General features: G+C 44.8%; 1 protein-coding gene across 2 annotated transcripts; it reads right to left on the bottom strand.

Annotated features, from left to right (window-relative positions):
• Nucleotides 1-13,764: 13,764 nt before the first annotated feature.
• COLEC12 (collectin subfamily member 12) lies at nt 13,765-238,874 on the bottom strand. 2 transcript variants are annotated; one of them, XM_075533126.1, is made up of 10 exons: nt 238,697-238,874; nt 210,778-210,828; nt 72,725-72,847; nt 58,454-58,552; nt 56,702-57,748; nt 49,108-49,596; nt 48,101-48,237; nt 46,640-46,749; nt 28,196-28,341; nt 13,765-17,566 (listed from the first exon to the last, which is right to left on the bottom strand). In XM_075533126.1, the coding sequence occupies exons 1-10, from the start codon at nt 238,701-238,703 to the stop codon at nt 17,538-17,540; spliced, it is 2,238 nt and encodes a 745-aa protein (XP_075389241.1). In that variant the 5' UTR covers nt 238,704-238,874; the 3' UTR covers nt 13,765-17,537. The 2 variants fall into 2 exon arrangements, with proteins under 2 accessions (XP_075389241.1, XP_075389242.1); XM_075533127.1 differs by lacking the exon at nt 13,765-17,566 and adding an exon at nt 24,851-26,182.
• Between the last annotated feature and the right edge of the window lie 49,484 nt (nt 238,875-288,358).

A 288,358-nucleotide genomic window follows, 5' to 3' on the forward strand; every position in this document is an offset into this window, starting at 1 on the left:
AAAATAACGAGGTATAAATTACCAAGGGCATATGAGGGAGGGGGGAAAGGGGAGGGAGGGGGGAAAAAAAAGAGGACCTGATGCAAGGGGCTTAAGTGGAGAGCAAATGCCTTGAGAATGATTGGGGCAGGGAATGTATGGATGTGCTTTATACAATTGATGTATGTATATGTATGGATTGTGGTAAGAGTTGTTGGAGTCCCTAATAAAATGTAAAAGAAGAAAAGAGAAAAAAATGATTAGGGCAAAGACTGTACAGATGTGCTTTATACAATTGATGTATGTATATGTATGAACTGTGAAAAGAATTGTATCAGCCCCAATAAATTGTTTAAAAAAAAAAAAGAATTAGTATCGTGGTGGGTTAAACAAACCACCCTGGGGAGCCAGGATTACTCCTACAAGGTGCCAAGGAGGGCTAGAACCGGAATCCAGGAAACTGACTGGGACATTTCTTGAGGCTTCCATGCTCTGTGAGAGCAGAAATCAGGCAACGATACCAGTATGGCTTGATGAAGACTCAGGTTTCTCAGGGATGGAGGTCTGGGTCACCTCAGTAGGCAAGTAGTCTCAGCTGCCGAACGTGCTGCCTCAGAGATAGGACCATCTAGAATGGGTGGTTGAGAAGGGACCTGAGGGCTGCTTCTTGGACCCTGAATTCTAGGGAACCCAAGCGAGAGACTCCAAACCCGGCACAAGATGTGGATCATACCAAGTGGGCTCTATGTCGTTGACTGTAGGAATCTTGGGCGAACATATGAATGAATATCTGCGCCTTTCTCCCTGTAGTCGAGCTGCTCAAGCTAATTCACGTTTGTGAACTGCTGAGAGAGCTCAGGGGGAAGGCTGTGTTCCCACACGATACGGTGCCCTGTTTCAGCAAGGTTCCAAATGCCTCTCCCACTCAGCTGTGACTGCCGTGGTGAAGGCTCACACGCGGCTTTGGAAGGGCACCAAACCACCTCTCGGCTTGCCTGCCCAAGCCCCTGTGCCACCAGCAGGAACTCATTAGTCCTCAGAGTCAGGGCGACAGGAGAAATATAATCCCTAGGCCTTAACTATTTTCTTTCCCCCAAATCAAACAGCCAAGCGACACATGGCTACAATTTGAACGCAGTGTCCCTTTTACACATCATTGCTCCACACACGAGTGAGTTGCATGTTTTTATAAGTGACCAAATTCGTTTTTACATGATCCCTTGTACCTTATCCCGATAAATTACCCAAAGAACCAGTAAGCATAATAAAATTTCAGTGCTGACAGTAGTCTAAGGCCCTTTAGGAGGAAAGATTGCTTTCCCTCCATGCCTTCATTTTTCTCTCCTGGGATCGGCTGGCCAGAGACAAAGTCTCCTGGAATGTTCCTGGGGGCCTGCATGGACCCAGAAGGGCTTTGGCCTCTTTGCCTAATCGTGGAATGCCAGGCTCTGAAGATTGAGTCAGAAAACTGACCAGCCTTTCACTGTCTTCCTCTTTGTCCTGACTTTCTGGCAGCCTGGCTTAACGGCTCACAACTCTTGGGTTGAATGGCTCAGTCTTGATTTAATGCTAGAGGGTTTATTGGCATGCTTGGAAGGACCAGCTACTCAGAACAACAGCGAAGAGTAAGCAACCACGACCAGCCTTTGCCACCTTCTCAGGGTGTCTGTGAGAGCCGTCCCAACTGCTGCCTCACCTACCTGTGGGGTTTCAGGTTTAGGCTTCCTGTTTGAGAAGAACTTTTTATTGCTCTGGCCTTTCAGCAAATGTTTAAATTAATATCAAATTTGCTGTTGGTACAGGTCGGATAAAAACATACTTTTCTCCCCCCATTGTTCACAATAAGTTGCACATTGATTTTCATATCCTCCTCACTTCTTTATTTTTATTTTAAAATTTTTCATTAATAGATCATTTTGTTGGGGGCGCTTACAGCTCTTATAACAATCCATACATCAATTGTATCGGGCATATATGTACATATGTTGCCATCATTCTTTTCTAGACATTTAGTTTCTATTGAGCCCTTGGTATCAGCTCCTCCTTTATCTGTTCCCCCCTCCTCCCACCCTCATGACCCCCTTGATAAATTATAAATTATTATTTTCACATCTTACACTTCTGAATTTTATCTTTTGAATATCTTTGCAATAGTAAGTACTCTAGCTGTGCCCAAACTAAATTTACTCCTTCACTCAAATGTGCCAGCATGTGCATTATGGTTTGTGAGATAGATATACCATGCATACATCAGATAAGACCCATATAGATCTAGCCCAACTCAACTCATTGCCATCAAGTCCATGCTGACTCATAGCGACCCCTTGTGGGTTTCTGAGACTGTAACTGTTTACGAGTGTAGAAAAAAAGCTGAGTCTTTCTCCTGCTGAGCAGCTGCTGGTTTTGAACTGCTGCCCATATGGACAACAGCCCAATGTGTAACCACTACACCACCAGAGCTCCGTATAGCCCTACCTGGAGGTGGCAATTCCTGGGAAGAAACAGTACTAGGGATAGGGGTTATCTTTCCTATGAAAAAGCTGCCCATGTACATGGAAATAAAGTAAAAGGATGGCTACATTTTCATGCAAATTCTGTGACTTTGACCAGCAATCCCATCATCCAAGGGCCTTTTGAAATATAACACTGACGATTACAGTGTGCTGATTCAGCTCAGACGCTGTGAAGATAGATGTTAATGAAGATGACCGGTAAGCTGCAAATGATTTTTGCCAGGTCCAGAGGCAGGTGATTGCTGTGGGCTGAAGGGGAAACTCCCCGGGTTTGCTCCATTGCCCTGCTAAATATCCAATTTAGCAACTGAGCTCTGGTAACCTCCATTTTTAGAAATCAGAGAGCAGTTTACAGAAAAGCTGAGAAGTTAATGCAGAGGGTTCCCTTAACCCTAAACCGAAACCAATGGGATTAGCATCTTATAATAGTATGATGCATTTATTCTGAGCAGCGGACCGATGTTTATATATGGTTCTTAAATGAAGCCCATGCTTTATGGAGATTTCCTTAGCTTGCTCCCAGTGTCCTGTGTCTGATCCAGGGTCCCATCTAGCTCTCAGCGTTATTTGTAGTTGTCATGCCCCCTTAGGTTGCTTGTGGCTGTGGCAATTTCCCAGTTTTTCTTTGTTTTGATTGACTTGACAGTTTTGAGGAATACTGGTCAGGTATTTTGTAGGATATCCCTTTATTGAAAATTGTCTGATATGTCCCTCATGATTAGACTGGGGTCATGGGTGTGTGGGAGACAGACCACAGAAATGCCATTTCCATTCATATCAGGACACATGCTACCAACATCTTTTATGACTTCATATGGGCTTTGATCACCTCCCTAAGGCAGTATCTGACAGGTTCTCCACTGCAAACATGATTTCGGTTTTGTATGCTTTGGAAGAAATGAACTGTGCACAGCCTACACCTAAAGAAGGTGGAGTAACTACAGAAACTATTTGGGAATTCTTCTTTATGGGACACTTATCTCCTCTCCCCTATTTACTGGTATCTGTGTTGTTCTGGTGGCATCATGGTTACATGTTGGGTTACTAACTGCAAGGTCTGAGGTTTGAAACCACCAGCTGCTCCCCAAGCGAAAGATGAGGCTTTCTACACCTCTAAAGAGTTACAGTCTCAGAGCCTCACAGGGGCAGTTCTGTCCTGTCCTGTAGGATTGCTATGAGTCAGCATCAACTTGATGGTAGTGAGTTAGGTACTTTTTGGTTTTTGGTATTGAAATATTTGGGTACTTAGATTGTTATGTTAGTGTAAAGATGTATCCAAGTACAGGGGTAGAATCCAACCTGTCAATCAGGTCACAGCCTGACGATGACTTGTTGGGCGTGTGGCCTTCTTTTAAGTGGAGAACCTGGGAGCCTTTCTCTCTCTCTCTCTCTGTCTGTTTGTCTTCTTGCTTGCTGGGACTCTGCTTCCAACCCCGAGAACTGTCAATGCCCTGCCGTGCTTCCAGCAACCTTGGATCCACGGTACTCTGTACTTACTGGCCGGTGATCTTTTGCTTCCTGGTTCACCTCTCTGAGTCACCAGTCTGCTGTGAGGTGCATCTGAAGAGGAACTTACATGCCAGCATTGAACTTACGGACTTGAGTTAGACTAGGCTGGGATGGAAGATCATGTACAGAGCGGCTCTTACATTACATATGGTTTCAAGAGGGTACAGTCTGCAGGAGAAAACTTATATACAAAAGGAATAGCCAAAAAACTAAGACACGAGGGTCCCTGCAGTATAGACACTCCAGAGCCCCAAGCTTTATGAGGGATAGGCTTACATATTTTCCCTGAACGCAGCCTGCAACATGTGACAGGTTACACTGAGAGAGTTCACAATTTGAAGGTTTACAAAGAAGCATGAACACATCAGCCAAGTTATTCACAGATGAGAGCGGAGGAGGAGACTGGGAGCATAAAGTAACTGATAAGTTTGCAGACTGCTGTCTTCTGCAGCTTTAGTCAGGGAACAGGAGGCAAGTGTCCATTTATCTCAGGTGGAGAGACAGGCCAACCACTGCTTCATCAGCTCCCCTGGCTGAGCCATCAGCATCCTCCCTCGGGCTGTGAACCATGGAAAGCGGTGGGCCTGTCCTGCTTGCTTAAGGAGTAAACAGCTTTCTACCCTCCCCCCCCATAAATACTTGTTCCCCCCAAGAAAACCATTTTATTGGGAGCTAATACAGATAAATTGTTTCACAGTTCAAGCACATTAAGCAGTATTGTACAATTGCTACAACATTCAGTTTCAAAACAGTCTTTTTCTTCTTCAACTCCTTGATATCAGCTCCCTTTTACACTCCTCTCCCCCCCCCCCTCCCGTCACTGTACCCACCAGACACTTGGATTTGACTTGCTGTCCCTACTGGTTCATCCATCCTAGGTTTCATCTACTGAAAAACAGTAAAACATTTAACAAAAATTCAAGAGGGTGAGCCCCCCCAATGACCAAATACATCTGAGATAAGCCCTAATATGAAGCAGCAGAAAAACAAAAAAATATGGAAAATGTTGAAAACCAGATGAGCCCCAACATGTATCAGAGGCTGGGGATCAACTGACAAGGTTGTAACCGTTCAAGTCAGGTTTATCACTTTGATCTTCTATAGTCATCTCTCCAGTGCACTCTGGAAGCCACTGTCCTCCCATCCCTCTAGTATGGATAGAGGGTGTGTTAGTCTGGGTAGACTAGGGAAACAAATCCACAGAAATTCATATGTATATACAAGAGTTTTATATAAAGGATAAGTGTACATTAAGAAATCATTCCAACCCAGTCCAGTCCAATCCCATAAGTCTGACATTAGCTCATATATTCAACACCGATTTACAAAGTCCTCTCAAACTCACAAACCACACGCAATAACGCCGAATGCAGGAGGAAAACGGAATCAGTGAGCGTGTAAACGTCTCAGCGCTAGCAGGGGTCACCATGCAGCTACTCCAGCACCCAGGGCTGCATCAGGGTAGGTCCATGTGGCTGCTCCTCAGGGATGTCTTGCAGGAAGTGAGCCTTGCCAGCTGAGGCAGAGAACTAGGGAAGGCAGCTGCACACTGGTCTGATGATCAGAGAACAAGAGACCCAAGAACAAGAAAGGCTGGACTCACCGAGCCATTTCTCTCTCTGTCCTTCAATTAATGCCACACGTGTTTATCGGCCAGGTTGGCAAATAAACCTTAACGATTACAGAGGGAAATCACCGGAGGCTTATTTCCTATGTCGCCCTACTTCTTGTTATAAAGCGCTTTCTTTTACTTAGATGAGCGTCACTGGATTTGTTTCTCTAACTAAACAGCCTGGCCTAACACAGACATGACTGTTCGTTGGATACTTTGGATTATAATCAAACTCTTACAGCTTTGGCCAGTGGTGGCTCTGTCTGTTGGTTCCTGTGCTCCTCTCTCAGACCATTCCAACACTGTGCTCGTTTTGTTTGGGGCCTTCGTTTACTTCCTGGCTCTAAGCTCATCTGATGGTTTCCCTGCCCCCATTCTTAGAATCAGTCATTTCTCCAAGGGTCCTTGGTTCCTCTTACTGGAGAATGGTATTCAAAATCAGGCTCTAGGTGCTGGGGTGGGTGATTGTTACTGGGGTATTATGTTTAGGTCTTCTTAGCTGACAGCAGAGAAATACATGTTTGCATGATAACCTGTGTATACATACACATCTACAAATATTTTATATATAATCATTGTATTTATATTCAGCTAAACATGAACTCACATCAATAGCTCCATATCTAATTTCATCACCAAATGGGCATTCTAGCTACCTCCCTTCATAAATTTCCACTCCAGGAATGAGAAACCTGGCTCCCACCACTTGCCACCATTTCTTTAATTGTTCCACTTCAGTATACATTTGTAGCAATATCAGAATTGTCAACTCAAAATGCGGAAGGAAACAACTTAGTAACTAGAATACATTTCTTAAATCTAGTTCCTCTTAACTTAGTCTCGCAGACCTCAGTCCTTTCCAAAGTTAACTTAGGTCGGCACATTTCCATCCCCGTATGCATTACTTTCTGGGTTCTTCTGACCGTCTAAATTATCTGCCCAGAAGACCCTACTACAAAGCACTTAAATCTCTTGCTTCGTGAATTGCGCACTTCACAATATCCCACTGGTCTCCGGACACCATTTCTCTACTGCTGCTTCTTGCTGTCACTAGTATATTTCTTGTTCCCTGTCGCTGGGTCTAAGAGGTTCTCAGCACAGAGACCAGTCTTCAAAGGGCCCAATTAACTTCTGGCACCTTTTTCTGGGTGGTAATGAAGTTCGCTCTTTCAGCTTCTGGGATTGGCTCCCTTTAAGCCTATAGGATGGTAAAATTGACCAATCCTTTGTTAGGGGTCCATATACCTTATTTGCATATGCCCTTGCCAGGGTTTTCTGCATCTTGTTTGCATTATTAGTAGGCTATCCAAGTCCCTTGGTGGGCCACAAACACTTTATTTAAATAATCCAACATGATCATTGTGTGAGAGTCTATGGCTAGAAGGTCGTTACACTGCATCACAATCTACTACTACAGTATCATGCCGTTGTAGGCAGTATTATTTAGTCTACGGCCCTAAAAATCCCCTTGCTTCATCAATATATTCATCCATCCCACCTCCCTAGTAACCACTGATCTATTTTTCTAACTACCATTTGTATTGTTTGTTTGTTTTTACTTCTTAGCCATCCGGGGAAGATTTATCAGCACGCTTGTTTTGAGGGGCAAAAGAAGAGAAACTGATTCATTCTTTTTGTTTCAGGAAATACATGTATCCATTACCGAGTAAAAATACATTGATTTTTAGCAATTCTGGGACATAAATGCCGATTTTTGTTTTCTTTTGCTTTATTGAATTGCTCTGTTTCCACATTATACTGTTGACAGAGTGAAGTAATTCAGTGACAAAATTCCCAGTTATTTTTCCCCAGGCACCTATACTCTGCAGTGTAAAATACAGAATCTTGCCCTCTGGCGACAGCGTCCCTAGGTTCACCTCATATTAGCAGATCTCGGCTTTTACACATCTTGAGCAAGTGATTGATAGCTGCCTCATGTTTAGGAAGGTAATGATTCTGAAAGAAGCCCTGGAGGTTGGCAGACTTTTTTTTTTTTTTTTTTAGCAGTTTGCCTGGAAACTTTTGCACCTTAACAGGCAAAAGGCCAATAGAGACTTGGTAGCCAGAGATAAAGCCAATGATAGCCCAGAGTTCTTTGATGGGGCATGTGTCCACTGCCAAGTCCAATAGCTCCCGTAGGCCACAGCCACACCTTTCTGGCACTCCTATTGAGGACGGCACCCACTGTCTCTGTGTTATGGTTGATGGGCTGATCATAGTCCGAGACGTCGGCAAGGAAGACTTTTCATCAGAAGAGCCCAGGTCTGCTGAACACTGCGCAGCAGCTCTTAGCACCAAATCCTGTTTCCCTTCCCAGCTCTTCCGCTGATGAACGCTGTGGTGCCACTCACCAGCAGGCTGAAGCCCTCAGCTTCTCCGAGGGCACTGGAGTTGTAGCGTTGGCAGGCACAACCGCGGATTCAGCCGAAAAGCCGGGTGCGACTTCCGCAAGCCGCCTCGGGGAACCTGGCACGAACAGAAAGACTGCCGCTTCGCCGAGGCCGTCAAACCCGGAATCAAAGGGGTCCGTGATGTCAACTGGTGAATATTTGACGCCAGATTCCTGGACACCAGCACATCAGTTCTGGATGAGGAGGACACGGGGGAGCAGTTCCACGAAAAGTGGCCACTCTGGGGAAGATGGGATGGCTGAGCCTTGGAAATCCAAGAAATGGCGGCAGATGACACGTCCAGCATGGTCTGCAGTGTGTATGTGGCCCCCATCCTACCGCTGAGGCCCCCAGCCCTGTCTCTATAGTTAGGCTTCTTCTGGAATGTCATCTAATTGCAAGCATTCCATATAGTTTCTTTTCAAATGGCCTTATTTCACACAGTAACCTGCGTTTAAACGTCTGCCATGTCTTTTTACAGCTTGATATTCCTTTTCTGCTAAATGATATTGTATTTTATGACAATCAGTGTGTTTATTCCCCGACATCTTGGTTGTTTCCAATTTTGGGTAATTATGACCTAACTTGCTATACACTTTATTCTGAAGGGTGGCTGTTGAAAAGATCATTTTGCTTTAAGAGCTCCTTAAGATGCGCGTCTGTAAGGCTTTCTCCAGGTCATGTTATATGATGGTTGGGAGACTCGGGGCAGAACAGGGTTAAGGACCAGGGCTGCCTACCGTATCTACTCTGCTGCTCAGTATCTGCTCACAAAACGCCTGGGAGACTCCACTGCCTACTTTGGAAAAGGGGAGAAACAGGCATTGTCTTTCTGAAACAAAGGCTATTATATGCAAAGTACTTTATAAGCACTGCTGAAGGCTATGGTCTTACTGCTCAGCAAGAGGTCGCAAGCATTTTCGGTAAAGGGGTTTTCAGGCCACACTGTTCCTACCACTGCTACTCAAGTCTGCCTCTGCAGTACAAGCCGGCCCGAGACGGCACATAAATAGTGAGCATGGTTGTGTGCCAATACAATTTTATTTATAAAATTAGTGGGCTGAATCTGGCCCATGGGTTGTAGTGTCTTGAACAAGCATGGAAAGACAAACTATTATTTTTATATTTTACGTCCTTTCTCCTCAAATGTCTTCCAAATACAGGACTTGGGAGGACATGTGATGCTTTACCAAGAGTGTTGACTCGGAAACTGAGAAATCCCTACTGGAATTCAGGAGTCAGTTCTTCTTCAGAAAACACAGCTACCTTCTCGATTTCTTTTTTTCTTTAAAAAAAAAATCATTATATTAGGATATAATCTAAACCTCATACCAATCACTAATTCATTCATGTAAAGCTGTGTTGTACAATCGTTACCACAATTATTTTCTTCTTAAAAAATCATTTTATTGGGGGCTCGTACTTCTCTTCGGACAGCCCATCCATCCATCCATTGTGTCAAGCACATGTGTACATATGTTGCCATCATCATTCTCAAAATATTTTCTTCCTTCAACTCCTTCATACCATCTCCTCATTACCATCCCCCACTTACCCTTGTTCTACTTGTCTCTATATATTCCCCCAACCTGGGTTTCATATACCGAGAAACATAGGGGGCTACATGACAGAGAGTCAAGAATGCTACCAACAATAACAAAACACAACAGAGATAATTTTGGGAGAGGGGAAAAACCCAGAAAATATTAAAAACCAGATTAAGCTCAAAGTGTGTCAAAAGGGAGATCAAATAACATGGATTTAGCCATTCTAGTCAGATTTCATCCTAATCTACTATGATTAAATAGTAGATTAAGTAGTATCTCTACAATACTCTCTGTCTGGTAACCAGGTTATTTACATCCCTCACTTACAGTCAGAGAGGGATCACCTGAAGCTTATTCCATGTGTAGATCCTGTAAATGTATTTTGGGCTTCCACTGTCATCGACAGCTTCCTGCAAACCAGAATCTCAGTGTTAAGCTCTGGTACCATTCTCCCCTTCTCATTTGGATTATATCATTTATAATCCTTGGATCACAGATGTTGGTGTGCTTCTTCCATGTGGGCTTAGCTAGCTGCTTCTTTGAAAACAAGCCTTTAAGAGGACAGATGCTATTCTTTCTGATAACTAGGCACCAGTTTCTTCACTACACTTTGTTATAGCACCCCTATCTTTCATGTTATCTTCATAAGGGCATGTATGGAGCCAGGTCCATGTCATAAGAACTAATTATTCTTAGATTGGAGCTAGGATTAAGTGTGAACCCCAAATCCATTCCTAAATCTATTTACCTGTTGTTCCCCTAAGAGACATCAATGTTATTTTATGATAGAAAATCTTATCAATTATCTCCCTAGAGCATAAAGTCCTTCTGTTTATAGTGTCCTTGATTTAGTCCATGGTAATGCATTTACAACACAATTGAAAGGGAGATTAAACAAGTGTAGGTGAACTACAGATTACAATACATGGATCATTGACTTGCATAGATTAAGTCCTATTTACACAACAGTGGGAGTTGGCAGTCAAGCAAAATTTATAGTAATATACACTGACAATATCAGACACAGGTCTCAAGAATAATGCATATCTTAATAAAGCCAGTGGGGCACTGAAGTAGTAAGAAAATGTTAGCCCACCTACTGATAGATCAATACTCTTGGTATAGCTGTCCTCTGCTTCTTCACACTCCATGTCATTTTGCCCTTAACCCTCGGGTTGCAGGTGTGTTTGTACCTCCTTGATTTCTGTCCAGGGTCCTTTGTTAATCCATAACGCTGGTCACCCAACTCGTCTAGCCATAGTACGTGCCTGGGATGACGAGCGGCAACAGCACACTTTGTTAAGCACTTGGCTAAGTTTGAATTTACCTGGAGGTGTCTCTTTACCTATAGAAGCAGCAGGATTCTCTGCTTCTAAGAACCACCATGAAAACCCTTTATAGAGCATCAATCTACTCTGACATGGGGTGGCCAAGAGTCAGAATTGATTCGACAGCAACTGGCTTGGTTATTTTGGGGGATGGGATGGTTAAGGTTGTGTCCACGCTTCTCAGTGGCTTTATAGTTATGATGTAGAGATCTGTTAACAGCCAAACAATTTCAAAGGACTTTCCTAAGTGGCACGGTTTGTTTTAATATATGTGTAGACTCTTTGGAAAACTCACTTGCTTTTTGCTGGGTCTGGAACCTGCAACTAGCTCATCACCTGACCTCCCGATTCTCTGGACTTCTGCCAGTGGCCTGCCATACAGACTGTCGAATCTGGGAGTTGTCAGGAGCCTGCATCTTTCCTTTGGATCTTGAGCCCATTTGCTGTTGCAGTTCTTTCCCCACCCCTATTATTCTCTCTTTTAATTCTCTGGTTCAGTGACAGAGATAGAAGGTTTTTAGTCATCCTTTGTCTTAGGTTCTCTAGATGAGCAAAACCAGTGAGATATATATATATATATATATATATATATATATATATATATATATATATATATATATATCACACACACACACACACACACACACACACACAGAGAGAGAGAGAGAGAGAGAGATTTATTTATCTCAAGGAAATGGTAGAGACTGGCAAGTTCCAAGTCTGTGGTTGGATGTCAGGCTGGAGACTTCTCATGTAGTTGCAGGGACTGATGAACCTAAGATCACGTGGGGCTTCTCTTCTGTCCAAGCTTTTTGATGCATGTGGGGGATCACTGGGGAATGTCCAAGAGACCTAAACTCTGTCCCTGCTGGCTCTTCTTCCCAAAACCACTGAGGTATTTTATTATTTTTTCAATGTAAAGAAAAAATGTTTTTTTAAAAAAATATTCCATCCTACCTTTGTTCCTATTTTCTAGTTAATGATATCAACTCTATGTTGAATTCTTTAAGATCTTAATCTCTTAGGAGGTCAATACTTTCTCTCTCAATCCCCTGGCTGCTGAGGCAAAATTTCTTTGCTTTCAAGATATTGCGTCTGTTCTAACCTATTAAGAAAAAGCCTCTTAATTTGAAACTCACAGGTGAAAAATGGTTTGTTTGATTTCAATATACTTGCCTTCCTCCCAAGAACAGAACTGATGCAACCTTATTTGGGGGCTAAATCCTATTTCCCAAAGTGGGTGGGGATGCTGGAACAATCCAGAGTGCTGCATAAGCAGATACCTATACTTTATGCTGGTTATCAGCTTTTTTAGTAGGCCAGATAAGTTTGGGAACCTATGATGGTCTAAATAATTGTAAGATACTGTAGACTTGCCCTTATCTTACAAATTGCACGGGTTCGAAAGGGTATGATCTGCAAGGAGAAAACGTATATACAAAAGATACAGATAAAAGTTTGGCAGTAAGACACTCCAGGGCCCCGAGCTTTAATGAGGGATAGACTTAAATACTTTCCCTGCACACAGCCTGCAACATGTGTCAGATTACACACAGAGGGACAGTTCACAATTCAAAGGTTTACAAAGAAGCATGAACACATCAGCTAAGTTATTCACAGATGAGAGCGGAGGAGGAGACTGGGAACATGAAGTAACTGATAAGTTTGCAGACTGCTGTCTTCTGCAGCTTTAGTCAGGGAACAGGAGGCAAGTGTCCGTTTATCTCAGGTGGAGAGACAGGCCAGCCACTGCTTCATCAGCTCCCCTGGCTGAGCCATCAGCATCCTCCCTCGGGCTGTGAACCATGGAACGAGGTGGGCCTGTCCTGCTTGCCGAAGGAGTAAACAGCTTTTCCCTCCCAGATAATGAGGAAAAGGGAAACCACACAAGGAAGCAGAAGAGGAGCCTTGGACAATATCTCAAAATGCCGCTCCTGCATCCCCTCATCTGAGGAAACCAAGGCCCTGAGAGGTGAGCAGACGGCCCGAGACCACACTGGAGCTACAGAGGCGTCAGGGCTCTTCAGAGACTCCAGGGGAGGAGAAAGCCAGGTCTTCCTCCTGCAGAGCCGCTGCTTATCTAGTTAGCAGCCCAACAGGCACCGCCCTGCCACCAGGGCCCCTTTAGATGGAAGAAGGCTGAAATGAAAGAAGGAGGGGAAGGAGAAGCCAGTGTACGTGAACAAGGAGCTCTTGGTGACTCAAACCAATGATGGCAATCATTGTATTCCCAAAAAACTTGGGAGAAAGATGGAACTTTCTACTCCTGTAAGGAGTTATAGCCTCAGCAAGTCACAGAGGAAGTTCTGCTCTGTCCTGTAGGGTTGCTGAGGGTTGGCAATGGCAGTGGCAGTGATCCCTCAGAGGGAATGTCAACTGTGGAGAAGCGTCAGGAGACAGCGAATGGGAGGAATCCAGCTAGCTGCTTCCATTTCTTTGGTGTAGCAACTGTTCCATTCATCAGTGAACCCCCGACGGGAACGCCATTTGGCATGTGATGGAGTTCTATGAAGCTCCGTCCCAAACGTCCACGTGGAGGCAATCCTGTCCTGTGGAGGACCACCGCCCATGGAAACACTGCAACTAAAGTCACATCAGGCCTTAGTGAGCTGCTGGCACCTCCGACCCTTTGCTTGCCTTTCTCATTTGGTTTAAAATGAATTACTTTGCTTTTTCTATTCCCTGTAGAAGTGAGAGATGTATGTAATTATTATAGTAATAATTTAAGGAGATGGTAATTAAAAAGATTTATAATAGTAGAATAAGTGAAGAGTGAGTTGGGAATTAAGATTTTTATGATTGTAATATGATTTGATTTAGCGTCCATGTTATTCAGAATGGAAGCACACAAATAGCTTGTAATTTATTTTAATATTTTTATAAATCATTTTATTGGGGCTCATACATCTCTTATCAGAATCCATACATACATCACGTAAAGGACCCTTATACATTCGTTGCCTTCATCATTCTCAAAATTCACCTTCCGCTTGTGTTCCTGGAATCAGCTCGTTTTCCTTTTTTCTCAAGTAGCTTGTAATTTATTTTAATATTTTTATAAATCATTTTATTGGGGCTCATACATCTCTTATCAGAATCCATACATACATCACGTAAAGGACCCTTATACATTCGTTGCCTTCATCATTCTCAAAATTCACCTTCCGCTTGTGTTCCTGGAATCAGCTCGTTTTCCTTTTTTCTCAAGTAGCTTGTAATTTTAGGCTAGAGAACAGGAATGCTTGTTCCTGTTCCCGAATAAGACAGGAGCTTGTTCTTTTGAAATTATTTTTAAAAATGCAGTCTTTGTCAGGTATCATTCACAGAAGCTTCCCCTCTGCCTCCCTGCCCTCTTCTTCTTCAGCTTCTGTGAATGCTTCGGCTTTGGTTTTGTTGACATTGGACTCTTCTGGTGCAGACCTCTTAGGGAGAGGCTGGAATCAGATCTGAAGGCCGACATTGGTCTTGGCATGCGTGACTTGACATAGGTGTATTCTCAGAAAGAAAGCATGGACTTAGGTAGGTAGCCAAGGGGCACTTCAGGGGGGGGTCCCCTTGGATATATGTGAAGTTTTAGTATAAAATGATCATCGTTCTTGTAGAGCTTCAATTAAGTGGTATTTGAGAGAACCTGAAATCGAGAGTATTTTATAAAATTGGTACCAACTTTGGAGGACAAAAAAGTTTCTTTTAATATGGTATTGTCTAAATGGAGGCATAGCGAACAAGTTATTATCATCACAAAAGACAAAATCAAGCAAGTGCTCTGACATATGTCACGTGGTAATTTTATATACCCTGACCACGATGGAGGAAGATTAGCCATTGCTGTTGTGGTTAGGTGCCACCACGTTGGCCCTGACCCATATGAACCCTGTGCCCAACAGAATGAAACTCTGCTTGGCTTGTGCCCTCCTCACAGTTGCTCCTGTGGTTGAGCCCAGTGTTGCAGCCACTGTGTCAGTCCATCTCCTGGAGGTCTCCCTCTTCTTCACTACCCTTCTACTTTACCAAGCCCGATGTCCTTCTCCAGAGACTGGTCTCCTCTGATAATATGTCCAACGTGAGACAAAGTCTTACCATCCTTGCCTCTAAGGAGCGCTCTGGCAAAACTTTTCATACATGGGAGTCATAAAATATTTATTCTTTTGTGATTGAGTTTACTCAGTAAAATGTAGTATAATGTCATCAAGCCCATCCATGTTGCATCCGTCTAGACTTTCTTTTACTGGCTGCGTAGTATTCCATTGCAGGGCTGTAGCAGATTTTGTCTTCTATTCCTCTGTGGATGGGGATGTAGGTTCCCACCTGTTGGTTCTTGTAAATAGTGCAGCAATCAATGTTAGTGTACAAGTCTCTATCTGCTCTGATGTTTTGGGCACATACTTGAGGGTGGGATTGCGGGGTCACAGGGGAGTTCTGATTTTATCGTGTCGAGAAACCACTACAGTGTTTTGCACAACACCGTACTCATTTGCATGCTAGCCAGCGATGGCGAAGGGTTCCAATTCCCCCACACCCCACTAATGTGCATTATTATTTTCCATCTTAGCCATCCTGATGGTTAGTGATGTTCTGCATCTTTTCATATGTTCAGTGTCATTTGAATGTCCTCTTAGGTGAAGATTGTCCAACGATCTTATCCTTCTATCCGCCCATCTGCCTATCATTCACCAGTGACTATTATTTGCCCGACCACAAAGGAAGAGCAAAAATCCCCCGATCTTAAAGTTATTCAAATTCATCTTGGGTAGATAAGATTTATATACATAAAAAATTCGAAAGTTATAATTTGCCTGTTCTGGATTATGTAATATTTTTTCTTCTGTCCAAAGTCTATTAGTGGTTGCCAGCGATGGGAGGGAAGGGGCAATGAGTCACTGCTTGGTGGTGGTGGTGGTGGTGGTGGTGGGGGAGGGTTGGATTACTGAGTTCCTCTAAGGGTGATGAAATAAGTTCAAATCAGACAGTGGTAAAAGTTGTGCAACACAATGAATGTCATCAATGCCACTGAATTGTACACAGGAAAATGTTAAACCATCAATTTTGTTATGTAGTAATGCCTTTTCTGAAGATTTTAGGTTGCTGTCTGTTGTTGTTATGGATTCTCCATCCAGAGAACTCCACTTAATATTTTTTGAAGGATGACCTTGTTTTTACAAATTCCTTTAGTTTTTCCTTACGTGAGAATGATTTCATCTCTCCTCATATTTGAGAAATATTTTTGCTGGAAATTGGCTTCTTAGTTGATAGGTTTTTTCTTCCAAAATTTTGAGTCTACCTTCTTGTCTGTACGTTTTGATACAGAAATCTGAAACTATTCTAATTGGTTAGATTTTATATGTGATTCTTTTTCCCCGTGCTGCTCTCAGGATGATTTCCTCTTCTTTGATGTTGGGAGATTTAATTTATAATGTGTCATGGTGATTTTCTTTTGGGATCAATTCTTTTTTTAGGGTGGGGGTTATCAATTCTTTTGGAGTTCTTTGTGCTTCTTGAATCATTATTTCATGTTCTGTCATAATATTGGGAAAATCTTCCTTTAATACTTTGTCAACTATTTTTCTCTGTAATTGATATTTCTTCTTTCTGCTCTGAGATACTTAAATGTATCTTTCTCCTTTTGATCGTTTCCTATAGAATTCATAGGTTTTCTTAGTTTGTTTTTTTAGGTTGTTTCTATGTCTTACTCTTCTTGGATTTTTATCTTGAGAGATTTGTCTTCTAGATCACTGATTGATTCCATTGCTTCAACCCTTTTGTTTTGTTCTTTCAAAGTGTCATTCAGTTCTAACACGTTAATGTTTGCCTTTTAAATTTCTCTTTGTAGTTGTTGAATTATTTCTAGCTTTTTGCATATTTTGCCAGAATGGACTTTAGGAGCATTCCTGAGTTCCTTTATAATCTGTGTATTTTTTTTCTTTCTTTTAAATTTTTCCTGCAGTCACTTAAAGTAAATGGAGAGGATTCCTGGACTTCTTCTCCAGGAGTTCCTCTGGACCCACATCTGAATGTGTTAATCAGGTTGTTTTCTCCTGTTTCCCCAGTGCGCACAGGTGGGTGCTGTTTTTGAGACATCCGGTGTGTTTGTTTGTCTCTGGGTGTAAAGCAGTCCCCGTGCACTTGTTGTGGAACCCGGGTGGATGGCCAGGCAGTTTGGCACCAACCTACCCACCACAGGAGCCAGAGGCAAAACTGATTAACTGTTGCCTCCATCAAAGCCTGGTTCGGAGGCTGGCTCCCAAGTTTCCAGAACATACCCGACAGTGGTTGGCCAGACTAACACCTAAGGTTAGTTCAACCGGCCAATCTGTAACGAACACAGCAAGTTGTTCTCTGATAGCCAGTGGAAAGAACACATCAGAGAGAGACAGGGTGCAGCAGCATCACTCTCAGGTCCCCACGTCACAACGAAATGCATTGCTATTGAGATGATTCTTCTGCACACCAACCCTCGACGACAGTGTCCATCTAACTGCCCCAGAGTTTCAAAAGCTGACATCTTCATGAAAGCACACAATCCCATCTTTCTCCTTCAGAGCAGCAGGTGAGTGTGAACCACTGGCAATTTGGTTCACAGCCGAACTTGACCACCGCGCCACCAAGCTTCCTTTTCTCCCCATCATCCACTTCCTAATGTGCCAATGTTCTCGATGATCTCAGGACTTGTTCGAGGTGAACGGGAGGTCTGTTGTGAAGAGAGAGATGAGAGACTGAAGTTTGCCACCTATTTAAATAAGTCCCCCAAACAGAAAGCAGTTGTCAAACCGGAGCTTACTTGACTCCTAAGCCCATGCTCCTATCACCTTAACATCAGTAATTATCAGGGAAACCCGAGACATGTCTGTGTATTCTGGATTCTAGGATGGGTTTTCCAACGCTACCGCCGGCCATCATGGCGCTGGGATCCAAATGGACTTTGCTCCTTGATTATGAAGAGCTTGGTCTTGTGCTTTTTATCTATGGGATACAAATGAGGAATTCCATATCATCTTCCCAGTCCTGTTAGGAAGAGAGCGGGTGCTCCATTGAATCCTTGTAGCCATGAAACATAAAATACCCTGCACAACTCCGAGGTTGTCAGCCAGGGGGTCCCTGCAAGATCACAGGAGACAGCTTGGGTGGGTGGGGGTAGCAGCTAGGTGGCCAGAAGCTCAAATCCCAGCTCTTGAAAAATTGTTTGACCCATCAGATCTTCCATATCCTCACGTTAAAGGTTGGAGATAATACATTTATGTCATGTTCTTAACTCAAAGTGAGTGCTCTAAGTTTAATTATTATAGAATTCTTATTGTGTCTAACAAAACACCTTTGCTCGATGGCATAAGAGTTGATTTCTGAGCATCTCATCATGCCCTGCAGCTTCCGGGCATGATTTAATGGGTCAAGGGCAACACGAGGTGATTAGTGAATACAATGAGATCTGTCTGGCACCAAACATTGGAAGATTGGCCAAATGTTTTCCTTCTATCCCTGGCCAGGAGGATGTAATCATGACCCTTTGGTTAAGACCTTTATTTATTTTTTAAATTTAATTTTTAATTAATCATTTTATTGGGGCTCTTACAGCTCTTATAACAACCCATATACCAATTGTACCAAGGATATTTTTACATGTTGTCATCATCATTTTCAAAACATTTTCTTTCTACTTGAGCCCTTGGTATCAGCTCTTTTTCCCCCCTCCCTCCCACTCTCATAAATCCCTGATTAATTATATATTATTATTGTTATTTTTGTATCTTACACAATCTGCTCTCCCCCTTCACCCACATTTCTGTTATTCATCCCTCTCGGTGGGTAGATGTGATATATTCATTATTGTGATCGGTTAAGAGCCTTTAGTGACGTGGATTGATTGGAAGATTGACTGGAGGGATTGTTGGAAGAAATCTCACCCCTGGTAGTCAACTCCTGCCTACATTGCATGGGTGACCCCCACCCTGCAAACTTGGGGTGATGTATCTTTGGAGGAAGGTTGGGATACAGCTCTGCCTCTCGCATGCAGAACAGGACTCAGATACTCACAAGACTCATTCATTGAAAAATTGGAAAACCACAGACTCAACCTCTGGAGAATTAAAGTTGGTTTCCTTAAGGCTGGACTTGTGCCCATCTGGTGTAGCTGGACATGCTATGTGCACGTCTTTGAACAGGCCTCTAGGGTGAGAATGGATGGACAAGTGGGGAAAAAGCCTTTCAACGTCTGCTCTGTAAGTTATGAAGTAAATATGATGCCGTGCCACTAAGGGATGCTTCCCAGAAAATGGAACCATCGTCCAGTGAAACCACTTCTTTTTTTTTTTCTTGAGTGAGTGAGTGAGAGTGAGTGGGAGAGTGAAAGAGTGAGTGAGTGAGTGAGAGAGTGAGAGAGTGAGTGAGAGTGAGTCAGAGAGTGAGTGAGAGAGTGAGTGAGTGAGAGAGTGAGTGAGTGAGTGAGTGAGAGTCGAAACCACTTCTTAAAAGTTTCCCTGTACTTGTAAAATAATTGAGTATAACAGCAAAAAAAAAAGATGCACCCCATCGCACTGCCATTTAAAAAAGACTTCTAAAGCAGTTTCCTAAAGGCCATAAATCAGCAAATAGAATGAATCTGCTTTAATGTCTAGTTTTACTCTGTCTTCAATTCATTTTGGTTTTTCTTTGAAAACTACCGTTAAATATATGATTTCATTCATTTCTCCTGCTTGACTTCTCTTGCTCTTATTTTTTTAAAACGTTTTATTAGGGGCTCATACAACTCATCACAATCCATACATACATCAATTGTGTAAAGCACATCTGTACAGTCATTGCCCTCATCATTTTCAAAGCATTTGCTCTCCACTTAAGCCCTTGGCATCAGGTCCTCTTTTTCCCCCCTCCCTCTCTGCTCCCCCCTCCATCATGAGCCCTTGATAATTTATAAATTCTTATTTTGTCATATCTTTCCCTGTCCGACGTCTCCCTTGACCCCCTTTTCTGTTGTCTGTCCCCCAGGGAGGAGGTCACATGTAAAACCTTGTAATCAGTACCCTCTTTCCAACTCACTCACCCTCTACCCTCCCAGTATCACCACTCACACCCCTGGTCCTGAAGGTATCATCCACCCTGGATTCCCTGTGCCTCCAGCTCCTATATGCACCAGTGTACATCCTCTGGTTTAGTCAGACTTGCAAGGTAGAATTCAGATCATGATAGTGGCGGTTGGGGTTGGAGGGGGGAAGGGAAGCATTTAGGAACTAGAGGAAAGCTGTATTCTTCATTGGCGCAACATGCTCTTATTTTTTATATTTGGTGATTTACTAACCAAATTTCTTAATTCAGTCATTTGGAAGCTTCTCAATGAATCTGTAAAATTATCAAAGTCCATCTTTTCTTGTGTATTACCAAACACTTGGTGTATGGGATGGGCATAGAGGAAGGAGTTTGGCCTACCTTTGGCACACATCTGTTGAGAAAGGACTTAAGGAAGGGGAATCGGGTGGTGGAGTATGGGGGTGTGAGAGGCATGGAGGAAATGGCAGGTGGTTTGTAAGGTAGTTGGGAGCCCTGGTAGTGCAGTGGGTGGAAGCATTGGGCTGTTAACTACAAGGTCAGTGGTTCAAATTCACCAGCCCACTCCATGGTATGAAGATGAGGCTGTCTGCTCCTGTCAAGATTTACAGTCTCAGAAACCTTTTTGGGGGTTGCTGAGTGAGATTTTACTATAAGGCAGGGGGAAGTAAGGATGCACAGGGCTGCCATAGAAGAAAAGGCTGGGGACACAGCAGGCACAGTTTCACCAAGGACTGGCTCACCCCTGCATCTGTGTCCAGCAGGACTGGGATTTGAGGAAGGAAGAATGTACAACTGGATCATATACACGGTTTTGGAAGAGACTGTTTCAACAATGTGGAACATGGCTAAGTCCTCAACCCGTGCCTCGGTTTCTCCATTTCTAGATTAGGATAATAGGTTTGCATTTTGAAAAGATAATATCTGTAAAGATGACACATGGGTATTATGAGTTAACCTGCCTTACTTTTTTCTAGATTGGTTTTACCCTTTGAGGGGAAAAAAAATCCCTATGCTTGGCAGTTTCCTGATTTATGCAGCGTCCTACTTCCTTAAACATATTTCTCTTTTTGCTAATGGGAACAGCTATTGCTACTTGTTGTCTGCTTCAGCACACACTTAAAACATTGGGAGAAGTAGGGAGGGAGGATGATGACCATTGATCACCAATAGCCAATCACAGTTTTAAAGCCCCCTTGTGCACTAGTTTTTTCCTTAGCCATTACAAGAGAAAAACATTCCCATATTTTCCTAAAAACGTTTCTCTCCAAAGTAGTATCAGATGCCAGTAGGTGCACAGAAACCTGCTGCTTCATAAATAGCTCGACACAGAGTACACTGGACATCTTAGAATGTACGCTATTCGCCTGACTGGGCTCAGTGTCATTAAGAAAGGCCTACAGAACACTGGAACTGTTTTGAAGCTGAGGCCTGAATTCTAAGGTCTCGCCAGTGATGATGTCACTCAAGAAATCTTACCATCTCCCTGCGTCTTGGCGCCACCTCTGAAGAATGGAGGGTTGTAAGAGCTGCTTCACTGGGTTGTTACATGAGGCGAGTCCCTGGTCGAATCTGAGTGAAGCACTTGTGTTACAAACAAAACGCTGCTGCCAACGAGTTGATCTGGACTCACCATAACCTTGTGGGGCAGAGAATTGCCTCAATGGACTCCAAAGGTGGAACTCTAGAAACGCACACTACCTCTCTCTCCCTGGTAGGTTCAAATGAACAACCTAGTAGCCAAGAGCTTAATCACTGTCCCACCAGATCTCCTTCAAGCACTAGTGTAGTGGCAGAAAAATAATGAGGACACCGTTGTTGTTAGGTCCAGGAGGGGAACCACCACACGTGCTGAAGTTACTAGCATCATTGTGTGTGTGTGTGTGTGTGCGCGCGTGTGGTAAATAATAGAAACTGTTATTATACAACAATATCCGATTGTAAAGCTATTGTTTCTCAACCTATGCTTCCCCTAGATCTATAAACTTAAAAAATGTATTACCGAATTAGGTGAAGGTTTACAAAGTAGATCCTAGTTTTTTTGTTTTTTTTTTTTAATTATAAGGTTTTTAATAAGTTTTTTTTCTCTTTTCTTCTTTTACATTTTATTAGGGACTCAAACAACTCTTACCACAATCCATACATATACATACATCAATTGTATAAAGCACATCCATACATTCCCTGCCCCAATCATTCTCAAGGCATTTGCTCTCCACTTAAGCCCCTTGCATCAGGTCCTCTTTTTTCCACCCCCTCCCTCCCCATTCCCCCCTCCCTCATATGCCCTTGGTAATTTATACCTCGTTATTTTGTCATATCTTGCCCTATCCGGAGTCTCCCTTCCCCCCTTCTCTGCTGTCCCTCTCCCAGGGAAGAGGTCACATGTGGATCCTTGTAATCAGTTCCCCCTTTCCAACCCACTCACCCTCCACTCTCCCAGCATCGTCCCTCACACCCTTGGTCCTGAAGTTATCATCCACCCTGGATTCCCTGTACCTCCAACCCTCATATGTACCAGTGTACAGCCTCTGTCCTATCCAGCCCTGCAAGGTAGAATTCGGATCATGGTAGTTGGGGGGAGGAAGCATCCAGAATCTGGGGGAAAGCTGTGTTCTTCATCGATACTACCTCACACCCTAATTAACCCATCTCCTCTCCTAAACCCCTCTATGAGGGGATCTCCATTGGCCGACACTTGGGCCTTGGGTCTCCACTCTGCACTTCCCCCTTCATTTAATATGATATATATATACATATGTACACATACATATATACATATACACATATATACACATACATACACACACTTATATCTTTTTTTTTTTTTGCATGATGCCTTATACCTGGTCCCTTGGGCACCTCGTGATCGCACTGGCCGGTGTGCTTCTTCCATGTGGGCTTATTTGCTTCTGAGCTAGATGGCCGCTTGTTCACCTTCAAGCCTTTAAGACCCCAGACACTATCTCTTTTGATAGCCGGGCACCATCAGCTTTCTTCACCACATTTGCTTATGCACCCATTTGTCTTCAGCGATCCTATCATGGAGGTGTGCAGTCAATGATATGACTTTTTGTTCTTTGATGCCTGGTAACTGATCCCTTTGGGACCACTCGATCACACAGGCTGGTGTGTTCTTCCATGTGGACTTTGTTGCTTCTGAGCTAGATGGTCGCTTGTTTATCTTCAAGCCTTTAAGACCCCAGTCACTATCTCTTTTGATAGCCGGGCACCATCCGCTTTCTTCACCACATTTACTTGTTCACCCACTTTGGCTCCAGCCGTTGTGTTGGGAGAGTGAGCATCATAGAGTTCCAATTTAATAAAAGAAGGTATTCATGCATTGAGGGAGTGTTTGAGTAGAGGCCCAAGGGTAGATCCTAGTTTTATATCAACTCATACACATTCTGATTCAACTCACTACTGCAATCTCAGTCTTCCATCAGTCATCCCACTTCCTTTATGTGCTTCCTGTTTCCATGTCTCCACATGCCCTCACCCTCTGAACACCGTCCGTGGGTAAATGCTGTGCTTTTTATTTTAAATGGTTGCTTAGTCTAACTTGGAGGCAAGTTCATTTCCAGACAGGAAGGGTAAGTGTCAGAGTCTCAGGGGTCCCGCCAGGCTCTAAACAGATTGGTCTCAATTCTGATTAAGCATTCTGTACCACATTCTTCCCTCACTGTATCCAGGGCCTTTTTAAAAAAATCATTTTATTATATTAGGGGTTCAGACAACTCTTATCACAATCCATACATACATCAATTGTGTAAAGCACATCTGTACATTCATTGTCCAGGGTCTTTTAACATGACCATTTTCAGAGCAATGAGTTGTGGTAGTCTAGCACCATCTTGTTCTTCCAGCCTCAGGGCTGTTACTCATGTTTGCCTGATCCATTAGTTCACTGACCTCCTTGTTTCCATCCGTCTTTTGATTTTCCGCATTCTCCTTTTCACCGGATGGGGAAAGACCAACGGCAGCACCTCAGATGGCTGCTCACGAGCATATAAGGCCTGTTGCTGCTTCCCAAAGGCAGGGATGGAGACGTGGTCTCATGAACTGTTATGCTAACTGACCTTGGTATTCCCCAAGCTTACAGTCCTGATCCCCCAGGCCGAGAACCTCATTCCCTCAAGGTGATTGGTTATGCCTAAGAAGCTGGTGAAGAACACCGAGAGCATCACTGGGGTCAAACACCACAATTGTGTAGGTGGTGCAGGACTGGGCAGTGGTTCGTTCTGTCATGAACAGGGATGCTGAGTCAGAACCCACTCAACAGCACCTAACACCAACAGGAAGTTTTCATAACTTTGCCAACGGTAGGCTCCACCACATTCATGGATTTATTTGTCGCCAAGGTAGTTACACATCTACAAATGTCCTCTGTCAAATCTAGATGTATAGTCCTGGGTAGATTCCCTCTTTCTCCCACACCTGTTCGACCTGAGTGTCTATCCAAGTACTAGAGGATCACCAGTATTGCAGAATTGGGTGTATTGCGTCTGCTGCCTGAACTCTTGTATATCTCCCGATGTCTTTTCTGCCTCCATCATTTTTTGTGGGGTGCAACTTCCCTCTTACTATATATTGCCTTCCCTGTTACCCTAGGTGAAAGTTGTTTTTAACCTTATAGCCCATGACTTTCCCTCCCTCCTGAAGACAAAGCGTGACACTTGAAAAATAGGAAGAGGGTTAAAAGTAAGATTGAGCTTAGTCCACAAAAGTTGAGCCTGAAGAAGTATTGGAATCGGTAGCCCCCCTTGTATGTCATGGTTTCAACCATTTAGGTGCAGGTAACAATGGGTCCTGCAGCCCAACTAAGTTCTTCGAATTGGACAGCAGGGAAGACAGGTGCTGAGGAAATGACCTTTCCTTGGCTGTGGCCATGGCCTGGACACTGACCAGAGGCAAAACAGAGTCCACGCAGCTATAGTCTGAAATTCAAACTCATTCTTTATTTTGTTACCATTTGATTCGAGCTAGGTAGCAGCACTTGCCTGGGGAGTTTCTTGGGAGGGGAGGAGGAGCCTGGATGGAGAGCTGATCTTTGAGCATCAGTCACAGCTAATGTCTATTTTCAATGCATTTCACTTTAGATTTTTTTTCAATGGCAAGTCAAAGAGTAGAAGGAAGATGGGCTCAGAGAATCTTTGTAAGGGTCCAAACCAGGGGCCAGAATGTGTTCTTGCATTTCATAATGTCTGTGCCTTGCAACTTTTGAAACCTGACTTACAGAACCACACTCTAGGGTGCTATGATACTGTATTTTCCTGACAGTTAACGTAAGCTCTGGTCTGGGTCTGACCCCAAGTATACTCAGAGTGCAATAGGGAAACAGATTCTTTGAGATTGCCAGATTCAAGTAATCTGGTCCTCTCTGCACCTGACTCCTCCAAGATGAAGTAAAAGCACCTCCTCAACTTGACCATGTTTTCCGGGGCTGGCCAGGCACACATCCAGAGCCCTGGTTGGTATTGTGCTTACTGTCTGCATAGCTGAGCCATGCGTGTGCTTAAGGCATGACCTACACTGGAAAAATTTGCAGAGATATTTCTAGACAGTTCAAGTGATTTGACTCCTCTGAGGAAATGATACATTAAAATAGCCACGCACACAATATATTTAATTACTTTTTAAAACCACAACTGAAAAAATTCTCTGCCTTTGGGTATAATGCAATCTGATAAGAAACCCTATTTCTTAGTACCATTATGTTTTTCTTTGGTTCCATGTATTAGATGGATAAAATGGAAAAAAAGGGAAAGATTGTAAAAAGAAAATAATTTGTACAAAAATACAAAGTTTTAAAAGCTCTTTAAGTATATTTCATATTACTAAGAGTTGGACTATATATCTGTATGTCTGTATATTTTTCCTACATTGGGGATTTTTAGAAATGGAAGGTACTGTTTACCCAGTGATATGTTTTAGTTCTTCTGATAGCTCAACAGCCAATGACAGTCCTTTCCAGATTAGAGCATTCCATACTTTGGAAGGTAGAACTTGCAGAATTGGAATGGTTACTGGCTGACAAAAATGTGTTTGAGTCAGTCCATCTGTATACTGATCATCGGCATATCATGCTGGGAGGACTATTTCACTCCCAAGTCCTTGGGTAATAAACACTGCTGTCAGTATTTTCAGTACTTGGTTTTCAGTGCTTTTCTTCAATGTGACGAGAAAAGAGTAGCCTCTGGTTTGGGTAGCCATCTGAGACTTTGCTCATGTCATTGCTTCACAGCTCATTATAATGCAGATGACAGTGCTAAAACAGAGGGGGGGGGGAAGATGGGCATCATTAATTCCTTAATAAAAACAATTTGCAATTCAAAAACAGAATATGTGCTTTTATAGGAAGATCCTACAACACATCATTCAACAATGCTTAGTTGATTTTCCAAATGTGTTAGAAAGTCTTATTTATATTAAGCAAAAGCCTGAGAAGGATGAGCGTTACTTTGCCTCGTGTACTTTGGATATGTTATCAGGAAAGACTGTTGATTTTAGGTGCTGACAAGCGGATCCAACTCGTAGCAGCCCATGTTCAACAGAATGAAACACTGCCTGGTCCTGCGGCAGCCGCACAATTGTTATGTGTGAATCCAGGATGGCAGCCCCCCTGTCAGTCCATCTCGTTGAGGGTCTGTCTCTTTTTTCACTGCCCCTCCACCAAGCATGATGACCTTGTATCAGGGACTGGTCTCTCCTGATACATGTCCAAACTATGTGAGATGACGTCTTACCATACTCGCTTCTAAGGAGCATTCTAGCTGTACTTCTTCTATTTATCTATTTTGGGAGAGACTTAACCAACAGCAGCAACAAACCTTCACACCGATCCCATTGATCCTGGCTGCCAGTGACCACACTGGACAGAGTAGCGCTGCCCCTGTGACCTTCAAGGCTATAAATCTTTATGGGGACAGAAAGCCTCAATTTCCTCCGACAGGGTGGCTGGAGGTTTCTAACAGCAACCTGATGCATAATGTCCTACAGCCCCAAGGCTCCTCAGTAGCAATTAGTGCCTGGAGATGGACATCATGCTTGGTAAGAGTCTGCAGAAAGGAGGCCGAGCCTCCATGAGATGGACTGGCACAGTGGTTCCCACATCGCAACAGCCATCGTGAGGGTGGCACAGGGCCGGGCAGTGTCTCAGTACTGCCGTGATGGCGCCTAACAACATGGTTCACTTTGAAGGGAAATATTCTGAGGAAGCCTCGTCCCCGATCAAATCCCAAACGGTCAAGTTACAAAGATGGGTCAGTTGTCAATATCAACTGTAATTTCTTATTTAGACATCTGTGTCCCTCGCTCCCCAACTCTCAACTGACCAGGATGCGAGGGCCTTGTGCATCTTGAGGCCTCCAGCCTTTGGCCCAGAGTCTGATATATGAAACGTGTCCCAAAGGTGTCTATGGATAACTCATCCCAGTTGGAGAATTTATGTCCCAGTTACTTCCAATAAAACCAGAGCAAACCCTACTTGAGGTTTTTGTTTACCATAGCTTTTAAAAACAACTGCTATGCGATATAATCCACACAAGCATACTATTCAATGGTTCCTAGTATATTCACAGAGTTGTGTAACTTAGAACTAAACTATCTAATCAAATTTTAGAACATTCTAGCACCTCCCTCGAACAATCCCCCCCAACAAAACACAAACAAACTTCAAAACCTGCCACCCATTAGCACTCATTCATCATTCTGCCCTAAACATACCGTAAACTTTAAAAGGCTAGTTCTGGTGAAGCAAACTCAGATGAGAGTCACGTATTAAATGAAGTTTCTGATAGAAATCTTTTGAAGTCAAGAACAGCTCCTGCAAGCCTCTTAGGAGTATGAGCTTGGACGGGGCACAGACAACATCCATCCATTATCTAGCGCAGCACCTGTCATATCAGATGCTCAGTAAATGCAGGTGGAATCGCATGCCTGGCCACCTGCACCATCTGCGCGTGGAACTCGATGACTCATGCATGTTCTGGTCCACATTTTAAAGAACAATGAACTGACAATATCAATACGGTATTGACCAGGGCCAATTAGCCTAACATTTGAGCACTTCCTCTACTGTCGGCATGGTTGTGCTTCAATTAAATGAACTCTGACGTCCTCTGTGAAAATGATATTGTTATCATTCCAATGAGCCCGGTAAGTGGAAGGACCAGGACTGGAACCCAGAGTTCGTTGCAGCGCTTGAAAGCTTGTACCAGTCACCACTTCCTCGACAGGGACATAGCTCTCAGCTGCCTCTGGGTGAAATCCTACTGCTCACCTGGCTCTCGGACTTTTTCGCAAATGAAGTTATTGATGTCTTCGCAATGGAAGTCGTTCCACTGCCCGGCGTAAATCAGCCCAGCGCAGTCCTCTCCTGGCCCGTGGCCATGGCCCCAGTTATCTGGTTGTCCAGCTTTCCAGTTTCTTTCAACAAAAGAGGAACGGAGTGTTACTGGCACAGCGCAACAGACATTTCCTTAAACTCAGGAGCAGAAAGCAATAGCTAATCATAGTAGAAAGCAAATGTTTTCAGAATGAAGAGGGAAACAAATGTGTAGATGTGCTGGACACACAAAAGATGCATGCATGGATTGTGATAAGAGTTGTACGAGCCCCCAATAAAATGATTTTTAAAACTACATAATAATATAAAAAGAAGTATATAATATAATAATAACAATAATAAAAAAGGCCCAAACTGAAGCAGGCCATTTGCTCTAGGATAAAAATGGGTTATTTAAGCGTATTCTTATGTACTGTTTATTCCGAATAAGCAGCAGAGAGCTCTTTTGCAGAGAGGAGCTCCCCTGAAAGGTCCTGCCTGGGTCAGGGAGTTCATGTGGAGTAGAATGCAGCATCTTATTGCGGCTTGTAAGCTTTACCGCAGTGGCACCAACTCACTGAGCTGCTGTCTCCCAAGGCTAAGGGAGCGGAGCCTTTTCCAACAGTTACAGGGATGATAAGCTTTTATTATTAGTAATAGTATTTTAAAAAGGTAAGACATATGACAAACGTCTCTCCCTTTAATCATCGAAAGTGCACCCTTCAGTGACATTGATTCCATTGACCACATTGTGAAACTACCATTATGCATTTTCAAAGGGTTTATTTTTTTACCACAGACACTCAGTACCCATTCAGAAGTACTCTACCCTTCCTCCCATAGCTCCTAGAAGCCATCAATAAGCTTCTCTCGGAATTTGTGTATTCTGGATATTTAAGTGGGATCCTATGACATTTGTCTTTGACTGATTTCTCTCTGCCATTGAGCCAACTCTGACAGACAGAGACCGTGCAGGACAGAGCAGAACTGCCCTTGATGGTGTCCAAGACTATAACTCTTTTCAGGAGCGCACTGCCTTGCCTTTCTCCCGCAGAGCAGCTGGCGGCTTTGACTTGCTGCCCCGTGGTTAGCAGCCCAGTGGGTAACTGCTGTGAGACCATTGCGCCACGCTTGAATGATTTATTTCCACACGCTGTTTTAAAGGCTCATTCATGATGTAGCAGGCATCAGAATCTCCTTTTTCTTGGCTGAATAGTACTCTATTGCACACGCACGCGCACACAGTTTTTCTATTCATTTGTTGAACAGTGGGTTTGTGTCCACCATTTGGTTATCATGATTGGCGCTGGAATGAACACCGGTGTACATAAACCTGTTTCACACTCTGCTTTAAACTCTCTCGGGTATACACCCTGGCATGAAATTTCTGGGTCACATAGTAAAGACCCGTCAAACTGCTTCCTATATCAGATATACCATTTTACAGTCCCACAAGGACTGCACAAATATTTCCACTTTCCACATCTTCGCCAAAACCTGTCATTTTTCTGTTAATAGCCAGTTTAAGTGGGTGAGGTCGTATCTCCTTATGCTTCCAATTTACACTTTCCGGAAGACTCCTGATGATGAGCAGCTTTTCATGTGCTTGCTGGCCTTTTGATTGGTTTTGACATATGGCCACTCAAGTCCTCTGCCCATTTTTAAGCACACTGGTTTGCTTGTCTTTTTGTTGTTGAGTTACAGGGGTTCTTGCTTTTTTCTGGACACTAACCCCTATCAGTTATATCATTTCTTAGTACTTTCTCCCATTTTCCAGGTTGCATGTTCACACTCTTGGTCATGTCCCCCGGTGCACGACAGTTTTACATTTTGATGGAAGTCCAATTGATCTAGTTTGTTTTTGTTGCTTGTGCTTTTGGGGTCATGAGGAAGAATCCCTCATCACACACGAGGCCGTCCAAGTCTTATCCCTCGAGTTTCTTCTAAGACTTACATGATTTTACCCCTTACATTTAGGTCACTGAGCAGCTGAAGTTATTTTTCATAAATGGTGTGAGGTGTAGACTCGTGTTCAGTTCGTTTGGATGTGGAGATGTAGTTGTCCCAGCAATCAATTATAGAAGAGACTATTCCTTGCCCACTAAATGGATTTAGGAACTTGTTGAAAATCAAAATGCATTGGCTGATTTCTGAACTGGAAGCAACCCAGCACCTGACCCCGAGATAGGAAATCAGGCTCGGCTCCTGCCTGAGAAGACTTAATCCTGACCATTTTAGGCAGCTGGCGTCTTGAATGTGCATCATGTTTTTCTGGGGGCGGGGTGGTGGTCAGGGGTGACAGTCTTTTGAAAAGTGATTTTCACTGTCCTGGCCTACAGGAGGCACTGCATTCGCCCGGTGCGCTCTTATTAACTTGGGAAGCATCCGGGACCTGCCGTTTTTTGCTGTTTTTGCTCAGGTTGTCCTCAGCTACCACGCTCTCTCATGCTGGAGGGACACTGTAGTGCCGGCCAGCTCCGCTGGAACGCAGCCGGGTGCTTGTTTGGAGAAAAACCATCTGAAGGAGGACAGCAGGGTGGGAGGTCCAAGGAAAGGCTCACAAGTGACGTTTTGAAGAAGACACGGTGTCCCACATTTTAGGGACCTGCGACAAGCCACAGAGCACATTCCCTGGCTGCCTAGCTGTTGTGGGCCTGGGACACAGCCTGCAGCTTGAGAGGAGCTTGGGGAGCCCAATCAGGAACAGTCTTAGAAGTGGTCCCCACTCCCAGGGCACACCGCTGCCGGCCTGCTAGTCAGCCAATCCATTGCAAGCTTGGTAAGGGGAAGGCCGTCCCCCTCGAGCCTTCCCCCAGTTGCGATGGCAACCTAGGAACTGGTAGCGTGGGGGTGGGGTAGACGGTGGGTCTATCTTCTCTAGTTTCAAACTTTTCTCCTTGACAGCCTTCCGGTACCAGCCCTGCATTCCACAGCTGGTTCTCTCTGGGCACGCGGCAGGAGGCAGCGAGACGGAGGGAGGCGTGCACGGATAGAGTCCCAACTTCCTCCTGTGTGCCTAAGGGAGGAAGGTGGTGCTGACCCAGTGCTAGGATGGACCACGAGATGCGACGGGCAGGCTCCTGGAGAAAAGTTCTAGTGCATGTTCGGAAGGTTTGGGAGCCTGAGCCCCTCCTCACCACTCTGAAGAGGTGCAGAAGCGGGTGTGAAGGCGGCTGCGCTATTTCTGCCTCTGCAGCCTGCTCCTCTGGGGACACTGCGGTGGTGCTGCGGTGGCTACCGGGGCGGGTCAGTGTAGCTGGATGAAGCCCTTCGAGGGGGTCTTGTTTCTATCCAGAGCCTGAGCGGTCAGCCACCGCCGAGTCGCGCAGGGGAAATGGGCGCTTTGGGCCAGCAGCTTCTCGAAGGCACTGGTGGCATCAATGTGCGCGCTCACGATGGCTGGGCGATTGTTCAGGGCAGCGAAAGTCCCGGCGTCCGCGGTTGAGTTGGCCCGGAAGCATACGGGCCATGTGGAGAGAGAACTCACCGCCCGGGTAGCAGTCTGCGTAGGTGGTCTCGTGAAGTTGTTCTTGCCTCTCGCTGGTGCACTTGAACAGCCAGTCGAAGGTCTGGTTCTTCAAGCGCTCTGGATCGCGGCCGCATGCCACCTGCTCTAGCAGGTCAAAGAGGGGGAGGGGGATATGGCCAGGGCCTTGGGGAACTGTACCCGAGTTGCCTGGCTACCCGGGCAGCTGTGGGACCTGCTCTGCTTCGCGTCGCTCTCTGCTGAGCCCACCATAGAGGTCGGCCAAGCCGATCTGCGGGCCCAGGCCCCCCCCTTGGGTGCCGGGCGCTGCAAGACCGGTGCTAAGAGCTCAGCGTAGCAGAGGAAGCTGCGGGCTTCCTGCGGGGCGTAGGGGCTCCGGGTGGCCCTGCGGCACGTGCGGCGTGGACTTCCACAGGTAGATGCAGCGCTCGAAGTTGCCGGAATCCGTGTACACAGTGCCCTGGTAGCAGAAATAGGTGGTGTCGGGTAGCCAGGGGTCCTGGAGGCGCTTGCGCATCTGCGCATCTCCTGGCGATCTAGGACGCGCGCCTAGCAGGGGTAGTCAACGAGCAGCTGCGCGGCCTCCGGCTCGACCAGATACGCGCCCCGCCCCGTGACGCAGCGCAACCGGTGTGTCGCTAGTGTTTCACGGTGCCCAGGTGGCGCCCATCGAGGCGCCCAGGCTGGTGGGAGCGGATTTCGTAGGCATCAACCCCGTTTAGTTCTCGAGGCTGGCTGGCGCCGAGCCTGCACCTCTCCATCGGCCACATTGGCGGGTTACTCTACTAGGTTAAGCACAGCCATGGCTCTCCAGGCGGTGTGGCAGCTCAGCAGCCCGCGGCGGCGGCAGGATCTCCAGGCGGTCGGACTCTGCGCAGTGGCGCAACGTCGGCGCAGGGGGCTCCTGGCTCCAGCAGGAAGCCGGGGATTGGCGGTGGTCCCTGTAGCAGGAATCCTCGGGCGCTCCTGGCCATGTGTTGTCCACCACTAGCGCACCACCTGGGGGGGGGGGGAGCGGAGGGCGCCGGGCAGGTGGTGAGCGGACGCGATGTGGTTCGCTGAGTGTGTGCAGCGCGGCAGGTTGCCCACCGCGCCCAGGTGCCCCCACACGAAACGTGCGCCTTCCGTGGCAGGCTTGAGCGTGGCCTCCGCGCTGGCGCTGCACCAGCCCACCAGGAAACTATCAGGCAGCGGACAGCAGCATCGCAGCGCAGGTCACCCCGCCCGCCCCACCTCTAGTTCCTCCTGGCTCTGGCCGCTCCACAGCTTTAGAAGCAGCTACAGCTTGCGGGCGCCATCGTGGGGAGCTTCATACATGTGCGATGGTGCGGGTGAGGCCATGTCTGGCGCGCTGGGGCACACCAGAGCCCCCAGGGGCCAACCACAGCCCTTATTGTCTCCTCCACCTTCATCTTAGGGTTTTGCAAATAAGAACTGATTTTTCCCCTTTTTCTTCTTTTTATAGAATTGCTTTGGCTATTTGGCCCCTTCACAGTAACATGTGAATTTGAGGATTGGTCTTTCCGTTTCTGGAGAAAAAGTTGATGGCTGACTTAAAAAAATTAGGTGGGGGTTTACATGTGATATCATTTCTGCATCCAACAACCTATCAATCCCCCCAGTAGCTTTCCCTCTCCCCTTTCCTCCCATCTCCCTCATCAAGGGTACTATCTTCCCCTTTGCCAAGTTAACACCTGCCAACTTGTCACACACACACGCACACACACACACGCACACACACGTGCACACACACACACACGCACGCTTAATAAAATGCTACAAATCGTGTTATTAGGGTCTGTCAAGTAGGTCCTGACGCACAGTGACTTTAATGCACAACCAAACAAAACACTGCGTGGTTCGTCCTCACAACTGTTTGGTTTGAGTCCATTTTTGGAGCACCGTGTCAATCCACCTCATCAAGGGTCTTCCTCCTTATTGATCTTCCACTTTATCAACCATGGTGTCTTTTTCTAGGTACAAGTCTCTCCAAAGTGTGTTAGATTAAGTCTCCCAGTTCTCAATGCCAAGAAGCCTTCTGGCTGTACTTTCTCTAAGACAGTACGATATTCTTTGCCAGCACCGTAACTCAAATGCATGAATTGGCCTTTTTTCTTTCTTACTCATTACCCAGCTTTCACAAGCATACCTTGGCTTGGCTCGGGCTCACCTTAATCCACATAGCAACAGCTTGACTCTTTAACACTTTACAGAGGCCTTGTGCAGCCGATTTGCCCAATGCAACAGTTCATTTGATTTTTAAAATGATTATTTTTTACCAAAAGTCTTATTGGCATACAATTCACATATCATACAATCCAATAAACGCATCAAGGAAAGTTGTACAGTCATCACCATACTCAGTTTTAGAACATTTTTCTTCAATCTTGTCTTCGTTGTTATTAGCGTCTCTGCCTTACCCCCAAGGAACTATTAATCTGGTTACTGTCTCTACAGGTTTACTTATCCTGGATTCATGCCACGTGATTTCCTGACTGCTGCTTCCGCGAGAGTTGATTGTGAATCAAGTTAAATGAGATCCTCAACAACCTCAATCCTTTGCCATTGACCAAGATGTTGGCTATGGGACCAGTCAGGATTTTTGTTTTCTTTACACTGAGTTATAATCCATACTGGAGCCTATAGGGTTTGACCTCCATCAGCAAATGCGTTAAGTTCTCTTCCCTTGACACAAACAAGTCTGTGTCATCTGCACATCACAGGTTGTTAATGAGCCTTCCCTCAATCCTGAAGCTAGATACCTCTTCCTACCACCCAGCCTCTTGGATGATTTGCTCAGTATCCTGAGTGAGTGAGTATGGTGAAAGGCTACAACCCTAATGCCCACCTCTTCTAGTCAACTGTGCAGTCTTTCTTTGTTGTCTCCACAGAAGTGTTAACGTAGTCCCTATTTGTTATTGGAAAGAAGTTATTTGTGATGAAGAAACTGTTGGTCATAAAATGCTGTCACTCAAACGCCAGCTTCGTTTCTATTACCAGGCCATATTTTATAATTATCGATCCTTCTTCTTTGTTTCCACCTTCTGCATTCAAATTGCCAATAATTATCAATGCATCTTGATCGCATGTTTGATCAACTTTACACTAAAGAAGTTGTAGGATTCTTCCACTTATTTGTCACTGGCTTCAGTGGATAGTGCATACATTTGAATAATAACTGTATGAACTGGTTTTCCTTGAAGGTGCACAGATATTATCCTGCTATAGAGAACACTGTACTTCAAGACAGATCTTGAAATGTTCTTACAAAATCATAAAAACCTTTATTAAACAAAAAATAAGGATGTGAAGCTATTGTTTTGTGATCTATCCTCCATTTAGATCTAGCCACGTCGGAAGGTCCGTGCTCCATCTCGCTCACCCTTCCCTGAAGGATTCTGTCCTTTTCAATTCATCCATGTCAAATAGAAGCTCAAGGGACTCGGATAGTGGCCCTTTACAATTTTCTTTGATTGGGGCCCAAAAGACCCTTAAAGGGACAACATCAGGACTATGGGGAGATGGAAGAGGGTTTCCAATGACAGTGTCTTGTAGGACTGTCCTTCCTATCAAAGAAGGAGCAAGCGGGGCGGTTGTTGTGATGGGAAAACATTCTTCTATGCAGTTTTCCTAGCCTTTTTCTTACCAATACAGTTTTCCATTTCATGAACACTTTTGTAAGTTCCTGTGATCATCCTGGGTGCTTCAAGAAAATAGAACAAGATTACTCCTTTGGAATCCCCCCAAACAGTTGCCATAATTAATCTCTTCTGATCTGATGTCTCAGTTTTGCATTTACCTGGCCCAGCTGATCCAGACGCCACTAATTCATTGACTGGACATTGTTTTAAGGAATCCTAAAGAAGATTAAGACAAGTTCATGATGAGAGAACTTATCTTCAGCCGCCTACTGATCTCAGAGACATATTTGAACAAGTTTGACTTGGAATAAGCCCATGCATGTAGAACTGGCACCCTAGTAGCAATACTTCTTGTGTACACACACGCACACACACACACACACACACACACACATAAATATTGTGAGAACCCAGAGGGATCCTTGTTTATATCTTGCCTTTAATAAGTCAGAGAGTCACAAAGAGGAAGTGAGAGATCCTGGACAGACATCGACAAGAACTTGAAGTTATAAACAATTGGTTAGGGTTGTCTGGCTGTGTTGGAGATGACTTGATTGCTTTAGAAAGAAATGGCAATTTCATCTTACTGACTCATCCATTTCACTGTCCTTTGTGGGAGTGAGACCCTTACAAACTTTCTTCAGGATGAGTTCATTTGGGGTTTGCTAATTTGGATGCTGCTGCTCAGAGCAGCTCTTTGGCAGGTTTAGTCACACGGATTCTGTTTCAATGCAGTAAATTCGTTGTCTTTTCAGACTCGGTTCTTGGAAGCAAAATCTTTTCTGAAAGTCAGGTTCTTGCACAGAAATTTGAGGTTACTGACTGAGAACACACAGAAGGTCTGAGCTTCTGAAGGAGGAGGCACTTGCCATAAGGATGGCTCACCGCCTCGGGCCGCCAGGGATATGACCTCACGTCTTTTGACACTCAGACCAGAAAAACTCACGGGCAGTGGGAAAGGACAGTTAAAGGGTGGGGAAACGAGACGGAAACGGGCTGCCCTCCCTCCATGAAGTAGGATACTTTTGGATTTTTAAGAAAAACAAAGTGAGTTTGTATAAGCAAATCTGTCAATGAAAAGATCATCTAGAGAAGTGGTTCTCAACCTTTCTAGTGCCGTGGCCCTTTAACACAGTGCCTTGTGTGGTGGTGACCCCTCAACCATCAAATTATTTTCGTTGCTACTTTGTAACTGTCATTTTGCTACTGTTAGGAGTTGGGGGACCCCTGTGACAGGGTCGTTTGACCTCCCCAAAGGAGTGGCAACCCACAGGTTGAGAATTGCTGACCTAGAGGAAACCATCAACCTGTGAGAGCCATCATGGATAGACACTCAGATTGAGTTAGAAACACTCCACGCACGCACTCAACAGGTAGCCACGGGCACCTATGGCGTGACAGACAGACCGCTCCGTGATTGCAACACAGCAAGAATGCCCCTGCTCTCAGGGACCGTCCCTAGCAGACGATCATCAAGTCGTGTGGGATGATCACAGTGAAGCTAGGGAAAGGTGATGCTGGCAGGAAAGAGTTATAAATAATGAGAAGTTTAGGGCCTGCTTACTTTCACATAGAGGAGCCCTGGTGATGTAGTGGTTACATTTTGGGCTGTCATCCACATGGTTGGCAGTTCGAAACCACCAACAGCTCTGAGGGAGAAAGACTGGGTTTTCTACTCTTCATAAGCAGAATCTTGGGAACCCACTGGGGATTGCTATGAATCAGCTGAGTCAGCACTGACTATAGCAGTGAGTTCATTTTTTGGTTACTTTCACATACAGTCTTTTTTCTATTTCTGCTCATTTTGCACAACTCCTCAGGAAATGCGACAGAGATGTCTGAGCACTTTGATCTTAGCATGTATGTTTCATTCACTTCTGTCCGTAACTGGAGACACAGCTCCATTTGATTTTGTGTACTGAATTTGAAAACTATGGTCCCGGAATGGATGATGATGGGACACTTGATATCTTAAACTTCGGTTAACTGGAAACTATAACGATGACTTCTGCTAGGAAACCGGCGGAATATCCTCCTGTTGGCACTTCCCTTGTCACTTGCCAGATCAGAGACAGAGATAATTGGTTAGGAAAGGAAATGATCACCGTTTTCCTTTGTTTTTTTTTCCCCAGCCACTGGGATTCTTCACAAACAGGGTTCCAGTTTTTCTTTAGGAATGACATGCAGACTGCAGCCCTGTGGCAGCACCACAGACAGGTGTGGTCAGGTTGCAGGGACAGGCTTGTAAGCACTCAGTCTCACTGCTCCTCTTTGGAAAGTGGGAATCGCACTGCATGGCTAGGGTCAAAGCCCTTAGCCTCGATGCTTGTAATGAAGCAGAAGGGGACATACCACATGAAGCCAGGGGGTGTCAAAAAGTCTGTGGGAAAACAGATTGAAACGATAACAGGCTATTTCCGGGAGCTTTTTGAAGCCCCCTCATATAAAATCCGATTTATTCTGGAGAAGAATTTCAGCTCAAATAGTACCTTCACCTCATTCACAGGTTGATTGTAGAAGAACTGGCAGAAGGCTGGATCAAAACAAAGCAAAACTCTGAATTCTTTACTACACAAGCCATAGACACGACTCGGTATCAACACATGCGTCTTAAGTATCCTTGTAAATGTTCCGACTCCCTGTTCCAGGAAGCTGGAAACTCAGAGTCCATCAGCTGGTGGGTGTGAACCTCCCCCCGGATGGAGATGGAGGAGGCCCTCATCCCAGCGGAGGCAGAAAACAAACTTTCCATCTTAGGAATGGCTCCTTCCAACCTAGTACTTTCTCCTCAACCACAAGCCTCACTGAAGCCGCACGGCCAAGAAACTTGTGCTGGGAAGGCCCTGGCCTCACAACAGGAACAACTTAGTCTGGAGAAACATTCCTTTGCTGTAGAATTTCCTCCCACTGCTCTGGTCTGTATGGTGGAAGATTGTTCTTTGGTGGCTTGAGCCAGTGCCTCTCTGGTAGAAGCAGGACACATGAAGAGGAGGGGGCTGTTAAGGAATGAGATGATCCTCTTGGAACCGGCCCCCCCCCACCTATGTGCAGTATGATGGAGCATTCCCCAAGAACAGGTTTGCTCTGTGTGATTGACAGCGGAAAGCAGTGACTTTTAACCTGACAGCATAAACAAACAGACCACTTCCTGTGGCATCAATTCCAACCCATAGAGACTCAAGTCTATCAAAATCGAACTGTGCTTCAAGGCCTGATGTTTTGGGAGTAGATCACCTGACCTGTCTTAGCAGAGTGCTGAGCAGTCTGCACCGCTCCCCTTGGCAGCACATTCCCATCCTCGTGCCCTGCGTGGGGTACCAGGAAGCGGGTAAGAGGAACAGAGAAGATCAAATGCGGGCTGGGAAGACTTTGGGAAAACTAGCACATCCTTTGAGGTCTAAAGTGGGTCAAGTGCAGGCAAGGTGGGCAGAAAGACTACCTTATAATCTGCCCTGGGCAACGGGGTAGAATCTGTGTGGTGTTTGGGTCTGCTGTACCCCTGCCCAGCAGGTAGCCTGATACAGAACAGTGACAGCCTCTGCTAGGAGGTACACCTCCTATCTCTTCTATAAAGAATAGAAACATCAATGTGCGACATGCTCCTGGCTTGCTTGCTCTTCATCTGCATGTCTTTCCGTCTGCGTTCTCTGGCCTTCAGTCCTTCCATCAGGAAAGAAAGGTCGGTGCACTTGTTTGTCTTTTGTTTCATTGCTTTGTAGGCTTTGTGACTGTCCTTTTCTACTTGCTTTTCATTTAACTTGCTCTTGTTCATCTGCTCTTTTATGGTGAAAGCAGAGATGAGTGATTTTTTGATGCGTCCCCCGCCTCCACTATAAGCATTTTAAAGTGCCTCTGCCTTTGCTCCACCCCACAATTTTTTCCCAACCCTAACCCACCCCAGTTTTTAATGTTGTGTTTTCATTTGCTTCAGAACTGTTTGTATTTCCTTCGTGATTTCTCTTCTTTGACCTAGAAGTTATTTAGGAATGTGTCCTTTAATTTCCAAATATTTGCGTGGGGTGGGTTTTCGGATATCTCTGTTATTGATTTCTCATTTCATTATTGTGCTCAGAGAATGTACTCTATGTCATTTTAATTATCTAAATTTTATTGTGACTTGTTTCATGGTCCAGCAGTTGGTTCATTTTGATAAATGTATCAGATCTACTTGAGAAGCAGGTGTACTCATGGCTGCTGGGTGAAACGGTCCACAGTCATGTCAAGTGCATTGATGGTGTTCTTTAAGGCAACTATTTGCTTCGTGATTTTTTAATCTGCTTGTTGTATCGCTGACTGAGGTAGAATGTTGAAATCTCCAAGTATAACTGCATCTGGCTTCTTCTATCATGTCAGTTTCTCTTTTGTGTACACTGAGACGATGCTATTAGGTGTGTGAACATTGAGGCTGTTGGAGCCCCTTGAGTGTGCTATGGTTCTGGAGGTCATGACTTTTATACTTCTTAGTCTAACCAAGATCCTCTAGGCCCACAGCAGACCTTCAGTGATAACTCACCAAACGTTTTCAAGGATCCTAGGTAAATGGATCCAACATGCAGGCAACGAACTGTGGATGGCCCAGGAGGAAGTTTTTATAAGTTTGGGGTGACACGAGAAATATTAGAACAGTTGTGTGTGTGTGTGTGTGTGTGTGTGTGTGTCTTAGTTGGCCAGTTCTCTTTCCTTGGAAAAGACTTTGGGATTTTCTTAATGGGCGAGTGAAATCTTAGCAATGTAGGCCAGCCCACCAGTTTTCTTTTGGAAACTGCATTCGTCTAGGTTTCTAATTCATACATGCATGGATTTATTCCAAACAGAACATGGGTACACATGTGTTTGTAATCAACGGGCATCTCCAGTCAAGGTCTCTTGAGTAATACACTTATCTTAGTCTCATTAGGATGTCTTAAAAAAAATAAGGACTCAAACCTGTGGCTTTTGAGGGGATCTACTGAGCTAGAGAAGGAAGATTGGAAGCTTATGGGGCTCTTATCCAAAGGGAGGGGACTTCAAAGGGGGTAATCTTGATGGGTTTTCTTGAAGGACACAGGGGCTTATCATGAAGAACTTTTCAGAACACTTTATCAGTGGGGCAAGGACCAGGATTGTTCCCCAGTATAAAGCACCTTAGTGTTCTCTAAAGATACTGTGGCCATCCTGCAAGCATTTTCCTGGGAAGCCTTACCCCATTCACTCCCTGCTCTTGCCCCTTCAGACTTCTTTCTGTACCCCAAACTCAAAGGACATTTCAAGGAGCGTGATCTTGGTCCCTTGATGATGCCAGAGCTGCCATTGTGATGTAAGCTGAAGAGTGCAGAATTCATTGGGCAAGAGTTGAGCGAGATGGGACAACCACCTCCAGAAGTGGACAGACCTAGATAGAGGGCATGCTGAGAACTAATCTGCACTGGGCGGGGTTGTTTTCTTAATGTACAATTTCTCTTTGATAATAAAGTTCTCTCTTACGCACGTCTATGAATTCGTTTCTCTAGTCGACCCGGACTAACACATTTCCATTGGTGTGTGCTTATCCATTCATCCACTGATGAGCATTTAGTGGTTTCCTTCTTTTACTGCCACGTGAATAGAGCTGCGAGGAACACGGTGTGCATACATCTAGTCACGCTCTAACTCCTCTGTCTCTGTGATATATGCCTAGTAGTGGGGCTGCGGGATCTAAGGCATTTCTATTCTCCATCTTTTAAAGGAAGAGCTGTACTGGTTCCCACAGTGGTTGTACAGTTTATAACCCCACTAGCAGTGGGTGAGGGCTCCACTCTCTCCAGATTCTCGCCAGCATGTGCTTTGAACTTTGCTATTAGTGCTGGGGTGAGATGCGAGCTCATTGCTGTTTTGATTTGCATTTTTCTAATGGATAATGATTTTGAGCATTTCTTCAAATGTTAGCTGCTCACCAGTGTCTTTGGTCTTCGGTGAAGTGTTGATCATGCTCTCTGCCCATGTTGGGGGGATCTTTTTGTTGCTGAGGTGCTGGCGTTTTCTATACATTTGAGATATTGGTTTCTTGTCCGATATGTCACCATATAGATAGCGTGAGTTCTGTGCGTTCTCTTATGACTCTTTTTGATTTCTTGATGTTTGTTGTCTAATTTTTGATAAACAGACACTTCTGCTGTTTATTTGTATATTTGTTATATATTAGAGTCCCAAAGTTTGCCCTGATTTTTTTTCTTTGATGGTCTTTATAGTTAGTTTTAGATTTTATACATAGGTCTTGTATTCATTGAGTTCAATTTTATATATGTTGTTTGTGACATACAGGTCAGCTTTACTTTGCATATGGACATTCCATTTTTTTCTAGCTCCGTTAACTGAAAAGACTATCCTCTCAGCCAGTTAGTGATTGGGTCTTTGTGGAAGACCAGCTGTCTGTGCTGTGGTTGGTGCTCAGGGGCATTGGGCTGGTTCTGATTCCCGGGCACTCCTGATACAACGGAAGGAAGTAGTGCTTGGTCCTGCACCACCCTCACAACATTCCTATGCTTGAACCCATTGCTGCAGCTACTTGTCCAGAGCCTTCCTCTTCTTGGCGGCTCCTGTACTTTAGCAAGCATGATGTCCTTCTCTAGGGGCTAGTCTCTCCTGACAACACGTCTAAAGTACCTAAGACGGAGTATTGGCATCCTCGCTCGTAAGGAGCATTCTGGCTATACTACTAAGATAGACCTGTTTGCTCTTGAGGCAGTCCATGGTACGTTCAATATTCATTTCCAGGACCACAATTCAAGTGCATTGATTATTTTCCAGTCTTCCCTTTTCAGTGTCAACTTTCACATGCATAGGAGGCAACTGAAAATGCCACGGCTTGGGTCAGGCCCACCTTAGTCCTCAAGCGTTATTCTTGCTCTTTAACACTTTAAAGAGGTCTTGGAACAGCACATTTACTCAATGCGATGCACTGTTTGATTTTTACTTTTTTGACTGTTACTTCATGAGCATACACCTGCCTATAGGTGAATGGATTTCCAGGTTCTCAATTCTGTTGAGTCAAACGAGGTTGTTTTGACTATGGTGTTGGTGTAGTAGGTTTTGAGATTGGGAAGTATGAAGTTTCCTACTTTTCTGTTTTCATAATACTTTGCTCATCTGGGTCTCCTTTCTTTCTGTATCAAACTGGTGATTAGTTTTTTCATCTCTGTAAAGGATGATGGTGGAAGATGGATTCTGGTCTTCAAAAAATAAAGATGAACTGTAGTGTGATTTAGATGAAAGCTTACACAGCCAGTCAGCTCCCCTTCAACAGTCAGTGAGTACAATTCTCCATGGCCTTGGATGCATTCTCCATGTGTCAGCTCCCGACGTACGGCTTTCGTGTCCTTTCATCTGTTTTTAACCTCTTCTTATTTTTGCTTTTGGAAAAATGTTATACTTTTGATCTTGTATAATTGATTAATCCTGGGAACATGCTTATTATTGTATAGGACTACTGTTTGACTAAAAGGTAGTTGATGAGGATGGCTTCACTTCTGGGTCAGAAAAGTAGCTTAGGCTCATTGTCTTGAATGTTCCTTCAGCCTCTGTTAAGATTAGTCCCTCTAGTCTTTTTGTGTGAATTTTATTTTTCTGTTCTACACTCTTCTTCCAATCTGTCTGGGCCCTTCCATTGTGGTCACGTTCAGAGCCGTCATTGGGCCCCTCTAGTTCTTTTGGTCCTGGGGTCATTGTGGTAGTTAGATAATTTTATGTCAACTTGAAGATGTATGAAGTGTAGGGGTAGAGTCAAACATGCCAATCAAGTCACAGCCTGTTGACTCTGATGGTTGAAAGTTATGAGACACTGGGAACTCTTCTCTCTATTCCTCTTCACCTGCCTCCTGGTCAGACACCCTGAGCCCTGCCGTGTTTCCACCAACCTTGGATCCACTTGACTCTGCTCCATTGGCCTGCGGTCTTCCTGCATTCTGCATCTCTACACGTGGTTGTGTGAGTCTGAGGAGGGACTTAAAGACTAGTAGTGGACGTATGGACTTGAGTTAGATTGGGCTGAGACGCTTTCTTGATATCGAATGACTTATTGACATAAAGCTTATACATATAAGGTATCACTGGATTTGTTTCCATGGTCAACTTGGCCCAACATAGTCATACAGCCTGTGGTTCATGTAGTTCATTAGTCTTTTGGACTATTTGCTCCCTAAGCCTTTGGTTTTCTCCATTCCTCTTTCCCTCATCTGGGAAGAGATCAATAGTTGTATCCTAGATGACCACTTATACGCGCTTATGATTTTAGACACTACTCACAAAGTAGGATGCAGTACACTCTCTTTATGAACTGCCTTGTGCCAATTCACACACGGCGTCCGAGTCTATGGTCCTCTGCCGTTGAACCGGCTTGTTCTTTCCCCAACAGGTTTGTCCTGCTTCAGTGTAGAAACTGCTGTGAGATTTGGTGAGTCATAATGATGCTTCATTGGGGAGAAACTTTACTTTAGGTCTTGGGTGCCCCCTAAAGCCTTTGCCATCTGCTCCACACCACTCTATTTGTTTGCTTATTCAAGCAGTGTCTTTCTCAACCATACCTTGACATAGAAAAGGAGAGGGGGAAAGAGTGGAGTTGAGAGCCTGTGATCCCTCATCTATATCCTTCCTATTAGGAATGACAAAATCATAAATAATTTCTAAAGGGTTGTGTGTTGGTGATAAAAGAGAGGAAAGCTATGAAACCTAATTCCCGTCACCTTTATGCAGTAAGGTGGGGGGTCAGGTCCAGAAATTGTTGCTGGGGCAGTGGAAGGAAAGTGGGCGGCTCTGCTTGGAGGCCACAGAAAAGGCAGGCAAAGGGGAGTGTCAGTAGGTGGGGAAGCTTTGGGGACATTTAAACTGGTGAGGGTTCTATGGGAGCCTAGAGTCCACTCCCTATCATTTGTGTCTCTGCCCTAGGTCATGACAGAGGGTACTTGGCTTGTCTTTTCCATGAACCTATTAGGAGGCCGGTGTGTGGCCTCTCAAACAAGGCACCATAAAATGCGCACACACTAGGCTTAGCCTGCAGGTCCCTGGGAGGTGCGAGTGCTTTGCACTTGATCATTGATAAAGGGTGGTGGTGTGTGGCCCTCTTCCAGTGGCCCCACAGAAGAAAGGCCTGGCAATCTGTTCTGCAATGAGAACAGCAGAGGAAACCCTATGGCGCAGTCTGCTCTGAAGCATCTGGGGTAGCAGGCTTGATTCTTCAGTTGCTATGACCATGTTGCGGGATTCTGACTATAATCATAATCTGACTACTAGCAGGTAGCATTTCACAAGTACTTCCCGGGTGCTGGACACGATCCTAAAGGCTTCAGACACGGAGGCGCTTCAAGAGGTTTGTGGGAAATTGGAATGAAAAGATCATGGTGTTTCCCCCCAAACTTTTTGAGGTCCACCTCGTACATACTTTCTCATTTAATTTTTCAAAGCACCAAGGCAGGGTTTTTTGTAATATCCATGAGCCTGTGCGGGTTTCACATGGTGGATAACTCACAGCGGTTCAGACGGCTGCCGGGTGTCGAGGCCAGGCCCTGAACCCAGATCTCGCTGATTCCAGAGTCGATGTGCTCTCCACGGGCCGGCACTGGCTCTGTGGATAGTTTGTGACATGTTTATTATTCTCTGTCACGTTACATTAGCCTCCCATCATCGGGACTTCATAATATGCCTGCCTGGTTTACTCTTGCTTTTTAACACTTGATCCTGAGGCTTTGGACAGACAGCATGCGCCCCTCTCCGTGGAAGAGGAGACGCAGGCTCAGCGCTGTGTCTGGGTACGGAAGCCGGGGCTGGTGGTGGTACGGACGTAGAGGGCGGGGGGGAGGGGGGGCGCTGCTCTGAGGCTGTGTCTGCGGACACAGTTCCAAAGAAGGTGTCTCCTGATTCAGCCCTTCTCAGGGTCTCAGGTGGCCCTGCTGGCCGCTCTTCTTAAATCCCACACTTCTAGCTGGAGCTCGTGGAAGGGGTGAAGGGTTTCATCCTGGGAGAGCTGGCTTAGAGACACATGTTTCGGCTTAATCCATTCCATCTGGGCCAACACAGCGTCTTCTTGGAGGCGGGCTTAAGATTGAATTTCTCGGTGAGTCTAACCGAGACCTTGGCTGCATTTATGGCAATAAGAGAAGTCCAGTGGAGGAGACTTTTTCTGTTACCTTTTGAGCCTTCTTAAAAAGATAGCCGTGGCACCTCTCGCTGTCAAAGGAACAGACTGACCATCCCCTCCCTGCCCCCTGCCAAATCTGTCCATTCCCCTCACCTCTGATCCTCCGTTGCTCGCATTTGAGATACTGCCTCATAGCTGTTCCTGCGAGGGCAGCCCGGGGAGGACAGTCAGTTCCTGTCTGATCAGCAGGCTGGTACCCACCCCTTGCCCTTGGGGCAGTCTGAGCCCACCTGCAGAGAAGTTCTAAACTCTCAACTGCCCCTCCATACTATTTGCCCCCCATTTTACATGTGACAATGGTAATACAGTTTTCACTGCATCCTCTAACCATTCGCTTCACGATATATGACAGCAGGCATCTGTCCGTGGGTGCACACACACCTCCTTTCTAGAACTCCAACTGGCCTCTCTCTCCTCGGGGTCCTTCCTCCCCGCTCCTGCTCTGTCGGAATCCATGCCTGAGCATGGTGGGACTGTCTGTGCCATGGGAACAGCACCAGCGAGGGGGCTGCTTGGTCCCCGCCCTCACTCACAACCTTCTGGGCTGGCTTCTCTGTCACACACACAGATAAAGGCTATCCAGAAGTCGGCTTGTGTAAATGCTGCTCAACGTGGGGCATTTTGGTGCTGACACTGTCGCATTTTTGTGCACCCGTTCATTTGCTGGAAGCAAAGCAGGCATATGAAGAAGTGGAATTCACAGTGGTCCAGGCGAGTCATGTGCCCAGGGTAGCCATGTGCCCAGGTACAGACTGATTTGTGTCTTCAAAATGGGATCATGTTGGAGGTTGGGTACGCCCTAATCATTTCTGAGTGGTGCCTTTTAAAAGGGGAGGCGAGGCAGACACAGAGACGTGTGGGCGAAGACGAAGGCCTACTGTAGAGACACCTGCAAGCTAAGAACACCTGGGCCACCAGCAGCTGGAAGAGACTTGAGCCCTTCTCTGAGAACAACAGGGGAGGTCAGAAAGTGAATGGAGAAATTCCATGAGCCCAAGAATTTTGGGAAGCCACCTGCTAAGAACCACGAAACTCGTACCCAGGAACCTCGCGTGAGAAGCACGTCATTAGGAAGCCAGTGTAGGCAGAGCGGGGCGTCCCGCTGGGGAGGTGTGGGCACTCACTTGTATTCTGGGGACGTCCCGTCCAGCCACTTCCATTCATTTTCACTGACTGAGTCCGTCAGGCCGATCCAGTGGCTATCTCTCCCTACTATTTGCTTTTTGATCCATTGCTGGAAAATAAATTCGTGAAGGCGCATTGTTACTTCGATGAACAGATGGCCACAGAGGTTTTTTTAAACACTCGCAAAAAAGGATAGGTTAAGAGGTCAGATTTGCCGGCACATGGGCACCATTCCTGCGAACCTCTTCCTCACTGCTCTGCTATGTGGCTCCCCTCTTTCAGTCACACAAGTGCAGGGGGTGGGAAGGGGAGGGCACAGTTAAAGGGAAAGCTGTTGGTTTGAGTCTACCCAGCAACACCTTGAAGAAATGCCTCCTTCTGAAAAGTCAGCCACTGAAAACCCTTTGCAGAGTGCAGGTCTGCACTCACACCCAAGCTATGAATTGACGACGGTATCCTTCGTTGATTTGTTTTTATTCTACATCAAGATAGTAAGTGGCAGAACTTGTCACTGCACCCAAGTTGGGATCGTCGAGAGCCCAGGTGTCTCGCCACAGTCCTTTGTAAGCTCAACCCCGGCCGGTCAGTGTGGGCGGCATCTATGCGCAGGGCTGTCTGTGTCCCCCCGAGCTCGTTAGAGCAGGAGATGGGCACCAGCGGCGGCAGCGACTCCACAGACCTCAGTTCCCGGCTCAGTTCTGCACCGTGGTGCTGGGGGTAATCACTGTCCCTGTGCCGGGCCCCAGACCTCTTAGAATGGGGATTGTGACGTTTAAGTACTGGGGCTGTTGTGAGGTTTTCATGAGAAACTGCGTCACATCGTTCCTGGCACAAAGACCAGTTGCTATTGAGTAGCTGCTGACTCAGAGCGGCCCATGTGTTGCACAGAACTTCATAGACCTTCAATGGCTGACTGGGTAGTAGACTGGCAGTCCTTTCTGCAGGGTGCCTCTGGTTCGATTCGACCCTCCACTCTTTTGGCTAGCAGCTGAGCACATGAACCGCTTGCCCATCCTGGGCCAGTACCTAATGAGTAGTCACTATCATCATCATATGTAGGCTCTGCCTCCATGGCCTTCTCTGCTCTTTCTGACCCTGCTGGGGCCGCACGTATGGTGCCTTGCATCCCATCCCACCCTATGTTGCCCGGCTTCTCTCTCCATAGATGCCTGCCTGGAACTAAGCCACGGGCTTCTCTTGGGTGCCCTGGCTCTCCCAGCAGCCACTGGGAGGAGCCCAACATCTCCAGTCTCCATACGCTGCACCCCCCAGGTGGAAGCAGGAGGACATCACTTGCATGCCATGAATACCGCTAGTCAATGGATAGCCCCCAAATCTCCATAATGGTCCCTTCTGGGTGCGTTTCTGTGGATACGAATCCTTGATGTCTTGGAGTCCCCAGTAATCCTGTGATTTCCAGATGTAAACTAGCCTTAAATTACAGTTTTCCCCAAACATACCTGTTCCTCTCTTGTGTTTATGTAGACGAGATGTGAAGACTTGTCTTCACAAAAAAGCTTGGCATCATCAAAAATTTCTTTCTCAACAGAAAAATAGTAGCAGTTGTCTGTGAAGTTCTTCCAGTGCGGAGGGCAGCCTAGGGACACAGAGGGATCAGGCATTGGTTAAAAACATGCCCCAAAGCACCGTGCCTTTCTTCGGATATGCTGAAGGCGTCAAAGCTATGCTCCGCCGCCCTGCTATCTGTCTGCACGTGCGGCCCGTGGCCGAAGGTCACTGAAATGCTAGGAGCAAAGACTGGCACCGAGAAGCGGAATGCCAGTCACACAGTAGCTAAAGCGGCATAATGTGGAAAATATCTGTTCCTGAGCCTCTGTTGCTCTGCATCTGGATTAGTTTCTCTAAGGACAGAAGCAGCAACAAACACAACAGAACGCGGGCCGGCACAGCTGTTCATTGGCATCCGGAATCGTATGGAACCTAAACAACTGGATGTGAGCACCGAGCTCCAGCGTGTGCTCCGGAGCACCATAGAGAGGCTGGAGCCCGCAGAGGGCCCACGCTGGGCTGGGCTTGTGTCGGAGGAGAAATAGGCGTGGCTACTGAAAACAAGCCCCCCAACACCAAAAAAGGTGTTTTCTCAAAGTCTTGATTATAAAAGAAACCCAGACACCCTAATGTCTTGGCAAAAATAACTTAAACCTGGGTCCTGGCTTTATGTTGATAGAGTTAGGGGTCCAACCCCAGCACAAACAGAAGGGTCAGGGACCAGTCTCAGGCTCCATGAAGGAAAGATTGGGAACGAGTGAGTCTCCTGGGGGCCTACCTGGTGACATGAGCATGTGTGAGAGGCCCTGACCATGTTTATCAGGAGCGGCATGTGTGCATGGGTGAGTGCCCAGCCGCAGAGCTGCTGAAAGAAGTAGGGTCTGACGGCCTGCCCTACCTGAGGTTTGTGCTGCCAAGGAAGTGGGGCCCACTCATGGTGAGGGCAGCTCAGACTTACCATTGGCTTCGGGTGCTGAGGTTGGCTCGTTTTGTAGGGCCAGGGGTACAGCTGCTCCTGATAGGCCAGGGGGCCCAGGAAGACCTCTGGGGCCAGGCAGACCAGGCACTCCTGGCAAGCCTGGCAGGCCTCGGGATCCAGGCACCCCAGGCTCCCCCACAGTGCCCTGAAGGCCCTGGAAACCAGGAGGTCCCTGAGGGCCAGGAGGTCCATCCTTGCCTGTTGGGCCTGGGGGTCCTGGGTCCCCATTGGCACCCTGAGGACCAGGCTTCCCAGGGGACCCACGGGACCCTTTGGGGCCCTGTGAGCCTTTGGAGCCTTTCCCACCACGCTCTCCAGGGGGGCCGGCAGGTCCGATTGGGCCTCTTTCACCGGCTGGGCCAGGTGGGCCCGGCTCCCCCTTCTCGCCTTTCTGTCCTTTGTTGCCTGTTGGGCCAGGAGGTCCCTGCGATCCTCTGTCACCTTTGGCACCCCTGGGGCCTGGAGGACCTAAAAGATGAAGAAACATTAAGTGGCATAAACATGACATCCTCTGTGAGGGAAACCGGCTGAGGAAGTTATATGCAAAAATCTCAATGAAAATATCAGGACACACAAAGATATCTCCAAGGACTGCCTTGGTTTAACATTGTATTGCTGGCGGTATTTAATAAGCCAATCCCTCCTGCTTCGAGCTCTTAGAAAGTATCATCGTGATGCATAACGTCTTCCATCCCTCTGACATTTCAGGGGGAGACATCTGCCTATGGATACTGGCAACTCCATGACCCTCAATAGCCACATGACCTTTACTGTCTGAGTTACCTGGGCAGTCGTGTCACCATCACAAAGGCTTGCAGATCAGGATTCCTCCCCCTCATGTCCTCCTCATTAATTTGACCCATACTTATCAGCAACCTCGCATGTAGGGTGTTGGTAGAGTTGAACTTCAATAACAAGTGCCATGGACACAGGTCTGCTGCCTCCTCCTCCCCTGCATTTCTGTTCCCCGGGCTGCAGGGCCACTGCTGCCCTGAGACCCAGGCTTGATAGGAACCAGTCAGCAGCACTGTGAAGTTCCTTGTGGGGAAACTGAGTGAGGCTTAGCACTCACAGCAGACATGCACCCCAACTTTCTGGTCAGTCTAATAACAAAAACAAGGAAAGCAGACCAGAGAAAAAGAATCAGGTGAACCATCTAACTTATTGGCAGGGGAGAAAATAAACCAACCTCAACTCTACACTGTTTTTCTGCCAAAGGAGGATATGGTGAAATGAGTTCTTCTGCCTGGATTTTTTTGGTAAAATACTTTGAGAGATATTTTTTCCCCCATGAGCATTATCTTTGCCCTAGTTTTCTACCTCAGAGAATTTGTTACCGTTTCCCAGGTTGATTTCCTGGGTAAAATGTACAGGACATTTCATCTCTCCCTGGGCATCAGATGTCTGCTCAGTGATTGGTCTACTTGCTGCATCTTGGAGACCCTGGTCAGCGTACCTATGCAGACGAAGGGACGAGAGCCTCCCAGGAGCCCTGGTGGTGCGGAAGTTAAGCACCACTGACCCAGACACTGGCGGTTGGGACTGTCTGTGAGGGGAACAAAGCCGTGGCGGTTTACATCCTAAGAGATTTAAGCTTTAAATAAAAATGCTGTCACTTTATGCTTTTGAAGTCTTCAGTTCAGCGAGATCTCATCACATAATCACCCTTATGATTCGTTTTCAAGTATTTCATCACAACACACAAAAACTCAGTGTCCCTTAAGTAATTACTCCCCCTTCTCTTACCCCCGCCCTCTCTGGTAACCAGCAGTCTACTTTGTCTCTATGCATTTGCCTATTTTGATATTTCCGATAAAGGGGACCCCGTCACGTTTGCCTTTTGGTGGGGTGCAGACCTGGGCAATGCTTAGTTTTGGTTGCACATAACTCCCACGGTGAGTCCTGGTGGCGCTGTCAGGTAAGCAATGGGCTGTTAATGACAAGGTCAGTGGTTCAACTCCACTAGTCACTCTGCAAGAGAAAGATGAAGCTATTTGCCCTTGTGAAGATTTACAGCCGTGAGGGCCCAATATACAGAGTCCCTATGAGTCACCAATTCGATGGCAGTGTCCTTTCCTCTTCTTTAAGCGGAGTTAGAGCTTGGGAACCAGACAGACCTAAGTGTAACACATGTCTGCCATTTACTAGCTGTGTGGATTGGGTAAGTGACTGAAGTTCCCCGTGGCTGTTTCCTGCCCTGTACAGGGGGGTTGCTAATAATCCGATCTTAGGGAAAGGAACTGGAAGCAAACAATTTAGCCAAGTGCCTAGCAGTGTGAAGGTGCTAGAAACCCCTACCCACCCACACCAGCAGCCATTGAGCTGACTGTGACTCACGGCAACCCTGACTGTTACAAACTAGACCAGCTGCGCCCACCCAGCCTGTCTTCTGTGACAGCACGGGATGAACTCGACTGACTGCCAGCCTTTCAATCAAGATTCAGTGCCAACCCAGTGCACCACACAGGGGCCTGGTCGCATGGAGCAGACACTCAAATGCTGACTGAAAGAAAATGACTGAAGGTCAGCTGGGGACAGCCCCCGAGCCTGATTCATTTCCAGGGATGGGCAACCCGAAAACATTAGTAAGGCTTTTAGATCCAAATCTGCCTTAACTTCAGCAAAAGAACACGGTGGCGTGTGCAGGTAGGGTTCTGCTTTGGTGTTTCACCGCAGTGGGGTGCTAGGACCCTCGCCGTAGAAATCTTTTGACAGGAACCGAGCCTTTTCACACCTGGCTGTTGTGAGCCCGGGCTAGGTGCTGTACAGGTGCCCGGGTGGTAGGTGTAATTAAAGGTGGTGTGCTAGGTGCTCTGTCTCCATGAATTCATGGAGTCCTCAGGAGCCGTGCTGGCGCACAGGTTAAGCACTCAGTTGCCAAGGGAGAAGTTAATCGTTGAACTCTCCAGTTGCTCTGTGGGAGAAAGATGTGGCAGTTGGCTTCCTGAAAGGTGACCACCTTGGAAACCCAAGGGGTCAGTTCTGCCCTGTCCCATTGAGTCACTCTGAGTTACAATCAACTCAACGGCAGCGGGTTCTCATGGGATGGCGTTTATGGCGGCCTCAGTCAACAGATGAGGACGCCAACGTAGAGGCCCTGTGGAACTCGGTACGTGTCCTCAGGGCTGTCGGACTCTGGGCTTTGGGTACTTCCTTGCCTCCGCTCTCTGAGGAGTGCATGAAGGGAAAGTGCTGGCTGGCCGAGGGACGGCAGGGCGCACTCTCTCCTCAGCTTGAGCAGAACGAGCAGCAGGCCGTGAGGTGAGTTCCTAGTCCAGGATGTACGCTATGAGGTTACAAAAAGTCTTCCATGTACACAATTAGGGTAGAAATCATGACAGTGCTTGTAGCTAACAGTACCAGGCTTTCTTAATAAGCTGGGGCTTTTGGTGATAGAGGTAACTGCTATGTGGGGCCAAGTTCATCTGGCCTCGGGCAGCCTCGGGCGACCGGGCTCCTGAGGCTGAACAGGACCTTTGGCACTGGGTTCATTCAATGCAAGAAAACAAGAGTGGAGTATTTTCAACTTGGCAGAGGCTAGCCCAGCATAGGTTGGCTTTCAATGCGATCCTGCTCTATCCTGCTGTGCCCCCTCTTTCTCGCAGTCGACCCCCACCCTGTGCGTGATTTCTGCCTACAGAACCCCCACCCCTACAGCACACAGCTCTCTGCCCTTTGGACTTCTTTTTCAAGCCTGGGACCATGTGGGTAGGGAACTCCAGGGACTGGCAGGGGCTCCAACTCACAAAGCCCCTTGACTGGAGGAGGCCAGGCAGGCAGGTCTTGCTCCCAGACTCTCCTCAAAGCCATGTCCTTCTGTCATCTCCATTCCAGTCACCACTAGGTGGTTCCAGTCTCTCCCTCCTAGACTCTTCCCCAATTGTTTCCATCATCTACCCTGCCCAACCCCCCAGCATCTAGAGGGACCTTTAAAAAGATAAACCCAGTTAAGCCACGACCCTGCTTTAGGCAGCACCATTGCATGTAGAACACAATCCACACACCCTGACCTCCCGGACTCCCTCTGGTCAGGTCTCAGTCCCTGTGAGTATCACTGGGGCCAAGAGCACAGGCTTTGGCATCAGACCACTGAGGTTCAACTCCTGCTTAGCTATTTCTCACCGGTGTAAACTTGGATCAGAAGCAGGGGTGGGGGGGGGGAGTGTTACTGATGCGTCAATTCTAACTTGTGGGGACCCCAAGGCAGGGTAGAGCTGTGCTCCAGAGGGGCTTCAGTGACTGCTTTGGAAGCAGGATGCCAGGCCTTTCTCCCCAGGCACCTGTGCATGGACTTGAATCTCTAACCTTTCAGCTAACAGTCAAGATCATAAACCAATCAAGAACGCCTATAAACATAAGCAAGTTGCGAAAACCTCTGGAAACTTTAGCTTCTTCACCTGTAAATTGGTGGTTCGTGACTGTTGCTCTTAAAACGGGGTCCTCCAAAATAGACACTGACCTCCAGGAGGCCTTGCCGGATAAGTGGGGTAAGATACTATCGCCTGTGCTCTGGACAGCATCACTTGTTTTTATTGGCTTTCCTGCAGACTCATTCAGTTGCTATGGTCACTACACCCACCATACTTCTCAAGTTCATTTCCTTCCAGCCATGTGCGCTCCTCTCTGTTTACATCAGCGCTTCTCAACCTTCCTAATGCCACGACCCTTTAAGACAGTTCCTCATGTGGTGGTGAGCCCCAACCCATAAAATTATTCTCGTTGCTGCTTCATCACTGTCATTTCGCTACTGTTATGAACCGGTGACCTCTGTGAATAGGTCGTTCGACCCCCAAAGGGGTCGAGACCCACAGGTTGAGAACGGCGGGTTTACATGTTTGGTCTTTTTTACCTAAGAGGGGGATTTGATAGGTACTCTCTATTCCACCTTTGAGGCATCTCTTTATTATTCTAGAACTCTTCAGAATATTTTGGATTATGATTCTGTCATCCACTAGCAATTTCATGTTGAATGAGTATTGAATTACCACGTCATTCACATCCCAAGGCTAGTCACAGGCACAGCTTTGGGGAGAGGGCAGAGCCCTGCCACCTGACATCCAGGCCTGGCTCCAGGCTCGCAGGGGCTCACTCACTACCACTCTTTATGCGGGATCACTCCGCAACTGTGGCAGGCCCACTCTAGCACGGCCTTGCAGAATCCTTCTCCGTGAGTGTGTCAACAATCTGGGACTTGCTTCTAACCCACAGAATACGGCCAAAGATGCCCTCCAGTGCCCGGGTTAGATAAGAATCCAGTCTGGACCGAGAGACGCACTTTTGGTGACTTTGAAAAAGTGGCATGTTGTAAGCTGGCCGCATGGCCCGTAGGAAGGAGCTGTGGGAGGCCTCTGGGAAGTGAAGGTAACCCCAACCTGGCATCTGGGAAAAATAGGAATCTCAGTTTAGAGCCCCAAGGAGACAGATACTCCCCACACCTGAGGGAGCTGGAAAGTGAATCTTTGCTGCGGCAAGGCTCTGGGTCAGACCCCAGCTTTGGCTAGCACCTGCACAACAGCCTATCAAGGGCACAGCTAAGACGCGCCTAGACTCCTGTCCCACAGAAACCGTAAGGCCTCCAGCAACTGAAGGGGTGTTTGAGTGTTCTCTTGAGCAAAACAGAAGCTAATTTAACTAATCGCCGAATCATTCTGGAAGCCAGCACCTACTTCTTTTTCTCTGCTTAAAGGTGTCACGGTCAAGAGTCTTGATGACATGTGGCATGTGGGTTTTCATTCTCTAGTCTTCTTTGCATACTCCAGAACACTTGGGAATACCAGGGGGTATAAAAGAAACCCAAAAAACCCAGAATGTTTTTTCAAAGATATGTATACAAATTTTTTAAACAAAACCACCTTTCACCTTCAAAGTACTACTTTCTATTACACTTCATGCATCTGTCAAATCTGTGATTCCACTCTTGGAAACATTTTTCAAACTCATCTGTTTGGATGGCTGACAGCAGCTCCCTCATTTTTTCCCTTCACTTCTTCTACGTTGTCAAATCGCTGTCCTTTCTTGTTCCTCTTCATTCAGGGAAACAAAAAGAAGTTGCATGGAACGAGGTCAGGTGTGTGGGGCGAGAGGCATGCTGTTTTTGTCAAAAATTGGTGAACTCAGATGGCTGCGTGAGCAGGTGCATTGTCATGGTGGCAAAACCCATCCCCTGTCTGCCACAAATCAGGTCTTTTCTGTCAGACACTGCTACCCAATCTTTTCAGAACCTCTAAATAGAAAGCTCAGTTAACAGTGTGACCTGGTTGCGTGAACTCCAAATACACTACGAGTCGGCATTTTTGTCTATTCAGGAAGTTGACAGATATCCAGAAGGAGTCTGTCAATCGACATTTCATCTTTTTTTTTTTAATGAGAAAGACACTCACACACTTATTTGCACACTCTTACACTCATGCCATAGCACTGTCCTTGTAAACTGTGTTCAACATCACAACAGTTTCTGTGACCTTTTTCCCAAACAGGAAACAAAATCTCTCTTACATCGTCCATCACAGAAAACAAGCTTTGAGCGAAACTGCTTTTACAAAAATATTCACGGTGACTAGAGACACGTTCCCAGGGGAAGCCTGGGTACACTAACTGGGTGCACTAACTCAGAGTGAGTTGTTTGATGCTCGCCTAGCGGGAATATGCAGACTATGAAAGCTCCGCGTCACCCAGTGCAATTCTGTGGGGTTTTTTTTGGGGGGGGTACCCCCTCGTAGGAACCCCTCAATGGTAAGAATTATTCTGCCTTACAAGGTAGTCCAATTTATAGTGCTATTGAAATAGTTTAGGGATTGAGAGATCGAAAGTAACCGATATTTCAAGTCAACACTTCTGTGCACTACCAAACATTCTTAGTTACTCCTTCCTTCAAGATGTGGGGTTTAATTCCCCTCCCCTTAATGACTTATTTGAATTTGGTGGAAGTGATGATGACTTGCAAGGATAGGTCATAAAGGGCATTCTGGCTCCTCTCATGCTCTGTCTTACATCACTTGTTCTAGAAACTAGCTGCCCAGTGGTGAGGGCATTCAAGTGATTCCACCTTGGGAGGAACGAAAAATGTATGCCAAGGGTCACATGGAGGGAGATCCTCCAGCCTCAGTCAAACCTTCAGATGACTGCAGCCTGACCTGGCTGATATTTTATTATTTTTAATCATTTTATTAGGGGCTCATATAACTCTTATCACAATCCATACATACATCAATCGTGTAAAGCACATTTGTACATTCATTGTCCTGATCATTCTCAAAACATTTGCTCTCCATCTAAGCTCCTGGCATCAGTTCATTTCTGGTTGATATTTTGATTGTAACCTCAGGAGGGATACTGAGTCGGAACCACTCAGCTAAGCTGTTCCTGAGTTCCTCCCTGGTTCACAGAAACTATGAGATACCAAATGTTTGCTGTTTTGCATGTATATCTGTATGTATGTTAATAAATTTAATAAGTACCAAAAAAGAATATAGTTCAACAAGCCAAAACAAAACAAACAAATACATGTTTGCTGTTTTAGGGTGATATGCTTGCAGCAATAAGTAGCTTGTATAGAGTGAGAATTTTCACTTACCTTGTAGTATTGTAAAATTCTTGATGAGCTGCCCATGCTTGGAGTCCACTAGCTTCATTTCCTCCATAATCACCGATAAGTTCGCCACTTCAGTGTCTAACCGGGACCTCATCATATCTTGCTGCATCCTGAGAGAAACGGAATCCAAGCGAATGTTGGCCAGCGTATTGTTCAAGGAGGTCAGGTCGTCTGTGTGTTTGGTCAGGGCATCTGTACAAGTGGCCCTGACTTCATTGAGGTTGCTGCTCAGTGTCCGCAGGTGGTGGGCTGTGTAACTGATGTTGCTAATAATATTCACGATGTCCGTCTCGAAGATCTGGAATCGCTCCTCTAGTTGGCTGAACTTGAAGGCGGTCCTGTTCTCTGCATCCTTGTGTAAGTCCTGAAGGTCTTTCAGGTTCTGCTCATTGGCCTGGGAGACACTGGTAATGTTGTCCATCTGACCTGTGAAAGAGTTGAGCTGCCCGTTCATGTCCTCCAAGGTGTCGTTGTTGGCTTTGGCCAAGGCAGAGTTGTTGGCAGCCAGAGTCTGCAAGCTTTGCACTTTCTCCTTCAGCCAGTCAGTGTCCAGCTTGGCTTGAAGGAACACCTGTTGCAGATTTTGGAAGTCGTTCTTGATTCGCTGGATAGCTTGGCTGGTGTCATCCACAGACCGCTGCAGATTAGTGATCAGGTTCCTCTGCTGCACCTGGGTTAGGTTCAGGTTGTTGAGGTTCATAATGACCACATTATGAGAGTACATTTGGTTCTGTAGATTCCCCTGGAGCACGCTGGTATCTTGCTGCAGGTTAGTGACGTAGCCGTTATATGCCTGCAGGGTTTTGTTTACAGTGGTGATGAGGAAAGAGTTATTCTCCAAAGTTTCTTTCAGTTGACTCTGCGTATCCACCAGCGAGTCCTCATTTGCCTGTAACTTCCCCAACGTCTCTTTGTTCTGGCTGGTTTTCTCTGTAATGTCCCGAAGCTGTTGGCGGATGTCCAGAATGTCTGATCTGAAGGTGGAGAGTTCTGAGTTGGTGCTGATAGCTTTCTTCCCAGTTTGATCCCCTGGAATAAGAAATTTTTTACTTAAATTGATGGTATGGCAAAGATTCCAGGTAATGTCAAAGATTACCAGGAGACTTAGTTGGCTTGCTCTATTGTGGGCATAAAATTTGTAGTGTATACATACAAACTGCTCTCCATTAATGAAATCTACATATCTGAACTACTAAATTGGGTTCAAGGTCATCAGAGAGGGTGCTGTTCTTAACACCAGAACTAACAAATGTTGGTCAACACTTTTTTTTTTCAAAGAGGGAGAAGGAATTTTCCTTGTTCCAGGCCACTGGGTCCAATGTCAAGAAGGAAATAACACGTTGCTTGTTAAGCTTACCAAATTTTCTTCTTTTGAACAAAGACAAAAATAGACTGGACATTTTCCTTTCACAGGATATGTATTTCCATGCAATTTAAACTATTCTGAAATAGGAATTACTGGGAATTTTATAAAAATAGTTGTAAAATAAAGGGTCTTTATGCTACTTCCATATTGCTCGTCACATTTTATTTGGCAAGTAGTTCTCCTGGGGCCGGGTGGGGAGACCAGCTCTAAAACTGGTCCTTAATTCGAAATCATGAGGACACGTTCAAGACTTGAACACAACAACTCAATAGCCTTTTGGGTGAATGTGAGCCAGTGGCCAGGTCATCTTGGACGGATGCCACGGTTAGGGGCGCTCAGAGGAAGGGCTCCCTCCCACTGCAGATTACCTAGCCTTTTCAGGTCACTCTCCACTGCGGTGAGTTTATCATCGTAGGTCTGGCGAGATGTCTCCACGCCCCCTGTAACACTGTCCATTTTCTCTACAACTGAAATGTAAACAGGAACATGCATCAATACACACACCTGCCCATACTGCGTTTCAGCTTCAAGAGGAAAGATGATTTCATTACAGAATAAAAGCGACGTACTGAGACAAACACTCTATAGAGTTGGATAAAATATGGGCAAAAAGCCGTCCTTGTAGAGTAACAGATAACACACTTGCCACAAAGCCCTCTGGGAGTTTCCTTGGTCAAGAATTGTCTGCTCTTAACCTGAACTGTCCTTAGGACTCGATAATGCCTCATTAAAAACTGTTATTATATAATAAACAGCCTCACTCGGTAGCACTTCCACTGGTAGAGGCCCAGAACATGGCGATCACTGATAACAGTTCATCCCTCAGGATCACTCCCGCTCCTGGCAGGCGGGACTCCCATACCCCAAAGGAAATGCCACGGCAAGGAGCCCCCAGCTGGCCGACACACAGTGTCTGTGCACAGGACTCAGACTCTCTCTCCTGAATTCTAACGCGGAAGCCCCCTCCTCAAGAAGACAGTATCCCCACCCCATGATTTACCAAGATCGAGTTAGCTCACATTTTACTGTTTGTAAGTTGCAGGGAATGTTCGTGACAAAATGGTCAATGGAAGATTCTGTTCCTTTGTTCTCTGCAGACAGTGACTCTCTTGTTACAAATTCAAATCCTTCACCCTCGCATGTTTAAAAGAGCACATTTCTTCACAACCTCTAGCACTTTGGGGTCAAGTCTGACTGTTCTTTTTCATATAAAATAAGGTCTTTTAAGACAGTATAGAAAACATTTTTTTTAATCATGGTGATGCTTTGCATCATTGTGAGCTAACGGAGCCAATATATTTTATTCATCAAATGTTCTGCCCACACCTGCATGTGTGAGAAGGTTCTCCTGGCTCTTAAGAGGAAGAAGGGCGTTCCCGTGTGTGTATGATGTGAAGAGAACTGGCCCAGTGGAGCTGGCACGCTCCCTGGAGAAGCTCACCACGCTTTGCTTCAGATGTTTACCGTCTGACCATCATGAAAGATGCACACTGCACCGAATCCTTTCTCCCTGTGAGCCATCCCACGCATTCTTCCTTCCATTTGGAATGTTCCTCTCTATCCTCTACACCAAGTTAACCCTGCTTGCTCTGTACCAATCAGCTCGTCACATCCAACGGGAAACCTGTGCTGAGTGCGCCTCCACAGAATTCTCTCAGCAGGAATCTCTTCCCTGGCATGTGGTGCTGCCCACGGCTTTTTTCGTTGTTCATAGCTGTTGCCAAGTTGGCCCCTGGCCTACGAGGGGCCGGTGAAGGGGACCAAACGCTGCTCAGGACTGTGCTGTCCTAGGATCAGCTGCAGATAGCACTGTTAGGATCCATGTGATTTCACTGGGCTGCTTTGAAGTAGATTGCCAGGCCTTTCTGTCTAGTCTAGTCAGGAAGTTCTGTTTGTTGAAACCTGCTCGGTATCATAGTAACAGCAAACCTCCACTGACAGCTTGTGTTTTTTAAAAAAAATCATTTTATCTCTCAGAAAAATCCACACATCCATTGTGTCAAGCACATTTGTACATATGTTGCCATTTTCAAAACATTTTCTTTCTACTTGAGCCCGTGCTATAAACTCCTGTATTTCCCCCTCCCTCCCTCCCTCCCTCTCTCACCCTCATGAACCCTTGATAATTTATAAATTATTATTTTCATATCTTAAACCATCCACTGTCTCCAGGTTTATGTTGTTCGTCACCCTGAGTGTGTGTGTTCTACGTTGATCATTGTGATCGGTTGCCCCTCCCCTCCCAACCTTCCCTAACCCTCATGATATCACTAATCCCATTATTGTGCCTGAGGGGCTTATCTGTCCTGGATTCCATGTGTTGAGAGCTCTTATCTGTGCCAATGAATATGCTCTGGTCTAGCTGGATTTGTAACTGGGATCATGATAGTGGGGGGTTGGGGGATGGGAGAAAGCATTAAAGAACTAGAGGAATGTTGTATGTTTTGTTGGTGCTATACTACACCCTGACTGGTTCATGCCTTCCTGTGATCCTGTGAGGGGATGTCCAATTGTCCACAGATGAGTTTGGAGTCTCCACTCTGGCCTCCTTCATTCGCATCGGTATGATTGTTTTGGGTCTTCTGGTGTCTGATACCTGATCCTGTCCACACCTTGTGATCACACAGGTTGGTGTGCTTATACTATGTGGGCTTTGTTGCTTTCCTGCTACATGGCTGCTTGTTTAACTTCAAGCCTTTAGTTCCCTTGTCCCGGAGTTTGTTGGCTCCCCACTCCCGCTCCCCCGGCCCCTACTCCCCCATGTCCCTCCAGAACCGTTGTTTTCTCCTCAGGATTGTTTATCTTGCCTACCTTATATAGACATAGAGCAAAAGAAAAAGAAGAAGAAAACAAAGCAAAACAACAACCAAAACACAAACAAAAAAACCCCAACAATCTACAAATAGTTCCAGGTAGGTCTGCCGAATGTTTGCCAATCAGGCCTGAGGAGGTGCCAAGCCCTGTCCCCCGAGTCAGAAGCCTATTTTCAGGATTCCCCAGGGACTTCGTTACTTTGCTCCACTCGCTGCCCTGTTGCGTTCCCTTCATGCTTCGCCCCACTGTGTGTGGGGCAGACCAGGTACACTTTCCACAAGTGTCTCCAATGCTGTCCCCATCAAGCTTGCTTACTTTTTGATGACTGAGTCCTGCATTTGGCTCACTGGCTTCTGGTTCTTTGGACTTGAACTAGTGAACTACAATGTTGCTTGCCGATCCTGAGTGTCATCAGTGGCCTGCCATCTGACCTGTCAACCTTGAATTCATTAGTCTCTGTAGCCACCAGCTTGTGAGTCTTGGGTTCATCAGCTCCTGCAGCTATACAAGTCAGGAGAAGCCTGGCTCATAGACTTGGAACATATTCAGACTTAGATTTGCTTGCTTCTACAACCAGGTGAGTCATTTCATTGGTGTACACACACACACACACACACACACACACACACAATTCACTAGTTTTGCTTCTCTAGAGAACCTCGTCTAAGGCATGGCTATACATGAGGTACATGCATGGGAATAGGATCTGTATATGGAAGGCAAGAAATCTACCATTACTCCACCACTTTCTCTTTAAGATAATTTTGTGCAAGGAAATTTTTATTGACAGTTCTATCCTCAGTGCTTAGCTCAGTATGTGGCAGTTAGTAGGACTTCAATCAGTATTTGAATAAATGAACAAATGAGAACTACCTGCTGGCTGCTGAGGTCTGTGAAAAATTGGCTGAAAGAAAAGTTATACAAACTAATACGAGAACCAACCTATCAGATCAATCCGAGCATTGGCTATGCATATGTTTAGCTGAGTAATTATTTTTTAAATTACAGTAGAGTAACAACAGGTATACTTAAGAGTCCTCTGCACCGTAAGGTTGTTGGATAGGCATGGACATCCTAAATCCCTACAAGCAGTGAGGAACAAAATGTTTCATTTGCATTTGAGCAAAGTTAGAGTTCTGAAAACTAAAATATGGACTATTTACAAGTTTAGGTTCAGTTTTGATTCTCAAATCCAAGCACATGCCTCAGTCTGTCCACAAACCACACACTGGATCTAAATCCTGCCGTTCTTTCCTGGAAGCCAAGGAAACCTCTAAATATGCTGACAGTCACTTTCTACCCTATTTTTTCTTCTATTTTCATTAAACACACATGCACACACACACACAATTGCCGTAGACAATTCAGGTTGGTTTAGAGTAAAAGGAAGAAGTGCATTTGCTTTAAAAAGGAACACAAACCCAACAACGGTTAGCTTTCTCTTATGTGTAGTTAACTAGTGCTTGCACTGGGGCATGTGTGTCTGCATTTAAAAACAGGATCTTGGTCGAAAGCTCCGAACTTTAGGACTGCACAGATGGAAGCTTCCATCTGTGCACAAGTAGGAGTGGGGCCACAGTCCTTGTCCTTTCCATCCACATGTGCTTCCGGGTTAGCCGGTGGATCAGAACTCTGTTTCTCTGCTGTTGAACGCTGGGCTATAGCTACCTTTTAGTTACTGTAAACAGGGCTTTAGTGAATACTGGTGTGTAGACTTGTTTCTTGATAGAACATCTTTCTTCTGAATATTGGGATTTCAGGTATTACACTGGAAGAATGGTCTCTCTTCACGTGTCCAAAGGTTAGTGACCTGGGATCATTTGGCAAGACTACTTTTTCCATAAAGGCATCTATTATTCTTTGGCTGGGTCACTAATTTTCTCTGACTTTTTCTTAATTCTAAAACCTCCCCAGCACCCTTTGAAACTTCACTGCCTTATCAACTAAGCTTTCCCTAATAAGGTGATTTCTTACCACATCTACAGAACGTTTATTGGAATGATGACGATGATGGTGGTGGTGGTCTCTATGTATCGAGTGCCCACTTCTTGCAAGGTGCACTATATCATCCATGTAGTTAATCTTTACAGATGGAGAAACTGAGCCTCGGAGTTGTTCAGAAACTTGTCCCCAGCCATACAGCTTATAAGTGACAAAGCTGGGATATCAGGCTGGGAGACCTGACTCTAAATCCATGCTCTACAGAACACCATACTGGCTCTCATTTAGTGTTACTTTTTCCAAAATTGGATTTCCTCCAATGAAAGTCTATAGAAGGGACTTTTCTTGAGCTATGCATCTGCTGTGTACGTATGTAGCACATCACCAGTGATACCGAGCATGGCCTTGGCCCTGGGGGATGGAGAACAGGAGCAGAGTCCAGAACACATTCCTGGTGCTCACAGGCTTTTGTACCAGATGGCGCATGGTACTGTGAAGTTAACATACCCTATCATTTGGACCATGGGCTTCTCAGTAATACCAGTTACACAAGCCTGGAATTCAATAAAGGCATTTCTGCCTTCAACATTTCTGTCAGTTACATAATTTCATGTCAACTTGATAAATTAGAATGAAGGGGTGGAGTCCAGTCTGTCATTCAGGTCACAGACTGAATGATCCCTCCTTGTGGGAGTGGTCTTCTGATGAGGATTCCGTGAACTCTCTGCTGCACCATCCTGTTGACAAGCCACATAGAGTCACGCTGATGCCAGCCAGAACCCTGGAGATGTGTCCACTGCAATTGAATCCACAGGACTTTCCACCCACTGGCCTGTGATCTTCCTGAATTTGGCACCATTGCATGTGTTGTGTGAGTCTGAAGAGGAATTTATGGACCAGTATCAACATATGGGCTAATATCAGATTTATGGACTTGATGTGGATTGGGTTGGAATATTTTCTCAATATACAATTGCTCTTTGATATAAATCTCTCTCTTACACACTGATGGGTGTCTCTGGCTTTGTTTCTGTAGTCCACCTGGACTAACATAACACTATTTGATTAACAAAAATGCAGAAGATCTGGTTATAAGGCACTATCCTGGTGCATTCTAATAAGAGCTACTTAGTGTACATCTTTCACAGCCCTTTTGGAGTCCCTAGTAGATATAAACAGTTAATGTGCTGGGCTGCTAACCAAAAGGCTGGAGGTTCAAGACCACTCAGATAGCTTGGAAGACTTGATGATCTTTTTTCCAAAAATCTACCATTGAAATCTGATGGAGATGGAACACATGGAACACAACTCTGACACATGGAGTGGCCATGCATCCCAATGAACTTGACGACAACTGGTGTTTTGTTTTTTCGTCTCAACGCCTACTAAGTCTGTTACCCGGCTGACATGATACTTTGGCAGACTTAGCAGCAAGACAGACATTTTATGAGTAAGAATGCTAAATTGAAGGAGAATGTTACAGAAAAAACAGAAACTTGTGTATTTCTTTGTAAAAAATTGCCTCAAGGATGCCTGCCAGGCAGGAAAATTGAACAGGCCTTTCCTGTTCAGAGAATGGCCTGGAGGGAAAAGACTGATTGAACTCTGGCGATCGATCAATCCTGCCACATATGTGCCATTGATTAATGAGAACGCACCAGGGCAGGAGCCATCCCTGCCCAAGAACAAGCTTTCTGCAAAGTAGTTGAAGCACCTCATTGTTTCAGAGACATCCTGCAGCCTGTTTGTGAGACTAAGCAATTCTTTGGCTTGCTAAGCAACATTTTCAGGAGGAAATTAGTGACAGCTTAACTTGGGGCTGTGCGAGCAACATAAAATGTGAAGTAAGCAACGCTCTGAGAACAGAGGAGCGGCCTTGGTCATTTGTGGAAAACAGAGGCATTTCTATTTCATTTTCTTTGAAGTTCTTCAGAATAGCACCTTACCCTACTTCTTTCACACAACCTCCCTTTAATGAAGAGAGTTTTTCAGACTTCAAAGGCGACCTGGTGGGAGAATTGGGTGGGTCTTATCTTTCTGCCTCCTACAGTTTTGGTTGAGTAGGATCTTATCTACAAAAAGAAGGCTACCTGGTCAAGAGGAAAATCATGTAGGAAAGATCAACATTTTCATTCATTGAGGTTGTGCTGGGAATGAGGATTATATTTTACATTATCTTCCTTTATGTGCAGAGGTCAAAGGGATGAGGGCTTAGGGGTGGGAAAAGAGGGGCAAGAAAGTCATCTTGCCTCCATTCCTTCCATCTCTCCCCCTTCATATTGGCTAGCCATGATGGTGTCGTGTTTATGTGTTGGGCTGTGATCCTCATGGTCGGCAGTTCAAAACCACCAGCAGCTCCCCAGGAGAAACACTGTGCTTTCTACTCCCCTAAACAGTTACAGTCTTAAAAAACACACAGGAGGTCGCTATGAGTCAGCACTGACTTGATGGCATTGAGTTTGGTTTTCATTTTCGACACACTGGTTCGAGTGCACACAGCGCGCCAAACCAAACACCGGGATGTTAAATTTCTAGGTAGTGCTTTGATGGGTCGCCCTCCCCAAAGAGCAGCTTGGTTTAGAGGTGTCTGGGCATCAACTCATTGCCTTCACAGAAGTCGTTCTTAATCTAAAATCCATCTGTTCTTTCATTAATTCATTCTGTCAAACTTTATTGGGCAATTAATTGTTAGAGCACCATGAAGTTAACTGCTAATGGGAACTGTAAAAAAGGATGTTGTTGTCCAGGGCTTATACTTTAGTGGATCAGCCCAGTGGCCTCAATGGCACAACAGAACAGGAAAACTGAAAACAAAACAGAAAAACCCGCGGCCACCGAGTCAATGTCCACTCACAGTGCTCTGATAGGACAGGGCAGGGCCGACTCCGAGGGTTTCCAAGCCTAAAGCTTTATGGGAGCAGGTAGCCTCATCTTGCTCTTGCAAAGCTGCTGGTAGCTTCAAACTGCGGACTTTGCAGTTGGCAGCCCAATGCGCAATCCACCATGCTATCGGGACACCCAACACAACTTTCAGGAGGTCCCTGCAGGAACTTCATGTCGAAGGGAGACATGAAGGGGAAGAAAGAGGAATAGAGAAATGGTGTTCCGAGCAAATGGACCAGTATGTGTAAAATATGTCGGGGCTGGAAATAATTTTTTTTTAATGGAGGAAAGATTTGTACCTTAAAAATCAGCAAGCAAAAAACAAAAAAATGAGCAAAATTATTCTTTCCTTTGGCTCTTTCTGTGTGATTCTGAGGGCACAAATACCCAGTTCTTGTTTCCTAGCACAGGCAAGACCCACAAAGCTACCACTCTGCAGCGTGTGCCTTCATGGTGTCACACACTGTTGAGTCCAACAAGTAACTTACTAAACGGTGCTTGATGACAAGTTTCTCTTGATATGGTCTCAGTAGAAACAGTCCCGGAGAAGTGTTGAGGGGCCTAAATAAGCTAGTTAAGAAAAACAGAGCCAGCCAGAATTAACTGGACCATAGAAAATCCTCCTCGGATGGGGAAATAGATCTATGTGTCTATATTTATAGGTTAAGTATTAAGGTGGCGGAAGGACCTTGGGCCTCTACTCAAACACTCCCTCAATGCATGAATACTTTCTCTTATTAAATTGGAACTCTATGATGCTCACTCTCCCGACACAACGGCTGGAGCCAAAGTGGGTGAACAAGTAAATGTGGTGAAGAAAGCTGATGGTGCCCGGCTATCAAAAGAGATAGTGACTGGGGTCTTAAAGGCTTGAAGATAAACAAGCGGCCATCTAGCTCAGAAGCAACAAAGTCCACATGGAAGAACACACCAGCCTGTGTGATCGAGTGGTCCCAAAGGGATCAGTTACCAGGCATCAAAGAACAAAAAATCATATCATTGACTGCACACCTCCATGATAGGATCACTGAAGACAAATGGGTGCATAAGCAAATGTGGTGAAGAAAGCTGATGGTGCCCGGCTATCAAAAGAGATAGTGTCTGGGGTCTTAAAGGCTTGAAGGTGAACAAGCGGCCATCTAGCTCAGAAGCAACAAAGCCCACATGGAAGAAGCACACCGGCCAGTGCGATCACGAAGTGCCAAGGGACCAGGTATAAGGCATCATGCAAAAAAAAAGATATAAGTGTGTGTATGTATGTGTATATATGTGTATATATGTGTATATATGTATATATATACCATATTAAATGAAGGGGGAAGTGCAGAGTGGAGACCCAAGGCCCAAGTGTCGGCCAATGGAGATCCCCTCATAGAGGGGTTTAGGAGAGGAGATGGGTTAATTAGGGTGCGAGGTAGTACCGATGAAGAACACAGCTTTCCCCCAGATCCTGGATGCTTCCTCCCCCCAACTACCATGATCCGAATTCTACCTTGCAGGGCTGGATAGGGCAGAGGCTGTACACTGGTACATATGAGGGCTGGAGGGACAGGGAATCCAGTGTGGATGATATCTTCAGGACCAAGGGTGTGAGGGCGATGCTGGGAGAGTGGAGGGTGAGTGGGTTGGAAAGGGGGAACTGATTACAAGGATCCACATGTGACCTCCTCCCTGGGAGAGGGACAGCAGAGAAGGGGGGAAGGGAGACTCCGGATAGGGCAAGATATGACAAAATAACGATGTATAAATTACCAAGGGCACATGAGGGAGGGGGGAAAGGGGAGGGAGGGGAAAAAAAAGAGGACCTGATGCAAAGGACTTAAGTGGAGAGCAAATGCTTTGAGAATGATTGGGGCAGGGAATGTATGGATGTGCTTTATACAATTGATGTATGTATATGTATGGACTGTGATAAGAGTTGTATGAGCCCCTAATAAATTGTTAAAAAAAAAAAAAAAAAGAAAATCCTCCTCATCTTCACTAGGGCCCCACCCCTCCACTGCCCAGGGCTGGTCATGACATAAGAACCTTATTGAATCAATATCTCTTCTTTTGTTGCCTCATCTGAAAACACAAGAGCCCCTAGGTTAGACTCACTCGCCACAAGTGGACAAGATGACCGGGCACTTTCCCAAGTTCCCACGGCCCCCCAGTTAACAAACTTTGTGGTGCTTATTATTTCCTACCTGCATGGCTTTAGGAGGGGAAGGATACAGAAAGCCTTGACTATGTTGAGAGTTTTTTTTAAACATGTTTTGCTACTCGATAGCTACCACTGTGTAAATGTAAGTGTGAAGAAGAAATGGACAGAGAAATAGAGCCACTCTCTCAGGGGCGAACGACAGTGGTGGCTCTACTGCATCTTTTCTTCTCATCCTAATCACCTTGAAAAAATGGCATTATGTCTTCATTTGACAGGTAGCAAATTGGGTGGTCAGAGAGACTGACACCCAGGTTATACAGCCAGGCTGAGGACTTAGCATGATGCCCCGCCCACTAGCAAGCACTCCATAAATATTCATAATTTCTAATACAAATGGAAGAATTAAACTTGGACTGACCGGCTCGCAGGCCCATCCTCAGGAAACCACTAAACCCTGGTTACATGTATGCGGGGAGACGTGTGGGAGGAATTAGAAATTAGAGTTCACTTCAAATATTTCTCCTAATCAAATTTGTGGGCCAAGGAACTGAGAAGGGAACGCGTGGGAATTCTCCACTGCCAATCTGTCAGCTCTGAAGGAAGATGGCTGAGGTGGGTGCCGAGTGAAGGCTCTAAGGTCAGCAGACACCCAGTCTGCCCCTTGCAAGAGCAGACGGACGTGTTTGTTTCACATGCCTCTTACAGGAAGGTTTTCATGGCTATTTCCTATAAGCGGAGTTCTGCAGTCTATGATTTTGAATCATGACGCTTTCTACCTGTGTTCTCTGCAAGGCCCTGGGGGCGGCAGGGTGGTGGAGGAGGGGAAATGACTCTGTCTAAATGTGTGAGATGAGAGATTCAGGCAAAAACCTTCCATTTACCATAAAGCAGACAAGTTGACAGCAGGCAATGTCTGGCACACTACGGATTATGATGGCTGACGTGCCTTTGTGTCTGATTTCTACAGGGTAATTTTGTTTACGGGGCTCTATGCACACAGTGCCCACAGTCAACGTGCTGCAGAAAAGAGGGGAAGGAACTGGCTCGTCCCTGCGTGTAGGACATGGTATCTCTGTTCATACGGCTTTACCATGTGCTGATTACCGAGTTTCTATAAGGCCTCTTTCAGAGGTAAGATGAAAAAGGAGGAAGAGAGAGTAGTTGGAAAGAGGAAGGAAAAAAAAATAAAGGAAAAATCTTTGTAACTTAGAAGTAGGAAATGAAACTACCAACAACAAAAAACCAAGCCAGTTGTGATCGATTCTGACTCACGGTGACCTCACGCGTGTCAGAATAGAACAGTGCGCCATACTGTTTGCAAGGCGGGGTTTTCAGAATTATATTACTAGGTCTTTAGCCAAACACATTAATTGGGCCACCCAGAGATTCTCTGATAAATCACTTGTTGTTTTTGGTTGCTGATGAGTTGATTCCAACTCATGGTGACACCAGTTGTGAAATGGAAGTTGAAATTGAAGAATTAATTCATAGACTTTTCATGGGTGTGACTTTTTGGAAGCAGATTGTCAGGCATTACTTCCAAGGTACCTTTGGGTGGATGTGAACAACCAAATTTTGGGGGTTTTTCCCCCTGTTCTTTCTATTGTAGTTTGGGTAATAGCTTTCAGAGTGAACTATTTTTTCATTCAGAAATTTATATTTTGTTTCATGACATTTGTTTTAATTCTGGGTAACAGCACTTTCCCCACTTCCTCCCTGTGTCCTTTCCTATCCACCATTCTTTCCTGCCCCTTACTGCCTTCTAAACTTAGTTTTGGCCAACTGCTGCCCATAAGGTATCCATTGGTTGACTTTTCTGAGAAGTGCATTTCTCATTGCTGTCACTGTTCATTTTACAGACCTACTGTTTGCTGAAAGCTAAACCCTGGGGATGGGTTAAATTCCTGCCATGAAGGGTATCCAAGGCCCACCATCGTGGGTGTTCCACCAGTCTCTCTCAGACCAGTAGGTCTGGTCTTTTTTGATGAGTTTGTTCTCCGTGTTTTCCCTCCCTCTCTATCCAGGACCTTCAATTGTGATCCTGTTCAGAGCAGTTGGTAATGGGAACAGGCACCATCGAGTTCTGGTGTCAGGGTAGTGGAGGTTGTGGTCCCTTAGTCTTTTGGATCCATTGTTTCCTTGAGCCTTTTATTTTCCTCACTCTTCTTTGCTTCCAATGGAAAGAGACCAACAGTTGACTCTTGCAAGCTTACAAACCCCCAGTCACTACTCATTACCGTAGGATGCTGTGCACTGTCTTTGTGGATTGTTATGCTAATTACCCTAGCTGTCCCATGAGACTGTAGTCCTATGCGCCAGAGGCCAGTGGCTCATTCTTTCAAGGTATTTGGTTATGGCTAAAAAGTTCTAAGAATTTTGTCCCTGTTGACTGTACTATAACCATAGATATATCTGTAGTCCATACAAACACATATGTAGAAATATCCCCTAGCATACCTGTGTATACTTGTGTACTTCCACTTGATTTTACACCTCTGTTCAGTTTGCATGTCTACCTTTTTATATCATTATTATTTTGTTATTACAGTTACTGCAGGATTGTGCATGTCCTAAAACCTTTGCTGGCTTTTCCTCATATCAACTCCGGGGATCTTCCTTTGCCTTGGTCATGCTGTGTCGACCTTCTCCTCCATGGACGTTGCTTTCTCGGCTCTCAGGTTAACAGGTCTCTCTGTTCTCCAGTTAGTGATCGTCCCTGTTTGACCCTCTCATCCCGGGAACAAATTTCCTTCATTTCTGTTACTTTTATGTTTACCCAGTATTATTTTCTTATTTTTCACTCGGTTTAGGATTATTTACTTTCTTGTGGTTACCCTGTAATCTATTATTATCTTCATAAGTTTAAAATAGTTGGCTCTATCTTGAACTCTTGACTTCCTTGCCATTTGGAAGTTCTGAATCTACACCAGGAACCCTGGCGGTGTAGTGAGTTAGCTGTTAACTGAAAGGTCAGCAGTTTGAACTCACTCGTTTCTCTGTGGGAAACATTGAGGCTTTTTCTCCTACAAAAGTTTACTGCCTTGGCAACCTGAAGGGGCAGTGTTTGGTTTGGGGTTTTTAGAATTTACACTATTTTCCCCATTTTGCTTTTCAGTTGTTGTTTATTGATTGGTATCTCTAGTTCCCAATTTTCAGTCTTATAAGTTTATCATGTTTTTGAAAATTCTTTATCTGTATTGGTTCCCGGGTCATGTCATGTGTCTCCATCTCAGGTTGTCGACAGTTCTCTGTTTGAAGAGCTTCATGTTTCTTGTGTGGTTGGACTGGTTTTTATAAATTATTTTAATTTCTGTTTCCTTGGAAATGACTTGCTTTTGGCCTCTATTTGAAGGCAACTTTTTCCTTTCAGGGTTTATATATGTCATCTCATTGTCTTCTTGCCTGCATGATTTCTGCCAAGAAATCAGAGCTTAATTTTATTGGTTTTCCTTTGGAAGTAACATTTTGTTTTTCACAAACTGCTCTCAGAATTCTTTCTTTGTCTTTGGAAAGCTTGATTATGACGTTTTAGTGATTTCCTTTTGGTGTCTACTCTATTTAGAGTTCACTGGGCTTCTTACATAGATATCCTTTTATCTTTCATGATATCAGGGAAGTTTTTGCCAACCAATCTTCAACAATTTTCTTTGTGCTTTTTTAGGCGGGTTTATTACTTCCTGTTGGAAGCTTCTGTTACATGTAAGTGATTGGTCTGGATGGCATCCACTCATTTTCAGGCCTTCTTCATTTTTTTTTTTTCATTTCCTTTTCTGATTGTTCCTCAAGCAGAGGAGTGCTAAGGGACTTGTATTCAATTAGGTGATGCTGTCTCCTACTGATTCCATTCTACTTCTTAGTTCTTTCAATGTATTATTTCTGAAATGTTAGTGTAGATCTTCTGGATTCTATTAGCTGTTTTTATCTGGTTTATGATTTTCTATTTATTATATCAGTTTGTTCTGGCATTGTTTTCCCGAATTCTTCTAGAGTTTTGTCTCTGCTCTGCTTCCGGGATTTTGTTCGTGTTTTCCTTGATCTCTTACTTTGTTGAAGGGTCCTAAGTATAATGCTGTTGAATTGAGGTAGTTCTATCACCTGTCCTCAAAAAGGGTTTCCCAGTTCTATATTTCAGTCATTTGCTTGAGCCACGCCGTCCTCTTCCTTTGTAGGAACGGAGGCTGTCTGTAGTTCCTGAGACACTGTGGAGCCACTGTCTTGATTTGCTGATAACATGCCAGTTTGCTTTGCCCTGTTGGCTGGTTTTGGTACATTCAGGCAGGCGGGTGGACATGTTCCTTTGGCAGCACTGAGGTACTCACCACCTGTCCCTTGGTGGGTGTGGTAGCGGGTATTAGTTGCCACCTATTGGTCAAATAGTGTGGGCCCAAGGGGTGGTATCCACCCAGTGGGTAGGGAAGTATATGGGGCTTGAGTGTCTGAGCAATGTGGGGGGAAAAATTCGAAGATGGGCAGGGGAAATCAGAGAAGACAAAAGGAGAGAGGTGTGCAGCAGTGGGCAGGAGCATGCGCAGTTGGACTGCAGAGAAGTGACCACTTGGTGTCTGATCTATGGGAGTGCTCACTGATGATAAGCGAGACTGTCGATATTTTGGCTGTAATCAGCCGTTTGTGTCACTCAGGCACTCCATTATTCTGGCTGAAGAGAAGCAACAGGGCTATTTCCCATTCCATTTCCCATAGCTACAGGAAGCTCAAGATACACAAATGGATGTTATGATGTTGCTAAGTTTCGCATGTGAGTTATATAACTGAGATACTTCACAAAAATGACTTTTAACATGCTTGTCGTAGTGAAAGGAAACTTGGTGTTTGGAAGGAGAAGGGAAAGTGTACTTACCTTTGTATCCCAAAATGGCTACTGTGATTGTCAGCAAGGCACACAAGATGTACAATAATATGATGGAAAACTTCAGTGCCCAGTTATTTTTACATTTTGTACACTGTGTTCCTTCCTGAATACCTGTAAGAGAGGTCCGATTTTAATAATAGTCATTAACAAATCATTTCAAAAATCGTCACTTTGAATTCTGTCTCAGATGCCATGATTAACTTTTATATATATCTTACTATAGATACACTATGAGTTGTATTTTAAAAGTAAACATTTTTTATCAATGTAACAACACATGAACTTCAGCTATAACAACTGTTAGGTTATTATAACTGGACTTCATATGACTTGAAAGTGGCACATAACCTTCTTTCATGGAACAGATTTTCAAACAGAATCCACCGCAATAATGACAATAATTTAAATATGAATCTCCATATGACAAGACATTTGGAATACCAAAATATGCTTGCTTTAGATATTAGATCTAAAGCAATTCAAACACAACAGAAACAAAATTGTGACCTGTCCTTCGACGTTTGTTTCAGGGATGTTCTGGAGCTAGTGTTGATTGGCTTGTACGAGTCAATTGTTAAATTTTTAGGAATTGCGACAGTTCGTTGCTTGAAATCTGCTCCAAAGAGCGCCAATCACCATGGAAAATGGCAAACGCTACAAGTCCCTAGGTTTTCCTCCCCTGGGGAACTGGCCTGCCACTGGTGTTGAACACTAGGATCAACAGCAGAAAACACAGGTCACTTTAGTGATTTAAACACCCAGTATACAAGTGTGCTTGTGTGTTACAGAGAACGGACGCTGATTTTGCTTTAACTTACTACAGTGGTTTCAATAACAACTGTCGCACAAATGGTGAACTGTTTTTTTGGGGGGTTTTTTTGATGAGAGGAGATACATTTAGACGACTCACAGTTTGACTTTTTGCAACACTCTAGCCTAAGTGGTAAAGCACCATCACTTCTGCACATGACTCCAGACACATACCCATAGAATTGGACCTTTCCTTTTTCATTGCTTGAGTAGAACCACGGAAGACAGAAGTCCGTGGACATTTTGTTAAAATCACATGGTAAGAAACACCAGAAGAGTCTGTGTTTCCCTGGTCTGTATGTGTCTCACTAACAGCACCCTCCAGGAGACTAGCACAGAAAGGACTGGGCGCTGGTAACTGTGCTCAATAACATTTAATGGGTAAATCGTGAAGATTAAGCTATAGCTGAAGTATCTTTCCTTGGGTTTGTAATTGCATAAAGAGTCCCCCTTCAGTGAAAAGAGCTTTTCAATTGTATTTGATATCAAATGAGAAGAGAAACAGCATGTAACTTTCAGACATTCCGCTTTTTAAAAATATTAATCATTTTATTGGGGGGGGGGTTGTCTTACAAATCTTATAACAATCTATCATTTAATAGTATTAAACACACATGTACATATTTTGGTTTCAACATTTCCGAAGAGAGATTGAACTTGTAGAGTTCAACTAAACTCTCTTGCCTCCTGGGCTATGGGTTTGGGGGCATCTAATCTGTGTCTCATGATTTACAGCAGGGTTCTCACACTTGAGGGTGCATAAAAGTCGCATGAAGAGATGGTTGGTGCATAATATTTATAATTCAGAAGGTTTGGGAGGAAGACTGAGAATATGGATTTTTATTTTATTTTTCACTTTACAAAGCCATACATGTTATTTTTTAAATGACAGAGAGAGCACTTAGTGGATGGGAAGTGGAGACTGCTGGTGTCGACCAGAACTTCTCCAACTGTTTCTTGTGAAGGGCCAGGCTTTACATTTTTCAGCAGAGCACTGACTAGTATGTGGTCCTTTTAATTAAAAAAAATCATTTTACTGGGGCTCTTGCAGCTCTTATCACAATCCATACATCCATGTATCAAGCACATTTGTACATATGTTGTCATCGTCCTTTGCAAAACATTTTCTTTCTACTTGAGCCCTTGGTATCAGCTCCTCAGTTTATTTCCCTCCCTCCCTAACCCTTAATAATTTATAAATTATTGTTTTCATATCTCACACCAATGCTGTTTCCCTTTGCCCACTTTTCTGCTGTTCTTTCCCCTGCGGTGGTGGGGTGGGGGTGTAATATGTCAATCATTGTGATCGGTTCCCTCTTCCTCCCCCACCTTCCCCCTGCCCTCATGGTATTGCTACTCTTATTATTGGTCCTGAGGGCTTTATCTTGCCTGGATTCCCTGTGTCGTGAGCTCTTATCTGTACCCGTGTACATGCTCGGGTCTAGCCAGGTTTGTAAGGCAGAGTATGGATTTCTAACACGAGTCCAGGTGACATGGATGCAGCTAGTTTGGGTGCTACACTTCAGAACAGCACTTCTCAAACTTTAACGTGCTTCGGGACAGAGGTAAATTCTGATTTGGAAGGTAAGAGGTAGGCTGTAAGATTCTACATTTCTACAGAGGTCCAAGTGAGACTGATGCTGTCTGGTCCAAATACCTCATTTTGAGTAGCAAGATTTTAGTCCAGATGGTGGTCATGTTGGACTAGCCTTTGGTCAACCAGTTCTTGGAGGGCGAAGCTATAAAGTCACCAGACACGTGAGTCAGACAGACATAGAGTAAATCAGCTTCTTTGCTTCACAATGCTTCTGTTTCTCTTATTCTCTCTACATTCTGCTCTACTGCTTTATGTAGTCACCTGTGTGTTTAAATTCCATGCCATATGTCCAAAACAACCTCAGTTCGAATCCTGCCAAATCACATCTCTAACTTCCTCCTGCTCTTCTTAACCCTTTTGTGGCCCATAAGACACAGATCACCCTGGGAGACACCGGGCAGTTTAAGATAAGATAAAATACTAATTTATAAATTATTAAGGGTTCACGAGGGAGGGAGGAACGGGGAGGGAGGGGCAGGGAAAAAAGGAAAATGAGCTGATTCCAGGAACCCGAGCGGAAGGCAGATTTTGAGAATGATGAGGGCAACGAATGTATAAGGGTGCTTTACACAATTGATGTATATATGGATTGGGATAAGAGTTGTATGAGTTCCAATAAAATGCTTTTTAAAAAAGATACAGATCACCCACCCACATTTTCAGCTTCATTTGAAGCTGTTCACCCAGTTGTAGTACCTGCTACTACCAGGGAGAGACCTGCATAACACTATGAATCAGAAAAAACAGGCCTCACCTGACCAATCCTACCACCAGAGTGCATTGAGGACATATGGGTTTTAATGCAAATATGTGTCCTACATATTTTAAATTCATATGACCTCCAAAACATTCCCTTGATTTCCATATGCCTTTCATTGTTGAAAATACATGATACCCACAACAAAATTCACAGCAGAAAATAATTTGGTCAGGAAAGGGTTAATTCCATCCAATCCCCAAACCTCTATTACCAACAGGCTGTTGACATGAAAGACACCCTGATATCTTTTCTTACACATACTCTCCAATTCCATCAGTTACCAGGCCCTGTTAATCTTTATTTGGTATGATTTAAAAAAACAAAAATTTTTATCCGGCTCATAGCATCATCCACAGTTCCCTGGTTTTATTTCCTGTCTACATCATGCCAGGTTCTGAGCTAGGTCTTGCAACATAATATCTATCGTCCCAGTAATGACCCAGAAGGAGGCGTGGTTACAGAGCGGGATTGAGAGCCCATGTGGATCATGAACAAGAGTCCAACCCGGGTCTTTCTGACGCTATATGCCAGGCTTGCTCCACTCTCTCCGGCCAGCTTTCCCTGTTTGTTTTCACTGCCAGCAGGCTAGTGTGAGATCAGTTTATCTGAACGGAAACTTCTCTTCCATTCCCACTGGAATCCAACCTCACCCTGTCCTAAAATACTGCTGTCCTCATGACATTTGTCCAAAAAAAGAAAAAGAGAGAAAGAAAAAGAAACAAACCAAACCTCAAAGGCTTAACTTCAGACTGAAAACACACACACACACACACACACACCTGCCTCCCCCTACTCGCAACCAGACACACAATCACCCAGTACTTACACACATACACACACTCTCCCCACCACCTCTTCATCTGTCTTCAACCAGCTGCTTCTCCATAATCTGGCTGTTTGAAACACACACACACACAAACACACACACACACACACACACACACACAACATTCAGGGTGGAAAGAATTTTGAAATCGGGAGAGTGGGAATTGTAGGCACACCCACAAACTTGCCACATTCCATATTCCAAAACAAGAGCCCTGCTTTGATGGAGACGGTAAACCATGGGAAGGTGGGAGAGCCGCAGGGATGCTGGGACGGGGTGACCTTACACAGCTGACTGTGAGTGTCGCTGCTTTGGGATGCTCGGGTCAAGGCAGATGAACCCTTGAAGCCTGTCTCTCTCCAGGGTGGTTTCCTCCATTCCAGGAGAAGACTTCGGAGGATCTGTTCCGTCAGAAGATAGGACATAGAATCTGTAGGTCGGCAGGCAGCCGAGAGCATCTGGTCAAGCCTGCGTCCATTACCAGTAGAAAAAGCGAGGGCCGTTGAGGTAAAGCCCTGGTCCTGACTCCAGTGCAGGCCCGGCCCCTCCATTCCTGCCCTGTGTGCTGGCGCCGTGTTTGCCACTGGACATCACGAGCATGTGGTATTAATGCGGATCGACTCCCAGACAGTTGTCACTAGTTCACATTCCAAAGAGCAAGGTCACTTCCTCACGATGTGCGCTTCTCACTGCCGACGGCATCAGCACTTAATCAATGTCAGATGGCACTGCCCGGTCTCCCTCCCCCCGCCCCCACACACTTTCTCTGTCTTGTTTTTCCTCCTCCTGGAGACTTATTTTTAATAAGAATTCTGTTTTATCTTTCCCTCTCTGCCCTCCACTGGGAGGACATCTGGCCAAACATACTGATGCCGACTACAAAGAGACCCTGCTGCCTCATGGAGCTGGGGACCCTCCACCTTGAACCTCGATGGTCACAGAAAACATTTGAGAGAGACATCCCCCTGTTACCAGCCTTTGTAATGTTTGTTTTCTTCGCATTACTTTGCAGAGACTGGGGACTGGGTTCCCATGGGGGGAAGGAAGGGAGATGGAGCCTATCTGCAGAGTGCTGTGGATAAGAGATTCCAGCTCAGGAAGGGAGGCTCTTTGGCCCCTTACCTCCAAGAGATCTGGCTTATCCCAAAACCTGGTCCCAACAGGACATTTGCAATTCAGCAGGCCACAGAGAGAAAGAGCGGAGGGGCTCATGCCTCCTCGTTGGCTGACCTTCCTCAACTGGAACCCACTGAACTTGACTCTTGGCTCATGTCATGTGTCTATTTTCCAGTATCCGAGTCTTTGTTAAATGGAAAAGTTTGGAGGCCAGGCAAAGCCGGAGCCGCTCTGGTTAACTCCTTGTGTATTCCATGGAAGTTCGGAAAAGGCGGACAATTTGGTCCCCAGTGTCCCAACTTGTTTCCTGCGCTGCCAAGTTTCCAATAACACATGTTTAAAGGCCGGCACGTGGGGATGGTGGGTGGTGAGCAGGCTGGGGAGAAACACTGAAACACGCCAGGAAAGACAGTACTACGGGCCAGCAGAATCCACCAGCACTGAGAATTCCTTTCTGTTGTGGTTCTCCACCAAGAGCCCTCCCAAGTGCTGTGGTCCAGGCGCCAATTTAGTCTGTTTTTTCAATCATCTGGGAGGAAAAATATGTCTCCCCCACCATTTTATATACACACGGGGGTACTCCCCCAAAAAACACCAAGAATTTTTTTTTCCAAATCTATGTATTTAATTTTTTTTCTTTCACAAAAACAACCTTATCATCTTCAAAGTACTCTCCATTACACTTAATATACATTTGTCAAATCTGTAATCCCATTCTTGGAAACATTTTTCAAACTCGTCTGTTTGGATGGCTGACAGCACCTCCCTCGTTTTTATTTCACCTTTTCTACTTCATCAAATCACTGTCCTTTCATGTCCCTCTTCACTCGTGGAAACAAATAAATCACAGAGTGAATCCAGGTGAGGAATGTGTGTAGGTCAAGAGAAGTATGCTGTTTTGTTTTTTTTTGGCCAAAACTGGTGCATAGATGGTTACATGAGCAGGTGCATTGTTGTGGTGGCAAAACCAGTCCCCTGAGTGCCACAGGCCTTTTGGTTGCACACTGTTATGCAATCTTTACAGACCCTCTAAAGATTCATCAACAGTCTGACTTGGTGGAATGAACCCCAAATGCACTGCGAGTCAACATTTTCATCTTTTTGTGAAGTTGATGTACGTTCAGAATGAGGTTTGTCATCAATCAACATTTCACCTTTTTTGAAATGAGAAAACCACTTGTATACTTGAGTTTCCTCCATAGTGCTGTTCTTGTAAGATTTGTTCAACATCACAACAGTTCCTGTGGCATTTTTCCTGACCAGGAAACAAAATTTCACAGCTGCACTCTTCTCTTAAATTGGCCATCACGAAAAACCGAGGTTCCAGTGAAATTGCTTTTATGAAAAAATTCACTGTGATCAGAGAGAAACTTCCCAGGCAATGCCACTGTGTGCACTAGCTCAGAGTGGGTTTCTTGAGGTTCGCCTAGCGGGGGAAAAATGCATACTACTACAAAAGCTCCTCTCTGCCCAGTGCAATCCCATTTTGGAGGGGTACTCCTCATATGTATATATACATGGGGAAATGTTTATATATATATATTTGCCATGCATACTGCCAAAGGTGGGTTCATCTCTTAAAGGGATACAAGCCTACATGCAATCAATCCCCTTCTTTGTTAGAAGTCTGGCCCCAGGGGTGGGTACCTCTGGGTTATCTGAATTATCACAAGTGTTTAGCGCAGTGGGTTGGCCAGAAAGCTCACATTACCAAAGAGAACTTTCAAAAACCTGTAGGTTGCACAATCCCTCAGAACCACAAGTCTTGATCTGATATTTGCAGTAACATTTTCATGTGGTTTTTTTATAGCTATTAATCTACTGCCTGGTGGTAGATGTTCCCAGAAGCCCATGAGAATGATCTGACTCTAACGAGAAAACATGATTCAAATCCATTCCTAGAATTAAAATGCCCTTGAAAGCGACAAAGCAGTCAGAGTTGCCCTCCTGGCGGTTACTTGAATGCTGTGCGATGCCATGCGGACAGAAGTTAAATGCATCAATTACTTGATCCCCAAAATCACTAGCTTGATCTGATGACAAAGGCTCTTTGCTAACTGATGGGCTATGGATTTAGTTTGTAATTCCTTCTTTTTTATAGTGAGCAACTTAGTCCCCCAATGGGACACCTCACAAGGTCGCATTTTCTGGATGGTGTGGAAATTCACGAAGATGGGAGGAGGATAAGAATTGGAGACGGACTCACTTTCTGTGCAACAGAAGTAAGGACTAACAGCACCTGTGTATCCGAAAGATGTCTTCACAACTTTTTAAAAAGATGACTTAACTATGGGTGTGTATGGTATGTGAATTTCAAATCTAGGAAATTACTAACCTCCGCCCCCACCAAAAAATAAAACAAACCCCCCGCAAAGTTGACCAAGGGTTACTACGGGTGGAAGAGGAAATTTCTGCTTAGGGGGCACTGCGTTTATGTCCATGGTGGTGGGATAATTTGGAAAAGACTATCAATGATTGCATACCATAAAGAGTTACCGTCAGTGGCACAGAATTATACACGGAGCAGTTCTTGAATGGGAGGACGTTTTGTTTTGTATATTTTTTGTGTATTTTTACCATAGTTATACGAAGAACGATGCGTACAAGGAAAAAAGAAACTCAGGAAAAGTGAGTACAAGTGGTCTCACGAGAACAGGAACTTCGGGTTCATGCTGAACTTCCATCCACAATCTGCTTACTTCCCAATGGTGTCCCGATTTAAATAATGCTCATGCCTGTATGTAAAAACTCTCATCAAGTTCTGGTTTCATTTTAATGTTAAGGAAAAATACGATTTGTTTAATGTTTAGAATTTAAACCCTGCCTATTAAAAAAAATGTAGGCAAAAGCCAAATGTAATGGTCTCAGAATATATACATGGTATCTGCCAGAATACCATCATTTTCTTCTGCGGTTTTTGTAATAAGAAATCCTTTATTATATGAACTGTGCACAAATGCTTCCAATTCAGAGGACAAGAATCCCTACTCAGTGTGGAGCTCAACCATCACATCCCAGCTGGCCCCTTCCTCTTGGCGGGAGTCCTGTTCATGTTATTCCACAGGCACAGAGCAAACTGCCAACAATCCTGATGATACGATGCAACAATACGGACTACTTCATTATCTGGCACTGCCAGACAGCATCTTTGTGTGCTGAAGCACGGAGTATTTTAATTAAAAAGACGCAGGAAAATCGGGCTCCGGTTTGGATCCTTGGAGTCTGTTGCATAATGCAGTTAGACAGAGGTATGTGGAGCAAAGTGCTCTTGGAGCCCGGGGGTGTAGTAGGCTATGCATTGGGCTCTGTGTTTGGTGGGAGAGTTTGCTATGCATGCAATGAGGAAGGGCAGGGGAGAGCAGCCCTTACGGAGGTGACTGTGACGATATAATGGTTAACAAAGCCCGACACTCACCAAATAGCCTCAATTCTCCCTAGAGTGTCATCGTTGTTATCCCAACAGCCCTGATTTCCCTGCGAGACGACTCCACCTTGTTGGCTGAAGGCAGGCCAGAGAACTCCTTAGAAGCAAGGATGCCAAGACTTCGTCTTGCATACTTTGGACACACTGTCGGGAGAGACCAGTCCCTGAAGAGGGACATCATGTTTGGTAAAGGGAAGGGCAGCCAAAGCAAGGAAGGCTCTGGATGAGATGGACCGACACAGTGGCTGCATCCGTGGGCTCAGCCATGGGGGCAACTGGGAGGCTGGCGCCGGACCGTGCAGTTTCCTTCTGTTGTGCACGGGGTCGCTGTGGGTCAGGGGGGACTCGATGGCACCCGACAACTCCACTTTGGCCCCTCAAGGCTGGGAAATTTTCCATGAGGAAAAGCATCGACGTCCTGTCTGCTTACAGCAGGATGGATTTTATTTGTTAATAGTTTAAGCTGAGACACTCCTTTCTAGATTTTCTGATATCGTGTAGCCTAGTTGAGGCCTTATAAAATTTTACCTATTTATTTGTAAATGTTTACCACAGAAAATTGGAAAAACCTAGAAAGGTAGTTACGAGGGTTTTGTCTCGCAATGGCCCAGCCAACCAAAATAATCTGTGGGAGAGGCCATTCACTTGTCCGCCCCTAACTGTCATCTCCATTCACAGAATGAGTCTGTCAGGTAAACAGCAGTAGCAAAGCCACCAAGCCGACTGGCATCGAGGTAATTCCGACTCACAGCACCCCTGGGTCACTCTTCAGCAGAGCAGACAGTTTCGTCTTTCTCCTTCGGAGCAGCTGGGGGATTTGAACTCCTGATGTTGCCGTTAGCAGCCCAGTGCTTACCAACAGCAGCAAGAGGGCTCCTAACTAGTCGACGAGAAGTTAGGACATGACCGGTAACTGGTAGGTAAGACTTGCCACATAACCAAGTCCTTGCCAATGGAGTATGTGTACAGGCGATGTGGCCCACTTCCAAGTCTAGCGACCTGAAACCTCAGAGGCGGTTTCCTCCCTTCTTGTAGGTTGATTGCAAATAACAAGGACCTAGGAATCCCGGGTTCAAAAGATAGTAAACATCTCTGAATCCCTGGTGGATTATGGGGAAGGCTGTCCTGTCCACCTGAAGACCCACTCCAGAACTGATGCTTGACCAAGGAATGTCTTTTGTCTTCCATCTTACTGAAATACAACCTGCTGAAATCTTAAAGTGTAAGCACAGGAACCACGAGTACTATTTTAGTGCACTTCGCGTCCATTCTCTCTCTAGTTGCTTTATGTATTTTATATGATGATGATCTACAGATGATAACCAATATTTGGGTTAGGTGATACATTCTTGTTATAATTTAATGGCTGTATAGATAGCATTCCATAAAATACCTGGTCAGACCACTACTCACGTAACTATTTGAAATATTTTTCACATTTAGTTTGTTTCTGATTTTGCCTCACTTTAAACACTGTGATAAATACCTTTGTGTGAAAGCTTTTTGTTTTGTTTTAAAAGAAGAAACACAGGGAGGGTGGGGAAGGGGGGAAATAAGCTGATACCAAGGGCTCAAGTAGAAAGCAAATGTTTTGAAAATGATGATGGCAACATATGTACAAATGTACTTGACACAATGGATGGATGGATTGTGATAAGAACTGTACAAGCCCCCAATAAAACCATTTTTAAAAGAAGAAGAAACACTGCAGAAAGCCAACAAGTTAGACTTGTAATTTAAGAAGTATTCCTTCAAAATAAAGGGGAGCAGAAATGCCTTTTCAATGAGGATGGACAAGCCTTCCTTAGAAATGGGCAATAAAAATCGGCCTCGGATGGTGAACTACTGCAGGTCTGGGCTTCTGGAGGCTGTCATTCTCTCACTGTTCTGTGGCGACAGGCCATTAAATAAATGCTCACCACCTTTGTCAAAGTCAGGGTTGGCTTGGAGGTTGGCTGGTAAGGGTTGGGAGTCCCCCAGGGGACTCCTCCCCCCAAGGGTGATTCAGATTTTAGAGTGGGCTTGGCAGGGAAGGCAGCTTTATAATTCCAAGGCAATTCATGGAGCACAGAGGAGGTCTTGCTCAGTTTAAGTCTGAAACTAAACCACCCTGGCTGCCCTACTGAGTTTTCTTTTGCAGTTCCAGTGCTCTGAACTAGGGCCCTGGCTGCCTGGACCCACAGAGCTGCAAGCGGCTCTAGCCTGCAGTAGTGGAATGACACACATTAGCAAGAAGGAAGGAGGTGAAAGAAAGGTTTATTAAATGGTGACAATTTTTAAAAAATTGTCAAGAGCCTCTATCTTTTATTAATCTATCTGGAACATACTGGTGAAAGCAATTCTTTTTACAAACATGACTTTGACCCCATAATTCAGAAATTCACAATAGTTCACCACTGCCAAGGTACCACACACAAGTGTTTCAATAAAGAGCTCAAGTGGCTTGCCAGCTCACATCCTCCGATCATACAGCCTAGTGGAACCTCATGGCAGGAGCAACATAGCTGCCATCCAGGTCAATGCTTACTTTACCAGTGAGGCAACTCAGGCCCAATAAACACCACTGCCCCATGGCAGGACTTCAGCACTCAGATCTCTAGAGTCCTAGCCAGGGCTCTTTGAACCCTTAGCCCAACCATGTGTCTTTCTTACTACATTCCATTTATTCATTTAGCTAGGAAATAAACACGGGCACCTACTCTGTACCTGGCACTGTGTGTAATGGTGAACAAGGCCCACAGCTCTCTGATCTTATGGGACCTATTCTCCAGTGGGAAGGCATTTTCATATTTTCGGAGGCAATAAATGGACTGGAGAACTACAAAGCAAGGGACAGGCAAAAGGCATGTGGGAGATACCGCGGATGTCACTTAAAAGTCGTTTTATTGGCATATATTTGACTTGACATGTCATACAATTCAATTGTTCAATCATATTAAGAAGAGTTGTGAAATCATCACCACAATCAATTTCAGAAAATTTTCTTCTCGTACTCACTGTTAGCTCCCCTTCCCCGACTCCATCCTCCCCTGCCATGCTCCTAGGTAATCATTAATCTGGCTACCGTCTCTGTAGGTTTACCTATCTGGATTTCTTGTACACAAAATCATACAGAACACAAACAGGAAGCAAGCAAGCAAGCAAGCAAAGAAAATCAACAACAATGACTAGATAGGACAACTTTAAACAACTTTAAAATGGGTCAAAAGGGAGATAAAATAAGATGGTGTTATTACATTTTAACCTACTGTATATGCTTGAGTATAAGCCGACCCAAACATCCTCCGAGGCACCTATTTTTACCACAAAAACTGCATTAAAAATGTGCTGAGAAATTCGGCTTACACTCGAGTATATACAGTAATTACATCTGCCATAATCAACTTTAAAATGCCCTATGTCTAATAAGAAGCCTATTCATACCATTGGACTATGTTCAGAAGTGATGCACCACGTGGGGACCCTGCAAATGGATTTTAGACTTCCCCTGTCTGAATGGCAATTTTAATGACGGGGGTCCAAGAAAGCTCTCTAGACGATCAACTGAGCAAAGACTTGGCATACTCAGTTACTCACCAAGCTCCTGGGTCTGAAGCTCTGCCTCCCTTCTCCCTGAAATACTCTTCTCTCTCTCCAGAGGGCGTCCTCCAAAAACCTACCCTAGACTTCCGCCACATGAATCCCTTGTTAGTTAACCAAGCCCAGCAGAAGCCCCCGTACCCATGCGGTTGACACGGTGCAAGTCTATATTCACTTGTGGATTGCCCCGATTCAATCACATTTTCAAGGCTATCTCCTTCTGTAGGTACAAACTTCATTGCCATAAAATCAGTTCCTACGCAGTGACCCTAGAGAGCTGAGGAGAACTTTCCTGTGGGGAATTCCAAGCCTGTAAAGTCACAGAACAGACCGCCATCGTTTACTCCTATGGAGTGGTCGGTGGGTCTGACCGGCTGGCGTCTTACTAATCAGCCAAGTGCTTAACCACTGCACCACCGTTTTATTTTAATGTGGTATTGCGCTTTGCTTTCTCCAAGGAAACCAGCATTCTGCAGTCCTGTGCAAGTACCTTGGCAGTGTAGTGGGCTATGCTTTGGTCCTACTAACCGCTAGGTCTGAGTTCCCACCTACCAACCACTCCTCAGGCACAAGAGAGGCGCTCTGCTCCTATCAAAGGCCTGGGCAGCAGTTCTGCTCCGCTCGACAGGGTCGCCAGGAGCCAAGGTGACTTGATGCGCAGCCTATAAACCCCCACAAAACAGCATATTCTGCACAGTGTGCATATTACGATCGGAGCGTGACCCGGGTCTTGGGAAAGCAGGGTCACATGTATCTGGAACCACGCACTCCCCGACTCTCATGAAATTTGTCCAACTCCACCTGTGTGTCCATCCTTCTGCAGGACAAGGGATGTACTGTTTTTTCTGGTCTCTGGGCCAGGGTGTGGCTGGAAACCAGGGTCCCAGTCCCGGTGGAGGGATCTGCTCAAGGCTGCCTGGTGTCATCATGCAGACAGGCACACCCACAACTTCTAGACCCACAGAGTTTGTGTCTCAGAAATCCCCAGGGCCAGTTCCAACATGGAGGTCACTGGGGGCCAGAATCTACTTGATGGCAGTCAGAATCAAAGGGGCTTAAAACACTCCTTAGACCCTTTCCCAGACTGACGCCCACACCCCCCCCCCCCGCCCCCGCCCGGATTCCCAGACCACACAGTGGGGCAGAGATGAGACAGTAAACCAACAACCCAACCCTTGCCTTGAGGCGCTTACTTTAAAAGCGTCATTTTGGCGCAGCTGCCTAACGGATCCACTCTCAGTCTATGGAGATGTCTCACCAGGCTGGTTTGCATGTTGCTATGGTGTCGGTGCTGGAATCTACCAGCAGGTCACCCATGGGGGGTAGGGCAGGGTTCAGTGGGGCTTCCGGACTAACACGGACTATGAAGAGAAGGCTAGTGTTCTATATCTGCAAATAGCCAATAAAACAGAATGTTGAAGATCAGCCCCCTATGTTGGAAGGCACTAAAAATACACAACGGCCACCCCAGGGAACAGTGGCATATGAACAGCCTGAAGGTGGCGCGGCACCGGGCAAGGTTTCAGTCTGTTCCCCGTGGGGCCTCACAAGTCAGAGCAACTTGACAGCAGCTCAGGCACAGCCAGCACAACAGAGGATCCGAGGCTGTGGTGACACGGCTGCTGCTGCTCCGCGCAGATCTCCTGGGAGGACAGTGCTCTTGGTGTCGGAAACAGCATCGGGGCATGCGGGGATTACGCTGCAGAACAGGTGTTGAGAGAGAGAGACTAAATCCACTGGCTCTCACATACCTACTTTGTGTGTGTGTGGGGGGGTGTTTTTGGTTTGTTTTTTTTTTATAACCAACAAAACTAGTGGTTTGATGACCATGAAAAGGCAGGGATTTCAATGTCGATGGAAATATCAATCAGGCTAAAAGACATTCTGCATCCTTCTATAAATATGTTTGTTCCTTTTTTCTTTACTTTCTTCAAGTGAAGATTTTAATTGAGGAAACTCAGAGTGCAGAGAGAAAGTGAGCCACGGGAGGGCCACAGATTTCAGTTCGTGTTTTAAAGTCACTGCCGGAGAACCAATCTCGGAGATCTATGTGTAACCTCCTCTCTGGGAGATGGGCAATGGGGAGGCGGGTGAGGGGAGACATCGGGGAGTGTAAGATAAGATATAATAATTATTTATAAACTATCAAGGGATCAGGGGTGGGGTCGGGAAGCGGGGGAGGGGGAAAAAAGGGAAACTGAGATGATTCCAGGTACCCAAGTGGAAGGTGAATTATGAGAATGATGAGTGCAACGAATGTATAAGGGTGCTTTGCTCAATTGATGTATGTACAGAATGTGATAAGAGCCTTATGAGCCCCAATAAAAAGATTAAAAAAAATAAAGTCACTGCCTACGAGGTGCAGCAGTTCCTCTGAAATGACCTACAGGAGGATTAGCCGGCAGAGCAGTAGTGAGGGAGCAGGGCTTGTACATTCTAGAAGCTCGCAAAGGTGCTGAGGGGCATATGGCCCCCAGATTCCAACAGCCCCTCAGCCATCAGCCACAAACTTGCCATTAACTGGACCCTCAGAGGTAGAGGGAGGAAGAAACCTTCTTAGGGGACAGATATCTATGGTTTTCATGGCCAAGGGAAAATGAGTGGAAAATCATGGGTGAACAGTTAGAAGGTATACAATGAATTATGATGTAACATAAAGTGGATCAGGAAAATGTACATTCATTAAAAATTTGAGGCCTTTGTAAAGAGTCCATACAAAACTGCGTTGAATTTAGAAAAGCTGTCTAAAACTGAAATAATTGGATAAGGTATTGGACAAATACTTATATTTGGATACACACTGAGATTTCCTTCAGACAGTAGAGCTGTTTAAAAAACAGAGAGAGAGAGAGAGAGAGAAGATTCCTAAAGGAAAATTCAGTGTCACAATGTTCCATAAACAAGGCAGGGTGTCCTGGAGCCACCTTTCTCTGGCTAGTGAGGACCATTTGCTCGATCACTTTGCTTATATTTATATTTGACTTTACATTGGGAACTCTAAATTGGTCGTGCTGGGAGCATTTCACACTAAAACCAAACCAAACTCCCTGCCATCAGTCAATTCTGACTTGTAGGCCCCTCAATGCCACAGGAGAATCACCTCTCTGGGTTTCTAAGAGTGTAGGCCTCCATGGGATTTTCTTTCTCTCTCTGAGAGGCTGGTGGTTTTGAACTGCTGACCTTGTGTTTAGCAGCCCAATGCATAACCTCCTATACCACCAGCACTCTTTTCAAACTAAAAAAATAAGTACACAAGACTTTTTCTTTCTGGAGAGCTGACTGCTAAACATTTGCCAGCGCAACATCCACCCTAGGGCAAGTGACCCATCACAGTCAGACAAAGTGGCAAATGGACTAACCAATGGCGAAGTTCAGGTTACTGGCACCAAGATGCCTGGTTATGGTGGAGTACTGTTCCTTGCATTTCTCTCCAGGTTATGTGTCTTTTCTGGGGAGAGTTTCTTCAGTATTTGAAATCTTCTGCTGTGGTCAGCTGCTATCGATGTGGACCCCAATGAGCAGAAACTCCATGAACACAGAAGGAAATTCCACAGAGGGGCCATTATGGCTTTCACTGGCCGGTGTACAGAAGTAGATGTCTAGGCATTCTTCCTCGTCTAAATCTGAAAGCTCTGAGGGAAGCTGCTAACATCATAGCAACATGCAAGACTCTGCAGCAGATGGGTGGTGGCTGTGTACGAGGCGCACTGACTGAGCCTTGTATGTTGGTTTCCTGCACAGAAGGTGAGCATTCTACCACTAAACTCCCAATATCCCGTCTTCAAAATAAGGTGTTTTGAATGGAAGACTTCCACAGAGATGTAGTATACCCCACATTTATCATCGCTGTAGGGTAAGATGAAACTAGATTCGCAATGAGGTTGAGAATATTTGAGGTTCAGTTTCCACGTGTCTATTCATGACACTTGATAGCACAAATACAGGTTAGACTTAACCCTGACCCACCACCCTGAGAGGGAGTTCTCTTCTTCTGCGGAGATGACGCACAGAAGGACTGGCTTCGATCCGCCATCCACCTACAATTAGTCTAGCAAAGTTAAGAGGCATGCCCGAGTGGGCCGACCTAAGGACAGACAGTTGTGGAAACATTTGGATTCATGTGAAGGAAACATCATAGAGGAAGTGATTTCCAATGACAGCCCTCAGCCTGGAAGATATTTTCATGGTCTCCTCCAATCATGCAAAACTTAAACTTCATCTATTGTGCAGAAGGGGCCAGAACTCCCCCCCCCCCCCCCCCCGGCCAAACCCAGAGAAAAGCAGAGGGAAGCTTCTTTAGATTCACGTGGTGCACCAGATGGTTTCAGTAGCAACCCTCCGGCAGGAAACGGAAATAGGGAGGCATGGGAAGCACAGCAGAGGAACTGTTCATGGTACAGGGGAATGAGCCCAGCGAGAGAGCGTCTCCAAGTCTGCCAGGGGCACATCAGCTCTGGGCATCACCCAACAAGAAGTGTGAGGGGAGGCGGCGAGCACACAAAGTGGTCAAGTGGGATGACATGAAATGCTTAGGATGGAATCATTAAACTGTATCCCACACTCCAAGAAATGAATTTTAGTTTCCAAATGTCCCACAAGCTCCCCTTTGAGGTGTAAATAGGTTGGACAGACTGAAAGAAAAAGCTCGGCTTTGTCCAAGCCACCCTGGCTGAGGGTTTTCTGCATGACCCCAGGGAGCGAAGAACTGGCGGTTAGCATCCGAATTGCCCATGAGGGATTCATTCCTATCTAACGAGTGACTACTTTATTTCTAATTTGCATCCTGAATTTGTCTACATTTACTCCTAGCAATCTGTGTATAGCTGAGAACCTAATGTGAGTCCTTGTCATTCTTTAAAGTCTCTTGTGATAAAAGAATCTCTTCTGAGGGAGAAAATGAGATCACGGCTTAGCTGACACCAATCTCTTAAGGGTAATGGACAATTTTATAATCGGATAGTGGCAATGATGGCAAAACAGGAGGAAAACAATTTTAATGTTACTGAACTAACTATACATGTGAAATGGCAACTATTTTAAATGTATTTACCACCATTATAAAGATAGATAAAAAAATAGATTTCCTCTTTTACAAGAGGTGCTTGTCTTGAGTGGACCACCATGCAATGGGATTCCAAGATTAGGTGTGGTTTGGCTACGTCGACAAGGAACTACACCTCATCTAGAATGGTGACTGCACCAGGTCCTTCCTGCTGAGGGAACCAGCCTTCTAGCCTTACCGTTGGAAGAGTAAGTTGGATCTTAGCTCCTCCGCAAGCTGGGTCATCTCTGTGAACCTGAACCATTTGCTGTCAAGTCACCTGGGACTCCTGACGACCCAGTGCATATCCGAGTAGAACTGTGTTCCAAATGGCTTTCAGTGGCTGGATGTATCAGATGTAGCTCACCAGGCCTGTCTTAGGAGACACCTCTGGGCTGGACTCCAGCCTCCAAGCTGGCTGTTAGTAGTTGAGCACATTCACTGTTTGCTTTACTCAGGCTCTCCTTGCAAACACCAGGGCAGCATGGCCTTGAAGGGGAACTGAAATCCAAGGATTCGGTGAGTCACCAAAAAATCTGTTCCAAGTGAGGACTCAGATGACATCGGGACTGACTAGCTCTAGCCCCCATGCATGTTCCCTTTGCTGGGGGCAGTGATGTCGCAGCAGCAAGGCTGGTAAGGACAAGCAGCACCTGGGAATGCAGCACCTGGTTGCCCTGAAGCCATCTGCAGCTGTATACAGTGCGGGAGACAACACCTAATGAAGACCACCTCGTAAAGCAAAAGAACATATACCATAGGAAAAAGAAAACTCCCTCATACAATGGTGGCTATGGCGGTGCTTATAAAATTAGAAATGCTCATTTACTAGGGTAGTTCGGAGCCTCCGGACGATTGGGTGATTGTATATTCACTAAAAGTTATCCAGGGGACTACTGGACAGAAGTAAATCTTGGCTTTGAACTTGCTGGGAAGATCAGCCCGTTTTTAACCCCCTGCTTACTTGCCAGGCACTCACAACCACGCATAAATCATACAAAAGAAAAGTTTATCCAAGTGGAATTGGAAAAGTCAGGGGCTCCTGCTGGGGGCTGAGGCTCATGGAGGGCTTTTTGTTTTAAAGGCTGTTGGCTTCTGCTGTGCAGGCCTAGGGTAGACATCCTCCCCTATCACAGAGTAGGAGACAGAAACTTTTTTTTCACCACCAAGGGAAGACTCGTGACTGTTCTAGATAGAATAGGAGAAGAGGAGAGCTGTGAGAAGACACAACATGACAGTAAGCAACAGGTCTCATGAAACGAATGGTAAGGAATGGTCTCACCACAGGGCTGTTGGTGCTCTCACAAGGCTGGGCGACCCTGAGGTGAAGTAGCTGAATTGGGACAGAGAAATAATACTGGTGACTTCTATTTGTCATGACACTGGTCTAGTGCAGTTGTTCTCAACCTGCCTAATGCCATGACCCTTTAATACAGTTCCTCATGTTGTGGTGACCCTCAGTCATAAAATTATTTTTGTTGCTACTTCATAACTATAATTTTGCTACTGTTATGAATTGGGTGACCCCTGTAAAAGGGTTGTCCGATCCCAAAGAGGTCATGACCCACAGGTTGAGAACCACTGTTCTGGAGTGACCATGCTGGTGGTGGGCAGGACACAAGCTGACTTGTTGTGGGGCCTGCACGGTTCCCCGCCTTTTACACTTTCATCCCGATGGATGAGGAATTCGACAGCTTTTCACAGGTGCAGAACATAAAACCAGATGATCATCCTGTAATCGTTACTGCTCAGCACACTCGCTTATCAAACAGGATCTTATCAAAGTTGCTCAGGTTGCCGACACTCACCCTTTTCCTTCCCCAGCCTCGGCTGCGAGGGGGCCTGGGGTGGCATCATTCTTACTCTTTCCAAGCCGGCACAGGAAGCAGACACTCCACTCAGACTAAACCGGCAGGGACGAACAATGTGCAAACACAGGAGGGGATGAAGACAGGAACAGAACGACTTACTTAGCTGCCCTGATTCAGAGTTTCTACCAGTTCCTTGTAAGGAAGAAGTGGGAGCTGATAGCAGAGCCCCCTGTATGCCCTTCAAAGTTCATTGTATATAATTATATAATGTGAACTATGCACGGTTTGCATTCCAGATTGGGCTCTGTCATTCTTACCAAATCCTTTTGCTGACTTCTTTAAATCCTACTTAAGAGATCTTTGGAACCCCTGAGTGGTTCAAACGGTTAATGTCCTTAGCCTCTAATCCAAGGGTTCACAGGTCGAGTCTACCCAGAGACACCTTCGAAGAAAGGGTTAGTGTTCTACTTTTGAAACATCAGCCACTGAACACCTAACAGAACACAAGTATACTCGGACACGCGCGGTGTTGCCAGAAATTGGAGTTGACTCGAAGCTATTGGAACAGCCCCTCGAGGGCTCCCTACGGACAGACAGACAGCTAGACTGGGCAAGAAGGAGTCCTGGTCGTCCTGACTGATGATGGGCTTCTTCTCTGAAGACTCTAAGTCAAATACCTTGTTTCGTTAAAAAAGTTGTTTTCATTATTATTACCTTTTATGATCAGTATCTTTAAATCATTTTGGGGGGCTCTTATAGCTCATCACAATCCATCCATCCATCCATCCATCCATCCATCCATCCATCCATCCATCCATCGTGTCAAGCAGATTTTTACATGTTTCCATCATCATTTTCAAAGCATTTTCTTTCTACTTGAGCCCTTGATATCAGCTCATTTTCCCTCCCTCATGAACCCTTGATAAATGATAAATTATTATTTTCATATCTTACATTGTCTGCTGTCTCCCTTCACCCACTTTTCTGCTGTTTGTCTCCCTGGGGGGCAGGGGGTTATATGTTGATCATTGTGATAAATTCCCCTCACCTTCCCCTGCCCCTCCGGATATCTCTATTCTCATTATTGGTCCTGAGGGGTTTATCTGTCCTGGATCCCCTGTGTTGGAGACTCTTACCTGTAGCAGTGTATATGTTCTGGTCTAGTCAGATTTGTAAGTAGAATTGAGGACATGATAGTGGTGATGATGGTGGGGAAGCATTAAAGAACTAGAGGAAAGTTGTATGTTGCATCGGTGCTGTACTGCACCCTGACTGGCTCATCTCTTCCCTGTGACTCTTTTGTAAGGGGATGTCCAATTGTCTTCAGATGGGCTTTGGGTCTCCACTTTGCACTCCCCTTCATTCACATTGACAGGATTTTTTGTTCTGGGTCTTTGATGCTTGATATCTGATCCCATTGACACCTTGTGATCACAAAGGCTGGTGTCCTAATTCCAAGTGGACTTTGTTGCTTCTCAGCTAGATGGCCGCTTGTTTATCTTTTAAGCCTTTAAGACCCCAGACATTATATCTTTTGATAGCCAGGCACCATCAGCTTTCTTTACCACATTAGCTTCTGCACCCACTTTGTCTTCAGCGACCGATGACCGATCATGTTGGGAAGGTGAGCATCAGAGAATGGCAGGTTATTAGAACAAAGTGTTCTTTTGTTGAGGGAGTACTTGAGTCGAGGCCCAATGTCCACCTGCTACCTTAATAGTCAACATATAAATACAAAGATCTATTTCCCTATTGTTATATATAACTATATTTTTATGTGTACATGCCTGTATTTAGACCTGTAAAGATATATTGTGCTATATATTTCTTTCCTCCATTTCCTTTTACGTTCCTCTAGTCCTACTATCATGTTTGGCCTTCATTTGGGTTTCAGTAATTCCTCGAGATTACATAAGCCTCACTAGGCACCCTAAGCCCCTTTCCCCACCAATTTTAGTTCACCTGTTATTCCCTTGTCCCTGGGTTGGTTGACACCCCCTTCCTTTCTCCCACTTCACCCAGTTTTGTTTTTGTTTTGTCTTTGGGATTTGAAATTTTACATAGTCACATGAAGACATGATGATAACGGCAATCATGCATGGTAACATTGTAGGACATTTTACAAATGATAAGATGAACCGGAACAAAAATGAAAATGGGATGAGTGGTACATGCAGCTAATTGAAGTGCAAATATAAGTTCAAGACTCTCCTGTGGAACTTGAATGCCAGAGGACAATCTGAGAAAGCCACACCTCTCACTGAGTTCCGCCTCATGCACTTCCTGGTCCATCTGCATGTGAACATCAAACAACAGGTCCACTGAGGGCAGATCCTATGTCCAATACCAAGGGCGCTAATATGTGCCAATGTAACATCACGAGGTGCCACTGAGTCAGCTCCAACTTATCGCGACTCTATGAACAGCAGAACAAAACTCTGTCTCCTCCTCCACTGGACAGTCGTTATATTTGCGCCCATTGTTTCAGCCACTGAGTCAATCCATCTTGTTCAGGGCTCTTCATCTTTTCCTCTTCCCAAGCCTGATGCCCTTCTTCAGGGACTGGTCCATCCTGATAACACGTTCAAAGTACATGAGATAAAGTCTTGCTTCTAAGGGGAACTCTGGCTGAACTTCTCCTAAGACAGTGCCCGTAGGCATGCTTAGTTCTATTCCTTGTATGGCTGTGAAGCTAATATGCTTTCTTATTAAGTATTTCTTTCCCGTTTGAGCTTTGGCCTCCTTTTGCATGTAGGCCCCATTCCATGAAAGACGTGGGATGAGGGTGGGAGTGAGCTCCCAAATACCTAAGACCTTGGCTATTTTTTTTCTCAAACCAACAGCCTTACATTATGTATTGTTAAACTTGATTAGGAAGCAAAAAACCGAGGAATAAACCAGATTATTTTCCAATAGAAGTTCAAGTCATCAGATGGGGACAAAAGTCTTAATTCAACACATGATTTGAGCCTGGGAAAATGCGGCCATGCGTGCCACCCTTGAGGGGGCTCCCTACAGACCCAGCTTGGTTCTTCTCCAATGTCTTCTCTTGGAGTTGCACTTGATTTTATTGCCAGTTTTCATTCGAATCCATTGGGGAATGGGCCGATTCTGCTTCTTGGCCAGGAATCTCTTGATCCTGAAAGTTTTATGAGATGACTTGGTGAAGTCGGAGCACCACCACACTCGGGATGGCAGAGAAACGGAGAGCTAGGCCTTGGCTAGCTTGGCAGACCAATGCTGACGCATATGTCTATAAAGCCTTGCTAGAATTGGAGTTATTTCCATGGCAACGTGGAGCATATGCAACTGAGTGACAGAATACAGAAGATGAGTGCCTGTAGATTTAGTCATTGAGCAAGGAGGCAAAACAGATCCTGAGTGTAATAGACATTGATATTCTCAAACAATACATCCCATCATTTCTATGAGACCAGCATTTATATCTTGGGCAAACTATGAGTAATATCTGTCAAACATAAATATCTACAAAATGGCAGAGGCACCTGGCCTCTTCTGACTGCATGATTAGAGTCACCAACAGCCCGAGGCGGAGTCCTCTGAAGTCAGATATACCTCTTCTTTACAGCATTTCTACCAACGCTAACACCCGCCATCCTTCCCATAGCCCCCTCCTTCTCTGCTAGGATTGCTACCTCATTGTAATGGCCACCTCGAGCTCAAAGACAAGCACTCATGATGATGGAGTTTATTAGGGAAATAAATACAATTCAGTATTAGAAATAATTCAGGAAACTCTTCTTTGATCCGGATCAGCCTCTTGACCATGTCTGCTTGCTGAGGACCCCATTGGGCCTCTTGGGCCTGCCTAACCTCTGCCGTCTGAGTCAATATTAAAAAGCACTTTGGTGTACAATCCAAATGCTTGGTGAATTCTGCTTCACAACAATAGGACGTGCTGACATCCAAGGATCAAAGTGATGCTGCTATGAACATCCGAGGGCACGATGGGGCACCAGGGGTTTCCTCTTATTGGACACCTCTCATGTCTCTTCACTGTGCCAGACTAGAGTCAAGCTCAACAGAGTCTTCTTCCCCCGATTCTCCAAGCCCATTCCCTTGACCATGGTTTAGCTGGATAGAAAGTAAGGACCGTGGGAATCTCATTAATCTATTCATGTGCACCACTAATTAGACGAGGAGGCATTTGGCTACCTTGACAGTCATAGTGACTCCCACCGTTTACCTGCACTTCGTTGGATTTCTCCACTTTGATATCTAGAGCATTGGGCCGAAATATCGGCCAATGAGTGTCCAGAGGCACCTACTGTACCAGTAGGCTTTTGTCTGAAGGCGCACATCTCCTTCTGAGTAGTCCACTATGCTGTCTCCTGGTTCGGCCCTGCCATTTCTGTAAGGCTGCATCTTGATGTCTCCGCCATCCTTGGTGCTCCCGGTCTTCATTTCCATTGTGTAGGAGGTTCCCAGAGACCCTGGGTCCAAATGGCATGTTCCACTCCTGTCTCTTCTCGGTGATAATCAGGCTTCCTGTTTGCCTCTGGGGTGACCCATTTTAAGTCTAGCAGGATGGCAAAACTAATCAACCCTCTCTTTATAGTTCCATACACATAATTTACATGATTCCAGCCCCATTAGGTCTCATGCACCTTATTTACATTGTTAATAAACTCTCCAATTCTCTGAGTGGGCTGTAAGCACGTTATTTAAAGAGTCCTACCCAACCACTTGATGAGCATTACAAGACCACAGCTAGACAGGTCACAGGAATGACCCACTGAGCCACCCTGGGGTGGTGGTGGTGGTGTGTGTGGTTATGTGTTAATCAGATAGAGTGGTCCTCCCTTCCTCCCTCCCACCCCCCTTTTCCCCTACCCTCCTGATATCGCTACTCCCATTCCTGTTCCTGGATTCTGTGTGTCATGAGCTCTTATCTGTACCTGTGCACATACAATGGGCTAGCCCACATTGAAAGGCAGGACTGGGGTCATGATAGTGAGGGGCGAGGAACCCTCAAGGAACCAGAGGAATATTGTGTGTTTCATTGGTGCTATACTGAACCTCGGTTAACTCATTCCTTCCTTATGACCCTTCTGTGAAGGGATGTCCCATTGTCTACAGATGGGCTTGAGGTCTCTGCTCTGACCCCCTCATTCTCAACAATATGGTTTTGGGTCTTCTGATTCCTGTTACTCAATCCCATTGACACCTCATGATTGCACAGGCTGGTGTGTTTCTTCCATGTGGGCTTGTTGCTTCTCTGCTAGATGGCTGCTTGTTTATCTTCAAGCCTTTAAGACCCTAGATGTTCTATCTTTTGATAGCCGGACACCGTCGGCTTTCTTAACATTTGAGTATTCACCCATTTTATCTTCAGTGATTATGCTGATAGAGTGAGCATCACAGAATGCCAGGTTGGTAAAACAAAGTGTTCTTGCATTGAGTGAGGGTTTGAGCTGAGGCCCAAAGTCTGCCTACTACCTCAGTGTATTGTCATATGAATACATGTACATAGGTCAATACCTCTATTTTATGAATTAACATATTTATGTATTTACACACCTATGTTTATACCTCTATTCATAGCTTTGCTTCCTAGATCTTCCGTTTCCTTTTACCTTCCTCTTATTTCACCAGCATGCTTACCCTTCTACTGCCTCTTAATAATTCCTCTCAGCTAGACTGCTGTTGCTCCCACACCCCCCCACTGCACTGTGGAATCATGCTGTTAGTTGCTATCGAATTCACTCCAGACACATGGTGACCCGATGTGTTACAGAGTAGAATTGCTCCATAGAGGGTTTTTGGCTCTAGTCTTTATGGAAGCAGCTCATCAGCCAGCTGCTGGGTGGGTTTGGACTGCCAACCTTTAGGTCAATCAGAAATGCTTGTGCCACCCAGGTTCCCTTGAATATCATGTTGTTGTTAGGTGCTGTAAATTGGTTCTGACTCGTAGCAATACTGTATACAACAGAACAAGACGCTGCCCAGGCCGGCACCATCCTCACCATTGTTCCCGTGCCCGACCCCATTGTTGTAGACACGTGTCAGTTCATCGTGTTGACTGTTGTACGAGGGGCTAAGTCCAGCCTGGTCCGTGGGTCAGATGTAAGCTGGGGGCTTTTTGCCTTGTGTAGCTGTAGGGGCAGATAAATAGGAAGCGGGAAGATGAAGCAGGAAGACCACAGGCTGGTGGATGCAGAGCTTGATGAATTGGAAGTGAGCTGAATGAATCCAAGTAGTTTGGGAGTCTGCTGCTGACTCCTGGAATCAGCAGACAAAATAGTGAGAGGTCGACAAACCAGATGCAGGATGCAGGTCCAGCAGAAGTGAGCTAGCTTCTGAACACTGTCAATCTACACGAAGATCAGGCCACACTCGGAATGAAACCACCCTTAATTGTATCAAGATAGTGACCAGATTAAGGAGGTGGCACTCCACCCTATTCTTCCCCAAACTGCTTGGCTGCTTCACAGAAGATCCCACCGTGGAGCTGACCACACTCGCTTAGATCATGGCCCACCCAAGTCGACATAAAAACCATCACAGGGAACTGAAAGGTCCTTCTAAAATCCTTTTATAAATATGTACATTTTAAACATGCGTACACACAAGTTAACACACGAGTACATTCGACTGACAAACAGACTGTGAATAAAACCATTTGAGGAACAAACAACATGAAAATTACCACTATCCTCAGAAAAATGCTCACAAACCTATCCTTGGATACAGTTTCAGGAGAGTCACAGACGCCAAATGCCAGCCACAGGCTTTCAGCTAAGAACATTGGAAGTATGGGGAGATGAAGGTTTGCCCACTGGAGCTCAGAGGTGCTAGTAAGTTCTCTACAACTTAGAAATGAGGATGCTGAGATTTTGTCTTTCTTATTTTAGGTACCTCCTCAGAAAAGACTAATTTCTAGAAAAGGACATGAAGTTGGTAACACAGAGGATCCCCAGGAAGAAGAGAAGCCCTCAGCCAGGTTACCTGACACAACCATCATCATGTTGGGCTCAAGTGTACAACAGCTGTGAGTGTCGTGCGGAAGCGGTCAATGTCTCATTGTATTATAGTAAGGTTGCCACGAGTCAGAGTCCCGCAGACCACCATCCCCAACGGCAGTAAGTTCACTGGTTGTCTTTTACTCTGACACAGTGCACAGCCGCCACCGAGAGGACAATCCCATTAACAGACATCTCTGCCTTCACCCTTTCTTCCCAGCTGGGTTCTCTTGTAGCCCTGGCCTAAGCAATGCTTACCTGGCCCTTCTGATTAATTCAACACAACAACACATAGGCTCTGGGACTGCAGACCACAGCTCTCTGTAACAGCCAGCTAATAAGTAGTATCAATGAGACAATCAGAGACAAACAGCAGAGAAGGACAGAACTGTGCAGAAAAAGGGAAGAGGCTAGACAGAGGTACAGGGGAAGTCGGAGAAAGTTCATCTGTGGTTAAGATCAACAAGAACAATGTTGACAGTGGAGGCCCAGATGTCCCATTAAGAAATGTCCTACTTAAACTGTCTCAAAAAGTTGGCAACTGTCCTTGTGGGAACCAACAGCAGGAGCAGCCGCTGTCGTGAATGGCTCGCAAGTGTCCTTCTGCACATCTGGATTCATCTTGGTCATACCCCTCTTTGGTTTGAGCTCCTTGGGCAACTTCTTGTCTCGTTCAGAAGGAGTGGGGAACCCTGCCTGCCCACTCCCATCCCGCGATCATCTACTTTCCCCCTTGCCCACACTGCCCCAAACAAACTGGCCTCCTTGAACACACCAGACAGGGCTCCTTCACTGGTTCTTTCTTCTGCCTAAAACGCCCCCACTGCATCTTCTCAAATGCTACTTTCCCTGAGAGGTCTTCCTTGTCATCTTTTTGAAAGAAAAAAAATGCAACCCCTCATTCTCCATCCCCCTTTCTTGTTTTTTCTCCAGAGCACTTAAAAACAACAACAACAAAAACCATTTTATTGACGGTAATACAGATATCCGATCATTCCCTAGTTCAATCATAACAAGCAGGATTGCACAATTGCTACCACAATCAGTTTTCAAAACATTCTCTTCCTCCTTGAACGCCCTATATCAGCTCCCCTTTTTGCCCAGGAGCCCCTGTTCTACTTGTTGTCTTTATAGGTTACCACTCCTTGGTTTCCTATACTGAAAAAAAAACATGCAACAAAAATTCAAGAGGGTTACTTGCATTACAAAATACATCTTAGATAAACCTCAATATGAAAAAACAAAGCAAAAAAGCACAGAAAATATTGAAAACCAGATCAGGCCCAGGGAGGGAGGATCAACTGACAAGATTTGAACCATTCAAGCCAGGTTCTCAGAGCACCCTTCACCATCTATTTCCCTTGGGTCAAGTATACTCTCTAGGGCCTCTCCAGTGGCTGGAGCGGCACAGGCTTGTTGAGAAGACCACGGAGAACAACGGAGCAGCCCTTGGCATAGACTCGGGCGGCATCCTGCTGCTCTTCCTAAGGTTTTCCATGACTAACTCCTCAGAAGTGGACAGCCGGTTCCTTCTTCGTGGAAGAACTAGGTAGGTGATTAGGAGAATGTTCACTGTATGATTTTTGTGGTAAATTTCCCAATAATCCCAGTCACTAGGTATCATCGTGTCCGTTTTACAGGTTAGAGGACCGAGGCAGACAGGGAGTATCTTCAGGTCGCACATCAGTAGTTCATAGAACCAGGACGCAGACCGAGTTCTGACTCCTCGTTCTATGCACCCATTCCCCTTGCTCTGCTGTGGATGCCCTGGGAGAGAAGGGTGGCAAAACTCCTTTCTCTCTGGAAGAAGTTCAACGTCTGAGAATGCTGACCCAGTTCAGGGGGCGGGGGTGGGGGTGGAGAACAGGCTAAAGACCCCAGACTGCTGCAGCTCCTGCCTACAAAGCGTCGCACCAGATGAATCTGAAACGGCGTGTGGCATTCTGTTTACTTCCTAACTTCACCAAAAAATGTAGCCGAGCCTGCCAATTAAGAAGATGTTTTCATGACCCCAGAATATCCATGTATTGGAGACGTTTACTTTAAACACTCATTCCACCATAACAGGAAAACGAGGTAGAGCAGAGGAGTTTATTATAACAGCTGCTTTCATACCCCAAACAAGGTTGGGCTGTTTTTGGCAGGTTGTGCCGCATGAAAGCTGGCGAGCTGTGGACAGACTGTGCGTTTCCTCTCAAAAGGCCACTTTGCTTCCTTAGGGAAAACCGTGACCGGACTAGCTAGTGGGATGGCACATGGGGTTTCCTCCCCTGTGCCTCTCCTCTCTTGGGGCTCCCATCCTCCTCCTCTGCATGCGTTTGGAGGGGAGGGGGGGTTGGTATCGGAAAGAGCTCGGCTAGAATCGAAGGCTTCCTTCATTAGGTGCTAACCTCTCTCTAAGGCTCCGTGTCCTCATCGGCAGGGGTACCTGTCCCATGGTTTGGTTCCTGGAAAAGACAGCTCCCAGCACCATGCCCGCTCCCACTGGCAGTGCTTCGTCCAATGTTGTTCCCATGATGAGGAATTGGGCGTGTTGGGGGCCGGGGCTCCCCGGAGGCACTGTGTCCTACCAAATGCCTGCAGTGCATTTTCAAAGGTGACTGCGCCCCCTTTCCTTCCCAGCCCACACTGCTGGTAACAAATCAACCAGGCTCAGTGCCAGCGAGACATCCTCGTTGACAAGCCACATGGAGACAGGCGGATGGCAGCCAGAGTCTCGGAGCTGGAGAAGCCACGTGGAGAAGAAAAAAAGAGAAAGAAATGGAACCAGTGACAAAAAGGGAGGAGTGGGGAGGGGCTCTCCTGGACTTTAAACCGGACACCCTCCTGGAAGGGATGCCTCTAACTCTGGGGACCAGGGCTGTGCTGCGCCTGCAACCACAGCTAAGTGAAGGGGTTCTAGATGGCAGGAGAGCAAGCCCAGGGCGTGTTCTAAGTGCCTGTACCCTGACGGTTCTGATGCTGACCAGTTGGGCTGGCGGTGTAAATTTATAAAGGACCTAGAGGAGTGAGGACTAGCCACCCAGTCGGGTGTGGGTTTCCCAGTGGAGGCACTCACTCCAAGGTGTGCTGCTTCAGCACAGAAACCTCTGCCCTCCAGCTGCCCGTGTCCCTCCGTGACCACATCTGAGAGTGGCAGGCCGCACAGGCCTTGTTTCTCAAAGGCTTCCCAGCTCACCTGGGTGATGGGTGCCGAGCGGGGCTTTTGGACGGAGCTGTAATGGAAGGTAATCCTTCTTTGGCCTGTTCTGACAGCGTGGAAAGTCTATTTTTGACTTCCAAAGCCTCTGGTCCTCTGTCTAGTCAGAGCCTAATGTTGGAGCATTAACCTCCCAAAGAAAGAGCCGCCCAACTGCACACAGGCCAAAGGAGCCATGTCCTCCTGGGACGGAGCCTGGTGAGGGGTGGTTCTGAGGACAATGGGTGAGTGGGTGACCCACGGAGAGGGTCTTGATTAAAATTCAACATTAGAATATCCCATACCCCTGAAAGAAGCCAGCCCAGAACAGCTACAGAGAGTGTCTGATTCCAACTACTACAGACGGCAGAAATATCAGTGGTTGCTAGGAATTCAGGGGAAAAGTGGTGGACAGGTGGAGTACAGGGCACTTTTAGGCAAAATTATTCAGTAGGTACTGTAATATTAGGTGGGCACCTGACAATATCTGTGGTAGTTACTCTGTTGTCAATTTGAGACTTCAGAGTGAAGGAATGGAGTTCACCCTGTCAATCAGGTTGCAGCTTGATGACTTCATTTGGAGGAGCCACAGAGATAAATAGCTTGCTGGAGGTGGGACACATGTTCACCCCCTGCGAGACATTACAGACAACGAGCCTGATGGAGCTACACTGATGCAGTCAGAGCTCTGGAGCCGGGGGAGCCACGTGGAGACCCCTGCCAGCACTGAGATGCTTCCACTGCCACTGGATCCACAAGACTTTCCACCCACTGGCCTCCGATTTTCATTGGCATCATTGCATGTGTTGTTTGAGTATGAAGAGGAAACCATAGACTGGTATCACACATATGGGCTAATATTGGGACTTAGGGGCTTGATCCGGACTGGGCTGGGCTGTTTTCTCAATATTTAACTGCTCTTGTTTATAAAGTTCTTTCTTATATACACGAGTGTCTTTGAATTTGTTGCTTTAGTTTACCCAGACTAGCACATTATACAGTTGTCAAGTCCCATATGACTACACAACACAAATTGCGAACAGCAAGGTACACTACAGGAGCCCCTGGGTGCTACAAACATACCCAGGAGCACCTCGGAAGGTGGCAGGATTCGGAAACCCTGTGAGGCAGGGCTACTGCTGGCAGGTTCAAGTCGCCACCATGGTAGTTAGCAGCCCAATGCCTGGCATGATGCAAACACGAGGAGAAACTCTGTGCAAGGTAGGGGGGGGGTGGCAGCGTGGGTGGGCGGGGAGAAGGGGAGTGCTCTCCTATCTGCACACCAGCTCTGTAAATTCAAAACAGCTCCAAACAGTAAAGTCTTTTAAACCAGCAAACAACCCCATCGGCCGAATACCAGACCAAACCAAAGGAGAAGGCTTGCCTGTCTGCAACTCCAGCCCTAGTTCCCCTTCCAGGGGTGATGCTGCAAACACTCAGCCATTGCTCTGCACGGGCGCTGATCAATCAGGAGGGATACCCCGCGGGGCTCCCCAGCAGAATCTCAGCCCCGTGATAGCCCCACCGAGACATTAAAAATACCACAGCTATTACTTGTGGGTGGAACAGCAGCGAGTAGCCAACACGCTTTCCACTGTTGACACTGAGCTTCCACAGCCTGGCCCTGTTCCTGGTGGGCACCTCCTCGGCATTAGCTGGGCGGCCCAGAGCTGACCGCACATCAGAAGATGTGCTCTCAGCCCAAGCTGAGAACTACAAACAAAAGGAGGCAGATGCGGGGCTATTTTAAGCTGTTCCACTGTGTAAGGAAAGTGGCTGCAAGATCAGGTGCCAGGGCTTGGAGAATTTTCTTCCTCTCCTCCCTGTGAAACTGTGTGAATGAAAGGAGGCAATTGTTACAGGGTATGCAGCCGGTCCATCAAAATCCAGTCCCATGGGGGTGGGAGGGACCGAGAGGGGAAGGAAGCAGGCAATACCAAGTCACCTCGACCCCTGGCAGGAACTTAGAGTGGAGTCTTTGCAGTTGCTTTCCTGAAAGATGACCATCAGCGTGGCAGCTATCCGACTCCTTACACACGGCAGCCGGAGCTGCTGGCCGGGGAGCTGTCTTTTTCCTTTTGAGCAATGAGCATCTACTCAGAATAAAAGCTATGATGCTGGAACAAGAGGGGGTGACTAAGGACTGTAAGATCACACCTCTCTCTGACGCAGTGGATGGACTTTAGGCCTCTGCTCAAGCCCTCCCTCAATGCAAGAACACTTTGTTCTACCAACCTGGCATTCTGTGATGCTCACCCTCTCGGCACAATCACTGAAGACAAAATGGGTGAGTAAGCAAATGTGGTGAAGAAAGTGGATAATGCCCGGCTATCAAAATATATAGCATCTGGGGGTCTTAAAGGCTTGAGGTTAAACAAGCGGCCACCTATCAGAGAAGCAAGAAGCCCACTTGAAAGGAGCACACCAGCCTGTGTGACCACGAGGTGTCATTGGGACCGGGTAACAGACATCAGAAGACCCCAAGCAAACAAACAAACAAACAAAACAAAACCATACTGTTGGGAAGGAGTGGGGTCAGAGCAGAGACCCAAAGCCCATCTGTAGATAATGGGACATCCTCCGACAGGGGGGCCCCATAGGGAAGGGATGAGTTAACCAGGGAGCAGCAAAGCACCAATGAAACACACAATATTCCTCTGGTTCCTTGAGGCTTCCTCACCCCCCACTATCATGACCCCAGTGTTCTCTCTCACTTTGGACTAGACCTGAGCATGTACACAGGTACAGATAAGAGATAAGAGCTCACGGGACACAGAATCCAGGAACAGGGATAGGAATAGTGATATCAGAAAGGTAGTGGGAAGGTGGGGAGAGGAGGGGAAGAAGGGGGAACCGATCACAATGATCTAAAGATAACCACCTTCCAGGGGGACGGACAACAGAAAAGTGGGTGATGGGAGACATCCGTCAGTATAAGACACGAAGAAATACTAGTAATTTATAAATGATCAAGGCTTCTTAAGGAAGGAGAGTAGGGGAGGATGAAAAATGAGGAGCTGATACCAAGGGCTCAAATAGAAAATGTTTTGAAACTGATGATGGGAACAAATATATAAATGTGCTCCTCATTTCCCCCCCACCTCCTCCCTCATGGACCCCTGGTAATTTATAAATTAGTTTTTCATGTCTTACACTGTTTGATGTCTCCCTTCACCCACTTTTCTGCCCTCTGTCCCCTGATATGGGATTATATGTAGATCATTGTGATCAGTTCCCCCTGTCTACTCCCATCTTCCCCTTACCCTCCTGGATCACCTGTGTTTAGAGTCTTTATCTGTATCCATGTACATGCTCTAGCCCAACCAGATTTGTAAGATAGAATTGGTCATGATGGTGGGGGAGGGGGAGGCATTAAAGAACTAGAGGAAAGTTGTATGTTTCATTGGTGCTATATCACACCCTGACTGGCTTGTCTCTTCCTCCTGTAAGGCGATGTCCAGTTGCCTACAGATGGGCTTTGGGTCTCTACTCTGCACTCCCCCTCATTCACATTGATATGATTTTTTGTTCTGGGTCTTTGATACCTGATACCTGATCCCATCAACACCTCATGCTCACACAGGCTGGTGTGCTTCTTCTATGTGGACTTTGTTGCTTCTCAGCTAGAGGGCTGCTTGTTTATCTTCAAGCCTTTAAGACCATAGAGGCCATATCTTTTGACAGCCGGGCACCATCAGCTTTCTTCATATTTGCTTATGCACCCATTGTGTCTTCAGTGATTGTATTGGGAAGCTGAGCATCACAGAATGCCAGGTTATTAGAACAAGTGTTCTTGTGTTGAGGGAGGAATTGAGTAGAATTGGCCAAGTTTTACAACCAACAACACTATCCAATTTCTCAAGTTGTGTATGACCACAAAAAGGAACTCAGTACCCCTTCAGCAAGAACCCTTACGTATTTCATGGGGACATTTTGAGTGCTGGAGGATACACTGAGAGAACTATATTTTATCTTGTTTGCTCGAGTCTTGTTGTCTGACACTGTGTTCTTCTGCTTAATTGGTTTTCCCTCTTCCTACGATGACCATCTCCTTTCTTACCTGCTTTTTTTTGCCCTTCTCCACACACCTACTCTCCTCTGCTTTCCCTCCCAGTCCCTTCTTCCTCCAGGGTAAGCACTCTTTCTACCAGTGCTTGCACCTAAATAACTAGAAACTGCACTGAACAGCAGGGGTGAGGCTTGCACAAGGCGTGATGGGCATCTGAGGAAGGCTTCCCACTCACGCCTTCCCAGCACTGCATAGACCCACTTACCCTCTGCGCACGACACTTGTGCACCACTTGGGGGGGACAGGTTTAAACAAACAGAAAGCTTCCCTTTCTCCAAATCAGATGCACGAAACATAAAAATTTGGGGAAAATACAGAGAACGGAGGAAAACCACAAATGGGCATCGTGTATGTGTGTGTGCGCGTGTGTGTGTTATGCAGGAACGGGCAGTGCTCTGTTCCACTGTGCCTGGCTGCAGACATGAGTCAGGGACTGACTTACTGGCAGCTAACAACAAAAGGAACAAAGAGCAGCAGAGAAAGACCTCACTTCAGAAGGGTCACTATTTATTTAGGTCAAAGTTCAAAATACTAAAACGGTGTCTAAAGTTCCACTAAGTGGCGGGCTCAAGTGCTCTGACAAGTGACTCAAGAGGCGCTCTCCGCTCCCACGGGGCCTCATGAATCTCCATCCACGATGGCTCAGCCGAGTGTCCCGAGCTGCACGTTTGGGAAGGTGAAAATGCAAAGGTCAAACGTGCAAGGGAGCAGTCCATTCATCAACTGGACATGTGAGCCTGGCCGGGGGTGGGGTGGGGGGGTGAGTGCACAGGACAAGAGCCATCTGGAAGCTTTGCTTGCAAGATCGCATTCCGAAAATAGCCAGCACCAAACCACAAATGAGAAGATGAAGCTGCGTTTCCGGCAGAAAAAGCAACGATTTCTACCAAAGCTGAGGTAAGACCTTTACTTACTTATTAATTGGTTTGTTTATTTATTTATTTTCCCAATGGTGAAGAAAGATTTCTCCTTCCCTTGATGGGGCTTACTTTTAACGCGCATGCCCCAGCTCGGGTGTTGGGGCTGTTGGCTCAAGTGCGAGACTCATGTGCAGTCCGGCAGAGTGCACAGTGGGGCCTCCAAATGTTCCTGGAAAGATGGAACGAAAAGATCCCGGAATCCCCCCACGAACCCGTTAAAGCCCTCCATGTACGGAGGCATAAGAAGGGAGAGACGATAAATGAGTGAGGGCAAAGAGAGGGAGGAGGCACGGGAGCTAATTGTGAATTTGGGGCGGATCCCCCTTCTCCTTCTGGTACGTTGGGCCCTTGTCCATGCCGACTGATTCTGTCATGTAAAGGGTTACATCACTAAAAAAACTCTCTGCCTTCGAGTCTGCTCTGACTCTGAGATACTGTAGGACAGGGTAGAACTGCCCCTGTGAGTTTCCAAGACCGTGACTGCTTACAGGAGTAGAAAGCCTTGTCTTTCTCCCGAGGAGCAGTGGGTGGTTTCAAACTGCAGATCTTCTGATTAGCTGCCCAACGCAAAAGTACTATGCCACCAGAGTTACATACTGATGCCACCAATTTTATTTCTGTTTTTAATTAGCCCTTTCCCTGAGGGTCCCAGAATGTCAAAGGTGCTGGCATAACATTTGAGACCATTCTATTAATCTTTCCTTCCTGTCCCGTCGCGCTTTCTGGGCTTTGCTGTTTTCCCGGCAAATGTGGATGCTCTGGTCCCATGTTTGATTGCTTTGCGGATTCTGGCACCCAGGTCGAAAGATCACTGTTACACTCAGGGCAATGCCACTAATACCGTGAAACAGAGAATGCATAACTTGTTGAATGGAAAACTAATTTTTTATGTAAGCTTTCACCCAAACCATAACAAATAAGTCGATCTATAAAAAGAAAAGTTGAGACTTTTCTGACTAGAAAAGCCAGCAGAACCAAGGCTCGGGGCATGTCACCGTAAGGGCAGGAAAGGACACCTTACATTTCGGAGCATGTTCAAAAGAGCGCAGAAAGGGATATTATTGAAGGAGGAATTTCTGAAAGTCAATTGTATTGAGACAAAAATATCAATTTCAACAAATCTGGCACAAAACTGGCAGAAGACCCACACTTCAAGCTCTCTACAGCTCTGAAATTCAGTGTGGTTTGTTTTCCATGAAGGAGCCTGGTGGTGTAGTGGGTGATTCATTGGGCGGCTAGTTGCAAGGTCAGGAGTTTGAAACCACCAACTGCTGCCGGGGAGAGGGACGGGCTTCCTGATCCATCAAGAGTGGCAGCTTCGGAGACTCACAGGGGCTGTGCTACGCTGTCCCAAAGGGTCAGAATGAACAGACTGGCAGGGCGTGTATTTATTTATTTGGTTTGCTATTGAAACAGTTCATCATCTCCCATGGAACTGCTGGGTTCATAGATGCCAGGAACTCTCTATTTGGGTGTGTGAAACAAGCACTATGCTCTCGGAGAGACTTCCTGAAAGGAACGGCCACAATGAGGGTGACGGGAGCCTGAGGAGGAGGGACTAGGGAGCAGTGCTTAGCCGTCCGGAGTGCACCCACCATCGGGCTGGCGGAGCCTCTTAGTTGGCTAGTGCTGCCGGGACAGAAAGACCACCGGTGGGTGCTTCCATACCAGGCATTTATTTTCTCCTCGTGTGAGAGGTTAGGCATCTAGATCACGGCTGCCACTTCTAGGGGGCAGCTTTTCCCGCTGGCTCTGGAGAAGGCCCTTTCTCTTCCCAGCTTCTGTTGTGTTTTTTTTCTTCAGTTCCTTGGAGGTGTCTTGTGACATGACATCTATCGCCCCTACCCAGCGCTCTTTGTGCTTTTTTGCTTTTATATCTCAAAAGAGCAACAATGACAACCCATCCTACACCGATACTTCCTCATTAGCAGAGCAAAGAAAATCTGTGCCCACTTGGGATGATAACCACAGGTGGAACCAAGAGCAAACTCACTGCCTTCCAGTCGATTCTGGCATACAGTGACCCTACAGTGAGTGTGGTGACCAGACGTCCCGCTTTTGGTGGGACGGTCCCGATTTTTAACAATTTGTCCCACATCCCGCAGCGTTTTTAAAAAAACCCAATTTTTGGAAAGAATGCACGACAAGCTAGGGTGTACGGTTTTCGGCTGCCATGCGGCTATTTCGCCAGGATCTGAGTTTTATCAATGGTGTCCCGCTTTACCAATGTTAAAATCTGGTCACCTTGCTACAGGGCAGGGTATAAATGCCCTTGTGGGTTTCCAAGGCTGCAAATCTTTAGGAGCAGAAAGCCTGATCTGACTTCCTCGGAGTAGCCGGTGAAGCAGCACCAGAATTGCTGTCCTTGCAGTTAGCAGGCCACTCACCGCCAGAGTTCCTAACCGCAGCTATAGGGCTCGGGGTTTAGAACACATGTATTTTGGGGACACAATTCAACCCATAGCAAATACTATCTCCATTACTACATATATAGTACACTGTGGGTTCAACAGACACTGCAGATGGACAGAAGATCTAGCCACCAAGTAAAACACTGTTTCTAAGGCAACATGTATCTTTATTTAAAACTTTTAACATTGTGAATTAGACTTACAGTGTGAACCATAGCTTTGTGTTCAATCATTGATACATATTTTGTGTCAGCTCACCAATTCTAGCCCCCTCCATGTACTCCACTTCCTCCTTGTGTTTCCTGCTTCCCTTCCTTGGTCCCTTCCTCATTTGTTCCTGACTGTCAGAACTTTGTAGGGCAAAATGGATCTTTAAATTCTCAAACATCTGCCTTATAAATGGCCGTTCCTGTTCTTAAGACACAAAATGCATAACTCATTCATACACACTGATGTGAAAAAGTGACTTTTCCTTTCTACTTACACGCACAGAGCCAAGAATATAAGATCAATTCATTTGGGCAAATGTATGGTCCCATTTACATTGCAGCTCCCCAAATGTGGCATCAGAACATTTTTGAGGGCAAAACAAACATCAGACAGATAGCCCAGACATGAGATCAGTTGTGAAACTTGTGATGAGGCTATTGGTGTCCTACCCATGTGAAAACAAAACTAGAAATGAAAAAACTCAGAGCCAAATGAGAGAGCCAGTATAGGGCCTGCTTATCCAACACCAGATTTGAGCTTCAGCTCCACGTTCACACCTTCTATATACTCACTGATGTGGCCAGCAATGCCTTTGATCATCAGACTCTATTCGACCCTATGCTTAACACACCAAGAAGCTTTACACATCTTGCTTCTTATACCACATCCCGGGTGGATTCAATCAGGACCTCTGGATGCGGCGTCCAGGCATCTGCCCAGGTGATTCAATTGCGCAGCTAAGGGTGAGCACATTTGCTAGTCTCATTCAAACCAGGCTAGTCACACCTGGAGGCAGGTGACAGCGCTGTGCCACTAACTCAAAAAGGCTGGCGAGATGAAGGAGCCTGTTCAGAAGAGTGACCAGGCTAGTGAGGACCCCGATCTCTCATTGTGGACACGGGACAGAGGGCGTGGGGGGAGGAGACTAGGGAGAGTGTAGCTGTCGCTTTAAGGAACAGAAATGGACACACTGGGAGTAAGCGGGATAAGTGATGGTGCACTGAGGGGGCTGCGGTGACTGGGATGAAGCAAACTGTGTACAAACTTTTGAATGTAAGACTGATGATGTCCACTTTAAACTGTCACCCAATTCGCAATAAAACATCAAAAAATAAGGTAGCTGAAGGACTGCCACAGCAAGAGCGACGTGTTTTGCTTTCTCTGCATCAAGGGGGGAAACTCTAAATGTATTTCAGCACACTGCAAGGTGGGGTGCTCTGATGAGAATGTTTCAAAGAGGCATTGGTGGAGACTTGCGAGGACATACAACCTGTGGGAGCCTGTGGGCGTCTATGCGGGAGCAAAGACCCTGGGCTGGGCAGAGCTCCTGCGGCAGAAGGAAGTCAGAGGTTGGTAGGAGACTGCACTTGGTGACCTTTAAGGCTCACACAACTCTGTGATTCCATGTGTCTGTGATTCCGAGAAATTTCTAACTTTGCAGGATGAAGGGGGAAAAATGTTTAACTCAGAAGGACAGATCCATCGTGAACCTTACAAAATGGATAAATGTGAATGGGCTGGGCTACAGGAAGATCAAAATGCCTTCCATGTCTTCCCACGCCACGCCGTTCATGAGGGCCATTCACGTGGACTGCAATAAAAAGCAGGTGCACGAACTGGGCAGGCTGTAGTGGTGATAGGGCTGGCCACCTGCTGATTTAAGAAGGTGGACTCTTGGGAGGAGACTCCTGTTGTTTATGTGGTTGTCCAAGTTAATTAGCCCTATATTTTCAGATGAACTGAGCGGTCATCGGTTTATCTACTTCAAATACTTGGAGCTGACTCTGTTCCTTGAAGGGTGTTTGAAAACAGTGTCATCCTTTGGGCATTATAGGAACAGATCAGGTGAAAAATATACCATCCTTTACAAGTCTAAGGAGCCCTGGTGGTGTTAGACTTCTATCCCCAAGGTCAATGGTTCAAACCCACCAGCTGCTCTGAAACAGAAAGATGAGACCATCTATTCATGTAGAGAGCTATAGTCTTAGAAACCCCAAAGAGAAGTTCTATGTCCTACAGGGTCGCTAGGAGACAGAAACTGATTCATTAGTGGTGAGTTTTGGCTCCTTCAGAGGTGCAGCAAGGAAAGTTCCCCTTTCTAAAATACTCCAGTTAGACCCAAGTGCTTTCAAATGGAATTCAAAGGAGAAGCACTGAGAGAAAGGAAAAAACCTCCAGTGGCTAATTAATTATTCAGTCTCTAGAATTCATGGTAAATATTTGCCTTTACATGTATGGACGACATGTCCCCAGAGAGACCATGAAAACCTGTCCTCTGGTCTCCGCAGTCATTCATAAATACAGTAGCGACTAGGACACACTGGGGGAGGCACAGCGCTGCCGTGGAAGGCTAGGACTGAAGCAACATTTTATGCTACAATGTATCCGGGGTAGATGATTTGATGTGCACAGAAAATCTCACCTGGTCTTATGGTTCCCAAGGTGCTTCAGGCTGGTATTTCACCGCACACACTTCAAGGTGTCATATAATGGATCACGCCAGGTACATACAGTGAACTGCAGAGCCAAGGTGGAACATAAGATGACTGTGGGGAAGGGCAGGATGCCCCCGGATGAGGAAGAAGGCGAGGCTCTGGTTTGGCACTGAAGAAATGGAGCCTTTCAGATATTACTCACTGAGCTGCAAAAACTATACATTTCTCTCAGACACTATCTCTTAGAGGCACCAACTCTCACAGAGTTCATGTTATTGAGCCCCGACTGTAGAGATGGAGGTAGTGGAGATTCAGGGGTAGAATGGCCTGGCTTCAGCTTCCAACCAGCGTGCCTCATGCCCAGGTACCACCTGTCATGGAGGCTGGTGCCTCGTTAGACTGTTCCACAGGGTTTAGCCAGGCTTCCAAACTAGGGGGAAAGGTCTGATAATGACCCAGTGAAAGAGCCATGGGTTGCAATGGTCAGATGCACAGTGGTGCAAGGCACACCGTGAGTTGGAGGCCGAGTCGAGAGCATGGAACAGCAGCAACAGTGCAAGACATCGGCTCCAACATGGCAGCGCAGCTGTGGCTGAGACCGGGACAGAGTGAGCGCCGGGCTGCAGTACCAGCAGGGTCGTGAGGCCCTGCTCTCTCTCTCTGTCTGTCTCGCTGGGATCCACTGTCAGGGCTATGAACGCAGCAGTGTGGAGCTCAACATCTTCACTGCATGGGGGAAGGTGCTGCACAGACCTTTTAAAGTGTTGACAAGCAAAGAGGTTACTTTGAGGACTCAGGAGTGCCTGACGCAAGCCACAGGATTTTCATTCACCTCATATTTATGTGAAAGCTGAGCCCTGGATAAGGAAGGCCAAAGAGGAATGGATGCTTGTGAATCATAAGGCTGGCGAAGAATACTGGATGGGCCATGCACTGCCAAAAGGACAAGCAGATCTGCCAGGGAAGACGGACAGCCAGAATGCTCCTTAGAAGGCAGATTGGTAAGACTTTGTTCCACGTGCTTTGGGACGTGTTGTCAGGAGAGACCAGTCCCTGGAAAAGGACACCATGCTTGGCAAAGTGGAGGCACGATGAAAAAGAGAAAGGCCTTGGACAAGAAGGGCTGATGCAGTGGCTGCAACGCTGGGCGCCAACATGACAACAGTTGTGAGGATGTTTGCTTTCCTGCACGTACGGTCACTATGAGCCGGCACAGGCTCAATAGCACCTCACAACAACGATAATACTCGGAACCTGAGAAAATCAAAGGAAACTTTAATCTATGGGGAATGCAAGAGTGTGCTTAAGCCAATCATTTCAATGTCTTTCTCCACAAAACAATTTGCTGGATTTGTTAGTGGGCAGGTAAATATGAAGAAGCTCACTTTCTTTCACTCCTACCTTGTGAAGGCCAGGCACTAATGAACTGTGAAACAGTCCCCGCTGGGAAGCAGGCGTGGGGTGTGGGGGTGGGGAATAAGGGATCAGAAGAACTTGGCAGTAAGTCATCTACATAATTGGTTCTTAAAATAATCAAGCGTAAAGTGTAATCCTTCAGGCTGTGAGCGGGCCCTGGCCTCCACAATGGCAAAGACACAGTACTTCTCAAACTATTTATTATAGTCAAATGCCACCTCATTTTAAATAGAGGCTTTGCAAAACTGAAGAAGACCGATTGGTATTTTTATCAGTGTTAGCTCGATAACCTTTAAATGCCCTTAATTGGATCAGCTGCCATCAGTGGTCATTAACATGGCGCCATCTGTGCTCCAGAGGCTGCACAGTAGCTGCTAATGTCGTCCCTCAGCCTTCTGGAGGAAGACCCCAAATGCCAACAGCGACGTGTGTGAACCCCGCACTAAGGTACTGTACTCATTTCATGGGCCCTTGGTCACCCACATTTGAGACTTACTCAAAAATGGGACTTACTGCTGGGTTTAGGTAAACTGTTGAGAGCAAACCACCCCCTGCTCCACCCCTGAACCTGGCAATGGAAACTCAGTTGGAAATGGTTGTATTTGAAGAACAGTCAATGGAGCTTGACCAATTCTCAAATATTTACATAGGAAAGCACCACTGAAGGAAGAAGCTATAACACAGAAGCCTTCAAACATTTTTCTGCAAGCTTCCGGTTGTGGCTACCAACCAAATTCAAGTGACATTAATGGGACAAGTGAAGAAGTGGACATGGCGGCTATCACGACAACTGATTATAAGGTTCATGCCTACTTTCTTCTAGGCCAAAGCCAGGCGTTAGTACACGGCCAACATAAGAAGTTGTTCCTCTTTGGGCCCGCCTACCTCTATGTCACAGCTCTCTCCCTCCTCCTGGACACTCTGCCAGACCACTGTGAAAAGATACTCTAAGAGAAAGTCTGTTTGGGGGGCTTCTTACATCTGATCAAGAGCTCAGAGGTCAATCAGCAAAGCCACTGCTGGCCTTCTTCCACGAATTCAGAACAATCCTCCCACTTTCCTGCTCCCCCAAGACCACCACAGACACAGGCCAGAAGAACGGGGCTGGAAGGTCGGCATTCCTGAAGAGCTGCGAGTACCCAGCGGATATGGCAATCTGGTTCATGGTCAGAATCGTGCTCACTGGTCGTTCAGGCCACCGACCTCGCCCGCAGGTTTCCGAGGCCTGGCTTTTGTTCTCATTGCAGACCCTGATGGAAGGTTCCCTTTCCATGTAAAAGCCAACAAAGAACAAAGCACGGAATGCACACACTGCTAGACTCATTTCACAGGATGCCGTTTTGCTGTGAGGCCATTGCCAGGACCCAGAGATGTTTTGCGCATCTTGTTCCCAATCACTACCGTGTTTCCCCAAAATGGGCTCGAGCTCTCCCCCCAAACTGGGAAAGAAGTCGGTCCTGCCGTGCTCCTTGATGAAGCAGAACTGGCCCACCTCTCTCCTCCTCTGAGCTCTTCACGCAGGGAGGAGAGACGAGACACTTCCAGGACTGACTCGCTTTCAGAGCGGAGTCTGCTCCCTGGGGCTCAGACTCACTGGGAAACCCCAAGAACTGTTTCCAGACACTGAAGCTCAGTCAGGGAAAAGATGCCCTTCTACATTCTACACTGACGATGAAAAGGGTAACAGAGGAGATGGCACTTGGTGCGTGCCTTGTAACTCGAGATAAGAAGGCCCAGATTTCTCATGCCCGTGAGAAATACTGGTGGCAGGCTTCAGCAGCAGGGGGCTCGCTGGCCTGCTACATGGTGTGAAGACATAGCCCCATAGGAGCAGTCTGATGCCAATCTGGAGGCAGCTGTGCAAATGGGCATGGGCGGCTGTGTATCCAGAGGGAATCCATCCCATATACCCACCGCCACCGTCTTTTTAACTGAAATGTATGGTTTTATTGAAAATCTATTTCTAAATGTTGCTGTCGCTAGCAGCCTTTGAGTCTGTTCTGACTCAGAGCGATCCTGTCTGTATACAACAGAAGGAAAGGCTGCTCGGTCCTGCGCCATCCTCCCAATTGTTCGTTTGAGCCCATTGTTGCCGCCACTGTGTCAATCCATCTCATACAGGGCCTTCCTCCCTTTCACTCACGCTCCAATTTACCAAGCATGGCGCCCCTCCCCAGGGACTGGTCTCTCCTGATAACATGTTGTCTGTGCAACACATTCTAAATGAGGGTTTCTACTTTCTAAACCAAAGTCTCTGCAATAGGTAGGTTTATTGTGCCAAGCTGGCCAATAGAAAAATGTGGGATTAATAAGGTCGCAATCTGATTGGAGGAAAAGAGATAAATAGCCTGGTACTGCCCGCCCCTCTTTCTCTTGCTCTCTGGTGACCAGACCAGCGTGAGGTTGCTTTAGCTGGTTCTCTGCTTCAATTTGTGAGCCACACTACCTTGGGACAGCCAACACATGGATCATGTTGCTAGAGCTTCAGGTTCCTTCGAGATCTGTTTTGTCACACTGCTGGTGTGTACATCACTTGATCTTGAGGCTGGTAGATCCTGTCGCCTTGCTTGCTTGAGTTCAATATCCCATCCGGGCCTGCTTTGCTAAGCTCCTGAGCTGCTGACTGTTATTGACTTGCCCTGCTGCTTGCTGCCTGTGGGCGGACTACCTGCATTACCCAAGGGAAAACTCAGCTGTCTTGGTCCTTGACCTTGATCCCAGCAGCCCTTGTGAGTTGTAGTACTCCCAGTAAATTAACAGTTCCACGTAAGTGAGTTGAACTGAGCCCTCTGTACTGCTGTGTGGACTAATTGCCCTTTATATTCCTCCTTTATGGTGTATAAATCAATTTATCTACATATACTGAACATACTCGAATATAAGCCAACCTGAGTATCAGCCAAGGCACCTAATTTTACCTCAAAATGTGCTGAAAACTTGGCTTATACATGAGTGTGTTCTGGTTTTGTTTCTCTAGAGAACCCTGCCTAACACAGTCTCAGACAAGGCAGGTAGACGTTCTTGCTTCCATTGATGGAAAACAGACTCTGACCATTTGGGGATCTGAAGGGAAAGAGTCACTGGGTGATGCACAAGTTTCACATTCTTCGCTACAAACTGAAAGGTTGGAGGTTCAAGTCTACCCATAGGTTCCTTGAAAGAAAGGCCTGGCGACCTACATCTGGACAATCAGAGAAAACCCAGCAGAGCGTAGCTCTCTTGTGACGCACATGAGCTTGCCCTGAGTTGAGGCTGACATGACAGTAACTGGTTACTGGGAGGGAAGGACATAACTATCCCATATACTCCTGCATAAGCCAAGTTTTCCAGCACATGTTTTAATGCAGTTTTCGTGGTAAAATTAGGTGCTCTGGCTGATATTCGGGTCGGGTTACACTACAGTACAGTACAGTACTGTACAGTACCTCTGCCCAGTCCCTGTAAACACCCAATGTTTCCAGCTACAGTACTGAGACACAGAAACCACCCACCACTTCCTAGCTTGAAATTGGGGATTTGGGTAGCATATTATGATCACTGCTTTTGAGTGCCTATCAGTCTCTGGTTGATGACGGACTCTTGTCTTTTGAGGCCCTGACTCACAATTCAGTGCCTTGGGTTAGCAGTAACATACATCAGTGTTGGAACGGTACCTCAGTCTTGAGCCATTAATTCTCCACTGTACACTAGAGTGACTGTGATGGGCCATGATGCTCAGTTTGATGGTCGATGAGAATAAAGTGGAGGAGGTGATGATTGTTTATTTTTGCTTAAATATAGCATTCAGAAAAGCAATTGCGGCAACCCACAGAGTCCAAGTTCATCCCTGTGTTTACACTGAATAAGTACCTTTGGGAGGCTCTGGCGGCTTAATATCAACATGCTTATAAAGTTTTTATAGCAATTGTAGAATTAATCTTGCAGTAGTCTAGAACAGACGTCCATACACCTGCATTTGGCAATATATTTCATACGTTTGGCAAAGGGAAGGTCAAAAGCACAAATCCTAGTAGGGTCTCTGGCCAGTCTACACCTGGGGAAACTGACGAGGTACGGTTCTCGTGGGTGCTGGTCTTCCCCCGGGGCAGGGCCAGCACTCTTGCCTCGGGGAGCCGACTCTTTCCCAGCCTTCACTGCAGAAAGCTCACAGGTTATTCCCAAAAGGGACCCGCCGTGGGTTATCAGGACCTCACCCTTCACTGTTCCTTTGGGTGAGTCAGTTGAACCAGGAAAGACAGAAATACAACGGTATCGAAACAGAATTTCAGCTGGGTTATAGTCTCGGTTCTCCCTCCGCGCATCCATGCCAACTCGATCAACAGAACAGGCTCTTTAAGCTGTAGTTTGATCATCCCCACAATGGAATAACCATGCCTGCTCTACATGGTTTATTGTGCTGCTGTTGTTTTAATTGTGTACGTGTGTGTGTATCAAATACACACACATACACAAAGGGGTTTCCAAATATTTGTGGGAAAAATCCCATTTTTGTTACACCTCGAAGACTTTTTCTGCCATTTTCAAACTTAAGTTCATGGCAAGACACACGCTATCAGGTCAGGGAACTTTAGTTTCACCCTTCCCTCATGCCAGACCAGGCTAAGCTGAGCCAGCAGATTACACTGTTAGCCTTAGAATGACCAATGACTTCCGTTCCATGATTGAGAATCTGGGAAAGATTATTTTTGTTCCTTGTTCTAGAGCCCAAAGCTCAAATACCTTCTTTCTTTTGAGATTTTTGCCAATGAACACTTAAGTTCACTGCCTACTGTCCAGTCAGTACTCTTGAAGAGCCCTGCTGTGAGAAATAATATTCATGGGTGATTGCCTAAAATATATGAAAAACACTGATTCCGCTGGATACACACAATTGTATCTGTGTATCAAGCCAAAGCGCCAACACCCAGCAGGCTTAGGTTGAGTTGCCCTGGCCCGGTGCAGAGTTCTTTTTACTGAATTCCACGTTGGCAGGATGCCAGCCACTGGGCTGACATTGAAGGACGTGACAAGTAAGAGGCCTCTAAAAATTGACACTGTTGAAGATATTTCCACTGTATCGTCCACTGAGCCTTTAAGGAGACTCAATGGAGAAATTTCCCTCGGCTCTTAGCTTGGTTCTCTCAAGCAGTTGTTTTAATTCTTTATTTTACACATCTAGGCCCTAAACATAAACTTCATGCTTTCTTGCTTGCTTTGGTGTCTAGGCAGTGCACTCAAATTTTGTCTCCTTAATTACTACATGAACTGTATATTAGCCATGGTACATGGATTGGCTTTTATCCTTCTCACTTCCTACACTCCAGATTTCTCTATCTGTGGAATGTGTGTCTGTACATTTAGTTTTGAGAACAGTGGTGTATTTCATGCATCAGCACTGTGCAGGCCTCTTCCAGGCCCCAACTTCCTTTCCCGACTTCTCTTTTGTGCTGTGCTCTGCCATGGCTCTTACAGCCCCTCTCCCCACTCCTCCACTGGGCTGTGAGCTTTCAGGTTGTCCCGCACCAGCCTGGAAGGCTTCTTTTCCTGGAACGCCCCTGGCCTGTCCACCAACCAAGTGAAATCCTGATAGAAGCCGCAGCACCATCTGGAAAGCTATTCACACGTCTTTGTCTTCTGCGGGACCAGAACCTCCTTGAAGCCAGTGGTTTCATAATAGATGTTCAACAAATGCTTGTATAATTAATGAGTAAATAAATACTCATTTCCAGAGCTAGCACGAGGGACCCACGGGATGATGCTAATGGCAAATGTTTTATTATATATATTTACACACACACAATCACTAAGCCTCTGATGATTCCCATGTAACTGAGTTCATATTCTTAATACTTGTTCCCACTCCTTTATATTTTTAAACATTTTACTGTGAATTAGGTGAAGGTTTACATGGCAGATCATCAGTTTTACATTGAACAATTGATACACATTTTGATTCAACTTCTCTATTGCAGTCCCCTGGATATATCACTTATTCCACTTCCTCCCTGTGTTTCCGTTCCTCCTCCTCCTTTCCTAACCCTCTGGGCTCGGTCCTTGGGCAAATGCTTCCCTTTTGATCTTTACTCTACTAACACAGACCTGAAGGGTGACTGAGGGTCAGTCTTGGGGACTCCACCAATCTCTGTCCAACCAGTGAGCCCGGGTCTCTTTCATGATTTGGGGCTTTCTTCCAGTTCTCTCCCACTATATCCAGGACCTTCTGATGTGACCCTTTTCAGGAGTCGATAGTGGCAGCTGGGCACCATCTAGTTCTTCCGGGCTCAGGATTGTGGAGATTCTTATTTGCATGGTCCATCAGTTCACTGGATTAAACGTTTCTGTATGTCTTTTCATTTCATCATCCATATTTCCCTCCAGTTGGGGAGAAACCAACAGTTGCACCTTAGTTGGCTGCTCATGAGCTTTTAATACCCCAGCTGTAACTCACTGAAGAAGGAGGGAGAACACTGTCTTCTGCCAATTGACCTTGGTGTCCCCTGAGGCTATGATCCTGACACCCCAGGCCAAGTGACTTCTTCCCTCAAGGTATTTAGTTAAGTCTAAGAAGTTTTCATAACTCTTGCCCCTTATGCTCCACCACATTCACGGATATATTTGCAGCAAAGGTAAATACTTACATATTCCTTTCTGATTCACTGCAACCCTGTAAGACAAGGCAGAGCTGCCTTTGTGAGTTTCTGAGACTGTACATCTTTACAGGGGTAAAACGCCTCGTTTTCCTGCCTTGGAGTGGCTGGTGTTTTTGAACTGCTGATCTTGTGGTTAGCAGCCCAATGCGTAACCCACTATGCCACCAGGGCTATACACGTGTACTTGCACACCTACAAAAATACCCTTTGTCAAACTTATACATATATTTGTGGGTATACTTCCGCTCCTTCCCCCACACCTGTGTAGCCTGCACGTCTATCCAAGCATCATGTATACAGCAGTGCTTGCCTCCGTTGTCTTTAATTCTTGAAAACCTTTTAATGTCTTGCCTTCCTTCCCTAATTTTTTTCTAACTTCCTTCTTGTTGTATGTTGCCTTCCTGGGGTTGGCATCAGTGTTTATAAGGAAATGCAAGTCGAGATTCACAAAGACTTGCCAGTGGTGGAGGTCAAATGCTCTCTGCACCCCACCCCACCCCCTACAATACTTGCCCATGGCATTGGACACTTTGGCATTTGTTGCTTGTTTATGAGGCCAAACACCTGAACAGCAACCAAGAGAAGCCAGGAATGAATATATATATATTCTTTAAAGGGTGCCTGATTCTGTTTTGTAGTCCCTAGAACAGATGAGAGGGCAAGGGAGGCAGCCTGGTGTCCTGGGGGCACAGAAAGAGTGCCACGAGCTGTGAGCAGTTAGTACCAGCAGTCAATTAGTCTATCAATTTTCCAAACCCTTTGAAATCATACAATCACAAATTCTCTTGTTCTGCCAGGACCAGAAGAGTATGTTTCTCGTTTGTTGAAGAATCTGAACTATTCACTGGGTGATGTAATAGAATGTAAAAATAGCACCACTGTGTTTGTAGATGAATGCTACATCAAAATACATTAAAGGGGCATGTTCAACAGAGTGAGCAGTAACCTTCTGCTTTGAAAGTTTCCCATTTTTGCTTCATATTTTTGCATGTGTTTTTCTTCCAAACCTTCCGTACAGCTAAGGGATTATAACTGTTTCAACAGGAAGACCACTGAGTCCAAGAGCTTTCTTTTATACGTGGAAAAACTGAGGCTGTGACGGACACATTAACTTGTCCAAGGCTACTTAGTGAGCTGGCTGCAGAACCAACACTTGACTCACAGCCCAGTCTTCTTCCTCTTGATAGTCCTCAGACGGAAGTTAAGACGGAATCATGGGAAACGCCTCAACTAGTTTGCTTGCTTCCGTGTCAATGCCAACACAGTAAAAATACCTGGTATCGAAGGCCGAGTAGACTCTGTTACAGGCTTGAGCAAGTGATTAAAAGGGACATGGGCAACAACTAAAGTTGGAAAAAGATGTTATGTCTTCAAGTTTGGGCATCTGGGACTGGTTCCACCAAACACTCTTGGATAGCCCAGCATCTGTTGATGCAGTTGTTGGAAGAAGACATGGGGTGAGAGACGGAATACTGCAGAAACCGAGGACATGGACCTCCGTGCTCTGCTGACGTCTAAGGATAGGTCGCTTGGAAAATGGCCCAGGGCATGCATCAGCAAAGAGCTTTCTGGATTTCTGTAGCCGAGCTGGCAGGACACAGGGTCCTATGAGCAGTTCACAGGTCCACTGGCGTGTCCTACATGCGTTGTAGCTCGATTTCTCGTACAAGAGGTCGCCCCGTGCCCTTTTGAGGGGGCCATGTTGTGTCTGTAATCCTCAATTCTAGACAAAGGCTCATAAGAAGGTGTCTCAATTCAGCCATTGAAAGAGCACGGGGCATTTTCCTTCGTTTTTCAGTTCCTGATTGCCTTTTTAAACAATAAAAACATGGATAATAATCCTTCCCAGGAAAAATGCGAGGTTAAAAGTTTACTCTGAGTTCCCAGAACAGGCATTCCAAAGAGGTAATGCACGTGGGGAAATTCCTCACCTAACGTTTATGTAAGTTCCAAGGCAATTGGCGTCGGCCGGCAAATTGGAGCCAGAACACGTTTACATTTAAGGCTTAACATGTAGATGTCTCTTATGGAAAAGGAAAAGGGAAAATAAAAATAGAAAGGAAAAAAAAGATCACCCACCACAGTGTTTCTTGTTAAGGGATCAGGCCCCATTCGGTGTCAGTCCATCATCTGGAGGAGCGTGGACGACGCCAATACATAAGTGCCGCCCCCCCCCCCCCCCCCCCCCCCCCCCCGTCTCTCTCTCTAGTGAAAGCACACGTCACATCTGCTTGCTATCAGCATTTATCTCACAGCGTGCGCCTGACTCATTTGGAAAACTCAAAGCACATGTTTATATTTCTGCTGGGGAGCCAGCCTTTACCACGCATGCACCAGCCTTCTGTGGCCCAGACAGGGCTTCCAATGGGCTGCGTGTAGTTTGACGCCCTGCTGAGAATGCGCCTCTCCATCCTAGATTTACTGAACCAGTATCAACATTTTCACAAGATCGCCCAGTGAGTCTTACGTAGATGAGGTGGCTTCTAAAAGTTCATTGGGAGTGGGGGTGGGGCGGCGGGGGTGGTGCCTGCATGGGAAAAATGCAATGAAAATATAATGGGAAAATTCCACTGACTTTTTGAAGCCCCCTGCATAGGTAAGGACCACGTGGATATCCTATGAAAATGTACATTCTCATTCAATGTGTCTAGAGTGGAATGCAAATTCTCAGCAGGAGCCGGGACTGGGATGACCTGTTGGCACCCTGGCCCCAGAGTACACAGTGGGAGGGTGAAGACTGCCAAGTCGTTGGTCTGCACCCTCCTGGGCGCTGCTCCATTGAATTATTTTGTAAATGGACAGGGCACTCTCTTCATCCTCCACTGAGCTCCTGGTCACTTCCTAGCAGGAGTCGTGACTAACGCTTCTCCTTTCTGACCCTCCGGGGGCGCGTTGGGATGGGTGAGGGCAAGGCTGCAGGTAGTGGATGGGAAACACAAGCCTCCTTCGCTGCTGGAAATAAATCCCAATTGCACAGCCACGGAGTAAGTCTCGATCACAGAACAGAGTCCAAGTGCTTTTCTCCCCCAGCTCCCTGCTGCCTCCGGCGCCGCAATGTGTATTACTCCGGGCTTGTCTTGGGCACCCAATCTGACTTCAGGCGGCATCTCTAACAACACTGAAGGCGAGGGCAACGTGGAACTACTTCACCTGCATCTACACCTACCTGGAGCTGCTGAATTTTCAGCAGACCTCCCCCACAACCCCACCCCACTGGATCTGACTCTATTCTGCCAGAATTCAAGGCTTTGTTGTAGTGACAGCGAGCCAACATAAGTGCCTTTGTGTGTGCGCGGATTAAGGAGCCTCTGCAAGCGGATCAGCCTTCCTGGAAGCCTTCCTGTGCAAAACCAGCACAGCCGAGCAGCGTGGCTCTGGCAAGAGCTCATAGACTTTTTCCCTTTCTTTCTCCCTACAAATGTCTCAAGGTGAGGGAGACTCCAGGCACGTTTGCATGAACACTGCGTCTGTGACTGAGAACCACTCAGGAGGTTTGACAGAGAGGTCAGAATGGGGTACCTGTAGCTCTTGGTACCAACTGCCCATCTCTCACTGCCAACTTGGCACAGGAGCCTGGGTACTCAGTTTGCTCTAGAACCAGCTCCTACCCGGAGTTTACTGCTTCAGCGAGTCTCTGTCCACCTTCCTTGGGTCTTTGTGTGCTTATCTGAAAAGACAGCGGAGCTTCCCTTCCTCCTCGTGTGTCTAGTGCCTCCTCCAGGTTCTCTGCTTCTCATCAGTGGCCTCTAGTGTCCCTCCAGAGGCGTTTGTGTGAGGGCAGCTCTTGCCCCTGAGGTCACCTTCCCTACCTCTGATCAAGCTACAAACCTCTGGTTACCATGGCCTGGAGCATCAGGTTCCAAGCATTTGTACATGTCTTCCCCAAACCCTATTTATTCCTTATTTGTTCATTTAGAAGTTATCTACACATGCCACTCTTAGTATTTACTAACCCAAGAGACGAAATATACTGTCTGGGTTTTATCATAAAACTAGTTAACCAATTGCTTGTACGTCACTCTCCCCTCAAGGAATACCTTCCTGTGCCTCAGAGTGAAACATTACTCCATAAAAGTCTCCATCCAGCCTTTTTTCCACCCAGCTGCTTCTGTGTGGGCTCGAACCTCTAGCCCTTTGGTTAGCAGCCAAGCACATTAGTATTTGTACCACCCTGGGGACCCTTGTAACAATTACACATGTAAATGTCCATCCACACTTCCAAGTGGCATTTTGATCTGCATCTTCTGGCCAAATCAGATTAGGCTGTCATTGTGTCTATTGTGTGACATGGCTGGCAGGCGACTGTAGCCGGGCTGGCACAGGTGCTGCCTCAACCTTTATTGCATTTATTTTATGAGGCTATGCGTAGGATTAGTTCCCGTTTTAACCAATATTTCTCCTTTTAAGAGTCTTTTTAAGCTCCCATATCTATTTTGAGGAGGCTGGTTTTGCTATAATAAGACATGCACATCCATTTAATGGTGGGGAAATAACGGGCAGAGTCTACGTAATCTCTGCTCCGGGATTTGAAAACTTGGAGCCCAACGACTAAAGATTTGCCTATCAGCTTAGAATGTCACCAATTTAGGAAAAGTAGAGTTTGGGCTGTTCGAAAGGACAGGTTCACCAATGAGCTCGTGTTGATGCCATTTCTGGTTGGGAGCACTTTTTACAAAGGGAAAGGAAGATCTAAGTGCAAAGCTCTGAAAACTCCACCCAGAAGGAAGCAGGCTGATGGCCTAGCTTTGCGGTTCACAGTTTTTTCAAAAGCAGGCCCTGTCTTCAAACACATCACTCCGCAGGCACTACCAAGAAAGCAGGAGCGTTAAGAATCCGGAGAGGGACCTGCAGCACCTTCGCCAGGGCCCACACCGCCTCCGGCTCAGGAGTACTAGTGCCGACACTCTGAACACCTTCAGTAAATGGATTTGTGTCACCCTGCTTGAGATTTACAAAAAGCAGAGCTGTTAAACCCACTTTCAATATCAAGACTCACAAATTTCTAGTTTTAGAGGAATTTGGGTGAAACAAGCACTGTCAAGATGAAAGGAACTAGCAGCAAATTACCCTTTCCACCCACTCCTACGGTCAGAATACACTCTCTTCCAGTGAAGATTGCTCTGCTTAAAAACCACCGACCAGTGTCTGCTGCTCATGGGAAATCAGGCAGCTATTACACGCGAGAATTACGCAACATTGTCAATGTAATCGGGATCTCTAAATGGTACACGTAAAAAAGAAATGTTGAAATGGGAAAAAAAAAACCTACATGAAAACAACCACTGGCCCTTCTGAGCCTCTTCTGGAGGGAGACAAGCTAGCTCTCTGAAGATTCAGGGGAGCCCTGGTACAGGGAGGTGGGTGGGGCGGCTGCGGCAGGTTCAGACATAGGGAAGTCTCACAGGTGGGGAAACAAGATTCAAATAGTTAATGTGGGATTCTGACTCCAGAGCATCCTTAATGAAGTTCAAAGACATTAATAATTATAGAAAGAGGGAGAAGAAATCCGAACCTGTCACCAACTGAAGATTATGAATTAAATCATCGGAAACCTCCATCTATCTGGGCTTCTCCAGAGGTAGCATGGGAAGCTGACAGGCTTGGCCATCGGCTGCCTCCTTCGTGCTACTTAGAGATGTTTATATACTAGCTCTAAGTGCCCGTGGACTTAAATAATAGAAGGAAGAAGGAATTAAAAGTGGTCTATATGGCGTACCCAGACCTAAATCCTAACCTAAACATCTCCAAATTCCTCTGATCTCCTTACCAATTCAAAATAACAAAGTAGGCCCCAACCATGCAAAGCATGCCGGGGCCACCCAAGTCCACCAGGCGACTTTATCAGCAGCACAAGGCAGTGTTTAGAAAGCAAACAGTCTAACTGAAGCAACACAGAAAGCCCAAACCTGAAACAGCACCCCAGAAAACACACACCGCTGTCTAAGGTTTCCAGCATTTTTCTACTCTGCCAGCCCAGGGCTCAGTGTAAGATGCTATTGACTGGGAGAGCCCCAGAGGACCAGCATAGGGACCACTGGTGCTGTCGCCTGTGAGAATGGATATGTGTGTGGTGAGGGCGGGGGGAGAAAGCTGAGAGGCAGGCAGTCACTGGAAAGGGTACTTCTCATCATGCTCCATGGGGCAGCTCTGTGCCCCTGTGGGTACCGTTTCTGTTAGCTGGGATCTTCCGTTGTCCAGGTGGTTATGCTGCGTCATGCCACGGTCCGCCATTCCTTTCACAAATACCTATTGGACTCCTCCTGTGGGGCAGGCCCTAGGGATTGTTCACAGGAGTGAATGGAGTCCATGGTTTCCAGCCTCGTTGGATGATTTCTCTAACGCTCCCTGGCAGGCTGCTTGGTGGGGTTTTGTTTTTTTCTTTTTAATTATTAATCATTTTATTGGGAGCTCTTACAGATCTCATCACATTCCATAATTCAAACGCATCAAGTGTAATTGTACAATTGCTACTACAATCAGTTCAAAACATCCTCTTCCTTCTTGAACCCTTGGAGAGTTGTTCTTGTTCGTTGCTGTCGAGCAGCGCCACACCATGGCGACTCCAGGCCCCACAGGACAAACGCTGTCCTGTCCTACGCAGGCTTCCCGACTTGGGGTATGCTCGAATCTGTCGCTGTGTGCATTCTGAGGGCCCTCTTGCCCAGGGCCTCATTGCTCAGCTCTGTATTGAACAACGTTCTCTTGTGATTCATTGCACTTGCCGTGGCTACTTTTCAAGAAGTCAATATCCAGGCCTTTCCCCCTCGTCTGTCTTAGTCTGAAATCGACAGAAACCTGTCCAGCAAGGGTGGTCCTGCTAGCATGTGAAATATGGGTGTAGCTTTCAGAGTCATCGCCACACACAAGCAACCATCCAGGATGACAAATTCACTTGAGCTTAATCCTGCTAGCCTGGAAAGACTTCAGGAGAGAGCTACATGCTAATGTTAGCCATTGTTAGGTCATGAGTTTTCCATGACGTCTAATGCAGAGCATTCAGACATACATGGAAGGGGGGTGGGGACAGGTCTTCCTGGGGGCACCGTGGCCTACACATTGGGCTGCTAAACACCATGTCAGCGGTTTGAGTTCACAGGCCACTTCTTGGGAGAACGAGGAGGTTGTCTTGATTCCATAAAGATGGATAATCTTGGAAACTCAAAGGGGCAGTTCTATTCTGTCCTCTAAGTTCTGAGTCAAAATTGATTGGACACCAGTGGCTTAATTTATAGGGTAAGTGGATTCTTTTGTCACCTGGTGGTTCATTGGTTAAGTCTGAAAGTTCGGTGGTTTGAACCCACCGGCTACTCTTGTAGGTGAACAGACTGGGCAATCTGCTCCGGGAAAGCTTCCAACACAGGGCAGTCCTGCTCTGTCCTGCTGGGTCTCTCTCTGAGTCGGGGTCAACTCGATGGCGCACACATTTGTTATGCACCGGGAGTGACCAACAGCGTACACCTGAGCGTGTGGAAAGGAGCCGGAGCACACAGGGGAGAGAAGCGTTGAGCCTAGGCAGTGGAAAGGCCACTGTACTTCAGGGATGGTTTGAACAGGCTTCTGTAAAGCCATTCCAGCGTTACCCAGCCATTTCCTGTCTTCATGAGACTTCCTGAACAGCTCTTTCACCCCAGGCATGACCTTTTGCACTGAGCGGTAGGTCAGCTGCATGGTACAAACACAGAGGAGCTTCCAGAGATCTCAGCAATACTTGGCATGGGAGCACTGGTCAACAACTGGAAAGCTGCGGTTCTGGAATCCTGGGACAGATCCCTGAGTCTGCGATGGGTGTTTGCAGCTGTCCGCATGTGCCTGGCACCGTCACAGCAAAGGCCCAGCATATGGCTGTCCATTATGCAATGGAAGGCGTGCCTGACTGTTTTTTAGGACAGGCATCTGTGCCAGTATTTATTATTGTTTGGGCAGCATTGACTATTTTGAAGGGTTTGCTGTTTTGTTTTAAAAAATAACAATTTGGGTGTTTTTTGTTTTAAATCGCATAAACCTTCTTTGCCTGGGTTTTTGTAGTAAGGCAACATCCGGGAACATATGGTTCCAGCTTCCTGAGAAATACTCTCCTTCCTCAATTTCTTAAGATGCATTCTTTACCCCTAGTAAAAGCAAGGCTCAACTAGTTCCTGGAGTTCCATTTCCTTAAGGCTTATCTACATGAGTCTCATTACAGCATCAGCAGGCCAGGGCTGAATGGAATGCAGCCTCCTGACACAGGAATGCCTTCGGCTTCAGTCCTGCAATTCCCACCTGAGCCTGAGATGCTCTTTTCCATGCTATCTGCCTGGCGGAGGCTTGCTACAACCTTCTTAGTATTTAGACCCTAAAATTAGTCATGAATGAAATAAAATATTTTCATTTGCATTGTAATTCATCCAATCTGTAACCACTTGCACTGGCTGGCCTTTTAAATAATTCTTCTGTAAAAGCTCCAGCAACTCTGCCACTGAAATCAACAAAATTATGTTCCAAAAAACTATGAAGATGCAACCTTGAGACCAAGAGAAACAGACCCTTTCAAAAGGTCAGCTAGTTCCTGGCTCCTTATTTGGTCAAGAGAGTCTAACTGTTACCATCAGAAAATAAGTTTGACTTGTCACCAAGGACTTGTCCCGTGAGTCCGGCGATTGCCCTGGATTAGAAGTGCTGAGCTGTGACTGGCAGGACCAGTGCTAATGCTGGCCTTCAATTCAGAGTATGTCCTCCTGGCCTTTCAATGTTCTTGCTCATAAAGCTGGGCTAGCTTATCCCTTAGAGCAGGGTTCTGAACCTTCCTAATGCCGCAACCTTTTAATACAGTTCCTCATGAATACAGCTTAATACAGTTGTGGTGAGTCCCCCAACCATAAAAGTATTTTTGTTGCTACCTCATAACCGTAATTTTGCTATTGTTATGAACTGGGCAACGCTTGTGAAAGGATCATCGGAGACAGCAAGGCTGGAATCTAGCTGAGACACACAACGGCCCTGAGCTCAGGGCACCTTCGAGGATCAGAGAAGTCATGTGCTTTCTGCAGGATTCACACGTGGCTCTAACAAGGGCCTCTATTCTGAGACAGCATTAGAGATATGCAGTCTCGGGCAGAAAGAAGGGGCTCTGAGCCCACTTTGAGCAATATCATTTCCTCATCTATGGAATGAGGGTGTGGACATGTTCAGGAACCTTCAGAACCCTTTCCAGTTTTCATGTTTATGATTCTGTGATTTGCAGCTACGCAAAAAAATTATACCTCAGCAGGCCATGATCGAGCAAAACTGCAGTCTAACAGTATGAAAGAAGATAATTTTAACAGGGTAGCGTGGCCAGTTAGCCCAGTGGTTAGCCAGCAGTGTGGAGAGGAGGTGCCCAACCACTGTCTCCTCTACCACACCAAGGAGAGCTGCCAGAAATCAACACGGTTTCTTCATTCAATTAATCTAGGTGAAAGTAGGAAAAAACCCATTCAATTAATCTAGGCAAAAGTAGGAAAAAGTTATTCTTCCAAATCTGAAAGGGCCATACTTTCTCCACAGTCCATTTTACCCGGTCCATGGACAGCATTCTGAGTCACTTGAAGTCTAGTGCCCAGGGGCAGGATGCTTCCTTTCCTCTCCTCTTGGAGAAGTGCCTTGGCAGTGCAGTGGGTTACGTGTTGGGCTGTGAGCCTCACAGTCAGTAGTTCAAAACCACCAGGGTTCCTTGGGAGAAAGAGGAGGCTTTCTACTCCCATAAAGAGTTATAGTCTTGGACACCCACAGGGGTAATTTTACCCTCCTCTACAGCATCTCCATGAGCTGGAATCAACTCGATGGCAGCGAGGTTTGTTTTTGATTTAGCTCATGGATGCGTGTGGTGTCATACTACAGAGAGGCTGGAAGAGGTTTTCTCTGTTGCCTTGAATCGGGGAACTCCAAAAACCACCTTCCTTTGTCCCTAAGGATGTTCTGGATTTATGCTTCTATTTGTTTAGGAAAACTAAGCATAAGCGCAGTACTCTGATGGCTTTATCTCTGTGCCACTGTTGTGCTGGTGCAATGCAGTAATGCAAACACTGCCCGATGCACTTGGGTGCCTCTTTTGATTCCTTGAAAACTGTTTATTCTCTTAAACTCTAATTCCTGTGGCTTGGTGTACTCACTAGCAACTGTTTTTCAAAGTTTGGGGAAAAGTAACACAAAAGCAAACAGTAAAACAGAATGCCATTCCTCTGCTTGTTATTTACGAGACACTAAGATGGATTAAAATCTACTCTAACATTACAAAATTCCAAAATACCAGTACTTACGTTTAAAGATTTTATCTGCGTGGTAGCACTTTATGGGAGCTGGCTTATCGTATTATAAACCAAGACCTTTTTTTGCTAAGTCATGAACTTCTGTTACTGACTATAACAAAATAGTCCAATGATGGAATGGAGCCACACATTGATGTAAAGTGAGACTAAAGATGGGCTGTACATACTGAATGAAAAAATTACCCACCCAACACTGGTGTCCAGAGAAATCTATGTATACCTCTGGTAAACACAGAAATGAGTCACAGATCTCCAAAAGTAAAGGTTGTGGGTTAGAAAAAAGAGTGTGGGCTTGCCTGTCCAATTCCCATTCCATCCTATTCCTCTTCTGGTCTTATCAGCTGGGCTCTGACCCTTTGACCTTGCTCCATGGCTGACCACCTGCTTGCCGTTGGACCAGCACTGGACGCTGGCATAGCCCTGAGTACTCTCTAGGGCAGGTTTGTACAACTCTGGTTCATGGTTCTCTTGACTCTTTGGATAATCATTTCCCGATACAGTGCTGGGGTCTAGACTCCAAGTTAGCTTCGGCCACGTGGCCAGCAGCCTAAGCAGACTGGCTCAGCCATCCCAAGTGAGGGCCTGGCACTCTGAGTTAATAGCGGGCACCCAGCATTGCTGCACTCTCCCTGTGCCAAAACCAGTTCCAGGAGTCTGTGGCTTGTTAGCAAATGATGTCTTCCTTTGACCTCAGAGGGAGCTGCTTCCAAAGGTTAGAGGTTCTAGTCTACCCAGAAAGAGGTGCCTGGGAAGAAAAACCTTAGGAAAAAATGATGGACCACATGCTACTCCGACACAAATGGGGCTGCCAGGAGTCAGCGCTGACCCAGTGGGAACTGGCTTTCCCTGAGTGATGTCTCTTAGGGGATATGAGTACAACGTGTGAAAAAACTTCACAGACAGAAAAGAGGCATCTTGAAATAATAATAATAATGATACTAAATAGTGAAGTTAGAGATTCGAGGGTCTGAAAGTCCAAAATGCTGACTATACACTGGAATCACTTGGGAACTTAAAAAATGTATTTGCCCGGGTACTTTCTATCTGAACCCCATTAAATCTGAATCGGTTATTCATATTTTTACAATGCTTCCCAAGTGGTCCTGATGTGTGGTTAGAACTGGGAAGTTCTGGTTGAGAAGGGAGGAATACAACCAGTGACTAACTAGACAACATGTGAGTCGCGACCCTTTTGGGGGTCAAATGACCCTTTCACAGGGTTGCCCAATTCATAACAGTAGCAAAATGACAGTGATGAAGTAGACATGGAAAGAATGTCATGGTTGGGGGGTCACCACCACATGAGGAACTGCATGAAAGGGTCATGGCATTAGGAAGGTTGAGAACCCCTGGATGGTGAGAACCCCTGGTTGAGAACCCCTGGACGGTGACTATGGTGAGCCGAAGGATTCCCGCTGCTGGCTCCACCTGGGGAAACCATAAGATAGAATCTTGAACAGCACAGCACTTCTTTGGAATGCAAGGGGTTAAGTCAATTTCTGCGGGTTTTAGTTTCAGAAGGACTTCCAGCACTGGTGTGAGGACAGCACCCAAAGAGCAAGGTGGTGCAGCCTGACAGGCCTTACGGGATCGCAGGCCTACCACTTACTCTCCCCTGATTGGCGAACCAGGGCTAGGGGTACCTGAGATAGCATCTGTAAATGCCAGCACATTGTCCAGTCCATAATAGGATTCTAGTAAATGTCTGTCTGTTCCTCATAACTCCCCAGGAACCTAGAATGACTGAATGTGAGAATCAGAAACAGTCTCGTTAGACATGCATTCCCATCTGTGCTCTCAGGAAACGAAACATCACATGTGGCACCGCCTTTCGCGGGCTTCCTTTTCACTCAGCATCTTCTAACGAAGAGCAACCCCACAGCTCCCGCACCAAACCAACGGAAGACCGAACTCACGGCCATCGAGCCCATTCGGATTCATAGAGACCCACCCCTAGGATAGGGTACACCTGCCCCTGTGAGTTTCTGACACTAGCCCTTTATGAGAGTAGAAAACCCTGTCTTTCTCCTGCTGCGTAGCTGGTGGCTTCAAACTGCTGACCTTGCAGATCGCAGGCTAATGTCTAGCCCCAAAAGAATGAGTTCAGGATTAACCTTGCACTCGTCACAGTAGCCTCAAAGCTGAAGCTCCCCAGGGATTCAAGTACTGCCAGGAAAAGAGAAAAAATACATGTGCAGAGATGTAAAAGGGTGTGAGAAAAGTGATAAAAAATTAAGTCAAATTTCAGAGACAGGAAGCAGGTCAAAACGCATCAACATATATAGAGATTCTTAGAAATAATTTTTCCACAACTTAATTAAGGGATAAATAAGAGATAAGACGTCTGTCTCAGCAAGAATTGTGCTGCACCATTACTATCAACTCATTCTTAAATAGAATCAATGATTTTTTTCACAGTAAAGGAATTAGTATTTGGATTATCTGTATACAGACGCGTCGTAAGTCCTAAAAGAATGTCTCCTTGAAGCAAGCATTACTGTAAAGAGAGGCCATGGGTTCTTTATGCATGACTTCACAGCTATGCATGTGCACATGACTCAGTCTATTCTACCTCACAACCCACCTTACACAGCATCACCAACAAGTGAACACTGTAACATCCATCCATTGATCAGTAATCTGAGCTCCTATTTATGAATTGCCTGCTGGATATACAGAACTCTTCTCTACACATCCACACTTACATAAACATACATATACACATAACTACACATGTGTGACACGGGTCACCTAACTGTTGTATGGGATTTATTAGCTGTGGGTACGCAAAAGAAGCAGGAGAGATCAGGTTGGCCCTCAGCAAGCCAGTAAGGTGACTGAGGTATGTACTCGCAGTGGGGAGACAACCTTGGACAAAGCTGGTCTCAACTCCTAGCTGTGTGATCTGGAATTTCAGTTCTCACCTCTGTAATTTGGGGTTCATGACACCCTCCCTGCAGTGCTATTGTGTGGATTAAGTGCAATAATGTACCAAGTGCCAAGCACATGGTAGACATTTCCCCCCTCACATAAATCCTAGAAACAAATGTTTCCTGCAGGGGGTCTGGTGTCCTTCTGCTTTGCTAAGTGGTGCAACATGCTCATAAAAGATGGAGTTTGAAAAGCCAATCCAATTAATTAAAATGAAAGCTCTGGGATTTCCACTTAGGGAAGATGAAATGGACATACTTCTCCCTATTCCTGCAGCAAGTACAACTAAAAACCCTAGCCATCAGATACAAAACCAACAGAAGGCGATGCTGAAAGATGGCAAGAAGGCAGACTGACAAGAGACCCGAAAACGTGAGGGCTGACACGGTAGTAACTTCCCTGGGCTTTTTGCCCCTTCATCTATCTCTAGACTTGGAGTTGAGGATCCTGGTCACCTGAAAATGCCAACAAACCTAGAGAATACACACACACACACACACACACACACACACACACACACACACCCCTGGAAATGCCAACAAACCCAGAACACACACACACACACACACACACACACACACCAGTATGTGTATACATGTGGGATCAAAGTGGCATCAGTAACTCGAAAGACTGGATAGAAACCTTCGGGTCATTGATTTTATGTTAACCGGAGGAGGGGACAACTTGAGAACATAATCAATGCCATTGAAACTGGACCTGCAGAGACTGTTGTGTTGGTGCATATCTTGCTGTGTATAATTTCAAGAAAAATGGCCAGAAAATTTACAAAAGAAATAGAACAGAAACATTCCCCACTAGTATTTTGACAAAGGTCACGTCATTCAACGGAGGAAAGGGCCTTTACAACAAACGATGCTGGAGCAACCGGCCACGCACAGGTTCAAAGGCGATCTTTTTAAAGTAATAGTTTATTGACATATCTCACACAATCCAATATCTCTGTTCACATACAATTCTCCATTTTTTTGTTCATTACCCTTGAGAGGATTTATACAATCGTCAGTGCTACCAGCTCCCAATTCCTGCTCCCCCACCCGGCACCACCCAGGCAAAAGGGAATTTTCATCCAAGTCTCACACCTTATTCCCCAAACGCCTACCTGTCCTTGAGTGGATTCCGACTCACCTAAGCAAGAGTAGAGCTTGGCTTCTCCAAACTGTAACTCTTTATGGGAGCCCCAAGTCTCATCTTTCTCCAGAAAACACCTGGTCATTTCGAGAAGCTGACCTGCGGGTCAGCGGCCCCTCACAGAACCCATGGTGCAACCAGGATTCCTCACAACTGAAGCAAAATTGAAAATGGTCCATAGACTTAAATATGAAAACACAAACCTACAAAGGTTTTTGAAATAAAACTTGAGAAAATCTTCAGGATCTAGAGATAAGGAATGAAGTCTTAGATCTGAGACCAAACATACTGTATTAAAAAAAAAGACCAACTGAATAACAACAAAATCAATACTTTTTTGCCATGAAAAAGGCCTTACTGGAAGGAGGAAAAGATAAACTTTGGAGTATCTAGGACTAGTCACCTCTCAGAATGTGTAAAATAAAAAATGACAACATCAAATTCTGGTGAGGATGCATCCCCATGAGTCAAGGTCTCCTGGGTGGCAGATAGCTGTGTTTACATCCGCTGCAATAGGTATATTTCCATTTGCGTTACTCGTAAAACTTGCCTCTCTTGTCTTCTGCATCAGCTGTCTTATCTCCTAAGATGCCAGGCCTTCTCTTAAATTTAAAGGGTTTTTCACTTAGATCTAAGACTTCATCTAGGGTCTGGCACAAGAGAAAAGGACAGACGCTTCCGGAGCTAAGAACTGGCATAAATAAATAACTTCCCAGCTTTGCTGGCTAAACATGCAAACCCGTGGAGGCTTTGTTCAATTGCCTGTCGCAATGCCATGCGAGCCTGACTACATCGTAATTTACACTTGCCTGTCTTCCATTATCAATACGCTGGAGTCAAATGTTAGGTTTCACCTCTCTCTCTCCCTCTCACTGCCACTGAGGCAATTCTGACTCAGAGCAACCCTATCAGACTGATTACAACTGTCCTGGTGGGTTTCTGAGACTGTAAATCTTAACAGGTGTAGAAAGCCTCATCTTTCTTCAGGGGCCTTAACATAGTTGGACTGAAAAAAAAATCAACCAAGCAAACCAAAAACAACAATAACAACAACAACAACAAAACCACCCTGAGACATTATCATTAAAAGCACTATTCTTGGTCAGGCTACAGATTTTCACTACCCTCAAATGAGTTACTATCAGGCTAGTAGATGTGGATACAATGCTTACGGGATGGGGCAATGACTTACGCCTCTTTGCCGGGATTATCCAGCATATATATATTCTTATCTTTTCTTAAAGAAACCTTAAGGTCTAACAGATAAAAATGCAAACCTGGTGTCTGAAGCTCAATTCAGGGACTGTCTTAGGAAAAGGCCAGAGCAAACTGAGTATGAGCCAGGAAGCCCCATTACAGAAGTTGTCACACGAATAGGGAATCTTTCTTGTTGTGAGCAGGTAGGTAAAGCCAAGATTCCACTCTCATTACAAGGAGCCTCCCACGGACCTACTGTGCTTCCTTACACCACTGACCACTGTTCAGACACTTCTCTGTGAGGCCACAGGGAAGACACCAGCCCAGACACAGCAGGCCAAGGTGGGTTCCACTGCTTGCTATCAAGTCAATTCTGATGCACACTGATCCCACAGGACAAAGTGGACCTGCCTCTGTGGGATTCCAAGGTTGTGATCTTTATGAAAGCAGATGGCCACATCTTTCTCCCGTGGGGTGGGTTTGAACTACTAACTTTTTGGTTAGCAGCCAAATGCTTAACCCGCTGTTCCACCAAGGCTCCTACATTCTAAACTACTATCCTCGCCACCACCCCTGGCAGTCATCAATACATAATCTTTGGTTTCTGTATATTTGCTTATTTCGCATGCGCGAGGCCATAGAACATTGGGACTTGTGATGACGTATTTCTCTCAGCATCCCGTTTTCAGGGTTTGCTCGTGCGGTGTCATGGATCAGGACTTCATTTCTCCTTGTGACTGAGTAATATTCTGTTATTCAATGGGGAATTTAAAAGGTGCATGGAAAACTTCCATTGCCGTTTCATTCCCTTCTTCTAGACTGTTCTGTAGCCCCCACATATGTACTGATCACGTGCTGCTTGCCCATTCTTCTGTTGGTGGACAGTGGCTGTTTCCACCTTTTGGTTACTGTGAAAAGAGCAACAGGAGTGTACGGTCACGGTCAGGATTGTTAACATAGTAGAACCAGATTGTCACCATCACCATCAAAAACACAATTAGCAAGAAGTGCCATTTCTGGGCCTACTGTTGTCAACAAGTTCCAAGAAACACCGGTCACTGCTGGAGCCTTGGACCTCACATACAGAGCTGTTTTGGTTCTCCCTGGAGACAGACAAGACCGAAACAGTCCACAATTGCTGCGTGTTCCCCATTTCCTCCAAGGATCCCAGCGGTGCCCTCACGTATCTCCGTTTCTAGCCTCGTTCTGGGTTATTCGGTCCCCTGAGGGCGCCTCTTTTTGGTCCCAAACTGAACGGTCCTATTCTAAGCAATTAAACAATGTTAGTGCTGTTCTAAGTTTTTAAAGTATATATTTTTAAAATAGGAAAACTCAGGAAAAAAGATGGGAGTACAAGAGAGTGTACAATCTGGGTATGAACCCCGCCTCTATCATTTAGCTGTGCGCCCCACAGCAGTTTACTTACTAACCGCCTGCACCTTGAGCTCCAGGTCCGAAACGTGCTGGTCACAATAACTGTCTCACAGAACAAAAGAAGTAAGAGACAAAAGAATATTTTGTTGGCGTAAGGGCCCTGGAGACACCAAGGCTTGGCCTGAAGTAAGAGAATCTTTTCTTCATGCTAGGAGATAAGAAACTAAAATGAAGATATTTCTCAAAGTGACCTTCAGTTAACTTCTACCTACAAGGGCATTTCAAAGGTTGTTTTTTTCCCCCATAAACTTTTGAAGCCCTCTTGTGTATCAAGGAGTTCAAGCAAACAATCTGGGAAAGCACACAGCTAACCTCATTCTGGAAACCCAATGGTGTAGTGGTTACGCACTGCGCTAGTATCCGCATGGTCAGCAGTTCGAAGCCACCAGAAGTTCCTTGAGAGAAGGACTGGACTTTCTACTCCCATACACAGCGACAACACTGACTCCATGGCAGTGAGTGAGTGAGTGAGTGAGTGAGTGAGTGAGTGAGTGAGTGAGTGAGTGAGTGAACCTAATTCCGGGCCTGCCTCTTAACTATCCAGAGCCTCACTCAGCTTTCTCATTTATAAAATAGTAATAAAATCTGCCCTTTTAAGTTCACAGAGCTAATGGAGGGATCTGACAATACATCTTAGTTCTTTGGAAAACTTCCAGTAAAGGTAAGGCTTCCATCAAACTGTTGTTGTTCGTTGCCATCAACTGCCTCAGAGCAGCCTGAGGGAGGCATCACCAGAAGGAAGCACTGCCCAGGCCTCTGTCATCCACGTGTCTCATGCTATTGTGTTGGCTCCTGTGTTCATCCCTCTCACCAAGGCCCTCACTGACCCTACTTCACGAGGCGTGAGCCACAGGCTCCCAGATCGACATTGCAAATGATTGCTGGGTCATCGTTTGAGTTTGCTGTCAAAATGCTCCCATCAAAATGTTTGCTGACAGCAATGTTAATATGGAAGGAATTCTGAAATGAGTTGCAGCTGAGTTTTTATACCAGCTTAAAGGTTACTTCACATAAAATTTTAAAGCAGGGTGCAGATTGAGGTAAAAATACTATCCTTCTTGTCGATATACTAAATTTACAGCAACTGGTTTGTTGCCTGTGGGATAGTCAGGATGGCAACAGATTCTATTCCCCCATTAAGAGGCAAAGACAGCTCAGATTACAGAACTACCGGCTTCCACTCTGTCTCTGGGAACATTGTTTTTGGATTTCTGAGTCACCATCGAAGAAGCCTGGCTACCTGAGTCTGACATTCTAGGACAAAGTCCAGGCCAGTCACTTGGAGAGACAGAATGCAGAGAATAAATTACAGGGCCAGCTCCCAGCTCTCCTCCCACCATTCCTGCCTTCCCATCGGAGGCCCCCAGGCCTTGTGGTGCAGACATAGATAATCTGTACCTGCTGTGTCTCTCCTGTCTGAATTTCTGACCGATAGAACCAGAGATACAATCATAACAAATACCTGTACACCACTCCATTTTAGAGGGCTTCTTTCACAGCAATAGGTAATTTAAAACATTCAAACATGAAATGATGAAATGTGTGCTGGCAATTTATGGAAGTATCTGTCAGTAAAATAAATTTTAGCCCCCACGTTACTTCAGTTCTAGAACAGGAACATAAACATATCCCCCCAGCTATTTTCCAGTGAGTAAAAAAACCATGGTAAATTGAAGTGATTCTTCAGTATTTGCCAAATACACTGAAAAGAAGAAAGCCTTAATAAGTCTTGTAAAGCAACAAAATTGATCTAGACTATCATTCTGTAAAAATGCAATAGAAAGAGGAGACGTCTACAAAGCTTTTAGTGTGAGGGATGGTGTTTTAGATTAAGCCCATAACCTAGAGTTTAAGCTTCGTATTCGGTATAACTTAGGGGCTAGATAGGTAGTGTATCATGTATTTTAGAGCCTCTTGAAATGGTTGACGAGTTCTTTTTGGTACCGTGTAGGCTTTCTTTTCACCTTCTTTTGATGTATTCTGAAGCATTTAATATTTTGCTTATTTAATCTTTCCTGATTGCAACTCCAGGCTTGGATATTGTCGCTAGTTCTTTCAGTTTAAGATATGCCGAGCATGGTCTTCTTTTGTGGCTTTCTAAACCAATCAATGCTCAGGGAAGCAGCAGTCAAAAGATCAAACAATGCAGTGCACTGGGTCCCTCTGCAGCACAACCATGGTACTCTGAGGACTAAGGTGGGCCTGACACAAACCATTGCCTCAAGTGCACGTGAAAGTTGGACACTGAATTCGGTAAGGACCCTTCTATCTTGAAATGCTTTACTAGTCTCTACACTCAGCAGAAATCAGATGTCATACCTTCTACACTTCCAAGCAGTCTCTGAGAAGAGGCAGAGCCAAAACAAATGAACGGAGGTCTTCCATTCCTATGCAGAGTCAGCTTGTTTTATGCTGAGAGACTGAGGAGGCAGGAGGCGAACATGAATGACTCCAAGGAATGTGGGAGAAATGTGGATGTATAATTAAAGGAATTACATGTCTGCCTTTCTGTGCCTTTAATTTAGGAAGTCAGTGGCTGCAATCACCTACTTCACAACAGGAGTAATGCACACAGTCTGTTGCAGCCACAGTCCCCAGGGCTCTGCCACCCAGACTGCAGCTGAGCGGCATTTTCTTCAGTTGGCCAAAATACTTGAGTCCAGCAATTGACCGTGCCTGGCAGTCTGCTCGAGACATGCCTGCTGTTGGGATCTATCAACCAACTCCTTCAAATAGACAGCAAGTTGCCACCCAAGCATATTTAAACGTAGTCATCTGGTCTCCTAAGAAGACCTGGTGATGCTGTCAGATAAGCTTGGGATTGCTAACTGCCATCCTTGGCAGTTCAAAGCCACCAACTGCTTTGTGGGAGAAAGATGAGGTTGCTGCACCCGTAAAGATTTAGAAAGTTTTGGAAACCTGACATACGGCCACAGTGCCTCAGAATCGACCCAATGTCAGTAAGTTTGGATGAGACCTGGTTTCCTGGATGAGAAGTCCAAAACAACAGTTTCATGGGTTTGGGTCATGCCAGCTGGGGCAGGTTAAATATTTCAACTCCTGGGACAGGTGAAATATTTTGGACCTCAATCTATAGGGAAGGCCTACTTGGCCAGGCCAGGTGCTGGTTGAGCCATTGGTTTTTGTGCCTCCCTTCCCAAGGCTGGCATTGTTAGTCCTTCAGCTGGGAAGCAAGTCTGTTGCTGCCTGAACATGGCTGTGAGCGCCTGTCCAGCTCTACGGGGGTGACGTCACCGGAGTTGGTGGTTTTCCTTCGAGGCCACTGGCCTTTCTTCAGGCAACAGATAAAGCCCTACGATTACCTACAACTGGGACTCTCTAAGTTGCAATAACAATTAGGCAGCGTTTAAGAGTAGGAAATGTGTTTCAGTCATGGTAACCCCGAATTTGCACTTTGTTTTTGATAAACTCGAAGATGCACGTTGTTTCTGACAGACTCAGATCACATTCTCTTTGCCTGACGCCCTAGGGGCAATTTCCTAATCCTCTGCCCTCTCTGAGCCCTCCTCAAAGTCAAATATTTGAGTACAATTTTTATTCCACTCTATTTATGGAGTCTCCTATTGGTTTCACATTTGCTGAATGTTTATTAAGCACCAGACTGCATGTTAAGAATTGGAGATACATGTACCAAATATACTTGTAAGAAATGCTCATTGTAAGAAGAAATACACCAGATAAAAACATGAAAGTTCCTTTTACCTTTCCACAATTTTATTTCCCTCTTCAGAATTAAACACAGTGGAGCCAAATTTTCATAACTTACGTATCTCTACATATACATGCACAGATGTAATATGCACTCTATACAGAATGTTCTCAATGCAGTGGATTACTTAATTTGGCCCTTCTGGGCTTTGTAATTTCTACCAAAAATGACTGGGAGGGACTATGCAAAAGTGGCTCACCAAGAGGATGGTGTAGCTCACCAAGAGGATGCAAGTAAGGTACATGGCAACCTTGAGGATTGCAGCCAAGCAAGTAAGATGTGTGGAGCACTAATGAGGGGGGTGTCAGTTGGGGATGGTCAACAGAGGCCCTCATAATCACCAAGAAGAGACAGGAGAGAGAGGAACCAGTCCTTTGGACCTAGGATCCTCATGTTGAGAACCGTTAAGAGACCTAGAATACAGAGAAAGAGAGCTATAAATGTCAGACGGTGAGAGATGGTGAGCAGCAGCAGCAGCAGCAGCAGCAGCAGCAGCAGCAGCAGCAGCAGCAGCAGCAGCAGCAGCAGCAGCAGCGAGATAGCCGCAGAATACCAGGAGACCAGCAAGAGATGAGATGGTAGGCTTCCTGGCCTATGAGCAGGAAGCTTGCTGGCAGAGTAGGGTGCCTTTGGTGGTTATTCTGAAGAGATGAGAGCTTGTAACACTTGCTTGAGCAAGAAGCCAGGGGCCAGGCCAAAGACCAGAGAGTTACCTGCCTGTGGACACTGCTGAGAAGAAGCTGATCTGATGGAAGAACTGTATTCTGAGAATTCTTGAACTTGAATTGTAATGCTAATTCCCTAATGCACCCTATAACTGGAATATGATCTATGAGTTATGTGTGGCCATTGAAACAAACCACTGAACCCCAAAAAGAATAGAAAGCATCATAGCAGGGAAGGGTGGTATCAGAAATGGTAACAAGACTGGAGGGGGAATCAGATTTTGGCTGCTGATGTTGATAATGATCCTCCTCCCTTCTTCTGAAGTTAGAAGAGGTCAGGAGTCTCCCCCACCCTGTCAATCTTACACATTCTAAGCATGTACGTGTATAAGCATTGTGGTTTCTGTGTGTGCACGTGCATGTGTGTATGTTCATGCACAATTTTCTATATGGAATCAATGAGGAAGAAAGTATGTAACTACGGAAATTATAGTAAATGCTTTTATAAAATTCCCAATCTGCTTTTGTTTATGTACATTTCTCAGAATTTATAGGAAGAAGACACCAGCATCCAGTCTAGAGGCTCTTACTTTGTGAATATTCTTGTCACTCATTCATTTCGGTATATATCTATATTGATATAGATATATCCTATCCAAGTGCCAGCTAGTCTGCTAAGTAGGAATACAACGTGAAGAAACAGGTTTTCCCTCAATTCTAGAATACTAGGTTAAAATTGACATTGTATGATTTTCCAAATTAAATCTTTCTTTAAAGAAAATGAAGTAACCTCCAAAATCCTTTTATGCTACGTTCTCCATATTATATAAACATACACTAGGTGGGAGTGGTGGTGAAGATGTGCTCTACAGCCTGGTCTCCTCTCTCAAGGAGGGCATTGCGTGGGGCTGAGAGAGCTCAAGAGCAGATTTGATCTCAAGCCTCAAGGCCAACCCTTCCTTCCCTCTAGTCTCACAGGAGAGGGTTTTCTTGCTCCTCTTTCCAGTTCCCAAACCAAACTCACTGCCATCAAGTCAATGCTGATTCATAGTGACCCCTCACTCCTTTGTGTTTCTGAAACTGAAACTGTTTATGGGAGTAGAAAGCCCAGAGAGAAAGCTCTCCCAAGGAGCTTGTGGTTTCGAACCGCCGACCATAAGGATTGCAGCCCAACGCAGAACCACTACACCATCAAGGCTCCAACTAGAGAGGAGAATAAAGTGACTGTTTATAGTTGACACTAGACCTCCTTTTAAGAACCACATCTTTTAATGAGAGATAAATTAATGCAACACACGTCCCTGAACCGCCGACCATAAGGATTGCAGCCCAACGCAGAACCACTACACCATCAAGGCTCCAACTAGAGAGGAGAATAAAGTGACTGTTTATAGTTGACACTAGACCTCCTTTTAAGAACCACATCTTTTAATGAGAGATAAATTAATGCAACACACGTCCCTGAACCGCCGACCATAAGGATTGCAGCCCAACGCAGAACCACTACACCATCAAGGCTCCAACTAGAGAGGAGAATAAAGTGACTGTTTATAGTTGACACTAGACCTCCTTTTAAGAACCACATCTTTTAATGAGAGATAAATTAATGCAACACACGTCCCTGAACCGCCGACCATAAGGATTGCAGCCCAACGCAGAACCACTACACCATCAAGGCTCCAACTAGAGAGGAGAATAAAGTGACTGTTTATAGTTGACACTACACCTCCTTTTAAGAACCACATCTTTTAATGAGAGATAAATTAATGCAACACACGTCCCTGAACCGCCGACCATAAGGATTGCAGCCCAACGCAGAACCACTACACCATCAAGGCTCCAACTAGAGAGGAGAATAAAGTGACTGTTTATAGTTGACACTACACCTCCTTTTAAGAACCACATCTTTTAATGAGAGATAAATTAATGCAACACACGTCCCTGAACCGCCGACCATAAGGATTGCAGCCCAACGCAGAACCACTACACCATCAAGGCTCCAACTAGAGAGGAGAATAAAGTGACTGTTTATAGTTGACACTACACCTCCTTTTAAGAACCACATCTTTTAATGAGAGATAAATTAATGCAACACACGTCCCTGATCTTATTGTCTTTTTGATCATGTTTCTATGAAGACTGAAATCCCAGTTATAAATGACTTAATCATGGCATGACCTGTAAGTGACCTTTTGTTTTACAATGGCTTCGGCAGCCTGGTGACCACCTCCCTCTCCCAACCACGGATGCCTTATTACGGAAGGCATGAAAGAAAGCTGTAGTGGGACTTACGTAACCCACAGGCCCATCTTCATCCCAGCCCTCCGGTCGCATTAACACTAAGCAGAAAGGGGGAACTGCAATCTTAGCTTTTGTCCCCACACTGCTATGAAATTTCAGGCTTTTATGTGCAGGAAGCTCCATGTTGATCTTGGCGTCTCTGTAGGTTAAACATCTTGTTGCAGCCTTAGAATAGTCTTTGAGGTTTCTCCATGTTGTTTTATAAAAGGCTTCTGCTTGATTATTTACAGATGCTGTCGCTGAGAAAGCTGCAAAGAGGCTCGCTACTGACACTGCAGTTTGGACTGACGGCCCTCACTATTTTATGGCGCTCAGGCCCAAGCGTTGGCCTCCTGAAGTCGGCTTTCAAATGGGATTTCCAGGAGAGTCAGCGGCTCGGAGCGTCTGCTGGCCATCTGAGGAATCACTTGCTAAATGCATTCATCTGACCAAGAGTAGGCGGCTTCGTGGAGACACAGAGAAGAAAACTACGGCGCTGTCTCCAAGAAGCTCAATCTAAGCAGAGGTCGCGAAGTCAACCAATGATGAGGCAGTAGTGCCACAAATTGTGGTCCAGGTGAGTAGGGGGCTCTGGACGTCACATAAAGGACCTTTATAGCACACCAGGAAAGGATGGGGAGTCAGAAGGGAGACCACGATTGCTACCCTTACTTCATTTACCCCTTACCCTCAGCTCTGCTCCCTGATTCATCATGAACAAGGTAGATAACCAAGGGGTGCGAGTCTATTCTCAGGGGTGGTTTTACTTCTTCTCTTTTAAACTAGGAGTCATGCCCCTGCCTCCAGGAGACGGCATAGCATGTACCAGTCCAGACTGAAAACGCTAGAGAACTTTGTACAACCTTCTGAAATGCATCCACAGCAGTCGCGAATCTGTGCAGAGAGCGCTTCCGTCTACACAAGCAAAAGCTGTGAGCTGCTGCTGAAGTTCCCTTTCATTGGACCACTCCTGGTGGGACGGTGGCCTCAGTTTCGTGGAGCCATCTTTCCATATTTAAGGGCCATACCCCACTCTTCTCCTTTCCAGGTTAAGCAATTCCAATCCCTCCCACCCAGGGCTCGTTTTTCATTTCCTTTCAATGCGTTCAGTGTCATGTCCTGGACTCATTCCAAAAGCCCCTGTCCCTCCTGAATTACAAAGCCAGAATTGGACCAGTGGAGAAGTGTGCTGTGCCAAAGATTTTCCTTCCCAATTTCCTCCATGTTCCTTCGAGTCTCCACAGGATGGTTAAATGAGTCGCTTTTTATATGATAACTCCGAGGGACCCTGGGATGACAGCTTTGGGGGGACGAGCTTGATGAGGGTAAAATATAGTCCCTGTAAGTTTAATTAGGGACACAAGGCCCCCACAGTCATCAACATTACCATTCCTGGTACTACTAAGTTCTCTCTGGGGCCATCAAGGTATGTGGGTGAATATTGGAGAAGTGCTTTTGGATTAACAGTAGTTCTATAAATCACTGTTACGGAGCTGAAGACTTCTCCATGTGATTTACAACTTGCAGAAATAATGACCTGGTGAGTTTAAGAACTTACCACCTTACTGCTTGCTCTATAGGCTCCTCTTCTTAAAGAAAAATGAAGCCAAATATAAACCCATAGCAACAATATAATTATATCTCGTCTTAGTAGAGCATTTTCATTTTCCAAAGTAGTTTACCACATCTCACTTCATCTAATATTCACAACAACCTGGTCCAATAAATATTAAATCCAACGACTTACAACTAAGAAAATGAAAATATTAAGTTACTTGTCCAAAATCACAGAAAGGTATCAGCAGATCAAGAAAAGTCTGCATCATTTCTTTCATATTATAACTCATTTTAAAAATCAAATTTGTTATTGTGAATTAGATGGCAGGCCTAGATTTGAGATCACCAACTCTGCATTTCCCCTACCCTATCCTCTCCACCCCCTGATCTCTCTTCTCCCTCTTAAGATTGCTATCCATCCTTCCACCCAAGCCTGTACCTGTCAACCTTCCAGTCCGATGCTTTGTCTTCCCACCTTTGCACTTCCTCCCTTGGGAACCTCCCAAGTCTGTTCCCTTTGGTACGAAAGTCTTTGTCTTGATTTTTATCCTTATAATAGTGGTATCATTCAATATTTGTTCTTTTGTGCTTGATTAACTTCACTCAGCTTAACCCATGTTATGAGGCATTTCATGGTTGCGTCACTGTTTTTTAGCAATATATTGTGTGTATGTACCAATGTTTCTTTATCCACTCTTCTACTGGTAGGCATTTGGGCTGTTTACAACTTCTTGCTATTATGAATAATGCTGTGACGACCGTGGGGATGCACATGTCTGTTCAGGTGGTGGCTCTTACTTTTTTAGGGTATATACCCAGCAGAGGTATTGCTAGACTGTATAGAATTTCTATTCCCAGATGTTTAAGGTAGTACCGTATTGCTTTCCATTATGGTTCTACATATTTACAGACCCACCAGTCATGTATGCAAGTTCCAATCTCTCCATACACTCCATACCCTTATCCGAAATTTTTCTTTAATTTGGCTGTCATTATTGGTGTAAGGTGATATCTCATTGTTGTTTTGATTTGCATCTCCTGGATAGCTGGTGTTCATGGGCATTTTTTCATGTTAGACATTTGGGTGTCATTTTTGGTGAATTGTCTGTTCATGTCCTTTTCCCACTTGGTATTTTTTTTTCTTACTGAGGTATTGCAGTTTTCTATAGATTTTTGAGGTTAGTCTTTTGAAGCACATAGTAGGTCCAGTTATCTACCTCGTATTCTAATGTATGTGCTTCCTTCATAATCTCCATAATTTGTCTCTGTTTTCTCATTGATGATCTCTATAGCCCTGATATTTATGGAGATCCAATTTTGCTAGCATCATTTGTTGAAGAGGTTGTCTTTTTCCCATTTAGTGTTGTTGGCCCTTTGCAGAAGATCAATCATCTATAGTTGAATGAATTTATTTCCGGTTCTCTATTCTGTTACATTAGCTTATGCACTTACCATTAAGCAAGTCAGTACCAGGCTGATCTGACTACTGTGGCTATATAATAGGTTTTGAGGTCAGGCAGTGAGTTTGTTCTTACGAAGTTCTTTGCTTATCCTGGATCTCTGCTTTCTCTATATAAAGTTAGTAATTAGTTTTTCCATTTCTTTAAATAACGGATTTGGGGTCTCCATCAGAATTGCATCTTATTAATAGGTTACTTTAGTTAGCACTAACATTTTCACAATGCTAAACCTTCCTATCCATGAACATGGACTCTTCTTCCTTTTAAGTAGGTCTCTTTTGGTTTCTTGTAATAGTGTTGTGTGGTTTTCTTTTTCAAATCTTTTGTGTTTTTGGTTTTGTCTTTTTTATTAACCATTTTATTGGGGGACTGCTACAAATCTTATGATACTCCATCATTCAATTGTATTAAGCACACTTGTACATGTTGCCGTCAACATTTCCAAAACATTTTCTTTCTACTTGAGCCCTTGATATCAGCTCCTCTTTGTTCCCCTCCCTGCCTCACCCTCTCAACCTCGTGAATTCTTGATCAATTATATATTATTGTGGTTATTTCATGTCTTACACTGTCCTTCACCCACATTTCTGTTATTTGTCTCCCTGGAGGGTGGACTATATATCCAACCTTCTTGTGGTAGTTACATAATCTGATATCAATTTGAGATTATCAAGAGCGAAGGGGTGGAGTTTAGCCTGTCAATTAGGTCTGTGCTTGATGACTTCATTTGGAGGCATTAGGGCGATAAATTGCTTGCTAGAGGCAGGACACACAGACTCTCTGCTTGGTATTCTTGGTGACAAGGCACGTCGAGCTACGCTAGAGCCCTGGAGCTGGAGGAGCCACGTGGAGACCCACGCCAGTTCTGAGATGCTTACATCACCACTGGATCCACAAGACTTCCCACTCACTGGCCTGTGATCTTTCTGCATTCGGCATCATTGCATGTGTTGCATGAGTCTGAAGAGGAATTTATAGATTGGTATCAGACATGTGGTCTAATATTAGACTTATGACCTTGATCTGGACTGGGCTAGGATATTTTTTCAATAAACAATTGCTCTCGTATATAAAACTCTTTCTTATGCACATATGAGTGTCTATGAATTCTCTAGTCTACCCAGACTAACACATTTGTCTTTTGTGTTTTTGGTTAGGTTTATCCTAAGTATTTAATCTTTTGTGTGATTATTTTAAATAGTATTGTTTTCCTGTCTTCTTTTTCAGTTGTCTTCATTAGTATCCAGGGACTGTTCTCAACCTGTGGGTCACTACCCCTTTGGGGGGGGGTGTCAAATGACCCTTTCACAGGGGTCACCTGATTCATAACAGTAGCAAAATTACAGTTATGAAGTAGCAACGAAAACAATTTTATGGTTCAGGGTGGGGGTCACCACAACATGAGGAACTGTATGAAAGGGTCGCAGTATTAGGAGGGTTGAGAACCACTGGTATACAGGAATCAGATTGGCTTTTGCGTGCTAATCCTGTATCCTGCCATGTTGCTCAATCTTTTGATTGTTTTCAACAACTTCTTGTTGAGTCTTTGGGGTTTTACACATATAAAATCTTATCGTCTATAAATAGTGAGAGTCTCACTTATTCTATGCCTTCGTATCTCTTTTTGCAAAATAATCCACAGCTTATGAAATTCTTTTAAATTTCATTGTGTATGTACATATATATATGTTAAGGTAAAAGTGTTTGTGTGTGTGTATATATACATATATACATACATATACCAAAGATCTTCAAAAAGTTTGTGGGGGAAAATACCCATCATCTTTCAATTACATTTCCCATGAAATTTTTTAAACTCCCTCATATATAACACAGAGTTTGCTGTTTTAACCCCCCCCTTTTTTGGTGTATTATGAAATGGAATTAACTACATTCACAATGTTGGACACCATTACTATTGCTTCCAAAACTCTGTACATTAGGAATTAACTCCTCTTCTCCTCTCAGCTCAGCCTTTTGTAACCAATAATCTACTATTTTCATGCTTTTGTCTATTCTATTTATTTAATTTCATATAAATTTCATATCAGTGGGGTCATACAATGTTTGTCTTTTTTGTGTTTGGCTTATTTCACTCAGCATAAGGCTTTCGAAGTTCCTCCATATTGTAGCATATATTAGAACTGCACTCCTTTTATGGCTGAATAATATTCCAATGCATGCATATATTCCATATGGGGTCTTCAAGAGTAGGATGAAGAATGGCAACTGAATGGCAGTTAACAACAATCGCGATTTCTTTATCCTTTCATCTGCTGATACGTTACTTGGGTTGTTCTACATTTGACTACTGTAAACAATGCTGAAATAAACTTTTGTGTGTATAGATCTGTTTCAGTCCCCTTTCAGATATTTTGAGTAAAAGATTAATAATGGAGGTATAGGTCACATAGTAATTCTCTGCTTCCCCCTTTCGAGGCACTGCCAAACTATTTCCCATAGTTGGTACCATTTTAAATTCCCACCAGCAATTAGAGGGACGTTTCCACATACAAATACTTTTCCTACACACAGGAGCTTTGAAACGTTCCCGGAACAATGGAAGTAAAAGATAACGGCATTTTCCCATGAACGTTTTGAAGCCCCCTCGTACATTATTTTACTAGTCCTCATGCAAGGCTACGCATTAAAGGGCTAACAATAATACAGAGACTATAGGGAACAATTACTTTAAGACATTTGAACTAGACTATGCTTACCATGGGCCAGGTCTTGTTCACTGTCCTGCAAATACAACAGTGACTAAAACTGGACAAAGTCACTGTTTCCACAGAGGTTTTTTTTTACGATTTGGAGCAAGATGTGGTATAAAGGATGGAGTAGGAAATGAGTGATAAAAAAAGAACTTTTAAAAGTGTGCACTAGGAAATATCTAAAAATTATTAAGAACATTTTGTCTTGAAGTTCAAAAATAACCTAAGCAATAAAATCTAAAAATTCAAACCTTACCAGAACATTGAAAATTAAGTAAGAACACAGAAAATTGTTTTCTATATGATTCTGTGATATGTCCTATTTTCAGAGAATAAAAAAACCAAGCAGCTCTTTTATTAAAAAATAGTCCTGAGTGGTTACTGCAAGTTACTCACTGGGTCATTGACTCAGAGGAATCAGGACACACCTTGTGGACTGCTCCATAATCTGCTGTTATGTCTAAAAAGTAACTTATAAGAAATTACTAGTAGTCCTTGATTTATGACGATATATTCAAGTTTTGACAAACCACATGACATTTTTATTTTGTTACATTTTATGGCTAGTAAAAAACGCCTAATTAGCTGGAGTTAACATTTTGAGGTGTTCACTTATTGACGTTCAACATTATGATTTATAAAGATACTGATACTCAAAAAGAAAAAATAATGGAAGATAAAAAAAGAAATATTGGACTTACATGATAATGTATTTACAAAGGAGTCATCAAAATGGAGACTATTTGAACTTAAAGTGGAAACTACTGTATACATATCCAATTGGTATGTATAGACAGACACAAGGCCGATGAGACCTCATGATAACAAAATTACTTTAAATAAAGTACTATTTCCTAAATGTATCAGCCTTTATTTAATTAGGTGACTAAAAACTCTTTTTTGAGACTTAAATTAAAAATGATAAGCTAACATATTTGGGAGAATGATAATTATAGGCACCAAACTTCAGATAAATCTAGTATATTTATTTCCATTGAGATTTCATTAACTTAATGTTTCTCTCCCTTTGGATTAACTTACATGAGGCCAAAATGAGCTGGCTCAGAGCAGATTGTCCAAGGAATGAACGCAGCATTTACTACAGAGAATACAAACATAGTCAAGGGATGGTTTTTTAAAAGATATTTTTAAACCAGATGGTAGGCTTTATTTTAAAAATGTAAAAGGTTATAAAAGCAACCCTTTTCAGGGTAATCATAATTTTTAACAGGCAAAAGTGAATATTTTTTAAGATACAAGTGAGACTCTGAATTCTTGAAAATGCAGTGGGGAGTGATTTTTCCTAAATAGTAAGGGAAAATTCCCCCTGAGATTGTGAAGTTACAGAACTCAAACTAAAATTTGCGCCAATAAAGAAACCGTGGGCTCGCCATCTGCCCTGTGCGAGTTTGTGTGCGCTTCTTTATCGGTTTGCTCATTTCTTCAGCATTTGTCTTCCCCACGGCAATGATGCAAATGTCAAAGTATTTACATCACTGCCAGAACAAGGCGTACAACTCTAGGCAACCTCTGTACTTGGCTGGTTTGATAGTACAGAAAGCAGACTATTTTTTCATGGAATTTGGTAGCAACACAAGCCTGCAGAGACTATGAATGGGGGAAAAAGAAGGCAGGACTGGAGCGTGGTCAATGCGATGGATGGTGAATTAATGCGCTCTCATATAGGAGAGGTCCCATCACCTATGGGAGACCCTCCAACCACCCTCTCCTTACATTACTGACCTTTATCCATAATCCTGTTCCTTTGTCTAAAGACAGCTCTAACAGCTTCTTCACATTATTGGTTTATTATTTATTCATTGATTTTGTCTCTCAATAAAATGAAAGTTACACGAGGGCAAGGTTTCTCTTTGCTCACTGATGCACGCCCAGCCACCCCCAGAACAGAGACTGGCACATGGAAGTGACTCACTGGCTATCTGCTGAAAGAACAGTACTACTCAACACTTAACTCTGCCACATACCAGTGTCTCCCTCCACACTACCCATCCCCCATGCAATTCTTACAACCTGAAGAGGTGTATTACCTAGGGAGCCTAAGTAACTTGCCCATGGCCTATTCAAAAGCCCTTACTCTCAATCACTTTGCTAAAATTCAAACCAATCCACAACAACTTGAAGGAATACATACATACACACACGCACACACACACACACACACATATGTATACACACATATATAGGAAACATTGCTATTTCTCACTTTAAACATTTATCTTCTCTATATTTTCATTATGCCCATTCCCTAACTTTATTCATTCATTTCCTAGCAAACAGCAGGCATCTACGCTAAAGATCTAGTTCTGGGGTCAACATTAACACTGTCAAGTACTAAAATAATACTACCAGCAACAATAGCACTAATAATAGCAGGGAATTATAAAACAGCCACAGAGGCAACACAGAATGCAAAAGGAGGCTGTCGGTCAGGAATCCACCGCTGGCTCAGTCACCAGCCTGGCCGTGCAACAACACTCAACCTGGCTGGGTCTCAGTTACCCTATAGGAAAACCGACAGGTGAGATTACACTCTTATGTTCTGAAAACATACATGTGCTCCAAGTGTATTGGTATTTTAGGGAACACATTTAGCCTAACATCAATTGTGAGTTTGGTTAGGCGCAATTTCTGCTACGAAGAACACTAAGTGAATGCAGCAAACTTCTCATAGTTAACCCAAGCCAGCTAACAGAACGGGATTAACAGAATGCACACACACACCTTAAACAGCTACCAGTGACCTCAGTTCGCCCTGTGTTAGGAAGCACGTCCATGCACATCTGACGTCTACCTGATTTCAGATAAGCCTCCCTCCACTTAATCGCAGCCAGTAACTCACATGCAACACTCCTCTGGCACTTATTCCCAGACAAACGTCAAGGCCTTGTTCACGATAAAGTGATATATTCAGTGTAGAATGTGTGCATAGCTTAAGCATTTAACTTGTGTAAAACCAGCTAGCCATTTTTATTAGGTTCCTTTTTAAGAAATATGTTATTGATGAAGTTGTTGAGAGCTTTCTCCTGGAGCTTTACTGTTCCCATGAGTCTGTCTCTTTATTACATCATCTGGCAGAGTACAGTGGTGGTATCTTGGAAAGCACGTGTCGCATTACAGTAGAACTGACTATACTAAGATCAATTTCAACCCTCATGTTCAGCTCTGCATAACGTCATTATGTTGTGCCTAGATTGGATGCTTACGTTTAGTAATCTTTCCAACAAAACGTAACACACGGAATCACAACCATAAACCGCCAACCAGCTGCCACCCAGTCTATTTTGACTCATAGAGCCCCTCCAGGATAATGTAGACCTGCTGCTCCAGGGTTTCTCAGGCTGTAAATCTTCCCAGGATGAGAAAGCCTCATCTTTCAGCTGTGGAGCCGTGGATGGGTTTGAACTGCTGACATTTCAGTTAGCAGCCCACTGTGTAACTATGCCATCAGGGCTTCTTAATCACATCAATGGGAGACTGAAAAGAGCACTCCCGCATTTCAGTCTCAGCTACCCTATTCAAGTCCCATCATTACAATGATCAGCACTGACTTCCATGCACTTGGAAATGGAGCCCTTGAGAAATAGCCCAGGATGTGTAAGGCTTCCCTTAAGGCTCTGCTGCTGTGGGCCCGAGAAACCCGGCATAATTTGAAGGCTATGTGGATGCTGTGGCGAGTTTCTTCTCTAAGAGGCTCATGGTCACTGAAAAATTGGTATCTTAGAAGACATTGGCATTCCAAAGAGGTCCTGAAATCAAGTTGTTACTCCGCCTGGAAGCTACTCAGAGGAACTACCACTTGCTGAAGACAACAAAAAGGCTTATGAGGCCTCCTTTGACCATCATATGCAGAATCTCCCTCTGTTAAGAGATGGCAGCTGATGATGTTTTAAATATAAAAAGATGAAGAAATGACAAGAAAACAAAGGAGGGAATAAATTAACAATAATAATAAAACAGAACAAAGGAGAGGAATAGAGGAAAGGGGGAGGAGGGAGAAAAAGTGTGTTAAATGCCGAACAAAAGCAACTTCATAGCCACAAAGAGAGTTATCACACAAATATATAAAAGATACGCATTGAAAAAAAAACCCAGGAAACCGAGCTGATTCTAGGAACCCAAGTGGAAAGCGAATTTTGAGAATGACGAGTGCAACGAAGGTATAAGGGTGCTTTGCTCAATTGATGTATGTATGGATTGTGATAAGAGTGGTATGAGCCCCAATAAAAAGATTTATTAAAAGATATGCATTATTACTACTAAAGCATTATCTATAAATAATTAAGCCATTCTCATTGCATAGGAGAAAAAAATGAAGGAAATATTAGAAGGTATGCTTTCGACCAGCAACAAAACAAATACTGTAAGAGAATATGCCAACAATCAAAGAGTGATTCAAAATATCATTTGGAAGTGAAAGAATAAAAAGACATGCAATGGTTAACCCTCTAGACATTTAAAATTATATAAACCAATACTAGCTGATGATCCATAAAGTACTTAATGTTTTCATGATAAGCTTCCATCATTGAGGCTAAAGTTTTGCTTTCATAATCACGTATGAACTAGACCTGGCTTGCAGTCGGCTCCACATTCCTGTCAGTCTCAAATTGCATAAAGTATATTGGCCCATTATTCTTTCACAAGCTCTCTTCCTCGAGACAGGTATTTCCCACTGCCCTGACTAACTGGAGTTCCCTCCACCTCTTGCTTGGTGTGATGCAATGGATGAATAGTCAAATTCAAATCCCTACCTCCTCATACTCTCCTCTCTAACACCCAAGGACAACCTCTTTCCCAAATATTCTTTATCCCCACTACACCCTACTGGTCTGCCCTAAGTCATCCCCCGCCCCCGCCCCTTCATCTGGTCATTCAATTGAGCCACACTACCTGCAGTCCTAGAAAATGGTGTACTTGAGCTCACTTCCAAGGTCAAGTTCAGCACAGAATGTCAGTTCCCTCATTATCTATAGTCTTGGAAGCCCACAAGAGGTAATTCTACCCTGTCCTAGAAGATCACTATAAATTGAAATGGACTTGACAGTGAGTTGTTTTTTAAAACCTACATGTAAAGTGAATACGTTCATTTGAATTTAAATTGAAAAGTGTGCTGAAATATAATGGCTATTCTTTTGATAACAGAATATCCCGGAGCTCTGCACCCTTGTTTCTGATAACACAACAGCTCTTGGATTAAAGTCTATATTCTTCTTCTCCTACTCTTGGTAAATGTCTGCAGTAACTCTGAGTGGGTTTCTGGCAGTCAAGCAGTCTGAATACCGGTCCATCTCTCCACTTTGGTCGTCAGTGTATCTGTGCTGTGTTGAGAGAGAATTTAAGTCAGAATCCATTACTCATGCGTGTAATGCCTTAGTATTCACTACTAGCTCTCTAGGCTCTAGCATCCATTGAAATGGCCATGCAGAACTCACAGACCATACTCATGATTAAAGGGTTCACGAGGAAAGTTGACGGGTTGTAATGTAATGCCAAGGAGAAATGCTCAGGGTTGAGTTGTTTGTCAAGACACGTTACAAAATTCTGCCAAGTCTGCTAACAAATACCCAAAGGGCAAGCCACTCTGCTAAAAGCTTCAACCAACCGGCATTCAGCTTTAGCTCTGTGGGTCAGGAAACCCAGCTCCCTGAATCCGTGGCCAGCGGCACCTCACTCCAAATAGCCTCAGCATGAACGCAATCGACTCCACTTCCTTGGGCCAGCAAGTCCAACTTCCCAGAGGAGGTGTCCCACACCACAAGTCAGCTTCCTGCACAAAAGCCCTCATCGTTATGTACTCGGTGGGTTGGGAAGGACATCACTCTGTCCCGTGCTTTGGCTTCTGGCTCTGCAGCCAATTCTCTGATGGTACAACTGTCTTCTGAATCCAAGAGGTTCACTGTGCACAGGTCTCAGGCCCAGAAGACTTGCTCCATTCCTGGTTCTTGCTGGTAATGGAATCCCTCCCTCTGGCTTCCCAGAGGGCTCATTTTGTACACACTAGGGTGGCATTGCGGGAGCCCTGTTCACAGTTACAGGCAGATCAGTTTAGTATCTTCCCCACCTTCTTACCAGAACCATGCGGGGAAAGCTTGTTGGGTGGGAGTTGGAGACTTTGGCTAAAAAAAAACCACATTAAATAATTCACCGCCCCAGCAATGCGCACACCATGCCAACCAGATACTGCTATGAAATAAATGGCTTTTAGTTAGTCATCAGTTCTTTGTCGTCACATTGCTTCTTGGCTGAGTTACTTGGCTACATTGAAGAGCTCTACCAGTGGTTTGGTTTATCCCCTCCCACCCCCCACCCCCCACCCCCAATAGGCCCTGCTTCACCAGGGGACTAGCTAGAGAAAGGGTTCTTTCTTTGCTGGAGATCCATTTGTTTTTCAGGTCAGAAGGCAAAAAAGAGCGAGCGCTTGATAGAGGTTAGAATTGGGGTCCCACAATGTAAGTGTAGATCTGGATGTTACATAGAGCTAGCTCATCCTTGTTCACCGAGAAACAGAGGCTGGATTCTCAGGTCCTCCTTCCAGACTGTCTGGAAGCTCAGTCTTATGAATGAACAGTTGCGATCAGAAGACACCAAAGCAGTTGCCATCAAGGTAACTCCACAGCTCCCGGAGACTCCATCTGGGTCCGGGCAGAACCGTGCTCCGCAGGGTTCTCCATGGTTGGTTTTTTTGGAGGTCTCCGTCTTGGGGACCCAAACCACCAGCCTTTTGGTTATCAGTGAGCGTGTTAACCCTTTGAACCACATTCAAAGAAAGGCCACTGTTTTCATTTACATAATAGGGTCCCAAATTTATTGGCATACTGCCTCTTTTTTAGAAAAACCCAAAATAGCACTCCCTTGGCAGTTAAACATTTTTGTGTGCTAGCCCATGATCCAAGGTTTAAGTTCTACAGCTTCCTTGAATCTCTCACGTTCCTGGGTCTCCGCCGTTTAAATACATGGCACACACTTACACGCACCTCTTAATTGATTTTGTCCAAACAACAATAAGCAGCACGGTTCTTGTATTTTCCAGCCACGTCCAGGTCATAATTAGACATCATCGCATACCTATATCAAGTGGAACGTGCCAGGTGGAAAAGAACTGTCTGGGAGTGGTAAGACTGGAGATGGAGGCGAGTGCTCGCTGCCTCGGGAGAAGCGCGGTGGCAGGCAGTCACGGGGGGATTTTACACGGTGTGGTGGGTGTGGTCTCGTTCCATAACCAGGGCTTTCCCTTACCCTCCAGTCCCTGAACAGCCCCATTAAATATTGATGATAGGACTGTGAAAGACCTGAAATTAAACTGAAATCCTGTTTTAATTTTATGGGCTATGCCACATAAAAACCAAAGAAGAACATCTGGGCCATGAGGCTGGAATGCACATGTTCACAGCTGGAAGAGATCACAGATGACCCAAGTTAAATTAGCGTCAGGGTGGCCACCTGCACAGCGCTTGCGTTTCTCTGAAAGTCCACTCTGACCTGGCCCGTGACGCTCCACTGAAGCTGGGCTTTGTTTCGAGCCTGTTTCCGTAGTTGCTCTTCTTTCATATCGCAAGCGTTGGTTCTCACTGCGTGGGCGGTGCACGTACACACACGCTCAGAATGAGGAACTGTCAGCCATTTGCTTAGTTCATAGCTAGTTATCTCTCTTTGCTATATTCCTAAGTACAAGGAGAAGGGACCGGAAATGACTCCAGGGCTAATAGGTTTTATTCTGGTTTGGATAAGTGGCTTGAGTCGCCCCAGATGGGGATCCCCCCATGTGACAGTACTTGAGTTAAAAGAACAACTTTCGAAAAAATAATAGCAATGATAATAGCTTATAGTTACTGAGTTTTTACTGGGTGGCAGATACTTTTCTAAACTCTTTGTATCTATTAATTCATTTAATGAACTGTTTTATCTAGAACATTTTTTAATCCCTGACATTTCTCTCACTGCTAATAAAATAACCGAAGGATTAAGCGCTTTGATTAGTCATCTCATAGCACGTGTCTTTCTGAAGAAATACGTTTTTCAGAAATTTACAATCTAGGTACAAATGCTACAAGTACACGGTCCCTTGTAATTCAGCTCTGAACTCTCCAGAATATTTTGAGTTTAACCTTTAAAAATAAAAGGAGAGGACGAATGGGCTAGGTTTTACTATAAAAGTCACATTCACAACTAAAAAAAAAAAAGGGTGGGGGATTACTTTGGTCCCAGTGATACGATCAGATATGAAAAAGTAGACGTGAGTGATTTCAGATGTTGCAGACCCGGGTGCCAGAGTAAACTCCATGCTATTACAACTGGGTGAGATGGATTAATCATTTACTTCCCTAACTCGTTCCTAACGCCAGTTTTCCAAGTAGATGGCTTAGCTTCACATATAAAGTAGTGTTAGATCATTGAGCTCAAATTCATTCCAAATTTTAATCTACTCTATATTTCTGCCAACTCTTTATTATTTTTAAAATATTTTACATTCGAGATGGGAACCAAGGTCAGCTGCACTTGAAGGAAAAAAGCAAAACAAAACAGAAGACGCAGTGAAGGAACAATGAAAGAGCAACTGCTCTCACTTTGCAAAGTCAACCCTCACTATACACCCACAACTTCCACTGGGTCAGACGCAGCCACAGATGACAGCCAGAGGCCATGTGGTGCAAAATTAAGAAACAACCAGAAAGGAAGTAGGAACCGCTGTCCTAAACAGGTCTGTGGGGCCCAGAAACTTTTTCATGATTCCACCTCCACCTTCTTCCTTTATCTTCCTCTGATACTATCCTTTTTCTGAAAAATTAACTCTACGCTTTCATTTTTTTGAACATACATCCCCAACAGTGCATTTAAAAGAGTATTTTCTCCTGTGTCTGCCTTTCCCTCGAAAACATGAACTCCCTAAGAGATTTTTGTCTTATTTATATTCAGCCCAGGGTCTTCAGTACTCAATATTTGTTGGACATGTGAATAAATAAATCAACAGAAAGAGATATCCAGCCCAGCAAAAGAAAGATAACCTGGAACACAGACACACATCCTATCTAAAATCTCCAACAATCCAAGCATGGATTTTTGATCTTCAAGAACACAAGTACTTGGAGACCAACCATCACAAATAACTATGAAATATTCATTTAGGATGCACATAAGGCATTTTCACAAACCAAACTTATCACTTACCCAATAAGATTTGGTTCCAAGACCTGACCAGTATGAGGAAATTGGGGGGATGTGAAAATAGAGGATGTCCATCTCAAATAACAATGGAGGATTATTGCATCATTATATAACCATCAGACTGTATCATTAAGTAACTAAAAAAAATCGTATCATTACATAACTGCTAAATCACTAAGAATCATGGGCCAGCCAAGTAGACACTTAACTTTAACCATCACAGCCAGCTTAACTTTTGCCTTATATCTAGGCATTTGTTACTCCTAGATGTACATTGTTAACGTATAAAATAGCCAGGTAATATATTTACTATTGTCATATAAAATGTCAGATAAAGAGAAAGCTGATAAATGAAGAAGTGTATATGTTAGTTCACTGGATTCTTCCAACAATTCTTTGAGTTATAGACCACAGATTTTATCATTCCCAACTTCGACAATCAAATAACTGACTTTTGGAAAGGCTAAAACACTTATAATTTATTTACTCATGGGAAACACTCAAACTAATTTAAATAGGTTCAACTTCAAGTGAGGTTTCAACTTTAAGGTGCCATATATATTGGGTGTCTCCACAGAAGGGTATATAGCTCCTTCTGCATGTGTACAATTACGAGACCTCTTTTAAAAGGTAATCTTTGGAGTTCCTTTCCAAAGAACACACTCAGGGAACAGTGCATCTTGAAAACTCATTGTTCTGTTGGAACATTTCTCGTACTGTGACACAGGGGATATAATGATGCACAAAGCATGGCGATTCAGGGTAGCACTCTCCCCAGGCTCAAGCAATCCCCAGCCAACATAACGCACCTCCTGACATCGTCCATGTGTTGCCATGGGACCAAATACGTTTTGGAAGACCTTCCAGACAAAGACAGACTAGATACAAAGGGCTACAGACCTACTTTTGCACATCAACCAATGAACATTCTATGGCTCCCAACAGTCTGATTTGTAACTAATTACGGGCACAGCTCAGGGTTGGATAGCATTTGCTCCACTGTGCTTGGGGTTACCATGAGTTGGGGGGTCAACCTAGGACAAGTAACAACAGCAACAATGAACAATGGTGAGCAGAGAAGACCCAATCTTGCTTTCTGCAGTCTGGGGCATTCACAGTGATGAACAGGTGTGATCAGGACACACTCTCTGCCAACCACAATAGAGTCTATTCTACTTGCAGGCTTATATTTTCCTTTTGCTAGAAAATGTGCCCAATAAAAGTGCCCTTTGGGGCAATGAATGTACAAATGTGCTTGATGTAATTGATGTGCGTATGGATTGTGATAAGAGTTCTATGAGCCCGTAATAAAATTATTTTTAAAAATATATACTATAATAAAAGATATGAGCAAAAAAAGTACCCTTTGGGACAAATAATACAAAATATTTTAATTTATAATTGTTTTTATTAAACATTTAATAAAAATATTTATAAATGTTTTCATTTGCATAGTTTTAGTTATGTGGGGCAAGAAAAACTTCATTTCAGTCAACTGGTTTAAAAACTAGGGGTTCTCATTACTCAGGTTTGTGAGAAAAGGGAAATACATCAGGGAGCCAAAAGGGCACTTAGTCAACAAACATTTATTGAACATCTACTATACGTCAGGTACTGAGGAAAAGAGTACAATAAAATCTTGCCCAGGTTGCCCCAAGTATACAAATGGCCAGGCATAACAGCATTTTAATTCAAAGTAACAGATGCCACAATAAGAGAACAGAGCAGGTCACATGGGAGGACCAACGAAGGGTCTTCATAGCCACTAGACTGCAGTGGTGCTCAACCTGTGGGTTGTGACCCCTTGGGAGTGGAACGACCCTTTCACAGGGGTCGCCCGATTCATACCAGCAGCAAAATGACAGTTATGAAGTAGCAACGAAAATAATGTTATGGTTGGGGGGTCCCCACAACATGAGGACTATATGAAAGGGTCACGGAATTAGGAAGGTTGAGAACCACTGCCCTAGAGGCTCCTAGGAGGGACTGTGGCAGAGAAATGTAATGCTCCCGTGAGCCATGAGCCTTGAGGAGTTGTTCAGTGTCAAAGTCTTTCCCAGCGTTCTTATTCTAATTCCTTTAACCACTTCAAGCTCTTAAAATGCAGCTCTAAAATCCAATATAAAAACAGTGCTCCTGGTGTCCACCCCATCAGGGAATGCAAAGATTTATATTCACATATTTCCAGATTCTTTAATGCTGGGGACATATAAAGAATATGAATCTCAGAGAGACTGCAAGGGTAAAACCCACTTTCAAGACTGTGAGAGGCAACCAGCATTTTCCCCGCCATATTCTGACGATGACTCCCTGATTTCTCGCCCCCACACTAATTTCTTCCAGAATGTGTTATAAGCCCAATTTTTCCAATATGACATCTCTGTGGTGGACATTTAAATCTTTATCTTCAGCCCTGATGTCTCTCCTTAGCACTTTATGGAGGGTCTGACTCTTTGTGGACATTTGAGTTGGGGATTTTATCATGGCCCCTACCTTTAATACTGACTATAAAATATGTGTAGCATCATTTACTAAGATCAGGCTTCCTCTTTTCCAAATAGCATCACTGTTCTCTCTGTAACTGTTCCTAGGTCAACCTCAGCAGTACTGTCTCTGCTTTCTTTCACTTGCTGCATCACTTTCTGCACGAGGTCTCTCACTGCGACCCTTCTCTGTTTTCATGGCCGCTATAAGCCCTGACACACACACACACACACACACACACACACACACACACACACACACACCCGCTGACCTCCAGCTCCAGAACCACGACAGATAACTAGGGTGCAGGATATACAGTAAAGATTTGAGTCAAGAATATGTGCAAGGCAATCGCACTTCCATCATGGACGGACAGCTCCAACATTCTGAGCTCGTCTCTAATGGCTCTCCTGTCCCAGACAGGGTGTGATCATGGCTCAGTGGAAGGAACACAGCAGTAAACGCCTCTGGGACCTTGACTGCCATGATCTTGGGCAAGTAGCTACTAAGCTTTGCCTGATGGAGCTTTGGGGAAGACTGACCAGCACTAGCACCCTCTCAGTAAGTTGCTGGTTGGCAACAAGTCTATCACGACCCCGCACACAGAACAGAACTGTGCGCCACAGGGTTTTCAAGGGAGCAGTCTGTCAGACGTGACTCCTGAGATGCCTTGGGGTGGGTCTGAACCCGCATCGTATGGTTAGTCATCTAGTGCCTACCATGTGTCGCCGAGGAATCCCGTTCCGTCAGGAAAAAGGAATGGGTTTTGCCCTTCTGTCTTTGTGTACACGGTTTCTTCTGTATGCGTTCAAGCTTCATCTTGCTTGTGAAGTTCTCTCAGTACTTCAGCCCAGAGTAAACCTCTGCTTTCTCCAAACTTCTATAAACTTTTACGACCAGCCCCCTCTGCACTTGTACACTCATGGGACCATGAAGCGACCTGAAAGCTGGCAAGAGGGCATTTGGTCCAGGGTGCCAACCTATTTCTCTTTTTATGATGAATCAGGGTGGCCTCAGACACAATTCTAATTATTCACTCATTCCCTATGTGTGTGTTAAAATGGACATATATGCGCGGGGGTGGGGGGGGATCTGTATGTTCCATGTGCATATTCTCTTTTCTATTATTTTAAGGGCTCAGAAAATACTTTTCAAATTCCCTGATTGCACCTAAGGCGTAGTGTCTATTTGATGAACATTTAACTGAGTTGATTTCTCTCCGAATGGGGTTAAATTATTATTCAAGATCTCCAATCTGGAAAACTGGATGCATCTGTTTTTCTCATGACTGAAAGAAACCATAGGCCATGCTCTCAACAAAACTCAACGAGTTTGTGTCTCCTTTCCGTGTCCTTTGGCTTGGAAGGTGGGAACCCCTCTACCTTTTCACTCCAGTATCTTCTTAGGGAAAATGGTGATGACAAAGATTGGCTCTGGAAGTGGCTTCCCCTTCAGGTTTTCATGGCAATGTGTGCAATAGTTCTATATTGACACAAAGGAATAAATTAGAGATATTTGAAACAATACCTTGAAATTGTCCCACTGGGTCTCACCATCGAGTAGCTGTGGTTTTCTCAACAATATATATAATTTGACAAAGATGGTAGCGCATTTCCAAGCTTAGGGAAATACTTCATCTTCCGTTTGTTTTGCTTTTATTCTGTCAGCTTTAGAAGGCTGTGGAGCTACTCTTTCTTGGGTATTATTTTAAAATGGAGGCACACTCTTGCTCACTGCTCTTGCTCCTGCCTATGAAATTCCCAGTTTGGTTCTTCCTGTTGGAAATGGCTTTCCCACATGATGTTTGGCACTCTGGGGTGCACATACAATAAAGTAATCAAGCCTGACCGGGGAAAGAATTGTCATATGGAGATCAGAGTAAGACAAGTGCCACAAAGTGCAATACATACACTTGTTCTTTCAACATAGTAAAGCATGTGCCAGCAGGTTCTATTTCATGGAGAAAAACCACCAGCAATCTCACCTAGGCTACCATTTCTCAATCTTGTCCCTTTTAGCATGCAGAGGCTGCTGACGTTATAAGATCTGACTGATTTGCACTCCTATTATTCAGAATTATGAAATTCCGTATGAGGTGGATCTAACATCCTTATTTCACATCAATGCTTTATTGAGATATAATTCTCATACCACCTAATTAATCTAAAGCATACCGTTCAATGTTTTTATTCATAAACGTGTGTAATGATTACTGTAATCCATTCAAAAACATTTCCTCATAGCTGAAAGAAACTCATTACCCATTAGCAGTCTTCCAAATTCTTCCCCATATTCCTGAGGCAACCACTAATCTACCTTCTGAAGAGTTCATATAGAGTCATGCAGTATGTCTCTTTATGCAATGTGGCTTCTTTCATGTAGCATGTTCAAGCTTCATCCATGTTGTAGCTTGCATCAGAACGTTAACTTTTTATGGCTACATAATATTCCACTGCACAGACATACCACATTTTTCAAATCCACTCATTAGTTAATGAATATTTGGATTGTTTCTACTTTGGGGATAGAATCCCTGTGTATAGGGAGGATAGTTAAGAATTCAACTATTAGCTGGTGATTGTATCCTATCCAGAGGTGCCTCAGAAGACAAGCCTGGCTACCTATTTCTTAAAATGTCAGTCTTAAGAGCCCTATGGAATAGTTCCACTTTGCATACATGAGGCCACCATGATTCATAATTGACCCAACAGCAACTAAGAGCATCAACGTGGACATAGGTTTTCGCTTGTCTTTTGAATATACCTAGGAATGGAACTCCTGAGTCATATATTCAACATCCCGAGAAGCTGCCAGAATGTTCTCACACTTATCTATATAAACAGTTTTTGTGAACAAATTCATTTAATAAACAAGAATACAAAGAAAGGCTACACTGCTGGTTTTCCCAAAACAATTTTTAAACTTAGTAGTATTAGCACTCTTTGAAAAAAAAAAAGACGATTACAATGCATAGTATTTTGGTTTAAGAAAGGATGACCAGCTGATACCAAGGGCTCAAGTAGAAAGCAAATGTTTTGAGAAAGATGAGGGCAACAAATGTAAAAATGTGCTTGACACAATGGATGTATGGATGGTCTGTGATAAGAGTTGTATGAGTCCCAATAATATGATTTAAAAAAAGATGACCAGTTGATCTCAATGTACACTGCAACAGTTTGTCAACTCTTCATCTGTAGTACTGAACACCCCGAAAAACTATTGAGGCATTATTTTCATTCACATTTGCCCATCTGACTTCTCCAGTATCAGCCTGATTAATGATTTTGCCAAGTTTCCCTTCATAATTTAAGGATCCTGATACAGATTAACAGATCAGTAAGCTTCTGAAAACAAAATCATACTTTTCATTCTTGACCATTTGCTTGAGTGGTCAGAACCACCTAATAGTTGCTCTCCATCATTCACCCGTGTTATCTTTTCTTGTTGAAGTTGGTGGCTTTTCAGGGCTCCCCCAGCTCATGGAACTGGTAGGAATGACTTCATACTGGGAATTACAATGCCTTTAAGTAAGACGGCACGCCGTATGTTGAATCCCTACCTATTAATACTTGACACTGTGCAGATAAGTCATTAGGGATTAGTTCAGCCTTTCTCCTTGGCTTGGAACTTTGTTAATCAACAAAAACAGTCCTTCCAGTAAAATACCTTTTCGATGCTTAATTAAAGGCCAACCATGGTTCAGATGAACTCTCCAGGGTGATGCAATGGTTGATGCGCTTGACTGCTAACTAAAGACGGGAAGTTCAAGCCTACCTAGAAAGATCTTGAAAGAAAGGCCTGGTGATCTACTTTAAAATCAAAACAAACCAAAAAAACCTAGCCACTGAAAACCCTCTAGAGAGCAGGTCTACGTGACACACGAGGTGTCACCATGAGTCAAAATCAGCTTCATGGAAGCGATGCTTTTGTTGTTGCTTTTTATGGTGGAGAGACTATGCCTTCCGTAAGGGGAAATTCCCAGATCTCCTCAGCAGATCTGCTGCCACCAGAAGACAAGCAGTTGCCCCTTCTGTTTCCTCCTGGGGCAGCGTGAACCTTACTTCTCTGTTTCTCATGGGGTAGAAGGGAGGCTGGAGCTAAGGTTTGGGGGGGGGGGGGATGCATGCAGCAGAGCAGCGTACCACTTCTGAAAAGTCCCCTAAAACTCTTTCCTGGAGCACTGAGCGATGGCCGCCCAGTTGGGCCACTAGAACAGAATCGGAGTACATAGCCCAACCACTGTAGAGGCTGTGGTGATTAGGTACTAGGCCAACTACTACCAGGAAGAAAGGGTAGGGGTGGAGTCCAACCTGTCAGTGATGCCTCCTTGGAGTTGTGGCCCTTTTATGAGAGACATTGGGGACCTCCCCGTGCCCTCCTCCCCCGCCTTGCCCTTTGCGTTCCTGTTTGAATGCTGTGTCCACCTGCCATGCTCCCACAGACCCTAGATCCACACAGCTCTGTACTCACCCACCTGTGATCCTCCCGTCTCATCTTCTGCATCATCGCCTGCAGCTACATGCATCTGAAGAGGGTTCTGGTAAGCCTCAAACCCGTGGACTAGAGTTGGACTGGGCTGGGATGCCTTCTTGATATAAATTTCTCTCTAATACATGTGAGTGCCGGTGGTTGTGTTTCTCTAGACAACCCAAGCTAAACCAGAGGCACACCAGGAAAAACAGCAGGCAGCAAGCTCCGTGAGCTGAGAATCTAGCACACTGTGCTTAGCACCACTATGATACCGACATTCACCTTCAATGCAATTCACCCCTTCCCATACTCTTGACAACCTAACCAGGAGAAGCAATTTCTTGCGCTTGGATCTTGTCACGTTTTCTTCTGTTGTTAATATGTAGTAAACATAGAGGACAAGCCATTAGGCTGCAGGATTAGTCTTCTCTGCTTTTGTTTGCTGTTGTCGGGCACAATCGAGTCGGTTCCAACTCATAGCAACCCGATGTACGGCAGAACCACACCCTGTTCTAATCCTGCACCGTCTTCATCACTGCTGCTGTTGTTACAGCCGCGAGGTCCATCTGTTAGGCTGAGGGTCTCACTCTTCTTTGCTGACACTCTACACCAAGCATGGTGTCCTTCTCCTGGGAGCAGACCTTCATGGCAACAGATGCAAAGTAAGCAAGACAAAGTCTTGCTGTTCTCATTTCTAAGGAGCACTCTGGCTATCCATCTTCCGAGACAGATTTGTTTATTCTTCTGGTGGGTCCTGGGCTCTGCTTTTGACTAAGCATAAATCTACATTTTCCCTCTATAACAAAATATATATAAAAAATGTAATCATATCAGCATAAAAACGACAAGCTTCATTTACTGTAATAGCCCAACATTTTTACAGCTCTTTTCAAAAACAGCCAACAATCAAAGCTAACGTGTCATTTGTTTTTTTTTTTTTTAAAGGAATCTGACTTTGGGCAAGAATATACACACAAATAAGTTATGCAAGAAGTTCACTGTGAAATGCCACTCTATCAGACCCTTTGAATGAAACACAGTCATTCCGCTGCTTTCAAATACCCCAAGTGCTGGCCACAAAGTCTGTCTTCCTCTGGAGCCTGTCTGTATTCAATGCCTTTGGGTCTCTCTTGAAAAGATTGCTTTCTGCAGTAATTGTCCTGTTTAGCCACTTTGTCATCATCAGGAGATAAACACAATGGCATTCCCAAAATAAGTCTGAGGGGCTGGGGTTGAACAGATAAAACATGACCCTGTTTGGCAAATGAGGGCTCGGCGAAGGGCCTGCTCCTGTAATCTGTGTTGGCAGAACCCCACTGTCGGATAACTAGGTTTGGCAAACCTTATGTAAAAATAAGACCCTTGACTTAAGACGCAGTGTAAACACACCGACTTCCTAAAACCTTCAATGGGTGTGTGGTGAAAAATGCTTCAGCAGAGACTGCTATATAAAACAAAATTAACTTGAAATATAATCATTTTTATGATACTTTCCAAAATATATAGGCAGCCCGACTCCCATTTCCCCTTGCCAAAAACTTCACAATTATTGACCCAAATCCTGTTATTCAGAAGGACTAACTACTGGTGGACTTCAAATAAAATGAGATGTCGGTGGGGCCAATTAGGTTGTCAGTGGCCAGAAATAAGCATAAATTAAGATAATTAAGTAAATGAAAATGAACAAAAGGAATTTGTGGGTAGAAGTTTTTTTAAAAAAACTAATTCTATTTCCATTATACATGTACAAATACCATTCTTAATTAGCTGAAAATAATTTTTAAAATTACTATATTGTACCTAAACCTCATCAAGACAAATGAATGCCGGTGGCATAGTGTAAGAGAATAAAGTCTACTCTTTCTCCTGTAAAGTTATTTTTATTGAAGGAATTTTGTACAGACAGTATATTTATGTACAATTTAAGAAATCAGTAGACAGATATAACCAACTAGGGTCATTGTTTTTGTTTAGTTTTGTTTTTTGTCTCCAAAGCAATGAAAACCCAAACCCACTGCCATCTAGTCCATTCCAGCCCCTAGCAGCCCTATATAGAGTTTCCAAAGCTATTCATCTTTCTGAGAGCAGACAGCCTGATCTTGAGGAGCATCTGGGGGATTTGAACCAGAAATCTGTCAGCTAAGTACCACTAAGACAATGATATTTAGGGGGAATAAAGGAGGAGGCAATGCTTACTTGAATTTCTAAATTTTTTTGAAACCATGAAAAACAAGAATATAGATCTTGATGTTGCAAATAAAAGTGGGTTTTTTAAATGTAGAATACACACTTAAAAACACACACAATTTGGGGGGGAGGGTAGATTGTTAAAGTAGACTTTTATTTCTACAGTACAAATTTCTGTACCTATCTTGTTATAGCAAGTGTGTATTATTTCATAAATCGGGAAAAAATAGTGCTAGTTAAAAAGAGGATTTTGAACCAACAGGTGCTGGAAGCAGGTAGAGAAAGAGGAGTTACTGCTGAGGAGTACGGAGTTTCTGTCTGGGGAGATAAGAGCTTTCGGAAATGCTGTTAGCAGTTGCACAACATGGTGAATGCAATTCATTTCACTGGAGTGTATCCTAAAAACGATTAAGTGTGTATAGTTACCACACTAAAAGTAAAGACCAATAACGCAGGTGAGGGATTTTCTTTAGGTTGAGGGAAACTGTCATCACTACTGTGACTTATACAAACATCTAAAGGCCCAGCAGGAAACCTGTCTCTTGGTGTAGCCACGCTGGAAATGTCTTACAAACGATAGCCACTATGTGGCTTCCCTCAGCAAGCTCGCTCCCAGGATCCCACACTGACGCGCTTTCCTGGATACAGGACAAGCCACTGCACAGCCAGACGTGCTACTCAGCACTCCGAGACAACCCGCTGCCTAAGAAGTGTGCAAAGAGCTGACAGTTGTCAGCTGCCACCCTGTGGGAAGCTGTCACAGCTTCTGCTGAGGCCACACTGTCCCCAGCCTGCCTAGCCAATGATTGAGTATGGTGCAGTGCTGTCTCCTGGCCATTTCTGCCCCACTTGGGATACCCCTAACAGTCATTCTCTGCTCAAGGCTCCCCACCAGCCTGAAGGGGGCTTTTTCAGAGCTGCCAAGCAGTCTGAGGCTCACCCTGCTCCCTTTCCCACCCTTCCCTTCTCCCTTCACAGATGTCAGTCCCACATCACAGCCTGAAGGCTCTCTCCCCTGGTTATTCTGCCCCTCCGCCCCTCTGCCTGGCATGGGTGCTTCCACCAACAGGTGCCACACACTTCTAGTTGTGTCATGGCTTATGCTTCTTGGAGCACTCGCACGAATGGCTCCAAACTACATTCTGGTGGGAAAATGGGATGCTGCGCTGGCCTGGGGACTACCAATGGCATAGTGACACCACTGCCAGTGAGTAGATGCCACCTCACACGGACCCGACAAAGGATTTCTGAGACTGTGTGTTCCTCCTCCATCTATCTATCTATCTATCTATCTATCTATCTATCTATCTATCTATCTATCTATCTATCTATCTATTGATCTATCATTTTATTAGGGGCTCTTACAGCTCTTGTCACCAATCATCCATACATCCATTATGTCCAGCACATTTGTACATATGTTGCCTTCATCATTCTCAAAATATTTTCTTTCTACTTGAGCCCTTGGTATCAGCTCCTCATCCCATCCCACCTCCCTTCTCTCTCTCTCTCTCTCTCTCTCTCTCTCTCTCTCTCTCTCTCTCTCTCTCTCTCATCCTCCCTCCTGCCCACCTTTGACAACCACTAATAAGCTGTGGTCTCTTTATCCTGCCTACCCTCCATCATTCCTATAAGTGGGACCTTGTTGTAGCCCACTCTCTTGACATCCAGAGCACCATGGTTCTGGTTCTCTTCCCACCTTTAAAATCACCTCTTTTCAGTCCACTTCACTGGTTTCTAGGCCCCCAGGCACTTCTTTAAAGTGGGTATTCCCCAGAGCTCTGTCCTTGGTCCCCCTCCCCTCGTCTTCTGCATGTTGCCGGTTGTCTTCTCACTTTCCCTCCGGGGTTGTGAGCATCTCTAATTTGATGTCAGTGTACCCGTGGGAGGCTGATAAGGCTCTCAGAGATAGTGAATCCTAATCTCTGAAGGTTGTAAATGTTCCTTGTTGGGAAAAGGATATTTGCTGGAGTGGTGATGCTAAGGTTCATGAGATGGAGGGGTCCTAAAATGCAAACACAAATGTCCTTCTAAGAGAGACGCAGAGAGAGATTTGACAAACACACAGAGAAGAAGGTGATGGTGACCATGGAGACAGACACTGGATGATAGAACTATAGGCCAGAGAATGCTGGTAGCCCAGACACTGGAAGATGCAAGGGAGAGATTCTCCGCTTGAGCTTCTAGAGGGATTGCATCCCTATTAACACGGTGATTTTGGCCTAGTGAAACTGGTTTTGAACTTCTGGCCTTCCCACTCTGTAAGAATACCAGTGTACCTCTGCTGTTCTAAGCCGCAGGTTTATGGCTGCTTTAGAAGCCATGGGAAAACTAACACGGTAACTGGGGCTCAACATTTCCCCAAAGTAATTCCCCTTCTTTTCAAAGAGGGTAAGAACCAAAAACCCTGGTGTTCTTCTGGTTACGCCACTGGTGAGATGGAAGCACCCCTACCAGCTCAACTCCTTCCCTCGGAGCTCCACACTCAGTCTTGCCTGTTTGCCCCTGTAAATACACAGCGCCTTGATTGCTGCTCTCCACCTCTGCAGCGAAAGCCCTCCACATGCAGACTGCTGTAGCAGACTCTTGACGGGTCTCGAGTGCTAGACCTGCCCCCATTGACCTATCTCCTGAGCCCCTGGGGTCCCCAGAGTGTCTGTCATGTGAAGAGACTCAGTTCACCTTGAACATCTGAACCCTTTCAAGAAATTGCACAATAGCAAAACCATGCTGTTTGGGCCCTTCAGTGGGATTTGGAGATGAACGCCTTTATTGAAACAAATGTCTTCACAGTATTTTTCAGGATGAGATTTAACCAATAAATACCTCATTCTGGGAGAGAACATAAGTACGTATGTAACTAAGTACTAAGTAACACCACAAGTCATATACCATTTGTTAAAGTGACAGCTATACTGTAGAGAAATGACATCACCTTGCATTGCAAAATATTGCTCTCTTACAAAACACTGTGCCTATTAGGCATCTCATTGCACACTGCCTTATATTCTTTTCTATTTTTAAATAAATCTTGTCTCATACCTAGACTGCACATTGCATGAGAGAATCACGTGCCATATTTTTAAATGCCTCTTCCAAGTACAAGATGGAGGACACAGTGACTGTGCCAATGGGCTCAAACATAAGACCAGGTGTGAGGATGGCGCAGGACCAGGTGGTGTTTCATTCTGTTGTCTGTGAGGTTGCTATGAGCTCGAAGCAACTTGACAGCACCTAAGAAGAGCAATCTATTGTTCAGTAGGTTTCACAGAGGAAAATGACACATTAGCTGAATAAACAAATGGGAACTTATCAACGATCATGAAGAGGGTCCAGGACCAGGCGCTGTTTTGCTCAGTTACACACACATTCCCCAAGTCAGAGCTGACTCAATGGCAGCTAACAACAGTGTTTTAATGGAATGGATATTAGTAAATACAGTATGTTACCTTTGAGTTAATAAACTTCATTGATATCAAAAATTAATCCCACACAATGTGGTAGGAATACAAGACTTGGCTTCAAATCTCACTCTGTTAACTTGGAACTTTGGGCAATTTAGACAACATCTTGAAGTCCAAGTTTCCTTATCAATAAAATGGGATACTTCAGCACCTGTCTGATAAAGCTATACAAGACCCAGTGCCATGAATTCAATTCCACCCCATGGGGACTCTCTGTAGGGTTTCTGAAACTACTAATCTTTGTGGAGGCAGAGTGTTATCTTTCTCCTGTGGAGTAGCTGGTCAGTTTGAACCACTCAAAGCCAGCAGCCCGTGGTGTAACCCACAATGCCACCACGGCTCTTTACTAAAAGGCTATACCCAACCCCCAAACCCACTGCCACGCGTCGATCCTGACTCAGCAACCCTGTGCAGGAGCAGACTGCCGATCTTTCTCCTACGCAGCAGCTGATGGGTTTGAACTGACGACTCTGCAGTCCCAATGTTTACCTGACTGTACCATAAAGATTGAGATAGTGCATGTAAAATAGAGCACAGCATCTGGTAAACTCTCACTAAATGATGGTTTGCTTTCATCACGATGATAATTTTTAAAAAAATCCTGCTGAGGCTCTGTGACTAATGCTTCCTGGAACCTCAGCCTCCGCCACAGCAGTAGCGGCCTCCTCCTTCCCATCACCACCACCCCCATCAAAGACAATGTCTTAAGAACTTGGAAGAAATCCGCTTGTAATTTTGTGCTACCAGACCTTGGCTCTGGCAGGCTTCTAGGGGGATGTAGAACATCAGCTGAGATCATCACCGACAAAACAAAACAAATCACCCCAGGGGAAGCCAGGACCCAGAGACTGGGTCTGCAGAGTTGATCTCAAGGGGCTTAGTTCAAGTGACCACATTCTTCCAATACCCTTCCCTGCCTTGTATTTTTCTCCCATTTAACTTCACATCTTGTTCCTGACTCATGGGAATTTGAAGTTAATATTCTATCAGTTGGAAGAATGTAACCAAAAAGACACCATCCTCAAACGCAGCAGGGACCCAGGGTTGCTTCTCATTACACGCGGCCAGATCCATCTTTGATACACAGCGCTTTGGAACAACAAAGTGAGGGCTCTGGGGTTTGGTGGTTTATTTTTCTCCTGCTTCCCCACTAGACCCACTTCCCTTCCTCAGAAGGGAAAGTGAATGTAGGCAGCAACACTTCTGCATTGCTGCCATAGGATGATTCCTTTGGGCTTGCTCTGGAGATCAGCAAGGACGGGAACGTGCTATGCAATGTAAGGGCAAGACCCATTCCTGGCCAGTTTTGAGATTCCCAGAATCTGGGAATGAAGCAAGAATGGCAAGACAAGGGACGAAAAATGAGAAAGAGGAGGAAAAGAAGGAGAATTGCCCCCCACTTCATCCCCCTCCATATGGGAGCTACCACACATAACGAGCTGCTTTGGGGGAATGAAAGAAACTCACGTGTGAGATTTAGGTATGTCTGTACTGAGCTTGGCAGAAGTGAAGAATGATGACTTATTGGGCTTCTCAAACTTTAAATAAGACCCAGGGTTCAGTCCTGGGTCCCCATCCTCTCTGTCTACACCCTTTTCTTATGTCATCTCACTTAGTCCCTTGACTTTGTACTATAGATGCCAACTTCGCTTGCTCCAACCCCACATATAAACATCTCAGATTTGACATATTCAGTATCAACTTCCAAGGCTGTTCCTCCTTTAGGCTACTCAGAGGACCCTAGATGCTTAGACCAAGTACCTGAGAGCCATGTGGACCCCCGTTAATGTTGCTTTAAGCCAGCAAGACCTCTTAGCTCTGGCTCTAAAATATATATCACAAGACCTATCATCATTTCCAAGCCTACTGGTGGGACCAAAGACACCATCACCTCCCAGCTGGCCTCCAGGCACAATCTCATACACGTCTTCCTGTTTTTATACTTGCCTCCCTACCCTGTCATCGCTTTTCTACAGAGTGTCAGGGGCTTGCATTATGAAAATGTACTTTTTTACTGGAACCCTAAGGGCTTCCCGTGGTGCTTATAACAAACTCCACATCCGTCTCCTGGCCTCCCAGGTCTAAGCCTAATAGAGCCCTTGCTGTTCTTGACCTCATCTTGTCCATCTCCTCTCCCCTCGATTCTAGCATCAGCTGTCTGACTTATGGTCCTAGGACGTTCTAGGTAGTCTCTGCCTCATGTCATATGCCTTCAGACCACAAAACGTTTTCCCCAAACCACAGTGTCCATTACTTCATTCTTGGATCTCCTCAGGCATCCTCTCCCCAAGAGGCCTCTTCTACTCTACCTACCTGGCAGACCCTGGCGTCTCCATCGCTCCTGGATCCTACTGTTTCTCTCCACACTTATCACTATTTGAATGCTTTTGCTTTTTGTGGGTGTGTTTGTATGTTTTTAGTTTATTATCTTGTCTCTCCCACCTTCCAGGAGGGCAGGGAGTTTTCTGTTTCATTCCCCATTATAGTCCTAGAGCCTACAACAGAGTCTCGCATGTAATGATAAATAATAAAGTGCTGAAGTATGGTGATTGGCTAGAAAACATTTCCTATCATAAATGTGTTATTCTCAGAGAAAGGAAAGATACGCTGTAACTGGAATCACACAGGTCATTAATGTCCCTGCATTTACTGATGTCACATGCACCCCCTTTCCCACCAGTAGGGCCACCTTCTATTAGCACTAGAGCTTGAGCTATGGACCGAGGGCAGGGGTGACCCCTTGGCTGCTCACTATTTCAAGCTGGAGAGCTCACACATGAGGACCAAAGGCTCTGCAGATGGCAATCCCAGCTTTCCATCTCGAAGACAAGGTGGCACAAACGTGGACAGCTTGAACTCACCTGGTGACACGGAGGAAGAAAGTCACATCGTCCTGCAGATGGTTTTGTGAACCAGACAGAAGCAATGTTAAGAATTGTGGTTTTCCATCTTGTGACCATGTGGCAGTTAAATGGAAAACTCTACTGAAGACAAGAACAACATGAAAGGCACCATGATGCTCTACTGCCATAAAGATGGAAGGGTAGTGAGTACAATGCAGCCAGGGTGTGAAAGCAGGCCAGGCTGGCTCTCAGGTGGTATTACAGGGCATGTGGCTGAAGATTGGCTGATCCAAAAGGGCCTTGTCACACATCATATGGAGCACTTTATTACTTTCCTGAATTCAATGTAGACGCGGAACTGAGAAGCACGGTCTGAGCTACAGTAATACCCAGCCTCACAGAGGTGGGCATGATAAGGAGTCACTGGTTAAGAGGGCACATAGTTTCCTTTTGGGATGATGAAGTCTTGGGAGTTGATAGTGGTGAGGTAACGGCTGCACAACATGATGAGTGTCACTGAGCTGCCCACCGAAAAATGTGCAAACAGCAAAAAATGTGGGTAAATGTGTTTTATCATAATCATTTCTTTTCATGTGGGGGGGGGGATCCAACAGGCACACTGTAGCTATGTACAGCCCCAATAAGTAATGCAGAGCTAAAATAATTTGGAGGCTATGTTGCCTTAAATCTCAGGATCTAAAATATGATTGGTTTTCATCTTTCACTCTGCTACAGCCTCGATATAAGACCCCTCGCGGTTTGAACGGTGCCAGAAAGCACTGGGGAGTCTGGGCCAATAGAGTGCTGGGAGGAACTTGGGCTCATAAACCAGGCCCACACAGATGAAACATTTTACATGAGGAGGGAAAAGCTGCCCAGAACCATCCTCTGGAGAAACAGGGTTGGCCGGGCTCTCCCTGCAGCGTGGAAACAGCGGAATGACTTCTGAGTTCCCAATGATCTCTTCTCCACACTTTGCTGGGACCTTCCCACACCTCAATTCCAAAAGGTCACAAACCCACGTTGGGATAAATGCGCTCGTAGCTTACTGGAAATCCACTGGCAGCTGAGGTCGGGTTTGGAGAGTAAGCTATATAATCTTCGGGATTCCCAGAGGGCATATTTTCATTTCCAACAAACAGCATTCTGAGTTGTGGACCGAGGACGGGGGTGACCTCTTGGCTGTTCATGATTTTCAGTCTGGAGAGATCTCACATGGGGATCAAAGGCTCTGCAGATGGCAAGATCAGCTCTCTGTCCAGAAAGCAAGGTCCCCGGGCTGTGCAAGTGGTGGGCTATGCACATTCACCCAGGGGCACCATGGAACAAAGGCCTGGCAGCCTGCTTCCCAAAGATTCAGCCAAGAAAGCCCTACGTGGGTCACCAAGAGTTGGAATCAATGCAACGGTAACCAGTTTTTCTTTCTCATTTGGATCCGAAAGCAAACAGATGACACACAGGCCACACACTGGCTTGTCCGTATCCAACCCCATTTCTGTAGCCCTCGAACCTAGTCCTTCCTCCTCTGTGCGATCACCTGAGCCTGAGAACATCTCTGGGTTCTGAAAGAGCTTTCTGCTTGTCCAGCCGCTCTTTCGTGGGCATTTTGTTAGGATGGTGGTGTGCTCCCTTGGCAAGAATCAATCCAGCTGAATAACTGCTCTTTCCCTTAGTCTTAATTAGATTATATTTAACATCGCAGCCTGCTCAGCAAGGCCCACTGCTTGGCAGACAAGGAGTGACTTAACCTGTAAATGAATCGGCCTGACTGGGATGATGGGAGCGAGCTGTGTAAACGCGAGGGGAGCCTGCGGACCCAGCCTCCGTGGCCTGCTGACACAGCTGCGCTGGGTACTGGGCCACAGAAGCACTGCGGTGTGTTCAGTTACACTGAAGAAATCATAACAAAGACAGGAAACAGATCAGCACACTCTGGATTTAACACTCTCCCAGGGGGATCTGCTGATTTCTAGGCTGCAGATGTGCTTGAGCCTGCCTTGAAGACTGTCGACGTCACACACTCCGGCTGATGAGGGACAGTATCTGGGCAGAGCACACAGGCTCGGAATGTGGACAGGAACTGCACTGAGTTCCTCATCTCGGGAATCACATCTGTGAAAGGCTTGTGTGGGCAGTTGGGAAACAGATGCCCACAGAACCTCGTGTTTCCTTCCTGTACACAGAAGCCGCCTCGGCTCTTCCATCAAGATCCTGTTCATCCCTCCAACTGCAGCCTCCACACTCCAAGTGCTGTCTGGGGAAGATGATTCCAACCCATCGTGACCCTGTGCCGGGTTCCGGAGACTGTAAATCTTTGCAGGAGCAGACAGCCTCATCTTTCTCCCTTACAGTAGGTAACTGATTTGAACAGCCAACGTTGTGGTGAGCAGATCCCACCCCCCAACCCACAGCAGCACCAGGACCTCACAGGACAATCCATAGTTGCCCTTCACTGTTATATAAATTTGCCCTCATCTTTATACCACGAGCCAACCCCTAAACCCACAGCCTTTGTACCAAATCCTTCATCAAGAGTCTCCTTCACTTGCTGCCGGTTGTCCTTTTGAATAAATGAAGAGCTTTTTCTTGCACTTAAAAAACAAAACTCACCGCATCACATCAATGCCAACTCTTAGTGACCCTAAGTAGGGTTTCTGAGACTGTAAATCTTTACAGGAGCAGCCAGCCTCATTTTTCTCCCACGGAGTGGTGAGTGGCTTTGAACTATTGAACTTGTGGTTAATCGTCCAATGCTTACCCGATAGCACCATTACCAGAAACAACCCAAACAAAACACCTCATTGCCATCAAGTCAATTACCACTCATAGTGACCCTAGAGGACTGGACCCCATAGGACTGGTACAGGTTCCTGAAGCTGTACATCTTTACAGGAGCAGACAGCCTCATCTTCCTCCTGCAGGGCAGCTGGTGGGTTCGAATTGCTGCCGTGTGGTTGGCAGGCCAACTCGTAAGCCACTGCGTCACCAGAGTTACTGCACCACCAGGACTCTGTTTTTCTTGCACTTAAACTTCCAAAGCAAACTCATTGCCATCAAGTTGAGTCTAACTCATAATGACCCAACAGCCCTCATGGGCTTCCGAGACTGCAGGAGTTGAAAGCCTCGTTTTTCTCCCATGGCACGGCTGCATTTTTCAAACTGTTGACTTTGGCCGTTAACAGCCCAATGCACAACCACGCGACCACCGGGGCTCCCACAGAGTGGCTGTGGGTAGCATCAACTTGGTGGCGGGGAGACGTTGCTGTTATTTTCCCTAGCACGACATAAGTAAGAATCTTGTGTGCCTGCCCCAACTTACCGACAAATTCAACTTAAAGACGCTTAGGAACTGCTCTTGCTCATGACCCGGAGAACTGCCCAGAGAACAAAATAACCCCTTCTTTATTCAGCACCTTTAAACAGGGCTGCCAACAGTAAGTGAGCCCCGGGCCCGTGACGACAGTGCTTCTGATGAACATGATGGTATAGCTCCCGGGAAGGGTATAGGCAGGTTTTCAAAGGCTCTCAGAAGTATGCAGATCTGGGGGTTTACATTCTTGAATCCGTCTTGAGTCAGGATGTAAATATGGTGAAGGCTGTACACAGATGTGGTCTGCAGGGCACTGTGCTGTCTCTGTGGGACTAGCTGTCTGCCCAAGAGCAGCTCGGGCAGGAGGAAGGCTGCAAATGTTAACTCAGCCTCAAGCTCTCGCATGGTAGGGGGCGGGGGGTGGCAGCTCACTGGTACTCTGCTTTTGTCCATGTGCTGTTGTTACCGAGAGTAAATGTTAACTCTTTAGGGGGACCCTCTAAGGACCAAAACAAAATCACTAATTTTCCCACCTGGTCCTTGGGGCTTCGAAAGAAGGCGTATTTTTCCTTTCTCAAGCTAAGAAAGTGAGTGGTCCTTTGAGCTGCTACTGCTTTGAGACCCATGTCTGAACAGACACAGAGTTCTGATCCGTTAGAGCAATTCTCCTTTCCCCATCTGACTGGCTCACGTAGCCAGAGAACTGCTGGTGGGACGGGAGAGGAGATGCTGGCCTCAAAGATCTGCAGTGGGGCTTCCCCCAGCCACCCTGCGGTTCCTGATTGCCCGCTGGACTCGTGAGCCTTTGCTCTTCTCACTCTGGGACCTCGGAACCAAGACGCGATAGGCATCTGTCACACTGTTGGACAGTTCCATCTGTTAACAAGCCCGTCTTTTAAATTTTGGGTCCCTACCTTCTAAATTCTGCCCTCTCACACAAGACTTCACCGTCCCAGCCTTCTCCAGTCACTCCACCCAATGGAGTTCTCATTTTATACCAGTTCCTTCTGATTTGACTCTGTGGAAAATTTACATCCCCCCTCAGAGATACTGAACCAGAATCCATAGTTCAACAAGGCCAGTAGGTGATTAGTGTTACCGGGGGAAAGACAAGTTCGCAGCAGGGAACCAAACTGGAATCAGCAGGCTGGAAGCCTGTTCTAAAGTTGCAGATACAAGGGAATCACCTAGATTCTGAAGAAGGGGCTGGGCTGATCAGGGATGGTGTGGGGTGTGGGGGGATAACTCTGAGGAATGAACAGTGAAATTCGACTCGTTGAAGGGGGTCAACAAAGCTTTCCCTGTCCTCTTGGACTATTTAAACAGTCATCTGCAGAGTCTTCTTTTAAAGGTAAAAAAAACAAACAAACCCTTAACTAGCAAGTCAATTCAGACTCAGTGACTCTGTGGGACAAAGTAGAATTGCCCTGTAGGATTTCTGGTGCGTTAACTAGTTAGGGAAGAACACTGCCATTTCCTTCCCTCATGGAGCACAGGGTGGGGTTGAACCCACCAGCCTCTCAGTTTTCATAGGCAAGCATGTAACCATTGCGCTCCCAGGGCTCCTCTCGGAAGTGAAGCAATGCCATTCACAAAGACCTAGCAGCACCCTAGCCATTCGGTGATAGATTTCGCACCTTCCAGGCAGCAAAGCCAGATCCCATTCCTAGCCTGTGTGCCTCAGGATCAGCCACTATCCAGATGTCAGTGGAAGCTTATGGGTTCCTATGATGCTAGCAGGTTTCAGCAGAATTTCCACCCTAAAACAGACCAGGAAGAAAGACCTGGAGATCTTCTTCTGAAAATCAGCCAATGGCACTCCATGATCACACAGTGAGTATGGGAAATGGTGCAGGACTCGGCAGCATGTTTCCCGTTAGCCTTGAGGGTCGCTGGGAGGCTGGTGCTCGCTAATGACACCATCACGAAGGTCTACCTGTACAAAGGTCTACCTGTACAAAGGTCTACCTGTGAATGCAGAGCACTTGGAGCAAGCACGATGCCTGGCGCACATCAGCTGCCTGATTTTGTAACCAAAGTATAAACCAAAGACCGCTTGTCTCCCTGGGAGGGCTTGCTGTGGGTGGATGCCTAGAAAGATGGGGGCAGTGTGCACAACTAGAGAGGAGATAGGAAAAACCCAGAAAACTACTGTAAAACTCTGCCTCTGTCTACCTTAAAACTCTGCTAAGCCCAGGTCCAAACCAAGAGATCCCAGACAGCCTTCTCTTCACACCTGGCCAACAAGCATTCTCTGGGTGCTGGCATTCCTCTACTTCTTTTCCCACCTCTGATAAGCATCCCGGTGGAAGGAATGCCGGGGCCAGGATACAGTTTCCTGATTCTCAGGTATAAGGGAAGGCGGTGTAGGAGAACAAGTGGATCCTCTTGAAGGGAGATGACGCGTTCATAAGGCTGCACCTGAAACCCATCTGGAAATCCAGCAAAACACATGTGCTCAACACACAAATTCATTTATCTGGTGGTTTTCTCTTAATTACCCTGTTTTTCAGTAGACCATGATGACCTCTCCATCCATCGCAGAGGGACTTCCTGAGGCTCTTCCCGTAAAATGGGCAGGGGATGCGTGCTAATTGATGAACCTGCTGGATTCCCGCTTAGAAAGTGAAGCGACACAATACAGAAGGGGAAAGTAAACTCAGCTGCCCTGAGGTGGTAAAGAGCCCTGGCTTTTCAACGATTAAAGGCCTCAGCTGCTAACTCGACGGTCAATACGGTTCCAACCTGCCAATCAGCCCACAGGTGAAAGAGGTGGCAGTCTGCGTGGATACAGCGTTAGGGCCTTAGCAACCCTGGGAGGGGCGGGAAGTCCTACTCTGCCCTAGAACGTTGCTATGAGCTGGACTTGATCCAACAGCAAGGGGTCGGTCGGGATCCTCATCTGGCAGTGAGCTCAAGGGAAGTTTCACCTCAACAGCAATACTGCTTTGTCAAGAGAACCAGTTGAATACACACAGAGTCTCTCTGCTGTCATCCAAGAATGAAGCCTGGCCCAGCTCTGACCTGTTTTTAATTCTTGGGATGGGCCATAGGCGAGAGGGAGATTCTTCACGGACAATATGCCCTGAGGATTTATGGACTTTTCCTCACCCTTTCAATTCCTTCCCACCCCAACTTTTCCATCTTTGCTTGAGTGGAAGCCTCAGCCAAGGGGAGAGATGTTTTCTTCCCACTGGAATGAAACCCAGGAATCAATCTATCGTAAGGTCTCACGTCAAGCTAAGTTATACTACCTGGGGATGTTGCCAAAATACAGGTCTGGTTTCTGTTTTAGATTATGAAGCTGCTGGTGGTAACCTCCTATTTGAGATTAACAACACCAGTGTACAATGTTTATTTCCTAAGAGACCTCTGCCAAGTCTATTATGACTTCAGCATAATTTTCCTGATAATCTTAATATTGACCCTCAAAAAAGGAAAGTGTCAAGTCCAGGGCCCACTCTATACATGACAACAGGATCTTCACAGATTAGTTGATGGATGACCCAGGGACCCACATCTTCCCAATAGTTCCCCACATGCTTCTTCTGTTTATTTTTTGTAATGCCAAGTTGGCCCATCATTTCCCTGGGATGCACAACAGACAGGGGCACTGTCTTGAAGCACACATCAGTGACAGGGTTAGTGAAGAAGTTGTACTCAATTATCATAGAGCTTTACTTTGATGTCTTTCTGATTATATTACTATGTTTCTAGGCTTCATTGTATTTTCTTGGTTAAGTGATTATGTAACTCCAAATGTTGTTTGGGTATAAAATAGCCTTGTTCCTTAAGAATAAGTCAGCTTACTGGAGCCAGATGAGTCACTGGTTGGTGAAGACCAGAGAAGGAATGGTAAACGGGAGGAAGGCAGGGGCGCTGTAGGGCAGCACCATGTGTCTCCACTCTAAAAAGCAATAGTCAAGAAGGTCAGAAAGTGAGCCACGGAGCAGATGTTGTCTGCTAAAAAAAAGAAGAAACACAAAAACCAAGCCCAGTGCCATCAAGTCCATTCCAAGTCACGAGATCCGACAGGGCGGAACAGAACTGCTCTTTAGAGTTTCTGAGGCTCTAAATCTTCACAAGAGTAGAAAGCCCCATCTTTCTCCCACAGAACAGCAAATGGGTTTGAAATGCTTGTCTCGCAGGTAGCAGCTCAATACATCAGCAATGAGCACCCCTCCGCAAACAGGCTCCTTTCCAAAAAACAAGGAAGATGTAAATAAAGGAGCTATTAAACATAATTAATAATGTACAAACAACAGAAGATGCATTTAGATAACTGAGACCTGCTAAAAATTATGGTCATCAAAAGACTTGAACAAAAGAGTAAGAAGTTAACCTACCGACTGGGGGAAAATCTTTGGCAGTGACTTCTCCAACAAGGGTCTAATCTCAAAAACATAGAGAAAATGCAAATTCAACAACAGAGACAACCCATTCAAAAATGGACAAAGAACACCAACAGACACTGCATCAAAGAGTGCATTCTGACGGCCAACAAATGAAGACATGTTCATGATCAGTAACCACAACCACAATGAAATACCAGTGTAAAGTGTGTATGTAAACGTGGTGATGATAAAAACAGAAACAGCAAAAAACAAATGCTGGCAGGGCTGTGGGCAGATTGGAACTCAAACACCACTGGGTAGGACTGTGAAAATGGTACGGACCACTATGGAAAGCAATATGGTGCTTCCCCAAAAAGCTAGCAACAGAAATACCTTATGATCCATCGATCCAATTCCTATATATTCAAGGCATATAAAAACATATGCAACATTATATCAACGAATGAAAAGATTAAAACAAATGGTGGCACATTCATACAATGGAACATCTATAAAGAATAATGAGAAGTACACAAAACAATATAGATAGATCTGAATGAATCATAACAAGTCACATCCCATTATTGTATGACCCCATTAGTATAGAAACTTAGAACTAGTCCTTTTGCCTCTCTGCACAGAACCATGGTGGTCGTCAAGAACAAGCACCTTACAAAAGGTGGCAAAAAGAAGAAAGTGGTTGACCATTTTCTAAGAAAGACTGGTATGATGTGAAAGCACCAGCTATGTTCAATATAAGATATTGGAAAAGCACTAGTCACCAGGACTCAAGGAACCAATATTGTATTGATGGCCTCAAGAGTTGAGTCTTTGAAGTGAGCCTTGCTGATCTGCAGAATGATGAAGTTGCATTTAGAAAATTCAAGCTAATTATGGGAAAGTCCAGGGCAAAAACTGCCTGACTAAATTCCATGACATGGATCTTACGTGGGACAAGATGAGCTCCATGGTCCAGAAATGGCAGACCATGATTGAGGCTCATGTTGATATCAAGACTACCAATGGCTACATGCTTCATCTAGTCCAGCATTTCTCAACCGGTAGGTCACGACCCCTTTGGGGGTCGAACAACCCTTTCACAGGCGTTGCCCAATTCATAACAGTAGCAAAATTTTGGTTATGAAGTAGCAACGAAAATAATTTTATGTTTGGGGGGTCACCACAACATGAGGAACTGTATTAAAGGGTTGCAGCATTAGGAAGGTTGAGAACCACTGAACTAGTCTGTGTTGGTTTTACTAAAAAAATTCAACAATCAGATTCAGAAGACCTCTTATTCTCGGCACCAACAGATCCACCAAATCCAAAAGAAAATGATGGGAATCATACCCCAAGAGGTACAGACAAAGGACTTGAAAGAAGTGGTTAATAAATTTATTCCGGACAGTACTGGTAAAGGCATAGAAAAGATTTGCCAATCTATGTATCCTCTCCACGATGTGTTCATCAGAAAAGTGAAAACGCTGAAGAAGCCCAAGTGTGAATTGGGAAAACTCATGGAGCTTCCTGGTGAAGGTAGAAGTTCTGGAAAAGCTACTGGAGATGAGACAGGTGCTAACGGGGGACAAGCTGATGGCGAGCAGCCACCAGTTCAAGAAGCTGTTTAAAATTCGGACTTTTAAGGTTGACAAATAAAAGATCTTATTTGTCAAAATCAAAACAAACAAACCAAAAACTTAGGAATAGATGGACACATTTTAAAAAGTGATTTGATAATTACCAGGATGGGGAAGGAGTCTCACATTTCAGGTTGCCGACTCTTCTTATTTGTAATGATAGGAAAGACAACACCAATTAAGGGTGAAGTCCACAAAACCTGACAAAAGTAAATGGAGACACTAAGAAGTACACAAGAGGGGGTAGTCCAAGAAAGATGACAGCAAAGACATGTGCCTCAAAAAGTCCCTCTTAACACAAAGCCCAAAGGAGACAAATGGCTTGGATCTCGATGATAAGTTTAGAACCCGGAGCGTCAAAGGCAAGGCTGCTCCTCCCAGCCACTAATGCCGGCAGCCTGCAAACCAGAGGCAACCACTACTATACCCAGCTATGTGTGCCAGGGACCAAAAGACTAGTGGTGCCTCCTACTCCTCCTACCCTTCTGAACTTGGTACCTGTAGATTGGTATCAAATCCTCCCTAAATTTGCGCTAAAGGGGCATGCCCACCTAGCAGGACCCTGTGGACTGGCAACATTCCCCGGCTCATTCTCTGCATCATTACTCTATAACGGGTGGCTTCTTCTCACTCCACTGACCCTGCGTAGCCCTGCCTACCCTGGACCATCAGTGAGGGTTTCCATATCACTCACCTATTGACTGATGAAAGAATAAATAGCAACAGAGAAAGAAGCAGAGGTGATGTCATGGTTCCAGGTTCACACAGAACAATGAATGTCCATCCACAAGCAGGGACACACAACAAGAGGTCCTCGTCCACAGTCACACTGTACCTTCATACCCTCTGGGACACAAACCCAGCCCCAGGGGTGCACTCAAAGGACTTAGCATCTTGGAAAACCTATACAGGGTAGTTGTGAGTCACAATGGACTCGATGGCAGTGGGATTGGTTAATTTAGAATTTAGCCAGTTTACTAAGAGAACAGTGTGCCATGATCTCCGAGTGAAGTCTTCTTTAGTCACAATGGACTAGCCAGCTCTTTTGAAAGCGGTTCTATTGGAGCCTTCAAGGTGTGAGAGCCTGCTGGGAAGAGGGTGCGCAAATTTAAAGCATTCACTTATTCCTGAACCCTCTATACTGACAGTTCCTCGCTCACTACCTCCTTCTCCATAGTCTTTCCACCTGAGTAGTCCCCAAATGAGCTTCTAACCTCAGAGCTGGATTTCAGGATCAGCTTTTCCAGAATGCAACCACTGCCAGTTGGCAGAGTTTAATACTCCATTAATGATTTTCTTTTACAATGCTTGTTTTAGGCTTGGTTTGCTGTTTAGTTTGCCTCCAAGTTAAAAAAAAAAGTTTCCATACGTTAGGTCATACTACATTGTCACACCCATAAAGCAATGATTGCTGAGTAAAAATCTCTTGTTATCTATGCCTTATTATAAGTTGTTGCACTTAAGACTGTTAGAAATTACCAAGGACACAAAAAGATCTACAGCTACTAAAAATCAAGTAATAAACTAAACAGGCACACATGCACGCACACACGTGCGCGCGCAGTCAGTTGCCTCCTGGTCGGAATGCGCTTAAAGGCGGTGCCATCTGTCCTAACCATCAAGGGAGCTGGATTCCTCCTGGGAGTGCTGAGGGCAGAAGAAGCTGAGGCTCCTCTCTTCGCCTGACTGACCTCTGAGTCCCATGGGGCAGCAGCTATCAGTTACACAGTAAGAACAGAGTGACATCTTGGAGTCACAGATAAGTGTGTCTTGTCTTTCTTATCTCTCCCTCCTCCCCTCACTTCATTCCTGGGGTCACAAATCCATTATCACCTAATTCAGGAATGACAGCTCTTCCCCCAACTCCCTAACTCTACTTCCTCTCCTTTTTGCACAATAGTAGATAGCAATAACATGAAAAAATCTATTGCCATCAGCTTTGCCTCCAAGGCGTGGAGACCTTATGCACTGGAGCTTATGCTGGCCTGGACTCTCTAGGTTGTTAAACGTCTGGGGCTGCTGCTGCTGCTCTGTCAATCCTCCTCACTGAGCGTTTCTCTTGATTTTGTTGGGCCTCTCCGTTACCAAAAGTGACATGCTTTTCTAGCAACAGGTCTTTCCTGGCAATGTGTCCAAAGTAAGCCAGTCAAAGTCTCACTATCCTTGTACATCCAAACCAAAGCCAAGTTCACTGCCATCGAGTCAATGCTGACTCAGTGACCCACTGTGGGTTTCCGAGACCGAAACTGTTTACGGGAGTAGAAAAGGCCAGTCTCGCCGCTGAGGGGCTGCTGGTGGTTTCAAACCACCGACTGTGCGGATCACAGCCCAACAAGTAACCACTTCATCCTTGGGCCTCCTATCCTCAGTGCTATATAGACTGGTCTGTTAAAACACTTTCAGAAGCCAGCTATTTTGTTGTTGCTGTTTTTGTCATTGAATCATGACTAAAACGTTTTGCCACGTTTTACTACTTTTTAACATAAGCTCCCTTCACATGAGCTCTAGGCAGAAAGGCTTCTTGGCTATCTCCCTCTCTGTGGGGACTACTTCCCTATCTCCACGTATACAATGCGCAGATTCCTGCTTCTGCCTGGGTGTCTCCAGAGCCATTCCCTTGACTCATGGACTCCCGTCACCACCACAAATCTCATCTTGTAGACTCACTTGGATTATAGGCTGTCAGTTCATGAGTCATCCCTGTCCTCTTAACTTGGTTGTAATATCTCTGAGATCAAGGACCATCACTTACTTGTCCTCTGAATTCTACCAAGTCATTCTGACTCACAGCAACCCCAAGTACGAGACAAAACACTGCCACAATCAAGCTCTCGTTAAAAATAATTGCCATCAAATTTACTTTTGACTTTCTGCAACCCCGTGTGTCAGAGTAGAACTGTGCTCCACGGGGTTTTCAATGGCTGACTTTTTCAGAAGTTGGTTACCAGGCCTTTCTGCCTAAGAACCAGTGTTAGGCAGCGTTCTCTAGAGAAACAAAATCAGGATACTTATATATATATATACATACATACACAGGACACTTATGATTTTATATATAGAGAGAGAGGTCTATACAACGATAAGGAATTTAACAGCTACTTAGTCTACACAGCCGTACAGAGGGTTCATTCCAAATCACTTCTTTGGAACAGTTACTGTAATATAATAGAAGTCCTTCAACTCCCGTGGGCTGCTAGGTCCAAGGTCAAGGAAGCAGACAGCAGAGTCTGCCCACCAGCAGCAAACAGCAGGATGGGTCACCAACAGTCAGTAGCTCAGATGCTTAGCGAAGCAGGCCCAAATGGGATCTCAAATTCAAACAATGCAGGATTCACCAGCCTCAAGTTCAAGGGATGTACACACCAGCACTGTGATGAAGCAGGTCTCAAAGGGGCCTCAGGTTCTAACTACACAATCCACAGATTGGCTTGGCCCACAGGTAATGTAGCTCACAGCTGGGGGCTTGCAGAGCCTTATCTCTTTGCCCTCCAAACTGTGACCTGATTAATCCCACATGTTCCTATAGGCCAGGTTGGGCCAACACACCTATCACAGCACCTGCAGTTAAGACTAAACCTCTGACTTTCCTAATACATATTTGAAATCTGACAAACAGCACTAAACCAAGTTCAGCAGTTAGAACTCACCAGCAGCTCCAAGGGAGAAAGACGTGACCGTCTGTTTCCATAAAGCTTTGGAAAGCCGACGGACAGCTCTACTTGTCCGACAGGGTCACCATGAGTGAGAACTGCCTCCATGGCAGTGAGGCTTTGTTGGTTTGGTTCAGTTTTAGTAATGTTACCACTAGACTTTTGATCCCTGAGGCTGTGGGTGTGCATTTCCCTACCATGGTGATTTGGTCCCATTTTCTTTCTTCTGCCTGAGGTTCCAGCCCCCACAAGCTTCTGGGAGAATTCCTCATTTTAATGCTCATTAAACATCAAGCGGGTATTGCTTCCCCTGATAGGAGCTCCTCCACTCTCTGCAGAATTAACAACCACAAAATATGGGCCTTCTGCTTGTTCTCTATTGCCCTAGAGGCATGTTCCAAACTATAGAATGGTTCTGTTTGTTGATTTTTTTGTTCACTCCTGATAACCTGTGTGTGCGCGCCATAAATACTGCTGCATGTCTCAGCACTCTAATTCAGGTGCAGCTTAGGGTCTATTAGGTGCATATTAGATGTTTCTTGAAACTTATTCCATGAACTCTCATGATAAGATCCTGGGCTTATGCAAATAGAGGAATTCATTTCTTTCTTTTAAAAGGTAACCTGATAGCAGATGGACATTGGGCATCTACTCAAGTACTCCCTCAATGCAAGAACACTTTGTTCAGTTAAATTGGCATTTCATGATGCTCACCTTCCTGACACGATCGCTGCAGATCAGTGCATAAGCAAATTTGATGAAGAAAGCTGATGGTGCCTGGCTATCAAAAGATATTGCATCTGGGGTCTTAAAGACTTGAAGATAAACAAGCGGCCATCTAGCTCAGAAGCAACAAAGCCCACATGGAAGAAGCACACCAACCTGTGTGATAACAAGGTTCTATAGAATCAGGTATCAGGCATCAAAGAACAAAAAATCCTATCATTGTAAATGAAGGGGAGTGCAGAGTGGAGACCCAAAGCCCATCTGTAGGCAATGGGACATCCCCTTACAGAAGGGTATCAGAGAGGAGACAAGCCAGTCAGGGTGCAGTGTAGCAATGATGAAACATACAACTTTTCTCTAGTTCTTTAATGCTTCTTCCCCCACGAACCTCCCCCTCAACACACACACACAATCATGATCCCAATTCTACCTTACAAATACGGCTAGACCAGGGATGTACACTGGTACAGATAAGAACTGGAAACACAGGGAATCCAGGACAGATAAACCCCTCAGGACCAGGGGTTCATAAGGGAGGAAAGGGGGGAGGGGAAAAATGAGGAGCTGATACCAAGGCCTCAAGTAGAAAGCAAAAGTTTTGAGAATGATGGCAGCAAATGTACAAATGTGCTTTACACAGTGGATGTATAGACGGATTGTGATGAGTTGTCACTTTTCAGTAAAATGACTGAAAAAAAGAATTGCATGAGCCCCCAATAAAATGATTTTTTAAAGGAAAAAAAAAAAAGGTAACCTGAGCCACCAAACTTGGCTGAGGAGTCGTGCTAGTAGATGGGCTCAGGAGCGCAGTCCTGAGACGCTGACTCACTCCCAGGTCCTCCAAAGCCTGAGCTGGGTCACGGTGGAGGCTCCTGTCACGCCGAGGTCCTCACATTTAAAGGGACATGCTCTTGGGATCACATTCTCCCTCAAGCGTCTCTAAAGATGACTCTCACCTGACTACTGGGAAAAAACAGACAGACACAGATCTAGACAAAACGGTGAATTCTGGGAAGCTTGCATTTCACTCATTACTGAGCTCCTGTCTTATCTTAAAAGGTGTCTTCCCAAGTCCAAGCACTTGGAGGTAAAGCTTTGTCACCCTTCTGTCTTTCAGGAGTAAGAATATCTTTAAAAATAAACAAAATGGTGCTTTCTGCTTTATTTTAGGATGAAATCAACCCAAACACATAGTTTATATTAAAATATTAAAACTATTGGCAGCCACTACCTTTCTAAAACTACCTAGCGTATTTGTACTTCAAGAGGTTTCTTATTTTAAACATGAGCACAAGTAAAATGACGTCATGTGGAGGCACTATTTTGAAGCCAGTATCTTTCTGATGAGAGTGACCTGGACATACATCAGGTAGATTTTCAGGGCCTCCAGAGAAGGTCCTTGCTTTTCTCTGACTTCTGACCCCAGAAATTCTCCGGCTTGCATGCTTCCTCAGATGGGGCCTCTGCTCACCTTTCCTGAGCCACCCTGATGGTCCTTTCGACTTGATTGTGTCCCCGAGAGCAGGGACCACACTTACTGTTCTTCTGAATTCTTCACAGCTCACCACACTTAAAATATATGAGGGGTACCAAAAAAACCCAAAAACACAAACAGAATTTTTTTCCAAAGCTATATATTTAAATTTTTCACAAAAAAACCCTTATTGTCTTCCAAGTACTCTCCATTATATTTAAAACATTTGTCAAATCTACAGTTCCATTTTTAAAAATTAATTTTTTAATCATTTTATTGGGAGCTCATACAACTCTTACCACAATCTATACATACATCAATTGTGTCAAGCACATTTGTACATTTGTTGCCCTCATCATTCTCAAAACATTTACTCTCCTACAGTTCCATTTTTAGAAACATTTTTCAAACTCATCTGTTTGGATGGCTGACAGCACCTCCACAGTTTTTTCTTTACTTCTTCTACTTTGTGGAATCGCTGTCCTTTCATGTCCCTCGTCATTCACGGAAACAAAAAGAAGTCGCACAAAGAGAGGTCAGGTGAGTAAGGTGTGTGGGGCAAGAGAGGCTTGCTGGTTTTTGCCAAAACTGGCGCACTGAGATGGCTACATGAGCAGGTGCATTGTGGTGGTGGCAAAACAACTCCCTAGTCTGCCACAAATCAGGCTTTTTTGTCACACACTGCTATGTAATCTTTTCAAAACTTCTAAATAGATAACTGATTAACAATCTGACTGGGTGCAATGAACTGCAAATGCACTGAGTAGATGATTTCATCCGTTCAGGAAGCTGACAGATGTCCAGAATGAGGTTTGTCATCGATCAACATTTCACCTTTTTTGAAATGAGAAAACCACTCGTACACTTGAGTTTTTGCCATAGCGCTGTCCTTGTAAACTGGTGTTCAACATCACAACAGTTTCTGTGGCATTTTTCCTGAGCAGGAAACAATTTCACAGCTGAACTGTTCTCTTAAATTGGCCATCACAAATAATGAGGTTCAAGTGAAACGGTTTTTACAAAAAAAATTCACTGTGGCCAGCGAGAACCTTCCCAGGTGACGCCACTGGGTGCACTAACTCAGAGCAAGTTGCTCAATGCTCACCTAACAGGAAAAATGGGTACTATGAAAGCACTGCCCAGCGGCGGTTTGCCATCAATCGACATTGTTTTTGAGGGGAGATACCCCCTCATGTAACAGAGAGTCTCTGTGCTATGACTTGATTTGTAGCCTTGGCCCTTGGATTTCCCAGAAATCACGTATTTTCTTAGTCTACATATGGGTGCCTCAGGAAGCTGACCAGAGCACAAGCTTTGGTAAGATTTATGGAAACACACAAAACAAATGTTACTCATCTTTGCAAATCAGTGTTGAGCTAAGGAACTGTGCTAAGTACAATGGTGAGCAAAAGAGGTACCATTACATTCCTCACTTACCTTATAACACGGCGGGGGAAAGAGGCAAATGAGGTGCCGTGATTATTTAATGTCCCTCTTCCAGGCACAGTCTTTGAACGGCCCACAAAACAATTTTTCCTGATGTGTCTGGGTAAAGGTACTGATAGGATTATATGTTTCAGTTGCGAGTAAAAACCTGGAAATCTAATGAGAGGATTGGCTAGTTTTGACTTCCTGAGGGAATTAAATGGAACAGTCTCTGGACAGGAAGGGGGCAGGTGGGGCAGTGTCGTATAGGGCAGGTGTCCTCAAACTACATCCCGTGGGCTACATGCAGCCGCTGAGGACATTTATCTGGCCCGCCGGGTGTTTTTGCCCGTTTTGGTTTTTTTACTTCAAAGTAAGATATGTGCAGTGTGCATAGGAATTTGTTCATAGTTTATTTTTTAAACTACAGTCCGGCCCTCCAACGGTTTGAGGGACAGTGAATTGGCCCCATTTAAAAAGTTTGAGGACCCCTGGTGTAGTGTGTCATGTCTCACTGATCTCACGATGAAGAACCAGGAGTGCATCCTTTGAACCCAGAGATCCCTGTACACTGAACTTCCTTGATGCCCAAATGGTTGTTAACACCAGAGAAGCACCAAAGGAGCAGCCCATGTAGCCTACAGAGCAAGTAAAGAAAGGGAAGTGCTCTTGGACAGCAGGTCCGCTTGTGGAATAGGTAAGGTACCTCCGGGCACTTAATTATGGGAGCTGGGTGAGCGCCTTCAGGCTGAGGCTGAGGCACAGTGGAATGCCCTTTAGAAATGTATCAGCAGAGCGAAAGGAACTTGGTCACATTGCCCAAGCAGAGCAGAGGCAACAGGCCAGGTCTCTTGGCGGCCGAGGACCACACACACACACACAAAGGCCTACCTCTGGACATGGCCTTCCGGAGGCTCTCCTGATGAGAAGAACTATGTTCTGAGCATTTCAGTTCCTAAAGTGTAAACTGTTTGCTTCCCTAATCAAGTCCGTAAATGTGAGTCTGATAAGTGAGTTCCATGTGGCCACTGAAATGAATTCTCAACCCCAACTGAAAGGACAGAGTGCCGTGAGAGGGCAGTTGGTGTCCGGAGTGACATGAAGTTGGAAGGTGGCAGCAATGTCCACGTCACCTCAAAGGAATGGGCCTCGGGCAGCTGATGCAGCCGATGCTGAGTTTCCTTCTTCCTTATGATGCTAAGTCACATACTGCCACCACCGTCCTCACAGTAAATAACTACAAGTATTGGAAGGGGGTTATCACTCTCCTTTCAGTGACCTCTGGCCCTGGAGAACTAAATAAGACCCTCCCCTAATTAATATTTAATACAATATCACCAAATGAATATTTAATACGATATCTTTCCATTTTAGATAACCATAATCTTTGAGGACGGCGAAAAGTCTCAAGACATAAGGAGCCCCTGATAGAGATGTGTGTGTGTGTGTGTGTGTGTGTGTGTGTGTGTGTGTGTGTGTGTTGTTTGTATTCTTACACCTGGTCACTAACCAGCAAAGGTGAGAACATCACAGGTCCAAAAGGCCATTGTCTCATGGGGCATAGATTATGTAATTTTTCCTTTGGTCCTAACTAGTAGATTGATGCTTGCATTCCATATGTCTCTCATTAAAACACGAGACCCACAAAGAATCATTTTCATGATGATACACATGAACAGACCACTGAATTCAGAGAAATTGCCAAATTTTCTTGATTATTATTAATGACATTATGGTTTTCATTAAATTTGCAGACTTGTGTATTTGAAAATTACCTGCCAATATTTATGAAGCTTAAAGGATAGGAAATCTCCCATGTCTGAATTTAGAAATCTCTAACCGGTTGGTTCAAACACTTAAGCCTAGAAAATGCTCAATATTTGTAGAGTTACATGAACGGAACATATAACCAATGGAAAACCAGTCATGAGAGAACTGATTTAAAAAAAATAATGAGAAGCAACCTTTCCTTCACCAATATGTGCAAAGTAAAAATTGCATCAGATGCTTGAGAAACATCAGACAGGAGGATACCAAAATATTTCCTTTTGAAGGGTTGGAGTAAATGAAAAAGAAAAGCAAAAAAAAAATTTTGTTTAATTAATGTAGTAAACATTGAATTCCATAGATACAAACCCATATTTTATTGTTTAATAAACCTACAAAATCATCTTCTCCAACCTCTATTTTGCACCAGAGCTTTATTTGAAACCCAGAGTTTCTGTGAATTTTCAAAATTCACAGAAATTTGTTTTATTTATTTTTTTCAGAAAATGTTTTAACAGCATCAGAAATTGTTTTTAATTCACATCTTTTTGAATGCCCAACGATACAAACACACATACAATGGGGCTTCAAACATTCATGAAAAAATTCCATTATCTTTTAATCCAGTTTCTGTGCTTTTTTGAAGCTCCCACATATATAAGAGCACAAAAATACAGTACTAACCTTGGAATATGTATATTCTTAAATTCTTTCTCTTCATGTATCGGTTAATAACGGCCACTTACAGAGTACCTACACTAAGTGTGAAGGCGGTCACTCACAGTTACTCCTCACAATGCCTCTGATATCCTATTTTCATAATGAGAAATCAAGCCAGGGTGATATAAACTGATTTGCTCCACATTACAGTGAGACCCTAATCCAGAGGCAACTTGGTTTATGGGAGGTATCTTTTGGTCTGCCAAGAGTGGAACAAAGAGTCAAGGCTTCTGAACCAAATTGTTGGATTGCAAACTTTCTGAACGATATTTTAAGCTAGCAGACGGCTGCATATAAGCAGGGTGCATTCACACCGCAGCAGCTTGGAAGCAGCTGTGGAAGATGGCATTGATGGCGTATGGAGACGGAAACTACCTTCCCACCCTTTCATGGGCTGACTTCAAACACATTCTCACACCTAGTCGTACACCTTCTTTGTGGACCAAAGGGAAGGGACTTTCTACATGTGCTCTTCTTACCCTGGTCCTCAAGCACTGCCTTGTGCCCATACCTCCCTGCTCCCAACACCGCAGACAGACAGAGGCAGCTGCCATTCCATCAGCATGTGGGGCCCTCTGTTGTGCCTTTGGAAATGCTGCTGGTGGGAGGGCAGGCAATTTGTACGGCTGGTTGATATTTTTCCTTTATGCAAATGCTCCACTGTTTGAGAAATCTGTCTGCTTTTCATCAAGTTCAAAAGTCCCAGAGGCAAAAGGCCACGTCTTCTCTCTTTATTGTGCACGATGCCCGGCACATAACGGATGGTTAATAAACGTCACATCATTTTCATGTTGCATTGACTAAGAATGACATTTTCCAATATGTCATCTTGCTTGCTTCAATTTATCAGCTAAGCTCACAAAGGGTATACTTTTCCCAATTGAAAAGCGCAGCGTAATGCTGTTCTTCTTTCTGTGCCTCTGGATGCCCTCAAATTCCAGTAACTGCTCCATTCGCCTTCTCTGAGCCAATGAACTTCCCCCTTCGATCTAGTTTGCTTTCTTGTTCCACTCCCACCTGCAGAATTGAAATGTGAATCCCAAATCACCCTCATCCAGCCCCCTATTCCACATATAGTCTAGTGATCTTTTGGAAAGCTTCTTGATGAGGTGTCGCTAGCAGTGTGGAGGATTTTTGAACAAATACATTGTTTTCATATGGCTTTGTATAATTTTTGTTTCCTGGAAAATCGAAAAGTCTGCATTACAAATAATGGTAATAAGATGGTTCAACTCAAAAGCTGTAATCAACATCATGAGATGGCACACGGAGACAAGAGTGAATGGAGGTGCATTTTGCTGTGGATCATGCTCAACTACAAGAACAAGAGAAATAAAGTTTCGAGAAAGAAAAGATGAGAGTAGTATGATTTGGAAAAGGATCATGAACATGATCATACACCTTGAAAAATATGTCGCCGACACTTGGCTACATACTTTTACCAAAGAAAAAGTTGTTTTTAGTGGTCAGGAGTAGGGACCTTGGTTTATTCATCTCTGTATCCCAATTCATGCCCATGACACGTATTCCATGACTTATAATTGATAAGAATAAGGTACTCACACGTCCACTCAATTCTTTCCAAAAACACATGCAACAATCTTTCTCGGTAGCTCATAAGGTGCAGCATTCACTCGCTAGATGTGGATATTCCTTACAAGGCCCACTTATAGTACTAACTGGGAGGTGTCTGAAGAGCTCTCACACGCACCCATGTAAAAGAAACACGGATATTTTCAACAAGGGGAAGATCCCTGGTGAGCTCTGTTTCAAGTATATTGAGCCTGAGTTCTCGCTCTAAGAGAACCAGACTGGAGTGTCAGCAGTGCTTGCGCTTGGGTAGTTCCCTAGTCCACAGGACAGGGACATAGTAGGGAGGTTATTTCAAATATTAGGAAACACAGGCCATCTTGGGGCATTGGGAACGAGAATGCAGGCTGGAGTTTTGCCAGAACCTTTACAGACTTTTAAGGTCGATTTTCCCGTTCTCCTGACATTTCTAAATTCCTCATCTCTTTCAGCATATGAAAGAAACTGATCTGTGTATGGAAATATTCAAAATAGTTTTTAAAAGGCAAGAAAGACAGCAGTGGTGTATAAAAAGAGAATCATGTTCCATTGAGGCCAAATATCAGTTTTGAAATGCTATAAGAAGGATAAAAATGAAGTATCAGGAGAAGCAGAAAGCGTTTACAGCGATGACTCACAGCTGACAACCCATTTCACAATATTTCATGTGGCAAAAGTTATTCACTAAAATCAGGACTTTCTCTGTCTTTTTCTTCTTCCCTTTCTTTTTAAAAAATTCTTGTGGGAGAAAAAGAGTTTGAAAATTAAATACTATGTAAGCCGACCACACCCACAGCCATCGAGGCATTCTTGACTCAGCACCATAGCAATGCAGTGTGGAGCTGCTGCTTTGTGTTTCTGAGACTCTACATCCTAGTGAAGGGACTAGACGCAGCACGGTCTTCCACGTACTCACAGGTGGACAAACGCTAAATCATAAAAAAGACAGAACAATTCATGAATTTAAATTATGGTGTTGGTGAAGAATACTGACTGTACCAGGGACTGTAGGAAGAACAAACAGATTTTTTTTTTAAAAAAAGAGTCTTAGCAGACATACAATCAGAATACTCTTTAGAAGATGATGGGACTTTGGCTCACTTCCTTTAGATACATCATCAGGAAAGACCAATTTGCCAGGGGAACAAAAATGCATATTCGGTAAAATAAGGGTCAGTGAAAATGAAGGAAATTCTCCAGGAGTTGGACTGACGCAACAATGGGAGCAAGCACACTAATAAAGATCACGAAGCTGGTACAGGAGGCCCAGGCACGGTTCACATTGTGCTGAACGTCAGGTCACCACGAGTCAGAGCCAACTGAAGGCAAATCACAACAACCCAATAGCAGTCATTCTGCATCACTCCCATCCACTCATCTAACTTGTGTTTCGATGGATTTACCTGCTCTAGATCTTTAATGTAAGGGAAATCATAGGGTAGCTCACCTTTTAACTCCTTTAACTCAGCGTCAATTCACAGTATTAAAGAACAAAACAAAAACCATTATAATGTGAATTAGGTGCAGGTTTACAGAGCTGATCATCAGTTCTACATTCAGCAATTCTGTTCCATCTCATTCATTGCCAGCCCTTCAATCGGGCGTCACCTATGCCACCTCCTCCCTATGCTTCCTGTCTCCATTTCTCTTCCTTCCCTAATCCTTTTGAACTTTGTTCCTGGGGAAATGCAGCCCATTGGTCCTAGATGGTGGATTATTCTAAGGTGTGTACACATCAATCTCCAGACCTGATGGTGACAAAGGGCCCAGTCTCGGAAGTTCCACCAGCCACTACACGACCAGTAAGCCTCTTTCATGACTTTTTTTTTTTTTTGACTTTTCATTAATTCACATGAAGTTCTAAAGAAAAAGATTCCGCGGAATTCTCTCTTAACAGTATCCAGCTCGGAATAACCCAAGCCCCACTTGTCTACTCCCTTCTCTCTTCACCCTCCAGCTGATGAACTCCTTAGAGCTCAGCTTTTGCTTCCGTACCAAGTGCACCCAGAATTCAGACCATGGCTTGGCCCAGGGAAGTTGTTAGCAAATGTCAACTGAAGGTCAAACAGTGAAAATGCGCCATTCAAGATTTCATAAATTTGACAGAATAAGTAGATTTTGTTTCTAAGTTCAAAAATTGACTTTATAATGGAAAATGGCATTTAAAGATTACAAACATCAAATTTCAATTTAAAAGTAAGTATGTGTTGTTTTTAAAACCCTGGTGGTACATGGAAATTTATGGACAATTGAAGGGAGAGAAGGTACATTTGCTTGAGCATCAGAAGATTTTCTTAAGAAACCGCATGGGGGAAGGGAAACCGCAGTTGGTGTAAGATATGAAATTAATAATAATCTATAATGTATCAAAAGGTCATGAGCTGATACCAAGAATGTAGATGTTTAGAAAATAATGATGCCAACATACGTACTGTGATAATTACATAATCTGTTGTCAATTTGAGATTTCAGAGTGAAGGGGTGGAGTTTAGCCTGTCAATCAGGTCACATCTTGATGACCTCATTTGGAGGCTCTAAGGAGATAAATAGCTCACTGGAGGCGGACATGTGCTCACTCCCTGGGAGACATTCCAGCTGACAAGACACACAGAGCTACGCTAATGCTCTGAGCTGGAGGAGCCATATGGAAACCCCTGCCAGCGCTGAGATGCTTACTCCACCACTGGATCCACAAGACTTTCCACCCACTGGCCTGTCGTCTTCCTGCATCTGGAGTCATTTCATGTGTTGTATGAGTTTAAAGAGGAATTTATGGACTAGTATTGGACATAATGGACTAATATCGGACATAATGGACTAATATACACTTGATCTGGACTGGGCTGGGATGTTTTCTCAATTATTCAATTGCTTTTGTATATAAAGCTCTTTCTCATGCACATATGAGTGTCTCTATGAATTTGTTTTTCTAGTCTACCTGGACTAACACACTTACAAATATGCTTGATACAACTGATATATGAATTGTTCTAAGCGCTGTAAGAGCCCCAATAAAAAATGACCTTTTAAAAAAATTTTTTTCTTTCCTGCTTCATAAAACAACTAGACTGCCTACACCACAATGAAGTAAATGCTAAATGATAATAATCATTCTCAGAGTCCCGGGAAAGACTGCCATTAAGATTTTTAAACAGGAAAATCACAGGTACATTCACGAGCACCAGAACCAGGACAGTTCACCAGAGCTCTCTGTGGCAATGGAAATGTTCCGTGACTAGTGTCCAAGCTGGCAGCCACGTGTCACATGTGACTTCCGAGCACTTGACGTGTGGCTAGTATGATGAAGAAACTGAAATTTCAGTAATCTTTACATTTAAAGAGTCACGGTGGCACTTCAGATGGTTAACACCGAAACAGGGGCTCAGGCGCTGCACAGGCAGAACTTAGATTGGGAAAATGGTGTTGCTGATGAGGCAGCACTCTGAACCGTGTGTAGCCACAGCGACTCTGAGTTGAAGTGATGGATGAAATCCACCAAAGACAAAGGGGATCACTAACTCAGGACTGCTGGGACACCAGGCCCTGAGAAAGCACCACACTAGATGGCAAGGCAACAGCTTACATGAACCCAGACTTGCTCTTATCTCTAAGATAAGCTGAGTCCTAACAACAGGAATCATTTGGTTAGTCTTCTCTATAGAGTTCTACTTGTTAACTCAGTTTTCACAATAAACCTACTAATAAATGCGATAAGTGTCCCATTTTTCAGGTGAGGATGCTAAGACACTGAAAGATGAACTGCTGTATAGTTATCCCACCAGTGAGTGGCCAAGCTGGGAACTGAACCCAGGCAGTGGGGCTCCAGCTTATAGTCTCTTACCCACCAAGCTCTTCCACCTGCTCTCTGAAAGCAGCTCCTCCTCCCTGGTGTACTACCTCCCCGAACATGTTCTCTTTGCAGGTGGCCACTGCACCTTTAAATGTAAAAGGCCTTGCGTGTGGGTGTATAACAGAAAGATTTCTCCCAAGACTTAGGACACTGCTTGCAACTAATAGTAAATGATGGTCAAGTTACCTTCCTGAAGGCAGTCAGTTGCCAAACAACTGTCTGGACTGGTAGGGTCCCAGCTCCCTGCTGTTAAGGACAATGGGCTACTTCTCCCTAAGGGCTTGCAGTCATGGATTTGGTTCCTAAAGGTGGATTTCACACCCTACTGATAATGGTCTTTATAGTTGAGCTAGGAAACAGGTCAAACCGGCACAGGGACATCCAAAGTTAGGCTGCAAACCTGAATCCAGGATCCGCCCTTCTTGTCACATGTATACCCCAAATCCCTCCTCTTCCTATTGCGAGTATATCCCTAGATTGTCCCCTTCTCATTGCTGTATAACCTATAGTGCAACCCCTTCCTGTAACTGATATCTTTACCTGTAATTGGTGGGCTTGCACTCCCCCTAAAGGTGTATAGGCCTGGGTTAGCAATAAAGAGCTCTCTTGGGCTCCCCTCTTGGCCTCTAGTTGGTTCCCCCTCTCCTCTCCTGTCCTTGCCCCCCTGTTCCCTTTCCCCTTGTCCTCCTTCCCCTCCCCCTCTCTCCACGTGGACCACCAAGTGAGGCTGAGGTGAGCATGCTACCATGAAATGAGTCTGACTCCTCTATTTCAATCTCTCTTCTATCGCTCATGCTCTCTATGACTTTACTATAATCTTTAGATACATTAACCGTACAATTATGCCTATCAAACCCGCGATTAGTGGTGGGGGGCTGGCACCTCCCCCCACATAGGTGTGTATGAGGGATTCTTGTTAGATAGGCCTGGTCTGGGCTAGACAAGAGAAGAACTGAGGTGATACCAAACAAGGCGTGCTAGGGCTGGGAGGAGAAAGAGAAGACAGTGAGGGGCTGAGAGTAAACAACAGTTTAGTAAAAGCCACATTTGGTGAGACCTACTCACTGCTCACCTGTTAGTCCATCATGCGGTGGTAGCTTACCTGTTGCTGAGACTCGGGAGCTGTGCTAATGTTTCAACTACCATTCATGATGGATGGGCTTCAGCACGGTCGTTAGACCAAGACAGACAAGGAAAAATAGAAACTTAGTTCTGGAAATCTGCCAATGAAAACCATGTAAATCCTAACAACATTGCAGGAAGGATCAGTCACCGGGAGGACATTACGTTTGGTGAGGCAGAGGCGCAGTAATGGCCAAGTGAGACCTTCAATGCGACAGACTGGACAAGCCACAACAAGGGGCTTGAACGTGTTGGTGATTGTGAGGCTGACGCAAGACTGGGCAGCATGTTGTTCTGTTGTACAAAATTTCACCACGCGTCAGAGTCACCTCCACAGCAGCCATCAGCAACACTGTGTCCCTGGTCCCTTAGACATATTACTTAGGGGTTTTAGGCGCATCGTCACCCGACAAGGAAGATATTGCCATTGCCATTCCATAGACAGAAAGGTGAATGTTGACAAGGGTGGGTGGCTTGCTGATAAGTGGCAAAGGCAGTGTGTGAGCCAGGCCTGTCTGAATCCAAAGTCGGCTCCCTAACCACCATCCTGATGGAGGGTGCAGGCTGGAGGGAGGGTGCAGGATGGAGGGCCAAGGGCACCCAAAGGAAAATTGGGGGGAGGGGGAAACACCCTGAAGGTTGTAAGCATGCAGAGGCCCATAGTGTTCATTCAGAATCAGTGACCCTAAGACAGCTTTCCTGAACCCAGGAGACCTCCAAATGAACAATTCAAATCTCTTACGGAAGTTTCAGGGTTCATCTGCTTCAAGTTGCTTGAAGTTGCTACCAAAATGAGTCCGTCATTCTTTCCCACCCTGCCCACAGTCAAACACTGGAAACAACCTAATGTGTTCCTGCTGTGTTAACAAAAAATGCTGAGTCGAGTTTTTTCTTTAATTTTCCCCCAAATAAAAACAATCCACATTCAGCTCCAACACGACTGCAAGGCAAACAATTCCCTCTCTTCTCTCTCTATGTCCTTACCAGGATTCATAAGTTGATAAAAACAAAACAAAACCAGGGATAAGGGAAGAAAGAGTAACTATACATATTTTGAAATGATGAAATTTAAGACCATGTATAAGCAGTTGCTAACATATGTCAATGAACATTTTCCCATAAAATTATTGAGCTGGTCAGAAAATGGGCACACGTTCATCCCCACGGCGATTGCAGTTAAAGTGACACTCAAATGTTAGCCATGCACTTATTTCATGAACTTCATTTTACACACACACACACACACACACACACACACACACGGTAAATTAGGATTTTTCATGCGTGGAATTTAATGACCTGATTCCAATAATTCTGTGCAACCATCACCAATACCCACTGCCTGTGAGTCAAATCACAAAAGGGCAAATATTGTACAGTTTCACCTATATGAAATATCTAGAATAAGCCAATTGGATCATGCACTTCAGCTTATAAACAGCAGATCATTCCCACCTCAAAGAATTCCTGGGAGAATCCAATGACCTCGGAGGGTTGCTGGCTAGAACATTGTAGATACTCAAGGGAGCTTCGTGGTTTAATTAATAGGAAAATGGTTTTTAAAATCACAAGCATGCATGCCTGTGATGTTGGACATATTTGTACTGGTAAGGGGAGGGGGGATGACTAAACAGGAGGATTTTGCCAAACCAACCAAGCAGCACTTCTTGAAGGTGCAAAGTGAACCATGGACGTATACTGTTGCCAAGAAGAGGTGGGACTGTCCTCCACCATGAGACAGTTTACAAAATCTTCTCGTGCTGTTTAAGTCAGTGAAGCCAAGAGGACTCCTTTTCCCTCACCTCAAGAGCACTGCCACACCTGACTGGAAGCAGAGGGCTAAGGGGCTGGATGGGTTTTTCTGTGAAGCTTCATCTGCGACCCCTTCAAGCTGAGCCTGCCTGAGCCTCTCTTTTGCACTACTTCTCCACATGCCATTTGACACCAAATTCTTACAGAATAGAAATATCAACTCCACTGGGGTTTGTCAAGACGGAATAAATAAAACCACCCCACCAAGGGCTGTGTATGGCTTTGAACATTTCAAAGAACCCCCACAGGGAACACCAGAACTAACTCTTGTTCCATGCACTTCTGTAGAGCCATTCCTTCAGCCTGATGTGCCCTTTCCATTTAGAGATGTGTGCAAAAGGTGCTGTTGAAAGGGCAGCCTCACGCTGGGCTTATGTAGTCATTCCCGACAGGAAATGATGGAAATTCCTGGCATTCTTATCCGGGAAAGGGGTTAATTCTGCTGGTGTCAGTCTTCTGAAGGGCAGCAGAAAGGAATGTGCAGTCCTGCTTTGGTGTTGGAGGTGGAGAAACTTCAAAGGGCACCTCCTCCCAATCCCAAGGTGAAGCCTGGCTCCTGGGAGGAGTCCCTGCCCCATGCCCACGCAACTGGAAGTGGCAGCATGGGAGTGAGTGTCTAGAACATCCTCGCCGCCCCCCCCCAAAAAAAGAACATCCTCCCAGGAAGGTTGATATCTGATTCTATTTTTCAGAAGCCCGAGTGAACCTGTATACTTTCCGACAGTCATATTTCTAAACCTCTTGGCAAGGAACCCTGGTGCTGCAGCGGGTTAAGCGTTGGGCTGTTAATCGCGCGGTGGGTGACCCTAACTCCCCAGTCATCTGGGGAGGAAGATACAGCCGTAAGTCCTAGAAGGGCCGCCATGAGTCAGAATCAACTCAATGGCAGTACGTCTGAACTGCCTGCCGGGTGGCAGCTCAATGTTTTAACTACAGTCAGTGATTTGAAGCATCACATTTGGGGGGGAGGTGTTGGGGAAGTAGGGAGGTGAAGTAAGGTACATTGGGTGGGGTAGAGGGGTTAGGACAAAGTTGGGCTGTATTCAGTACATATTTCTCAGGTGGCTTCAACACGTCAGGGATGGTGTACCTTAAAAACTGTTAAAATAGCCTTGAAAGTCTCAAATCACTTTTAAAGGGAACCAAGGGGTGGGAAAGAGGGTAGCTTTGAAAATGCCCATGTACAGCGGCCTGTGTAACTGTAGGTAACCAGTATTACTTAACGTGCACGAGCACATGCACTGACCTGAATTCAGTGGCAGGTGGTACTCCCGTGTGTCAGCACTGCGATACCTGCAGGTCAGCAATCTACTGATCCACCAGTTGCTGTCTGTGGGCTCTGGCTCAGCGTGATCCCTGTGATCACAGCATAACAGTCCTCGAGGAATGAATTTTTGGAAGAGCCCCAGGCCTTTCTTGTACGGCACTTCTGCGTGGACTGCAACCTCCGACCTCCCCACTGACAGTCGGGTATATCAACCACGCGCACCGCCCAGGGCCAGCTGGACTAGAAGCCCTCCGTAGTTTTCCAGTAGCTTCCTAAGAATTGTTTCAGAAGACTGGAGTTCTACTTCATAGAAAACACATTTTACTATTTGTTATTGTTTCACACACTGCAGTTTTTCAGACTTCTTTCTCTCATCATTGCTAATAAACTTCAGAGCTGAGTTCCAAGGATATTATTTCATCAAAACTTTGTTAAATACTAACAGCAAATGTGTCCAGCTGCCCACAGTTGCTCACTGTTAAATCTGCCTGCGACTTTCATAGGCTGAGTGTGTATCTCGTTACCCCATCCTTCCAGTTATGGACCTTTTACTATTATATTCCAAAAAGAGATCCTATACAAACAAGGAAGCAAAGTCAGTCCAGCGTCCTCCCAGCACAGGAATGGGTTAAGTGGGCAACACTCCAGAGGGAGGTGCACTCCAAAGGCTCTCATACTGGCGAAGAGGGTGCTGGGGGCGGAGCCAGTCTCTCCCACTTGTTAGCACTAAAGCAGGGAGTGTGTAGGAACAAGGGACTGCTAAAACCAGAAGATTCCATGGCCTATTAAATTGTAGCAGTCATGTTTAAGCCACGGGACCAAAAGATTAATTAGGAATACCAACATTAAAATAATGATTAATGATCGCCTTTTATGGGATACTTACAGTGCACCAGGCACGGGGCGAATCCATTTTCATAACCAGATGGAGTAAGTCTATTACGACCCAATCCTTTCCAATGAAGAAAGTGAGGCTTTATTTTTACATTGGGCAAACCTGCTGCCAAAGTTCTCTTTAGTCCTCTATCTATGAACTTTTTACTGTGAATTTGGTAACGGTTTACCAGAGCATATCATCAGCGATATAATCAACAATTCACACATGTTTTGTTTCACCTTAATTGCAAGCCTCTAAATGTAACATCATTTACCCTATTTTTTTCCTGTTTTTCCCATTTTGGTCCTCCTCCTTCCCTAACTCTTTTAAACTTTGTCCTTGGGAAAATACTGCCCTTGTGATTGAATGGTTGATTATGCTAAGGTGTGTGTACCTTGCTAGTATTACTGTTCCCTGTTTGGCTGAAAATTGAGCCCCAGATATGAAGTCTCGGGGTTCCATCAGTTCCTGGTTCCTACCAATTTGGGTTGTTTTTAATTTTATAATTTATACTTATATATTTTTTTGTTTGTTTTATACTTATGTATTTTGTGTATTTATATTTATTACTTATATATTTAATACTGTACATTTATTACAAGTATTTATAAACTGATATTACCATATATACTCGTGTATAAGGCGAGTTTAACAGCACAAAAAATGTGCTGAAAAACTGGGGTTCGGCTTATACATGGGTCAGTGGCATGAATGGATGCCATCTGGTCGAGCCCGACTAACAAAAGGAGGAAATCTCATGAAGCCTGACACAGAGTTAGTAGCAAAGTGGGTTTGAGATGCATGGAAAGACATTTCAGAAGACATGTGCAACGTGCCTTCCAGAAATGTAGTATTAGTAATGCTATGGATGGCAGTGAAGACTGCGCTTTGTATGAAAATGACAGCAGCGATGGTGATGACAGCGATCTCAGTGAGGACAGCGTCTATGATGACCTCACACCAGCTGAAGCTCTGCATTGGGATGCGGATGATGATGAGGAATCCAGTTTTAAAGGATTTTAACTTCACATTTTAGCTTGGGTGCTGATTGAGCTCAGGGAATAGTACTCATTGTTGATACCTTATTGTTTTTGTTGAACTTATTTTCCACTTAGTGTGCTGGTTTACTAATATTAAATGACTTATTGTGCTTTTATTTGTTTTTATTTAAAATAAATATTTAAATACATTACCCCACTGATGTCTCAATTTTTAGTAATTTTATTTTCATTTGTTTTGATTACTGAAACTCACCAATAGCTTCTGCATTTTCCACCCTAGGCTTATACTCCAGTCCATTGGTTTTTCTGGTTTCCCAGGTAATAATTAGGTACCTCGGTTTATATTTGAGTATATACGGTATATTAAAATTTTATAATTCAGTTCTGTTCCACAATTGTTCTCCACTCTACCAAGGACCTGGCAGTGTGATCCCTTTCAGAACAGCTGGTTGTGGTAGCCAGGCACCGTCCTGCTCTTCTGGTCTCAGAGTCGTGGAGACTGACGCCAATGCCGTTCATTAGGCCATTGGGCTAATGGTTTCCATGTGTCATCCATTTCCATCACTCTTCTTTCCTCCAGACAGGGAGAGTACAATAATTACACCTTAAACGGCTGCTCACAGTTTCTGAGATTCTCAGTTGCTACTCACCAAAGTAGGATATTGAACATTGTCTCTGTGGAATATATTGTGCCAATTGACCTTGGTATCCCCCAAGACTGTGGTGTAGAGTTCATTCGCTCAAGGTGTTTGGTGATGTCTAAGAAGTTTTCATATTTGCCCCCTGCATGCAAAGGCTTAGATACTAAAATTCATCCAAGGTCACAGCTGGTGAGTATAGGAACACTGATCCAAATCCATCATCTGTTTTCAGCCCCTGCATGTTACCATTACTGCTTCCATCACACAGAAAAGACAGCATTTAACAGGTGCCTTCAGAGTTGTTTCACAGGAAAAAGAAGCACATACCGTATATCCTTGTGTATAAAATGAGTTTTTCAGCACATTATTTTTAATTAGAAATAAAAGGTAATGGATTTTTCCCTAAGAACATTTGAATCCCTTTCATATATCATATTCTATCGATAGAAAATAAACATTGATATTCCAATGTCATACCCCAGAAAATGAACTGTGGCAAATTACAACTACAGTTATACCCCAATTAACTCTGCACCCTGAGGTGAAAAAATTCTGACCCTCCAAGGCTGACTGAAGTTTGGAAATACTCAATTAGCCCTTCAAAGTGTCTCCTCGTCAAAGCAAACACGCGGCAAAACCAAATGCCACCTCTTTTCCAGACACTTGCCCCAAACTTTGGGGAAGAGGCTAACACGTGTGACATATAAAAGTCTGAAGACAAACAGGAAACCTGGCTGATATTAAAATGAAATAATGAGCCCCTGGACAAACAAGGATGGCTCCACCGAGATCACGCAATCACTGGGGGAGATCTCCCGTTTTGCTCTCTCGTATTTGTACACATTTTAAGTATATTATTATGTAAACAGCATTTATTTTATAGAGCAAATGCTTCTGAATAACTTTATGTCCATTACATTTTCTGGAAACATTTCTTTAAAAATATGCCCAAACAATGCCTCCTTTACCCTGCAAATAATTAACCCTTCCTTCATCTCTTGTCTAAGTTCTGACTATGTTTGTTATATTTGCACAAGACAAGACTCAAAAAGCCAAACTCCCTGCCACCGAGTCAATCCTGAATAGCAGCAACAGCACAGAGCTGCCTGCGTGAGTTTCTGAGACTGGAACTTTACAGGAACAAGGAGTCGCGTCCTTCTCCCTGGGAGGAGCTGGTAGTTTTGAACTGCTGTCTCTGTGGTTAGCAGCTCGACATATAACCCACTATGCCACCAGGACCCCTATAAAGCAAGACACTAGCTAAAATTAGGTGACAGGTCTACTTCGTCAAAAAACCCTACACTATCACCAAGCTCAGAGATAACGTACACCTGCACTTCTCTTCAGGAAGAAGGTTTCAGGCCAATCACGCTTGAAGATTCTATAACGACTGTACCAAAATGTCCTGAGAGATAATATCCCCGAATCTCAGAAGGGAATAATGTGGCCTTGATGTTTTTAGAGCTGCAACTTCAAAGCACTTACCCATTGGGCATCCCTTTTAGTCTCACCCAAGCCCAGAGAGAGACTTACCTACCTTGGCTCCTTGGGCAGGTGCAGGATCAGAGCCCCCAAAGAGTTTACGTGACAGGCGGGTTTCAAGTCATGAAACTAATTAGACACGGCAGGTGGGGTGCTAGTGCCTGCCCCACCTCTAGACACCTGCCCCTAATTATAAACCTCCTGTGTGTGGAAGAGACTTTTTCTTCTTTTCATGGATAAAGTTTGACCATCCCTGAAGGAAGCAGTCTTGGGTTCTACTTGCTTCAATGACGAGCTGCAGTGACTTCTATTGGACCGTGCCCAGATTCCCAGACCCTGTATAGATGACAGGGTCCCTCTTCAACAACCCCAAGCCAAAAGGTCACTTCTCCCTCACAGCTGGGCCCTTCACTGAGCTATGCCAGCCTAAGACTTAGACTACAAAGACTTTAACCTCAGCCCCAGCTACCTTCAGGGGCGTGGGGTGTGGGGTGTGGGAGGCTTGGCACTGCATCAGACCCAACCAGAAAACATTCATAAGAGTCAGCAGACACACCCCAAACTATCCATAGGCTCTCTCTCTTTCTCTCTTTCTTTCTTTCTTTCTTTCTTTCTTTCTTTCTTTCTTTCTTTCACTTTCTTTCTGCCTTCCTTCCTCTCTTTTCCCATGTCTATCTATATAAGATAGGCAGGATAAACAATCCGGAGGAGAAAAACAATGTACTGACAGTTTTTGGGGGGGAGGTGGGGGGGACAGGGGAGAGGAGGAGGCGGGGCCAAGGGAGGGGGAAGCCAACAAACTCAGGGACAAGGGAACAATAAGAGATCTAAAATTGATGGCGAGGAGGGCATAGTGGGGTTGGATCAAGTGCAATGTAGCTGAGAGGAAGTACAGAGAGCCAAATGAAACTGGAACTGGGACAGGAGAAAAGTAAAAGGAAATAGAGGAATGAATTAAGAAGCAAAAGACACTTAGGCAAAAGAAGTATAAACAAAGGCATGTACATATGTAAAAATATTAATATATAACAATAGGGATATAGGTCTATGTACATATATTTATAGGTTAAGCAATAAGGTAACAGACAGACATTGAGCCTCTATTCAAGCCCTCCCTCAATGCAAGAACATTTTGTTCTAATAACCTGGAATTCTGTGATATTCACCTTCCCAACACAATCACTGAAGACAAAATGGGTGCATAAGCTAATGAGGTGAAGGGTACCCGGCTATTACAAGATATAGCGTCTGGGGCCTTAAAGGCTTGAAATTAAACAAACGGCCATCTAGCAGGGAATCAACAAAGCCCACATCGAAGCAGCACACAAACCCATATGATCATGAGGCATTGATGGTATCAGGCATCAGAAGATCCAAAGCAAACAACCATTTTGATGCGAACAGGTGGTGCTGTTGGAATGGAGACCCAAACCCATCTGTAGCCAATCGGGCATCCCCTCACAGAAGGGTCACAAGGACGGGATGAGCAGGTAAGTGCAGTGCAGCTCTACGACGAAACCCACAATATTCCTATAGGTCTTTACTGCTTCCTCCCCACCTGCCGACTACTATGACCCCAACTGTTTTTCTTTTAATCATTTCATTGGGGGCTGGTAGAACTCTTATCACAATCCATCCATCCATCCATTGTGCCTGGCCCCAATTCTATCTTACAAATCTGGCTAGACCAGAACATGTACACTGGTACAGATCAGAGCTCTTGACACATGGAATCCAGGACAGAAAACCCGTCAGGACCAATGATGAGAATAGTGATACCTTGAAGGTAGAGGGAAGGTGGGAGAAGAAGGGGAGTAAGGGGGAACTGATTGCAGTGATCAACATACAACCCCCTGCCCTTCAGGGGGACGAACAACAGAAACATGGATAAAGGGAGACAGCAGATGCGGTAAAATATGAAAATTTAAAAAATTTATAAATTATCAAGAGCTCCTGAGGGTGGGAGATGGGAGGGGGAAAAGAGGAGCTGATACCAAGGACTCAAGTAGAAAGAGAATGTTTTGGAAATGATGATGGCAACATATGTACAAATGTGCTTAATACAATTGATGTATGGATTGTTATAAGAGCTGTATGAGCCCCCAATAAAATGATTTTTAAAATAAAAATAATAAATAATTTACCCAAACTGTTTTCTCTATACAATTAAAGCTAAATTTAAATAATCTAAAATGCTCTTTCATTTTAGATGGAATTCCATTCAAAATTCTTCTCTATCCTATGTTGGCTACCCAGCACTTTGCCTAAAAAGTCAAGTGTAAGAATTTTTAATGTCAGGAACATCTGTCTTGTTGAATAGCCTGTTCCAAGGTGTCCATTTCTTCTCTCTTCTGCTTGAACCACTCTCTACACCCCTCCCTCCCTCTCCATGCTCTCCAATATGTCCTGACTCAGCAGACTCCTGAGTCATCAGTTGGAAATCTCCACCCACAGTTTAACCTACATCCATCACGTCCCCTCAGCAACTTATCAATGTTGTGTTTTTCACCAAATCCCCACCCCTCAACTTCATTCATGGGTCCCGAAATTTTAAAGAAAATGTCTCTCCAGGTTGCCATTCCCCAAGAACTTCTCTCCTTAGTGTTCCTCTCTCTATTGGCTTCCGAAAGACAGGGGCGCCCCAACGTTTATTATGGCTTGATTTTCACAAGTTTGCTTTTCTTCTTCATTCCCTGTGCTTCTTTCAATATTTGTTTGTTCGGTTGATTGTTTTTCTCTACAGTCCTACTGCCACCTTCAGTGAAGGCTCCGTGGGAAGGCAGATGCCAGTGCACCAACACTAAATAGTTCCTTGTGCAGACGGGACAGTCGTGTGGAGGAGGGAAAGCACAGGGCGGAGGCTGCTCTCTCCCTGGATGAATGGAGAGCTGCGGGCCTGCTGCCACTATATTCCCGTTTTAAAGGCCTACTTTTTCCCAGAAAGAAATCTAGAAGTGTGTATCCAGAGAGGAAAAAAGCGCTAAAGTAACTGGGGAGCCAGAGCAGCTGGGGGTTGTTAGCTTTAATCAAAGTCCAGCCAGGATTATTTTTTTAAAGCAATGGAAGTAGATTTATTCTCTTTAATATTCTCTCTCTCTCTCTCTCTCTCTCTCTCTCTCTCTCTCTCTCTCTCTCTCTCTCTCTCTCTCCATTTCCTCTGGCTAAGGCACCGAAAAAAATTGCACACACACAATTCCATTCCCTTTAATTGTCTTTGAAACGGCAATTTTTCTTGACTTTTCTGGACAGTTACAGACCCCAAAGCAGAGAACAGCACGCTGAGCAGCAGCCCAAGAAGTCTTGGGGCAGGTATGAGCTTCCTGCGGCTGCTGTAACAAATCGCAAAGCGTACTTAAAACAACACCAATCGCTTCTCTTACACTCTGGAGGCCAGAAGGCTCCGATCAGTTTCAGCTGGCTGAAAGCGAGGGGTTGGCCGGGGTGAGCGGGTGAGCTCCCCCTGGAGGCTCTGTGGAGAATCAATTTCCCTGCCCTTTTCAGTTTCAACTGGACATCTGCATTCCTTGGCTTGTGGCCCCTTTCTCCTTCAAAGTGCATCTCTCCAATCTCTGCTTCTACCATTACTCCCTTCTCCTCCCTGTTGTCAAATCTCCCTCTCCCACCTTCTTATAAGGCCTTTTGTGATTACAGATAGGCAGGGTCCACCCAGAGAATCCAGAATAATGCCCCATCTCAAAAACCTTCACTTAAGCACCGGTTTCAGGGACAAGGGCAAGGAGGGGGGGGGGGGGGTAGGAGAATGCATTGCTCAGCTTGGTTCCCACGGAGGACTTGTGACCAGCTCTGTTCCTGGAGGCGTTTCCCTGTCACTCATCCACTGACACCCACTGTTAGGAGCATGGGGCCTGAACCACCAGGGGAAACACACAAAAAAGATGCTTTCGAGATATCAAAGTCAAGGAAGTCCGTGAATTTTCCTGCAGTCAAGTCGCGGGTTACCTTTCCCAGCATGCTGGGCACCAGCAGCCCCCACAAGCATCCCATCACTTCCCGCTCCTGGGCCACGGCCCTCCCTCACTGTGGTGAGAAACCCCCATGTGCTTTCACTTGTCTCCAGTCGTTCGATGTGCCCAGCCCCGAGGAAAGGCAAGGTGCTGCCTTGGAACTTACCAAACCTCTTGTAGCCGAAGGACTGCACCTCCTCCTCCTCTGCAAAGTCGTCTGTAAAAGAGGAGAACCCAGGATTACCACAAGACAGGGCCACGCAGGGCGCCACGGAACCGCTTCCACCCGAACCCGTGCGATGCTCGGAAGCATCCAGGACATTAGCAACAGCCTTTCCCGGGCTCCTGGCGCACAGCAAGCACCTATCTGCCAGTTCCCTCCGCCAGGGCCACTCTTCCTCCGACTCTTGACGGGACTTCTTAGGCAGACTTCAGCAACACCTGTGATGCCTGCGAGATGCCTTTCCTTCCCACTCCGCCACTCGTTTTTGTTAAGTTACTCGTTTTTGATATTACAATCTGTGTGTTCGCGCGCGCGCATGTATTGCTGTCTCCGTGCATGTTCTGAGCAATGTGGTGCCTGCCATAGACCAATGATTGGATGCTTTTTGTCAAATGACAAAAAGTTGATTGAAAGGTCAACTGTTCCAGGGGTCAAACGATCTTCATGTAACCGACCCTAAAACCCTCCCCTCCATTTCTGTGTTCTGGGGTCATCTCTCTCACCAACTGTCTCATCTCAGCTATGACAATGCTCTTCCCCACTCTACTTCCACTGGACAACTTGGACCAAGAGAGGGTTTCCCAGAAAATGCATTTGAAAATAGGTACAACTGCTGAGCCAAGTTTGAAATGTAGAGCCACTGTGAAAACAAGAACGATGTTCTCTCAATCAAAAGGTCTAAAGTTCCTTCCACCAAGTGCTCAGCTGCTGACGGAAAGGTCACCAGTTCCAACCCACCAGCCTTTATCACTGCTATTTCGTTGAACACGTTTCAGCAGAGCTCCCAGACTAGCACGGACTAGGAAGAAAGCCCTGATGATCAACTTCCAAAATTCAACCCATAAAATCCCTGTTGGTCACAACAGTCCGATCTGTAACTGATCACGGGATCACACAGGATTGGGAAGCATTTCCTGCTGCTGGACGGGGGGTTGCTATAAGGCGAGTGTTGATTTGTGCAAACTGCCAATAACCATGGCAGACAAGCGAATCTCCTTTTACACAACTTGGCTATGAGTAGGTCTGAGGAAATGTGATCACTTCGAAGACACACTTCCATATTAATTGTGCAATTACAAGACACGTTTGATGGAAAACAAGAAGTGTCACAGCCAGGCCTTCCCAGGGGACCTGACTAATCATCCTTGAGCCAGTCATATTGCTGTACCAGCATCTAACTTTCTCCTGCACGCCAAGTTCAAAACCATGTATGTAGCTCTCACCGTGGAGCAGAGGAAAGTGGGGTGGGACTTCAGAGCTGAGTAACCCAGGTCCCTTTTTTCAAGAGGCTGAGAGGCTAGAAACAGGAATATAGGAGGGGAATGGACCCTTGAGGGTGCTCATTTCTGACCCCCCTCCCCCAGTGAGACAGATGAACTGGTCATCTCAGAATCTTGAAGGGTTATACAAAAGACGCATGATATTAATAATGCAATGTGGTGAATCTCAGAATGCTAGCTTGTTTTGAAGTACTGTAAAAACATGTGAAAGCAATTACACTATTTCTAACCAAAAAAAAAAGCGGTCCTTTGCCACTGTTTCCCGATTCTGAGGAAAGGGGAGAGGTCTTGGTGGGCAATCTCGAAGGCTGCAGTTTGTAATTCAAGCAGTCTGACGTCAAGGAATATATATTAGTTCTTTCTACAGGGAAGAACACGCCTACAACCAAGAAAATATGACCTTTCTCCTTGACTCAGTGATTTCTAAGTTCAATACCACCACTCCTTTTTCTGACTCCTCCCTGATCTGTCTCCATTGTAACATTTAGTCTGACAGACTCTCTCCTTCCACATAGTCCTTGGAGCTTCTGATGAGAAATCAACATGAACATACTCAGGCCTACGATGGCATCGACAAAACAAAGGCCTTTTAGATCACTGATGGCAAGGTCAAGGGGGTCTTCTGCTTTCTGTCTTCATAGCCTTCAAGCCCAAAGGGTTAAAAATTGCTGTAACAGCTCCTAAAAGAATAAAAAATCCTCTAATCTCATTTAACTATAAAATAAGTGAGAAAATCCTATGAGACAGGGTTCAAGTAAGGCAAAGAACTACTGGAAACTTCTGACTGGGATTATCAGGGAAGGTCTCCCAGAGAAAGCGTATCAAAAATCAACCTTCCCCAATGCTGCTCTGTGAGGGACGAAGCAGACTTGGAAAACACTAGATTCTTTGCATCTCTCTTAGAAATTCCTAAATGGTTGGGAACTTAGGGAAGAGAAAGAGGAAGCCAGCTTAACGTGTTAGTCACTGTCTTAAATGTCGTTGCTTCTTGTTAACCCAGGCATGGATACATGTGGGATCCAACTGGCAACACGAACTCACAAGTTTAGCTGAAAGCTTGGGACAGTGAGTTTATGTGAACGGTGGAGGGGCAGCTTGGAAAAGGACAGTGAGGATGGAAACACGCAATAGATGCCACCCAATTGGACATGCAAAACATGTTGAAGGGGTGCTTTCTTTGGCTGTGCATATTTTTGTCAAAATAAATAAATTTTATTAATAAAATCAAAAGATTCCAGATGTCGTGAAAGGTTGGGATAGGGCAAGGACAGGTGAAAGTGGTCGTTTCTTAGTGTAAGTGTGCCCTCAAAGCTCACACTTTCCCCGCTGCTCAGTTAACAGCCAGCTGATTCAGGCCGGGGGAGGCGGGGGGAGCAGAAATAGAGAGTTAAGGTACTGAGGAAGCAGGCAAAAACTGATGGGGCTCGTGGTTGGGTGGACAACCTAGACTAGGCTACAATAACCTTAGGGTGGGTGAGTGGCCATGGACTCCTAATGACTGTAAACTGTGGGGGGCAAAAGGCGGTCATAGGGTCCACCAAGGCTGGCAGGCGGGTTCTGATGAAGACAAGTGACCTGATAGCAAGTGCCATGCTACATTCGGTCCTTTTCCCACACTCTGCAGACTTAAGCTAAATGTGTCTCGCATGGTCTTTATAGTATCAGGGGCCTGCCTGCAAAAGGTGATATACCCAAACAAGGATATTCTTTCTAGACCAGGCTCCTTAGCCACTTGTCATCTCAAATTCTGCCGGTCACAGTTAATGCCACATAACTGTAGACTGCTACGTGAGTGAGGATTGAGCTAAGATTTAAGACCTTGGTTCTGTGGTGGCCACAACTTGATGCCTGCCTCGGACAGCAGTTTGTCTGCAAGGAAGAAGCAAGCCTCTCATATTAAATAACAAAAAGCATTTCATTTAAGATTTATGTCTACAACCACATATTTTCTTGGGTTATACAGCTATATTTCAGCATTTGCATTTCCATACTTATGGTCTACACTGTATCCTGCATTGTTATCTTAAAATGCTGTTTTATTTTATTTTTACTTTCCTTGGTAACTGGCACAGATCCACAAGGGCCAGAGAAAACACTGAACTGCTACTAGATTTATTCTTTGAGCTTTGCTATTGCGGAGTAATATGAGTTCAAGGGAATTGAATTCAGCTGGCTTAAGAGAATTGTGAAAATTTTCCAATTAATTTGTGGAATGAACTATGCAACATTCTTGAATCTGGGATTTTCCTCTCCTTGCCCTGATCTCGATGCCAGCACTTTTTTCAGTTTACTGTATATCCAGTTGTAGTTGAGAGAGAGAAAAGATTGAAGTTGCCAACGATTTTCATCTTACTTGGATTCAAAATCAGTGCTCATGGAAGCAGCAGTCAAGAGAGCAAATGACTGATAGTGTTGGGTCCATCTGCTGCACAAGCCCTCTTCAAAGTGTTGAAAACCAAGCATTTTACTCTGAGGACTAAGGTACACCGAACCTAAGCCATGATATTTTCAATCACCTCATGCATGTGAGAGTTGAATAATGCATGAGGAAAACCAAAGAAGAATAAATGCATTTTAATTAGGGGTGCTGGTGAAATATCAGAGCTAAAATTGTGAACACCCAATTTGTAGACGGCTTTGGAGGAAAGTAGTGTGGACAGCCAAAATAACCAAACCAAACCAAGAAAATCTGTCTTCAGAGAATTACAGTCAGAATGCACTTTAGAGGCAAGGATAGTGAGACTTAGTTTCACAGACTTTGGACATAGAGAAAGGAGAGACCAGTCCCTGGAGAAAGACATCATGCTTAGTAAAGTAGAGGGGCAGCAAAAACGAGGAAGGAGGCCTTGATGGAGTGACACAGTTGTGGCGTTGATGGATTCAAGTACGATCCCTGAACTAACTACAAGCTTTTCTCTTGTGAACTGTTTTGTTCTGTTCTTTGTCAGTGGTTTGTTTTTGTTGTTTTGTTGTCTGGTTGCATAATGTTGCTTTGTTTTCCTCTGTCTTGTTTTCGTGCATGTTAGTGTCTCCACAGGTCTGTCTGAATAGGACAGGCTGGATGAACTATCTGGAGGAAAAACAACGGGACCGACAGTTCCGGGGGGACTTGGGGTGTGGGGGTAGGGGGGTAAGGAAGTGGTGTTAACAAACACAGGGACAAGGGAAAAACATGGGACCCCAAATGGTAGAGAGGGGGGAGTGGCAGGCCTGGTGGGAAATGAGAAGAGGTATACTCTAGCCCAGGTGGCGACGAAGCATGGTAGTAGGGCAGGAGGAAAGTCAAGGGAGATGGAGGAAAGAGCTAGGAGTCAAAGGGCATTCATAGAGGTCTAGACAAAGACATGTACATGCAAATATATATAGGAGGATGGGGAAATAGATCTATGTGTCTATATTTATAGGTCAAGTATTAAGGTGGCGGAAGGACCTTGGGCCTCTACTCAAACACTCCCTCAATGCATGAATACCTTCTTTTATTAAATTGGAACTCTATGATGCTCACTCTCCCGACACAACGGCTGGAGCCAAAGTGGGTGAACAAGTAAATGTGGTGAAGAAAGCTGATGGTGCCCGGCTATCAAAAGAGATAGTGACTGGGGTCTTAAAGGCTCGAAGATAAACAAGCGGCCATCTAGCTCAGAAGCAACAAAGTCCACATGGAAGAACACACCAGCCTGTGTGATCGAGTGGTCCCGAAGGGATCAGTTACCAGGCATCAAAGAGCAAAAAATCATATCATTGACTGCACACCTCCATGATAGGATCGCTGAAGACAAATGGGTGCATAAGCAAATGTGGTGAAGAAAGCTGATGGTGCCCGGCTATCAAAAGAGATAGTGTCTGGGGTCTTAAAGGCTTGAAGGTGAACAAGCGGCCATCTAGCTCAGAAGCAAAAAAGCCCACATGGAAGAAGCACACCGGCCAGTGCGATCACGAGGTGCCAAGGGACCAGGTATAAGGCATCATGCAAAAAAAAAAAGATATAAGTGTGTGTATGTATGTGTATATGTGTGTATATGTATATATGTATATATGTATATATATACCATATTAAATGAAGGGGGAAGTGCAGAGTGGAGACCCAAGGCCCAAGTGTCGGCCAATGGAGATCCCCTCATAGAGGGGTTTAGGAGAGGAGATGGGTTAATTAGGGTGCGAGGTAGTACCGATGAAGAACACAGCTTTCCCCCAGATCCTGGATGCTTCCTCCCCCAACTACCATGATCCAAATTCTACCTTGCAGGCCTGGATAGGACAGAGGCTGTACACTGGTACATATGAGGGCTGGAGGTACAGGGAATCCAGGGTGGATGATACCCTCAGGACCAAGGGTGTGAGGGACAATGCTGGGAGAGTGGAGGGTGAGTGGGTTGGAAAGGGGGAACTGATTACAAGGATCCACATGTGACCTCTTCCCTGGGAGAGGGACAGCAGAGAAGGGGGGAAGGGAGACTCCGGATAGGGCAAGATATGACAAAATAACGAGGTATAAATTACCAAGGGCACATGAGGGAGGGGGGAAAGGGGAAGGAGGGGATAAAAAAAGAGGACCTGATGCAAGGGGCTTAAGTGGAGAGCAAATGCCTTGAGAATGATTGGGGCAGGGAATGTATGGATGTGCTTTATACAATTGATGTATGTATATGTATGGATGGTGATAAGAGTTGTATGAGTCCCTAATAAAATGTAAAAAAAGAAAAGAGGAGAAAAAATGATTAGGGCAAAGACTGTACAGATGTGCTTTATACAATTGATGTATGTATATGTATGAACTGTGATAAGAATTGTATGAGCCCCAATAAATTGTTAAAAAATAATAATAATAATTAAAAAAGAACAAATGTGAGGAGGGCACAGGACCAGGCAGGGTTTCACTATGAGTCGGTACCAACTTGACAGCACCTGCCAGCCACAGTGCTGACTTTACCAGGTGGTGAGCCATCTGAAAACAGTAGGCTTGTCCCATTATATCCTTAAAAATTAGCACATTTGCAACATTTGATAATGACACAATAATTGATGTTGAAAGTTACTCAACAAGTTGGTTGTACATGTGTGTTTTCTCTCCTAGCTCAAACATTCCTAGAGGAGATTAAACCTTTATCTTTTTAAAATACCCACATAGTTAGAGATAATAAGCGTACTCATATTTCGTCAGCCTCTACTGCATGCCAGGTACTTTATATGTACTGTGTCTGTTTTACTGATAAGAAAATGGATTCAGGGAAGTTTCATAATTGAACCTGAGGAGTCAGAGCTGGTGAGTAACCAGATCAAGACTAAGTGGTCTCCTAAATTCCACCTTCGGGCGTTACCTGATAGAGCAGACCCAAGAAACTGCACCCTGTGCTCCTGGGAGGGCAAGCTAAGAAGTAAGGAGCCTGGCCGTTTAGGGCTGTGTGCCACAGGTAATCCAGGAAGGGGCACAGAGGCGAGGCTAAACCTGGGAGAAATGATTGACCGTCTCCTTACGACGTCGCTAGGTAGTAAGTGACGGCTAGAACGTGGAGAAAGGGGACCCTGAAACACTGCTAGTGGGGATGTAATAATGGTACTGCCACTTTGGAAAACAGACAGGCAGTCGTCAGAAATTTCAACAGAGTTAGCATTGGGGCCAGACATCCTACTCCTAGGGAACACACACAGGAACAGAAAACATGTTCACACCAAAAACTCGTCCAGAGTGTTATGGCAACATTATTCCTAGTAGCGTCTAAAAGGAATCAACTCAGAACACACTGTGCGGTTGTTGTGTGCTGTCAGTTCTGACTCACGGTGACCCCTGGCACAGAGTGGAACTGCCCCACGGCGCTTTCCAGGCTGGCATCTTTGCAAGAGCACATTTCAGGTCTTTCCTCCGGCAGAGCTCCAAACACACCAGCCTCACTCCCATAGGGTTGACAACTCACAGGGACCCTGAAGACCAGGGCAGAACTGCCCCTCGGGGTGGATTATAGTATATATAGGGCTAGTGCCCCTCAGGGTGGATTATAGTATATATAGGGCTAGTGCCCCTCGGGGTGGATTATAGCATATATAGGGCTAGTGCCCCTCGGGTGGATTATAGTATATATAGGGCTAGTGCCCCTCAGGGTGGATTATATTATATATAGGGCTAGTGCCCCTCAGGGTGGATTATAGTATATATAGGGCTAGTGCCCCTCAGGGTGGATTATAGTATATATAGGGCTAGTGCCCCTCGGGTGAATTATAGCATATATAGGGCTATTGCCCCTCGGGGTGGATTATAGTATATGTAGGGCTAGTGCCCCTCAGGGTGGATTATAGCATATATAGGGCTAGTGGTGGACTATACTTGAAGACCTTCCGAAGCACACCAGCCTGTGTGATCCAAAGGTGACAACAACAAAATCCAAATATGACGAAGGAAAAGTGTCAGAGCTTAAATTGTGAACACCCAATATGTCGAAGGCTACGGAAGGCAGTGAGAGCCAAAATCCATCTGCGGAGGATCTAGTCAGATGTAGCCTCTGGTAGATCCCCTCTGGCCACAGGCGAGGGATTGGATCGGCTTTCCTATGAGACAGAGAGGACTGTAAACTTGATTATGGTGGAGGATCAATGATTTCTCGCTGTACCACAACAGACATTTCTTTTCTGGCTTTTAAAAATATTGTTGGTGGGCTTTTTTCCCCCTTATTCTTTATGTTTGTTTTTAATCTTTATATTATTATGGTTTTCTTCTTTGTTTCTTTTTTTGTTTTTATTGTTTCTGTTTCCCAATGTATGAAGCCCAGAAGGAATGGATACACAGAAGCAATAACTGAAACAATGGTTTGTAAGGGGGATTGGAGGGGTAGGGAGTGTGAGGGAAATTGAGGAGCAAACAGTGAGTGCAGAAGGGGGCGGAGAACACTAGATCTGATTATGATGATATATATACAACTCTTTTTAAAAGCGATCTCATGTATGACATGTGAATAAAGTTCCAATAGAACTATTAAAAAATTAAAGAAAAGCAGTTTAACTATGGAAGTATATGATATGTGAATATTATTTCAAGAAAACTACTAAAAAAGAAAGAAAGAAACCGAACTTGACCAATGGTTACCATGCGTGAAGGAGGAAGATTTTTTGCTTAGGAGGCACTGAATTTATATCCATGGTGGTGGAATAATTTGGAAAAGGATGTCAATAATGGTGTACCCCATGAAGAGTATCATCAATGGCACTGAACTGTACATGTAGAAGTTGTTGAATTGGAGAATGTTTTGTTGTGTATATTTTTGCCCAAACTAAATAATAATAATTACATGAATAACAATAAATCCAAGAAAAAGTTCTAAAATTGATTGTGGTGATGATGGTACAACTCTTCTTGATATGACTGAACTACAGAATTGTATGATATGTGGATGAAGTGCCAATTAAACTGTTAAAAACAAACAAACAAACAAAAAACTTCTAGTTAACAGCCTAGAATGTTAATTATTACACTACTAGGACTCTTTGAATGGGCAAACAAACATCAGTACTTCCACAGCGCACAATGGGAAATTGCTCAATACGAGAAGAAAAGAAGTGTAATCCATGCTACAACATGGCAGCACCTTGAAAGCATCACATGAAGCGGAAGGAGTCACAAAGAGTCCACACGTTTGTATGCTATCATCACTATGAAATATCTCTATTAGGAAAATCCGTAACGTCAGAAAGAAGATAGGCGATCAAAGGTTTATTATTTGGAGAGGGTAAAACCGAGGCCTCTTGTCCAGCAAACACCACAAGTAGATGAGATAGTTGGAAGGAAGTGGAGTGAGGGGGAAAGGCTGACCGATTACATTCTGAGTGCTAAGACCCCAGAGCACTCGTCTTCTCCCACTCCGTCAGTCCAGGTGCCCTCCAAGCTCAGGACTCTGGGGAAGATGACCACCGGAGAGAGAAAACAATGACAGCTGCGGTGCAAGGCGGTCACCAATGGAACAGCCCAGCCCGATCAGCTTAGTCACAGTGGCCCAAACCCAGCAATACAGAGTAAAAACAAAACTCACCATCATTGAGTCGACGCCAACTCACCGCAACCCCATAGGACCACGCTCAACTGCCTCTGTGGGATTCCAAGACGGCCCAGCAGCTAACCCACGATGCCACCAGGGCTCCGGCGGTTCTAATTAATTTTTGTACTGTTCTACTCTTAAATACGAGCAGACAGCCAAGGACCCGGCATAAGCCTCCAGGATAAAAAGACAAAGCTAAACATAAAGAAGCCAAATAAAACCACTTGAAGGAAATACACATTATAGAAAGGAAGCCTGGTGACCCAATGGCTGGCTGCTCACCTGCTAACTGGAAAGTAGGAGGTTAGAACCCATGAGCGGCTGTGGGAGAAGAGACCCAGTGATCCACTACTCGCATAACAACTACAGCCTAGGAAACCCCATGGGAGAGACACACGGGAGCTTATGAGTTGGAATCAACTGCACACAATACAACAACAGCAATACACAGTACAAAGGGAGACAGAAGTGTTACTACAGAACAGGACCCTGCCATTAATATCTTTACTATGATAGGAGGAGATAACGTATCCATAAAATAAGAATATAACTCACACCATAAAGTTGATGCCAACTCACAGCGACCCTACAGAACAGGGAAGAACTGCCCCTGTGAGTTTCTGAAACTGTTCACGTGAGTAGATAACCCCTCTTTCTCCCGGGGAGCAGCTGGTGGTTTTCAACTGCCTGCCAACCTTCAGATCACAGCTCAATACATAACCCCTACACCACCAGGGCTCCCTTAAAATAAGAGTAAGATGATTTTTTTTTTCTTTTTAAAGCAGCAGCAGCACTGAAGAAAAAGAAGGAACTCTTAGGGAGGAAAATATAGTCACAGAAATAAGACTAATAAGAACTTCAAAGAAAGAGTCAGCAAAGCTGAAAGAATTCAGAAAGTATTTTTTAAGGTAAATAAACAGGAAAAACACAAGAGAAAAAACACTGAGAATCATTCAGGGGCCCAATATTCAAACAATACACATTTCGGGGGGGGGTTGATAAATAAAAATAGGAGAGTACCATCAGGGGAAGCGATGAACACTAGTTGGTTTTTTTAAATCATTTTATTGGGAGCTTGTACAACTCTTATCACAATCCATCCATCCATTGTGTCAAGCACATTTGTACATTTGTTGCCATCATCATTCTCAAAAGATTTTCTTTCTACTTGAGCCCTTGGTATCAGCTCCTCAGTTTTTCCCCTCCCTTCCCACGCCCTCTTTCATGAACCCTTGCTATGATATAAATTATTATTTTGTCATGTCTTACACTGTCCGATGTCTCCCTTCACCCACATTTCTGTTGTCTGTCCCCCAGGGAGGGGGTTATATGCAGATCGGTTCCCCCTTTCTATCCCACCTTCCCTCCACCCTCCCGGTATCACCACTCTCACCACTGGTCCTGAGGGGTTTATCTGTCCTGCATTGCCTGTGTTTCCAGTTCCTATCTGTACCAGTGTACATCCTCTGGTCTAACCAGATTTGTATGGTAGAATTAGGATCATGATAGTGGGGGGTGGAAGCATTTAAGAACTACAGGAAAGTTATATATTTCATCATTGCTGCACTGCCCCAACTGGCTCCTCTCTGCCATGTGACCCCTCCATAAGGGGATGTACAGTTGCCTACAGATGGGCTTTGGGTCTCCACTCTGCACTCACCCTCATTCACAATGGTATGATTTTTTTGTTCTTTGATGCCTGAGAACTGATCCCACTGACACCTCGTGATCACACAGGCTGCTGTGCTTCTTCCATGTGAGCTTGGCTGCTTGTTTATCTACAAGCTTTTAAGACTCCAGATGTTATATCTTTTCATAGCTGGGCACCATCAGCTTTCTTCACCACATTTGCTTATGCACCCGCTTTGTCTTCAATGATTGTGCCAGGAAGGTGAGCATCGTGGAATGCCAGTATAATAGAACAAAGTATTCTTGCATTGAGGGAGTATTTGAGTGTAGGCCCAATGTCCATCTGCTACCTTAATACTAAACCTATAAATATATGCACATAGATCTATTTCCCCATCATCATAAATATACTTACATATGTACATGCCTGTATTTAGACCTCTATAAATCCCCTTTGCCTCCTAGTTCTTTCCTCTCTTTCCTTTTACTTTCCTCTTGTCCCACTATCATGCTTGGCCATCATTTGGGGTTCAGTGATTACTCTCGGTTACATTGCCCATGATCAAACCCTACAGGCCTCCTACACCCTCCTCACCACCGATTTTGGATCACTTGTTTGAACACTAGTTTTTAAAGAACCAAGTTTCCAGAAAGAAAGGACCCATCACTGGCAGTAACAAAATTGGAATGAGATGGGGGAGGGGGGATGAGGAGCTGATATGAAGGGCTCAAGTAGAAAGAGTTTTGAAAATGATGATGGCAACCTATGTACAAATGTGCTTAACACAATGTATGTATGTATGTATGAATTGTGGTAAGAGCTATAAGAGCCCCCAATAAAAGAATTTTTTTAAAGAAAGAAAAGAAACTGATGGTGGTGGCAATTGTGCTTGATCTAATTGAATGATGGATTGTTATACTATCTGTAAGAGCTCCCAATAAAATGATTAATAATTTTTAAAAAGATTAGACAGAAAAAGAAATTGGAAAGAGATGTATTCTAAAGCCTATCATTGTTAAACTTTTAGAACACTATGGACAAAAGGAAAATCCTAAAAGCTTGTAAAAGAAAACAGAGCAGTGCTTTTCAATTTTTGAGGGAAAAATATTCCCAGCCTAGATCACTCTCCATTCAATAGGTAGTTAGAGATGCTTTTAGACCTGCAAAATATCCCCAACAATTTTCCTCCCATATAAAACCTTTCCAAGAAGTTATTGAAGAGGGTGTGCCATTAAAGTAAAGGAGTAAACCCCAAAGACATGCTGAAAGTAGGACCTCCAATCAAGGCAGGGAAATCCCCGGGATGAGGGGGCATCTGAGCGCTCAGGACAGTCACTTTACAGCATTCCAGACCCGATGACTCAGGAGGTTCCAGGGATGGTTTCTTCAAGAAGATGACAGGAGGTAACATCTAGTAAGTTGAAACACACTGGGTAGAGATTCAGAAAACTGGAAGAGACTTTGGGGATGAATTATGATGTATACATAGGAAGCTAAACAAATACAAGAAAGATGATTAGCTCTAGGCAAAACAAAAAGTTGTGCAACAAAGAAATTGGAGTCAGCAGTGACTAAAACTTCTGAGGCCACAATAATATAAACACTGAATACTGATTTAATCAAGATTCTGGTGTCACTGCACTGGGGAGCAGGAGGGGTCTGTGGAGGCTGTTAAGGTAGAGGTAGAAGGAAAAGGAAGAAAACCCGCAGCTGCTATAAAGGAAAGTCAATATAAGAGAAGGCTTCGAAAAGTTCCTTGGAAATTCCATTCTTTCTTAACGTCATTATTTGGGAGGCTCTATGTACAATGCCTAAGACCAAGAAACAAATGTAAAGATCAAGCAAGAGCACCATCAGGTGAGGTAGATAAGGGGGTTATGGTCGATTCTCTGCATTGCTCCCTTTCCTCCACCAACCAGCCATTCTTCTCATCAAAAGGGAAAAGGAATTCTCCTTCTTTGGGACCCGCCTCCTTGGTTTGACCAATGGGATGTGGTCAGTGTGACAAGAGTAACTTCAGTGTCTCAGTCTTACAGGCCTCTCAGTCTTTGTGTTCACCCTCTTGGCCCTTAGTTGCCATGTGGAAAGTCTGACCACCCTGATGGAGGAGCCCCCAAAGAGGGAATCCCTGAAGGATAGAGACTATACATAAGAGGCCCCAATAAAAGTATTTATAGTTCCTGAACGCTTCCTCCCTTCCCAATCATCATGACCCCAATCCTACCTTGCCTTGCGGACCTGGTTATACCAGAGGATGTACAGCGGTGCAGTGGGGATCTGGAGGCACAGGGAATCTAGGACAGACGAACCCCTCAACACCAGCGGTGGGAGTGGTGACACCAGGAGGAAAGGGCATGTAGAAAGGGAGAACCGATCTCGGAGATCTATGTGTAACCTCCTCTCTGGGAGATTGGCAAGGGGGAGGCGGGTGAGGGGAGACGCTGGGGAGTGTAAGATAAGATATAATAATTATTTATAAACTATCAAGGGACCAGGGGTGGGATCGGGGAGGGAGGGGGCTGGGGGGAAAAAAAAGGGAAACCGAGCTGATTCCAGGAACCCAATTGGAAGGTGAATTGTGAGAATGACGAGTGCAACGAATGTATAAGGGTGCTTTGCTCAATTGATGTATGTACAGATTGTGATAAGAGCCTTATGAGCCCCAATAAAAAGATTTAAAAAAAAGAAATATCCTCGGCAACCTAAAAAAAAAAAAATTTTTTTAAATAAATAGTTCGCTAGGCAGCTAAAGTAGGCATGTCTGTTACATAATCTGTCAACTTGAGTGAAGGGGTGAGGTCTAGCCTGACAATCAGGCCATAGCCAATGAAGCTTCTGTGTGGGCATGGTCTTCTCCTGAGGATTCTGGGAACTCCTGTCTCTCTCCCTGGAACACACACCCTCTCTGCTTGACATTCTGCTGACAAGCCAGATGGAGCTATGCTGATGGCAGCCAGAGCTCTGGAGCTGGAGAAGCCCCATGGAGAGCCACGCCAGTACTGAGCTGCTTCCAAAGACTTTTCACCCACTGGCCTGTGACCTTCCTGATTTCAGCATCATTGCATATGCTGGGTGAGTCTGTAGAAGAATTTATGGACTAATATCAGACATATGGGATAATATCAGACTCATGGGCTAATATTAAACTTATGGACTTGATCTGGACTGGACTGGGGCATTTTCTTAATATGCAATTATTCTTGGATATAAAACTCTCTCTTACATATGAGTGTCTCTGGATTTGTTTCCCTAGGCAACCCAGACTAGTACAGTCAGGAATTGTAAGGTCAACTCCAAAAAAAAGGCTCAAAATATATAAAGCAGGTGATCCTGAGAAAAAGCAAAAGGGCGAAATGAGAGTGGGCTGTGTAGAAAATTGATGTTTTTCATTATAAATCTGTCATATTCTCTGACTCTTTAAATGATGTGAATCTGTAATTTCCCTGGAAACAAAACCAGAGAACGTGGGCATAAGATAAAAGCCAGACAGACAAAAAGACAAAAGCAGGTAGGTCCGGTGGATGATGACAGCCAGAAAAGGAGCCAAGTTCCAAAGAGCCCACGTGCCAAGTTCCACCTGAGCGTATACAATGACAAGGTTGAACAGTGAGTCTTGAACACCTGACACAGAGTAGGTTCCCAATGAATGCCACACTGGACAAGAGAACGAATGCAGCGGGTTTTAGGAGCCAGCCAGGTGGAAGGACCGTGGACAAGGACTAGGCAGAATTAAGACTTCTCTTCAGAAACGGGACTCAGCCAGCTGTATTTGTGTGTATGCATTAGCTTCTCCATAAAGTTCAGCCTCAGATGCACTCCCAGTTCTTGGCCAGAAGTTACTGTTAGCACACACCAGTGCAGTTCTGTCACTTGCTGAAATGGTTAACTGCTTCAGGACCAGCGGCTGAGCAATCTGCTCAAAGCCCTGCCACACTCTGTCCCTTTGGGTCTTCATCACCACTGCGCTCTACTGTAGAGGGTCTGGGTGACAAGAAGGGAGAGGGTGACCCTGTGCGCACAGGTCAAATGCCAGCGCAGGGTGAGCCCTTACAGTCTAGGCATCTGCCACATGGCCAATGGTTTTCATGTGGTCATCTAAGAACTGCAGCCTCCCCAGTGAGCCCTTTGAGTTGCTAACTGTTGTAGTTATCCCTTTGATTGTTGCTAGGAATACCAGAACACTTGCTTTGTATTGACTATGCTAAGGCATCGGACTGTGTGCATCATAACAATGGCCAGCCTTCAGAAGGAGGGGAATCCCAGAATACTACACTGCAATCACTCAGAACCTGCAGATGGATCACGAAGTTGTGCAACAGAACAAGCGCATACTGCATGGGTTACAATCAGGAAAGACGCGCATCAGGGTGGTCTCCTCTCACCATACTTCCTATCTGTATGCTGAGCACATCCGAGAAGCTACGTTATATGAAGAAGAATGTGGCTTCGGGATTGGAGTAAGGGTTATGAACAGCCTCTGATATGCTTGCTAGCTGAAACCTCAACCTTGCTTGCTGAAAATGAGGAGGACCTGAAGCACTTGCTGATGACCAAGGACTGCAGCCTTCGGTATGAATTAAAACTCAATGTAGAGAAGACCAAAATCCTCACAGCTGGATAAATAGGCAATATCCAGATCAATGGAGAAAAGTTTGAAGTTGTCAAGGATTTCATCTTGCTTGGATCAACAACCAGTGCTCATGGAAGCAGCAGTCAATCTATCCAACAACACATTGTACTGGGTAAATATGCTGTACAAGACCTCTTTATAAAGTGTTCAAAAGCAAGAATGTTACCTTGATGATTAAAGTATACCTAAGCCAAGCCATGGTATTTAAAAAATGTTTACTTTAATTTTATTGGAGGCTCTTACAGCTCTTATCACAATTCATATATATAACCATTTTGTCAAACACATCTGTCCATATATTGTCATCATCTTTTTCAAAACATTTTCTTTCTACTTGAGCCCCTGGCATCAGCTCCTCACTTTCCCTCTTCCCTCCCTCACTCCCTCCCTCCCTCCCTCATGCCCCCTTGGTAATTTATTTTAAAAGTTTTCCAGCTACTTTTCTGCTGTCCGTCCCTGTAGCCAAGAGGAATTACCAAAACCCAAATGATGGCCAAACATGATAATGGGATGGGAGGAAAGTTAAAGAAAATAGAGGAGAGAACTGGGAGGTAAAAAACATTTACAGAAGTCTAAATACAGGCATGTATACATGTAAATACATTTATATACAATGACAGGGGAATAGAGCTATGTACATATATTTATTTATAAAGTATTTTGGTAACAGGTAGACATTGGGCCTCTACTCAAGTACTCCTTCAACAAAAGAACAATTTTTGTTCTACTAACATGGCACTTTGTGATGTTCACCTTCCCTGACAGGATTGCTGAAGACAAAGCAGGTGCATAAGCAAATGTGGTGAAGAAAGCTGATGGTGCCCGGCTATCAAAAGATATAGCATCTGGGGTCTTACAGGCTTGAAGATAAACAAGGGGCCATTTAGCTGAGAAGCAAGAAAGTCCACATGGAAGAAGCACAGTAGCCTGTGTGATCACGAGGTGTCAATGAGATCAGGGAACAGGCATCAAAGACCCAGAACAAAGTATCAAATCAATGTGAATGAGGAGGGACGTGGAGTGGAGACCCAAAGCCCATCAATAGACAATTGGCCATCCCCTTACAGAAGGGTCACAGGAAGAGCAGGTTTTAACTCGTGGCCCTATAGGAAAGAGGAGAACTTAGAACTCCCTCTTGGAGTCTGAGGCTGTGACTCTTTATAAGAGCAGACCTCAGAGCGTCTAGTAGGGTCCAACTGCTGGCCTGGTGATTAGCAGTGAGACACGTAACCCACTACTACCACCCACTATGTTCTCCCACTCCCTCTGTTAGGCTGGTTCCAACTCACAGGGACCCAAAGCACAACAGAGTGTCACACGGCCCAGTCCTGCACCATCCTCACAGTTGTTATGCTTGAACCCAACGCTGCCACAGTGCCAATGCGTGACTGCTTTCCTGTTTGGCTGACGTTCCACTTTACCACGCATGATGTCCTTCTCAAGGGACTGGTCTCTCCTGACAGCATGCCCCAAGTATGGGAGGTAAAGTCTTGCAATTCCCCTTCCAAAGAGCATCCTGGCATACTTCTTCTCCCAAGGCAGATTTGTTTATTCTGCTGCCGGTCTGTGGGTGTTGTCAATATTTTTCACCAACATCCTAGTTCAAATGCATCAGTTCTTCTGCTGTTCTTCCTTATGTAATCGTCCAACTTTCACATGCATATAAAATGAATGGAATATCATGGTACACGTTACTCTTCAAAGCAATATTGTTGATTTTCAACATGTCAAAAAGGTCTTGTGCAGATTTGATTAATGCAATACACCATTTGATTTCTTGACTGCTGCTTCCATGAGCAGACACTGGATCCAAGAAAAATAAAATTATTGATAACCTCAGTCTTTTCTCCATATGTCATGGCGTTATCTATAGGTTCAGTGGTATGGATTTTTGTTTCCTTCACATTGAGCTGTGATTGACACTGAAGGCTGTAGTCACTGATCTTCATCAACAAGTGTTTCAAACCTCCGGGCGTTCAGCAAGCAAGGTTGGATCCTCTGTATACTGCAGGTAGTTAATAAGCCTTTCTCCAATCCTGTAGACAAATTCTTTTTCATATGTCCAGCTTCTCAGATGATGTGCTCAGCATACAGCTTGAATAAGTACAGTGAAAGGACTAGTGCACACCTTTCCTGAATTCATGCCATGCAGTGTTTTCCTGTTCTGTTTATGTGACTGCTTCTGGGTCCATGAACAGGTTCTACATGATCACAATGAAGTGTTCTGCAATTCCCAGCCTTCTCGATATTACCAATAGTTTGTTATGGTGCACACAGTTGCACGCCTTTGCATAGTCAACAAAACACCAGTAAACATCTTTCTGCTACTCTGCTTTCAGCCAAAATCCAAAATGATTGAACTATCGATTATATGATAAATAAATTACTTCCCATAAAACTGATGGGGGGAAAAAACCTATTTGATACCAGCAGTGATAGCCCCAATTCCATGCCCTCTTTTGAATCCAGAATCGATTTCTGGCAACTCTTTCTCCATGTACTTCTACAACCATTGTTGAATTATCTCAAGCAAAACTTCACTTGCAGCTGCCAAAATGCTCGTTAGCTAATTTCCAAAATGCTGTTGCATTATCTTTCTTCGGAATAGGTACAAATCTGTATCTCTTCCAATCAGTTGGTCAGATAGCTAGCTGTCTTCTCAGCATCGATGAATGTGTGCTTCCAGTGTTTCTTCGGCCTGTTGAAGCATTTAAATTGCTACCCCATCAATCCCGGGAGCTTTGTTTTTCCGCTAATGTCTTCAGTGTAGCTTGAACTTTTCCCTTCACTGTCACTGGTTCTTGATCATCTGCTAGCTCTTGAGATCACTGAATGTGAACTGGTTATTTTTGAAACAGTGACTGTGTGGATTCCTTCTATCTTCTTTAGGTGCTGCCTTAACTAGCCAACATTTTGCACATAGAATCCTTCAATATTTCCACTCGAGGCCTGTTTTTTTCTGCCCCTTCAGTTTTTCTCAGCTTGAGGCATGCTGAGCATATTCTGCCCTCGTGGCTCTCTAACTCCAGATCTTTAGTTACATTATATGCTAAGGCCCAAAATAAGTGCTCCGGGCCCTGGATGTGCATGAACTACAGAGAGCTTTACGCTTGGATGAGAACTACTTCTGAAACCATCCAGTTTCAGGAGACGGTAACTCCAGTCTGAAGTGAGCTCTAGAGAGAGGAGGGGGGCACTGCAGTTAGACCAACAAAAAGGTTGTTTCAATTTGAGCTTCAGCAAATTGGCCCTGAGGTATGTATTTGACCTTGATAATTTTTGTCTATCAAAACTGAGGAAAGACTTCTTTAACTTTGGTTTCACCCTCAGAGTAATATTGGTCATATATGTATGGTTTTTAGCTGTAAATTAATCCTTAGGTGATTTCTTCTATAGCTCCCCCCACCCCCTTTACTGGCATATCTAGTAAAAATTCTGCAAGTGAATGAGCTCAATGAAGTGTAATAAATATGTGAAGTACAGGGTATTTTTGATGAGGTAATTAGGTCTGCCTTCCATTCAATGTTTCCAGGTCATTCCTTTACAAATGGATGAAGGAATCTGTAGCAATTTAAATACTTGCAGATTATGCAAAAGTAGTAAAGGAATTTTATTTAGATTATGTAACTGTTTCCTCACTTTTATGTTTAGCCAAAAATAAGATCACTCTTTGATTCACTATTAAAGTATCTGTTTTGTTGTTGTTGTTGTTGTTGAAGTCCAAACTACAAAGACATAAATTACTCTAATTTCTTGCACATTTATAATTCTGAGGCTTCTACAAGAACAGAAGATACATATCTTTAGGATAAAGAGGGATAATATACTTTATTATTCCTTTATATTTCAACAAAATTAAGGGAGATTTGGGGTCCTTCTAGCCCTCGGGGCTCTATCACATCCCCCCCCACCCCCCTGCCAGATATCAGCCCCAAGAAGTTAAAAAAGTAAGCAACAGTCAGTCATTCAAAGCCCAGCCTCCATTCATCCTCCATGTCGGGTGAGTACAAGCAGTGTACATCCAGCCATGGGAACAAGAGATGCAGGATGGGGACCTGAATCCTTGCTTCAAAATTTAAAAGACCCTGGAGAAGCCTCAAACACCGTTCCCTCGGGGATGACAACCAACGCCACTCATTTCTCTGGAAGCACAAACACTTGGGCAAGAGACAAGTGATCTTTGATGAAAATAATCCATAAATTAACCAGATGGATCAATCTGTTCTCTTTCGAAATCACTTAGCATTCTATTTTATAAAACAAAAATAAACCTGCTGTCATCAAGTTGATCCCAACTCATCACCACCCTGCGAGGCAGAGCAGAACAGCTTCACCGGTTTCCAAGGCTGTAACCATTACTGATGCAGACTGCCACATCCTTCTACTGCAGCCAGTAGGTTCGAACCGCCGACCTTCTGCTTTAGCAGGCACGCGCACCAGGACTCCTGAACATTACATTTAGGTCAATAATTAGGCCCAAATCAACATGGTTTTAGTAGCCTGATGCCCCACTCATCTCTTTTTTAAAAAGTTTTTGTTTAGCTACTTTCATCTGATCAAGGAGCCCTGGCGTAGCAGCAGTTACGCTTTGGGCTGCGATCCCATGGTCAGCAGTTGGAAACTACCAGCCACTCGGCAGGTTTTCTACTCCATCTGGTAGACTCACAGTCTCGGAAAGTCACAGGGTGAATTCACGCATACAGGGTCGCTATGAGTCGGCATCGAGCCGACGGCAGTGAGTTTGCTTTGGCTTGCTTTACATCCTATCAGCATAATCTAATTGCATACACTAACTATAATTCGAGATAATGAATCAAAGCCTTTCTGAAGCACCTCAGAAGTGTTCTCTCCTCCAAATGAAAACACCCCCCTCTGGGTGGGCCCCACTGCCTTTCCCCCAAGTCTTCCAACCGGGTCACCAGGAGTAAGAATCAACTCAGCAGCAACTGGTTACGGCAGTTACAACCCAAAGAATCGAGCTACTCTCACAGAGGCATTGCCAAGTTAGTATTTCACGCAGAAGGTCATACGTCTAGCCTCTTAGGCCTGCGAATATTACTTCATGGGATGCTGACTTAAAATGCTCTGCCATTCAGTAAGCACTAAGGAGTCGTGTTTACATATCTTGATCAAATGAACTTATTTAATTCTAACTGTTCCATGTTGAGAAACACATTCCAGAATATTTTAAGGGTATTAAATGAGTCCTCACGATAAACTCAGGAGTTAAGAAAGTCCCCAAAGATCTCCTTAGAACCTTAGTCTGAGAATACCAATTTTGGCTTACATCGGTTTTCATTGCTATATAATTATGAAGGTCCTGTAAGCAATCAGCAGGGCCTTTTCAAGGTACTATGTTGGTTTTGGCTCTCCAAATATCACGGACTTAAATAGAAATCAAATCATCGCTTGACTCAAAGTTACCTCCCTCCAGCTCTGGATGGTTGGTGTGGTTAGAAAGTGTGTTGTCAGCAATAAAGAATGAAATACTTTCTGTTCAGAACAGCTACATCTCCCGGTCTCTTTTGTTTGAAATGTTGATCATTTCCATTATTGACCACCCACTGGTAGCGACAGCCTGCACTTGAAAACGGCACCTCTGACAACGTTTGATTGTCTCCTGGCAAATCTGTCCACTACAAGATTTGTGCAGGGGCTGCTTCCCGAGCTGATGGCTACAGTGGGCCACTCACATTCATGGCATTAGCCATAAGCAAAGCTCCCTAGGAGGCAAGCTCTACTCAGGGCAGCCACCAGGAACGTTTTATCTTTGCAGCATCTCCGGGCTAGAGTCTCCTCCCAGATCCCTGCATGGTACCGACAGTTTTGCACTTGACTAGTAACCTAAAGGTTAGCAATTCAGACCCACCCAGAGGTGCCAGAGCCCAAAGACCTGGCAGTCTGTTTTCATAAAGACTATAAAACCTACTAAAAACCCTCTGCTATGGAACCAAAGTGCTCCGAAGTCACGGAGGTCAAGTCTTTCTCATCTCCCTTGGAGCAGCTGGTGGATTTGAACTGTTGACTGTGTGGTTAGCAGCCTAATGCTCACTCCAGTGCACCACCAGGGCTCCTTGTAGAGGTTGTAATCAAAAGAATTCGACGGAGCAGCTTTACTCCGTGAGACACGGGGTCGTCATGTGTCAGAATCAATGTTTGCTTTATGATTCAGAGCCCCTCCCGTGAGTGGCTGTCAGAAGAGCGCCTCAGTGAGTAAGAGGTACGTGGGCTCACCTTCCCAGGAGACAGTGCCCGTCCCCCGAGCTCACTCAGGGCCTAGTGGAAAGTGGCATACAGCAGGGATGGAACCAAGAGGTGCTGACTGGAGTCCTGAAGTGTGGCTAGAAGGTAGCAGAAGCTGGAGGTTTAATCTGGAGTTCGTCTGAACTCAAACACAGATCACCCCACTGACCAGCTCTCCAGACAAGTAACCAACCTCTCTGAGCCTCAGTTTTCCTATGTATAAAATGATGATGTCTGGCAAGACAGTTACCCCAGAGCTGCTTAAACAAATAAACAAAAAAAACAAACCTGCTGTCCTCAAGTTGATCTGACTCATCCTTACTGCTATTGAGTGATTCTGACATACAAGACAGAGTAGAACTGCCCCTGTAGGTTTCTGAGACTGTAAATCTTTATGGGAGTAGAAAGCCACATAGTTCTCTCCTGGAGCAGTTGGGGGTTTCGAACTGCTGACCTTGAGATTCACAGGCCAAAGTGGAGCACATTACACCACCAGGGCTCTTGCTCTGAGTCACAGTGAGCCTCTATATGTTACAGGGTAGCACTGGCCCATAATTTTCTTAGCTGTAATCGTTACAGAAGCAGACCACCAGGTGTTTCTTCCACAGCACTAATGGGCAGGTGCAAACCATCACACTTCCGGTTAATAAAAACCGATCCAAACTTACTTCTTTTGAGTTGATTCTGACTCAGAGCAACCCTGTAGAAAAGGAGAGAACTGCCTGTTGGGTTTCTGAGACTGTAAATCTCTATGGAGCAGAAAGCCTTCATGTGTCCCAGGGAGCACCTGATGGATTCAAGTAGTCAAGCTCAAACCGCTGTGCCACCCAAGGACCTCTCAAGAAATGCGAACTATTATTAAAGATAGGCGCCCTGGCGGCACAGCGAGTTACACACTAGGTTGCTAACATCTAGGTCAGCAGTTCGAAACCACCAGCCACTGCACAGGAAGCAGATAAGGCTTTCTGCTCTCATAAAGATGAGCTGTGTCAGAAACCACAGGGACAGTTCGATCCCATCCTCCAGGGTACTTATGAGTCAGAATTCATTTGGAGGTAGCACGTTTTCTGGTTTATAATCAAGGAGAAGAGCAGTGAGCCCACCGATCAAACGAAGCAGCTGTTAGTGAGCACAAGCCGCTGGGCCCTGTGTCAGATCAGACTTATACATTCCAGACGCAGAAGGAGCCCAGGCCTCCCAGAGTGGCGAAAGCGCAGCAGCTGCAAAGAGTAGGATCATCCTGGTGGAACCGACCGGAGGGCGAAGTAAATACCGACAGAAATACAGACCTAACATGCCTTCCACGCACCTGCGGGAGTCTGTGATTGACCAGCGATAGCTCCGCCGTAGACAGCAGTCTAGATGGCCACTGCTCGGCTGGACATGAAGACGAGGCGCATTCACCACGTTGGGCTTCTGGAGCCCCCACCCCCTTTCCCTGCCCTCAGGAGAGATGCATGCTTCTCCTGCGAGGAACCTACATGCTGGGTTCACGCTAGGAAAAATATACTTTTTAATCACAAAACTTAAATGTCTATTTTCTCATTTAAAAACTAATACTTCGAGGGCCAGTTCACTTATACTGGTAGCAGTTGCGTCAACTGTTCTGAAATGCTAGTCTAATGAGTATTAATTAGCAAAATTAGGTACTCGTTCATGACAAAACTTGAAATCTCTCATCTGCCACGCATCCTCTCTCCCCACCAGTATCAATGAAGGATTCATATGGTAACAGAGGGCAGGGGGAGGGGGGGTAGAGGGAGAGCATGGGAACAACCTGGAGAAAATGCAGAAGGAGACCGCAGAGACTATACTTAGCGATAATTAAACCTCAGATTAGGAATGCCAAGCATCCCCAAAGGAGTGCTAAGTCAGAAGCATAATTAGATAGTAAATCTGCCTTTCCGAGGAAGGGCAGCCTGGTCCCTCACCAGCGAAGGGATGGAAGTCATATTTTGTTTCCACTCCCCTCAGAAAACGTGGCTCTCTCGGCGGGGACGCCTTCAGCCCTGGCCTGGTTGTTTCTTTCTCCCAGTTGAGTCAGGAAACGTTAGAGGGAGGCTGGGAAGGCCAGGAGACGGAGTCCCGAAAACCAACAGGAAGAGAAGTAAGCTGTGTACAAGTGCGTTTCAGAATTATTACTGCCAAACAGTGTTTCAAATGTGTTGACACAAAAAAACTACAAAAGTATGTAGCTGGACACTGTCTCGGGCACCCACCTCCCCCTCTGTGTTAAATTAGGACAGTGGTTTGGGCCTCTGTGGGCCCACGGGTGCTGGTGGTTTTCAGCTGTCTCTTGTGCTGCTGCGCTGAAACTCACAAATATCCTCAACTTCCAGAACCAGAGAATGTGATTTAGTAAGGGCATACTTAACTCAGAGGAGTCAGATTCCATCATAAAGAATGTGAATATTTATCCAGAAAAACATCAGATTTATGGCGCAGTACAGCTAATTGAAACTGAAATGGGAAATAAATTAAAACAAACTTCGTGTTTTAATCACTTTGGAAGACTTCAAGTATTGCAGCAACGAGCAAGTAATTTTCTTCTGGAAAATATATAATGATGTCATTATTTTGGTACTTGTGACTCCAGGGATGGAAGATTAGGAACAGAGGCAGATGTTTGCTGACTACAGCAGATAGGTGGCGCTGTGGCTCTCAAAGATGATGGGTTTGCCCCGCAGAGATCCCAGGGAGTTATTACAAAGGCCAAGGTTTAAACATCAGAAGCGGAGAGTCAGATAACTATCTTAAAGAGGCATCTGACTCACACTGGGGCCACATTTTCTTTGGCAGTCAGTATTTATGAACTGCTATAGCTTCTAAGGTGTCCACTGGTTTTTCTAGTTGGCTAAAGTCCACGTTAGGTTCATATTTTACACATTTGCGAACTTTGTTCTAATATCTATTATTTAAAAGGAATCCAATTTCAATGAAAGTCTAGTTTCTGAAGCACAGTGAATCAGCACTATGAAAAGTAATTATGAGCTCAGGGCGAGTCTAAAGCAGTTTACTCGGGGGGGGGGGGGGGTGCCACTTGCTACAGACAGTTTTTCCTTCCTTCACAACGCGTCCTGTGCTTGGCTTTACAAGTCCTCTGTCCGCTTACTTGGCTTTGCCCCTTCCAGGCTGCTGTATTAATTGCAGGTTATTTGGCTACTTGAATTGCCTGCGATTCAACTTTCTTTCTACTCTACACCAGACTGTATCCAAAGTGGTTCCCGACCAACACAGGGGCATAGGCAGAGCTTGACTTTGGAAGCCCACCACCCCTAGGTGCCAGTTCCTCTTTCGTCCACACTCAAGTTTCCGTAACCATGCTGTTAGTCAAGTTGATTTCGATTCATGGGGCCCCTCCATGTGCAGCGTAGAAATGCTCCACGGGGTTTTCAAGGTTGTGAACTTTTAGAAGCAGAGGCCAGGCCTGTCCTCCAAGGTACCTCTGGGTGGGTGCTATGTGCCAAGCTCTGGGTCAGCAGTTGACTCTTTGGGCCACGTGGGAGGTCAAACATCTCACAGGGGTGTTGAGAGGATCAATGAGTGTCTGCTGAGGGCAGAACACTGGCTACCACTGGTTAGCTGCCTTGGTGCTGAGCCCTAAAGTCAAAGTAAAAACTGTTGCTGATGAGTAGACTCCACCTCGTGGCAATCCCATCCCTTAGAACAGAACTGCTCTGCAGAACTTTCTCTGCTATATCCTGAAGGAGCCTTGTTGGCGTGGGGGTTTACTTTGGGTACTGAGCTGCCAACAGCAAGGCTGGTGATTCAGATCCTCCAAGGGAGAAAGATGAGGCTTTCTACTCCATCAAGTTCTACAGTCTCAGGAACATGTCTGAATCGACTCGATGGCAATGGGATAGTTTTGGTTTTCAGTCATCTTTAGGGAGGCTGACCACTAGGCCCTTCTGTTCTGCCACAAGGTGGATTCAAACAGCCAACCATTAGGTTAGTTAGTACCTCAAAACTCACAGCCATCAGGTTGAGATCCACCTGTAGCGAACTTAGAGAACAGCGTAGAACCGCCCCTGTGGGTTGCTGAGACTAACTCTTTAAGGGAGTAGAAAACCCTATCATTCTCCCTTGGAGCGGCTGGTGGTTTCAAACTGCTGACCTTGCAGATCGCAGCCCAGTGTGTAACCACTACACCACCAGGGTAGGCAGGCAAACAGAAAAGCTTGTGCCACCCAGGGTCTGGTGACTCCCCAAATTATTATTATTACTCCCTCCCTTGTCCATCACCAACCAAAGGGATGCAAATTATGTGGTCAGAGCTGGTCAGCTGCCCCCTTATAAAATATTTTCATTTTGAATGGGACCTTCCAGATGACTAGTCCCCCCCCCCTCACAGGGATGTAAGTAGGGCCTTGAGGAGTGTCCAGACTGCAGGGGGTGGGGGGGAGCAAGGAACCACATCCAGGAGGTCTCAGCCTGCTCCAAAATCCGACGTGGATTTCCCCCAAAAAAAATGTGTTTCCAGCGTTTCGATGTAGTGTTTTCCACTGCAGATCTGAATTAATGCTGAAAAATTATTTAAGCATCCATAAGGGTCACTTACCCAGTAAAAGCACACGATTTTCAGGGCTTAGAAACCCCAGTGGGGGCTGGTGAAGGGAGTTAGTGGTTTATCTTCCCAAGAGTTCAAAAGCTACTGGCCTCAATGGCCAGCAACGAAAGATAAGACCACTTTCTGGCTGAAATGATAGTAGCTGACCACCACCCCCACCCCGGTAACTTTTAACCATGGAACCCCATCCTTTTGAGGGGGGATCTTTTCATTCGAGCTAGTGGCTAGTGCGCATTTGCGCAAGCGTTAACGAGAGAAGATCCACAGAGGTGGCTAGAGGGGTGGGGGCACTCTATTGTAATTTAGAACTGTCTGGCCAGAAATTTCTCTCTCTGTCCGGCGGTCACTTGTCACCCTTCCCGCAGTTGGAGACCAAGCGCGCTGGGGGGTGAGCAGAGCATTATCGCTCCAGACAGCTCCGCGCAAGCTGCCTTTCTGAGAAAACTTCCAGAGCCAAAAGTTAACTTTCCAAGCGCGTGGAGCGCTCCGGGCGCCTCCCGGGACAGCGGTCCTGACACCGCGAACGCTGGAGACGCCCCCACACCGCGGCCAGATGGCACTTGGCACCCAATCCCCTCCCGCCAGCCTGGCCCGAGCAGGTACACAATCCCGTTATCGCCCCACGCAAACTCTGCAACTCCGGTCTCTGGTAAACACACCACGCGGGCCACACCCTTCAGGAACCCCCTCCGATGCCTCCGCCCGCGGTATTTGTCCCGCTTATAAATCAGGATTGCGCTGCCAAATCAGCCGAAGGCTGCCCTGCACAGGCCTTCCCCTGGCCGGTCTTGAATGACTTCTTTAGGGGGCCCGACTAACGCGGAGGACACTGCCCGGGGTGGGGGGGCGCAGGGCCGGGGGGCATTCGCGGGGCTCCGCGCGGCAGCCCCCGGGCGCACGTGGGCGCGCCAGCCCCCCCGGAGGAGACAGGTCCGGGAGGTGAAACGCCCAGCAGTGAGCTTCCAGCCCGCGGATCTCGCGGAGAAAGATGCCAAAACGCACGTCCCGGGCCAGCTGGGCTCCGCGGGCACCTAATCATTGCCAGATGTGGGGCGCGCGCCCCGCGAACATCCCGCGTCGCGGAGGCCACGCCGGACGGCAGCGCACCACCTTGTCCCCGCCAAGGGGCAACTGCCCGGCGGAGAAAGCAAAGGGACCCGGGCCAGAGTCTTGGGGGACGGAGGCGGCGCCGGAGGGCGGCCAGGGGACCCGCAGGAGCTAGGATGCCGCCACTCTCCTCCGCAGGTTTTTTCAATTACAAAGTTGGAAGCTGGGATCCGTAAACAACGAGCGTGGGCTTCCAGCTACTTTTCCAACAACACGCTGGGGAGGGAGGGAGCGGCGCGCTTCGAAGCCCCAGCCCCTAGGTGGCCCGCGGGGCTCGACGCCCAAGTCCCGCAGCGCCTCCGCGGCTGCCAGCCCCGACCCCGCGGAGCCAGTGCGCGCAGGTACCTCCCCGCCCCGGAGCCCCGCCGGGCCCGCGCGCCCTACCTTTCATGGTGACCGACGAGGCGCACCGCAGCCAGGGAGCTCCGCGCGAGCGCCGCGCCGCAGAGGAAGTCCGCCCGCAGCCGCCCGTCACTGCGCGCCCATGGCAGCCTGGAGCCGTCCGCAAGCCCGCCCTCTCCCCGCGCTCGGCGCTCAGCTGCCGCGGGGCCGCGAGCGCGCCACTCCCCCCCGGCGGGAGGCGCCGCGCCCGCCCGCCCGCCCGCGCCCCTCCCCTCCCCCGCCCGCGCCCCGGCCCGCCGGCCGGGCGCCCACGCCCCCTGCGCGCCCTCCCCGCCCCGCCCCGCCCCCGCCGCGCCGGCCGCCGCCTCGCGCGCCTCGCTGGCTTCTCTGTTCTCCTGGTGAGCCGCGAGGGCTCCCCCAGTAGCCAAGTTTTCGCCCTCGGGGTGCGCGGAAGGGGCTGGGCTGGGCGGTGTGTGGACCCCGAGAGCTGAACCGCAGAGGCCACGGGGGCGAGAATGCCTTGAAAGTTGAATGTCCCCATTTCCAAGTGTGAACGTGGACGCTCGGAGGACAGTGGGCAGCCAGGGAGCGCGCGGTCACCCCGACTCTCAACCTGCAGAACTGCAGCAGGGTCACAACTCCTCAACCTTTCAGAATTAGAGTAGGGAAGGGCTTAAAGACCCCAAATCCCCCTTTGGCTGGAAAAATTACCGTGTCACCACCTTCTCTGACATGAGCCGGTTTGCCCATTTCTCTCTCCCTTCCTGCATTGAGTCCTGTCTCATCATGACGACCCACCAGGCGGAGAGGCTCTGTTGTCCTAAATGTTGTCACTCTCTATTTAAGAAAGCTCGCGTTTGTCTTCCCTCACAGCAAGACCCTAAGCAGACCCATTATGTTACTCCTTTCAAGTACTGGCTGCGTGGCCAGTGGGGCTGGGTGATACAGAGAAGTGCTGTTCCGTGGGATGGATGAAATGCCAGGGCGCACTGACACGCACAAGCACACTGAAAACAGCCAGACTTGGGTCTTCATCTGCGCGTCTGCTTCAGTTGGCCCTCCCTTGGTTATGCGGTGTAATCAACCCCCGGATTCATTCTAAGCTGGGAACTCTGCTCTAGTAAAGGACAGTGCCCAGAAGTGAGTATACGGGAAAGTATTTCACAGGGTCTGCCGTCCAGAAGCTTTCTTGTTGAACAGTAGGGGCACCCTTGGACATGCCTGGGGGGGAACAAAGGTGAAACTGACACACACACACACACACACACACGAGATTGGTGAAATTGTGGAGTATTGTAGTAGGGTAACTCCTCCGATACTCTTGCAGGGCAAGTGAGCATCGCGGAAGGAGGGGCAGGGTGATGCATCTTGCACAGAGCTTGCTAACCCATATTATGACGAGACTTCATCAGTTTCTTTCTACAACAATATCTTCCGCTGCAAAATGGAGAGTTTGGGCTCCAACTCAAATTTCAACATTTGAATCAGTATGTGTGTGTGTGTATATAGTGCGTATACATGTATAGGTGTGTGCATATAGGTGTATAAATATAGGTTTGTGCGTATATATGTGTGTGTGTGTATATATATATACATACACACAGTTGAACCTCAATTGTGCTCATGTGAGACCTGTATATAGACCAACGGGCTGTTGTTGGAACAGAACAAGGGGATACTGAGTAGTTTACAATCGGGAAAGGTGTTCATCTGAGTTGTATCCTTTCGCCATCCGTATGCAGTCTGTGCGCTGAGCAAGGAATTTTAGTAGCTGCACTATAGGAAGAAGACTGGGGCATCAGGGTTGGCAGAAGGCTTATTAACAACCTTCAATATGCAGATGACACAGCTGTGCTGAAAGCAGAAAAGGACGTGGAGCACTTACTGATGAAGATCAAAACCTGTGGTGTGGATTACACCTCAACAGAAAGGAAATTGAAATGCTCACAATGAGAACACCAAGCAACATCACGATAAACGGAAACAAAATAGAAGTCATCAACTAAAAACTCACGGCCATGGAGTCGATTGTGACTCCTGGTGACTGAAGGATGGAATAGATATGCCCTGATAGGTTTCCGCAGCTGTGACGACTTACAGGAACAGAAAGCCTCATCTTTCTCCCTCAAAGTAGCTGCTAGGTTTAAACTGTGCTTAGCAGAACATGGAGGTAACCGACTACCCCACAGGGCCATGGGTTTGGGGTTTTAGGATCAACATTCTTGGTTGTGTATGGGACTAAAAAAATGATATCTGACCTTTTGTCTCTGCTTTCTAAAAATAATGCTGGGAATTCCTAGGAAATCCAAGATGTCTGCTTTTCTACAGCGATCCCATTTTAATAAGTGCAAAGGTTGTGGGAGCCCAAAGACCACATTTGGCAACACCTCAGGTAAAGGGATGGTGGCCAGGATGGGATTGATCATGCATTTTCAGTGATTCATCTGGCTTCATTATGATCCCAGTCATCTATAGGCAGGGGCTTCAGAAAGTGCGTTGAATTTTTTGTCTTTTGATTCCAATTTTCCATGGACATTTTAAGTCCCATCATATAGCAACCCTATGGAAAGCTCAGTGGTATCCCTGAGAAGCAGGTGGTGAGTTCGAGTATCTGACCTTGTGGATCACAGCCCAACATGTATTCACTTCACTACCAAGGCCCAGTGAGTATTTATAAAGGGGCTTCCAGACTGATGATGCACGTGGACTGGCAAGACTGTAGATACAAAGCGCTGGGAGGAAAACCTCCCAGACCTCACCTGGGCATCTCTTTGGGTGGCTGGTGGAAAGAAGTGGGCTGTGCAGATAGTCATTTTGTAAAAACCTAACTCATCAGGACCCTTTGTGGCCTAGTGGTTCCTTGTTGGGCGGAGATCTGAAATGTCAGCAGTTTGAAACCACCAGGTGCTCCACGGGTACAAAGCAGGGCTTTCTACTCCCATAAGCAGTTACAGTCTTGGAATCCCACAGGGACAACTCTACCCTGTCCTGTAAGGTCATTATGAGTCAGAATTCACTCTGTGGAACTGAGTTTGGTTTCTTAGCTCATAAGTTTAGCCTGAGAGAGAAAGCTATGATAGTGATGTAATAAAGCACACAGACAGGAAATATTTTCTTAGGGATTATTATTTTGTGCTTTTAAAATTGTTCTTAATTTTGTGAGCATTTCCCCAAACAGTACTGCCATGTTGGGCAACTCCAGGGGTCATTCATCTGGTACTCTACTGGCACAAACATTTAAATATTAGTTGTACTCAATTTGTACAGTATGAATTCGTTTATTTATGTCGATCTATATTCAGCATCAGAATTAGTTAAGAATTATTGGTCTTGTGCTCTAGAAGAATTGTTTCTAATGTGGCTAAGTTTTAATATACACATATAAAGCAACTATAAATAATTGTGTCTACTTCAGTATACTTCTGGAGTTACCTACCACTGGGGAATTTAAGAGAAAGATTTTTTTTTGTCTCTCCACTAAAATTCTTCCCAGTTCTTAATAGCAGCAGAAAAGACTCAAGTCTCTTCTCTTGTTGCCTTATAAATGTTGTTATTCAATCTTTATCTCTCTCTCTCTGTGTGTATGTGTATATCATATCATACAACAGGGTTACATATGAGTGTACTAGTGTATTCATGAGATAACTAGACTACATCTTAAAATCCCAGTTCTAGGAAGTTCAACAGCGACCCACTACAAGAGAGAATGACCTCTTCAGACAGGCATGAGTTCTCTTATCTGGTTATGAATCTTTAAAGATAAAAGCCTAGTGATGCTATTTGCCATGGAGATGACTGACGGAGGACAGCCAACCTAAGAGAATGGAGTCAACAGAGTTTATGTGGAAGCGGGAGGCGGACCCAACTAGTACACACCTCTAGAGTTCCCATTAAGAAAAAAAGTACAGATTCGTGGACTCCTCTCAGACTTCTGAATCCAAAACTTTCAGCGAGAGGATTAGTATTCTTCTCTTTTGTTTCATTCCCCTCATGATTTTTAAACCGTTTTAAGGCATCTAATTCATAAATCATACAATTCAATAGTTCAGTCATATCAAGAAGAGTTGTACAATCATCACCACCATCCATTTTAGAACACCTCCTTTCTTGTAATCATTGTCATTAGCTCCCCATAATCCCCCAAGAAACTATTAATCCAGTTACAATCTCTATAGATTTAGCTATCCTGGATTTGATATACAGTAAAACATAACCCCCCAAAGCTTTTTTTTGTACAATTGCACAAATTAAAGTCCAACTAAAGTACAGCAGTAAATTTAATTAAAGTAAATTTAATTGTACAATTAAAGTACATCAGAGAAAGAACTTCAATTAAATTGAACGCAGAAAATATTAAAAATGAGAGCAAAACTAAAAGTGGATCAAAAGGGAGATCAAACGATAAGGTGTTTGTTATGCTAACTGCATGTGCAACATCCCACTTTCCAATGCAGTCTGCATAGTAGCAAGGCAATTCACATCCCTGGTCGGTGGCCAGACGGGATCCACCGGAAGCTCAATCCAGCCCCATGTGACTTTGATACTTACTGAATTTCACTGTAGACTGCAAGCTTCTGAAGAACCAGGTCACACAGCACGCAGCTGGGCACAGCGCAGGGGCTACACCAGAAGGACTTCACATGGAGGCCCCCCTGAATGAACTGAACCCTAACTCAAAGCTGCCTGCACTCTTGGACTGAAGGCTGGGGTACTTGAATGGAAGCAGAAGCAGAGAGTGGCCACCCCAGGATTGTGGAAGTGGCGATCATTGGACTTGGTAGGTGTCTGGTGGAAGGGGACCCAGGGTCACCATACATGTGCCTCAGTGCCCACCCTGCTGTGACTTGACAGGTTGCGATTTGTTGAACAGGAATCTACACTTGGGGGAGTTGGCCATGGAAAGCCCCCACTAGTATCAACCCCCATGCTTACAGTCAGCAGAGCCCAATCAAATGAGAGAGGGAACTGTGTAGTGCGGCTTTAGCTGACATTGTGCTTGCACAAACTCATACTGACGGTCTTTGGAATGCTGGGTCCTTGCAAAAACTGATGGTGATCAATCAACCTGTGTCCCAGGGGCGTGATTGACAATGCTGTACTTATTTGGTTTATATAGGTTTTTGCTTTCCTGTTTAGAGATTGCTTTTTAGTGACTTTGTTTTTGTGTTTGTGTGTGTGTTCTGTTTGTTTGGTTTTTGATTGGCTTATAGCAACTATTGATGCAGTTGACAGGGTGCAGTTGATAGGGTTGTGATTTTGTCATATTACCACTTCCAAAGTTAACCTGAAACATGCAAACCCCAAGGACAAGCAGATGGAGTCTGGGCTCCTACTTAACTGTAGCCCCAATTCAAGAAGAGTTAGTTCTAATAACATGGCCCTACTCAAAACTCACCTTCATGAAAGGATCACTGAAGATAAGGGTGCTACAGCAAAGTGTGGTGAAGAAAGCAGATGGTGCCTGGTTATCAATCAGAATAGTGTCTGGGGTCTTAAAGGCTTGTATTCAAACAAGTAGCCATCTAAGCGAGGAGTCAACTAATTCACATGAAAGAAGCACACTAGCTTGTGTGACTCAAAGATGACAATTTAAAAATTCAAACATAGAGTAGGGAAAAGTATTAGACCTAAAATTATAAATACCCAATTTGTAGAAGGCTGTGAAGGACAGTGGGAGTCCAAACCCATCGGCAGAGTATCTGGTCAGACTGAGCCACTGGCAGATGCGCTCTACCCAACAGTCTCAAACAGCCTTGCTATCAGGCAGGGAACACTGTCATTTTGAATATGCTGACTTGAACTCGGTACTTGGCCAGATGACCTCCCTATAGGCTGGGCCTGAGATAGTTCTCTGTGCAAGTATCTCTTACTTGTTCCATGACAGAAATTTTTTCTCTGGCTTTTGGAATGTTGAACCTTTTTTTTTCCTGACTCATTATTTGTTTTTTGGTGTTTATGTAATTTTTATTTTATCCTTACCACCTTATTTCAAACTCAGTGCTTATTGTTTGTGTTGGGGTTCCCAGTTGTGGCCCACAGTGGGTGCACAGTGATAAAACAGATACAGGGGCTGGTAGGGGATGCAGAGGTGGGGCGTGGTTGATAGGGAGGGAGGGGGGTTCAGGAGTGGGAGAGGAAGACGGAGGGGGGAGGGAGCACTAGAAGTGACTGTGATTGCAGGCACAACTCATTTTAAAGGTGATTCAACCATGGGGGGGGATGTTCTAAAAATTGATATGGTAATGATTGTACTATTCACCTTGTCGTGACTAATGATTGAACTATTGAAGTGTATGCTATGTAAATGATGTGCCAATAAAACTGTTCAAATCAAAATAAAAGCATCCCCACCCCCAGCCAGTGCTGGGACTTTGGGGCTGGCCTTACGGGGTGCCTCTGGGACATGGGGGTACAGTGATTGGTATGACCTATTGTTGGGCATCCCTACACAGCAGGGGATGCTGGGCACCTCTAGGGTTTCCTATATGGGATCCAATAAATTTCTTCCCTTTTGCTTAAAAGAAAAGAACCAGGTCATCCTCGTCTTTGTACACAGCTTCCAGCAATTGACACTCAATGAAAGACTTAGTAAATGGAACCCAAACAAAGCAAACCCAGTACCACCGGGCTGATTCTGACTCATAGTGACATCCCCTTATGGAAGGGTCTCAGGGAGGAGATGAGCCAGTCAGGGTGCAGTATAGCACCGATGAAACATACAACTTTCCTCTAGTTCTTTAATCCTTCTTCCCTCCCCACTATCATGATCCCACTGCTACCTTACAAATCTGGCTACACCAGAACATGTACACTGGGACAGATAACAGCTGGAAACACAGGGAACCAAGGCCAGCTAAACCCCTCAGGACCAATCATGACAGTAGTGATACCAGAAGGGTAAGGGAAAGGTGGGGCAGAAAGGGGGAATAGATCACAATGATCTATATGTAACCCCCTCCCTGGGGGCTGGACAACAGAAAAGTGGGTGAAGGGAGACATTCATCAGTGTAAGACATGAAAAAAAATTTATACATTATCAACGTTTAGGGAGGGAGGGGAGGAGAGGGAAGGAAAAAAAATGAGCTGATACCAAGGGCTTGAGTAGAAAGAATATGTTTTGAAAATGATGATGGCAACAAATGTACAAATGTGCTTGACATGATGGATGGAGGGATGGATGGATGGATGGATGGATGGATGGTGATAAGTTGTACGAACCCCCAATAAAATGATTTTAAAAAAAAGAATGGGTTGTAATCATCCTCTGACTTCTCTAGGCCTAAGAATGCTCATCTGTAAAATGAAGTTTAGACTAGATATATCCAAGGTCTTTTATTGGATCAAAACCCTTGACATGAAATGCATGCAAACACTAACTCTTGACATGAAACGCAGAATAAACATGAGGATGTGGGAGTTGGGACATCAGACATATTTGAAACTATATATATTTGTAGTTGACCACTTTTTGAAATACGGGCCTAGTTCTTGGGTACGTAGATTATATAACTATACTGCTATTCCCAGTGGATAGGAGCATTCAGTAAATTTTTGGTGGGTGGCTGTATGACCACTCAAATGGACCTTAAATGGTTCCAAAAGAGGGAGGAACTGTTTGATTGATCAATTCTCCCCCTCTTTTTACAATGAGCTGCTGCTTTGTAGTGATAACCCTAACCATAGCTGACCCCATGCTTTCTCTTTCAGATCCCATGCTTAGCTCTGGGTACACACGATCTCATCTATCAGATTCACAAAATACTTGAGACTTTGGGGAAATTACAGAAGCCCTTTTGGCGCAGTTGGGTAAGCGCTAGGCTAGTAGGTCAAACCCACCAGACGCTCCTTGGGACAAAGAAGAGCCCATTACTCCTGTAAGATGCCAGCTTCAGGAATCCTAGACAGGGCCCGATGTGTTAAAATCAGCTAGATGGCAGTGAGGTTAGGGAAATTACTCGCTTGAGTATCAATTTCATCATCTGAGAAATGGGGATAACAAGATCTCTCTTGCTATACTTGGAGAGATGTTAACAGTACCTTTTAAATGCCTCGCAACTTAATGGAGGCTCAATAAATTGTGGTCACTTTTATTATAATTTAGCTTGAATATTTACTTTTTAAGGTAAAAGCAGAAGACTGAATTGGGAAAAAAAGGTACAATAGTGGTTTTAATTATTTATGTAAAATAATAATTTAGCTGGGTAGGAAAGTGCTTAGTAAAATGAACTTACAATCTGGATGATGGAATAGCTTTAAAGAAATAGTTACCTTTTTAAGAGCAAACAGATACTAAAAAGAACTATTCTAAGATATAGATGAAAATATTTATAATTCACATGTAAATTGTTGCTAAGTATGGTGTGCTCAAGATATTTGACCATAATTTGTTCTCTAAAGTAATTTAAACATTAAATGTTATAAATATTGTTTATACTATCATTTGATTAATAATGGTGAAAAGGTAAATGTTTGCAAAGCTTTTGTCAAAATGGCTATAAATTTCAAATACCTATATCGAAATGGGGGAGGTTTCACAGTGTGGTTCTTTTCCTATGTGGTATTATGTGTTGATGTTACAGTCTTTGAAGATTGGCAGAATTTTGTTTTACTCCTTACTTTGTGTAAATAGTTAACCATTTTCCCTGGAGTTTTAAAACTCTTATAGATAACTTATACTACATTAAAAAAATTCAGGGTTAAGATCCATGAATTCTTTCTACTTTAGCCATTTGTCTCTCTTCAATGAGAGGATGCATTATATGGTGAGTTTAATTTTTATTTTTACCTTGACTGTGATTTCTTAGCACATAATAATCATACACATAAATATTCTATAAGGTGTGCTAAAAAATTAAGAGCACTAGAAATGCAACTAACTTATTAAACAAGATCTTTTATTCCTAACAACTTCTTGCTGAATTCGAAAGCTATTCATTGCTCTATGCTACAGTGACTTCTCCGCCGGAAAGTTTATTACCTGCAAGTCAATGATGGGGTGATTCATCAATGAAACAGTAGCCAGGGTTTCCACACTTTTCTAAGCCAAAGACAGTAAAGAACAAGGCTCCATTCAGCTTTTTATTGTGTCCCCAGCAAGCGCAACTCACATTAAATAAGATTTTCTAATATATTTTTTACTCACTGTTTAACTGAATGAAAAACTGAAAATAATGTTAATTTTAACAAAACCTACAAAGCTATAGGAAGGTGGGAATGTGGATAGGTTAAAGCGAAGACAGACTGGAGATTCTATTCAATATCGCTCAGAGGGAAGTAAGGCAAGTGAAATCTTTACAAATAAATCCTAGATGCTCATAGACCTATAAGGAAAATGGCCAGAAATCAGAAGCCCAGGATTCTAATTTCAGTGTGATCGAAGTTCGCTCTATATATAGCCTCAAAAGTCAGCTGGGATTTCCTTCCATGCTCACAGTAGCCCATTTCCCTAGCAAGTGTTCCTAACCTTCCTCTCAAAGACCCTACTTCCCCTCCATCCTTTACCCTTACGCTTTGAGCAGATGCCACTTAATGGGAAAACAGCGTTATCCAGCGGGAGCCCCTTCAGGTTCCTGATTCTCCCTTTACGCGCATGCCTGCAACAGACCTCCCTCTCAGCAGCTGGCCTGACCACTTCTCTTGAGGAAGAGGGAGCTTCTCTGACGTTGAAGGCTCCCCTCCCCCTGTGTTCTCAAGCTCCCTGTCCCTTCTCTCAGGCCCCATCCCCATCTATGTGCTTATTACTACTTTTCAGTACATTCTAGATACTTCTGTAAGGTTCCCTGGGCCGTATATCCAGAGCCAAATCTTGCTGACTCTTCAGGTCCCAGCCCAGGGTAATATTGCGGATCGTCACATCTGGTCACTGAGCCAGAGTGTCTTGGCCCAAGAACCGGTTACAAACTATGTCAGCATCTTCCTATCTTTCTGGGTATGACGCTCATAAAAGATGAAGCCCTGATGGCTAGGGACTGAAGTTTTTCTGCTTCTATTCATGGAGAAGTTAGTACCAGCTCCTGGTTCCTACGGATGAGACAGGGTCTTCTGTTATGTGGGTTGGGGTGGGGGTGGGGAGTCTTACCTGGAATTTTTTGCCCATGGGGCACAAACGCCACCTCACCTGCAAGCCCACAGCCTCGGTCTTGCGTATCAATTTGTATTTTTCTTCTGGTTTTGTTCTAAAATAATCGTCACCCCCGTGTTTTATTTTTAGCTGACAATGTTTTTGAAGTTTTTCTATGTATTTTTTCCCCCCATCATTGCCATGTGTTTGGAAGAAAGGTATCCTTCAACACCTGGACTCACAGAGATATCTTGCCTGAAATTCTAAAAATTGTTAGTTTACCAAGAACTTATGCTTAATACACTCAAAACAAAACTGGAATTCCACTCATCCCTGTCCCATATACCGTAACCACCATTTGATGTCATCGGCAATTCTCTACCATTCCTTTCTATCTCTCACCTTCTGAATGAATCTACCTTCAGTCTGACCAACTTCCTTCCCCCCGTCCGCAAGCCCATCAGTGAAGAAACGGTGCTAAAGTGCACATCTTGTTAGATGACTCCAGAGTCCCTGGGGTGGTTAGTGCAGTCAGCTGTTTGCTCAGAGGCTGGAAGTTCATCTACCTACAGGAGGCCTGGCAGTCTATTTCAAAACACACCAGCCATTGAAACCCCTCTGGGACACAGTGTCACTTTGACCCACATGGCTTAGACGTTAAGCTAATAACCACAAAGCAGGCTGTTCAAACCCATCAGCTGCTCTGCAGAAGACAAATGAGGTTTTCTGTTCCTGTAAAGATTTACCATCTTGGACATTCAACCCAGGGTCTCTGTGAGCCAGAATTGATTTGATGGCAGGGGGCTTGGGGGTTTTGTTTTGTTTTAGTTTTATATGCCTATCATACGGGTTCCGTGGGAGAATTTTTTACATCCAGGTAGGAGACCTGGTGTTACATCATGGTCAGTGCACCTTACATGCAGCCCACCCATCTGTCAGCAGAGATCTATGCATGTTGCTATCATGTCGAACAGATTTCAGCGGAGTTTCCATAAGATGCAATAGTCAGAAAAGCATGACAAGCTACTTTTGAGAAACCAACCAATGGAAAGCTGATGGAGCCCCTCAACCCAAGCCCATCGGGCAGTGGTTGCCACGAGTTTGGGGACAACTGGGTGGCAACTAACAATAACAACGTAGAACCTGTCTCATGAAATGGCGCTTGCATATGCTTGTTCCTCCCCTAAGCTACGTGCTCTTTGAGACAAGGTCCCTGAGTCACACAAATAAGTGACTGCTAACCAAAAGATTGGTGGTTTGAACTCACCTAGAGGCTCCCAGAAGGGTTGGTGATTCGAATCCACCAAGAAAGGCCTGGCAAACTGCTTCCCAAAGGTCGAGCCTTGCAAACCCTGCGGAAGTGCATTTCTGCTTTGACCTGTGTGGGGTTGTCCTGCGTCAGAACTGACTCAGATGGCAACGGTTTTACTGAGGATCATCTGACATAGAGCCGGGACCCAGTAGATGCTGGTTGAATTACTTCATTGAATTAAATGTAGGTGAGTTTCCTCTCCGCTTGGGCATTCTCTTTTCTCGTTTATGAAAGAGTGTTTATACCGGACGGCCTTGCAGAGTTCCTTTGGGTTCCTAGTATCTTTCGGCATTTTTCTGCGAGGCTCTGAATGTATATTTTAACTGCAAGTCATGCAGCCATGTAAATGACTATTTATGGATCACATCAGTAAATCTTTGATGTTTCAGGCCTCCAAATACGATGGCAGTAAAATTGATGGTTCTTTTAATAAATGTTTCTAGTTTATCCTGGTTTGTTGTTTTTTTTTTCTTTCTATTTTTTTTAATGTTCAGAATAAAGATAAAACATGAGAGAAGACTAACAGGTACAAAGTACCTTATTACAAGTTTACATCGTATATAATTACTTTGTTATTTTAGCGTATTTATATTTTTGTTAAAAGAACTTGATTATAGTTATTGCAGCGGGAATCCTTTCTTTACAGTTATTTGGATTTCATGTTATTGTTGTTGTTTTCAAGATTTAAACACTTCATTCACTGGAGATCTTAGCTCATGTAGTACGGTTGAAATATTTTAGAAATCAGAAGTTTCATTTCCATCTCTGGCCTTGACCTGGCTGCCCCAAACTTTTCAGGTCAAATTGGTGAGGTTCGGCACCTGTGAATGGCATGACCTCTAAGCAAACTGAAAGTTTGGTCCAGGTCCCTCATGGCCCCCTAAACATTGCCATTCCTTGCTCTACTCCTTCAGGCCACATTCCTGCAGAATCTGAAAGTGAGAACCCTGGCAACACAATAGAGCTGAGATAGCCATGCTTCCTGCCTTCAAGGATATTACAGTTCAGGAGGAAGAAGCAAATAAATAAGAAAATACCAAGTTTAAGTGATAAACAGTTAAGCAGCATCAGAATGCAAGTAACACAACACCCAACTGGGCTTAACCCAGGAAATTGCCTGATTTCCACACGCCTGTGAAGTGAAGAGATAGGACTTCCTGGAACAAGATAAAGTGTGTGACCAGACGCCAGACCTTCTTTTTCTTAATTCCTCAGCTCTGTTGAGATTATTCCATAGAGTGGGCTCTTTTGTGAGAGCCCCTACAATCCCAAAATGGCTCATAGCAACCCTGGAAGCTACATTCTACACGATTGACACAGGCAGGGAAGAGTTGTTATAAAGCCAAACTCCAAGCTCACTGTCATCAAGTGTACTCTCACTCCCGGTGACCCTATAGGATGGAGTAAACGATCCCTGTGGGTTTCTGAGGGTATGCATCTTTATGGAAAGCAAAAGCTTCACCTTTCTCCCTTGGACCACTGAGTGGTTTTGAACTGTTGACCTTGAAGTTAGCATCTCAGTAAGCCACTATGCCACAGTAACCCATTAATCTGTACTACAGATGCTGTGACAAGGAAAATGTAAAGTGCTGTGTGAGCATTTGCTTTGGGGACACTGTTGGAGGCAGGATGGTACAACTGTTCAGAGCTAGGGCTCTGAAGTCACATCGCCTGTGTTTGAACACCAGCTCTCAACTACCCAATTATAGTTAATTTAAGAATTCAATGGGATGATACATGCAAAGGACCCAAAACAGGGCCTGGCTTTCTGAGCAGTTACTGTTTTTATATTTGCCTAGTTGTTGTTTAGATGTGTGTGTAAGCCAATCTGGAGGAATCCGGAGACTTCTAGGAGGAAGTGGTATCGACTCTGAGCCTAGAGGAGGAAAGTCACCTCAGGACACAGGCGGGTGGATTTCAGGAGACACTGGACTCGTTTGGGGCCCGTATGGAACTGGTACGATCTTAGAAGGAAGCATGTCAATTGTCTCACTGTCCAAGGAAAAGTATTAATGTTCATCCGACACACAATTTCTATAGTTCTGACCAGAGAAGACTAGCTTTTGAGATGGGGAGGATGTGAAAATGGAGCCAACTAAATGATGATTTGGAAATAAAAATTTGTTGGTACAAATTATTTGAAATCCTGGTTAAAATATATATATATATTTATACATATATAAAAAATTCTTTCATATTGAAAGGATCCAGGAGAGCAAATGCCTTGAGAATGATTGGGGCAGGGAATGTATGGATGTGCTTTATACAATTGATGTATGTATATGTATGGATTGTGGTAAGAGTTGTTTGAGTCCCTAATAAAATGTAAAAGAAGAAAAGAGAAAAAAATGATTAGGGCAAAGACTGTACAGATGTGCTTTATACAATTGATGTATGTATATGTATGAACTGTGAAAAGAATTTTATCAGCCCCAATAAATTGTTAAAATAAAAAAATTTAAAAAAAAAAGAAAGGATCCATCCAATTATATCTGATAGATTTTTAACAACAGAAGGTAAGGGGAGAAAAGGTTCACAGGTCCCTCTTCATAGGCCATTGGAGCTGGTAAGAAATCGACATATAAGGCTCCCCTCTTTGTCTTCAATGAAGCAGACCTGCAGCTAATGCAGATCTTTGTGAAGACCCTGATAGGCAAGGCCATCACCCTCAAGGTCAAGTGCAAACACATCATAGATAATGTCAAAGCCAAAAGCCAAGAAATGGAGGGCTATGCCCACCCCTACTCCCACCCAGCAGTGTTGGATTTTTGCAGGCAAATGTTCTCTCAAACTATAGCATCCAGAAAGAGCCCAGCTTGTACCTGGTGCTTGTCTGTTGTAGGTTGACATCATCATGCCTTCCCTCTGCCATCTCTCCCAGATGTACAACTGGAACAACACCCTCATGTTGCCAATTGAGCAAGATGTGTGGCCAGCTCAACAATCTGTGCTCCAAGAAAACCTAAACACCACAATACCAAACACTGCCATCGAGTCAATGCCAATTCATAATGACCCTATAGGACAGGGTAGAGATTCCCTTGAACGTTTCCAAGACTGTACCTGCTTACGGGAGTAGAAAGGCCCATATTTCTCCCACAGAATAGCTGATGGTTTTGAACCTCTGACCATTAGGATCACAGCCCAATGTATAATTACTATGCCACCAGAGCTTCTATAATAAGGATCCCTATTCACTAAACTCCAAGGCTCAGGAACTTCAAGAAAAGTTGCCATTAGTTTCTGGAGGAGTAAAACAAACACACTCAGACTGGAGAGTCTATGGCACTCGAATTGGAAGACAAGCCACTCCAAATTGAGCCCATGGCAAGGGAATGAGGTACCATCTTTCCGAGGAGAAATCAACCCCCAGCACATCAGTAAGATGCACTGAGGGTGTAGTGGTTGAGCATTTGACTGCTACCAGAAAGGTTAGCAACTTGACCTTGTTTGCCCTTCAGTGGGAGAAAGGTGTGGCGGTGTGATTCCATAAAGATTACAGCCTTAGCAACATATGTACAAATGGGCTTGCCACAGGGATGGATGCATGGATTGTGATAAGAGCTGTACAAGCCCCCAATAAAATGATTTTTTTTTAAATTACAGTCTTAGAAATTCCTTGGAGCAGTCCTGCTCTGTCTGATAGGGAATCAAAGCCACAGCAATGGGATTGGTTCTGATTTTTTTTTTAACCCATTATGAATGTAGGTCAGTAAAGACAAATGGATCGTCACCAAATCTCCTTCCCATATGCAGATCCTACCTAGATTGTTCCTTGGATTAACACAGCAAGCTCTGGAATTCATTCCAGAATTCATTCAGTCCCGGCGCTCCCCAACACACTCAGCCAGGTACTTCAGGATTGAGATCCTCATGGTCAGGATGCTGATTTTCAAAAGAGTGATATTGAAAATTATAATGCTTTTCAAGCTGAAAAGCCAAACCAGTGAACATCAACTCTCTCCCAGCCCATGATGACCCCCTGTATGTTGAGTATTGCTGTCTTCAGTAGGGTTTCCGATGACTGGTTTTTCTGAAGTAGATCACCAGGCCTTTCCTCTGAGGTATCTCTGGAGCAGACTGCTGATGGATGTCGCAGCAAACAGCCAAGTGTTTAACCCCTGTGACAACCAGGGATACTTGGTGCGTGTTAGCAGTGCTTTATTGATCTCTACATATTTAGACTGATTTTTTTCTAACAATATAATTAAAACTCCCATTGCATTTTTCTTTAGCCTTGAATTCAATTTTGGTTCTATATAAGCTAGAAAATTATAAGCTTGATAAAAATAGTCATGAAATGTTCACTAATGACCATTTCCCCCATTTTAACGCATATTCTATAAAAAATGAAAATTCAAAAGAGACTTTTGAAAATTTTTAAATCTGAAAATATTTAAAATATTTCTTAGTACAGAACAGTCCTTTCCTTTCTTTTCTTATAAGTTAGTAAAATTGATGGCTGCCGGCGGGGAGGGCAAAAATGAGGAACAGATAGCAAGGGCTCAAGCAAATGTTTTGAGAATGATGAGGGCAACAAATGTGTGTGCTTGACATACAATGGATGGATGGATGGATTCTTATACAAGTTGTATGAGCCCCCAATAAAATGAGTTTTTTAAAGTTGATGTTTGCTAAAAGTATTTGAAACATTTTTTCAGCCACTTTCCACAGTATTCGTAATCTTCTTGATAAAGTGAAATGACACGGATTCTTAAGAAAACATACCAACTAAGGGCTATCTCAAGAATGTACAACTAGTCTTCATCTTATTTCCTCACCTCCGTTAAAGACTGGGGAATCCGTGCAGTGGAAATTCCTGTTGACAACTGTTTGTGCAGTTACTGTGTCTCCCAAGATAGCCGCTTGATTTCCTTGAACTTTCACAGCACACAGAAGTGGTTCTCAGTTTTTTTTTTTTTGCCTCTCGTCTTTCCTAAATACTTTCTTGGACCCGTTCTTGTCTTTTTATATGAACGAGACCATACACTGTAAGTCAATCCTTTTGTGATTGACTTATTTCACTCGACATTGTCTTCAAGCTCTATCCAAAGTATAGCATGTATCAAGATCTCCTTTCTCCCATTGGCTGAGCAATATTCTGTTACACATATGTCCCACATTTTGTTTATCCACTCCTCTTTGATGAGTTTTGGCTATTGCACATAGGGCGGACATGAGTGCTGGTGGTTCAAGTATCTACATCTCTGTTTCCAAGTCTGTTGGCTATGGACCTAGGACCTCATGTGGTAGTCCTATCTTTGAGGAAAAAATCACAATTTTCCATAATAATTGTACCTTTTTGCATTCTCACCAGCAATGGATTCTGCTAAATACTTATAGATTTGGGGGTTATGCACCCAAAATTATTTAAAGTACAACTGCTAGTATCTTCACATTCTGTTGGATATCTTTCAAGAAGGTTGTTATTTGCACAAAACTATTCATTGACTTGGTCTTGCCTTCCTATATGACTAGGAAGCAATTTATTTACATATAAACATAGTTTTGCCTCTTATTATAGTGCTAACAACACCAATGTGTACTAGTAGGACATGTGACTTCCAGCTACACGCTACTACCAACCCGGAACAAAAGTTGGCAGCACATCTACGAAGGGTCTGTGGCATGACTGTGTCCCCCGGTACAGCTGCTGAATGTCACTAGAACAGGGACTCAGAGCAGAAGCACTCACGTTATACCCGTGTGAATTTGAAGCCCAGCTACACTACCGGGCATATTATTTAATCTCGGAATCTCACATTGGACTGTTAGGATTAAAAGAGATGACACTCAAAAGTGAAATGAAAAGGAAAGAAATGACACAAGTAAAGGTTTCTAAAGCAGGGAGGTCTCAATAAATGCAAGGCCCTTGACAAGATGAATCGACGGTGACTCCAACAATGGGCTCAAACATAAGAGCAACTGTGAGAATGGCAGAGGACCGGGCAGTGTTTCATTCTGTTGTGCAGACATAGGGCGCTGCGAATCAGAACCAACTTTAGTTCACAACAATATATCAAATGCATCATACTACAACAACATGGTTTAATAGGAATCCCAGTTTGATGCAAACAATTAATGCTTTCAGTCATTAACCAAAAGGCTGATGGTTCAATTCTATGAGAGGCATCTGGTTCTAGAAGATCCAGAGCGATCAAGGCCCAAATTTAGTTTCTATTTAAGAGGCAACTGTAAGAAGCTTCCCTTTGGGAACAAGAGTTTGCTTCAAAATCAAGGCTTTGATATCTGATCAGTCACCTACCTTTTATTTATTTATTTTTAATTTTTTAAATTATTATTATTATTATATTTTTTAGTCACCTACCTTTTAAAGGGTCAGCCTGACACACTGTGGTCTCAAGCTGGGAATGCTGTGGGTGGCTTTTCTGATTCCTCTCAGCACTGAGAGCTGGCTTTTTAAGTCCCAGCCTCTCTCCGATACTTGGTCCTATTAACTTCTGCACTCATCTGGTGAGCAACTCAAACCCATTTTCATCATCCCCCTGGTACGCTGAGGTTAGTCTCTTGCTCTGATATCATATCCCTCCACCACCTGCAGGACCCTGGTACTGACATTACACCCTGCCTTGATGCCCCTAGGTGGGACAACCACAGCAATATAAAACGAATCAGATTATGGAATATTGCTGACTGCAATATTGGACAAACTAAAAAGATAGATAAATAAATAAAAATATTAGAAAAACTAAAGGTGAAGAAATTTCCAGGCATCAGTATTAGCTGGATACCTAAAGGAAACAGATGATGAATGAAGATGTTTAGTAAATATTTGACTGTGATTTAGCAGGCTGAGATCTTGGTTATTAGATGAAAGGTACGGCTAAGTATCATTTCTAATGGTGTCCTTTCATGCATTGGTCTTAGATAAAGTTAGAGATCAGACAATGCTTAGAAAAAAGCTCACGATGGAATAAATTTGCTTGGGTAACAGTCGTTCTTTGTCAGGGGCACGCATGTGTTTAGTGCATTGACACATTTCCCTGGAGCATCCATTCTGAACCAGGCAGTGCTGTTGGAGAAGCTGAGGTTTGCTGCAAAGCCTTGGGAAGACTTGACTGTCTGGAAACAGAGATGGACAGGTGGTCTCAATGTAGTCTCTGCGGTAGGGTGTTTTGCCAGGAGAACTGAGGAAAGGAGGAGAGGCCAGAGATCTCAGCAGAGGGAAGAGATTTCTACAAGGCATAATTCATCTGTGCTCTGTTCATATGCAGAATCCTTCCCTGTTGCCTATTGCCAAGTGTGGACCATAATTTAGACGTGAATAATCGCAACATCTCTAAAATATAGGGACATTCAACAGAAAGATGATGCTCTCTGAAAGAAAGCCATGAGCAAGAAAAATGGCCCCTCATCTCCCGTGGGGGTATTGGTGGTTTTGTGACACAATTCAACACAAATAGTGCCTTTCTGGAACATTCCCTTGGTAAATTCTCACTTCTAAATAACAGCTTTTCTTTGTCTCTTTTTTCCTTTCTTCCCTCCCTCCTGTCCTTCCTTCCTTTCTTTTGCAGCCCCTGACTGAGCACTCTTCTTGGGCCCCATGGTCAGTCCACAAACAGGAACACGTCATGTACAGGACACACTGTCGCCCGGCAACCGCCTTTAGGCTTCACATTTACTTCCCTCCACTATTCACCAATAAGGATGGAAACTGCCCTGCGGGTGCTGTGGGTTAGGCGGTGGACTGCTAACCGTGAGGTTGGCTGCTCAAACCTATAGTCACTCCTCAGGAGAAAGATAAGACATCTGCTATCCTGAAGATACAGCCTCTACAAGCCAGAGTCAACTCAACGGCGGTGGGTTTGGGATATTCTGAAAATCTCTGTTGAAAATATCACCAAGACATCACCCCACCCCCACCCCCAGAAGAATGCATTTCAGAGGACAGCACTGAAACTACAGCTTGATTAGAGCACATGGGAAAAACGCAGAGGGATGAAGAGGGAGGGGAACACACCCTGGCCCATGAAGCCCCAAGGAGGATATTCCAGCTCAGAGCAGACAATGCACAGAGAGGACCGTAGGGCGGCCCCACCAGGAGACACAATGTCCCTCACTGAACCATAGCGCTAAGGGGGACAGCGTTGCAGACAGTGTGGGAACTGTGCCCGATCTGGCCAGTCTGATACCATTACACTGGGGTGAAACACTAAGGGCATGTAACAGAGCAGCAAGGGGAGCAAAGTGATGAAAACCCCTGGAAAATACCAAAAATAGACTTGGGAGACAGAGTGTGGCACCCCATCAGACAACTGGAAAACACCTTGAATTATTTATAGGCTTTTCCATTTTTGTCAATGGCTTTCTTTTTGTTATTGTTATTTTGCGTTTGCTTTTAGCTGTCATTGTTTTGTTGCTTTTGACTTTTTTTGTTGTTTTATTTGGATTTGCCTAGGTTTTGCACTTATTAATGCATCTGCATGTCTATTTAGATAAGATAGGTGGATAAATAATTCAAAGATGAAAAGAATGGGACCAATGGTTCTGGGGGGTGGTGGTGGTGAGGATACAGGAGAAGGGGAGGTGGGAGAAAAGAAGGGGAGTGGGGACCAACCCAGGGACAAGGGAACAACAAGTGAACTAAAATTAATGGAAGAAAGGTCTAGGATGCCTAGTGAGGCTTAATCAAGGGCAATGTAGCACCGAGGAATTACTAAATCTGAATGAAAGCAGACATGATGGTGGGGCAAGAGGGAAGTAAGAAGGAAATAGAGGAAAGAACCAGGAGGCAAAGGACATTTATAGAGGCCTAATTACAAGTCTGTATGTATATACAAATGTATATCTATCTATCTAAAGTGAGAGGGGAGTAAAAGTATGTACTCTTATCTATATGTTAATAATTAAGGTTGCAGATGGACATTGGACCTTGACTCAAGTACTCCCTTAACACAAGAACACTTTGTTCTAACAATCCTGCATTCTATGATGCTCACCTTCCCAATACAATTGCTAAAGACAAAATGGGTGCATAAGCAAATGTGGTAAAGAAAGCTGATGGTGCCCGGATATTAAATGATATAGCATCTGGAGTCTTAAAGGTTTGAAGATAAACAAGAGGCCATCTAGCTGAGAAGCAACAAAGTCCACATGGAAGGAGCACACCAGCCTATGTGATCATGAGGTGTTGATGAGATCAGGTATCAGGCACCTAAGACCCAGAACAAAATCATACCCAATGTGAAGGGGGGAGGGGCATGGAGTGGAGACCCAATGCCCATCTGTAGACAGTTGGACATCCCCTCACAGAGGGGTCACAGGGAAGAAATGAGTCAGTCAGGGTGCAGTATAACACCCATGAAACACACAACTTTCCTCTAGTTCTTTGGTGCTTCCTTCCCCCACTATCATGACCTCAATTCTACCTTACAAATCAGGTTAGACCAGAACATGCACACTGCTACAGATAAGAGCTCGAAACACAGGGAATCCAGGATAGATAAACCCCTCGGGCCAACAAGGAGAGTAGAGATACCAGGAGGATTAGAGGAGTAGGGGTGGGGGAGAAAGGGGAATTTATCACAAGGATCAACCTATAATCCCCTCCCAGGGGGATGAACAATGGAAAAGTGAGTGAGGGACAGCATGGAAATAATAATCTATAACTTATCAAGGGTTGGGAAGGGGAGGGAGGGGGAAGAAATGGGGAGCTGGTAGCAGGGGCTCAAGTGGGAAGAGAATGCTTTGAAAATGGTGATGTTAGCACATGTGCAAATGTGATTGACACAATGGATGAATGTATGGATTGTGATAAGAGATGTAAGAACCCCAATAAAAGCATTTAATAAAAAAAGAAAGAAAGAAAATATCACCAAGACTTAGGCAGAGGGGATTCAGAATGCACTTCCAACCTATGATGGTCTTTCACATTCACTTATCCTTGTCTCCAGGCCTGTGTCATCCTCCACCCACCCACCCCCCGCCCCCCGCCCCACACACACACACGCGCACACGCACACACACACTCCTCTACTTTGGATTTGCCTTGTTCCACCTCCTTTAACTGGCTTACTGCTTCTTCTCTGAACATCACTTTCTCCACCCCCTCCCAGACACTGCCTTTGGACTCCCAACTTCTTACCGCCTTGTCCATTTTTATTCTTGAAAGCAAAGACTGTGTGCTTGAAAATCTTTTATCCTTAGTGCCTGGCTCCAAGAAGCTAACAAATATGTATGTGAAATGCATGAACGACTTTGACCATCAGCGAAGTAACCATAGTGATGATGTGAATTGCAATACAGTTGGCTCCACTCATGGTGACTTCGTGTGCACCAATGACACACTGCCCAGCCCAGCACCGCACCATCTTCTTGGTCGCTGGTTAGTTCATATCCACTGTGGTGGGCACTGTGCCTTTTGAGAGCCTGCCATCTCAGGGGGCTCCACATCCACCACTGTGTTGAACAATCACCTGTTGTGATCCATGGGGATTTCACTAGTTAATTCTCAGAAGTTGATCACAAGACCTTCTTCCTAGTCTGACTTTATCTGGAAGTTCTACTGAAACCCGTCCACTGTGAACGATCTGGCTACTACTTGAAATACCAGTGGCACATTATAGCAACATGTAAGCCACCACACTAGGGCAAAGTAACAGACGGGGGATATAATTATAATGATAGTACAGTTTATTTAACATATCTAATGAGTCAGATAGGTGCCAGGCACTTGATGTGTGAGTAATTTCATTTAATTATCACAACGGCCCTGTGAGGGAAAGTACTGTTTTTCTCCCTGTTTTACAGATGTAAACACTGAGGTCTGGGAGCTAAGGGAACCCGGCTCAGAGGTTGGATCACACAGAATCAGAACTCGAATCCTGCAGGTCTGACTTCAGAATTTATGTTCTTAATTGCTCAATTGTGCAGCCTCGTACAGAGATCTCTTTTAGCAGGGACCTGGAAAGCAGCTCTTATTAGAGGAGCCAGGAGGCTGGTGGTGTGATGGTTACTTTTTGGGCTTTGATCTTCAAGGTCCACAGTTCAAAACTCCCAGTCGTTCCACCCTGCTCTATAGACTCACTCTGAGTCAGCGTTGACCAGATGGCAGTGAGTTTTGTTGGTTTGGGGGTGGTGGGGTTCGTTTTTTTTGTTTGTTTGCGGGAGGGAGGGTATTACGTTCTTTGGATGCAAGTAAACCAAAACCAAACTCACTGCCATCGAGTCAATTCTGACTCATGACAACCTTACAGGGCAGGATAGAACGGTGCCCTGAGGCTTTCCAAAGCGGCAACTCTTTATCATTGCAGAAAGACCGTCTTTCTCTCGTGGTTTCCACCTGCGACCCTTGCCTACCACGTCACCGTTACACCACCAGGGTTCCTCTTCAGAAGCAGGACTTATTTTTTCCTCCTTCAGAACAAAACCTTCCTTGGACGTCAGTTGAACTTGATGTGATGATGGCTTTTTAGAAAATTTACCTCGCAAATGTTATGGTTTCAGGTTCAAAACTCCTTTTCACTCAACGGGCCTCCAGCTGCTGTGGAGAGGAGAATGGAATTGGAGTGGAGAGTCTTGCTGGCTGGCCTTGACCTCCCGGGACTCCCAGCGCCTCGCGCGTGCAGGGAGCACCCTGCCCCACACCTACATCCTCTGGTCCTGCGGGCGGTTCTGCCCCAGCTCTCCCTGCCCCAACCTCGAAAAGCCCCCAGGAGAGTGTGACATGCTGCGTACAGGTCATTTGGGCACTTGGTTTCCCTTCTCGGAGCGTGTGCCAGAAGGGCAGAATGAAACCGAGGAGTGAGGTGACTGTCCAGAAGTGCTAACCAAGACCATGTTTTGCTTCTGCCTGAACCCACTGCAAGACCCGTCTCTGGTGTCCTGATGTCCTACTGACCTCCGCCGGTGGGGACACAGCGAGCTGCGGGCGCCTCCCTTGCTGTCTAAACTGACACAGTGTCTCTGGCGACCACAGGGAGGAAGCGCAAGCTTTGAAGCCGAGTCTCAGAAGACAAATCTTAATTGGGAACAGCCGAGAGAAACCAGCTTTAGTAGGAAAGAGTTCGCAGTTGGACGTGAATGCATCTGTAACAAGGTCCCAGAGGTTCTTCCTTAGTCAAAGTCACCGTGGCTGGAAGAGATAAAAGTCATTTTTTCTCAGAGAAACAAACTGAGGACTCAACAGACAGCACCAAGGCCAGGCCCTGGGAACCCTTGCTTGGACTGGAGTGGAGGACGACGGCTGGCTTCATGAAGTCTCTTCGGCCTCCCTGCCCCCAAACCATAGCTTGTCAAGACACCAGTATCGCCCTGCACCCCACCCTGTGAGTTTCCTGTTTCCGCAGAATATGTTGTGGAGTAGTCCATTGTGGGTGGTCTGTCCTTCCCAATGGATGATGCCTGTGACATTATCTTATGCCCATTCCTCTTTCAAATGTCCTCTGCCCCTTGCTCCCAACTTCCTGACTTCCGTCCCCTCACTCACCTCCCCAGGATCGCCCCCTGACACACACGCATTTTCCCACAGCGACTCTGGTAAAGTCAAATCCAAGTCTTTCATTATGAGAAAAGCTAAAAGCAAGAGTAGAGCATCAAAGCCAATCCTCTCATGGAAATTTCACGCCTGAAGTATTCTTGGAGGATGCCTAGGCAAATCGCCACATTTGACCATTAAGCAAACAGGCTCGAAGGGTTTAAAGGATCATCTCCAAGTGTTTGTTATACAATATACAAAACAAAACTCAAAGGCTTCGAGTTGATTCCAACTCATAGTGAGCTTATAGGACGGAGTAGCACTGCCCCCGTGGATGTCTGAGATGGTAACTCTTTCCAGGAGGAGAAAACTCCATTGCTCTCCTGTGGGGCAGCTGGTGGTTTGGAACTGCTGGCCTTGAGGCTAGCAGTGGTGATAGGTAGATTTGTTGTGCCGACATGGCCAATGAACACATGTGAGATTAGTTGAAGGGCGGAGAGATAAATGGCTTGGTGAGCCTCGCCTCTCTCTCTCTCTTGCTCTTTGATCATCGGACGAGTGTGCGGCTACCTTGCTTGTTCTGTGCCTTCATTTGCAAGCTACACTACCTGTGGGACACCTAACCCGTGGACTGTGTCGCTGTAATGTGAGGTTCCTTCTAGACCTGCTTTGCCATGCTATTGGAATTTACATCTCTTGAGCTGGGGACTGTCGGACCCTGTCATCTGGCGGACTGTTGGTGACCTGCTTGCTGTTTGCTGCCTGTGCCCAAATAGCCTGAACTGCTCTATGGAGGACTACCTGGCAGCCCTCAAGACTTGAAGGACTGCCAGTGTCTCACAGCTGTCTCACGGGAGTGAATTGCACTGAGCCATTTGTACTGCTCTATGGATTAACTAATTGTTCATTTCTTATGTTAGCGATCTAAACATATATAAAATTATTAGTGTCCTGGTTTTGTTTCTCTAGAGAACCCTGTGTAACACAGTGGCCCGATGCATCGTCCACTGCAGCACCAGGGGCCCTCCATACAATACACCAGTGATTAAACTCCAGGGATCCTGACACCCGACTTCTACCATCGATTACGGTAACACATTAGACACTTACAGTGTTCTGCACTTTACAAAGCTCTTTCTCTTACATCATCCCAGTTCACTTGCCTAGGGGACTCGCCTAGGAATTAGACAACACATGGTTAAGTATTCAGCAGCTGATAGGGTGGCATTTCAATCCCACCAGTGGCTCAGCTGAAGGGCGCTGTGGCAGTCTTGAGTCCACAAAAACTTGCAGCCTTGGAAACTGTCTGAGGCAATTAGTCCCTGTCCTATAGGGTTGCTATGCACCGGAATGACTGTTGGCAACAGGATATTTTTTAGCCTGGCGGTGCAATGATTAAGTGCTTGGTTGCTTATCAAAACTTTCCAACCCATCAGTGGCTCCATGGAAGAAAAGACTTGGTGATTTGGTTCTATTAAGATTACAGCCTTGGAACGCCATGAGGCTGTTCTTTAGGATCACTAAAGGATCACTATGAGTTGGAATCGACTTGAAAGCACACAGCAACATTATCTATTTAAAATCATTTTATTGGGGCCTTTAAAAAATATTTTATTGGGAGCTCTTACATATATCATAACATTCTATCAATCATCTAAAACAGTATTGTACAATTGCTACCACAGTCGGTTTCAAAACATTTTCTTTCTTTTTTTTACATAGATGGCATATAATATTTAAAAATACTATTAAACAATGTATTATTTAAGGTTAAGTATAATATGAGGGTTTTTTTTAAGTGTAGGAAAAAAATGAATTAAAATATAATGGCATCTTCCTACTTTCCCCAACTTAAAAAAAAATCATTTTATTAGAGACTCATTCACCACCCATCTCGATCCATACATACATCAATTGTATAAAGCACATTTGTACATTCATTGCCCTCATCATTCTCAAAACTTTCGCTCTCCACCCAAGCCTCTGGAATCAGGTCCTCATTTTTTCCCCTCCCTCCACACTCTCCCCTCCCTCATGAACCCCTGATAATTTATAAATTATTATTTTGTCATAGCTGGCTCTGTCCCACATCTCCCTTCCCCCACTTTTCTGTTGTATGTCCCCCAGTGGGGAGGTCAAATGCAGTTCCTTGAAATAGGTTCCCCCTTTCTAACCCACCCTCCCTATGCCCTTCCAGTATCGCCACTCACTCCACTGGTCCTGAGCGAATCATCCGTCCTGTGGCTTCCCTGTGTTTCCAGTTCTCATCTGCACCAGTGTACCTCCTCTGGTCTGGTCATGTTTGCAAGATAGGATTCAGATCATGACAGATGGGTGGGGGGGCAGGGGAGGGAGGAAGCATTTAGGAACTGGAGGAAAGTTGTATTTTTCATCGTTGCTATGTTGCACCCTGACTGTCTCGTCTCCTCCCCAAGTCCCTTCTGTAAAGGGATGTCCAGTGGCCTACAAATGGGTTTGGAGTCTCCACTCCGCATTCCCCCGTTCATTCACTACGGTAAGATACCTGATACCTGATCCCTTGACAACTTGTGATCGCACAGGCTGGTGGGCTTCTTCCATGTGGGCTTTGTTGCTTCTGAGCTAGATGGCCGCTTGTTAACCTTCAAGTCTTTAAGACCCCAGACACTATCTCTTTTGATAGCCGGGCACCATCAGCTTTCTTTGCCACATTTGCTTATGCACCCATTTGTCTTCAGTTTTCATATCAGGGAGGTGAGCACAAAATGATACAATTTTTTTGTTCTTTGATACCTGATAACTGATCTATTGGGGACTCTTAAAGCTCTTATCACCATCCATCCATCTATTGTGTCAAGCACATTTGTACATTTGTTGCCATCATCGTTTTCAAAACATTTTCTTTCTACTTGAGCCTTTGGTATCAGCTCATATTCCCCCTCCCCCATGAACCCTTGATAATTTATAAATTATTACTTTTTTATGTCTTACACAGACTGCTGTCTCCCTTCACCCACTTTTCTGTTGTTCATTCCCCTGGGAGAGGGTTATATGTCTATCATTGTGATTGGTTCCACCTTTATCCTCTTACCTTCTGCCTACCCTCTTGGTATCACTACTCTCATTATTGGTCCTGAGGGGTTTATCTGTCCTGGATTCTCTGTGTTGTGAGCTCTTCTTTGTACCAGTGTATGTGCTCTGATTTAGCTGGATTTTAAAGGTAGAATTGGGGTCATGATAGTGGGGGTGGAGCAGTGGAAGCATTAAAGAACTAGAGGAAAGTTGTATGTTTCATCGGTGCTATACTGAACCCTGACTAATTCATCTCTTCCTTGTGACCCTGCGTAAGGGTATGTTCAATTGGGTCTTCACTCCACGCTCCCCCTCATTCACATTGATTTGACTTTTTGTTCTGGGTCTTTGATGCTGGATCCCTGATCCCATTGACACCCCATGATCACACAGGCTGGTGTGCTTATTCCATGCAGGCTTTGTTGTTTCTCAGCTAGATGGCTGCTTGTTTATCTTCAAGACTTTAATACCCCAGATAATATACCTTTTGATAACCAGACACCATCAGCTTTCTTCATTGCATTTACTTATGCACCCATTTTGTCTTCAGTGATCATGTGGGGAAGGTGAGCAGCATGGAATGCCAGGTTATTAGAACAAAGTGTTCTTGCACTGATGGAGTACTTGAGTAGAGGTCCATCTTAACAGACCCATAGCAATAGAAGAAATAGACAAGGTTATCAAGGTAGTACCACCACCAACAAAACAACACAGATGGCTTCACGGGAGAATTCTACCAAGCATTTAGGGAAGAACTGACACCAATCCTACACAAAGTCTTCCAGAGCATAGAAAATCACAGCAAACTCTCAAACTCTTTCTATGAAGCTAGTATAACTCTGACACATAAAGTGGGAAAGGATCCCACAGGAATTGAGAACTGCAGACCAATATCCCTAATGAACATCAATGCAAACATTCTTAATAAACTATTTTCCAATAGAATACAAAAGTATATAAAACAAATAATTCACCATGACCAAATGGGATTCATACCAGGGTGCAGTGATGGTTCAACATATGAAAGACCATTAGTATTATTCACCACATTGACATGAAAAATTATAAGAAGCACATGATAATATGAGGGATGAGAGAAAAAGCATTCGACAACATCGAACACCCACTCCTGTTTAAGACACTCAAGAAGATAGGAATGGAAGGAAAATTCCTCAATATAATTAATACAAGCGCTATATGACTACCAACCTGGTAATCAATGGAGAAAAGATGAAACAAACTCCCTGAAAAAGGGGACCAGACGAGGATGCCCCTTGTCCCCGCTCTTATTTAACATCATACTGGAGGCCCTAGCTAACAGCATAAGGCAAAGAAAGACATTAAAGGTATTTGTCTGGAGAAGGAAGAGGTGAAACTATCATTATTTGCATATGACATGATTTTATATATGGAAAATCCCAAAAGCTCCACAAGGGGAGCTGTTGGAAGCAATAGAGGAATATGGCAGAGTGGCAGGGTACAAGATCAACAAACAGAATCTGTCGGACTGCTATACACATCGGACAAGACCATGGAAGAGGGGATCAAAAAGGTAGTACCCTTCACAAATAGCTGAGCACAAATTGAAATATCTAGCGATATACCTGACTAAAAACACACAAAAGATCTGTATGAGGAAAACTACAGAACACTACTATTACAAGAAACCAAGAATGAACTCAACAAAAAGAAATATATCCCATGCTTGTAGATCAGAAGACTCAATATAGTAAAGATATCGGTTCCCAAGGCACTGTATAAGTTTAATGCAATCCTGATATAAATACCATAATCTTTCTTCAAAGAATTGGAAAAACTGATTACCAACTTCATATGGAGAAGGACAAAACTCACAATTAGCAGAGAACTCCTCAAGAAGGACAGAGTGGGAGGGCTTGCTTTACCTGACTTTAGCACCTATTATACAGCCACAGTGGTCAAAATAGTGTGGTATTAGTATAATAGCAGATATTCAGACCAATGGAAAAGAACTGAAAACCCAGAAATAAAATAATCATCATAAGACAATGGATATTTGATAATGGACTCCCAAATTATTATTTATACAAATCTTTCTATACTGCCTTCTCTGCTCACTCACATTTGTATCTGAGGGGCGAGTTTGTGTGACTGAGTTTATATATGTTATGTACTTTGGACATATAGTCAGGACAGACCAGTCCCTGGAGAAGGACATCCTGCTTGGTAAAGAAGTGGGCAGGGAAAAAGAGGAAGACTTTCGACAGACAAGATGGATTAATGCAGTGCCTTCTCAACCATAAAACAACCGTGAAGATGGCGCAGGACTGGGCAATATTTCGTCCCCTTGTACACAGGGTCACTTGAGTCAGAACTGACTGGACAGCACCTAACAACATCAAACAACAGGAATGATCTGCTTTGAGTGAAAATCTCTGAGTGTGAGATCAGGACTGTAAAATATTCAGTATGTATTCTACCCATTGTGGCTCAGCCTGTGGGCACAGTGGCCAATCCAGACACTTACACCTAAAGGCTTCTCTTTATTTTCAGGTTTAGAATCCCTGGGTGGCATGTATGGTCAAGCGCTCTAACAGAAAGGGTGGTATGCTGGTTAGAGTCAACCCAGCAGTGCCTCAGAAGAAAGGTCTGGCAATCTCCTTCCAAAAGATCACAGCCATTGAAAATTCAACAGTCTACTCTAAAACACCTGGGGTTGCCATTAAGTCAGAATTAGCTCCACATGATTGGCTTTTATTTAAGGCCTTAATGTCTCTTCTGCTCCATCATTTTTGCCTTAGAACTTAGCACAGGAGTACAGAGATACTTGAAGCTGGGATGTAAGTAGATAAAAACCACAAGTCAGAGCTACTGGTTCTCACTGTCAAACACAGCAAACCCCTGCAGCCCCCTCCCTGGCGATCCATAATCATGATAAAATCTGAGCAACAACAAAGTTGGTAGGGTGTTTTCTTAGCCAGATTTTTTCATTTAGCAATATAGCACGTCCACAGATATTTTTCCATAGCAGGATTTGTTATAGTTGCAGAGAATTACATTTCATGTGTGTGCTATAGCTTGCCTAGCAGGTCCTGTTGAATTAAGGTCCTCTCAGATTTTTCACGTTACCGACAGAAAATATCAGAATTGCCTTAAACATTTTTCAAGGCTCCTTTTCTATTTGAAGATACGTAATTAAAGTATAGAAGGCCAGGTTCCTGTACAGAGCTGACTTACAGAACAACACACACCCCATGCTGCCCCCTGCTACTCTGAAAAGTTTTGCTCCAATGGTTTGATTGCTGCCTTCTAAGGAAAGCTGGATTTCATCAGGAGGCAGCCACACTCCAGACAGTGGCAGTTCTGCCTTGTCTTATAGGGTTGCTATGAGTCGGCAGCAACTCAATGGGAGTTAGTTGGGTTTTTAGGTTTGCTGCTAGGCATGAAGGCTAGAAAGATGGTTTACGACAGAGCCACCTCACGGCTGAAGCTCATAGGTTGGTGGCTCAAGGCCTACCTGCCTAGAGAATAGTCTCTTGAAGTTCCTCAAAGGTGTAAATAAAGGCAACCCTACCTCTGCCCAGGAAATAAATGAGCACGTTGGTCTTAGCGTCAATGATTGGAACCACTGTACTTTCTACGTGAAGAAAGGAACCCAAGGTTATGTGAAAGAGAGGAACCTCAATTTCTTTCCTGCTCTTTTGCAGCCTGAACTTGAAATTTATGGGTGAGCATATAAAAGAATTTTATCAGTTTGGCAAGGGATAGTGCCAATGTTTGTACAACATGAAGAATGTGAACAATGTAGCTAAATTATGTAAAATGTGTTGAATTTGCAAATATCTGATTATGTATGTTTGTACCACAAACATAAACATTCTCATTTTATTTGTTTAGCTGGACTCATTTCTTTTTACTTTTTATGGGTTTTTTTTTTTAGCATGGTCCACTTGAGACAGTTACTAGTTACCCAGCTCCTTGTTACGAAGGACTTCTAAATTCCAGACTCATTATAATAATAGTAAATGACCGGGAAGGCATACAGACATAGCACTTGGGTATGATTGTTTCCAACAGCTTTAGTATTCCCATTAGCTTTCTTTTAGCCATAAAGACAATATTCAATCTCATTCTTTGAAGAACATGTTTATAGTTGGCCAAATAAAATTTAAATGACTCCTCAGTTACTTTTTTATTAACCTTTTAGAAAAGGCTTTGGACAATCTTATAAGACATTTTGATTTTTATTTATAGTGCACCCTGTCTTTCTTGTTGTTGTTTTCTGAAAGTAATTTTGAGAAGTTACTGTAAATAAGCTAGTTACACACTTGATTAGCACCCAAGCAAGAACATTGGATTCATGGAACCTTAGAGCCAGGAAAAGCTTGGAAGCAAGGTTACAGCTCCCAGGAAGATTTACCGTATATATTCAAGTATAAGCCAACCCAAATATCAGCTGAGGCACCTAATTTTACCACAAAAGACTGCATTAAAAATGTGCTGGGGAAAAATGTGCTGGAAAATGTGGCTTATACATGAGTATACATGGTATGTCTACAATGAAGTTCCAAACTTAATGATAAGGTCATTGATAAGGAAGAAAAACTGGCATCTACTGATAACCAATATACAATTGTCCAGTTGCAGTTGGAAAACAAAAACGAATGTGGTTTCATTGGCCTAGCTTAGAGAAAGACACCATGAAAGTTAACAGGGTGTGGGATGGATAATTTTCAGGGCAGCCAATATAATTTGGGGGCCTGGTACAAAATGAAAATGTAAGGCCTGTTCCTCATACATTATTAAGAACTTCAGGACGGAGAGCGCAGAGACTCAAACGCAGTACAAGGCCCCTCCAAGTGAAAGGCCTTGTACACCTGTAGACGTCGCAAGCCCACCACTTAGTATGGGGCAGTGGTTTACCAGTGTCCCATCAAGGTCAGCCGCAGTCCAAATTCACCAGCAACTCTGATGAGAAAGATGAACCCATCTGCTCCCATCAAGTTTTACAGCCACAGGCTCCCTATGAGTTGGAATCAACTCAATGACAGTGGGGTTGGTAGCTTATTGATTGGTCCCACTAGGTACAGATGTCAGGACTTTCCCTTCTACATCACGGTTATGCCCTGATGTCAAAAAGCTCACTCTGTGTTTCCAAGTACTGCCAAGGATTGCAGGCTTTAATAGAGCAACAAGGCTACATGCCAAGACACAGATGATCCAAGACCGCAGGCTACGTGTAGGTCTACAAGCCATGTGGCAGCGAAGTCTGACTTTCTTGGTTCTCTCGAGCGGCTCGCTGGGTTCGTTGAAACAGGAACCCTGTCAAAGAGCCTTAAAGCAATGTGAATAAAGCAACACTCTTTTGTCACCCCCCTCCCAGATTCTCCACAGCAAAATGTTCACATAGTTTAGCAATTCTGGACCCTGCCCTCGAAGTCCCACCCAGCCCACCCACCCTCAGAGAATTTAACTTTACAATTCTTTCTCCGAAATGTTTCGACGACAGCATTGTCCCCTTCAAATGTTCTCACGGGAGGAATGGCACATGCTATGGAAGGCTTCGGGAAGAGACCGTGGTGTAGGGTCCTCGCAGCAAACGAATGCGTCCAGATGCCGCATTTGGACCAAGAGAGCAACTCACCAAGGCAGCTATGCATGGACTCTCCTCACACACAGATCATGTGAAAAGCTGAATGCCTTAGTCTGATGGAAAACTGAAGACTGGCTGGGAGGATGTGGGTGCGTGATGGGTGGTGCTGGCTGGTGAAAAAATGAGGGACTTCAAAAAGCCCATCGAAAAATTCCATAATCTCGACATTCAATTTTTTCCCACAGAACTCTTGTGAAGCCTCCTAGTGGCACTGAGGCACCCTGGTGGTGTGGTGGTTCTGCATGGGGCTGTGATCTGCAAGGTCAGCAGTTTGAAACCACTGGCTGATCACAAGAGAAAGATGGGGCTTTCCACTCCCACAGAGTAACGGTCTTGGAAACCCACTGCGGCAGTTCTACCTGCCCTATAGGGCCCCAGGGCTCAACATCAACTCGATGGCAGTGAGGTAGTGAACTGAGTCGCACTGAACTTCAAACCAAGAATCCTCCAATTTCTATTCAAATGAGCCTCTTTCTACCCGTGTGAGTTTAGGTAAATCACGTAGCAAGCTTCTGTTTAATAGGGGTGGTGTTGGTGGTGGAGAATCTCAATTTGTGGGTCTCTTCCTCTGGAGGAAGAGAATTTCTGCACAAATCTTGCTGAACAGACCCTCCCAAGGTAGGGCAGGGAAAGAGAATGGAGTTAGTTTGAAGGACAAAGAGTCACTGGGATAAACAATGGGGCCCCAAGGGAGGATGAATCATGTCAGCGAAACCAGACATGACAAGAGAAAGAACTAATATTTAAGGATGGAGATAATTAGCTACAGAGCATGTCAGGGTGGTGGGCCACGGAGCTGAAGTGTGTTCAAGGGCAAGTTCTTGGCTTTGGGTAATATCGAGGGGGACAAAAAGCTGGACGGGATACAGATTTTAATTTCAAACTTCCAAGAGGTTATTATAAACAACTGGAGAGGCGGTTGTTTTCAATCGTGTTTAATGTAAGTATGCACTTGTTGGCAGCGACCAGCATTTCCTATAAATACCACTCACATCTTATGGAATGAAGCTGGAACATGTAACGTGGAAGGAGAAAAGGTGAAGAAAGAGCAGTGAGGGAAACTTGGAGTCTGTGCACTTGGCATGGAAAATTGGGGAAATTGACCTCCCCTCCTTTTATTCTTTTTGGAACCGCTGGTGAGCAATTGCCTTTTGAATGGCTGTGATCTTATTAATATACATATTTTTGCTTTGCTTTCAGTTATTTAATGTGCTCTGCAGAGAATGTTTCAAAGCATTTAAAATAGGATTCGCCAATTTCTCCTTCTAATTAATACCAAGTGGTTCTCTTCAAACTAGTGTTTCGAACTGATTCTACATAAGCAAAGTTAAATATAGAGTCAAGCTGTAGACTGCAAATGACCTAGGTTCAAATCCCCGTCCCACCACTTCCAAGCTGTAGGACTGTCGTCATGTATTGGAGTCATAAAGGTCGCTTCTTTATAGTGAGGGAGGTTATGAACATTAAATAAGACAAAATATATAAAGCACCACGTAATAGAAACTCAATAAACATTAGTTATTCTCTTCCCTAATCTATAACTCCCTCTCCTCTGTAAAGGATAAGAATGTGAACTTGGAGCAGCCACGTAAGGGAGGTGTCAAGTAAGTCCACATGAAAGAAGCCCGCCAGACTGTGTGATCCAAAGATGATAAATAGCAAATTCAAAATGTGACGGAGGGAAAGGTATCCAAGCTTGACCGGTGAACACTCAATTTGTAAGAAGCCTATGAATGACAGTGGGAGCCCCCAGTCCATCTTCAGGGTGTAAGAAAAACCTTAATAGGGAATTTTAACCTTTGGAAAGAAAACAAGGCACCACCACACTCCACGTGCTTCCTCATTCCTGGAACACATCATCCCACGACCCCTTACTAAAAACCATGTCTACACTAGAAAGCCCTGCCTGTTCCACTTCTGGGACCTGACTCCCAAAGATAGAGGCCACCCAACATTCAGGGCCCACATCTCCTGGAACAGTTCCTCTGGGTCACCGGCTAATCAATGTTTCCTCTTTCAAGTTCTCCGAGAGTGCCACCTGATCGTTGCCGAATCACGGTTTTGCTGTTACAAGAGTACCTAGAATTAAACATCTGGCAGGTCTCCCCTGACCACAGTCGAGAGATACAAGTAACTTGGCTATCAGACAGGGATGACTGTAAACTTGATTCTAGTGGATGAAACTACGGTATAATATGATACCTGGTCATTTGATCTCCCTCTTGACCTATTCTGGATTTGTTCTAGGTTTAAATATTTTTTGCTTGTTTCTCGACAGAGGTTTTCTCTCTGTCTTATTTGAATATTGTCGGAGATCTTTTCTTTCTTCTTTTAAAAAATAATATATACACCTTTTTCATTTTTCTTTTTTTGGTAAGTGTCCCAGTTTATGAAACATAGAAGGGGTGGGTGTATAGTGATAAGAGTTGATGTAATAGCTAATGGGAATATAAGGGCAGGGGGAGGTTGAGGTGAATTGGGGTACAAATAATGAATATGGGGGTGGGGAAGATTCACTAGAACGGATGGTGGTGATGTATATACAATTATTTTTAAATATAACTGAACTAGGATATGTGAATTATATCTCAATAAAACTATTGGGGGGAGGAGAATATATGTTCTGAGTTTGGAGACTGAAATTATTAGTACTCATACACTGGTCACATTCCCAGCTTGTTCCACTCTGTGCTTGGGGAAGAATTAAGTAATAGCCTGTCCTTCTAAACATCCAAGTTCCTTATTTGGCTCTTGTAGGTCCCTCCTGCATTGGCTCATATAGCCCCATGTGCCTGTAATCCCGAGTCTCCCTTCTCCATGTAACCTCACCTTCAGGCACACCTCAGGTGGTACTTCATACAGACACCTTGGTCCATCCTTCCTTTGCAGGTCCTCTCATCACACCTGTAGATACAATCAATCCCCCTGACCACACTGCATTGCTGCTATCTGTTTACATGTCAGTCTTCCCACTGAGGACCTTGAGGGCAGGGATGAGGTGCCAGGGGCAAGAATAAAAACCATCCTCTCTAAAATGATCTGAAAGTTCAAATCAAGGTCTTGGCCATGTTGAGTCCTTCCTTGCTGGTAGCCGTGAGCATCCCTTGCTTCTTTGGTAATCCCACAAGATATCTGTCTTTTTCTGTGTATGCAGTTCTCTCTGTCACATTGGCATATCCACCACTTGCCTGTTAGTCGGTCCTACTGGGGTGGCTTGTGTGTTGTTGTGATGCTGGAAGCTATGTCACTGGTATTGTCGGGTGCCAGCAGGGACACCCATGGTGAACAGATTTCAGAGCTTCCAGACTAAGTACAGACTACAACGAAGGCATAGACTGTCCACTTCAGAGGGATTAGCCGCCAAGAAACCTCATGGAGAGCGAGGGACATTGTCAGATACTGAAAAACCTCATGAACAGCAGCAGAATGTTGTCAGAGAGGGCTCCAGAAGAGTCAGCAGGTACTCAAAATATGACTGACGAAGAGCTGCCTTCTCAAGTAGAGTCGAATATAATAACGAGGACGGAGTAAAGCGTTTGGGACTCTCATTTGCTGATAGGGCAGACTCAAATTGAGAAGAAACAACTGCAAACAGCAGTCAATAATTGGAACTCTAAGAAAATTGGGAGTCATCAGAAATGAAGCGGAATGCATAAAGATTGATATCCTAGGCATTCGTGAGCTGGCATGGACTGGTAGTGGCATTTTGAATCAGAAAGCCAAATGCTGGGAAGGATAGGTTCAGGTATAATGATGTTACTTTCATTCATGATAAAAAGGACATGAAATACAATGCTATGTGTGATAGGATAACACCTATCGGCATACAAGGAAATCCAGTGAACACAATCATTATTCACGTTTCTGCATCAACGACAGGAGCTAGTGACGAAGAAATTGAAGAGTCTTACCATCTTCAGTTTGAAATTGATCAGATATACAATCAAGATGCATTATTGGTAAGACCCAGAGCAAAAAATCATAATGTGAATGAGGGGGGGAGTGCGGAGTGGCGACCCAAAGTCAATCTGTAGGCAACTGGACATCCCCTTACAGAAGGGCCATGGGGAGAAGACGAGTCAGTCAAGGTGCAGAGTAGCAACAATGAAACATCCAGCTTTGCTTCTTTAACGCTTCCTCCCCTCCCCCCCATACTATCATGACCCTAATTCTACCTTACAAATCTGGCTAGACCAGAGCATACACATGGCTACAGATAAGAGCTGGAAACACAGGGAATACAGGACAGATAAACTCCTCAGGATCAATATTGAGAGTAGCCATACCAGGACGGGGAGGGGAAAGTGGGAGGAGAAAGGGGGAACCGATCCCAATTACCTACCTATAACCCCCTCCCAAGGGAATGGACAACAGACAAGGGGGTAAAGGGAGACATTGGACAGTGCAAGACATGAAAAAATAGCAATAAATTTTAAATCATCAAGGGTGCAGGAGGAAGGGAGAGAGAGGGAAAAAAAACAATGAGGAGCTGATACCAAGGGCTCAAGTAGAAAGAAAATGCGTTGAAAACGATGATGGTAACATATATACAAATGTGCTTGACACAATGGATATATATATGAATTATGATAAGAGTTGTACGAGCCCCAATAAAATGATTTTTTAAAAGATGCATTATTGGCAATTGGAGTGCAAGGGTTGGAAACACAGAGGAAGAAACAGTAGTTGGGAATATGGCCTGGGTGATAGGAATGAGATGAAGAGCGCATGCTCCCATTTTGTAATACCAGTGGCTTCTGCATTGCAAATACCTTTTTTCAACAACACAAAAGGCAGCTATATACGTGCACTTTCTCAGCAAGAGCACACAGAAATTGAATTGGCTACATCTGTGGGAAAGGACATGGAAAACCTCAGTGTCAGCAGCTAAGGTAAGACCAGGTGGTGACTTTGGGGCACATCATCAATTGCTCATATGTAAGTTCAGTTTGAAGCTGAAGAAAATTAAAACAGGTCTGCAAGTGCCAAAATACGGCCTTGAGTCTATCCCACCTGAACTTAGAGAATATCTCAAGAACAGATTTGTGAGAAATCTTTTGGAGAGATTTTAACATTTGAAAAATTGTTCATCTCTTTTTAAAATGGGATTTTTATAGTAGTGTTTTTGGCATTTTGCTTTAGTTTCATTGGAGAAAATAAAGAAAAATAATAAATTGCTTCAACTAACATATGTCTATACATAAGGTTAGCATATATTTTGAAACTAATGTTTTTATCTGGGTGAAATAATAATAACTATTGTTAAAGTGATCCAACATGTTTCAAGTGTGCACAATTAAACAATAATTTAAACTATATTGCTTAGCCCACTATATAATATGCCCAAAGTAGGGCCACCCAACTACACTAAAGCATGAATAACAAAAATCATAAAACATTTGAAAAAATAAAAAATGAACAGATTTGAGGCACTGAGCAATAGTGGCAAAAGACCTGATTATCTGTGGTATGATATCAAGATCATACACAGAGAAAGCAAATGTCATTAAAAAACAGGAAAGAAAAATAAAGCCAAAGTGGATGTCAGAAGAGACTGAAATGTGCTCTTACTTGTAAAGTAGCGAAGGCAAATAGAAGAAACAATGACATCAAAGAGCTGAATAGAAAAATTCCCAAGGGCAACTTGAGAAATCCAAGCCAAATATTAGGATAAAATATGCAAATGCCTAGAGTTAGAAAACCATACAGAAGAACAAATATCAAACTGAGAGAACTCAAGAAAAAATTCAAGTTGCAATATTGAAAGAGCTGAAGGGCAAAACATTGAAAACTGTTGTGTAATTGGTGTCCAATCACCTAAGTTTCTAAGCTGTGCAAGTCAACAATTCATGTATTGTAATCTGAAAACATGCCCTACACGGGTATAAATTATTTTTCTCAAAAGTGTTTGAAATTCTATACCATGGACTAAAATAATTACATTATCAAAAGAATTACTTTATGCCCCATGGGGATAATCTAGGATCTACTCCAGTAAAATGGTGATGACGTCTGTAAAGTGAACCGGGGCATACACAACCCTTAGATACATGAATGCATTTGAGCTCTCACTTGATCATATCCCTAATATAAGAACAATCGATTCTTGTGACCTGGCCCTGCTTGGTACTCACCCCCATGAGGAGATCACGGAAGAGTTGATGCTAACCAAAGTGTGGTGAAGAAATCAGATATGCCCTGCTAGCAGAAGAAATCGTGTCTGGGATCTTAAAGGCTTGTCTCAAAACAAGCAGCTACCTAATTGAGGAGTCAGCTGAGTCCACATGGAAGAAGCCCACCAGCCTGTGTGATCCAAGGACTGTAAATCATAAAATCCATAGCAGGAGGAGAGGACAGTGAATGTGAATTGCTTTAATATCAAAGAGCATTGTAAAGCAGATTTTAGCAGCTATAATTTAGGCTAGAAGGTAACACCTAGTCATTTGATCTCCTTTTTGAAGCCCTTTGAACGATTTATTCTCAGTTTAAAATATTTTCTGCTTTCTTTTTCATTGATGTTTTTCTCTATTGCATTTGGTCATTGTTGCTGGGTTGAGTTTTGCTTTCGGTCTTTGTTTTATATGCTTTTCTGCATAAGGAAATCAGGGTGGAAGGGTATGTTGGGGGCGGGGAAATGAAGAGTCAACAGCAATAGGTACAAGATGGAAGAAAAGGTTCCAAAGTCGATTGTGGTGATGACTGCACAACGTCTCTTAATATGACTGAATTATTGCACGCCATGCCAATTATATCTCAAGACACTATTTTTAAGAGTAAAATATACATATTGAATGATGCAGGAAGCATCAAAAGAAGACGACAAGAGTCCACAGTCACGGCACTGAGGAGAACTAATCAACATTCGAACATTTCCAAAGTAGCATATGATCAATTACCAGTGAATGAAGAGACCCAAACGGCAATGAAGGCATTAACCAAAAATAAGAGCAGGGCAGTGAATGATTAAATGCAGCTCCTCTAGCCAAAGTCTCCACCTCTCATCAAAGGGCTCTTCCCTGTCTGGGGATGGTAAGACAGGGAGGAAGATACTGACAGCATTCACGTGAGAGTTATTGGGATAGCATTTGCTGGAGTGCCACCCTGTTGTATACAAAATGATCCCTCTAAGAAGCAGGAGGAGGGATCGCATTATAAGCAAAAGCCAGGAGTGAAGGATCCTCTGGATCTAAGATCCCTGTGCAGTGAACCTTCTGGATCCAGATGACAGCTGGATTATATGAAGAAGAATGAGGCATCAGGATTGGAAGAAGGCTTATTAACAACCTGGGATATGCAGATGACACAACCTTGCTGGCTGAAAGTGAGGAAGACTTGAAGCACTTGCTGAAGATCAAGGATCACAGCCTTCAATATAGATTACAACTCAATGTAAAGAAAATAAAAATCTTCACAACTGGACCGTGGTAATTACACAATGTTGTGTCAACTTGAATTGTAGGGGTGGAGTCTAGCCTGAAAGTCAGCTCACAGCCTGCTGGTGCCTCCTTATGAGCGTGACCTCCTCATAAGGAGGGGCCTGGGAACCTCCCTTTCTCTCTCTGCTTCACCTTCCTGTTGATGAGACACTCTGAGTCATGCACAAGCCCTGGAGATGTGTCCACCACCACTGGATCCACAAGACTCGACACCCCGGCCGGTGGTGTTCCTGCATTTGGTTTTGTGAGTCTGAAGGGGGACTTATGGACTAGGATTGGACTTATGGACATGAGTTGGATTGAGGTGAGATGTTTTTTGATATAAAGTCCTTCTTATACATATGTGAGTGTCTCTGGATTTGTTTCTCTAGTCAACCCAGCCTAACACATGGACCAATCATAAATGGAGAAAAGGTTGAAGTTGTCAAGAAATTTCATCTTGGTTAGATCCACAATCAGTGCTCATGTAAGCAGCAGTCAAGAGATCACACGATGCATTGTACCAAGTAAATCTGCTGCATAAAACCTCTTTAAAAACGATTACAAGGATCCACATGTGACCTCGTCCCTGGGAGAGGGACGGCAGAGAAGGGAGGAAGGGAGACTCCGGATAGGGAAAGATATGACAAAATAACAATCTATAAATTATCAAGGGCTCATGAGGGAGGGGGGAGCGGGGAGGGAGGGGAAAAAAGGAGGACCTGATGCAAAGGGCTTAAGTGGAGAGCAAATCTTTGAAAATGATTAGGGCAAAGAATGTACAGATGTGCTTTATACAATTGATGTATGTATATGTGTGGATTGTGAAAAGAGTTGTATGAACCCCTAATAAAATGTTTTTTAAAATGTTGAAAAACAAGGATGTTTCTTTGAGGACTAAGGTGCACCTGATCCAATCCATGATACTTTAAATTGTCTAACATTCTTGGGAAATTTGGACACTGAATAAGGAAGACTGAAGAAAAAATGTATGCATTTGAACTACAATGCTGGCAAAGAATATTGAAATAACTGCCAAAAGAACAGACAAATCTGTCTTGGAAGAAGTACAATCAGAATGCTCCTTAGAAGCAAGCACTTCTGAATATGTCTCATGTACTTTAGCCATTTTATCAGGAGAGACCAGTGCCTGGAAAAGGACATCATGCTTGGTAAAGTAGAGGGCAGCAAAAAAGAGGAAGTCCCTTGACAAGGTGTATTGACACAGTGCCTGCAACAATGGGCTCAAACATAAGAATAACTGTGAGGTGGGGCAGGACTAGAAAGTGTTTCATTATGTTGCTATAAGTTGGCTTCAATTTGATGGCACCTAACAACAACAATCTACAGATGTGGATGTGTGTGTGTAATTTTTAAATGATGAGATTAAGAACCCACTCTATGGGTAAAGGGTGATAACAGACAGTGTAAGCCACAAAATGACAATAATAATATATCATTGATCAAGGACTCATGAGGATGGGAGGATAAGGGAAGGAGGGAGAGGGGGGGAAAGAGGAGCTGATACCAAGGGCTCAAGTAGAAATTGTTTTGGAAATGTATGGCAGCATATGTACAAGTGTGCTTAATACTATTGAATGATGGATTTGGAAGAGCCCCCCCCCCAAAGAACAAGAAGTCATATCATTGTGAATGAGAACCCTTAGAGAAGGGTTGCTGGGAGGAGATGAGCAGGGTAGCAACGATGAAACATACAACTTTCCTCTAGTTCTTTAATGCTTCCTCCCTCCCTCCCATCATGATCCCAATTCTACCTTACAAATCCAGCTAGACCAGAGGATGTACACTGGTACAGATAGGAACTGGAAACACAGGGACTCCAGCATAGATGACCCCTTCAGGACCAGTCGTGAGAGTGGTGATACCAGGAGGGTGGCGGGAAGGTGGGCTAGAAAGGGGGAACCGATTACAAGGATCTACATATAACCTCCTCCCTGGGGCTGGACAACAGAAAAGTGGGTGAACGGAGACGTCAGACAGGATAAGACATGACAGAGTAATAATAATTTATAAATTATCAAAGGTTCATGAGGAAGGGGTGGCAGGGAGGGAGGGTAAAAACTGAGCTGATAGCAAGGGCTCAAGTAGAAAGAAAATGTTTTGAGAATGATGATGGCAACAAACATACAAATGTGCTTGACACAGTGGATGTATGTATGGATTGCGATAAGAGTTGTACGAGTCCCCAATAAAATGATTGAAAAAAAAGGAAACAATGAACAAGGGAAATACATTAAAAAAGTTATAAATATGGTAGATACTGATTCAATTATATAGGTTATCATTTTAAGTGTGGCCTAAATACACAATTGAAAGATTAGATTTTCAGAATGAATATAAATAACAATGAAAGACTCAAAAAAAAAGAACCCACCCTACTGGGATAGGCTCTAATTAGCATAACAAAGAGAACCCTATTTTCAAACCTTGTTTCCAAAGAGGATTGCATACACAGTTATAGGGACTAGAATTCAAATATGTAATTTGGGGAGGTGGAAGTAGAAAGAGCGCACAACTTGTTCTTGTTGGCCATTACTGAGTCAATTCCCACTTGGTGACCCTGTATGTTAACAGAATTGAATTGCTCCCAGAGGTTTTATGGGTTGTAATCTTGTGGGGTTACTGAGTGGGTTGGAGCCACCAACTTTAGAGTTAGTAGTTAAGTAGAAGTAATTTGTGCCACCCAAGAACCCTAAAACAATATTTAAACGACACACATCCCCTCCCTGATGGCAAAGGTCAGACTGAAAAGGTTTTCACATCTGTCTCTCTTGACAATATCTTTATGACTTTTCATAATAATGTGAAGATAAACTAAGAGTAGATTTGGCAGACAGACTGTGATACAGTGAATTACTTAATCTGGCCCTCCTAGTCATAGTCCCACCAAAGAACTGGGTAGGACTATGCAAATGCGAAGTGCTGAGGCCCACCAAGGAGACTGGGTTGTTTGCTAGCCATTTAAATAGGTACATGGCACTTTCAGGATTGGAACCATGCAGACAAGGTGTATGGAACCCTAACACAGTGACTGGTCAGTTTGCCATCCCACCAGCTATAATATGAGCCATACCATCAAGAAAGAAGATCAACAAGTGGAGTAAACCCTTTGGACCTGAGCCCCTTGGAGTGAACCTCCTCAGTCCAGGAGACAGAGAGCTGTGCCACCAGGCACAGTGAGAGATTCTGAGAAGCTGTAGCAGAGAAAAGGAGATGGTAAAGGCAGCAGAACCACGAGGCTGGCAGGAGACAGAGAAGTGGGTTTCCTAATGCAGGGAACCAGAAAGCAGAGTGCCCTCCGGCATGAGGTTTCCTGGGGAAGTGGTGTGCCTCGGGGTTTCTAGTCAGAAAAGCTAAAAGAACTTTCTAGCACTCTCCCAAACATGTCAGAGACCACATGACAGGGCGGAGGGCCAGAGAGGGGCTGTGGAGAGATTGTCATGATTGTCATGGCTGAGGAGAGATTGTCCTGATTGAAGAAATGTGTCCTGAGCATTGCTTATCCTGAATTGTAGCCTGTTAGCTTCCCAAATAAACTCCACAATCCTAAGTATTGTCTGTGAGTTTTCTGTGGCCATTGCAAGAAATTTCCAAATCCAGTAGAAAAATAGGAAGTCGCAGGGGCAGGGCTGGAGTGGGGACTGAAGATGGTAGAGAGTTATCAGAATTGGTAAACTCGTTGGAAGGTGGAGGCATGTCTGACCTCTGCTTCACAGGAATTAACCTTGGATGAAGAATGGTCTTGATTTTCCTCTTCTCCCCTTGTTAAGTTAGAAGTCAGATACGACCTCCCGTGCCATTTTTCCAGGTCCATTTAGAGACTGAGATGCTCTTACATATGATGTTTTGTAAAAAATTCATTGCTTAGAGTTAAGCTTGGAACATTGCCTTGGCTGTGCCTGACTGCAAGAAACAATCAAAACTTCCAAAGCCTGGCTTTCTTCCCCCAATCTCAGAGGGACCATTATAATGAAGAAAGGTGTACCAGTAATAGAAATCCGTACTTTCTTCCCTCTTCAAAAATCTACAATCATTCTCACCCCCACTCCCAATCAACGCTCCTTGGCCCCCACAGAGCAGTGGCAGTCTCCTTCCAGGAGCCTTCGTCCGAATTTATAGCACACTTATTAGCTCAGGTCACCTGACGATCAGTAGTAGGTAGGTAGGGGGATGGATACATACAAAGATGGAGGAATATATAGATTCAATCATGCTTTTTACCCACTGTACCCCTTTATCCACCAACTACCATGACTGCCCAATACATTTCTTCAGCCTTATATGCCCGCCCTCCTCCATCTTTTCTTTCAAATGTGTTAGTCTGAGTACTTTAGAGAAACAACTTCACAGAAACTCACGTATAGGAGAGAGTTTTATATAAAGGGTAAGTGCACATCAAGAAAACATCCCAACCCAGTGCTGCCCAAGAAGCCCACAAGTCCAACATTAACCCCTATGTCTGACACCAATCCACAAAGTCCCCCTCCATTTCACAAAACACAGATAATGATGCCGACTGCAGGAGGAAAGCCGAGTCAGTGAATGTGTAAGCATCTCAGCACTGGCAGGGGTGTCCACATGGCTGCTCCAGCACCCAGGGCTGCATCCGGGTAGGTACATGTGACTTCTCTTCAGGGATATCTTACAGTAAGTGAGCCTTGCCAGCTGAAGCAGGGAACTGGCTAAGGCAGATGCACCCTGGTACGACCATCACAAAGCAAGAGACCTGAGAACTAGAAAGGCGAGGCTCACCAAGCCATTTATCTCTCCGTCCTTCAATTAACCCCACATGTGTTTATCAGCCAGGTTAGCGCAATAAACTTTAACTATCTCACAAGTCTCTCCTCACATTGCCCCTGTAAGCAATAAACTAACTACATCACTGAGAGAAGCCCTGATGGTGTTGTTGGGTAAGCATTGGCCTACTGCTAACCTCAAGGTTGGCAGTTCAAATCCATCAGCAACAGAAAGATGAGGCTATATGTTCCAGGATTCACAGTCTTGAAAACCCCAGGGGGGTTTCCTGGAAGCAGAATAGTGCCCTCATTTTGTGTTACCTTTGGTGTCTTTCAAGGGTTGACAGGCGTCTGTTATAGGTAGGGTACCTTTGCTGAGGGTGACTTTATAAAAATGAAACTGTAGGTCCCCCCATTATCATGATCTCAATTCTGCCTTGTGGACCTGGTTAGACCAGAGGATGCACAGCGGTGCAGTAGGGATCTGGAAACACGGGTAATCTAGGATGGATGAACCCCTCAGGACCAGCGCTGAGAGTGGCGACACCGGGAGCGAAGGGGGGGTAGAAAGGGAGAACCGATCTCGGGGATCTATGTGTAACCTCCTTTCTGGGAGATGGGCAATGGGAAGGTGGGTGAGGGGAGACGCCGGGGAGTGTAAGATAAGATAAAATAATAATTTATAAACTATTAAGGGTTCAGGGGGGAGGGGGGAAGGAGGGGGAGGGGAAAAAGGAAAATGAGCTGATTCCAGGAACCCAAGTGGAAGGTGAATTTTGAGAATGACGAGGGCAACAAATGTTTTACTCAATTGATGTATGTATGGATTGTGATAAGAGTTGTATGAGCCCCAATAAAATAATTTATTAAATTTTAAATAATGAAACTGTAGGAAGATGAATTAAGTGAAAAATAACCTCTACCACTAGGGACAGTGGTGAGTTTCTTTGTGCAACTTTTTGCCTTTGGTATTTTGCAAACAATAGCTTGCAGGATTTCCCTCTAAGCCCTGAGACTTTGCCGCTTTTGTCCTCATTCTTTGGAAAAGCCACTCGGGGACCTCCCCTGCACCCCATGTTTTCTGCCTCAGAGACTTTTTGACCAGGGGAGAAGCCGGTCTCGGTAGCAGAAGAGGTTATGTTTGCACAATACCTGAGTGGGTTGACATCTTTTAGGTAATGGGGGATCGGTGGCGGAGACCCCACCTTCTAACGGTTAACGGATAAGAGGCTTCAAAAAGTTTGTGGAAATTGTCTGTCTTCTTTTCATTCCATTTTCCCAGGAACGTCTTGACGTTCCCTTGAAGAAAGCCCTGAAATGCATCGGTCTTCAAGGTCTCCTGGTTGACAGGCGCTGAGAGGAGAGCCTTTCCTTTGGGCAACGGAGGTCCTTCCTGGTCCTGGTCAAAAGAGCTGCATCTGAGCGAGCTTCCAGCTGGCAGAGAAACAGCACAATGTGGAAGCAGAATGGTCCTGAAGCTGCTACCTATGAGCTGGGCCAATTAGCAGCAGAGCCTGATGGCAGAGAGGCCAGATAGCAGAGAGGCTCAATCGCATAAAGTTGCTGCCAACTAAGAGCAGCAACTGAGAGCCGCTACCCTGGCTGTGAGCTGGACCAGTGAGCAGAGGTGAGACCAGCATCAGAGAACCTGAAGACAGAAAGCTAGGCGGTAGGTGTCTAATGGCCATGAGCCTGAGGGTGGAGAGGCTAACAGCAGAGAAGCCTGGCTAGCAGAGAAGGCATGTGCCTGGCAGACAAGGTGCACCCCCAGATTACTGGCTGAGGGCAGTGGCACCCGTTAAGACTAGTTTGGGAGCTGTTCCGATCCATGAGCCTGTTTACTTAGAGTTGTCCAGGGGCGGGTTAAAAGAGGTTGCAGGGTTGGTTCTGGGGCTTCCACTACAGAGGTAGCTGGTGGTCAGGGTATGACTCATGATCATGCAAAGTCTGGAGATCTTGCCTGTGTCACTCCTGGTCCTCATCTCAAGTTGCTCCTGTTACTTCTAAGTTGATCTTGAGCCTGAGTTGGAGACTTAAACTTCCTTAAGTAAACCATGCACCTGTGAGTATCGTCTGTCAGTTCTGGTTGGCCATGGTGATGAAGTATTGAACCCAGCAGAGAATCAAAGAGCTGAGGTGGGGGATGGGTGGGAAGAGAGCGTCACCGGGGTCAGAAATAGTGGGAAAGTGGGAAGGCAGAGCTATAGCTGACCTCCACCTAATAGAAATCAGCTTGGTGATGATCCCGATCAGTTTGCTATAATCCAGTTACTTTTGGGCAAAGCATTTTTTAAAACCGTGGAATGTGAAGTTGAGTTACACATTATTTCTTTTACAAAGAACTGTCTATTTTCCTGTGATGACAAAATTTGCCATTCATTTGCTATCCTGCTTTGGGGTTGTTGTTTTTTTTTTTTTAAAAAATAAACAATTTCACTCTGTATCTTCGAGATAACGGTGACATGCTCACAACGGGTGGGGAAGTACTTAGTATCTGAAGAAATTCTGTGCTATGACAATAACCCAGACCACACTCACGGCCATGGGCCCCTGCTGACTCACAGCGACCTCCTGTGGGTTTCTGAGACTGGAATTGTTCACAGGAGAAGACAGCCAGGCTTTCTCCCATGGAGCTGCTGGTGGTTTTGAACTGCCCACCACTTGGATCCCAGTCCAACACATAACCACTATAACATTATGGAATTGAATGCCTGCCAATATTTTCATGATTATGGAATTCTGTAGTCAAAATAGTGCGTGTCATCTATAAAAACTCTACATGAAATCTGCACACTTGGAAATCTTGGAAGGAGAATTTCTAGTTTCTTGTGGATACCTTCTAGAATAAAAGTCGCAATGGGTTTTGTATCCACTTACATAAAATACAGAAAATGAGGACTTTTTTCATTCGTTTTTTTGGAGAGGCAACTGATTGATATCAGGAATATTTGAATTTTAGCTGAATTTTAACATAAATTTTTGTATAACTGGTGGATGGGAATGAAATTACTGAGTATATTTTAGGGAATTTAGCCAATAATGTAATTCTCCTCCTTGGGTCTATTTACCTTTTCCAGACTTCTTTTTCTGTGTTGTACATCAAAAACCAGGACTCGTGCGTATATGAGTTAGTTTTGCTATAGTTTTCTATAGTAAGTCAAAGTAATTATGACTTTGTATTAGGTCTTAAATAGGACAAAGATCAGATAAATTTATAATCATCCTGGATAGGGGACACATCAGCATGAACCCAGGACCAAGGGTAATGGAATCTGTTGACTCCCAGACATCGTGTTCACATCTATGATAGAGAAGACAGAGGAAATCATCAGGCGATCATGATTGGTGGCAGGTCACTCCATCTCTGATGCAGGTGAGACTGTAGCAGCACGCAATTGCAGGTGAATCGATTACAAGGTTGGTTCTGGGGTTTCAACGGCGTAAGTACATGGTGGCGGCCGAGGTATGATCATGGAAACCTTAGTCTCAGCCACAATGTGTCGGCAAGACAGTATCAGGGCCTCTAACTTTTAGTTGTGGAGTAGCAGTTAAGTGGTGGACTGCTAACCTCAAAGTTATCAGTTCGAAACCACCTCAGAGAGAAGACAAAGCTTTTTACTCCCTGTAGTGAGTTACCATCTCAGAAACCCCTCGGGGCCATTCTACCCTGTCCTACAGGGTTACTAGGAGTTGGAATAGACTCAATGGCAGTGAGTTTGGCATTTTGTCTGTTTGTTTTCAACTTTTTTTGTTTGCTGTTTGTTTCAACTTTTAACTTAAATTAGATGAATTGTTTTTGGTAAGTATCCAGGCAAACTCCTTAGCTCTCTGTGCAAACACTTTCTGCAAATTAGTTCATTTACTTTCACCGTATTTTCCCAAAGACCAATTGCCACACACACACTTGTCTGATCAGCATTGGATTGCTGACCACAGTTTGATGGTTCAAATCCATCAACCACTTGGAAGGAGAAAGTGGAGACTAGCTGCTCCCATAAAGATTTACTGCCTCCGAACCCCTATGTAGGGATACTGTAAGTTGGAATTCACTCAGTAACAGTGGGGTTTTGTCTAAGCATACCTATTTTCAGGGCCAAATGATCAGCAAGCATTGAGAAAGTAGCATAAAGAACTGAAAGTTGGTTATTTTATACGCACACGAGTTCTGTCTGTTGAATGAGATTAGAAGAAATGGCACCCCAATAGCAAAAAGCACCCCCAGTACCCAGATCTTGTTTTCTAAATACCATCTTCCAATAAAAGGAACCAGGGGTCCTGGGGATAGGGTTTATTCCAGGGCTCAGGGAGGAAACATAAGAGATCAACCTTGTAGTAGCAGAAAGTAAGGAAGTGCTCAAAAGCAAAAGGACTCAGCGTGGCCAAGGGGCACGGGGTCCACCTGGAAGAGCTCCCAGAGGCCAAACTTGGGGCTGAGGGAGGATGAGGAATAGAGTAAAGCATGTAATACTAGATTATATCCCAGTGTATAAAATAATAACCGTGAATCCACATTGATTAACGTAAATGATTAAGTAAATAAATGAGGGCAGAGATGAATCTTGGGAAGAAGTTGGGGCTTTCTCCTCCCTTCGACGGTGACAGTCTCAGACACTCACAGGGGCGATTCGACCCGGTCCTGCGAGGCCGCCATGAGTCAGCCTGGACTGAACGGCAGTGAGTGAGGACACACATCTTGGTTACAAAAGAATTCCAAACCTAATCAATGTACATAGAGCAACTGTGAAACTGGTGTTCTACCCTGTGTATCGTCTCAACAACAACAATAAAATATATACACTTAAAATCCCAACAGCGTTCCCCAGAAAGATTAGTTGAGCTTCTGATCCCATATAGCTACTAATATGAACTTGCTTGGAAACAGGATCATTGTGGATATGATCAAGTTATGTCGAGGTCACCCTAGACTAGGGGGACCCATGTCTAATGACTGGCATCCTTGTAGGAAAGGGACATTTGGGCCACGGGCACACAGGGATGAAGTCGCAGGCAGAGATTAGCCACAGCTTATCTTGTGATACTG

The sequence above is a fragment of the Tenrec ecaudatus genome, chromosome 15 (genome assembly GCF_050624435.1).
Source record: "Tenrec ecaudatus isolate mTenEca1 chromosome 15, mTenEca1.hap1, whole genome shotgun sequence".
NCBI lineage: Eukaryota > Metazoa > Chordata > Mammalia > Afrosoricida > Tenrecidae > Tenrec > Tenrec ecaudatus.

Excerpts from the sequence above, each read along its gene's own strand:
- COLEC12 (XM_075533126.1), bottom strand. Across the intron at positions 46,750-48,100 it reads TAAACACAAGAGAGGAACAG|CAATGGATCAAAAAGCAAAT; the intron begins GTATGTTTGGGG and ends TTTATTTTCCAG. Across the intron at positions 28,342-46,639 it reads GGGACGTCCCCAGAATACAA|AAACTGGAAAGCTGGACAAC; the intron begins GTGAGTGCCCAC and ends TTTTGTTGAAAG.